Source organism: Molothrus ater, chromosome 13 (genome assembly GCF_012460135.2).
Source record: "Molothrus ater isolate BHLD 08-10-18 breed brown headed cowbird chromosome 13, BPBGC_Mater_1.1, whole genome shotgun sequence".
NCBI lineage: Eukaryota > Metazoa > Chordata > Aves > Passeriformes > Icteridae > Molothrus > Molothrus ater.
Window position 1 is genome coordinate 12639449 of NC_050490.2, and position 282015 is coordinate 12921463.

At 50.1% G+C, this 282015-nt stretch overlaps 7 protein-coding genes, 2 long non-coding RNA genes and 1 other non-coding gene across 19 annotated transcripts; 5 read left to right on the top strand and 5 right to left on the bottom strand.

The window, feature by feature from the left end:
* Window positions 1-21398: 21398 nt before the first annotated feature.
* On the bottom strand, window positions 21399-64882 carry LOC118690923 (uncharacterized). Of its 7 annotated transcripts, XR_008508604.1 has the most exons (7): window positions 64425-64858; window positions 64050-64302; window positions 62777-63239; window positions 56529-56783; window positions 54759-55259; window positions 46798-46867; window positions 21399-22040 (listed from the first exon to the last, which is right to left on the bottom strand). It is a non-coding gene; the product is annotated as an uncharacterized LOC118690923 (long non-coding RNA). The 7 variants fall into 7 exon arrangements; XR_004980915.2 differs by having other exon boundaries at window positions 64050-64851; XR_004980917.2 differs by having other exon boundaries at window positions 62777-62926; window positions 64050-64836.
* Window positions 64883-67259: 2377 nt separating this feature from the next.
* TRNAR-UCG (transfer RNA arginine (anticodon UCG)) lies at window positions 67260-67332 on the bottom strand. The gene has a single exon. It is a non-coding gene; the product is annotated as a tRNA-Arg (tRNA).
* A 96-nt stretch (window positions 67333-67428) lies between these two features.
* Window positions 67429-78622, top strand: POLG (DNA polymerase gamma, catalytic subunit). The gene is made up of 23 exons (XM_036389594.1): window positions 67429-67504; window positions 67975-68590; window positions 68877-69072; window positions 69468-69635; window positions 69877-70023; window positions 70449-70528; window positions 70712-70894; window positions 71010-71176; window positions 71380-71503; window positions 71579-71803; window positions 71935-72055; window positions 72240-72311; window positions 72410-72529; window positions 72710-72870; window positions 72972-73025; window positions 73112-73229; window positions 73984-74119; window positions 74207-74453; window positions 74527-74649; window positions 74943-75114; window positions 75369-75577; window positions 76597-76754; window positions 77832-78622. Exons 2-23 carry the CDS (start codon window positions 68010-68012, stop codon window positions 77891-77893), a joined length of 3624 nt encoding a protein of 1207 aa, XP_036245487.1. The 5' UTR covers window positions 67429-67504; window positions 67975-68009; the 3' UTR covers window positions 77894-78622.
* FANCI (FA complementation group I) lies at window positions 78223-101641 on the bottom strand. Its single transcript, XM_036389592.2, has 37 exons — window positions 101558-101641; window positions 101406-101478; window positions 100722-100852; window positions 100160-100316; window positions 100024-100081; window positions 99552-99593; window positions 99173-99296; window positions 98166-98251; window positions 97857-97989; window positions 97556-97648; window positions 96924-97060; window positions 95955-96135; window positions 95270-95357; window positions 93990-94120; window positions 93261-93331; window positions 92275-92389; window positions 91766-91888; window positions 90609-90677; window positions 89460-89561; window positions 88448-88636; window positions 88232-88353; window positions 87697-87861; window positions 87270-87449; window positions 85835-85998; window positions 85359-85435; window positions 84804-84920; window positions 84052-84103; window positions 83372-83499; window positions 83181-83249; window positions 82968-83055; window positions 82478-82662; window positions 81795-81851; window positions 81652-81711; window positions 80858-80944; window positions 79684-79779; window positions 79042-79167; window positions 78223-78309 (listed from the first exon to the last, which is right to left on the bottom strand). The coding sequence occupies exons 1-37, from the start codon at window positions 101639-101641 to the stop codon at window positions 78244-78246; spliced, it is 4026 nt and encodes a 1341-aa protein (XP_036245485.1). The 3' UTR covers window positions 78223-78243.
* Window positions 101642-104092: 2451 nt separating this feature from the next.
* RLBP1 (retinaldehyde binding protein 1) lies at window positions 104093-110181 on the top strand. The gene is made up of 8 exons (XM_036389728.1): window positions 104093-104258; window positions 105057-105100; window positions 105326-105454; window positions 106094-106295; window positions 107500-107678; window positions 108701-108859; window positions 109479-109589; window positions 109699-110181. The coding sequence occupies exons 2-8, from the start codon at window positions 105089-105091 to the stop codon at window positions 109855-109857; spliced, it is 951 nt and encodes a 316-aa protein (XP_036245621.1). The 5' UTR covers window positions 104093-104258; window positions 105057-105088; the 3' UTR covers window positions 109858-110181.
* Window positions 110182-112112: 1931 nt separating this feature from the next.
* Window positions 112113-148896, bottom strand: ABHD2 (abhydrolase domain containing 2, acylglycerol lipase). The gene is made up of 11 exons (XM_036389445.2): window positions 148817-148896; window positions 139123-139203; window positions 138132-138332; window positions 129839-130014; window positions 128759-128926; window positions 125751-125934; window positions 122161-122253; window positions 120394-120507; window positions 119104-119173; window positions 118313-118397; window positions 112113-117448 (listed from the first exon to the last, which is right to left on the bottom strand). Exons 3-11 carry the CDS (start codon window positions 138323-138325, stop codon window positions 117252-117254), a joined length of 1281 nt encoding a protein of 426 aa, XP_036245338.1. The 5' UTR covers window positions 138326-138332; window positions 139123-139203; window positions 148817-148896; the 3' UTR covers window positions 112113-117251.
* A 13145-nt stretch (window positions 148897-162041) lies between these two features.
* Window positions 162042-173475, top strand: MFGE8 (milk fat globule EGF and factor V/VIII domain containing). Of its 3 annotated transcripts, none has more exons than XM_036389836.2 (10): window positions 162046-162230; window positions 165677-165802; window positions 166009-166134; window positions 166649-166762; window positions 167179-167360; window positions 167768-167923; window positions 168813-168957; window positions 169797-169999; window positions 171277-171432; window positions 172098-173475. In XM_036389836.2, exons 1-10 carry the CDS (start codon window positions 162146-162148, stop codon window positions 172239-172241), a joined length of 1437 nt encoding a protein of 478 aa, XP_036245729.1. In that variant the 5' UTR covers window positions 162046-162145; the 3' UTR covers window positions 172242-173475. The 3 variants fall into 3 exon arrangements, with proteins under 3 accessions (XP_054372250.1, XP_036245729.1, XP_036245730.1); XM_036389837.2 differs by having other exon boundaries at window positions 162049-162230; window positions 169815-169999; XM_054516275.1 differs by lacking the exon at window positions 165677-165802 and having other exon boundaries at window positions 162042-162230.
* Window positions 173476-177194: 3719 nt separating this feature from the next.
* Window positions 177195-181696, top strand: HAPLN3 (hyaluronan and proteoglycan link protein 3). Its single transcript, XM_036389685.1, has 5 exons — window positions 177195-177539; window positions 179053-179199; window positions 179438-179818; window positions 180887-181189; window positions 181337-181696. Exons 2-5 carry the CDS (start codon window positions 179073-179075, stop codon window positions 181615-181617), a joined length of 1092 nt encoding a protein of 363 aa, XP_036245578.1. The 5' UTR covers window positions 177195-177539; window positions 179053-179072; the 3' UTR covers window positions 181618-181696.
* Window positions 181697-182844: 1148 nt separating this feature from the next.
* LOC118690949 (uncharacterized) lies at window positions 182845-185425 on the top strand. Of its 2 annotated transcripts, none has more exons than XR_004980925.2 (2): window positions 182845-183256; window positions 184002-185425. It is a non-coding gene; the product is annotated as an uncharacterized LOC118690949 (long non-coding RNA). The 2 variants fall into 2 exon arrangements; XR_004980924.2 differs by lacking the exon at window positions 182845-183256 and adding an exon at window positions 183265-183918.
* Window positions 185426-197884: 12459 nt separating this feature from the next.
* ACAN (aggrecan) lies at window positions 197885-225002 on the bottom strand. The gene is given in 17 exon segments (XM_036389981.2): window positions 197885-198225; window positions 199649-199831; window positions 200840-200984; window positions 201293-201375; window positions 201704-201862; window positions 211289-214474; window positions 214591-214782; window positions 215772-216065; window positions 216186-216313; window positions 216717-216891; window positions 217400-217939; window positions 220602-220874; window positions 220877-220894; window positions 221898-222025; window positions 222555-222729; window positions 224030-224401; window positions 224933-225002. Coding segments are annotated over 17 exon segments (6207 nt in total). The 3' UTR covers window positions 197885-198139.
* Window positions 225003-282015: the final 57013 nt, after the last annotated feature.

Below are 282015 nucleotides of genomic sequence, written 5' to 3' on the forward strand. Positions count from 1 at the left end.
ATCCCATCCATCCCATCCCATCCCACCCCGCTGTAGGAGTGAGCAGGCTGGATCCCACACCCTGAGTTCCTCTTTCCCTGGCACATTCCAATCCCTTCCCTGGCTCTCCCCCGAGTAGAGGATGTGCCAGGGGGCAGCTCAGACCTGCATCCAGAGCAGCACCCTGAGAGCCCCACTCTGCAGCCACGCAAGGGGAATGGCGCTGCTCACCTAGGGAACGCAGCTGATGAGAGCTAGGCAGGATCAGGCCACGAACCTGAGAATTTTTAGGGTGAAAAGTGTTCTGCAAATGGCAGGCAGTGGGATCCTGCATGCTGCATCCGCCACGGGCGGAGAGAGAAAGAAGATTCTGTTCTTCCCTCGCTAATAAAGTCTGGCTGAAATGACACAGTATAATCAGTGTTTACCTGGGAGTTTACATATGGTTTGTTGTAATTATAGTTTCAATTCCTGCTTTTGCTTTTTTTTTTTATTTTTTTTTTCCTAACATCTATTTTTCAATCAGTAAAAGTAAATACTATTTTCAGCCCAATGTAATTCTTCCACTCCCATGGCCACAAACACAGCGAGGAGAGCGATTCCATTTGCGCGCTGTGCAATTGAGCAGAGAGAGGAGCCCGGCGGCTGCGGAGCATCAGCGGAGCCACCGCCGAGCAGGGACCTGGGGACATGGGGACGAGCCTCCCCTCCCCACCACGAGTCCCCCAGGGCCTCCACCCCACATGGCAGGGCTACCTTTGCTGGTAAAAATCAGCACCAGGCCCAGACGTTGCTTCTCATCACGTCGGCATCGTTAAAACCCCAAAACTGCCTGGTCAGAGGCAGTGGGGAAGGGATAAGAGCCATTAGGTGAAGCATCATTTATTTCAGGGTAGGCAAAGCTTTGTTCCAGCTTGGGGATTGAGTTGGCACTGAAAGCACTGCGATCCCCAAGATTTAATTTCCCCCCCCCCAATTTTTATGTGTGTGATTTATAACAAATCAAGGATGCCGGTGTCAGGTCCCCTTCTTCACCCAACTATTGTCACACACACACACATGCTGATTAAAACCACCCGGCCCCCTCCTTGTCCATCCATCAGCTGCTCTGGGGACAAACTTAGACATCCCACTCCTAGCCCACACCTCCATCCCTGCATGTTCTGACACCCTGCCTTACACCAATATCGGATATTAATTTGGTGTGCACATACCCACCTTTAAATATATATAAATATGCCTATTTATTTATACCATGCACCTAAATCCCTGTAAAAACAATTGGGAGCTTTGTCTCAAGGAGGGATTGGGCATTATTGGGATGCAGAACAAGCACGTTGCCCTAGAGACACACGGAGCGTTCCTGTCTCGGCCACTCCAGTTGAATGTTTGCCGTTTCAGTTTGAACTCGGTGCCAAGGCGGGCAGCTGGGCAATGCTGTCAGGAAGGGACCCTTCTCCTGCCCAGAGGGTCTCAGCCCCTCAAGGGAATGCAGCAGAGACCAGAAGCCTTGCCTGCACCCCATCCTCATCGTCCTCATTTTGGGGTTAAAAAATAGGCGATGAGGATGTGTCTCCCAGAGCTCTGTCTTTGGCCTCTGCTCTCCTACATGCCCTGCTCCCCACCAGGGGAATTACTGCAGTTTTTACCACCTTGAGAAAGGGCTTTTTTCACCCTGGATGCACATATTACCCCCGTGAATATCCCTGGGAGCAAAGGGGAATGTTGCAGAGAGGGTTTTGGGAGGGGGCCCTTGCCCCCAAGGCCCAGCAGGGCAGGCAGGGGCTGGGGCTGATGGGGGCAGAGAACCCCACAGCAGCCAGGGCTCCCTGGACCTTTGGAGTGAGGCTCCACCAAAAAATTCCCGTCCCAAATCATGGGCGGCTGTGCCCAATTTTAATTCAAGAGGTGCTGAGTTTGGGTTTTCCAAAATAGGAGGAAGAAGGGGGGATATTCTCTGGGTCAAGAAAAGCATCCCTCTCCCGCCACTGCCTGACACTGAAAAGAAAATTAAAACCCAAGCAGTTTTTTTAAAAATACAATAAAATAAAATTGTTTTATTTCTCACACAAAAAAAAAAAGCTCTTCTCACCAATCCCAAACATGAATATATTTTCTTAGTATATTTCTTGAAAGTCTACCACAGTCAACCTTTTCCCCCCCAAATTAAGAATGAGCTGGTTTAAACTCTCACCCAAAATATTTATTGCAAGGAACAAAGATATTGGAATCGTCTCCAGTGTTGGATTTCAATTCTTCCTTTCAGGCTTTTATCTTTTCAATCCAAATTTCAGTGACAATAATCCGATTTTGATTGACATTAAAATTATTTATTGTCACATTGTAGCTGTTTAATAAATTGTGCCTGCTTTATTTTTTGGCTTATAAATACTGTATCTTTACTACCTTGGTACTTAATTCAAGGGAAGAAACCACTTCTGAAAGCAGGCAGCAATAGTCTTAGCTCAGGCAAGATATAAAAATGCCTTTTTACACACATGAACCTGAGGAAAGAGCTGATTCCACCTTTTTACTAATTTATATATTTTAAGTCTCTCTGGTTTATACTATTTTACTTTATTTTCCAATGGTAAAATATGCCTCTGCGAGCTACGTGTAAAACGAAGATTATTTTAATCTCCTTTCAGATACAGAATAATTATTTGTCAGGAACATTTAAAAAAACCAGGAAAACAATTCATTACACTTTCATGATCTAGATTTGAGAGATTTTTCACCATTCTGGGAGTGAGTTCATAAAAAAAAAAAGGCAAAAAAAACAAAGCCAGGCGACATCCATTTCAGAGTGCCATTTAAATCTGGGTCGCGTTGCAAATGATTTTCTTTTTTTTTTTTTTTAATTTCCACAAATTACTGAAAGTTAAAAGAACCATCAGCCCATTTTACTATTAAAAAAAAAAAAGAGAGAGAGAGAAAGAGAGAGAGAAAATTAAAAAATAACATGGAAAAATGTATCCCTTGTAGAATAAACCTAAAGTGGCTCCTTTACAGAAATTTTTCCCTGAATGAAAAATTTCAAGCCTGTGTCCCATATTTTTTTTTAGCAGGGGGGTGCTGCCTTTTTGAGCTGGATGCCAGGGGGGTGCCGAGGTGTGCTGGAGGATGCCAGTGCCCCAGGGATGTTCTAGGGACACAGCATCTCATTCTCCTGCCTGCAGCGGGCAGAGAGGCGGTTTGCCCACTGCCTGAACGCCCTGGAAGCCTGTCTGGGGGCAGCCTGCCAGCAGATAAAGGAGCGATCTGAGGGATATGCCAGGGGACAGTGGGTTTGTTCCCCGTGCCTGTGACTCTGAGAGTCAGGGTGGAGGGACCAGGACCCCAGCTGGGCTCGTAGGAGCAAGGGAGAGATGCAGGGCAATGCAGGGAGCAAGGATGCGCTGCAGGGGCTCTCTGGGTCTGTGCATTGGGAAGTGGGGCTCTTCTGTGCCCCACTTCCCAAAGCACAGACCCCGTTCCACCCACCAAAACTATCCCAAAGCCCAAATCTACACCTTAAAATTACACGGGATTGGTTCCATTCCGTTACTGATGCTCCTATTTCAGGGCAGTGTTAGGGTCCTGCGGAGAGACCCCAGGGAGAGGCGAGGCCTTTCCCATAGGGACACGGGGTGGCCTTGGGGACACAGACACTAACCCCGTGCCAGAAGGACAGTGGGGCTGCCCTGGGTCTCCCTGCTGATCTTCTGTGCTGCCTCTCCCAGTGCCAGGCGGCCGCAATGGCTCTGGCAGCCACATTTGTTTACGGGCTGAATGTGTATTAAAATGGTTCATTATTTTCCTGACTGGCAGGTTTCCAGGGTCTGTGCTAGTTAATAATTGCTGCCAATTAAACCTTCGCAAAATATGCATTGCAGGGACGGGGATGGGGGGAAACAACACGCGAGGATTTCTCCCAAGCCCACGGATGGCTCGTGCTGCTGCAGAGGAGCCCCATGGTGGCTTGGGGACGCGGTGTTGTATCGCTGCTCACTGTGGGAACCTTCCAGGGATGGGGCAGCTGAGCCCCCCGAGATGGGGATCCTTGCAGAGCTCTCACTGAAAAGGGATTTGTCTCTTTATGGGGCAAAATTTGCAGCTGGTGGAGGGAACGGTGTTGGATCCACTCCAGTGGCCCCCTCGACCTCGCAGGAACCAGCCTGCCCATCCCAAGCGCTGACCTGCCCACTCACCCTGTGCATGGGTGCTCCCAGGGTGGGCAGCCAGGGCTTGGGACATGGCCCCAACCCCGGGCATCCCGCTGCAGCTTCCAGAAGGTTTCTTTTCAAAGGACAGCTCCCTCTTTTCCTGTCTTTCTACTTGTTCCCTTCCGCTGCTGGAACACCCTCTGTCTCTGCAGGCCAGCAGAGCATTGCCTCTGAATTCCACCCCAATCCCAGCTCCAGGCACAGCCTGGAAATAAAGCTTTCCTCAGGGGTGAAACACAAGCAAACCCCCATGTTCCAAAACCCACCTGGGGCTGGGTCTGCCCAGCTCCTTCCACCTGTGACCTCGAGTGTCTTTTACAAGCCATAAAGATGTGAGCACGTTTCCAGACCACCGATTGAAAAGCAGCCAAAGAACAGGAATAAAGAATCATTATTTAGTGAACGCTCGCCCCACTCTTTGAAGCTGGGAAGCTCGGCAGAAAGGCTGGGTGTTCAGGCAGGCTGTGGCTCTGAGAAGGCTGGGGGGAATGTTTCTCAGATGCTAAAATCGCTCGGAGAGATGCGGGAGCGGGACTGCATTCGTGGGAAGGACGGCTGACGGGGAGCCGCTGCCTTTCAGAAAGGCAAATAATCGCAGCCTAGGTTAGCTCTTCTGTCGAGAGAATAATTGTGCTTCTAAAGGCTCTGATATGATGAGCAGCACTGCTTTGAAATAGAAATAAATACATAAATAAATCAGAGATCTTGGACTGATTAAGGCAATTGCTTCCCTTGCTTTTGCAACCCCTTTGGGTCCTGGTTCCCAGAGCCAATTACATATTTAAAAAGTTTCTCTCTGGAAAAAAAAAAAAAAAAGAGGACTTGCAACTCTAAAATAAAGTTTCTTTGTGGTTGCCTAATGAATAGCAACGGCCAGGACAGTTTACAGTTATTAATTGGTTTTAAATTGCTTCGGCTCTGTCTTGAACCATCTTTTTGAGCTGGCCACAATATATCTGTGCCCTCCTGACTGCCCCACATGGGGTCAGGGCATGCTGGGCACCGCTGGTCTGGGCCCCTTTGTGTGGGTAAGCAGCCAGCTCATCTCCCCGTGGCCTCTCCTCCTCCTCCACCCCATGCTCAGTCCTAAAAACCCCCCCAGGATCTGCTGAGCTCCCACTGCCTCACACAGGGTGAAGCCGATGGGGAGGCAAGCCAGGGAGATGCTGAGGGTGCTCAGCCATTACTTTTCCAAATGAATTCACAATTTCTCCAGCTCTCTGCTGTCTCCTGTGTGACTACGAGGGAGATTTGCTTTGCCACCCACTCCCCATTTTATCCCCCACCTTGGCACACTGCAAACCCCTCCTTGCCACCCAAACCTCAGCTTATTTCTAGGCTCCACATGGCCACGACATGTGGGAGCTCGGCAGCCGGCACGAGCCCAGGGACTGCCTAAGCTTCTCTTGGCACACCACACCTCACACCACCGAGCACCTCCAGGCACCAAGCAGGCAGAGAAAAGGCTCTATTCTTCACCCAAAAAACTCCCAGGGGGGTTAATTCCGCAAACAGCTTCCTTGCCATAAGGATAGGTGAAATAAATCTGTCTCCCAGCCCAGGGAAGTGCAGAAACGTCACCCCTAAAGGGAGGATGGGCTGGAGCCATGGGCCTCCTTGAATGTCTTCTCCCTGTAAACATGCATTATTGATAGCAGAAATTATGCTGGATTGGTTTTGGGATGTAAGGAAACGCTGGAGAATATTGATATTTTCCCGAGTTGCTTCCAAACCTATTCTTGGGCTTGAACGTGTTGCGTGTGTCATCTCCAATGAACGGTTTTGAGCTTTAATTCAAAAAATAGCACGATGTTTATAATACTATATAAGGTTTTCTCCTGGCTGTACGCACGGGATTATATATGTGTCGGTGTGTGGGTGCGGATGTGTGTGCAGGGATGTAATGAGACAAACAACTCAATCTGGAGCCGGTGGGGAGGAGGAGCTGCACACGCAGCCCTGAGCAGTGGCTGGTTCCCTTTGGTACCAACTCGGTTTCTTCCCCAGCAGCCGTCAGAGTTGTCTGAACAAACATGTTATCACCGGGACCGATCCGTAGATAAACAGGCAGCGATGTTGTAGGTGCAGGAATACACCTGGGGGTGCGTGGGGAGGTTTGTTCTCCAGCTGTTGAATGCTGGAGATGGGCTGGTGCATGACAAGATGCCAGACGCTTTTCAGCACATCAAATCCACATCTCAGCACTTTGTAGGGCGTGGAGAGGAAACAGTAATTAAGCGACAGGACTTACACCACTTCCTCGCTGCATCCCTCTCAGCCCTGTGCACGTGTGTGCCGGCGGCCCCGCTATTCCAGGTGCAGCCTCGCCCCTTCTTAAACACGGTTCTGATGGGGATTTTTATAACAGATGAATTATTCCGCAGAAAAAGTGTTTCCCCCGTTCCGGGATTTTCCTGCTAACACCTTATTGGTCATTTCTGTTGTTCCCTGCCCAGCTCTACTGGTTTTATAAAATGCTTTGGAATAATACTGGGAATAGCAGTGTGTGGGAAGGAGAAAGGTTTTTATCTGCATGGGGTCTTCCATCTCCAGCTCTGTTTCTATGGATATCTGAGTGGAGTTTATATTTATCTCTCCCGTTTGAGCCGTGTGTGCAACTTTGGAGGAGAAGGAGGAGGCCAAAAGCAGAACCGCCCTGCTGCTTGCTCTGCTGAACCCTGACTCCTTTTGGTCAGTGGTGAGAGCATCACCCAGGTGGTCAAAATCAGCCAAAATGCCACTATAAGGTGTGGGGAAGCTGCGGAAATACTTAAGCTAGAGCTTAACACAGCAGCAGGCACTGTGTCCAGCAGGGAAGTGGCCCCTCTGCCACCCCCAGACAGCGGTCAGGGATGGCAGGGCAGGAGCATCACTCCTGCTCCCCAGTCGCTCGTCCCCAATCCCTCATGCAGCTGCCCTGTAAATGGCCAAATTTCCTGGGAGCAAGGGATTTTCCATCTGTCACAGTGTCCTTTGCTGTCAGGAGGGAAGTCGGCACAGCCCTGGTGCCGGGGGGAGCGTGCCGGGTGCCGGAGCAGGTAGGAGTGTGAAGGCGAGCACATGACTCGGCCTGGCCCCGGCGCACCAGCTCCCAGAGCATTACCATGATGGCTCCATCATTAATTGATCAATCACTGGATGACAGTTAATTAAGTAGAAAATAAAGCTGCTCTGCCCAGCCTGGCATTAGTAGGCAGCGGCATTAAGATTTCTGGAGTACAAGGGGGAAATTAAAAAACAAAGGCACAGCTGGAGGAATAACCCCATCGCCGGTGGCTGGGGGTGGCAGCCTGGCACGATGTTCCCTGGGTCAGGATATGCAAGCAGCCCCTGCACAGCAGCAATGGCCAGTTCGTGGCTTCTCCCCTTCCCAAGAAACTGGATTTCACCTGCTACCCTCCGGGCATAACCCCCATTATCCATGTGCCCCTTTCTCCACAGCTCTGGTGCTGCTGCCCAGGCACTGGCCACTGGCCACCAGACCCTTGCCAGCATACAGATCTGCAAAGGGGCTTTTCCTCTCAATCCTGTTTTCTCATCTCTCAGTCCTGCCTTGTGAGCTAACCCACAGACAGGGTGGGGAAAGAGAAAGCTAGATAGAAAGCATCCTCCTGCCCCCCGTCTTATGCGCCCGGGATTGTCTTGATATGAAAAATTATGGTTTTTGTTAAAAACTATTACTAATGAGGCGTCTTTCCTGCCCTTAATTGTTGCCAAGGCGATGACCCCAGCCAGCCATCTTTAATTAACTTAGACTAGATCTCCTGAAATGAGTTCCTCGGGTAAATTGCTCACCACAGCTTTCAGGCACGGAGCTGTGTTTGCCAAGGCCACCCGCTCCGGCACGCTGCCACAGCCACCGGCAGAGGTGATGGCACAGCCTGGCGTCCCCACCTCTGCCTCCCCTCGCCACCGTTTGGCAATCCCAAGGCAAAGCAGTAGAAATTCTGAATAATAGGGGGACGAGGATGGAGTGACTGATGCCTGACCACAGGGAATGAGATGAATGTGGGCTTCTCCATAAAATGGGAATTCACCCTGGCTGCTGGCTTCTCCCATCGCAGGGGCTGTGGGACCGGCCGCACGGTGGCTGGCACCTCTCCAAGTGAAAATCACATTTCCTGCCTGACAGATAACGTCGGTCAAGAGAATGCCAAGGACGATTCCTGAAAATGCCATAATTGTTTTAATCTGATGGCGGATAAAAGATAATGATGCTAACAATATTTAAACGTAATTATAGTTTCCTGCGGCTGTTGGGCTCTCTGAATCCTCTCCACTCAAGTGGCTTTGTTTACGAGCGGCTCCAATAAGGCAGGGCCCACTTTCCTCCTCTTCACACCTGCACCTCAATCAAGGCAGAGGGTGGACACATGCCAGGGGGCTGGATCTCCTCAGGGGCCGGCACTGGCCAACCCTGCAACCCCTCTGGGTTCTCCTGTTTTGAGCCCACCGTCATCCATTCTCTATCTCCTGGGATGTGATGCCTGTCTTGGAAAAGGGATTGGGATATTTGAATGGTGGCAACCACCAAAAGAGAGGGATCTGTGTGGGGAGTTTTAGGGACAGGTGGTAGAAGTAAATCCACCCCATCAGGGTGGGGCAGGCATATGGTGGCTTGTTTCTACCAGTCACCTATGTAAGGGCTGTGGCCCCCTATAGCCCCCAGATCCCATCCCAAAATCCTCTCCAAGATGAACTCCCTAGCATCAACATAAAACAACAAAGGGAGACAAAGGGAATTTCTAGGAACGGTTTGCTGATGACAAACAAACAAAAAGCACCAAAGGTGGATGTCTGGGGGCTTGCAATCTGCAGGAGAAGAGAATGGAAGAAGAAGAAAATGGTATGAACCCCTACACTGAAGACCCTCCTGCACTGGATACTCTTACCATCCTCTCACAGAAAATCTCCCAGTCCTATGAGGGCCTGGACGCCCTGGTTGCAAAACAGCTTGATCAAGTGCACAGAAACAGGCAGTGAGAAAAGATGGGATTGAGGGGAGGCTTTTAGAAGAAGTTAAATATGAAATGGCTATTTCAGTAGCTGTAGTTTAGCCTCCTGTGTGAATCGGTCTTTGTAAATAGGAATGGAGGATAGCCAACTTCCCCAAAAGGGCTCTACGGGGGGTCCGGAAAACCACAACGTCCTGAGTTTAATGGGGAAAACAGATAGAAATGGTAACAAAGAATGGGGAGAAACAGCAATAAACCTGATTGTTTGGTAAATAAGGCTGAGCCTGTTGCCGAGAAGGGAAGTTTGAAAAGCAGCTGGGGAATGAATAACCGGTTAAAAGTTAGGAGACAAAGTGGCATAACAAACCCGAGGGGTTCCCAGCTCAGAGCAGTCAGTGCCGGAGCCCCCGCAGCAGACAGGAGTGAGAGCCTTCAGAAGTGCCAGGGAGGAGGGAGGAAGTAGCAACGGGACAATATCCACTGCTGCTCCAACGTAAGACCTGGCACTGTGTAGAGAGCTACGGAAAGGAACTCATCGTGCTAATGAACTTGGCCTTCAAGTGGAGGAGGTTGTTGAGCACAGAGAAAATAAATCCATCACCTACACGGCAAGGAAACAGCCACATCCGTGGAGGAAGAGCACTCCAAGACATGGGTGTTGAAAGGATTAGCCTGGGCACTGGCAAGAGCCATGTCAGGAATGACTCAGGATAGACCAGAGAAGATGGCGGGATAGGTGGGGAACAGGCTCACCTTGTGCCATGTGGGTCACTGCCTCATTGAGGGCATCCTACAGGGGCTGGAGGGGCAGCAGGGCAGGGCGAGGAGGCATCTTGGAGTTGTGCAATATCTGCAGTCTGAGGAGGAATTAAATAGAGTCCAGCCTGCAGAAAGAGGGGGCTTGGATGCTGCGGCTGGATGCCTGGCACAAGAAGCTGGTTTGGCAGCCACTTGGGGTGCTGCAGCCACCAAAAGTTTGGAGGGGTTAGAAAAGTAATTAGGGAGAGCAGAGAGGTGCCTGGCTGCTGGACAGGCAATGAACGAGCTGGGACTGAGGGCTCTGCAGAAAGTAGGGCAAGAGCAGGCAAGAAAGTGTCCCCTCCCTGTCACTGTCCTGTGCCCTGGCCTGGCCTGGGACATCTCTGGGGAGGGAGGCAGTCGTCTCCAGAGCTGACATTGGTTTGGGAGTGGCCCGGGGTCCTGAACTTGTCCCTGCAGCATCTCTACCCTCCAGAGCCAGGCATGAACCTCGGTAGGGAACCTCTTTCCTATTGCACCAGGAAGGATCTCCTCCCTCCCAAAACGCACCTCCAGGTTTCCCAGCGTCTCGCCCCCACCCCGCCGGGACGGATTGTCACCAGTTTCCCCGTTCTCCGTGGAAATCCACTCGAGACACACAGGGACAGCTCTTTACGCCACACACATCACAACGATGAGTGCCCACCCTTTTTGCCTCTGCAAGGACCTAGACGCCGGTGGCGGGGGTGGGTCCCGGGCGAGTCCGGCCCCTGCTCTCTGCCGGTCCCGCAGCCCAGGGCCGCAGCCATGAACCCGTGGCCGTGGCCACGCGTGGCCGGCGCGGCGCGTCTCCACGGGCTCGGCGCAGCCCCGATGGGGCGCGTTGACATCTGTAACCAAACTCCGGCTCCGGCAAAGGCAGGGCTGCCCGGCCAGGCGGAAAATTAACACTGACATTGAGTTTAATTAAACAAAACAACCAGGCTGCGAGCTGGAGCGGGGACGTGGCAGCAGCTGGAGGAGCCGGGCTGGGCGCGGTTCGGGACCCACACCCGCCGCCGCCCCGCCGGGACGAGCCGACATCGGCCTCTCGGAGCCCGGCGTGGCTCGGGAAACCGAAGCTGGATGGGCGGCCCGGCTTCCCCGCCGAGGCTGCCGGCCAGGGCCGGGAAACAGCGTTTTCCTCCCCCGTTTTGCCGTCTCTTTACAAAAAGACGCGCGGGGCGCAGCACGACGGCGGAGGCCCACGCGTGTCCCTGCCCCGGCGGGGAGCAGGACGGGTGCCCGGCGGTCTGAGGTGCGGAGCGGAGGCGAGGGACGCTCCAAGGAGCGGATTTCGTTGAGTGGGATTTGGGGAGATGCTGACCGACTGACAGCCACCCCATCACCGGCTGCGGCCCCGCGCCTGTCCCCGGCCCTAAACACAAACGGTGGGAAACGGTGTGATCCGGACAGGGAGACCCCAGCAGAGCCTTTCCCGGCCAGCTACTCCCCGGCGGGCACCAGCCGCACCAGTATCACCAGTGGCACTGGCGCGAGCCCTGCCTGGGCAGCGGAGCTCCGGGCAGCGCCGGCAGAGGCGAAGCCGTGCCCGGAGGGGCCCTGGTTTTACGCCGCTCGGCTCCGAGATCGGTCGTACGGGGCAGAGCCGTCCTGCCCGTTGCCCTCTGCCCGCTGCCCGCCGCCCACCGCCGCTCGCACCGCAAATTCTGCCGCGGAAGAGCTGAAAATAGCGCGCAGCCCAGCGCAAGGCGAGAATGGGGCGGCCTCCTCCGGCCCCCGACAGCCGCAGCGCTGGTGTCCGGTGTTTGGGGCTGTTTCTGTCTGAACCCCCCCACAGCTCTCTGCCCCACTCCGGGAGTTCCCTCCAGCATCAAACACCTTCGTGTCCTATCAGCCCTCTGCGTTCGGGTCCTGGAAGCTGAGGACTGATCCCTTTGCCGTCGGCCTCCTCCTCCCAGCTCCCATCCCGTAGCTTTGGGGCTTTTAGTCTGGTTATTTTATTTTATTTTATTTTATTTTATTTTATTTTATTTTATTTCACTTTTTTTTTTTCTGGGGGGAGGGAGGGCGTGTGAAATGTCGGCTTTGAAGGATATTTGTAATAACATAACCAGCAAAATGAATGTCATATTTTTGCTCCAATGAATTGGATTTCCTGAAATATTGTCTCCGTAATGATGCCTTTAGGCTCCTCTGGATTAGATAACTCTCCAACCACATCAAGAAGGCTAATTATCCCAAAGCCACTTTCCCGGCGTTTCCACATCTATTTCACACACCTATGTGTATCTATATTCAGGGACACGGTGCTCTCACGGCCCAGCCGGGGCTGCCGCTCCGCAGGGCCGCTCACGGGAGGGGACGGGCCCGCCGCGCCCGCCGCCCGCCGCGTCCCCGCGCCCGCGGGAGCCCCGTCGAGCGAGCAGCCGTGACGACACCAAGCCCGACCGCCCCGCCAGCCAATCCGCGGGCCCCGAGCGCACCCGTCAGCCCGCGCTGACCAATGAGGGGCGAGCGGCGCGCCCCGGCGGGATCCCCTCGACGGCTCGAGGCTCCCGGGGGGCGCTCCGGGACCCCCCGGCCGCGCTGGGGCCGCATTTCCCGGCGCGGGGAGCGGGGACACCGCGGGGCCGTGGGGGCCGGGGCAGCGCCGGGGGCCGGGGCTGTCCCGTGGGGTTGGGTCACGCTGTCACAAGGGCGGCTGTGGGAGGGGGCGAGAGCCTCGCAGAGGGGTGGAGGCGCCAGAAGCAGAGCCCCAAACAAAGGACGGGCGGCTGTCCCGGTCCCAGCGAAACCGCAGCGCTCCGGGGGTGCGGGCGAGGCCACCCCTGCACACTTGCGGGCGGAGCCGAGGCTGCCCACGCGTGGGTGCCCCCGCCGCCTCCCACCGCCCTGCCCCGCCCGGCGCGGCTCTGTGTCCCGGCTCTTTGCTTGGGCCGGGGAGTCTGTACTTCGGGATTATTCAGCTCCTGCAAGTTTTTTGTTAGGCGGCCCTGAAAGGCCTCAAAGGCTGGGAACACCATTCTAATTACGGGGAAGCACAGCTTATTTAGAAGATAAAAAGAGACTTGTAGTCTCATAACAGCTTCTTATATCCGTCAAATAAGGATCTCTAATGACGGGGTGAGAGCCAGTGAATGCCTAAAACAAACTAAAAAAAAGGAGTGAAAATAAAGCAGCCAGGGGCTTAAGATATATTAAATTACCCTGATTAGGAATTTAGGCCGTGGCTCGAGTCTGCTGGAGAGGCTGGCGAGGGGGGGGGACGGAAAGTGCTGCTATTCATTTCTGGGGAGAGGGGTCAGTAGGTCGGAGGAGTTCACAGGGCCTGGCTCTATTCTTATGCTAACAGAGAATACAAGCGCTGGCCTGGAAAATAGAAATGAATTTGCAATAATCCGAGCCCCTCTGTTTGCAAGGCGAGCGGCTCTATAGCTAATTGCAGCCCGGCCTCCCCCGCCTCGCTGCGGACAGTTGTAACGATGCATGGGAGATTAGAGCCCGAGGGGCTTGGGGGGTGGATTTAAGCCGTCTTCCCCCCTCCCTTCCCTCTGCCCGACGGTGAAATATTCCGGGGCAGGCGCTGGTGTTTGGGCTGGCTCTGCTCGGAGGGAGCGGGGCCAGGCAACTTCTTGAACTTCCCCGAAGCCGCGCAGGGGAGCGGCCGACGGGCAGAGCTCTGTGCCGGGGGGTGGGGAGGGGGGGTCGGCTCTGCGCGGCCCCGGGGCCGGCGGGGGCGGGAGAGGGGGAAGGCAGCGTAGGTCCCGGAGACGGGGGGACCCCCATTGAGCTGCCGGTGACAAGCAGTAAATCGGGGAAGAATAGCGCATGGAAACGCGCCGTCGGGGCCGCTGGCCGGCCCTACAGCTGCCGGCCCGTCTCGCCGCCGTGAGAGCCACCGTCTCCTCGGTGGCATTCCCGGCTACTGCCCCATGCACCGACGCCTCCCGCCCCGCACCCGAGGAGTCCCTCCCCGCAACACAGGGGTCCCACCCGCACCCCGCGGGGTTCCGCCGCCCCCCGCCCCGGGCCCGTCCCGTCGGCTGCTGGGCGGACTCGGCGGCCCCGGGCTGTTTCAGGACCCTGGACAGGGGCGGGGCCGCCGTCGGGGCGCGGTGCCGCTGGGTCCCCTCGCATCCTCCGGCCACGTCCCGACGGGCCGAGGGAGGAGTGGTCCTCCCTGGTCCGGCCCGGTCTGGAGCTCTCGCCTCCTTTTCCCCGCGTTACCGGGCTGGGATCACCCGCCGCAGCGGCCGGCAAGCCTCGGGGATGTACCGTGGGGACGGGCCGCGGTTTGGTACCGGTCGAAGCCCACCCCAACACAAACACACCCGCCACTGCGCGGGAATCGTGGGTGGGGGACGCCAGTGCAGCCGAGGGGCTGATTTGATGACTATCGAGCGGCTCGGTCAGCCTCCGCCGCCCTCGTCGGCATGCGGGCTGCTCCCGGGGCTGGGGACGCTGTGGACTCCCCGCCGTTCCCCGACGGTGAAACGGGGTGCCACAGACGCGGGGTCGCCCTGCCCGGTCCTAGCGACAAAGAGCCGGCCCTGCAGCCAGAAATAGAGCCCTCTTTCGTTAACCGCGCTCCCCTCCTCCTCCCCGCCCGTGGCTGCCCCAAAGCCGGAGCCAGAGATGCCCCGGGTGAGGGCTGTGCCTGGGGTGGGCGGCATGAGATGGTGACAGCCCCGCACCGAGACCGGGACCGGCTCCGCAGAGCCGGGCCGGACCCTGAGCCCCACACAGCCCGGGCAGCAATCCTGCCGAGCGCTGCCAACTTTGCCCTGCAGCTCAGGGCTGTCCCTGCCGTCCTGATCCTGGAGGAATCGGGCACAGGGGGATGGAGAGCGGGTTCGGGGGCTGCTGCGGGCCGGGGCCGGGGTTGCCGGGGCCGCCCCAGCGGCCGCAGGTCTCAAGGTCTCCATAAATCACTTTTCCAGACTCTTGGAATTCTCTTACTCGAGTCTGAAATTAAAAGGATGATTTCCGTAAGTGGCACACGCCGGACAGAGTCATCCCCGCTCGGCATTGTCCGTGCTACGGGGCTTCTCCCAGAACCTTCGCCTAACACTTTTGTCGTTTTAAAAGGCAGAAGATCCGAATTTTATCCGGGGTCCTCTTCTGAAAGGCTGCTAAAGCTTAAGAAAATTACATTTCAGGTTTATTTGAAAAAAAAAAACCAAAAACCCAACCCCCAAACTTAAAAAACCCACTACATACAAAACAAACCATATACATAAAAATAATAAAAATAATTATTATAATAAAAATACTAATAATAATACCAAAACATCGGCGTTTCTAATTTCCAATTGTATACTTAGTCGATGAAAAAAGAGTCGGCATTATTTGTAATTATAATCTATTAACCGAGTTTGACAGGAATTTTCAGCAAAAAAAAATTCATTACGGGGCTGCTCTGTGAATTTTCGCTCTCCCGAGGACATACGGGCAAAGGATATACTCGGGGTTTTAAAAATTGTGTTAGAAAACAAATTCACCGGCGCTTTTATCTCCTCTGTGATGGGACACGGAGATGAGCCAGGGCGATTTAATTTCTCAACGCCTGCTGGAGTTGGGGTTCTCCCCTCCCCAAAACACTGCCCGGTCCAGCCCCACGTCCTCTCCCCGCCTTGTCATTCCCGGCCAGAAATAAACCACCGGGGCGGAGAAAAGCTGGCTTATTTGCTAGAATAAAAATCGGGCTTATTTACAAGATTTTTTTTCTTTTTTAATATCGTGTTTATTTGGAGGAATGAAAAGTGTGTTCCTTTGCAAAAATAAAAATCGGGTGTACTTGCGGGACCAAAAAGCCGCTTTCTTTGCAGAGGGAGGAGCCGCTGCTCTGGGAGGTGTGGGACGGGGGGCTGTGCCGTGTCTCGGGGGCACAGAAAAGGGGGTGCCTTCCCTGCCGAGTGGACCCTAAATGGGGCTGGGGTTCATTTCCCAGCGGGTCCCCCCGGGGGCCCGCACCCAGCCCCGCAGCCGCGGCGCCAGGGCATTTCCTCGCTCTCTGCCCGCAGATGCGCGGGGAATTTGAGGGGGAAAGAGTGAGCCACGAAGGTGCCCGGGCAGTGCCCTCCTTTTCCCGCTGAGCTTGAATTGCCACTCGGATGCGTTTTCCTCGCTCCGCGGCCCGTCGCACGCTGCTCGCCTGCCCTCCTCGCAAGGACGGGAGAGCTGTTCCCCCTTCAACGAAAACCCGGAGCGGTGACGGCGGGGCCCTCTGCGGTGCCAGCCTCGCCGCAGGACGGCGGGCACGGAGGGGAAGCGCGGCCGGGGGGGATCCCGCATCTCATCCCTTTCCCCGCACCCCCCTGGCCGTGGGCGCGGTGCTCGCCCGTGGGAGAAAGGCTCCGGAAGGGTGCCCGGGCTGTGTGCGAACACCCTGCGCCGTGGGGCACACACGGGACACGCACATGCACCCCTCGGTGTGACACACCCACCCGAGCGGGGACACGCGTGCGGCGCGGGGATGCCACACGCGTGTGCGGGCACGCACGGGGCGGCACTCGCGGGGGTCGCGGTCACAGCCGTGTCCACAGACGGACGCAGCCCCCAGGTTCGCAGCCGTCGTTCGCAAACGCGCTCCCGCAGGGCGCACCCCGGCCGCTGCCCAGCTCCGGCAGCCGTGGGGATCCCCTGGCCCGGGTACCCATTCCCCTGCACCTTCCCTCCCCAAATCCGTCGGCTTTGTCACTCCCTTTCCCCACTCCACCCAACCCACTCAATTAAGGGCGGTGGCGGGAGCGGGGCTGCAAGAGGCGGCGGCTGAGGGCTCCCCGCCCGCTTCCTTCCCTGCACAAGGTGAAAGAACACGAAAAAAGGTGAAAACACAGAAAGAGCCCCAAAAAGAGCCGCTTCCCGAGGTTTGGCTTTATTTATCCCTGCGTATCCTTGTGTCTTACAGCCCCGGGCAGGCTGGACGAGCCGGGTGCCCGGCGGGACAGCCCCGGTGTTGGCTCGGCGGGCTGGGGGGTGCCAGGGGGTGCTGGGGTCCCAGTGCCCGCGGCGGGGGGCGCGGGGAGCCGCAGGTGCTGCTGGCGGGAGAGACCCGCAATGGCTGTTTGGGTGTTGCATTAAAGCACGCTGCAGTGCGCACACTGCGGCCCCTCCCCCCACAATCTGCCTGTATGCTAATGACATGCAAAGAGACTCATTTGCATGTTTATCTCTGTCAATGGGCAAGCGTGGCGGGCGCGGTAATACGTTTCCCACCGTGGCGTGGAGGCCTCCCCCCCCCCCGCGCCCCTCACCGCCCCGCCGGGCCGGGGAGGGTCGGGCAGGGCTCTGCTCCGGCCCCACCGCCCAGCCCTGGCACCAAGGCAGGTACTGCCACAAAATGGCTGCTGCCGGGGGGGCCTGCAGCCTCCCGAGCACCCACCTCTGCCCCCCAGCAGTCCCCGGCCCCTCCGCGCCCCCACCCCGCAAACCCACCTCCGGATTTTGTGCTTAAGCAGCCAATCGGGGGCGCGGTACCCTTCCCCCCTCCGTCCCTCCTTTCTCCCTTCATCCTTCCTTTCTCCCTCCATCCCTCCTTTTCCATCCTCCATTCCTCCTTCTTCCCCTCCATCCCTCATTTTCCACCCTACATTCCTCCTTTTCCCACTCTATATTCTTCCTTCTCTCGCCTCCATCCATTTCTTTATCCCACCTCTATCCCTCCTTTTACACCCATCATCCCTCCTTTTCTATCCTTCATCCCTCCTTTTTCACCCTCCATTTCTTTTCCACCCTTTATCCCTCCTTCTCCCCCTCCATCCTTCCATCTTTCCTTCTCCCCTTCCTTCCCTCCATCCTCTCCTTCAACTCTCCATTCCTTTTTCACCTCCATCCCTCCTTTCCCCCCAACTTTGCCCCGCTTTCCCCAAACCCAGACCCCAATCTTCACTGTTTCCACGCACGGGGATATTTTTAATTTCCCACCAACCGGGGGAAAATCTTTTCCATCCTTCCAAGGGGTTCCGACTCTCGCCCGGGTGCTGAGCCCCCCGGCAATTTGTGACCTCTGTGGGTCGGCCGGCACCGTGAGAAGTCCGCGGTGGGTGCAGAGCCGCGGGTGGGTGCCCCGAGGGTCTCGCCCCTGGTTCCTCTGCTGAGGGGGGCGAGAGGTGTCCCCAGGCACGGGTGGGGAGAAGCAGCCGTGGATACATTCACGCGTGCGGGCCCACGGAAAGGACGGACACTGGAGGCACTGGTGCGAGTGTGGGTTTTTGAAATAGCCACCAAAAAAAAAAAAAAAAAAAAAAAGGAAAAAAAGCGCGGCCTCTCCCACGGCGCCGGGGTGCGCCCACGCCGCTATTTTCAAAGACGCACGTGAGAGAGAAGGGATGTTTTGCCGAGCGGGGAGCGCTCTGTCCCCGCTCTCCGAGCGAGGATGCAGGCCACCCCAGCGCACCCTCGGCGGGGACGCGGCACAGCGCGACCTTCCCACACCCCGCGGGGCGCTGGGACCGGGGGCGACTCCCGGCTGCACTGCAATACAGCCTTATATGCGCTCCATTCCGTACATAAATAAAGAGCACGTATGTCCTTATGTTCCGCTATCATTTATGGCGCCGTATTATACCACACGGTGCTGCGTGACGCGATGCGACGTGACAGCGCTCGGCCCTGGGCACGGCACGGCCCCGCCGGTGTCCCCGGGCCCGCCCCGAGGCGCCGGGGACGGGCGCTGCGCTGGCCTCGACGACGGCTTTCGGGGGATGCCCTCCTGTCTCCCCCAGCCGTTATCCCTCCTCCTCCCTGTCCCTTCTCAGCCTCTTATCCCCTCCTTTCTTTTCTCGCTCTCCCAAACCTTGCTCACTTCCCCGGTGAAGGTGTGTTCGCTCCTTCCATCCGCTATCTCTATTTTAGCCCCGGGAGGTGGAGGGGCATGTGTGTTTATCCTCCCCTCCTTCACCCGAAATTGTCTTAGAAAAAAATTAAACCAGCCGAAAACCTAAATCTGCCCGAAGCCCCCAGACTCGCCCCGTCCCGACCAATTTATCCCAGCACTACCCAGCCGCAGGTAGAGGAAGGGGTTTGTTTGTGGGCTCAGTCAGCACCTCCCTCGGTCACGCTGTGGCCTCCCCTGCCCCCTATCCTCACACCTGCGCAGAGGGAGGTGTGACCCAGCTGGGATGGTGCCGCTGACCCTCGGCGAGGGCTTTGCCCCGAAGCCCCGTCCCGGAGGGCAGCGGGTCCGGGGGTGTCGGTGCTGGGGAGCCCGGGGGGTGCCGGCCCTCAAAGGCCCCCCAGCCCCGCGTTCCGCTCCCCGGGTGGGTGTTCCCCTCTCGAGGGGGGCGGAGAGAGGCAGGCCGGAGCAGAGGCAGGTTTGGGAAGGCCACCTCCCCTGGCTTTCCGACTGCCCCCGCCAGGCCGTGTCCCCGCCGCACCCCGGCCGGGGGTGGGTCCGCACGCCCGGGGGAGGTCGGCTCGGGGCTCCTCATCAGCGTGCCCCAGGCAGGGCTGGTTTTGCCAGGAGTATGTGGGAACCCTCTACAGAGAGACGCCCTCCCATCACTCCCCGAAACCTGCTGTGTCATCACGCCCCGAAGCAGAGGCAGCCCCCCAAAAGCGAACGGGGGGGGTGTGTTCCCTTACCTGAGCGCTAGCCCGGGGGAGCCACGCGGAGCGGGGGTTCTGTGTTCGGCTCGTGTTCTCCTGCCGTGTCCCGCAGCAGAAACTTCCTCCGGCCGGGGCCGGGGTCGGTGCGGGGGAGCCGGGCTGGGCCGGGGGGACCCCGCGGCCGGGGAGAGCCGCACACCCCGGGCCGTGTTTATATGTAGAAAGAAGGGTAATTTGAGTGCTTATACCAAGAACCGGGGTTGTTAAGTTTGCAGGCAGACAGCTAAACGGTGCCAAGTGCGGGCAGGGAGGGGGGTGCGGGGGGGAGGCTGGGGGTGTGTAAGAAATAAAGAGCAATTGTCAGAAGCGAACAAAAGGCGGAGGATGGAAAGGAGCTGGGAATCCCAGGGCAGAGCCCCTCGGCGTGGACTTGAACTTGGGCTTTGACACCGTCTGCCAGGCGGAGAGCGGCTTCGGGCCGGGCGAGGCGGGCTGCGGGGGGAGTGACAACAGCCCCGGCAACGCAGAGAGGGGGCATTACCCCCTCCAAACACCCACCTTGGACGCGGCGGGGGGGGGCACTCTGCTTCAGAATGCGACTGATCCGGGGAATAACCCAGACGGGCTGAGACCCGACGGGCTCAGCGCACCTCCCGGTGCAGAGCGGGGCGGCGGCGGGGGGACCCCGTCGGGGCTGGCCGGGGCCAGACGGTCGGGGGGGCCGCCCGGTTCTCACAGTCTGCGCCCGAGCCTGGATTCTCTGCACGTCCCGGCCGGTCCCCCCTTTGCTACTATTCAGCACTTAATTGAACATTAATGGCAGCTGGGGATGAGGTCATTGGAGCCGGCTTTTCTCACACATTTTTCATGCAAATCCGCTAAACTCTAAACAAATTTGAATAAAACCCCCTTTGTGCAGGCCCTCCATGGTGTTTTTCCACGGGCCGCTCCGCCTGTCTCCGCACACTTCATCCGGGGAGGGGGGAGCGGCGGGGAGATGAGGGGGTGTGGGGGGGTCTCTGCTCGGGCCTGGAGCTGCAGGCAAACCCAAAGAGGCCGCATCCTCTGCGAGGCTCTCATGCCCAGATCGCCCCCAGGATGCCCACTGCACCAGCAGGGCCCTGCATTGTGCCCATCTCCACTTGCAGCCCCCCTACAGCACCAGCTCCCCCGGTAACATCCATTAGCAACAGCAGTTCCCCCTGAAACACCTCCATAGCACCAGTCTGCCCCCAGTAGCATCAGTTCTCCTCCAACTCACGCTAATCCCCCACAGCAATACCACCCCCCCAAACACCATCAGCCCCCCAGCAACCCAAATTCCTCCCCGTACCACCGGTGTCCCCACCCAGCACCCCTCGCTACACTTGGCAATCATTGCCTCTCTGTAAGGTGGTTTTTGGGTGCTCAGGGCTGCACAGGGTAAGATCCCACAGCCCCCCCCCGGCCCCCCTGCTCCGCAGCCCCCGCGCAGCCCCCATTAGCATCCCCACGCCCGGCCCCCTGCCCAGCCTTGAACTTGGCCATGCCGGGCTGCGCTCCTTCTGCCTGCCTGGGCTCGCACAATGCCGGCCTTGACCCATTGTTTGCTTTTTTCGGATTTCAGCTGGGAAAGCGGCCACCTCGCGCAGCCTGCCCCGAGCACGCCGGGAGCGGGGCACAATGGGGAACCCTGCTCTGCAGGCAGAAGGGCTCCAAATCATTTGAGAGACATATTCATTATATTCTTTCACGGGGGTCTGTTTGCATTGGGTTTAGCGGTTACTTCCCAGACGGGGTTCAGACCAAATAAAGATCATTGAGCGGCGAGGGATTCGCTCGGGCTTTCAGGGAAATGTGCCTGATGCGGGGCACGGCGCAGCCCGGCTGCCTGGCTCTCGGCTGCTCCCCCTTCCCTCTTGATTTGCCTGGATTTATTTTGTGCCCATTGCCTCCTCCGTCTCGAGACTGCACCAAATCACACGCTCGCTTTTGCAAAAGAGAGAGTTTATTTTCAACAGTGCATGGGGTTGGGAGGATTTGAATGGGAGAGAATTACAGGCAGTACATTTCTCTTACAGGAACAGAGAGGGTACAACAGCAGCAGGGCTGCCTGGCCTGGAAAAGCTCATGGTCCTCATGGGCCCAGCACAGTGCCTTTGGGAAGGCTGCACTCCCACAGCTCCAGAGACCCAGGGATCGAGAGCAGCAAGGACCAAGCTCTGCTCCATGAGCAAAGCCAGGGGCTAAAAACTCCCTCCAAACTTCGCACACCTGGTATTTCACCAGGTGAGACAGTGACTGGCTCAGGTCTCTCTGCCTAAGCACTTTGGTCCTGCTCTGGGGTATTGAGGGCACTGAAGACAACGTACAGGAGTGATGTAGGATCATCCCTTGGCTCCCTGTGTTGCCCTGGCTCCCTCCCCATGGCTGCACCGCTGTGTTTCAAAGTGATGCAGAAATCCACTGTGTTCACGAGACAAAGCTGTCTCCTCTCTGGGGCCAATGGAGAAGCAGGTTGGGACTCTCCTGGAGAAACTCAGAGAAGTCAGATGGCAAGTCCAGGCAGGTGGCAGTCAGCTAGAAGAAGGAACTCACAGGCTTCAAAAGTTCCTTGTCCACTCACTGGGATCTAGGAAGGAAAGAAAGAAAATGGAGTGGTTATGATCTCTGTCAGAGAAATGGTCCAGCAGCGCTTGGCTGAGAACAGACCAACTTGTCCCTGGTGGAGCAGAACTCCAATCCTCTTTCCCTCCCCACCACACGTTTCTCATGGCTCTGGACCACCTTACCCTCTTCATTACTGGGAAAACTGTAGTCCCCAAGATGCCAAGTTTCCCCTGCACCCTCCTCAATCCCCTACCTCTGCCTGCCCCGCACACCGCCAGCCAGGGGAGGGCTCACGGCTTGTCCTTCCTCCCTAGGCTTTGGGGCATGGGATTACTCTGCATGTCAGAGCCACTAAAGGCACAGCCCTCTGATGTTTTAATCTTCGTGTTAACTTTCCCTGCCCTCGGCGCCCTTGCCTGACTGGAGAAAGTGATACCAAGCCACTGAGCTGGAGCCGAAGCTGTGACGCTCAGCCCAAGTCGCCTTCTCGGCTTTCTCCACGCCTCCCGTGCTTTGCCCCACACATCTTGCACCTTGCAGCACGTTCTCCTCCCTTTCTCCTGACTTTTTTTCATCTATTTCCTTTACACTTTACCCATTTTGAGTGTGTATTCCCTAGCCCCCAAACCAGTCCCATCCTTTCCCTATCTTCCCTTTGCTTTGCCCACAAACTGTTACATTGGAAGGAGTAAAGACTAATATAACAAATCCTTGAGTACACTTGCAAAAGGAACCATCAGCTGGCTAATTTATTCTTTTTATTGCACCAAATTGTAATTTTATAAAATATTGCAAATTTTATAAAATATTTGCAAGCCCATTTTAAGAGATAAATCTTCTGTGTGGCTCTCTAATGAGCCGCCCTGGGAGTAGCCAGCATGTGATCTGCTGTAGGTCGCACCGCGACGTTCCCAGGCTGTGACTGGATGAACCACCGTAACTCTTTGAACTGTGCAAATACTCTACACTCTGGGGTCCAGGCTGCAATTTTCATGGGTATTTTTTCTCTCTCTTAAAAATAGATCTTCTGTAACCCCTTTATTGCAATATTCATAAAGCACTTGATGGAAATCCAAGGAAAATCCCTTCCCTTCTGCAACTTTGAAGCAAGCCTAAAACTTAAGAGAGGCAGAGGCCAAACCCACCCCATGTGCTTGGGTTTGGTGCTGAGAGGACAGACCCCATGCTGCATGTGTTTAGGGAGACTCAGGCTGCAAAAAGCCAAGGCTCAGCACTTCTTTATCCTATGTGAGATTAGGAGTCATCCCGAATGTTCCTCCAAGCCTGGAAAGGATGTTGAGGTCAGGACAGATGAGATCTGAATGATGGTGGGTGCTTTCTCAAGCCCAGAAGAGGAGGAGGCAGATGAATCCTTATTCTCACCAGGGGAAAGCCTTTACTTGGTAGGTAAAGTCCCCTGCCCAGAGCAGGGACAGTCCTTGCCCTCTGCAGGGACAGGCTGAGCTTGCTTTGGCCTACAGAGAAACTCCTCTGTAGTGTGGATAGAGGGGATGCTCGCTGGTACCAGACATCACCCAGCCTGGAAATCACCCACAGCCTGCCTGGTGGGCTTGAAACTTCTGGCACTGAATAACTGAGGGCAGGAGGGGCTGGACCAACCCAACTGACTCGACATAAGCTTCAGGAAAACTCAAATCTCCTGCATGCACTTTCTCTCTGGGCAAAGTTCAGCCTTGCACTGAGGGTGCCTGCAAAAAAAGGGCTCCACCAGGACTCAGTTCCAGCCTCAACACTGCCTTCCCTCCCCAGTGCCCTGCACAGGGAAAACATCACTCTGTGTGTGGATTTACTGTCTTTCTTTTTTTTTTTTAACTGAATAAACAATTGAAATTATAGCTCAGCCTCTGCCCCAACACTTGCTCCTGTGCCTCCTTGTGCCCTTACAAAGCCAGCACTGAGGTTTATATGCTGATAAACTGCCCTGCCACAGCAATTCTGGGCGGTGGGAAGAGAAAAAAAAACCCCTCAAATAATGGTAAATGGATGCAGAACGCTCTGCCTAATCAGATTCCTGTCCCCTATTGAGGCCAGGAAGGAGGGACCCCACTCCTCCCCTGCCCTCAGCCCAGCCTCCGCTTCACCGGCTCACACGGAGAAACTTTCTGGACAATTTAATCTCGACAGGGTGTTACTTAGAAAAACCTTTTTCACTGTCAATTTTTTTCCCCCCTCCCTTCCACCCCCCCCCCTTTTTTTTTTTCTTCCCTCCCAGCCTTGATTGAATTTTGCAAGCCCCTGATATCTTTCTTTTTTGTAGGGATGCACGCTGCTTATGCAAATACCAGCCTTTCATACCAGCCTCCCTGGCTCAAGCCCTCCAACTTGAATGTGACCAAAAGCTGTGCTCTCCCCTGCTAACTCCTTAGCACAATTACACCTCCATTCTGCTCCAGGGGCCCGGGGAGGGGGAAAAAAAAATCATTTTAAACTAATAACACGTGCTGTTTGCTTTGGATAATTACAAGGGAGCTTCGGCTTCTAAGAGCTATGAAATATTCTGTTCAGTGGGGCGGGAGGGAGGCTCCGTGTTCCGCCTACGCCGCGAGTTTTATCTCCTGACGGAGATGCTCGCGCGGCCTCTCGAGGCTCCCTCCATCTCGTGCTCATCCTCTGCACCTGGGCAAGCATTTACATTTCCTACGGAGCAACTTGGCGCTGCTTTGGGCTACAGGAGAGAGGAGAAGGCGCCTGACATTTTCCTTATCTCAAGTTACAATTTCCTGCAAGCATCAAGATAATAAAACATCGGAGATGGGCAAGATGAGCGAAATGAATGCGGCGGCTGAGGCTCCCGCAGCAGCGCGGGAAGGGCCGGGCAGAAAGGACACCCGGGGGATGCGGCTGCTCCGCTGGCTCTCGTTTGCATCGCGGCCCTGACGTTATTGTCCTCCTGCCTTGTCTGCTGGGGAAGTTTATGTGGAGGGCTTTTGCTGGGGCGAGGAGGAGGAGGGGAGCTTTCCCCAAAAGCACCCAGGAATCTGTCAAAAGAGGGACAGAAAAGAGAAGAAGAAGAAGAAGAAGGGAGACAGAGAGTGGGAACGTCAAGGACCCCTGACTAATGAATAGCAAGTTTGCCCTTGAACCTCCCTGGGCTTTGCCATTCCCAGGCTCCAAACAAGGGCTGATGCATGCTTGGGCCCAGCTGCAGGGGGACCGGGCTATGGTTCATCTCAGACACTTTGACAGCCCGGGCCTTTTCCCCACATAGCTCAGACTCGCCTAACTACTCCCCTGGCAACAGCTCAGTGCAGGAACCTGCGCTGAGGCCCTGCCTGCTGCATACAGAAGTACGAGGAGGAGGAGGGGAGCCGCTGGGAGAAATTAGCTAGAGACCGGCTTAACCCATCAAATGCTGGGCAGGCGTTGCCAGCCCCAGCACCCTTTGCTCAGCCCCAGCACCCTCCAGGCACCCCTGGGTGCTCACTGGCCAGTATCTGCAGTGGAGCTGGAGAGGGGCAGGGGTGGGTTAGATGTGCAGAATCGCCGTGCATCACAAATCCCACGACCTGCTGCTTCACCATGACCCAGTGCCTTGGACCTCGTGAGTGGGAAGGTCCTCATGGTGCCAGGGATGTGGGAGGGAGCCAAAGTAGCCAGCTGGAAAAGGCCACTGGACACTGAGAGGAAAGGGCCTGGCCTCTCCCCAGTGTGGTGGGACAGGGCATCCCTCCCTGCCAGCCAAAATGAGGGCAGGGGCTGAATGAGAGGCACAAACTTGCCCTGGATGCTCTTTCTGCATTGCAGATCAAAGGCTGAGGACGAGCTGGCCTTAGGGGTCTGCACTGAATGGCTGGAGAGAACAGGCACAAACACCCGGCGGCTCTAAAATGCGACCCAGAAACGTTCCCACATCCCAGCCCCATATAAATCAAGGGGGGAAAAAAGGGGGAGCTCCATCCCAGCCTCTGTTTTTACAGAGCATCTTTCATGTGCAGCCCCTGAGAGAGGGCTTTGCCGAGCTTGTTAAGGATGGCTCCTGCGCCAGGCAGAGAGGGGGACGCACCATATGGAGAGGAGAAAAAGAAAAGGGGACACTGAAAATGGAAAATTATGCAAAGCAGGAGGAGAGGCACTGGGGGAAAGGGGGGAGGGAGGCAGCAAGGAGGTGGGGGATGGGGAGACAGGAGGCTGGAAGTGAGCCCTGACTTGGGGAACACCATTAGCTGGCACTGGGGCTGCATAAGGAACAGAAGTTTCCTGTGACCAGGTGCAGGACAGCCCTTTGTACCCTTGGGTGCTGTCACTGGAGGGCATTTCTCCAGCCTGGCCTTCCCTGAGAGGGTCTGGGCTGTGCCAGGGCGAGGCCCAGCTGGACTGTGGTGGGTGCACTCTGTTTCTGGAGCTGTGCTGCACTGGGAGACACAGCAAAATGGGGTTCGTGGTGACCTACTTCAGAGGTGTCCTGAGGACCTCTGTTACTATAGTAATGAGGGTGCAAGCAAACATTATGGCCTTTTGGACAAGACTTTTGCTTGTCATCAATCACAAAAACCAGATTAATGTAAGGAAGTGCCAGGACATTGTAAGAAAAGGCTCTGATCAACAGCAATGATAGCAAGGGCCCAAACTGCCCTTGGGTCTCAGCTGCCTGTGCAGTGAAGGTGGATACTTGGGTGAGGAAGGGAGAATCCAAATTCAGCTGCCAGAGCTCTTCCCTTCCTCTTGGACCCTGCAGAGTCCTGCAGGTGCTGCAGGGTGAGCTGCAGGCCCAGTGCAGCTCAGGGATGCTGGGCAGGCATTCCTGTCCAGGCCTGTGTTACTGCCCAGGCCTGTGTTACTGCTCAAACTCCAGCATTGGCCTAACGTGGTGTTTGGAGAAATGACTCAGCTCTTCCCAACCCAGGTGTAGAGCTCCTTTTCCCTATCCTGGAAACACTGGCTACCTTTGGGGAAACACTCACCTTGTCACTGTGACAGCTTCTTTTTCCCAAAGCTACTCTGTGCTCCAAACTTGTGGCACTCTGCTGGCTCCCTGTCATGGGCCATGACCACCTTGCACATCCTCACTGGGAGCAAGCCCCCTTCTCCAGCCCATCTTCCACCCAGCAAGGAAAGCCACCCACGCTGGTGCTTGGTGCTGGTTGCTCTGTGACTCCTGCTTTGTCCCCTCTGTGCCATTCCCATCTCCCCATTCAGTGGCTTTTGTTCACAGCAGCCAGTGTTTTTCCTTCACTCTCCTCAGCATTGCTCAACATCCAGGAACACAAACTGCTCCTGGCTCCCACCTCTCGTCGCTCTTGGCCCTGTCACAGCCTTTGATCTCACACTCCTATCCACCACACTGCTCCCTTTCCTAGCTCCTTCTGTTTGTTCCATCAGAAAACCTTCCCTTGCTGCATCCCAAATGGATCTCTCCATTAAACCCATCTACTGTGCTTCCCTCCACTTACCACTGGTTAATTTACCATCAGCCCTGTGCTCCTAAACCCTCATATTTCAGGCAGGTGTGGGGAAGATTCCTGTGAGGCTGGTGCAGAGACAGACGTGGGCCTGTGCCTGCAGAGATGGGCACGCTTGCCCTGGCATACACGTGTTCCTGCCTGCACATGCCAACACCTACATGTTCCTGCCCACGTTCCCGCTGCCACATCCAAGGCTCTGGGATTTCAAGGGGAGCTCTTGTTCTCCAATGGGGCACGGGAATTATCTGCACAGCACGGCTGCAGGTGGGGATTTGGGCTGTTTGGTCTTACAGACACTGGACTAAAAAGATGCTGTACCCATTTGGTTTCTTCAAGAACCATGCCCTGGAGTAAGGCTACATGTGTTGGCCAGATCCTCAGTAAAGCCCTGGAATGAGCTGTAGGCACTGAAGAGGATTCATCTAAGCAGTATTCAAAGAAAAATAGCAAAAAATAAAGTTCACGGGGGCACACGAAAAACAGAGCTTCCACCCACAGAGCAGCTGTGTGGGGCTCTGGAGACAGGCAGGCAACGTGGGAGATGTTTCAGAGCTTGCTCTCAAAATGATACATTTGCAACCGCTTCCCTTCTTCAGCCCCTGGAGGTACACTGAGCTACCTGCCCTGCAGAGAGACATTTCAATCTTCAGGCACAGCACTTTGTCCTGGGCTGCTTTAAGGCTGGCTGGCCCTTGCGGCAGCACGATGTAAAAATGAGATGTGCCTTTGTGGGAGAGGAAGAAGAGGGATGTACTCTATCCCCTGGTATTCTGACACAGGCAAGGAACTGCGCCTCCATGAACAAACCCAGGCAGAGGGGTAGTTTGGTGCTCTCACTGCAAATTCCCACCCACTATGGGATGGGTGGTGGTGTGGGGAGAGCAGATGGGATTCAGGGTGTCCTTTGGATCAGGCTGGCCTCAGCTGCTGTGCTGGAAGCTGAAGCGCTTCCAGGGAGGATATGGCAAGAACAGTGAGTCCTGCCCAAGTGACGGTCCAAAGCGCTGGCACTCCGTCCCGATTCAACCTCGCCCCAGATTCCCGCCCTTGGCTCACATCCAGGTTTCTTTCTCCTTGACCCATCTCCATCAAAAGCAGCGCTGTTATGAGGCTCTGCTCTGAGTTTCTAGTCTACAAATAGAAGCAAAGCAGCACCTGCTCCAGAGCTGAACATTTCCACTAAACTCTATTTTGATGCCTGTCCCGGCCAAAGAAATCTTTTGGGACCATGTCACTTGTAGGAGATGTTAAATATTTCAACCTCCAGCAATACGAGACACTGATACAATACTGAACTACACAATTGCTGTATGTCCCTGCACTTCCACCTTGGCTGCAGAGATGCCCCACAAGGACTCATCTCCAGCAAATATTTCTCTGGACAGGGACAGGGAGTTGACTGCCTTGAGTGCTGGGGCCGATGTGTTTATCGGGCAGCAAAGCTGGCCCTGCCATCTCTCCCGGGGAAGCTGTGCCATGGGAGCTGCTAAAACAGCATTTCATTTCCAAACAGGGCCCCAGAGACCTCTTGTGAGAAGGATTCAACAGAGCGAGGCGGGGTAGAGCAGAACAAGGAGACACAACCCCAGGCTAAAAACAAGGCAGACCCCAGGTTTGATGGACCTTATTGCTCTGCACCAGGGCTCAGGCTGGCCTGTCCCCTTGACTCAGTGCCAATCTCTCCTGGGCCACCACTGATGGGGAAACAGCAAATTGGGATTTTTTTTCACCTCCTTCTTCCCCCATTTTCCCTCCCCTAACTCCTTTTCCGCATCATAAGCAAAGTCGTAATAAAGCTCCCATCCCCACTGCCAGCCCTGCACCATGCTCCCAGCAGAAAAGAGATGCAAAGCCACGCTTGGAATCTGATTCCCCGGCTTTAAACGCTGCTCTGCCAGCAAAGTGCGACTTGAAAGCTCCCCTGTCACAGTTACAAAGCTCCGAACAGCCCTTCCTCGGATAATCACGCTTATCTCCAGATTAAGAAAGAGAGACCTGCAGCTGAGGCTGGTCACATGGGCTGGGATGTAGGCAAATCTCTTTTAAACAATCCCCATATAGCTGTGACCTCCACCGCAGCCCAAATACACCGTCCCTCGGTCCCACTCGAAAAGCAGCTCTGGAGACATGACAGAGCATGTGAGAGGAGACGGGGCCGGGGATGGGGGGGCGGAGGGAAACCACGGGGGAGGAGTGAGAAAGCAACGGAGGAGAGGAGGGTGAGAAAGACGGAAGAAGAAATAAGTGAAGGGAGGATGTGGGAGAGGAATAGGATGTGGTGGAGAGGGAGGAAAAGTGCATGAATGAAGGGGGAGGATGATGAAGGACAGGGAGGTCTCTGCTGCTCTTCCTGTTGGGGATTAGTTGTCCCTGCACTGTCCTCAGTTTAACTCTTCCCACTCTGTCCCCGACTGGCAGCCTAGCCTGATTACGTGACTCCAGCTGTGCCAAGCAGCCTTGGCAGGGAGAGCACGTTACCTACTTTGCTGCCACGGATTCATTAAGAGGCTTTGCTTGTGAGGGAATAGTCATCCCAATGGGGAAAGGGAAAAAAACCCTTTCTGCAGATCAACCTGGTGAGGAGCTCTGACAAAGCGCTTTCCACAGCCCTGCCCAGAGTTTGGGAGCAGAATTAAGGAGAGATAGGGATGTGCAAACAGGAGAGGAGGGCACAGGGGTGGCAGGTCAGCTGGAAGGGGTCCTTAGCATGGCCACTCACTGCTCAGAGATGAGGCACCAGACAGGGAGGGAGCTGCAAGCCCTTTGCAGGATGCTGGTGCCTGGTTCTTCTTTGTGATTAAAGGCCACCTTGCATCTGGGTCAGGCATGGATGACACATTCACCCTCTGCGTAAATGAAAGGTCTGAGCAACCGCAGAGAGACTTTTTCCAACAGCAGGTTCCCCTCTTACATCCATGTGGGATTAGCACAATTACTTTGCGATGGAGGAGCCCAAACAGCTCTGAAATGGGCACAGAGTGGTGGGGCTGCACCTCTCTGAGGATGCCCACTTTCTGCTGGCACTGATGGGGGTTTCCAGCCGTGGCCACCGGCTGCAGCCCGCCGGAGGGACGGCAGTGCTGCCTCTCCAGCTGCTCATTATTCACCCTGCGCAATTAGGCACCGCTGATAAGTCACACGAAATTGCCTTTGTTCTCCAACTGGAAGACCTGCATTTCATGGGAATCCCTTTTTTCCTGCACATTACTGATGAGCTGCCCACTGTACCTACTGCTGGAGTGGCAGTGAGGATTTTGGGGCACTCTTTGGGCTGGCCCTCATAGATATCCCGTGCAGGTCGATGGGGAGGTGTAGCCTGGCCCCGCCTGTGTTCCTGGACTTCTCTGAGCACAAAGGAGAGCTGCTCCTCCTGCAGCCCACCAGGGACTTGTCAGCTCTCCTCCAGGCAGGTGGCTTTGTTGCTTCCTGGCTACTCTACCCTCTCTCCATGTCAGTTCCCAGCTTCCCTCCCAGCAGCAGAGGAAAACCCAGTGCAACTACGAAGTCAGTGGGGGAAGAGACGTCAGTCCCACCCAACCCAAACCTTGCTGATGCCAACAGCCACCTTACTTGTTCATGACCTTTCCCTTCCTCCCCAGCCAGCCCATCAGGAGTAAACCCCATGCTCTGCTGCTTGGACCAAGCATCTCTCACCCAGGTTCCCTGCAGGCCAGCCCTGCTCCATTGTGCATCAGCTCCTGCTCTTCATTCTTTCACTGTACCAGAACCCAAGTATGGAAGAGAAGTCAAAGCAAACTGGAGCTAACGTGAAGCTGGTTGCTACCAAGCTTCACAGGAGGTAAGCTGTGCTCCAGTAAACTTCCCAAAATGACCCCTGCTTCAGAGCAGCCTTGTGGCATGTAAATCGCTGCTCTTTCAGCATCTGGCAGCTGCTCAGATGGGACCACAGGGAAAAAAGACATCTTGGCCCATTCAAGAGTTTCTTCCCATTCTTCTCAAGAAATGTATGTGGGCTCTTAAGTCTTGTTGATTTAAGGGAAAGGATGCAAAATTAATTTAGACAGGAAATTAATTAGATGTGAACTGATGTTTACATCCCTACACATACAATGAATTCTTGTGTGAACCTACAGAATGCAGATGGATGGATGGATGAATGATAACAGCAGTCTAGGAATGACATTATGTGCTGGTCCATACGCTGGGGATGTAGAAAGACTTTTCTCTGCATTGCTAATTAATAACTATATCCTGAGCAAATGTTGATAAATCCTTTATAGAGCATGTTATCTCTGTCTCTCCAACTCCTGTTCTGCATTTCTATTTGCCTGTTTCCACTGCTCCACCCCTGGCACCCACACGCTTCACTTCCCTCCCATATTTTGTAACTGGTAGCAGATTTGACTCCCTTTCTGGAGAAAGAGGCGGAGGTTTTGTTACTGGGGCTTTGTGTGAGTGATTGCATGTGTATGTGTGTATACAAAGATGGATACAAATCCATTGGAAATAAACACCTTTTAAGGGACTTGAGAGAAAGACACACAGGGCAAAGGAGAAGAAAGAGCCTACAGACCCTCAGCCAGACAATCAGCCAAGATGAAGAGAAAGACCCAGTGAACCAAAAAAAAGCCTCAGTTCTCTTTTAAACTCCCCATGATTTGCAAGGAAAGCAGCAGATCCCATGGCTGGGAAGCCGAGCTGTGGCGATGTAACCCTCACCCCTTCTCCCAGCCCCGCACAGCTCAATTACCCCAGGCTGCCAGGCTGCTCTGAGCACACCCCCACCACCCCGCATCTCCCCCGCCGCCGAGACAGCTTTCACCAATGGAAGGAGTACAAATATATTCATTGGCACCTTATCAGACATGCATGCAAAACTAATTAACATGGGGAGACATGCAAGCTGCCACCCAGCCACAAATACACACCCACGAGCATGCACACACACACGCACGCATGCACAAGGCAACCCTTGTCTAGGGGGGACATTCAAAAGGCTTTGTCACTAATTTAGGCATCTGTCTCAGTCTGGTCTGGTCCTCCTGGCTAGGCTGGAGTTGTGGTTTTTTTCCCACTCTGTTTGACAATGCTGGGAACATGCCCGGAGACCCCTCATTCAAATCACCCCTTGACAATGGTCTCATTGTGTGAGCATATAGAAAAGGGAAAGGATGGGGGAGAAGATGTGGAAGGGGGGGTAAGGAATTAAAATGTGAACCCAAGGAAGTGTTTACTAACACAAGCCTCGCAGCTGCCCCGTCTCTCCTCCACCCCCTTCTTCCGCCCCCGGCCGTTCCAATGGCCCAGCCTGTCCCCAGTTCGAGGCGGGCAGCAGGATGTCGGGACAGCGGAGTGGCTCCACGGAGGTGCACAGAGAGCAGGCAGAGTGAAGGGATGAAGCCTCAGGGCATTCAAGTCTTTGGCAGCAGGGGGGCAGGTACAGGTTAGAAAAGAGAAGATAGAGCCAGAGATGCCTCGGAGAGGATTAGGGACTTAAAATGTCCTGGGAAGGACATCTTCATGGAGGAGCAAGAGATTTATTGGTATAACCACTTCAAGGCTTTTTCCAGCAGGAACAAAAAGTGCTTAAACCTGGCCTCGTGGATTTAGAGCTAGTGAGCAGCCTTGCTGCACGGTTTGGACTGCTCTCTTTGGTGCTGCAGCCAGACAGACACACTACAGCACGAGAAGAAAGGGGGGAGCAGCAGGGTGTTGGAGCTGGGGGCTCAGAGGATGGACCAGACTCCCTTCAGGACCCCTACTGCTAGTTATTAAATACCAGGAGAAAAAAAAAATAGGGAAAAATGCCCCAATGCCCTGGCCACCCCCAGGCACGCCTGGGGAGGGAAATAGCGAAGGTGCAGATGGGGAATGTTCCCCCAGCCCCACCGCGCTTGGCTGGCCTTGGCAGGCTCCGTTCAGCTGGAAATGCCCAAGAGCCAGCAGAGCAAAGGCAACGGGAGCTGGGGAGGGGGAGAAGACGATGACAACGTTTTCCATATATGCAAATGCATCCATACAAGATACCCAGAGGGAGACAAAACAAAGAGACCTCAAAGAGGCTGGCTCTGAGACCCGCACAAAGCCAGATACCTCCGCACACCTACGGTGTTTGCACGTGAGGACCTGTGCAATGCAAGATGCAGTGTTGCCCAGAGGTTCCCCCCAAATATGAGCAGATATCAGCCTAAAGAAAGCCTGGTGGAGGAGCCCAGTGAAAGCTGCAAAGACAAATGCCACAATCCCACATCCTCCTACACAAACAGGTGCACCTTAGGAGTACAAACTATTCCCGTCCTTTAGCTTAGTCAGAGAAGAGAAAAGCTGTGATGCAAACCCACATGAGCCCTGCCTTGGTGGGCAGAGGTAGCTCAGCTCCCCCAACATTGCTCCCGCAGTCAGATCCACCCCCTAGACCTTTGTGTGATTTCCATAAGAGGAAAGCTAGGAAATTCCTGGACATCACTAAACAAGGCTGGCCAAAATGTCACACAGAAACCCAAGAATGTACACAAGGCAAAACCAAAAGTCACCTGTGCAAACATTTCTGCTTAAAAAAGGGAAAGTACTGCAAGGTAAGCAAATCTGTGCTTTTTATCCAAACAAGTGGTTGTGAGCAGTTTTATTGCCACATTCCTGTGCCCCAATACACAGGGATAAGTACTCGACACACAGTGACACGCAGGGACTCGGGGACAGAGCTGTTGTTTTAATAGGGCAATGAAGACAGCGAATGAAATAAAACCCTACAGAGATTAGCTTGCAGAACTCAAGGCTGAGAAAATCTATTTGATGGTAAAAGGAAACAAGGACACTCATGATTCTGCTCTCATTTCCATGCTGTAAATTTGGGCAGCTTTTACTGAATGCAATTAAACCCTCGCTTAGGATTTCACCTGGCGAAGCTGAGGGCAGACCTTGCTACAAAGACCCACCTCTGAGCTCTTCCCCTCAACTTGTTCTGCAGAGGCCAGCAGGAGCTGTGAGGAAACTGAGTGAAAAAGCAAGGGAATTCATAGATCCCTGCCAGTGTGGCCATTTCAAAGCCCCCTTCAGCTCTGTCTTGGTTGTTCTCTGCTTCCCCAGTGATTTGCTGCTTTGCTCATGGAGCTTTGGCTGCAGGGAGCAGTCAGCACCAGCATGGCAAGCACAGAGACTCAATGGTATTTGGGCATCTCCTTCCCTTCAGTTCCTCTAATGGGAACTGAAAACCTCAGCAAACCTCCAAAACATCCATTCCCTGCCTCTGGTGGCTGATCCTTCCTTTCCAAAACTATTAGGGTTCCAGTGGGCATCCCTTGCAAGAAACACTGAAAGACCCTCTGTTATCAACACCTCTTTGAGTATTCTTTACATTTCCCTTTATTTCAAGACAGGGCATTTCAAAGGCTTTTGCCCAACAGCACAGTTTAACACACTGAATTTCCAAGCAACAAGTAATACAACTCCTCACCTACTTGTACCACACAGGTGAAGTCACCTCAGGGCTGTGATCTTAAAATCCATACATGCTTTTCCCCATGGACGTTGAGAGCTGTAAATCTCAACATTTCATTAAACAGATCACTCAGAACAGATTGCCTCACAACATAACTTCTCGGCTGGCCACTACCCACGAGCAGATGATTTTACATGACATTTATTCATGCAAATTGCCGAGGCTGTAGTCTAGTTACCCAGCAAGAGCATAAAAAATTACAGTTTAGATGCATAAATGCTGGCACCATGAGAGAAGACACGATGAGACTGGAAACACATCCCTGGGTTTCACATACAGTGCAACAAAACTTAGAGAGTCCTCATCAAATGGGGATATATCAGGAATGACCCCCCCAAAATAATCCAGGGGAGGCAGAGAAAGGCATGTGCAAGGCTGCAAGGGCTACAGAGAAATGAACTTCTCCTGCTGCATGTGCAGAAACCTGCCATGGGGAGAGCACACGCAACATTTTACGTCACTCACAAAGCCTACTCTGTCCAATAAAGTGGGGAAGTAAAACAAAGCATGAAATCCAGGCATAAATTAGCATCCCTCTAGCCTAGCTTTATTTGTGCTGCTGCTGCTGTGGATTAGCATCTAGCTGGCTGACAGGCTGATAGGCAGACAGAAACAGGGAGAAATAAAAAAAAAAAAAAAAAAATCAGTGGGTGTCTTTTTTTCTCTATGGTTCCTGGGATGTCTGCCTTCAAAGTGCAGGCAGTGTTCATCCCTTTAGGACCCAAATTTTTCCATCTTCCTGTGAGAGCAGTAGGCTCTGTAGGAAAGCAAATCCCCCTGAGATATTTGTGCCTGCACCCTGTGGAGCCGGCACCCGTCATCCAATGCAAGCCCAGTGCGAACCTGTCACATCCCCAGCCAGCAAATCCCCCCGGCATTCATCCACAGCTCCACTCTGCAGAGCCACAGGAGCAGTGATGGTGTGGGGCTGGGAGACCTTGAGGGTAGCACCTTGCCACGGGCACACACAGGGAGCAGACGCCCCGGGATTAGCTCTGGATCATGTTCACCATCGCTCGGGGCAGCTGCTTCCTTCACCGCTTGCAGCCACGGCTGGGTTTGGTACCTGATCCCAGATGACATGACCGGGATCTCACGCCGGCATCTCCTCTCAGTTTGTGTCAGAAATGTGTCACTGCCTGCTCCTCGGGCAGGAGGACCTGCAGAGAGCTTCCATCGGGCTGACACACAGCCTCCCTCTCCTCAGGGCTGCATGGCAAAATGAGTGGTCGTCACCAGAGACATCCCTCCTCTCAGGGCTTGGTGGCCTCGTGCCCACCCGCCCTTTCCAAGCACAGCCATGGAAACACAGCACTAAAGAGGTGCCAGTCTTGACAGCCACCACTCCAGTCCTTCCCAAACCAGCTCTGGCAAAGGAGCCTTTCTGCCCTAGCAACTTCAGGCAGCAGAGAGGAGCTGGGAAGCTCCTCAGTGTGGCCCTTGTGCACAAACTGGGGGAACTACAGCAGTAAACTTGACTGTGGTAAAAGCAAAGCCCATTTCCACCCTCACTGAGCCATTCAGAGTTTGACTGGGCTCTCAGGTCGCAGGAGATTTCTAGTCCTTGCCTGTCTTTTAAGGAGCCAAACACAGAGCTCAGTTTTTAGGCTATGGAAATCAAATTTTCAGCTGCTTTTCAAAGGTGGCCTAGAAAACACAGACTAATTCTGCACAGCCATAAAGCAAGTCCCTCAGGAGTACAGCATGCAGCTCAAACACCCCCATGTCCCTCTGCCTGCCACCATGACTCCCACTGAGTGGGTCTGATCAGGCGATGGAAGTGTGAAAACTCCCCAAGATGTAGAGAATCCCTCCTTGGCAGAGCCCTTGCAGCTCTCAGCCCCTCAGTCAAGTGCACTGGCCCTGCTGGTCACTGGTGCCACAATCCCAGTAGATTGGCATTGTCTTTGGAGCATGGAACAGGCGAAGCCTTTCTTGCAGCAGGCATCTGTGGCCAGTTCTGCTTGCTCCATGCCCAAATGGATCAACACAGGCAGGTTTTTCCCAAAGGAGGCGGAAGGGCACTCTGCAGAGCTTCGAGACAGCTGCAGCTGGAAATAGCCCAAGCAGAAGCGATGCATCCCTGTCCCTCCAGCCACGCCTTCCCTGGAGTGCTTGATCCAAGTCTGGAATAAAGCACACCATCACCATCCTCGTCCCACTGCACACAGCAAGACAGTCCCCTCCACATCCCTGCAGCCACAGAGGTATCTATGGAAACATCCCATGGCATCAGTAGGGAGGTTTCTTTTAGGGGCTAGGAAGGAAAGGAAGAAGGAAGAGAGTGTAGAAACTGGAGCCTTTGTTTCCCAGCACTCAGCCATGCTGTTAATTAGGTAGCAGAGACCAGCCACTTCCTACCACATCCTCAAGCTCTTGCAGCAATAGCAGGCACTCCTTTAGTCTCTGTCCTTTGGGGATGAGAAGGAGGCAAGGAGGCAGAAGTCAGTCAGAGCCTACAGAAATGCAACAAGCTGCAGGAAGGATCTTTCCTTTGCAAGGGAACAGGAACCTGATGGGCTCCCCAGCCAGCACTTATCTACGTGAGCCATTTGTTTCCTCCCCAAGCTCTCAGCTTGCTCTGACACATCACCCATTCCCCTGATTGCAAGCAAAATGAGTCAGATGGGTCCCAGCCTTGCACCCACTCGGAAGCCCTCTATTTCTACCCTGCTCCTCAGTGCCACGCCATCAGGAAGCTCAGCCTGGGCACCATGCAGGACCACAACTGCCTTAAGAGCTTGGTACAGGTCCAGACTCACACATGCAGTTTGCCCTTCATTCTGGGGAGCTCCAGTACACTTCTGCATGAGCTGCATTAAAAGTCACACTGGCAACAGCACATTCAGACAAACAGCCACTGGGACCAGGGCAATACCTATGAAATGTATCACAAATGGACTCAAGGAGCACATTCCCTTGAGTCACTGGTCCAAGTGGCAGCTTGGGACATATCTGCAGCAGCCTGGGGAGATCCTGCACGGTACCATGAGGACACCACAGAGACAGCATCTCCTCCTCTGACTCTTAAGCAGAGTCTTCCACAGCGCTGCACACAGTACATGACCTCTCAGTTAAAGCAAGGACCAAATAAATTTTAAAAAGCTTTCTTTTTTTTCTGAGTCCTGACAGCATGGAAGTCAAACACTGTTTTTCAAGCTGTTCCCAGAATGAGACTGAGCCACATGTATCCACAGGCACAGCCAATCTGCATCTGTACAGCCTTGTTCCCACCACCTTCATTAGCACATACAGAGATGTACATCCCTCTCTTGTAGAATAGGGTGCCAGGGACCAACATCACCAATTATTACCTTCTGGACCACAGCCCTCTGTGCCCAGGGCCATACAACAGTGGCTGGGACCACTCCTGAGAGTTCTCGGTATGTCTAGGGGCTTAAATGAGACCCAAGCCAGGCTGCTATCCAACCCAGTGTGATCCACGACACTTTGAGTTGTCAGTCTCTCTTTTCCTCTCTGTTCGGGTGTTACGCAGCATCCTGCACTGTCAGCCTCGAGCTTTGAGTCTTGATCCCCAAAATTGCTAAGATTCATTCCAAAAACCAACTAATTGGAGGAGTTTTCTTCAGACTGATAATGCCTAAGCCCTACAAGGTCTTTGACTTGTTTCCAGAGTTTTCCCTGCAATTAAGATGTCCCTAAATACATTTCTTGTTAGCATAATTCTATTAATTTTAAGTGAGAACTGAGACTTTTAAACAGTCCTTGATTACAGTTGCTGGAGGTTTGCAACAGACACCCCAAATCCCAAGGTTTGCTCTAAAACCCTTGTGAATTATTCTAGTCCAGCCTTGCCAGCTGCTCTTCCACCCGAAAGGCACCTTCCCCTGAGAGCAGGATAGTAGAAGAAGGGAAGAAAGCTGGAAAACAGCCATTTCTGGGACTACAAATGAAATCAGGAGGAACAGTCCCAAAAGCCTCTCTTAGCCTTGGCCACCAGCAGCAGCTACTCGTGAAGCTCCCACCAAGTGAGAGCCAAAGGAAGAGACACATTGATCCTGCCTTGCTGGATTTTAAGCCAAGCTTGTCAGCAAGGCACGCTCAGCTTTGGCTGCCCAGAAAATGCAAACCTCTCCTTTGTGTGGCTTTCTGGACACCTCCCGCTGCCCTCCCTAAATCCCAAAACCAGCAGCATCCCTTGCAAGGTGCACACCATGCCAGAGGCAGCAAAGACGTGCTCCTTGCAAGCCTCCTGGCCCCAGGCCTTCTGCCAACACCATCCCAACATGGGGCACGCAGGCAAAAGAGCTGCCAGAGGAATCCACACCGAGCGGCGCTGAGCACGACCTTTCTGCTTTACAATGGTAACCTGAATCCTAAATACTGGATTTCTAGGCACGCATTAAAGCCATGAGACAATGGAGACGGCGAGGCTGGGGCTGGCTGCAAGCCAGCTCCATGCCGGCCCCGCCAGCGCCCGATGTTTCCCATTTCCCTCTTTTTTCACCATGGCAGATAAGCTAAGTCCCCCTAATCCAGGAGGCAGGTGCATGCAGAGCTCACCCCTGACTTGGGGACTGTGTGCGACTCACCCCCCATAGAAGGTGGATGCCCAAGAAGACCCAGAAAGGTGGTTGCTTTCCTCTCTCCCTCTCTCTCTCATCTGAGCATTGCTTCTCCTTTAATTGGTTTCATTCATGGCGGCCCTTTGCTAAATGTAATTATGCCAGGCTCTCTCCATCTGTCTGCGTTCAGGAAGAGACATCGCTCTCACTGTTTTTATCTTCAATCTTTATTTCTGCATTAATCCCCGCTCTGCAGCTCACATGTACAACAATGTCCAGGACCTCCTGAGGACATACAGACACATAATGAAGAGCAGGATTTGTCCCTGGGTCTCTCCTGGCTGGAGGACATTTTTTCACAGGGAAAGCCCCATACCTCAGTCACTCTGTAACATCTACATCTCTCAATGATACCTCCACAAGCCAGACCTTTTGCAGACGCTCAAGAGTTGTCTGTGAGCCCAGGCAAGTGGAGACGGTTTGATTTTGTCTGCATCACAGAGATGTCTCTGCCCTGTCTTCCCAAGCCCGGTACATAAAGGTAGCAAGATGTCTGCTTAGGTTGACATGGACCGCTTTTCACATGGAGACAGCATCCAGTCCCATACTACCACACTCATTTTCCTTTCCAGGAATGCAGACAGGGTGAACACGGCTGAGCACAGGGATTAACAAACCTCAGCTCTGCAAGGGCAGCTCATAGCTGCATAGCTGAGGCTGCAAAGCGCCCAACACACCCAGAAGGGTTTCATCCCTGGGGATTCATTACCCAAGGTCCTTACACCTTCCTCAGCCAGGGTAGGTAGATCTTGGGGGAAAACACAATGCTAAAAGAGCTGTTGGTTTATCGAGAGACCAAACCCAGTGACACAGACCCTGGGCAACCAAGCACCATCTGGTGACCGCCGGCTCCCGACACAATAGCCCACGTTGGCATGTTTATGATAGAGACCAGAGGCGGATTCCCATTATCCCCATCAGATCCTGTGATGTGGTTTCAGGAGAAGGACCATGAGAAGCAGATGGGATGGCAGAAGAGAAAAGAACGCAATGAGACAGACAGACAGGAGAGATTTACATGAAGCTAAAGCGCATACCCATAAACATGGGATAAGTAAATAGCATGTAAGTATGAAATTAAATGCAGGGAATCCATGGCATCCAGTAATCAGTCAAATATCTCCTTCACCTCTTTTTCAGTTTATCATCGGCATTTTAAAATGAGATATTTATGCCAATAAGTAAGCCAGTTGTATATTGTAACCCTGCAAATATTGGCTTGGATCTGAGAGATTCGTCCCGACAGACAATTCATTTTTACAGTTATTTTTGGACTCCCGGCTTTCGTGGAACACCGGCTCTCTGTGTTGGATTTTATGCCCCTGAAATGTATTTACAATGCATGGCATCTGTATTGTGCATTACACACTTAAATCATTGCATTTCATTCATCGCTTGTAAAAAAAAATATTGCAATATCCTGAAGCTCTGAATACTCAAATTCAAAATATAACTGCTGCATTTTCAGAGTAATGCTATAAAATAATGTTGTATTTTTAGATAAAGGAGGGAAAATTGATCATGAGGAACATGGATTCCCAAGATCTGGGAAGAAGGGGAGTTTGGATTTCACACCACGATAAATGGGTAAAAAAAATAAAACTAAAAGCTGAAAAACCCACAAAGGTTTATTTTCTAAACAAGAACATAGAAACATTTTGTCACTTAAACAAAGGGAGGAGGGTGGGGGAGGCTCCGCATCCTTGGCTTGCTCTCTGCAATGGACAAATACTATCAGAAACAAAAAGCATGGCATAGTTAGCAGGAGCTCAGCGCTTTACAATTAATGGTACATATTTAAGTTCCTTTTAGGGGAAACCTTCTGCAATTGGGGGTAAAAAAATTTCATGGTTTTAAAGCCTTCTGTCATTGTTGCCCACAAGCAGAAGAGAAAGGCGCTTTCTTTGTCATCCGGGGGTTTATGGCAACACCTTAATATGTCCTTTTCATAGGTGAAGCAAGGCACACAAAGCAGCCGCGTGCCAATGCGTCCCCCCCGCCACCAGCAAAATAAATAAATGGAGGAACGCGGGGACGGCGGCCGTCGTAATCCCTCGGCAAAGAGGCAGCGAGGATGGTCTGGCGGGGTAAATATCGCACGTCTCCTGCCAAACCCCGCGTGGGCTATTGTCCCGCCACCCCTTTTAGATGTCATTAAGGATTTTTCGCATACAACCAAACGAGCGGAGGGGATGAACGCGCTCGCCTCTTCCCCACCAGTTGGAGAAGCCATGACGAGGCGGCTGGGAGCCGGCGCAGGAAAAACACAGGGCAAATTAGGAAGTATGTTAATTCAGTTAATATCACAGAGGGGCTGGCGGGCGGTGGGGGGGAGGTGTGTGCGCAGATTTTCCGCCCGAGGAAGGAGGTGGCAGAGAAAGAACTGGGGCATGCCAGCTCCCGTTATTGTTCTGCCTTCATCGGTAATTAGCAAGATAAGGAGGGGACGGCGTGAGGGAGGCAGCGTGGCGAGGACAAGGCAGCGCTGCACCCCACCTCATGCCCATGCGGCCATCTTACAGGCGGCGCTCGCCTCCCGCAAAATGGCCGCCGGGGCCCACACTGCCTCAGGCCCGCAGCTGGCCCATCCCAGCGGGCTCCCCTCCGCCAGCCCCGAGGCAGTGGGCACCCAGGAGCAGTGGCAGCCAGTAAAGGGGGCCCCAGGAGAAAAGGAGTTGCCATGGTGGACCAGAGTGCGCTGGCGAGCGGCCATCTTAGCCCGGGCCCTGCTCACGGCGCCAAGGCGCTGGGCGCGCGGCACTCACACAGCTCTCTCCCCAGCCCTCCTGGCTGGAACAATCTTGGTACACTTCTCCTTCACCAGGCAGCACACACTGCTTGGGCCCTGCCTGTGACCACAGAGGCAGCCGTGCCCTTGCCATGGCTTTACCGTTGGACACGAACGGGTGTACCCTACACAGCCTGCCTCACTGTGTCCCAGTGAGTTCTGAAGGATGCCAGGCACTGGACTGGCCCTGGAAGACACAGCCTGGACAGATAGAGCATTCCGAGAGCTACAAGGCAAAATGTCACCTGTCCAGCCATCAGAGAGTGAGTTATAGGCAAATTATGCCTTTCTCCTGTCCAAAACAAAATAAATCCCAAACTAAAACTGCAGCGATATCAGTAAAGAACACATGAGCTTCCTAAACCTTAATTTAACACAAATTTAAAACAAGGTCAGTCATAAAATGCATGGTTACACAGACAACACAGACAAAGCTACAGATACATTTCTCACTCCATGGGAGCTTTACAGTGGGCACATCAGTGCTGCTCAGTTTTCCAAATGAGCAACAACAAACACCAACCAAGGAACCCTCATCTCTGGTCTTGGGCTGCCCTCAGGACAAGACCAGCAATTACTGACACTAAAGCAGAATTTGGGAAGCATTTCATGTGTCTTTAGCTATGATGGGACTACTTCAGACGGTGCAATAGGCACGTTGAAAATTTGGCTTCTGCTCCAGTACTCTGTGGAGAACCAGAGGGTGATTGCAACTGCATGCAGGCAGGGCCATGTTATACATCTCAGCTAGACAGTGAAACATAAGGGATGGCAGGCTAGCTGCTCCGCTCCAGGGTTGTCTACACAGAAAACCACACCATTATAATGACAGCACTATAGGTCAACTGCTGCTGCTCCTCGCCACGCTGGTGCACATCTTCACTCTTAAACTGGCTTTCTCCAGTTTAGCTTAAACTGCTTCCAGCGTGACATCACTGGTATACAGGAGAGTCCTGCCTTCTGCTAAAGTAAATACCCACGGAGGTTGTATGAGTACAGCTCCTTGCTTTAAAATCCGCCCCCCAACCGTACGTCTGTAGCCAGACCTGCCCTTCGGCTAACCTTTCTGTACTCCACACACTCCTGGGCTGTTCACAGTGCCCGTGAAACACTATTACACCCTGCTTCCCTTGGGTGCTAATCCTGCTTGTCAACCCAAAGGCAGAAGCAGACGGTGGCTTGGCATTTTGATTACGTTGTGATCTGTTTGAACCTTCCAGATTCTTTTGATGTCTGTGCAAATTTGAAAGGGGGAGCCTTCATCCCCCACAATGAAACTCTGCTACCGCATGGTGAACCATCTCGGGACTCCTATGTCCATAGCCACTGCTGGATTTGAAGCGGGGAGGGGAGTTGCAGCTCCTCCAGGAAGAGTCTGAATTTCAGACTAACCAGTTCTGGCCCTGAGCAGAGAACACTACAGGGACAGCGTGTTGCTCTTCAAACAAATGCATGCGTAGGGGAGTGTGCGCATGCACAGAGACACCAGATTTATACAAATAGATGCATTCATAGGAAAATGCAAATAGCATCCTCTTCCATCCCAGGCTCCCTTCGAGCTCCTGACATCCCAAGGTTTCAGAGGAGTACAACGGAGCCTCAGATCAAACATTAGCCCTGCGGGGGTTCCCTCAGGGAAGCAGCCATGCACTGGGGTCTTTTCCCCGCTTCCATGTGAGGTTTCCCGACCCGGCCTTCCGTGGGTGCTCAGTTCTGACACGCGTACGACATGCGCGCGCGCATGCAGAGCCTTGCTAAAAGGTGCTCTGGGAATTGAGCTCCACTTCCTCTTTCTCCTGAATCAATTGTCATAAACCAGCTTTTGTTTTATTTTTAACAAAGCGACAGAAATAATCTCCACGCACAGCCCTTGACACTCCCACGGCCCTGTCCTTTAACAGAACAAGTTGTCCAGGGCCCCTGAGGACATGGGCACAGGGACACAGCAGGGTAAGAAAGACAAGGAGAGGCTGCTTTCTATGTGCACGGAAATCCCCTGCTCCTCTCTTGAGCCCATTGCTTGGCAGGCAGAGATGTGGTGGGATGGGAAGGGGACTGGATGGTAGGCAAGGCAACTTCCAACCTCTCCAACCCAATCTCCAACTGTTCCCTCCATCCCCTACCCACTGGAGTACTCACTTTCAACCTGCATTTTACCTTGCACTCTGTTCCTCTTGCTCTTCAGTGCCAGCAAGAGGTGACTCCTGCAGCACCATTGCAGCAATCAATGGGCTGATGTGCAACCTGTGACAGCCTGAGCTCTGCCTGCTTGTGGCAAACCCCTGTCTCCAGCATGGCCAAGGACTCATCTCTCCTCCTCCTCCCATCCCACATACCCAGGTTCAGGACTCAGACACATATGGAGACATTTCTTGATGAAACCTATCAGTGGGTGAGTGGCAGCTGAGCAGGTACTGAGCAAGACGTGGGGCCAGACAGCAGCCAGGGGGGAAGGCAGCGGGTGGAGGGAACGTGCCTCGGGAGGAATACTCACAAAGGGCTGCTTTCATTAATAAAACATTCCCCCCTCGGTTGCCTTTTGATTTGGGTGTAAGAATTAACCCCATCTGCCCAACAGCACGCTACCTACCAAGTCATCTCTGCTGAGGAAGGCTGTCTGACGTGTCTGCTCAATTGCCTGGCTTCCCACTGCCTGCACTCCTTGGCAGCCCAGACCCCTCTAAACAGCTCACCAGCCTCGCTGGGTCTGCCCTATGGAAGAGATCCTCTTCCCACAACATAGATTAGACCCAGTGAAAATAGGCTTAGTGAAAAGACCATTTCACTATTAATGCCACCCCTCCACAACCCCCCCCCCCACAGCTTCACACTCTCTCACAACCAGAAAGATTATAACAAATCCTGGTCACCTTTTGCCCCTGCTAACTACTGCTCCAGTCTTTGCACCGCATGCCTTCTACCAAGAGTAGAGAGCTGGGCACAGGGAGTACTTATATATATACACACACATCTATCTAGTCAGCACTGGAGGTGTTCAGCTGCACAACACACATCTCCCAGCACAGCATCTCGCCTTGTCACAACACCCCAACCCATCCCTCTCTGCTGTAATTGCAGCGCCTGGTCCTTGGGCATCAGCAGAAAGTTGCAGCAAATCCTACGTTGGTTAAAGCACAATCTGTCCATTCAAAATTGGTGGGGGGTTGCTTTTAAATCACTGAGACATTTCTATTCCCTTTCTGTTTAAAGTAAAACCGAGATGCAGAGATGCCTTCGAACCGACAGCCCCTTCATTTTTCCAGAGGTGTGTTTTAATGAGTGACTCGCCTTCCAAAAAGGGGCCGGCAAAGGGGAAGGACGGCAGATTCTCCACACAAATTCAATAGCTGGTAGGTTGCCATGGGCTAAAGCATTTCTTTGCACACATGAAGGGAAGGGACTCCAGAGCACTAAGGGTTTTGCCTCCCATGAGTTATAGCTCTACCCTTCAAGAGCGGAATAAATGCTTTATCCCATTGCAGCCTGTGATGTATTCTACATAGATGGATTGATTTCCCCTATTGTTCTTAATAAATCCTGGCGCATGAAGAAACTCACTGCACAGCCATTTTTCCTGCCTTGTTCTAACTTGCAGGAGTAATAAGGGTCAGATGTGACTGCAGTGGGAAGCAAAGGCCGTACGTGAGGCAGTGCTTTGTGGGATGCAGTGGGTGTGCTTGCAGGGGCTTGGTGGGTGCAGGCAACCAACTCCCTTTTCCCTGTTTATTCCCCCTTTGAGTCGAAGCTGAGGAAAAAGGGAACCATGGCTGGGTACTGCAGCACTGGTGTGGCTCTGACAGGAGCAGCTACTGCCAAGCTGAGCCTGCACAAGCCTCCCAGATCTGCACAGGGAAAGGCAAAGCTCTGGCCCTCTCTGACTTGAGCTCTCAATTGTGAGAGATAAATACATATATTGTATTTTCTGATAAATGCAGGGCTGAGCACTGCACCACTGTAGAGCCTTCCTAAGCACACCCAGCTCTCTGTTTTGCCCTGTCCATCACACCTGTCCCTTCCCATGTCCCAACTGAGAGGAGTCCACACCAGCAACACAGAGGCTCCTCTGGCTTTTTGTTTGTTTGGTTTTTTTTTTAAATCAAAATGCCAAACCAACTCCCTCTCAATGACTCCCAACGGCACAACTCAGAGCCCCAGACTGTCGTTAAAAGGTTCTCTCCCTTCCTACCATCTTTTCTATTCACAAGGTTGACAACCACTCTCTTTTACTGCTGCAGGAGGGTGTTTGCTGGACACAGCTTTGCTGGTGTCCAGCAAGAAGGCACTGCTGGGCTCCAAGAAGCAGGTGGCTCCGCACAATCCTGCCTTGGCCACCTGCCTCCCGCTCCATCCAGGCTCCCTGGATTATCGCTGCTGGTCTTCTCTAGCAGCAGCTAACAACTGGCCCTGTTTCAAAAGCCTGGCCGGAAATTTGGCTGTTGGAGAGAGGCAGGGATCAGGTAAAAGAGCTGGTCTCCCATGCATGAGTTGGACTCAATCCTTCAGCAAGACTTCCAGGGACTCACCTCTCCTTGCTCAGGTGGAGACGTCACAGCCCTTCCCAAGGCATCCCACTCCAGGAACTCTCAGTCACGTCTGATTAAGGAAAAGAGAATTTGTCTCAATTAGAAAGAGGTTCCCATATGCGTGGACGGATGTCAAGTAATTACCGCGTGTCACTCACGTTTGGAAAAGAGACCTTAAATTTGGGGCCGTGCAAACTTGCACACACAATTACAAGTGAGTTACAGACCTTGGCATGCTCCAGAGCATACGTTGTGTGGATGCTTTCAAGCCCATCCCTCGGCTGAAATACACCCAGCCACGTAAAATACAGCCAGACACGACCCCGTTCTCTAATAAGGAAATAAAGCCGAGTGGACCTGCATTGCCAGACCCCAGACAGCAACACTGTCTCTTTAATTTTCTCCCTGGCTATCTCATCCTTTGCACAAACTCTTTCCTCCCCGTGGCTTCTTCCAGCCTGGTGGGCAAAGTGGGAAAACATCATTAGGGAGGAAAAATAATTTAGTTTGTTAATCAGTATCCAGTGGTGGGAAACAAGAAAGACAGAGAGCTGGGCTGGCGGTTAGGGCTTAGGAAGGGCCAGCACAAAGCCCACCATTCATGACATCTGGGGCTGGGATTCTCATTGAATTAAACAGACACAAAGAGCAGAGGCATTTCATGCTCTCTTCACAAGAATTATCATATCTCCCTGGCACTAGGAAACCTTCAGCACGGGAGAGGGGGAGAGAGAGAGAGAGAGGGGAAAGCGGGCAGGCTGGGTAGAAATATGGGGCAGGGTAGAAGAGGCTTTGTTCCAGGGTTGGATTTATGGATGGGATGCGGCGCGTTGCTTTGCAGGGAGAGACAGGGCCCTGGCGCGCTGGGTCTAATAAGAATCAGCAAATGTGAAACAGGGGGCCCCTGTGTACCATGAAGCAGGGAAACCCACGTTTGACAAGCCAACAGAATAACCGCTCGCGTCTCGAGGCTGTGGAAGGATGCTGACGTTCCTACGAGATGTGTCGTCTTGTGTGTGTGTCAGCGAGGAGGGGGAGAAGGGGAGAGGCGAGGAGTATAAACAAGAGACCAGGCAGCATCGTTCAGTCATGAAAATTAATTAGCTGATGTGCAAACCATGGCTGCCTCTTCCTACTGCCCTGCAAGCATTCCCCATAAAGCTATGGTGTGTGCAGAGCCTGTGACTGGGAATGACAGGGGCAGATTAGGCAGCTCCTTGGGACACAAGCCTGGCAGCAAGAAACCCACAGCCCGTGCAGAAAAGGTGAGGAGGGGATGATTAGTGTCCTTGGGGAAGGGGCAGAGCCCAGGGACCAGAAGAAAGAGAAAAGGGAGAGACCGGGCACCAAGCTGAGACCAGGAATCATATTGCTGCAGCAGCATAAATTGGGGTGGATCTCAAAAACCAGCCATTAAAAAACCAGGGGCTGGTGGACAGCAAAACCACTTAGGGTTTAGATCACAAACTCTCTGGGGCAGGACCTGTCATCTCCTGCAGGCTCACACCATGGAGGCCTGTCCTTCTTGGTCTCTGGGCATTACCAGAAGATCTACTTTAAATACTAATTGCTCCATGATCAAGACCTGTGAGCTGCTGGGAGGCTCCCTACAGCATTACCTGTGGGAAGAGGGGATAGATCTCTGACCTCACATCCCCAGGGTAATTTGACCCCGTGCACTAGTGCCACAAGCAAATATTACTACCCAGTGATGAAGATGAGCAATTCCTGACCAACTTCATATATCCCATCCCCAAGCTTTCAGATCCTACTAAAATATCATGTTTATTCTTTGGCTGGAACAACCACAGAAGAATGAGGGTGCCAGGGAAAAGAAAAAAAGGGAATGAAGGGATGCAGAAAGTGATCGGTAGGGAAAAAACAGAGAAGACTCTTTGACATGGAATGTGCACAGTGAACATAACATGCTGGAAACAAAGGGATGCAAGGAGAGAGGAGAGGCTGGGATGGGCATCTCAGCAGACATGTAGGTAAAAGTTGAAAAGGAAGCACTAATTAGCACCCAGACCATCACTTTCCATTAATAGCTTGTCACCGTTTCCTTGATGTTGCTGAGAGCAGGGAAGTTGGTATGTGTGATGCTTACCTGTCTCTATCTCATTAACAGAAGTGAGGGTGAGAACAGATGTTTATTGCCTGCATTCAGATAGACAGGCCCTTTGCTGAACTGAGAGGCAGGAGAGAGGGGGAAAGTTATGAAAGAGATGCTCATGAAACACAAGCCAAACCCAAACAATGGAAACCCAAACGCAGGACACTTGGAAACCTGTGCCGATCCAGAAACGGCCCCAGGCAGGTATCAGGTTCCAGGAATTCTGGAAACACAAAACTGCTCAGTCAAATAATCATAACCCAGGGCAAATACACTGCCAGCTGGGGAAGAGTGCTCTGGTATTGGCACAAGGTATGTGCAAGGGGTTGTGACTGAATTAAACCTGGGAAAGTAAAACAAAGGGCTGCTTACTTTCCAGACTGATTTGCTCAAGGTGTCCACTCCACTCAAAAACAGACAGCCAAGCATCTTACTGAGAGCCAGAATGGAGATGCCCACCAGTAAACAAAGGAAAAAAAGAAAACAAAAAAGTGCTATTTCAGGCAAAGATAAATGTGCTTTGCATATAATCACCTTTGGAGTAATTCTTCCAGCAGCTAAAAAAGAGATTATCCTTCCTATGTAAAACACAAAGGCCTCTCCTTTCCCTCCAACATGTGGAATGGCTCCTGACAGTGACATGGGAAAGAGGGAGTGTGCAAGGCAAGGCAAGGCAAGGCAAGGACGCCAATCAGCAAGTACCTGCGAGCTGGTAGCACACGTCTGCTGGTGCGATGACGGGAGCGTGCGCGTGTGTGCACATTCCTAGGGACACCCCCGCTTCTACCAGCACATAAATTCACCACACAAGCCAAAGGTTGCTCTAGAGCAGGAGCCCAAACCTCCTTAGGAGGGAACGAGGGAAAACCAAAGGCAAAGAAAACATCAAGGCAGGGACTGAAGGAACAAAGGCTTCCCCCCTTTCAGCTTGGAGACATCTTCTTGGTCATTTAGCTCAGATCAAGTGTAGGCTCTGTTGACTCCCCCACCTATTCAAACGAACACTTTCAATAGTCTGATAGGTCTTTTCTGCTCTACAGCTTCTCTACCCCTGTGTTTGACGTCCCCAGCCAATGCAGTTAATGCCACATGCAGAAATACTGCCCTGAAGAGCCCTCGCTTAGATTGCGTGGTCAAGCACTTCAAAGTTAGGAAGTGTCCAATTTATGGCTGTCCACGCAACCTTAATTCCACCTCGCCGTGCAGCCACTCTGGACAGGAAAAGAGGGAGTGAGCTAAAAATAGGCCGTGACCGTGCCGTCAGCCTCATAAGGGCATGGGCAGGGAGAGGCTGAATTAACGTCTCATGGTCAGAATGAAATCAGGTACCCCCCGACTTGCCAGCGCCTGCTTTGGTGCCTTCAACCATGTACATTTTTAATATACAGAAATCACGTGCATTCTAAACATACAGAAAAATGCATTATTTATAGCTAATAAATAATAGATTGTTTATATAAGCAAAAAGAAAAACAATTGTAGGCAAGTGTAACAAATTCCCCTTCCTCCACCCCGCACCCATCCCTGCTTCATCCTGTGCGGGCAGAGAGATTTTCAAGCCCCAAGCCTCGGCCCAGATTTCTGCCACTATGAAATACAGGACTAATGTTATCTGGCAGTGGCAGAAGGCTGCTCTCCTGGGGCCGGCAGAGAAGGGGACTGCTGGGGCTGGCAGTGCCCAGGCCAATGCACCCACATCCCCTTCACTTTTCCCTCCTGGCACCAGAACACGGAGGAGTTTTCTCCCAGGAGAAGGGTCTGTGCTGGAAGGATATGACCTAAAGGTGGAAAGGGGTGATGGAGCTGGCTGTGAACACCCTCCCACCTTCCCTGGCTGGTCCAGAGCTCTGCAATAAAGTGGTGGGAGTCCATGATTTCACCCTGTTCCTAATCTGTTATTATTATTCCAGGGAAACAATAAATTTTAATTTTTTTTCTGCCCCCCCAAGAGGCAAGCGAAGGGAAATTGTGATTCTGAACAATTCATAATTCAGCTAAACCTGAAAGGAATTTAAGGGACAAAGAACAGGCATTTCTCGACTCGAAGAGCTTCCCCCAGACGAATTTCAAGGGCCCACAGCAAACAATGGGAGTGTCAGAGGTTCTCAAAAAGAAAAAAAAGTTCAAGAATCTTTACAATAAAAAGTGTTAGGCAACACAGAGGTCAGAGCCAGCTCCTCCTATAATAAATAGCACGACTACCCTACATTAACTATAGGAGACATTTTAATGCAGTGCCTCAGCTTCGTGCTAATTATACTTTTTCACCATATTTTGAACCTAAGAAAAAATGTCATCAGTTAATTATAACAGATGAGGGAGTGTGAAGACTTCCTCAATAAATAATGCCTTGATATCTCATATCCAACAAGCTGCGTGCTCTGCTCTGAAGGTGCCCAGAAATATGTCCTCTCAGGAAATATATCAAGAACTGATGGTCCCATAAGCTGGCTTTGTTTCCAAGCCTTGATTTTCAGCCCAATAATTAAGTGATTTTTATGGATTGGGGAGAGTAAAGGTCGTGGGACTGCCGGAATGATGCCAGAGAGAGTAAATGTTTAAAAATAAATAAATTCCTAAATCAAAATGAGATACAAGAGACCTCAACAAATTCCCCCCACAGCTGCACAGGTAAGCACACAGACACAATTTGGTTTCTGGACCCATGTCCCATCTTTCCTGCATTCGTGGCATCTCCATGGGAGTCTGGCATGCACTGAAAAAGCCTGGTTTTAATGAAACCAGGCCACTGCTGCCAGCATGCCACCAGGAGCCAGCCACCACTGTCCACCTACCCCGAGGAGGAGGAGGAGGAGGAGGAGGAGGAAGGGCACCGTGCCCCTGCTGCTGTGCCACCCTGGGCACTGCCCCTATTGCACCCAACCCTGCCAAGGCTGCTGGGCATCCAGGGCCTTAGGTTCCTCAACTAAACCATCTTTCTTTCAGCTCCCTTCTCCACCTAGCACCCCTCACTTCCCCCTCTGAAGAGCCGGGATTTGGCGTGGGAAAGATGTCTTTGGGCTTTTCACAAATCCAGTATCCCCTTGAACCAAAACCAATTAGCCTGGCCCAAGGTCCTGCCATTGAAGGACTGTCCCTTCTTTTCAAACCCCCGCGGGCTCAATTGCTCTAAGGAGCCTGGATGTGAATGAGCAAAGCCCGCTTAAAGTGGTACTTAAGGCCAGACCAGGGTGAAGGAAAAGAGAAAGCCTCTATAGGAACAGCAAGCTGAGTTTCCAAGAGACAGCTAACTGCCGGAGATTGTGTTCTTTTGCTCCCCCCATTTTCTTTTTTTTACCCCCACTCCTTAGCTTTCGAGGCAAACGCTCCTAACCAAACCTGAGCCCCTGAATAAATATTAGAAAACACGAAAGCCAGAACCTCGTCCTGACTCTGTGCGGGAGCCCGCCTGTGGGAAGCATGATGGCCCGGCCTCGTATGCCAGCTCTGGTCACAAACATGTGCACTCAGAGGGACAGAGGGATGGTGAGAAGCCCAAGATGATGTTTTTCCAGTTTGGGTGCTGGCAAACATCTTTCCAAGGTGACCAGGCTTGTGGGCACGAAACACCAAAATCCCCGACCTGGACAGGGCAACTCCCTGTACCGTGTGTTGGGGAAGCCAGCATGGGCAGCCTCATGTCCATCTTATGCTGGTGGCCCCTGGTGACACCCAGAGACTCAGGGTGACTGAGGGGCTGCAGTGTGGCAGCAGCAGTGCCAGGGTGACACGCGGTACCCACACCATGAACAGTGTGTGTGCACCACCTCGTGCCAGGCGCCTCAGTGCTGATGCCAAACCAGCACCTTCCCTCCAGCCAGACACACGAGTGTTTCCAGCAGGCAGCTGTGATCCCTCCCTGGCGGACGAGCAGCACCCATCCATGGCCGCAGGTTGGATGGACCCTCCAAGCTCCTCGGCTCTGCCCTTTCTGCGGCGGCACAGACAAAGCCAGGGCAGAGCAGCAGGTAAGGGGAGGCTCTGTCCGTTTGCATCAAGGGTGCAGGGATGGCATGGGAGCCAAGAGAGACAAAAGAAATGGCTGAGCCCAGGCTCAGGAGTGGAACTGGCCATTGCCAGGCAGTTCCACAAAAATGCCCATTGATGGGATTTCATCCATAACCAAGCGTGCGCGCTCACATAGCCTGGCTTCCAAGGGAGCTCCTTCCAACAGCAGGGCCTGAACAGCCCCTTCTCCACCTGACTGCGAGCCTTGGTGAGTTTGGCTTCCCCAGGTATTTGGCATAAAGCCCCTTCATCTCATGCACCAAGCCAAACCCACTGCATGGCGATCAAGTTTTAGGAAAAGGTGGGAGATCCTGAGCTGGAGCACGCGATCTCCCAGAGCATCATTTCCTTGGGGTGAAACCCACAAACTGTATTTTGCATTCATCCCCCAATGGTACATGCTGATTCTTCTGTTCCTGTCTCCCTCTGCCCATCCCCAGCTCTGCCTGAAGAACAAAGACATCACAACCCAGCTCCAGGAACCTCACCCATGTCTGGCCTACGCTGCATCCTATTGCTCACCAGGAGAGTCCCACTGAGAAGAGAAAGAACCAGGAATGCCAGGACATGGACTCTCAGCACGCCCCAAAAAGACACCTTCCCTTCTGGGTTTTGCCTCTACAGGGGCAAAGACCCATCCAAACCAACAGCTACCCAAATGGGGCAAAAAGCAAAGCCACAAAGGGAACTATGTCCAGCCAAAATCCATCCCTGGCCCAAGGACAGACCCTTGGGGACCTCCCTTCCAATATGGCACTTTAAAAAAAAGACAGAAAGCAGAGACCTGTCGGTGGGCTGCCAGGGACTCTCTAGATGCAGCGGGTATGTCACAAGCAGAGATTTGCTGAGGGGCTTCATCCACTGCCTCACCCCCGACCCACACACACATGAGCTGGGGATTCTCATCCTGCTGTCCCCCATCACTCACTGCCACCTCCCTTGTTAATTGAGGGGGTGCTGCCTTCACACCTCCTCGAGGCACCCATAGGTTCATGCCAACAATAGGGGCAAGAATGAAGCATTAAGGCAGCAGAAAAAAATTCAACCTCAATTTCTCTCTCCTGGACATTAAAGGCCAAATCGCTCAGTCCCTGTCTCAGTCCCCTTCAGGGGAACTGCTCTGGGTAAGTGTACCAAGTATATGGCCTGCAAAAATACCTGAAAAATCAGCTCGGGAGAGGTGATTTTCTGGAGAAAAAAAAAAATAGTAAAACTCAAGAGTGGTTTCTGACCAGCTGATTGAATAGCAAGGTGAAAAAGCTTGCATCAATCCTTTGTAAGAGTTCTCATGTAGACACGGATTTCCACACTTCCATTTTATTTCATAAAATTATATATATATATATGTATTTATATATACACACACAAAGACATTTATTATATGTGTGTATATTTTTTTTCCTCAGATCCTCTTTTTATATTTTCACCTTTTGCAATTACAAAGGCCAGGGACAGAAATACCTCCTGGGTTCTGCCAGTGCAGAACACTCCCACCAAACAGATTTTCTCTAACATGCTGGTTGAATGATTCCTCCTGAATTACATTCATTAGGAATTTGAATGTTTCTTTCCTCCATCCCCCATCAAATCATTACTCCGGAATAAATGCATTCATCAACCACCTTGCTCAGTTCCCTCCTGCTTTGTTCAGTCTAGTTTTAAAGCATCTCCACTGAAACCGTTTGCACCTGACTCGATGCTAGCGCACGAAAGGGGGAAAAAAATAAATAGGAGAAGAATTGAGCGCCACTCACAATATTGTGAAAATAATTGGAAAATTATTTCTTAAAAATAGCCAACATAATAAAGGAGGGAAAGGACTACATTCCTTCCTCCCCACCTCCGATCTCTTCCACAATTTCTGGGATTGCATCGAGTATACATATTCCAGATGGGCTGGAGAGAAGGAGGTTGGTTCTTAATGACACGTCTTTCGCTGCCTTTGGAATGAATGATTCATTCGGATCTTGCCGAGACTCGGTGCCACAGTTGAGTTACATTTCTAGAAAATCCGTATCTTTAATTCTGGCGCTGCGTGTGGGACCCAGCAAATCATGGAATTACTGCTGTAACTTCGGATTAGTAACGCTTTCTAAATGATAGTCTAATTCCAGGCCTTCATGCTTTTCAGCGTTCACACTCACACAGCCTTTTCCCTGGGAGGCTTCCTGTGGAATAAGTGCTGGCGTCTTCGTCTTTCTCTGCCCTTTTTAATTTCTCCAATGACTTCTCATTAGAATATATAATAACAGCTCCTCAGAACTTTTCTTTCTCCCGGTATAGCCAAATTCAGGCTGAGATCCTTTTTCCTTACTGTGGTTATGGCGATGCTTTGCTGGCCCTGGAAGGGTGCACAGGCAGATTTAGCTTGGCGGGCCTACGTGCCATCTGACACCATTACCCCGTGCAAGGGAAGGTGGAAAACCTGCCTGCGAGGTGCGGGGGGCTCCCACCTCTGGCCGGGGCTCGGCCCCGCGGTGCTCCCCTCTCCCTCGGCAAGGGATGCCCGCTGCGGAGGATGGGGCAGGGTACCCGCGCTCCGCCTCGCCGAGCAGTGGGAAGGCGGCAGCGCCTTTCCCAGCCCTCCCCATCTCCCGCAGCATCTCCTGGGGGGCAGAGAGCCAGCTAAGAGCCCGCTGCCACAGGAAGGTTTCTCTCTGCAGCCTTCCCGGAGCTGTCACGACCCGTGTGGGTTGGCGGCAGCGCGGGGATGATCCCTGCGGGGTGCGAGCGGCCAGCGCCGGGCGAGGGGCTGCTGGCGATGCTCGCAGCCTGCCCCAGGGTGCCGGGGGGCCCGGGGGACCCCGGTCCCGGCCAGGGGCGCTCGCCCCACGCCAGCTGGGAAAACGTGCCGGGGAGGCTCAGCGGAGAGCACGGTGCTTTGTGTCGCCATGGGAACGGAATGCAGATGTGCCAATTGCTTTTCTTTTCTTTTCTTTCTTTCTTTTTCCTCTTTTTTTTTTTTTTTTTTTTTTTTTATTTGCCAGACATTGTAATACATATTATGTTTCAACTTCTGGGGCTTGCAGCGGAGGTGAGGGAGGCTTTGTGCCTTGCCAAGCGCTCGGCTCCCAAAGAAGCCTCAGGGCCGGGCGGCTGCACGCTGGAGGGGTGCACCCAGCAGCGGGACCCCTTCCCCAGGCATCCCCCCGCAGCTACGAACAAAAGCAACAGCCACCACGCAAGAAAAGTGATCACATTCTCACCAACTTGACCTTCCAAAGGGAGGCCAGGATCAAATCCAAAGCCGAAAAAATAGAGCAGGAGAGAGAGAGGGAGAGAGAGAGAGAGGGAGAGAGAGAGGGAGGGAGAGAAGGAAAGATATCCAAAAGCTGGGGGGTTTCGTGGTCTGACCAGTAGGCTGGGACGGGGGGAAGGTTTATTTGGGGAGGGTGCTCGCTCTCTCCATCCTCCCAGAGCCGCAACACTCCGCAGCCTAGGAGTGAATTTCGACGTGCGTTTAACCGATAATTAAACCCCGGATTTATTTGGCAAAGGAAGAATTGGCGCAGGGCTCGCCTCGCTGTCCCCGTCCCTCCCGCCTGCTGCCGCGGAGCCCCGGGCTGCCCGGAGCGGCCCGACGGGGAGGTCGCGGACCCGCAGCCCTTACCTGGAGCCCCCAGGGCGGCGAGTCGGGCCGTCTCTGCACTGCCGGTCCTGGTGCGGCCGCTTCCCCTGGGCGAGCAGGTCTGGAAGTCATTTCTACTTTCGGTTATCTAGCTTTATGATGGCTCCACAACACTCATACAGCTAGATAACCAAAGACAGAAACATCCCTCCGTCGGGGATGCCGGCCATCCGTCCGTCCGTCCTTCCGTCCGTCCGCTCCAAGGTGCGGGCACGGCCGGGGCAGGGCGGCCAGGAGCTGCCACCGGGAACCACACACACATTAAAAAAAAAAATTAAAAAAAAAAAAAAAGAAAAAAAGAAAAAAAAAGAAAAAAAAAAAAAGAAAAAAAAAAGAAAAGAGAGAGAGAGAAAAAAAGATAAATAGGAAGCAGAGATGAGGAGCCGGGGCAGAGCCACGGACGCACGGCGGGCTGCCGCGGGGGCTCGGAGCCAAACCGCGCCGTACCGAGACAGGTCGGGCTGTGCCGAGCTGAGCCGAGCCGAGCCAGGCCGGGCCGGGCCGGGCAGCGCGGGGCTGGGCCGGGCTGGGCTGGGCTGCGGGGGCCGATGCGAGGCGCTCGGTGCCCAGCCCGCCGGCCCGGCCCGGCGAGCGGCACTCGCGCTCCCGCCCCGCTGCCCAACTTCTACTCCCCTCGCATGGTAATCGCCCCCTTTGGGAAGTGACGTCACGCCGCGCCCAGCCAATCCCCGAGCCCTCATTTAAATCAGCGCCCCCTTTCCCGCGCTTTCCAGCCCGGGATGGGCTGCGCGGCGGGCCGGGATGGGACGGGGCGGGCCGGCACGGCTGGGCTCGGCACCGGGCGGCACCGGGCGGCACCGGCCCCTCCGCCGCTCCTCCCGCCCTGCCCGGCCTGTGCCGGGGCTGCGCCGAGGGTCGCTCGCCTCCCCTACCCCCGCCCCGCTCCCTCCCGCCCCGACGTGCCCCCGCGGCACCGCCGCTGGGCCGGGGGAGAGGCGAGCAGCACCCCTGCACAGCCCTGCACCTGCAACTGACCTCCCTTTCCCGCTCCCCGGCGCTCCCCTCTCTCCTGTTCGCCTCTTTCCCTTTCCCCTCTCTTCCTTTTCCCTCTCCCTATCCCCTCTCCCCTTCACTCTCTCCCTTTCCCTGGCCTTTCCTTTCTCCCCACCTTTTCCCTTTCCAACCATTTTCTTTTCGTATTCCCGACTCCTTCTCCCATTTTTCCCTCTCCTCAGTGTTCCATGCACCCCCCCCCCATGCAGCGTACCTCTCTCACACCTTCTCCTCCCCCAGCAATGCCCTTCCCGTCCGGCCTCCGCACCTGGGGGCAGCCCGAAAGGCAGACCCTTTCTCCGCAGCCAAACGCGGGGCCCCCCGTCCCGAAACGTGCCCCGGGAACGCACCCGCGATCCCCCACAGATTCTCTCTGCTCCCCATTTCCCCGCACTTTTAATTATTTCCCCTCCAGGTTCTGCGATTTCCTGCACAGATGCTTAACGCGATGTGCGTGTAGCGGCGAATCCGGCACATACAAATAATAACAGCAACAATAATCAGACTAAAATGCCAGGAGGTAAATATGATTATCTGGGGTGCTTAACTGACCCACTCCTCGCTAAAAAAAAATTAAAAAATAAAATTCTAAAAATAAAAATTGTAATCCCTCGCCGCTTCTGAACATCGCCTTTCTTTAAATACCAGACGAGGGTAAAATGTGACCTGCTACAAAACGAAGCGATCTCGGCGGGAGCAGCCGCGGCAGAGCGCTGCCTGCCGGTCCCGCCGCCTCCGGCTCCCGGCGAGCTCCGCTCGGATTATTTATTTCTCCCTCTCTTCGCCCTCCCCCTCTCCGCCATCCCCTTAAAAAATTTTTAAAATTAAATAAATAAAATCTACGAGCTCAATCAGGCTAAAAGCTAAAGGACGAGGGCTGCCAGCCCTTTGCGAGCCGGCGCTGCTCCCGGCGCCCAGGCGAGCCCGGCCACCGCTGCTTGGCTCCCGGGAACTGCCCGTTCCCTCCCGCCTCCTGCCTAACGAGAAACGGGCCCGGCTGTGCTCTGGCCGCCCCGACGGGGCTGGGGAAGGTGGGGAGAAATATTTTCTCCGTCCCCAGCCCCTCGGTGCCTTCTCCGCGGCCCGGAGCCGCTCGGGAGGAGACTTGGCCGGCGTTTATTTTAATCTATCCTGGAGACGTGGGGGAAAAATATTGCCATGAATGGGATCTCCTTAATTTTACGGCCTTGGATTTTCTCCTAATTTATCGGTTTCGCTGTTAGGGTGGTCGCTGCTAGAATGCTGGCGGCTGGGGCGGGGGAAGTCGCCCGCCCGCCCGCTGCCTCGGAGGGCAGCCCGGGGCTGCGGGGACGGTGGCACCGAGCGGGCACCAGGGGCTCGCCTGGCCCGGGCACCGGCCTCGCTGCACCCGTTTTAACGGGGGAGGCCCCGTTACTCACCGCGGGGAGAAGCCTGGGGCGCCGCCGACCGCTTTCCCCGCTCCCGGGGCCGTTCCGGCGGCGATGCGGCCCCGCTCCAGCCCCGCTGTCCCTGCGGCAGCGGCGAGGGGGCCCAGCCGGGCAGAGCCAGCCCCGCTAAGGCTCAGCTCTGCCCGGCCGCTGCCGCCGTGCGAGATCTCCCGCCCGCCGTGCCGAGCCCCCGGGCCGCCGTGTCGCTCAGCCGAGGATGCTGCGGGTAAACCACCGCACCCCGCCGGGCTTCTCGGGGCTGGAGACGGTCAAAGGAGGTGATTTTCTTGGCAGAAATATATATGATATTATTTTTCTTCCCTGCTCCTTTTCGGCAGTGTTTTGCTGTGCTCGGAGCTCTCGCCTTGACCCTCTCTCTCCGTGTAGGCAGAGCCCCAGTACGTGCGAGAGAATACCATGCGCTAGGGGTATTTTTGTTTGGTTTTAGGCTTGGGTATTGTGGGATTTTTTTTTAAATTCCGGTTATTTTGGGGAGATTTTTTTTGTGGCGGGTAAGGGTGGTTTGGGCTTTCTTTTTGGCGCAATTTTAGCAGGATGCGTACAAAATGGCTCCTTGGCACAGCGCAAAGCACCATCGAGAAGCCTGGGGACGGATCGGCGGGGCTGCCCCGGCTCCGGAGCTCCGATGGCATCACCCGGAGCCAGCTCGCGTCCTCCTGCCCTGGGCCGCCCCCGGGGGCCGCGGGACTCTGCTCCATCTGCACGAGAGAAAAGCCCCCACGGCGGCGGGCGGCCCGACGGGACGGGGAGGGACGGCGGTGCCGGGGCTCTGGCCATGGTGCTGCACCGGCCCGGCCCTGCGGACCGGCCGCCCCAGGCGCGGGCAGGACGGCCCCGCCGCCCGCTCCCTCCTCGGGTGACCCCGGCGCCAGGCACGGCGGGCGGCCCCGCTGGCCGCACCTCGGAAGAGCCCGGCCGCACCTCGGAAGAGCGCGGTCACCAGGCCGGCCCTGAATTATTTAACGTGATCGCCCAGGAACGAGTCCGCTGCCTTCCCCTCTTCTACGTCCTGCACGTCTGACGTCACTTTTCTTTAATTAGGAGAAGTTATTTTTAGCCAACCTGGAGTAACCCCCCACGCCTCGCAGCCTCGAGCTGCATCTTCTCCTAATTGTTTTTTTGGGTTGGTTTTTCTTTTCTTTTTTTTTTCTTTTTTTTTTTTTTGGGGGGGGGGGGGATTGCTTCTCCCCTCACCATCGGGGCTTGGCAAAGAAGCGGCAGCTCCCGACAGGCGTGAAGGAAACGCGTGGCTTTGTTTAGTAATTAAAAGCCGCCTCTGAGCAAGCCCCGGCGCGGAAAAGGGAAAGCGGCTGCGTCTCACCCCCGGCTCCTCTTTTCTCTCCGGCCGTCGGGGCCGGGACCCAGGTGGGGACCGGCCCGGACCCTCCTCGCTTGGCGGGGCGAGGTGCTCCCCGTCCGGGGCCGGGGGTGGAGGCACGTCGAAGGGATCCGGCCAGGTGCAGACTCTCAGGCCACCTGCACTGCTATGATTCGGGTTTCCTTAAGGCTGAGGCCTAAAATGCGTTTCACTTCCAGGGTGATACAGGGGAAATAAAAAAAAAAACAAAACAAAACAAAACACAAAAGCCAAACAACAATCCCCGAGGAATTAAGCAGTCGCGGGAAGGCAGGGAGCAAAAAGGAAGAATGAATGGGGGGAAAATAGAAAATTTTAAAAATGAGGGTAAAAAACAGAAAGAAAAATAAATTTATAAATTTATAATAAACAAGGATGAAATAAAATAAAAATGCTTTCCCCCCCTTTTCTTCCTTTTTTTTTTTTTTTTTTTTTTTTTTTTAGCAAAGGAAATGCATACAGCAAATGAAAAACGAAAAAAAAATCCACCAGAAGCCGGTGGCAGATCAGGGCACAAGCAGCGGTAGCCTCGTTGCTGCTCCTCAGGGGTAAATCCGAGCAGGGGAGCGGGACGCCCTGATGTCCTCTCCCTCATCCCTAAAATCAGGCCCTGCAGCAGCACCCGCTGCACCGGGAGGATGAACTTCCTCGGGAGCCCGGGATTTCTCCCGCGGCCTAAAGCCTGGGTGTCCCGGGAGGCTCGGCCTCATCCGGGCGTTTTGGCCGGTGCCGCTTCTCCCACCGGCGGGAGCGGAGGTTTGGGGGACACCCGGCATCCCCCGGCAGCGCTCGGCCCCAGCTCCCCGCCGTCCCGTCGGGGCTCAGCCCGCCCCGGGCCCCTCTCCCGAGCTGCAGCGTGCCGGGCATCCAGGGAGAAGCTGCCGGAGCAAACGCGTCCCCGGCAGCAGAAGGCGCCGGGTGTTTCCCACTCGTGCCCCGACAAGGGTGAGCCGGGGCCGGGCAGCGGCGCGGGGCGGTCCCGGTCCCGCGTGGTGCTGGCACCTGCAGGAGCCCAACTTCCCGGCGGGGACCGGCCCAACTTCGTATCCCCCCTTCCTCTCTCCCTGCCTCCCTCCTCCCCCTCCGGCAGCCGGTGCGTCCCCCCCGGAGGACACTGTCCCCCCGCACCCTCCCGCCTCCCGGGGCCGCCCCGCCGAGGCGGCGATGCCCGGCCGCGACACTCACTCTGCTGCCGTGCGGAGGGCAGGACGGTGGTCCCGGGAGAAGCGGGTGGCGGGGCCATTCCCCTCCCCGGGGCGGGCGGAGGGGCGGGCTGGGCTGCCCCCGGCCGAGCGGTGGCTCCCGCAGCCCCCAGCCCCGGGCGCGGGCCGGCGGGGGCGGCGGAGGCGGCTCTGCCCCAGCTCCGTGCGTCTTCCCGGCTGCTGCCGGTGCCGGCTCTGGTCGCTGGCCGGGAGCTGCCGCCGCCGGCAGGCTCTGCCCGCACTGACGTCAGCCCGGCAGCCGCCTATTCACTCCAACCATGGCGGAGAGGAGGAGGAGGAGGGAGAGGGGGAGGGGAGGAGGCGGTGGGAGGGAGGGGGAGAGGAGGAGGACGGGAGGAAGGCGGCGGTGGCGGCGGGGGCTGGTGGCTGGCAGGCTCCGCCGAGCAGAAAGCGCAGCCCCTCCGCCTCACCCCTTAATTACCCCCCGAGGATGGGGCTGCGCGGGGGAGGGGGGCCGCGTACCCCCCTTTCCCCCCGGAGAGCCCCTCTGCCTCCCGCTCCCCCGGGGCCGCCGTCGCTCACCTGGCCGCCCCACCGGGCACCCCACTCTTCCCCCGGCCCCGGGAAGCGCTTCTTCGGGGGGAGAGCGGGGCCAGCTCCCCCCACACCCCGACACCCGAGTCCCCTCTTGGCGGTGCCCCCCATCCCTTGAGGAACGGACCCGGTGACGGCGGACAGCGAAAGGGCTGAGGCCGCCCCTAAACCTCCCCTGGCCCGGGCAGCTCCCACCGGCCCCCGGCCGCCTTCTCGGCCCCGCACCGCTGTCCAAATGCTGAAAGGACCCGAGACTTCCCGGTCCGGCCCGACACGGCTCGGCACGGCCCGGCTCGGCACGGCACGGCGAGGCACGGCAAGGCACGGCAAGGCACGGCCCGCCTGCGGGGCACAGGCTGCTCCCGGGCCGAGTACCTGGCCCTGGAAAAGGGGTCCCTCCTGTAGCCGTGCCGGGCCGGGCCGTGCCTTCCCCGACGGACAGGCCGAGCCCCGAGCCCGGGTCACCCCGACAGCCGCAGCGCGGGGCTCGGTGGCCACAGCGAGCTGGAATGGGGTGCGGGCACCGCGCTCCTCTCCCCTCGGTCTCTACCTTCCCTCTCGTCTTTACAGAATCACACACATTCTGCACCGCCTGCAGCCTCTGCTGCAAGGCTCAAAAAGCCATCCCCAAAAACCCACAACCCCCCCACACCCCAATCCCTCCTGGCACACCTTTACTCCGCTTCCGACCTCTCCTCTTCCTTCCTGCGTTTAACCTGGCTCCTAATTTTTATCTCCGATTCACTCCACCGATGCCCCGGAGCGGCTCTGGGGAGTCTCTCGCCGCCCCGATGAATACACAGGGATCCCCAGACAGGTTTTCTATGTAGGAAAAAATAAACCGATCGAGCCCGAGAGATCTGCAACAGCCGAACACGCCGCCTCGCCTTTACATTCGTGTTTTTAAATTCCCCCGTTATTTTCCTTTTTTGCATCTGCGAGTTGCCACGAAAGGAAATACAACCCCAAATGCCACCGCCAGCAGAAATCGGAGCTCGTTGCCAAATTCCGTAGTATTTTATTTTAAAAGCAATTAACACCATTAAAAAAAAAAAAAAAAAGAAAGAAAGAAAGCGCGTCTTCTCCTCTTCCCGGGGAGTGTAAGAAATCCTTTTGCTCACCCAGAGTCGAAAACCTAATGGCATTGTCGTTAAACACGAAAAGGAGAATATTAAGAAATTGCAACACTCCCTCCCGAGCGCTCCCCCCCTCCCAGTTTATTTGCCCTAATAATTAATTCACAAGAGCTTAACTTCGGTGTAACCCCGGCGGTCTTTTCATTAAAAAATCCCCGCGTTTCCTATTGAATTAGCTCTGCTCCATTGTCGCTGAAATGAAGACGCCAAACCAACTTTTACCCTGAGCATTTTCTCACCAGCCCAAAGAAAAGTCCCTCTCCTTTTTCTTTTCTCTGATTTTTTTCTTTCTTTTTTTTTTCTTTCTTTTTTTTTTTCTTCTTTTTTTTTTTTTTTTTTTTTTTTTTTTTTTTTTTTAATTCAAGCACCCAGGCGATGGACGTGTCCTGCAATTTAACTACTTTCAAATTCTTTGTTCGGGTCCCACCGGGGCTCTATTGTCACCCTATTGAGAGAGCTTATTGCCAAGTCAAGCCTGAGCGAATTGAGACACGCACGGGAGGAGCCCCGGGGGCTGGGAGCGGGATCCGTGGGGCTGCTCGGCCCGGGGGGACCCCGGCCCGGCCCCGAGGGAGCGGGCACGGAGCGGGGTAGGCGCTGCCGGCAGCCCCGGGCCGGGATCACCGGCACCGATTCCACAGGAGCCGCAGCCTCCAAAGCAGCCCCGGCCCCGCAGAGCCCGGTGCTTGTGATGGGGCAGCCCCGGGAAGGGGCTCCCCCCGGGATCGGGCTCCTTTGAACCCTCAAAGCGTCCCCCGCAGCAGCGCCCTGGCTCAGGTACCACCGCTGCGGGCACGAGAGGGACTTACCTCGGGTGCCCGCGGTGCCGCCAGCTTCCCTCCTCCGCTGGTTCTCCCTTAATCCCGAAAAGGAGGGTCCTCCTCTGCTGTCATCCCACCCCCGACCCCTCCAGCTCGGAGCCGGCTCCCGCCTGTCTCCTGTCGCCCTCTTCAGCGCTCACTTTGGGAGCTCCGGGGCTCGCTTCCCGAGCAGGGAAAGAGCGGGATGTTGGGGTGCTTTGCTTTTCTCTTTTCCTTCCCTCTCTCCCGACTCCTCCCCAGCCTGAAAAAGGGGTTGCGAGCTGGAATAGGGGGGTACGAGCTTCACGGAAGGGTTATTTCAGGAGAAAAAGAAGCTGAAAGAGCAGTGCTGGGCACGGATTCCCACGTAAGCCCGTACGTCACCTATAAAAATTGCCCGTTTCTCCCGTTTCTTGGCTCCGGGGGGGCAGCTGAGACATCTCTACCTGTGGAGGGAGGGGGTGAAACACCGTTTAAACCGGCACCCTGTTAAAAACGTCCTGCTCCAGCTGGGAGGGGAAAGCAGAACCGCGGGATGCTGGAAAGCAAGGGCTGCCTCTCTGCATCATCACCCGCTGCCCCGTGGTGATGTTTGGCCTCCCCCTGCTCCCCCAAAACACCCATCTGGAGCCCGTCTCAGCCTCTCGATGCCGGGGAGAGAAGGAGGTTCACGGGATCCCAGGGCGATGGCACGGGAGGGCCGCGGCGGGGACAGGGGTGCACTGCGGCCATCGCTTCCCCTCCTCGCCGCCGTCCTCCTCTTGTGACCAACGGCGTCTCCGCCGTGTCCCGGGGGAAGAGGAAGCCCTTGACCCTTGGCCCCAGGGGCAACGGGGTTAAACAAAGTCCCACCGCCCCATTATCCGACAGACAGCTTTGAGCTCCCGGCGGGGAGCGGGGTCTCCAAGAAGCTGGCGAGAAGTCGCAGCTCCCACCGCCGGTACCGGACCCCGACGGGGCGCACCTGGGATGGGGATGCTTCTCTGCATGACAGACAGACATAAAAACAAAAAACCTAGGGAATGAAAAAAAAAATTAAAAAAAAAAAGACGATACACACCCCATTCCGACTTATGCACTGCAGCCAGCTCTGCTGAAACGGCGGATTTTTGAGGTTATTTCGGGTTGTTCACAGTGGTGGTTTTTTTTTTTTTTTTTTTTTTAGTGGTGCCGTGCCTTGCCGAACCTTCGTGCCCGCACTCAGGTGAGGCACAGGCAGCCCCGGCCCGGTCCTGCCTGCAGACAAGGCAGTGGAGCTCGTTGTCATCAACCCTCCCCAGAGCGCTGCCGCGAGAAACACTTAGAGAATTTATTTTTGCTATTTACGCTTTGGAGAGAGGATAATTTTTTTTTTTTTTGATGGGGAGGGTTTGGAATTTTTAGAATTTAATTTTTTGCGAACACGATGAAAATAAGGAAATAAAAGACGCCAAATAAGAGAAATCGGCGTTAACACAATGCATCGGAGGGGAGAACAAGTGCACCCAGGTCCTTTCCTAGAGCCACCCGGGAGCCGGGGGTCCCTAAACCGTTCTTCCCTTTACTCCAGGGCAGCTCATGGCTCCTCCACCCCGGCCAGAGCACCCGCAGTCTTGGAGCATCTCTCCCCGCCGGCTCCGCACCCCGCGCCCCGCGGAGCTCCCGCAGAAGGAGCCGGGAACCCGGAGTCGCCGGTGTGGAGGTGGCCGAGGACAGGCAGCCCCTGCGGCTCCCGGCAGGCTCAGGCAGAGCGGGTGCCTCCCGCTGCTGGGTGAAACTGGCTGAAGCACAACCGCACATCCAGCCTCAAGCTGGGGGGCGGCAGGGACTTTGCGGGGCACCGAGGGGCTGTGGAACGCGTTCCGAGCCGCAGAGCCCTGCACGGCGCCCTGTGTGCGTGTTCCTCACATCCCGCACCGCTCCACGCTGGCTCTGCCTCCTCGGAGAGCGGAGGGCAGCAGCGGCCCCTCACCTGCATGCCCCCGAGCCCGCACCCCCGTGGGAGGGTGATGAGGAGCTGGAGTGGGTGGTGGGGCGCACCCGGGCCGTGGAGTTCCGCAGGGGCCGGGAGGGCCGAAGGGGAGTCCCGGTGCCCGCTGGCCCTGCCCGGTGCCGCACGGGGAGCGGGGAGCGGGACGGGACCCGAGCGGTGTCCGCGCCCCGACGGCCCCGGGGGGCCCGGCCCGGCCCGGCCCGGCCCGGCCCGCAGCGGCGGGGCCGCAGCGCCACCTGGCGGCTCGGCACGGCCCGGCCCGGCTCGGCTCGGCACGGCACGGCAATGTGAGCGCTCTTTGGGCTGTGCCGAGAGCCCCTGTCCGGTCACAACAGCTCCCGCGGCGTCCACGCAGCCTGCACACACCTGTCCGCACCTTGGACCTCCTGTTTCCCTTCCTTGTGAACCCACATCCCATCCCTTCCATCCCATCCCTGGCACCCTGAATCCCCCGCACCCTGCACCTGTGACCTTTCCCTGCACCCTGCATCCCATTCCTAGCACCCCACATCCACACCTTGCAATTTACTTCCTAGCACCCTAATTCCCAGCACACTGCATCCCCTGCCGTGTGCTCTACATCGCATTCCTGCAGCTGCGGCCTTTCCCCTGCACCCTACATGTCCTTCCCTGCACCCCACATCATATTCTGCACCCCACCGTCCATTCTTCGCACCCTACATTTCGTCCTGCACCGTACATCCCATTCCTTGCACCCTATATGCCCTGCCTATCATCCCTACATCTGTGGCCTTTTCTCTCCCTGCATCTCCTATTCCTTCGACCTAACAACATTCCCAGCACCCTACATCCTACTCCTTGCACCTGTGGCCTTTTCCCTACACTCTACATCCATTCCTTGTACCCCACATCGCATTCCCGTCACCCTACACCCATTCCTTGCACTCCGCATCCTATTCCTTGCACCCTACATCCTCTTCCTGCTCCCTACAGCCCGTTATCTCACACCCTGTGCTCATGTTCGGCTCTCCACCCACTGCTCCATCCCCAACCTATCTGTGGGGTTTGGGGCTTTTAGGGTGACAAGCGCGGTGCGCGCTGGCCCCGCCACTCTGAGCGTCGCGGCCTGCTTGCACTCAGCCGCTTCTCGCGCCCCGCCTCCTTCCCCGCTTAAACTCACGGGCAAAAGGGGCACCGGGAGTGCGGCGAATCCCGTACCGGGACCGCACAGCCCCGGCACGGGCGGGAGGAGCAAAATAATAAGCACTAGTGTAGTGCTATCAGCGCGACCGCGGCAGGACTCGAACCTGCAATCTTCTGATCCGAAGTCAGACGCCTTATCCATTAGGCCACGCGGCCACCTCCACTCCCGCCTCCCCGCGCGCCTTACTCAGGGAATCCCGGCGGGCCGTACCACGCGCGGGCGGGGGGCGGGACGGGACGGGACGTCACGGCGGCCGGAAGCTCCCCCGAGCGTCCCGGTTTGGATCTGCCCGCCGGCCCAGGCCCCGGCGGCGCTTGCGGGAAGCAGGTGGGAACAGGGGGGAATTTGGGGGGAAACAGCTGGATGGGGGGGAGACAGCTGGATGGGGGCACGGCCGTATGGGGGAAAACAGCTATATGGGGGGAAATACCGGTATGAGCGAACATTTGTACGGGGGCACGGCTGGATGGGGAAAAACATCTGTATGGGGAAAACAGCTGTAGGGGGGGCACCGCTGGATGGGGGGAAACACCTGTATAGGGACACAGCTATATGGGGGAAGGCTGTATGGGGGCACAGCTATATGGGGGACATGGCTCTATGTGAACACAGCTAAATGAGAGAAAATGTCTGTATGGGAACACAGCTCTATGGGGGCACAGCTGTATGGGGGAAGTCTGTATGGGGCAGGGCTATATGGGACCACAGCTGTACAGAGGAGTGCATGACTGTACAGGACAGTGTGTGCATGGCAGTGATCAGTGCTGAGCTCACCCTTTGCCTTTCCCCCTGTGCAGCTCCAGCTGCCCGTGCTGGGGCGCACAGGGGGAGGATGAGGCGCGTGTCCTGGATGCGCTCGGTGAGGGGCTGCAGCCCCCAGCCCCGGCGCTGCCCGTCCAGCTCCTCGGCCAGCCGCCCGCTGCCAGAGGAGCCCGGCCAGGAGCCGTCCACGGGCCAGCGGCGCATGAACCCCCTCAACATCCAGATGCTGTCCAGGAGCCTCCACGAGCAGATCTTCCGCGGCGCCCGGGTGCGCTACTCGGCGGAGGAGGTGCAGCGCAGCGTGCAGCACCTGCAGCAGCACGGGCTGTGGGGCAAGGAGACCTCCACGCTGCCCGACGTGGAGCTGCGCCTGCCCCGCATGTACGGCCGCGACATCGACGAGCACTTTCGCCTGCTGGCGCAGAAGCAGAGCCTGCCCTACCTGGAGGCGGCCGAGGAGCTGCTGCGTTGCCAGCTGCCCCCGCTGCCCGAGCGCTGGGCCTGGCGCCTGGGCTGGACCCGCTACGGCCCCCAGGGGCAGGCGGAGCCCGTGGAGTTCCCCGAGGAGCGGGCGCTGGTGCTGGATGTGGAGGTGTGCGTGGCCGAGGGCCACTGCCCCACGCTGGCCGTGGCGGTGTCCCCGCACGCCTGGTGAGATGCGGGGCCAGGAGCGGTGCTGGGGCTACAGCAGGGCTGGGGGGGACGGTGTTGAGGGGATGGGGATGGTCCTGAGCGGAGCCTCTTCCTGCAGTCCATGCTGGCTGGCAGGGAAGGCACAACAAAGCCCCAGTGGCTCTGGGATGTGGGGTGTGTGTCCTGCTTAGCTAGAGCAGCAATCCCTGGGGTTGTCACCTCCCTGGCACAGGTGGGGTCCTGTCAGCCCCCGTGGCACTGTGGCTGCTCTGTGACAGTCACAGGTGCCACCTGTCCCCCGCAGGTACTCGTGGTGCAGCAGGCGGCTCCTGGAGCAGCGTTACTCCTGGTCCAGCCACCTCACCCTGGCTGACCTCATTCCCATGGAGAGCCCAGCAGGTGCCAGCTGTACCAGCAAACAGGACTGGACGGAGAGAGTGGTGGTGGGACACAACGTGGCCTTCGACCGGGCGTTCATCAAGGAGCAGTATCTTATCCAGGTAATCCACCGAGCCTTGGCTTTGTTCTGGCAGCTGCAATTTCTTACCCAGATAATCATTTGCGTTGGCTCTTGAGGGTTATTTTGGCAGATGCTGTTCTGCACAGGTACCCCAGGTTTGTGCTCACTTTGTCCTCCAGAGCAGGTTTGAGGCTGGATCTCTTTAGAGGAAGATATTCTTGCACCCTTTAGGGCTGCTGGAGGCTGCAGGGTGCCAGCTGGGGATGTGGCAGGAGCCTTTGAGCAGCTGACAGCCTGCACTGGGGATGCTTTTGGCTCTCAAAAGGGGAGTGTGGGAGGCAAAGCTTCCCTTAACAAAACCAGCTTGAGCAGAGGACTTGCAGCTCCTCCAGCATATCCCCAGCCCTCTCTTTTCTCCCCCTGTGTTTATCCCAGGGCTCTAAGATGCGCTTCCTGGACACCATGAGCATGCACATGGCCATCTCGGGGCTGACGGGCTTCCAGCGCAGCCTCTGGATGGCTGCCAAGCACGGCAAGAGGAGGGGGCTGCAGCAGGTCAAGGAGCACATGAAGAAAACACGCAGCAAGGCCGAGGGGCCGGTGGTGAGTGAGGGGAGCTGAGCTGCTGGCAGTGCTGTGGGTGGCAGGGGACAGTGGGCTCCTGTGCCAGGGCTGTTTGCTGCTGTTCTGGCAGAGTGGAGCAGCTCCACTGAGTGAAGCTCTCCCAGCGCGTGTCAGATAAGGTGGCCTTGGTTGAAGCTGGAGCAGAGGCATCCTTTCCTCCTCCTGATCTTGGCTGCAGCTGGTTGTCCTCCCACAGTGTGTGACCCCCCTGTTGTCACAGGTCACCTCGTGGGACTGGGTGCACGTGGGCAGCATCAACAACCTGGCGGACGTGCACGCGCTCTACGTCGGGGGGGAGCCCCTGGAGAAGGAGGCACGGGAGCTCTTTGTCAAGGGCACCATGGCTGACATCAGGAGCAACTTCCAGGTGCAGGAGGCCATCCTACTGACAGGCAGCAGGAGCTGGAGAGGGGAGCAGGGTGGTAGTGGCTGCTGACGTAGTTTCCATTTTGCTGGGGTAGTTTCCATTTTGTGGAGTAGTTTCCATTTTGCTGGCATAGTTTTCACGCTGGGATAGTTTCCATGCTGAGGTAGTTTCCATTTTGCTGGGGTAGTTTCCATTTGTGGAGTAGCTTCCATTTTGCTGGGGTAGTTTCCATTTTGTGGGGTAGTTTCCATTTTGTGGGGTAGTTTCCATGCTGGGGTAGTTTCCATTTTGCTGCCCTCGCTTGCAGCACTGGGTGTGCGTGGGGCTGTGACCTGCTCTGTGCTCCTGCAGCCCCAATGCCTTGCCCTGTGCTGGCACAGGGGTGGCTGCTTTGCCTGCTCTCACCTGCTGCTGTCCCTCCCCAGGACCTGGTGTCATACTGTGCCCGTGATGTCCAGGCCACCCATGAGGTGTTTCAAGAGCAGCTGCCACTGTTTATGGAGAGGTGAGAGCTGCCAGGTTCTGGCTGGTGGTGGCCAAGGGGGCTGTGGGCTTGGTGGGCAGTGGGGAGGAGAAGAGCATCGAGGGAAGCTCTAGATGAAAACACATTCATGTCTGTTGTAGCCTGGTGCTTCCAGGGCCTGTCCCCTCTGGCAGATTTCTAATTCCTTGCTGCTTTGGGGTCCAGGTGCCCCCACCCTGTCACGTTTGCAGGGATGCTGGAGATGGGAGTGTCCTACCTGCCAGTCAATGGGAATTGGAACAGGTACCTGGATGATGCTCAGGGTATTTATGAGGAGCTGCAGAAGGAGATGAAGAAGTCCCTGATGAACCTGGCCAATGATGCCTGCCAGCTGCTGCACGAGCACAGGTACCCTGGGCTGGGGCTGCAGGAAGGAGCTCAGGCACCAGCTGGTCCTTGGGGGGCTGTGGGTGGCTGTGAGGGACAGGAGCAAAGCTGTGGTGTGACAATGGTGTGTCATCAGGTACAAGGATGACCCTTGGCTCTGGGATCTCGAGTGGGACACGCAGGAGTTTAAGCAAAAGAAGAATCCAGAGAAGAAGAAGAAGAAGAAGAAAGGTCAGGATGGGAGCAGCCCAGTTTCCCCAGCAGCAATGGAAGCAGAAGAGTCAGCCCAGGAGTGGCAGGAGGGTGAGCACAGGGGATCCCTGGGGATGAGGGATGCTCCAGGGCTGCCTTCCCAGGGGTGGACAAGGTTTGCTGGTGCTGCAGGGTGAATCATTGCTGGCCTATGTCCCATGCTGCTGCATATGGTGGGGGATGGTTTGGTGTCCCTGTCCCCAGAAGGGTGGCACAGAGGGCCCTTTGCAAGCCAGTTCTCCTTGCCCCACCAGACCCTGGTCCCCCCAGTGAGGAAGAGGAGCTGAAGGTCTCTGCGAGCCAGCTCTGTCTGGAGCGCCTGAAGGAGACGGTCACGCTGCAACCCAAGAGACTCCAGCACCTGCCAGGCCACCCGGGGTGAGTTGGGCACCCTGTGTGTCCCCAGGGCTGTCCCTGCACTTTCTGACCCACCCTGCTGCTCCCCATGCCCAGCTGGTACCGCAAGCTGTGCCCACGGCTGGAGGAGGAGGGCTGGGTGCCTGGGCCCAGCCTCATCAGCCTGCAGATGAGGGTGACCCCAAAGCTGATGCGCCTGGCCTGGGATGGATTCCCCCTGCACTACTCAGAGAAGCATGGCTGGGGATACCTGGTGCCAGGACGGCAGGACAATTTGCCAGCTGCCCCTGGAGAGGCTGATGGCCCCTCCTGCCCACACAGGTGAGAGGGATGGGATGGGGTGCTGGGCTGGGAGCTGCCCCAAAGGGGTATTTGGGAGCTCCCTGGCCCTCTGCCCAGGTGCTGCCCCAGAGCCTTTGTGGGTGCATCAGCCCTGCCCTCTCCTCTGCTAGGGTGATTGAGAACCTGTACAGGCAGCACTGCCTGGAGAAGGGCAAGGAGCAGCCCCCGGGGCTGGAGGCAGCTGTGGAGGACGAGCTGCTGGGGATGGACAGCAGCACGATCTGGCAGAAGGTGAAGGAAGGGATGGAGGGTTCCCTGGTGGGAGGGAGGTGTGGGGCTGTGCTTCCTCCTGTGTGCATGCAGTAACCAGCCCTGTGTGCAGCCCCAGGGGCTGCAAGCAAGAAATTCCCTTTAGTAAGGGTTGCTGGAGGATTGGTGTTTGATCTGGCTCCCCCATGGTCCCTCTCTGCTGCAGATGGAGGAGCTGAGCCGGATTGAGGTGGATCCAGAGGAGAAAATGAACAAAGCAGACCAGAGCCTGGTGCTGGTAAGGGGAATTTCCTGTGGAATGGGGTGGTGGATTGGTCTCTCTTTCCTTGATTTCCCCCTCCTGTTCCTGGCATTGCCTCACTTTGCTGGTCTCAGGAGGAGATGGAAGAGCTGAGGTGCACAGAGAGGAAGAGCAAGCCCTCGTTCCACCATGGCAATGGTCCCTACAACGATGTCAACATCCCTGGGTGCTGGTTCTTCAAGCTGCCTCACAAGGCAAGTTGGGGCTCCTGGGGCTCTTCCTATGCCCACAGTGATGCTGGGACCCACATGCTCTCATCCCATGGGATTAGGTGGGGGAAATCCATCTCTGTAGCTGGGACAGGAGGATGCACAGAGCTTTGCTGATGTGGAGTGGAGGCTTGCCGAGCCCTGACACCTCTTTTGCTGCTAAAGGATGGGAATGATAACAACGTGGGAAGCCCTTTTGCCAAGGATTTCCTGCCCCAGATGGAGGACGGCACCCTGCGGGCTGCTGTGGGCCGCACCCACGGGACAAGAGCCCTCGAGATTAACAAAATGATCTCATTTTGGAGGAATGCTCACAAGAGGATCAGGTGAGCAGCTGCTTTCATGGTCACACCTCTGGGGGTAGAGGCAGGGGTGTTTGTGTGGATGCACAGGGGCTCAGCATCTCACCTGCCACGTGTCCCCTCAGTTCCCAGATGGTGGTGTGGCTGAAGAAGGGGGAGCTGCCTCGTGTGGTGACCAGGTACAGTACCCAAATCCAGACTGTTCCCTTTACCCTGCACCAGGAGGGCCCTTGCAGGGTGATGCTCATCCTTGCCTCTGTCCCAGGCATCCTGACTACAACGAGGAGGAGAGTTATGGGGCCATCCTGCCGCAGGTGGTGACTGCAGGCACTGTCACCCGCCGGGCCGTGGAACCCACCTGGCTGACAGCCAGCAACGCCCGGGTATGGCCACGCTTGGATCCTTGCAGGGGTGTTTGGGGGCTCCCTCTGTGTTTTGGACTGATGGCAGGTGCTTGGCTTGGAATAGGGGTTGGATATGGATGCTGGGATTTGGGGTAGCAGGGTCAGAGCTGGGGTCCTCTTGCTGATGTGCTTTCATGTGGGAGAAAGGAAGGAGTCAGCAGGGGCTCTGGAGCTTCAGGATGTGGTGAAAGGGGAAGAAAACACCAGCATATACCAATACCAATTTCTGTCTTTTCTCAAGCTCCCTTTCTTCTCTGCTGGAGCATGGGTGATGTCCACATGAGTTAAACTCAGTTTGACATTGAGAGCAAAACTTAGCGGTGTAGGGGGATAGAATATAAGAAAATAAAGACAGTGTAGAAAGTAATCTTACCCCTAAGGAGCTGCAGCTGGGCCAATTATCAAAGATTAGGAACAGGGCTGACTTTAACAGGCCACAGCTGTAACCAATGAGAAGAAGAGTGCTCTAAAAGAGTGGGTTGGCTGGTTGAGAGGGGAACTGGAGTCAGTTGGCTGCTTTGTGAAGAGAAAGAATCAGTGCTCTGAGGAGCTGCCCACGAGAAACACCAAGAAAGTATGAAACTTTTGTGATAAGGAGACAACAGTATGGAAACCCTGCAATAGGATGACAACACAGGGGCACAGGGAGTGCTGTGCCAGCACGCTGTGGCTGTGGGAAGGCTGCTCCTGTGCCAGGAGAGGGATGTGCTGACCCAGCCATCGTGTCCTGCAGGCCGACAGGGTGGGCAGTGAGCTGAAGGCCATGGTGCAGGTGCCGCCTGGCTACTCGCTGGTGGGAGCAGACGTGGATTCCCAGGAGCTGTGGATCGCGGCGGTGCTGGGCGAGGCGCAGTTCGCTGGCATGCACGGTGAGCCGGGGCTTTGCCGGGCAGGGGGCGATCCCTGATCCTCATCCCGATCCCGCTGGGCATCCAGCCCCTGCTCCCCTCCCGCAGGCTGCACGGCCTTCGGCTGGATGACCCTGCAGGGCAAGAAGAGCAACGGCACGGACCTGCACAGCAAGACGGCCGCCACCGTGGGCATCAGCCGGGAGCACGCCAAGGTCTTCAACTACGGGCGCATCTACGGGGCAGGGCAGCCCTTCGCCGAGCGGCTGCTGATGCAGTTCAACCACCGGCTCACGCCGCAGCAGGCGCGGGACAAGGCCCAGCAGATGTACGCCGTCACCAAGGGCATCCGCAGGTGGGTGCAGCCTGGGCAGGGCTGGGGGCGGTGTTCCAGCCAGAGGAGCTGCGTTACTCGCTCTCCCCTGCAGGTTTCATCTCTCTGAGGAGGGGGAGTGGCTGCTGACGAAGCTGGAGCTGGCTGTGGACAGGGCCGAGGATGGATCGGTGTCGGCCCAGGATGTCCAGCGGCTCCAGAGAGAAGCCATGAAAGGGTGAGATGGTCTGACACTGCACGGCTCTGTGGCTTCGGGATGTGAGGGGGAGAGGGCTCCAGCCTGATAGGCAGAGAGGAGAGATGGGGCTGGATAGTCCTGGTCTGCCCTTCCTGCTCCTCCAGGGCCAAGGAGGTTTGATTTGGGGGCCGTCAGCCTCACCCACTTTCCCAGTGAACGGTTAGCAGGGTCTAGTCCTGCTGCCCCAAACCAGGAGGGAGTGTTTGAGGGTCTCAAATGGGGACCTGCAGCCCGCTCCCGCTCTTCCAGCAAACCTCCCTTCTGCCCCACAGGTCCCGGTGGGAGAAGAAGTGGAATGTGGTGGAGCAAAGAGTGTGGGCTGGAGGCACTGAGTCTGAGATGTTCAACAAGCTGGAAAGCATTGCCTTATCCCCCTCCCCACAGACCCCCGTGCTGGGCTGTCACATCAGCAGGGCCCTGGAGCCTGCCATGGTCAAGGGGGAGGTAAGGATGCAGCTCTGGGATGCTGAGATTTTGGCTTTGCTTATATATTCTGAAATGGGAACCTGATGTTCAGCCCCTCTTAGATTCCTGGAGGCCCACTAGGCTCTTGTGCCATTTGGGAAACCCATTGTGCCTTTATCTCCATGCCACCCAGAAAACCCAACCACCCTGAGTTTAACAGATTTCTCCCATGTACAGGTACCATGCCCTTGACTGCAGTACTCTCTTAGTGTCCATCTCTTTCCTTTCACCAGTTTGTGACCAGCAGGGTGAACTGGGTGGTGCAGAGCTCAGCTGTGGACTACCTGCACCTCATGCTGGTTGCCATGAAGTGGCTGTTTGAGGAGTTTGACATCAACGGGCGCTTCTGCATCAGCATCCACGACGAGGTGCGGTACCTGGTCCAGCACCAGGATCGCTACCGGGCTGCCCTGGCCCTGCAGATCACCAACCTCCTCACAAGGTGAGCTGGGATGGGCCCTGCTGTCTCCTGGGCAGCAGCAGCAGCTGTGACTCCAGAGTCGGACAGGCAAGCCCCAGGGGCTGGGGTTGGCTTTGCCTGCAGCAAGCTGGTGCAGAGCAGTTTTCTTCTGCTCAGGGCAAGTTAGCTGCACTGGAGGCTGCAGTTCCTTCATGCTATAAATGGACCTCAGCTTTGATTTCCAGGGATAATGTGCTGATAAAAGGGTTTTTTTATCATCAGCTTTTGGCCCTGCAGGGATGGGGCCACTCACTGACTCTGCTGGGATGCAAGTGCATCACTTCGTGCTCCCTTTGGGTCTGCAGCTGTTACATGGCAGCAGCCTTTGGGCTTGGTGGAGGAGCTGGGAGCCTGAAACTGTCCTGTCCCTCATCCCCTGCTGCCTTCAGGGGACAGCAAGGGGCATGGCTCATCTCTGCTGTGAGCGCCAGTGCTGTCCCCCCTCCCACAGCATGCGGTGTTCCTGCTGCTTCCCTGCCTCACACAGAGCTAAGCTCAGCCTAGGAAGCTCCTGACCTCCAAGGGCTCCCATTGATCCAGCTCTGTCCCAGCCAGCTTTGCCAAATCCCCCTCCCAGCACCGTGGGGTGTTTGGTTACACAGGAGCTGGCCAAGGTGAGCTGTTTCTCCTGTGTGGAGGCAGGAATGACACAAACAGCCTTTCTGCAGCCACAGCAGGGCAGGCACCCTGACGTTCCTGCCTTTGTGCTGGCTCCTGCGAGCACAGGGCTTCCTGCTGGGAAAATCCTGCATCTGCTCTGCCTGCCAGGGAGGATTAGCCAGCAGTGAGGGGCTAGATTCTTCCCTTTTCTTGAGGAGGCTCCATTTCTTCCAAGGAGGCGCCATTAGTGTTCCTCCCATGCTCACTATAGCAATTCTTGGCCCTCCTGCTGTCCAGGGCTTAGAAAGCACCTTGTCCCCCACCTGCTGAGTGATAATACCCTGGGAGGGGTGGCTGGCCAGTGTTTGGTAAATGTGGCTGATGGCTTTCTTGCTCTCCAGGTGCATGTTTGCCTACAAACTGGGCCTCCAGGACCTGCCACAGTCAGTGGCTTTCTTCAGTGCAGTGGATATTGACCAGTGCTTAAGGAAAGAGGTGACCATGAACTGTGTGACACCATCAAATCCCATGGGGATGGAGAAGTATGGCATCCCTCAAGGTGAGCAGTGTCCCCTGGAATCTCCTCTCCACCTGCAAGCTGCCCCCTGGAATCTCCTCTGCATGAGCCTTCCCAGCTTAAGCAGAGCACTTGGCCTGAGTAGTCATTCCCTGAGGGCTCTGCTCACCTGAGGCACCTCATGAGCCCCTTGGTTCCTGGCACATCCTCTGACCTACAGGGCTGCCCCTTCTTCCTCAGTCCTCAAGTGTTCGTGCTGCTGCTTTCCAAATATTTGTGAGTGATGAGCCAGGCCTGGCTCTGTTCTCCCCCACTTTGTTTGCTTTGTTCCCCTTGGAGGAGCCCTCCTGTGCACTTTTAACACAAACCAAATTTAATTTATTGTTCTCTGAAAGGAAGCACCTCAGCAACCTTGTTTTGTCAATTTTGCCCTGCATACCCAAAATCTTTCATTCCTTTCTCTCCTTCCCTGCTCTCCCTTAGCCAAGCACTGTTCTGGCATTGCTTGGTGCTTCCTCAGCAGTCCCAAGGCCTCAAGTCATCCCTGTCTGCACTCAGTGTAACCCTCCAATTGCTGCAAGCAAACATTTAACTCGTGGCTGGGAAAGCAGCTCCTCCTCACTGTGCAGCAGCTCTTCCCCACATAAGGGAAGAACCTGCCCTCAAATTTGTTATTTCAGTCACTGCACGCATCAGATGCCCTGCCCTTAAATAACCTTTATTAGGACTCTTACAGGCAAAGGGTGCTTTCAGAAACAGGATTTGTGCTCTGTAGGCAAAATGGGCACTTTTCACCAAGAACAAGGCAAATTAAACGAGTGCATCACAATCAGGGTCAGCAAAAACATAACAGCAAAACCAGCCTGGGCAGAGGAAGCTGTGGCCTCTTGCTGCTCAGGAGATGCACACAGCAGCTTCAACTCCAAGGCACAACAGCTCATGTTCCCAGCTCCCTACTGGTGCTGGTTTCTGCATTCTCACCACCCAAAACACAAGCTTGAATAAATTTAGGGCGTTCTGTGCTCGATGCTCTGAACTAAAACAGATCCCAGCCATCACTCTCTTGCATTGCACAGTCTGAGTGTACTGCAGGGAACTGACTGTCCCCTTGTCTTCCAGGGGAAGCACTGGATATATATCAGATAATTGAAATAACCAAAGGTTCGCTGGAGAAGCAGTGACGACACCAGAGGGCCAGGACAATTGTCCAGACTGTGTGCCAAAGCCTCCCTGTCCTTTCAGAAGCAGATCTTTTGGCAGGGACTGACTGATCCCAGCTGCTCCCTTTCCATTTTGCTGTAAGGGATATTCCTGGGGAAGAATCAAATAGCAGAGGCACTTCTGATGGCAGCAGCCAGCTGTGAAACCTGTGACAGGGGCCAGAGTCGCTCCCATGGACACAAAGAAGAAAGCAGAAGTATCTGACAAGAGAAGCAATAAACCATCATCTCCATATCTGCAGCCTCTGAGACCAAGGAGCATCCACCATGGAATGAGCACTGTGAGAGGAGGCAGTGGCAGCAACTCCAGTTTATTTTTTTCTCTGTCTCTTCTTTTTGGGTTCCTGGTTCTCATCTGTCTGCTCCGCTGTGCTGCTCTGGAGAGGGGAGGGAGAGAGCAGCAGTAGAGTGTGATTGTTTTTGTGTGAACAGTCTAAGGAATGGTTACCTAGAGCAAGAAGCTGTGCAGAACAGGATTTAGCTCTTTTTTTCTCACTAACAAAATGACCTGAATATGGGATTCCTGTCAGCCACTGAGACTTTCCCCATGGGTCACCCCCTACCCAGTTCATGCTGGAAGTTAGACCACAGGCTACCAGTGGCACAGGACAGGGATGCTGTCCTGGGTTTTGGCTTGTTAAACACTCAGGAAAATATGGACAGAAGCACCAATAAAAATCTGGACAATCAGCAGAGTAAACTGTTTATTTTAATTAGCCAGCATGTTGCACTGCCTTCACCAGCACTATGTAGGAGAGATGGGTCTGAGGAGAATGATGCCTTGCAGAATTTGCCCTGACAGGTCTTTATCTACAAAAACTTGCATACAAAACCACTTTGCATCGTGCTGCAAAGGTCTGATCCTGGCCAACAGTTTCACTTCCCCAAGACCAGGGAACAGAGCTGGTGCATGAAAATAAAGGCTGCTAGAGGCAGAGGGCTGGGGAGTAGGGGGTGTTCTGAGAGAAGCTGTTCTCTCCTTCCTATCAGCTTAGTATTAAAGTGAGAGCTAACCCAGGAAAGACAAGCTGTTCTGCACAACTCACAAATACAGCTGGCTTCTAAAGAGGAGGAAAGCTATCAGTAAAAGCAGCTAAATGAATGCTGACCTGGTCGTTGTGTGGCTCGTTCTCAGCATCCTCGGAGTTCCGCTCCTGCAGGGCGCTGTCCAGCACGGAGGCGTTGATGCGGAAATCCCGGGAGGTGCTCAGCTTCATGTACTGCATCAGGTTCACCTGCAGCAACCCAGGGGAAGCCAGGCAGGGGAAACATTCAGCCATGAGCCTCTTTAGCTTCTTACCCTGCCTAGTCCTTTGAACAGCACTGGGACAGAGTCCATTGCAGTAATAATGCAGGATTGAAGCACAAAGAGGGTGAAAAAGCACCTGCCCCCATGCAGTCCAGGGGCCCATTTACATTTTCCTAAAAGCCAAGTGATTGCCAGCTACTCTCACTCTCATGTAGGACCTTGTGGTACATTTCATGACACAGACTGGGGGAGAGTGAGGAAAGCTGGCATGAGGTTCTACTCCACCAGGAACCACAGATGTGGACTGATGTTGGCATGGGCTGGTATCAATGTGGCAACAGTTCAGCAGTATTGGGCCAGGAGCAAGGGCAAGGGCTGAAAGATCCCTACAACTTCCTAATCTGAGCATTAATAGAGACTTTAACAACAGCCCTCCACCATGCCATTGATCCCACTGTTCCACTAGGTTCAGCTGACAGAAGATCCCTCTGCTTTACGTTACCTTTGACTTCTTGGAGAGATGGATAAGGAACTTCTCATACTGCTCAATTGCAAAAATCAGGTTTGGGATTGGCTTGGTCTCCCGAAGAACCTTGGCCTGAAATGTGAGAGGAATGAGATGGGTCAGATTTGGAAGGGCACAATGGCACTGTAGTGTGAAATGAAGACCAGAACATTCCCAGTTTAGAAAAGAGTCTTCATTAGCCTTGCTCTGTACCAGTCCTGCCCCACCCAGCAAGCTTTGCCAGCTTTGTCACTAGCTTTAAATTGACTCCCAGGATGGTTCTGCACTGAGGCTCTCCTGTGCATTGTTTTGTGCTCTGCCTGCAGTCCACAGCCCTGACATCCCTGTCAGCAGCTCCTCTGCTCCAGCTTCCTAAGGCACCACAAGCATGAGCCATCCAAGCAAGGAGCACCCTGACGTTTCACCACATTGTTGTCCTGCTTATTCACCAGCACTGGTGTTTGTTCCCCATGGTGACAGCGTGGTGAAGGACATGCAGCATTTCAGCCCATTTCCATACACTCAGGGAAATGCTAGGAAGATCATACTTGTGGCTTTTTTAAACCCTTAACATCACAGGAATGTCTGGGACAGCTGTCGAGACGGAGGAAATGCTGTCTGGGAGCACAAACAAAGGACATCAAGGACCAGGAACCTGCCAGCCTGCTCACTTGCTCCCAAACAAATAATCCAGTCATTTTCAACTGCTTTACTTTAGTGGAATCCATGCCTTCCTTCATCTTTAAATGTGCTGATAAAATTAAGAAACACTTAAAGAGGATGCAACATCGGTTCCAAGAAATTAGTCCATATCTCTAATTTCATAGCTTACCCCATAGCTTACCCCAATTATCTCTAATTTCATAGCTCACCCCCAAATGGTGAAAATACCAGACAAGGCAGACTATCCAGATTGACCTTTCTTTCATGTCCATAGGATTTTAAGCTCCATTTAGTGAAGATGGCTTTTTTTATTGAGGTTTTTGTTTTGGTTGTATTTTGTTTGGTTGTGCTTTTTTAGACTTTTCCCTGAAATTACAGTATAATAAATTTTGTTTTTACTTAAAGCCCAAATGACAAATTGTCTGGTGATCTGTAAGAAGCCACCAGCTACCACAAACCTCGAGGTATATGATCCTGCCTAGGTTCTCATGGAGTGAGTCAGTCTTACCATTACTGTGGAGACTGCAGCAGCTTCATCCTCTTTCTTCTTCTTTTTCTTCTCTTCTACAAAGCTTAAGCTCTCACTGTGGATGTTCTGAAGGAGAATGCCAAAAGATGTGTCATTAGAGGGTAAGCAGGGAAGAAAGGCCAGCCAAGAAAGGCCAGAAGTCCTTGCTCTAGCCAGCTTACAGCATTACCAGCTAGATAACAGAAAGGTAGCAATATAAGGGTAGAATTAGGTATGATCTCAAAAAAAAAAACCCAAAAAAATCAAGAAAGAAACTAATTTTGTAATTTATACAGTCAGATATGCATGCATGAGAATCTCCAGCAGTGATAGCTCTGCACACCATGACACCTTCCCCAGTATGTTGTAAAATTCCTGTGGTCCTCACATAAGTACCCAGGTCCTCTCCAGGCAGATAAATCCCAGCTCAGCACTGCAGTCTTTGGCACCCACATTACTTCACACTGTGATGACTGCAGTGTTGTTGACCTTTATTTGCCATTGTGGTTAACAGCAGTATTAATCTCATCCAAAAAACCCCACATGAACAGAGGGGAAAAAAAAAAACAGCTAAAGCCCAGCTCCTTCCCTGCTCAAGCAGAAATCAGCATGTTCAGTCCCAATGGTGCTGAAATGTCTTATGCTATATTTGACAAAGTAAAGCTTGAACTGTGAGAAACTCAGGTCATGTCAAGAAGATTAATAATCCCCAAGAGTGCCTGTGTACTGAAGCTGATACACCACTCAGCATCAGACAGACTGCCTGTGATTCTGCCAGTTAATTTAGGCCTCACCTGTACGTAAGTAATGAATGAGTAACACTGTGGGGTCAGATGGGAGCCTGAGAGCTTCACCTGCAAAGGAGCAGACAGAGAGGCTGCTGTTACTCCTAACTCAAGGCAATGAGCCATTTCCCCAGAAATTTGCTCACACTCACCAGCTTTTCCAGTCTTCCTGGGATGGTATTGGAGCTGCTGCGGCAAGCCTGGATATACTGCAAGGAAAACAGGAGTTTCTTCTAGGTGTGCTGTGCCCACCCTGTGTCCAGCTGGAGCTCGAAGCAGCTCACACAATGGCACAGTGGGGAGGGCAGGATTTGCACAGATATCCTCCCCAGTGGTTTGTTACACCCCAAATGCCATGTCTGCATTCCAGAGCTGTGAGAGGAGAGCTCTGGGGCAGTCACCACTGGTCTCAAAGGAGCTCCACAGGCCTGTGGAGTTTCATGGCCCAGTTCCCCCAGGTCCTGCTTCAGGGAATGGGAATGACTGGCAAGGGCAGGGCTGGTGAGCACTGTGAGAACACTGTGAGTGCCCTTCATTGTGCACACAGTTGTGCAGAGGAACCCACAGTACACACTGGAAACAGCAACTCCATGCAAAGCCAAATCCAGCTGGAGAGAAGCTTTCCTTTTATCTCCACTGGTACAACTATCACTGCTCATAAAGGGCACGAAATTGAGGGCATGAAAGCCAGCAGAACAAGGGCTCAACTCCTTCAAGAGATCAACAGGCCAGTCCTGAGCATAGCTGCTGCCAGGGGTCACTGTGAGCTTGCTGCAGCAGATGGGGAGAAGGTTTTTAGCTCAGGGGCAGCCCACAGTCAGCAGAGGACACTCACGTGTTTGATGAGGGAGGTGAGAATTGCGTATGTCTTGCTGAGGCTTCGCAGCAGTGTGTCCACACAGCTCCCTGCTGGGAGTGCAGTCTGCACCAGCTCATGATAGACTGTCAGAAGAGTTCCCAGCTGCAGAATTACACCTTTCTCCAGAGCCTGAGTTTGGTTTGATGCCTGAGAGGGGTCTTCTAGAAGAAAGAGATGAATATCTGGTGAATATATATCTAATGAATCCAGTTGTGCAGGTGGGAGGCACAAAAGACCATCTTTGTGTCTGATGCATAAAGCCCCAGTGGGGCAAGGGGGAAATAATCACTGAGAGATTTTATGACAACACCCTTATCTTATTTTGTTCATGTGGAACCAGCTCAAGGGAGAGTTTAACCTGACCTCAGATGATGCTATCTCAAAATCCTCAATTATCTTTTTGCTCTCTGTCTTTACCTGTTTTTTCACAAAGATGTAACAGTAAGAACTGGACCACTTTCATTACCTGATGTGTCTGACCCCAGACTGGTGAGTTTCTTGATAAGCCAATCCACCTCTTCAAGGACCTTGTCCACCTGACCCAGAACCAGCAGCTGAGACAGAAACCAATAACAAAACAGATTTTTGGAGGAGTTTGGCACAACAGGAACCTGCAAGCTGCTCCAAGCACAGTAGCCTTGGACTCTGCAGGTGTCACACACATGCTGTTCTGACTCACACAGACAGTGGGGGCTGCAGTCTTGGCATTCACTACGGCAAAATGGCACCGACCCTCCACTTCTATGTCCTGGGCAGAGGAGAGGAAACAAATTCTGGTTAGACTTTAATTGCTGTCACACAGTTTGCACCAGAGATGCAGTCAATTCTGACAGCACTATGAGGAAGAGCTCAGCTGCTCCTGCATCATACCTGATCTATATCTCCCAGGCAGGCGTGGATGTCTTGTGCAAGCTCCCGCAGGAGACCTACAGGGCTCTTGTAGAGAACGTGGACACTGAAGAGCAGAGACAGCAAACCCTTGCAGCAAGAAATATCCTCTGTGGGGAAGAGAAAGTGACACAGTGCCAGGTGCAGAGCTTGCCTAGCTACTTAGGAACATCAGACATCCAGTGAGGGAAAGTCTCAGATTCAGTATGGATTCAGCAGTAGGTGAAAATCCTATCAAAATACCCCAGCTACAAAAGCGAAGTTTAAAACATCAGGCATCCCTTGTAATAGTGCAAGGGGAGCTATGGCCCATTGGAGCTCTTGGGTCATAGGAAAATGGTGACCAAAAGCACTGAGGAAGTGCAATACAAACCCTGGCAAGAGTACTGTCTTTCCAGAGTATAAATCCCAATTTGGGCCTAAATAACAAGGCAGAAAAGTCAAGTATATGAGTGGCTTCCTTTCCTTCAGAAATACTAATAGTTTTAGAGATGGAGCTCCCTCTGTAAAACTTGTACTTATATCACAATGTTGTGGCAATCTGCCACAGAATGGGACCTGAATGTATCTTGACAAAGAGGTAAAACCAGGACAGACCATGTAAGGGTCTAATGTCAGACCTGACACATCACATCTAAACATGTTCCTCAAAGCTTACTTACCAAGGGCATTTTCTTTGCAAACTTTGACTGTCCAAGTCAGGAACTGAAGGAACTATTTAAGAGGAGAAAAGATACCATGACTTTGAAACAGAATACAAAACTACTACCAGTAATAAAAATCCAAGACAATGAATCATAGCAGAGGAAGATGAGTAGGGAACCCAGCTGTGCTCTGTCAAGTTCCACAAGGGACACTTAGCCTACTAACAAGTCAAAAAGTGAGACCCAGGACAGGGTAATGGCTATACATCCCCTTGGACAGAGTAACAGCTCCATTTAATTTAAGGTAAATGATGACTCCAGACTTCTGGCACAGTTAGTGCAGTTCCTAGCTTGTAAAATTGGGGCACTTTAGAAAATGACTCCTTGCATGGAAGGAACTAGGCACTCAGCCAGTTTGGACTGGACACAAGTCTGCTGGCCTTTTTTGCCTCTACTCCCATGTGGAGGCCACACCACACCTAGGCTATGTTAGGAGTCCCTGCTCAGCCAAACAAATCATTCAGGTGCCCAAAGGCAGGATCAGAATGTGCAGGAATGGGGTGGCAAGACAACTTCCTCTGAAGTGTCCTTGCAGGTGTGTGACAGGAGAGCCCTTCACAGTGTAACAGAACTGTCCCTTTGACCTGGTGTGGTGTCTAGGAGGAGCAGGGCACACATGCCAGAGCCTACAGATGCCAACCCCATCTGATAATCTCCTTCCCACACCCATGGCTATGACACCCAGCCACCATGTGAAGGCTGAGGAGTACCTGCTGTGAGGCTGGGTCCAGCAGTTTGGACAGTGTGGAGAGAACAGTGATGAGTGACTGTGTTTCCTTGGCATTGAAGTCATCTTCAGCACTGCTGAGCTGGTTCACCAGGGACCTCTGGTTAGGGGAAGGAAAACACTCCCTGAGTGTGAATATGTGTTGCATAAGCAAATAACCAGAAGCTGCAAGCAGATAAAGGGATCAGCAGCAAGGAGAATGACAAAGAGTACAAAAACAGGACTCTTCTCAAGAACAAGTGCTGATTTTTGATAGGAGTGCTTACACACAGCCTGCAGATGGTCAGTGTGACTTTTAGAATACTCAGGTAAGTTTATGCTGCACTGAAGAACCTAGAGTTCTGTAAACACACATGCACATCCACCCACCCTAAAGAAGCTTTCCTCAGGGATCAGAAACTTCTCTGAACTGCTAGTGAATCAGTGCCACAGTTGCTATCACATACTCAACCCTGTGGTCAGGCAACAGAGAGCTAGCAGTGTTTCCTGCCAGAATCCCAAATGCTTTGGAACACTTGCAGCACACAGTGGTACTCACCTGAAACTGTCGGATCTGGAAGGCAGCTTTCTCTGTGACATTAATATCCGCTTCTTCTGCGTCACCATCAGTAATATCTGGCAGAGACAGAAAGGTGCAGAAAAAAAGCTAAATGCCAAGAGCAGAATATAGGATTTATTTCCAAAAGTGGGAAAGACTGCTCACAGCTAGAGGAGGAATACAGACTGCAGAACCACGGTGAGCTGAAAAACATGTTAAAGGCAAACTTCAAATAGATGAATGCTGTGTCAGACCCCAGCTATCCTCTGCTGACAGACTGAGAGCTCTATAAAGGCAGGTAAAATATATCTCTAGAACCTGTCTCTGGTGTGAAAACCTATGCTACTAAGCCCATCTTGTTGCTGAGAAACAAGAACCAGACCCATCTCTCCCTAGTTATGGATAAAGGGACCTGCCCACACATGGGCTGGAAGCTGGAGGGTAGAAACCAGAGCAGAATGGTACCATGTGCCTACCCAGGGCCTGCAGGAACTGGGGGATCTTGGCAGAGTACAGCTGCTGCACCGTGTTGAAGATCCGCAGCAAACCTTCCAAGCACAGAAGTGAAATGCTTTTGCCTTTCTTCTTCCCTGATTCCTCAACAACGGTAGGAATTGAAGTGTACCTCCAAAGCAGAACCCTGTGGGATGGGAGATGAGATTAACTCCAGTAAAGCTGGCTGCACAGGGCAAGAACTAGATCTACTCTTAGGATCCCATTTTTAATATAACTAAACTGGAAGGTCTTTTACCTACAGAAAATGGTGGGGAAGAAATCTTTTTTAAGAAGATTTTATTTCAATGTCAGCAAAACAGCTACTGCATTCTTCCAGCAGAGCTAAATAATTTAATTCTTTCCAGGTGCCAAGGGACCTTCCAATCCCATTTCAAGTCCATCTTTTCACACTCATTTCTTCCACCCTGCTTTCCCTTTTTCTCAGACTACCCTGACCACTAGTGTCAAATCCACCAGTGACAAAAAGAGCTTTACTCGTGGCAGTTTGGTTCTGTGAAATGTCAGAATTCATTACAGGGCTCTCTATAAATAAAATCAGAAAGGTAAAGGCAGGCAAAGCAAAGTAAAGACCTGTGAGGAAAGCAAAATTGTTTGGCCCAAAGAAGACTTTTCTATTTGTAGGCAAACATAATTTTCCTGCTTCCCTAACCCCACTTCTTCCCTTTTTTGTTCCCTCTCCTTTCTTCTCATTAGTTCTGTTGCCTGCACAGATGATCTTATTCTGTTTCAATGTCCAATCACGGAAAACATGTAGCTCACATGTAGTCCTAATGACTGCAACAAAAATAGCCTCTATTATTTGGGGTGAGACACAAAACCGGCATTATGCATGGCAGGGGTAATTTGCATTTTGTGCTCTCTGCTGACTGGGCTCTGAAAAGACCCCATGCAGATATGACCTAGATTCCAAAAGACATTTACATGGTTCACATTCTTGGATTTCCAAAGGATTAGATGCATGAATGTCTTCAAGCATCTTGCAGAAGTCCTAAACAAATGATTTCTAAAGCTTGTGTCCCTCACACATCTGTTTTGTTCTGTAGCTTGAAGTGAATTTTAACTTTGCTGCATTCCAGAGGCCTCAAGAATCCAGCCTGTAATCATCTTACCTTCTCTGTGACAAAGAGTGATGAACAAGAAGTCAGAAAGAGGCTGACAATGTTTGATGGCATTTGGTTCTTCCAGGCCAAGTTATTAAAGCTGTATCACTCACTGTGGCACAGAAACTGCAGTGCCTCCACTTGATTTCTCAGAAGCACAGAAAGGCACTGACCCAACCCAGCAACAGCAACAGTATGGAACAGCTATGGACTGCATTCTCCTTTCAAAGAAGAATGAGAATCAAAAATCCCAGAAAACGCATTGCTGATGTCTCCACGTGCCACGCTGACTCACTGCGTGATTTTGCAGAGGTTCTGGAACATCTTCTCTGGATTCTGTCCGTCTGGTCCGTCCGTCTGTCCCGTCTCCTCCAGCTGCTGCACCTTCTGCAGAGCGACGCTGACGGCGTAGCGCAGGAACTCCGTGCTGGAGCGCAGCACAGCCAGGCTCTCCTCGTGGCTCTGGGCATTGTCCCTGCAGGACCAGAACTGTCAGAGAACTGGGGATGCACACAGGAAGCTCAGGAATGGCCTATGAGATCCAAAATTTAATATGCATTTGCAAATAAAAGCTCTGGCTGAACTGAGGGTGGAAAAGACCTGTTGTTTTGGTAGCTTGTAGTGAACATTTAGAGGGTAAGAGCTGCACCAGCCTTTTCAAGCACACTAACACATGGTTTGAATCAATGCTCTGCTCCACAGAGGACTGGACACCTTCTCACCTGAACAGAGCTGTGAGCAGAGTAGATACAAAACTCATGGACAGAAAGCTCCGTGCAGTTTTGTTGCTCAAGGCAGATTTGTTCTTTCCAGCTTTCTCCTTCAGGATTTCAGAGAGTTTGTTGTAACATGTAAACAGGCCTAGGACATCCTCAAACTTGTTCTTACTGCAATAAAATAGTATTGTAGAAAGTATTAATGGAGAAAATGCATTCTTGGATTTTCCCATTTGAAGCTTCAGCTGCCAAATTACACAGTGACACTGCCTAAATGATGAAACCTGTTACATCTCCCTAACAGGGTATACCTCACCCAATCCTCCTCAAGCTGCTCTTCTACAAAATGTCAGATCCCATCTCCCACAACACATGACATTCCATAGGAAAACATTCCCCAAGGCTCTGTGAATGGCTGTGCCACAAGGCACTCATGCTCAGATCACTGATTCTGTGTTGGCACTACCAATGACGCTGTACTCCAAAGAGCTGGGCAAATAATAGCACAGCTAGTGCTAGAGGGTAAGATTTAATGTTTTACCTGAAATTCCCAATGTTGAAATTGTACTCAATCAGAACCTCACAAATTCCCATCACCTGAATGGCATAGATGTTGTTTTTCACACCGACACCAGAAGACAGCGAAAAATCTGCTGATTTATCCTGAGAGGTAAAGGAAACAAGTGAAAAATCTTTTTAAAAACTGACAAGAACTCAGCATCTTCTCCCACTGAGTCAAACTGAAAATCTGATTTACCAGTTCAAAGTCTTCCAACTCGCTCTTGATCATTCGTCGTGTGACAGATTCTAACATCTCTTCAAAGTTTTGCTGAAATCCCACACCCTCCTCCTCCTCCTCCTCCTCGTCATCTTCAGCTCCTTGGCACAGACGCACAGTGCTCTTGTACCAGGCAAGGCAGTGCTGGATGCAGCAGAGCAGGTGGGCCTGGAGGAAGCAGCCACACAGTCACACTCAGCCTCTGAGCTGGAGGTCACTGGCAGCAGTGGACAGGGGCCAGACTGTTCTGGTGGGATGTACAGAGCTGTGGCTGTCTTTGTAACTGCCTTCAGTCTTGAGGATATGCCTGATTCCCAAATTGAGGGGATCAGTAATGTCACACAAAGCTGCTCAGTTCCAGCTTCAGACAGTGCTCTGTGCCTGAGCTTTTCTAGATGGGATGTAAAGACTTAACTCCCACTGCTCCCTCCACCCAGCCACCTGAGGTACTGAAGGAGATGGGAAGGGAATTTCCAAAGGGATTCTCACTCTAGCTGAAGTGTCTGTGCCCTTCCTGGGTGTGCTACTGCACACAAGCTTCCTTAGGGGAAAACAAAATGATTAATTTGAATTTGTTCCTTTGGAAATTCAACAAATCATTGGGGTTTCATCTCCAACAATTTCAAAGGAGCAAAACCAAAGGACAAATTCTTCCCCCTCCTACACACACAGACACACACACACTGCACAACTATTTTATGTGGAATTAAGTTAAAGGAGGGAAAAAACCCCATAGGGTGAACTCAGTGGAGGATAACAGAAGAACACTATTCCTAGAGCATTTTTCACACAGGTCCCCACCACCACTATGCTTGGGGAGCTCAAATAAATAGCCTGAGGCAGGGGTGAGATGCCCAGCTCTGTTGCTATTAAAAGAATTGCTCCAGGCTAGAAGAGGCTGAAGAGGCACAAGGTATTCAGCTCATGTAGGACAACTAAAATGCTAGTAACAGATGAGCTTGCAGCTGTGGCCAAACAATATAGCTCTTACCAGTGGTTCTTGCAGAAAGATTTGATCTCCCTGAGCCATAATACATCCCTCCAGTTTGAGTGGAGGCAGGAGGTCTGGCTGGGGCAGGTAATATTGCTTTATCTGTCACAGAAAACAAGAAATAAAAATAACCAGTTACTTGGTAACTGAGCCTCTTAGGATGTTTGAAAACAGAGCACAATCATCTTTGTACCCCATTCTAGAGAGCAAAACCTGGCACTGTGATAAGGGGACTGTACAAGTACATGAGCCATGTCATCTGCTCTACTGGTGATTAAAATCCCTTCTTGAGTTGCTCCTGTAGCTCAGCCAGGACACATCAGTGCCCTAAAACAAGATTAGCTGACCACTTGCTGTTGTGTTGCCTCAACAAGTGACATCACTTGCACCCCACCTGCAGTGTTACCCCTCCTTTAAACAGTGAGGATCAATAGCTGCTGCTGCCATTGAAAGTTATAGATACATAACGATGCTATAAAATTTTACACCTTTACACCAACTTACTATTAAGTGCCCTCTGTTACCCAAAAGCTGTCTTGGCTCTGTTCATGTTCTTTACCAGACCCTATACAGTCATGGGAAAGCTGGAATTAGTCAGCATGAACTCTTTGGATGATTAAAGGGAAGAAAATTACTTGTCTCAAAGAAAGCACAGCCTGTCCAATGGATTGAGGAAATGTGATTGTCTTGTTGCCATGAGCAACACTGCTGGGGGATGAGTTAATCCTCCCAGATCCTACATGGACTTGGGTATTCTCCCAATGGGAAGACAGCAACAATAATTACTGTGTCAGCACATATCCTTGGGGAACTATGGGAGGGTAACTGCTGTGCACTGCTAAGGAACAGGGAGAGCACAAAGAACTTCTCTGGGCTCACATTTTCCACAGCACCTAAGAACTGAAGGGTTGGAAAGAGCTCCAAGAGATCCTTCCTCTTCCACCCTATGGCAGGAAATGAATTTGTCTCCAGGTGTTGACCCAGTCTGCTCTCACAGTGTAGCAGGGGTTTGAACGCCTCCTTAGGGAAGTGTCACAGCACCCAAACATGCTTCCAGTGTGAGGGAAAACAACTTTCCCAATATTTAATTGTTTGCCATACTGGTGGAAGTGCAGAATTCTGCAGCCCCACCATGGAGCAGGACTTTACCTGGGACAAAAGTGTTTCCATTATAGAGCTGGCCAGCTGGGAGTTCCTGCGAAGGACATCATAAAAACCCTGGAGACAGGAAGGAAGGACAAGTTGGCTGACACAGCAGAGAAAATGAACCACAGGCATAAGAAGTTGGCATCATCAGACTGCAACGACACTCTGGCACCGCAAGGAACCATGAGGAAGTAACAAGGTGCTCAGTGTAAAACTCCATACCTGGCAAAGCAAAGGCACCACAGAAAGAAGGTATGAATCAGAAAAAGTATGAATTTCCTCACAGGGGCCCTCTCACAAGCTGTATCTCCCTAGCAGCGGTGGCATCAAGCCCAGAGTGACTTTCACTGCTATTTAACACAAGCACAAGATCCAACTTCAAACTGTGAAACCCTGCTTCAAAGGCAAAACAAGCCCGTGGGGAAACTGTAGGAGGCAACAGATCCTGCAGACTGAGAAAACTCAGTGGATGGATAAAGCAAGCACAAGTTTTCTAGCAACAGTGACGAATACACCCAGAACTTGCAGCTCATCAAAGGTCAATCCAACCCAAGATAAGAAGGAAACAAAACCTCTCTGAGTGGTACAGGGTTTTTTTCCTCAAGGTGGTATCCCATGGTTATAACACAGCCTAAGATATGCACCCAAAAATGGCCCTTTATAACAGGCCTATCACAACAGACCTAAGGACAGCCAAGTTTTTACAGAAACTTGGAAAGGAAGAGGAGAAAAGACAGATCCCTGATGCAGTCTCTAAGGAAGTTTCTCCATACTCTCCAGACAGGGTTCTTTGGAGCCCATAATTAACTCTCAACAGCTCCACATCTGCCCAGTGCCTGTTATACCACTCCTCCTCACAGGGCATCAAACATCCTTCCCATTCCCTAGGCCCTACCACAGCAAGACAGACTTTGACATATTTTTGCTCTTAAACAATGCATGAGCTGAAGAAGATACATCAACGTGTCTTTGGGTGCATAACGGTCAAAAAAACAGCAACAGAAGGAGTGAAAACATGTTACACATGTCCCATGAAGAACAAAACTGAGCTGAAAGGCTGTTTTTCACAGTAACATGGCTGTTATTTACCTGAGGCTAGAGAAGAATCAGACCACAGAAGAGCTTGTGGCTGTTTAAGAGACAGAAGAAACCATGTTTACCTCATATAACATGAGTCGAACGTCTGCTTGCTGGCTCAAACATCGCCTCAGGCTGCCCAGGATTTCTAGGCAGAAGGCCTCATTAGCTGCAGAATTATAGCAGGCATGAACATCTGCCTGGACCTGAGAAGGAACATTAGTCACGTTATACTGGTTACAATATTGCAACACAGGAGCAAGGTGATAAGGGTCTGGCCGCTGAACAATCACTGAGATAGTCCTTGTGCTGCCAGGCTCCTCATCACTGTCATGGAGCAGTGGGAATGCTCCCCAGAGCACTGGTGCTGTGACAGTGGCTCTGAGAAGCAACATCTCTAGGCCAGCTTCTCTTTGCACATTGCACTTCCTAAAGCTTTCCTTACAGGAAGGAAATCCTTGCTGGATTTCCAGGACTAATCCTTACTAAAGCTGTATTTCCATTCTGGGGGAACACTTCCCTTTTGAGTTGTTTCAAACAGTGGATATTAGACACCAGCCTGTCTCACATGGGACTGCAGAACAGCACTTACCTGAGTGGCACCAATGGCCTGGCTGCACTGGGAAGAGGACAGGCTGCCCAGAACCTTAAAATTTCTTAGCAGGAGCAAAAAGCCAGCAACTGCAGCTTTACGAGCATCGAGCTGCCTGGGAATTGGGACAGGAAAGAGGGTTATGTAAGGAAATGTGGAGGCAAGAAGCTCAGAAGCACATAAAATATCAACTCAGCAATGAAAAAAAGGCCACAAATACAGAGTGACTGGGCCCTGTACAACTATATTTCCCAAAAGGGCAGTACAGTCCCAAACAGTCAAGAGCTGGGCAGTTTGCTGGAAGTCCCCTGCTCTACATTCTCACAATATTCAATCTCCTTTCTGTCTTACAATGCTCACACTCAGGAAAAGCCCAGGCCAAGACCTAAGTATTAAATATCCTTTGAAAGCTGGGAGAGTGTCACAGACCTCAGAGTTGGAAAATTCCTAATAAAAACCTGGTGTTTTGCTTTATTCACAGAAACACCAAGTCTTTCTCAAGACCAAGTCCCTTGCTTTGAAAAATAATCCTAAATTTTGAATTCTATATTCATAACCATGCAGCCACTGGCCCACAAAATCCAGTCTACCACAGCAGGAGGGTTTGCTCCAAGCCTGACCAAGACAACACCTTGTAAGAGATCAGAGGGAACATGGCAGCTCAGCATTTTGATCAGTGGCTCCTTCCAGACCCTCCCTGGATGTATTTAGCTGTGGAATTGGTTTTAATTTTGCCTATGTATTTGGAGTTCCCAACAGCTTTCTGAACTTGCAAATCCCATTCATTCAGATGGGGGCTGGGATTTTTGTTACCATTCAGTGGAGCTGTGACTGTACCACAATTCCAGGCTAAAGGGACAGGAGATGTCACTATCCAGTTATGGGAAGAACACTGAAAGAAGACAGCCCAAAATAAAAAATACTTCTGCTCCAAAACCATAAACGAGTTGTAGAAATTTTTTCAAAGAATCCTCTCCCCAGCTTACCTGGAAAAGATAGCTTTTTGGAGAACAAGTATCAGGGAGTCCCTCACTGACATGCTGACTTTGAGCAGAGGCTGGAAAGGAAAATAACCTTTGGAGAGAAAAGCACTAAGGCATGCCAAGCCCTTGGGGCATATGAGCTCATCTTCCTCAGGCCCATCTGGCCCTGAATTTCCAGTACTGTCATCAGTACAGTAGGAAGACCAAAACATTTTAAAATAGACAAGAAAACCCATAGAGCTGTGGCAGTGAGACACCTTAGCAGGTCAGTGAGGACACAGTGCAAGGGCTTAGGAAAATAACTTAAGAAAATATCCCCAGGTTGGACAAAACAGATGAAAGCTAAAACACCAGGGCAGTATCTCAGCCCAGGCAAAGAGGAACGCTGACATGGAGCTTGGAAGGAGAAAAATCAATGTGACAGCTACAGCTGTTCAGCTAAACACTGTGGACTTAGTTTTCTACAGGGTGCAGCATCTGGGCATCTTCCAGATGAAAGGTCAGCACAGAGCAGTTTTGGTACTGTGCCAGACCACACCATATGCTTTTTGCTAGAGGGCACATGCAAATCCATGCTTGAAGAACAGTTCCATGCTACACCAAACAACCCACAGCAGAGAATGAAGGCTTATTTCATGAGGAGGGTTATCAGATCATGCATGTAATTGTGGCCCAGAGCTGTCACTGGAACTGAAGTAGCAAGGAGACCCATGGAGAAATGCAAAGTTTTACCTGTACTGCCCGGAGAAGCCCTTGCACTGTGTCAATGGGCAAAAAGGACAAATTGTCAAAGGTCTCTGTGACTTTGGAGGATGAAGTCTGAAGCACAAGAGGAGCAGACACAACAATATTGGACAGCAAGTCTGAAAAATAAAAGGACAAAAAGAACAGCTGATGCCAAGGGGCCAGAAAAGCCTCAGCAGAAGATGTCTGTAGAGCTAACAATTACAGACTAATCAAAGACCTTCCATGACACAGAGAGGTCACTGACAAACCGAGTCTGCTGCAGACACCAAGCACTAAAAATGCTCCCAGCCCAGCTGAACAGCCTCACCCCAGCAGAGGGCACTGAGATGCAAGGGAAGAGGCTGCAGCACTGACATCCCAGGAGCCCCAGTGGCTCCCAAGCCCAAGGATGAGGAGAAGGCAAGGCTGGGAACGTGGAACAGGCAACTGACTGATGATTCTGATTTTCTGTGCGTCAGCTGTTCCATGGCAACTGCCTGCAAACATATTTTTCACCTGTGATGAATACAAGGCAATCTGATGCAGCTGATACCTCAGTCAGAGGAAAAGGAACAACTAATTTTCTAGGCTTCAGGTCACTTCAGCAGGTGCTTCAGAAACCAAATCACATCCTGGGCTGCATCAAAAGCAGCTTGGCCAGCAGGCTGAGGGAGGGAATTCTCTCCTTCTACTCCACTTTGGTGAGAGCCCCCTTGGAGTACTGTGTCCAGCTCTGGGGTCCTCAGCACAAGCAGGACAGAGACCTGCTGGAGCAGGTCCAGAGGGGCACAAAAATGTTCAGAGTGCTGAAGCACTTCTGCTGTTGAGATGAGCTGAGAATTGGGGTTGGTCAGTCTGGAGAAGCCAACTTTGGGGAGACCTTGTTGTAGCCTTTTGGTACTCAAATGGGGTTTATAAGATGGGGACAGACTTTTTATCAGTAGCTTTGTGATAAGAATAGGGCTAATAGTTTTAAACTAAAAGAAGGTAGATTCAAAGTGGATATAAACAAGAAATTTTTTACAGTGAAGGTGGTGAAACATTGGCACAGGTTGCCCAGAGAGGTGGTGGATGTCCCATCCCTGGAAACATTCAAGGTTAGGTTGTATGAGGCTCTGAGTAACCGGGTCTAATGGAAGATCTTCATGCTCATTACATGGCAGTGGACTAGATGATCTTCAAAGGTCCCATCCAACCCAAACCCAATTCTGTGATTCTATAATGAGTTTTGAGGAGCTGTGTTGAGACTGTCCACAGAGCAGAGCACATTTCTCTCTTTCTGTTACCTATGAAGTGGCTGACAGGAGATGCTGCTTTTGTGAGGACTCTGTTCAGGACCTGCTCAAGAATATCACTTCTGATGGGCTCATGAACCTGAATGAGGAAGAACAATAAATAAAAATCAAAACCATTAAGATATTCCTGTACTTCACAGTACAGGCATTGTACAGTACAAAGCAAATCCAGATCTGACAGGTAAGTAAGGATGGTCACCAGAAGTCCCCTTTCAGCTAAATCCACACAGATTGATTCAGATTTCATCCCAGGACAATCAGAACCAGCACATCAAGGCACACACAGTACACTCAGAACACAACGGTTCCAATCATCTATGGGATCAAAATTTACCAGTTTGGTGAAGATGAATGGGTTTCAATCCCACCTTGTCAGATTTTATTTGTACCCCTGAATTTCTCTACCATCTCTACCTCTGCAGTTTCTTGGAAACTGTAATACAGTTTATAATACTAGAGATTACACAAATATCATGACAGCTGGAACAGATTAGAATTAGATCTTCATGAGGATGGCTGGAAAGGGTCAAATAGGAGACAAAATCTAGTATTGTTTGCAAAACATTCACAATGGATATAGCAGGCAAGGTTTTGACACCATTTACCAGGATAGAATAAGAACAGAGTTGTTTTCCTCCCACCAAAAAAAAAAAACCTTCTCCAAAACCTACATTACCTTAAACGTTTCCAGCAGGATACTTGCTCCCAGTCTGCAAGCTTGCTGGGCTGGCATTTTTGAAAGGCCATAAGTGTTATCAGCAGCTTTTCCTCCAAAGGGCTTTTTTGGTTCATAGGATTCCATTAGGCTGAAGCCAAGATCCACCAGGCCCTGAGTAACATGGTCCCAACCAAATGCACTGAGGAAAACATGAAATAGATGAGGAAAGAAATTACTTAGTCATAGGAAAGTTTGGATTAGAACTGAGGTAAAATCTTCTGCCGTCATTCCAGGGTCCAAAGCAGCAGTGAGAGACACTTGATGACATCAGGGAAGATGACAGCCCTCACAACCCTGTGAGTGTCCTTAGGCTGAGGGACAGGTGCTCAGCACATCTCTGCTGTCCTGGTTCTCCATCAGAATTCCTTTCCAGCCCAAAGGGTCCCTCACCACTGGGAACGACATGCCCTCAGGTCTGACCTGAACATTACAGCAGGCTACAGTTGGGATGCACAGGTACCCCACTGATGTCAAGATCTTCAAGTTGGAGAAAAAGAGAAGAGGAATGCCTCCCATCAAACTAAAGGACAACTGGTGACAGACCAGAGCTATCCCACAGGATGTTTAAAGGACTAAGTAGTAAACCAGATTAAACAGTGAACCTACTCCTCATCCCTTGATCAGAACACAAACTACAGCCAGCAGCATGACTCACACTGCAGATTAGGCCCTGATCAGTTTAGTCCTTTGTACCACCAGAGCCTGAGATTTGAGGTAGAAGGAGCAGATTTATACCGCCGCATGTTTGTTTGTTTTTTTTTTTTAATTCGCTAATATAAAACTGGGATAAAACCTTTGGATTTTGACACTGATCCCTACCAGCACATGGTCAGAAGTATTTAGCATCCCAGAGTGTTTTAACAAAGCTGAAACTCTCCCCACTTCTAAAGCCCATTGAATGTTCTGCAGCACGTGGCAGCAACTCACCTATTTTTCACCACTTCCAGAATGACAGCAGTTATATCATATTGTTGAGGAAACAAATCCTGCAGAAACTTGGAGGCCTGAAGGAACTGCAGGTCCTTACAGCTTCTTGTGATTGATGTTTTCAAGAAATCAAATATCTGGAACATAAAATCATTACGTGTGAGGAAATGATCTTTGAAATGGGACCTGTATAGTCTTGGGTATGTTCCAGTAAGAGTACCAGCCAAACACAAGTTCCACTAGAGCCTGCCAAAAATCTTAACTCACTTCTTTGTCAGGACAAATACACCAGTCTCATTAAGTGCTTCAAGGAGGGTGACTTGCTGCCAGATGCTCTTCATGTGGCCATCACAGAGCCAAAACATTAGAAAAATAGACTGCTTTTCTTCTCATCCTACAATACCAACCCACAGGAATCACTGCTCTGGAAAATTGTGATATTGCTCTGGGGTCTTTTACAGTGCTCAGTAAAGTACAGCATACCAATGATCTAATTGCCTACCCACGAGCATCCTGAAACCATTTTAAGCCTAATTCTGATGGGACTCTGACCTCACTATGCTTCCTTTCCTTTACAGGGAGTGCAGAGTGCATCCCCATGGAAGCCCTCTGCAAGCTTATCAAGCACATACCTGCTCTTGCAGTCTGTGTTTTACAGCAACTGACAGCAGAAGAGCCACGCTGAAGGGACACAGGGCTCTACCAGGGTCCTTCTGTTGCTCAGTCTAGGAAATAGCAAGGAGCAGTGAGAAAACCTGTTATCTTTACTGAAACACCCTGGAAATTCAGGCAGCCATCAGGCACATGTCTCTTCAAACATATCACAGCACTTGCTAAAGAGAACATGACTGCAATCATAAAAATTAAATCCCTTGTCCAGATAATAAATTAAGTTTTTAAACCAGAACAGTGGCTGCTCCATCTTTGCCATACCTTCAGGTGTCTAATTAGCTCTTCACCCAGGTCCTGGTCCAGGTTGATGACAGAAACAATGTGGAGGATAACGGTGCCTTCCACGTGGCGGAGCTGGTCCAGGGGCATTGTAGCCACCTCAAGGTCCACTGACCTGTAAGTTTTACTAGAAAGTAACAAGCCATCCCAAGCCAGAAATCATTCCTTATGGATGAAGAAGGATGTTCTTGTACAAGGTTTAAGTGTTCAAATTCAAGGAGCCCTGGGCAGGAGCAGTGTGACTACAAATACCCAGGTAGTAAAGAGAGGGGTGACAGAGCAAGAACTTACTCTGGAACCCTCTGTTCTTCCTTCTGTCTCTTATCCAGCTGATTGAAAAAACTGATGATTCCTTCCAAAACAGTCTTCTTACTGCCCTGCAAGGCAGGACATTACATGAAGCCATTGCAGGGCCTGCAGTATCCCAGATAACAATACTCAGTTCCCACACCTGTCACAAATCTCAGGGTAGCCTTCATTTCCCTCCATAAATTGCTAAGGCGGGTGAGCACTCCTCTATGGCTCATTTCCAGATTTCCAGTTTTCATACTTCTTTTGACTGCACTTATTTCTTTTGACTGCATTACAGAATAGCTGGAAGAAACTCAAGCTCTCAGGTATCCTGATTGTCTTTTTTTTTTTTTTTGAAGCTGTTATTAATTAGAAAGGATCCTTTATGTTTTAATCAATTGGGAAGGCTTTCAAATTCCTAACCTTAAATCTAACAATACATTTTGGACCCAAATGACCCTCTATAACACACATATAATTTGTCTTTGGATCATTTTGGCATTAACTTGGTCACAAATGAAGCAAGGAAAAGAGCCAGATCACCCTGTTAAAGGGCAGAGATGTCCCTGGCAGTCTCTGCTCTGGAGAAGAGCACAGTAGATGACACATTCCCAGTACAAGTCAGACTACAACCCAGTAGACAATCATAGTGCATGAGCTTTTATTGTAGCATGCAGATCACAGAGAGTGAGCAAAACCACACTGAAAAAAAACCAACCCTCTCTGCTGTCTGCTAGCTCTATGCTCATCCCTTATTTCCCAAAGGTTTGCTTATGTTCCCACAAGGAAGACCAAGATCCTATCTTTCTCTGAGCAGTCAGCTTCTTCAGTCTAGAGGGAGTTAGAGGAAACAAAACCTACTGATGTTCTGTTGTGTCCCTACACATGGGGACACAACATTTGGGAACAATCAGCATCCCTGCCAAAATCCAGACTACAGATGACTCTGGACATTTTCTTTCTGTTGGACTAAACCTGGGGGAAATCTAGCTCCTCTGAGCTTTTACCTTTGCAGAAAGCAGTAGCAGCTGATAGACCAGAGGGGGAATTTCCTGCAGGTCTAATTTGGAGAACATCCTAAGGACCTTTTCCACCACAAACTGCAGCTCCTCTCCTGATAGTGGAATATCCCTGTTGAATCAAAGATTTTTTTTTTCATACATTTATTTGCCAAGGCTCACTCACACATGGAATAAAAACCACGATGCCATGTCCAGAGGTGTTTTGTATCCAAACGGATCTGGTGTGGATGCTCACTGACCAACCATCCATGGTGCTTTGCCTGGTATGGTCAGACCTCCTATTTGTATTTGCCCCAAACTGTTTATAAAATAGGACACAGACAGAACCATGGCACAAGTTGATGTTGAAGAGAAAAAGAATTACCTGAACATGTTGGCAAGATGTATTACACACCGAGGATCCCACCTAGCAAAACAAAGATATGTTGGAAGATTGAGAGCAAGCTGGATTATTATTTAGCTCTTCCCTCCTACACAATTATTCAATGTCACTATTTCCCTGTTACATTCTGATACTAAAATTAGAAGGCAGATTTCTACCAGAAATCATCAGCAGCAATCCAACCACCCACATCTCCTTAGTTCTGAACTGCCCCTTTAATAACAAATGCCTGAAAAGGAATAAAAACAAGCACTTCCTGAGACCAGTTCATGCAGCAGTCTCACAAGATCTGGGAACAGGCTGTTCCTTTGCTTTCCCAGCTAAAGAAGACACTGTCACAGAGGGCACAGATTCAAGGATGACAGGACACACAGCCCATGGGCATGCCTTTTTCCAAGCACAATGTGAAACACAGTATTTTGCCATGTATCCAAGACCTGCCAGACATACATACTTGCTGGAGCAGAGGGTATTTATCAGCTGTTTCTTAAACTCTTCCCCATTCAGTTCACCTGAAAAAGCAAAAGTCTTAGGAGCTGATTGCAGAGGAAGGGAGGACAAGCTGCAGAGAAGGAGCTGATAGGGGTTACCTTTCCCATAAGCCAGGTTCTCCTTTGAACTGGCCAGTGCTGTGAGAACAGTGGAAAACAGCTCCAAGGATTTCCCATTGGTCAGGCTGCCTCCTTTAATGACATCCACAAACAGGCTGGCAAGCTCTGCTAATGCATGGCCTGGCAGCTGGCGGGCCTGGGAGAGCATACAACAGGAGAGAGCCTGAGGCACTACACAGAATTCCACATACACATCCAAACTGTCACCAAAACCCAGCAGAAGACAGAATTTCTTACAGGGAAATGCTCCCTTTAAGGGAAAATTCAGCCCTGAGATCTCTGTTTTGTACTGTTCTTTACAGAACAGAGCAATAAATCAAGATTATGTGATTATAGGTTTAGAGTTTTGAGCCTAAGATTAAATATCTAAAGATAATCAAGTTCACACACTGAGCCAATTGCAATACAAGCTAATTTAGTCTAGGGAAGATCCATGGAAAGGATACAACTAATTTTCCTCAGTGGCTTAGTGAAGTATCTCAATTTACATATTAAATTATACTCAGCAGAGCCCAGGAAAGCCAGCCCAAAGGAGCTTTACCTCCAGCATCAGCAGTCCTATGATTTCAGACACCTTGCCCAAATGCAGGTCACCTGACTCCACTAGTGGGACGCAGTGCTTGTAAACCTGGAGTCTCCTGAGGACACCACTTCTCTGGGAACAGGGGGAGCCTTACAGCAAGCAAAAGAGGGACAAAAGAGTGGGGAGAAAAGTTATGCAAGTAACACGTTGCTAAACGACAGGAAATCCGCAGGGATAAACTGTCACCTGGCTGCAACTTCCTATTTTACCTATCTGACAAAGTAAAAAAAAAAAAAAAAAAAAAAAAAACCAAAACAAAAACCCCAGAGAACAGGAAACAAGGTGTTGGATAAAATAGTCGGCCACCGTGTTACCACATCCTGTGGTTCACTCAACTTGCACCCGGAGACCAGGAAGTGTCAAAACGTTGAGAAGAACCAGCTGGGCAATTGGCTCTCCCCTGGCCAGCTCAGTGCTCCTGCAAGGGCTCTCAAAAGCAAATTGCACTTACCACGGGCTCCTCACAACTCCAGTACAGTTTGCTATCTCCCCGCATGTATTCTGGATGTCGTGCTTGCTTGTGAGAGCCCTGACCAGCGGGTTTCTTACCAGAAGTGACAATTCCCTGTGCTGCTGAGCACCCACCGGCTCCCACCAGGGCTGGGCCCGCAGCCCCCCGAGCGCAGCGCACACATCACCCACCTTTGAAGATCCCTCTCAGCAGAGCCGCCGTCTCCCTGCCCTTCAGGGCCTGCCTGGTCACCATGTCGCCCAGCTGCAAGACAAGGGGACGCTGTGAGCCCCCACCAGCCCGCGGCGCATCCCCGCTCGGCCCGCGGGCACCGCGCACCCACCTCGCCCTCCGGGAGGCTCTGCAGGGCCTCCTGCAGCCGCTCGGGGCCCTCCTCGGCCGCCAGCGACAGGATGCGCTGCGCCATGGGGCCGGGAAACACCGGGACCGCCGGGCCGCGGCTCCGGGCCCCGAAATTCCCGCCCGGAAGTGCCCGCGCGTCACCCGGGGAACAGCGCCCGCCCCCGGCGCGCTGCCCGCGGGGCCACGGGTTCGAGTACCGCGCGGGGAGTCTCGCAGTGTCACAGCGTGGGTCGGGCTGGGAGGGAGCGCCCTGCGTCACCTGGTCCGGCCTGTCTGCTCAAGCAGGGTCGTCCTGCGTGTGAAAAATGCGTATTTTATGATTATATGATTAGCTTTTCGCAAATATTAAAATGAATATTATATGTGTTGTGTTAGAAAGTGATGCTGTATTAATTCTCTTAAGTAGTGTGTTAAATATAGTTTTAGGATGCTATGTAGGATACTTTTTTTCCTAAAGAATGGACTCGCACTGAGATAGCAGTCACAGGACACCTAAATCTCTCAGAGTAATAGGATTTATTGTTCCATTATCAGCAGAAATGAACTTCCCACCTCGCTCAGGTAGGACAACGCCATTAGGATTAAGAGGAAGAAGCCGATGATGACCAGACAGAATCCTGTGTTTGAATGGAATTTATGCCTTATGTATGAAGTGTATGAATATGCAACAAGCTATTGTTTTTAAGGGTTAATCCTCTGTTAACGAGTGTCCTTTCTCGGGCTTATGCTGGCCAGAAAAAGGTACCCGGACATCCGTAACTCTTTGTCTTTATTGTCTCATATTGTCCTAATTCAAATCGTCCAAATTATTATTACTCTAATTGTATTCCTATTTTTATAACCATTTTATTACTATTAAACTTTTTAAAACTTTAAGAACAAGTGATTGGCGTTTTTCACACACCCACGTGGGGTTTGAGTAAACCCCTTAATTCCGGGGGACATGCGGGGTGGCCTTGAGCGTACCAGGAGGTGTAGCCTGCCTTTAAGCAGCAGGATTTGGCCAAAGGATCCCAAGCCAGCACAGCGTGGGATATTTCACAAGCTCCGTGCTCACGTGGAGCTGGACTTGATGGTGCTGAGGGTCTGACATGGGGCTGTGGGCAGGGGGACAACCAGACCTGGAAGAGAGGTGCACTTAGGGCTCTGTCACACTACATCAGGGTGGGTCCCCCTTGAGACCCCTTCACCCAGGACACTCGCTTCATGATGCCAGGGGTTGTACATGAGTCTGCAAAACCATTTCACCGTGCTGACCGTGCTGGCTGGGATGCCCAGGTGCCCCAGGGATCATAGGTTCTCTCTGGCACCCCAACAGAGCATTATTGGGTCTATTTGGGGAACCCCATGCTGATGATGTACCCCTGTTATGCACTATTTTGCACGGAGCTGCACACAAAGGTCCAACGTGCTGTAGGAGGGAGCTGAGCCTTGCACCAGGGCTATGAGAAGGGGATGGGAGGGTTGGGGGTCTCCTCAGAAGAGCAGAGCACAGTGCCTCAGGCCACAGTGGCATTGCTCAGCCTTTTGGCACAGGTCTGAGTTTTCCCTCAGCAGCACCCCAGCCTTTCATCTGGAGTCTCGTGCCTTCCTCCTCCTCCTCCTCCCTCCCTCACATTGGGGTCTCACCTCCACTTGCAGGACAGCCCTATGTGGAAACCAAATCCGTAAATCCCAGGGGCATTACAAAACATGCCTTGTGTAAGCCCCTTCAGCCCTGCTCTGGTTCTTAGCCCAGCCCTGCCGCCTCCCCAAAATCCCCACCATGGTAAGAGCCTGGCCAAGCTCCTCTCCTGGGCTTGAGCACAGCTCCATCCTCTCCACATCTTCACGCAGCTCCCACAACCCTTGACCCAAAGAATCAAGGCTGCAAGGGCTCTCCTGCCCTGTGTAGCTTCAGCATGCTGGGGCATCCCAGAAAAGCCATTTTGCCATCCTGCTGCACCCACATGTGGACTGAGCTTTGTTTCTCCCACATCCCAGGGCTCCCCTCCCTTATGGGTCTGTGGCATCTCCAGTTCCCAGAGCTCCGAGCAGTCAATCATCACTCGAGGGCATTGTAGAAATTTTGCCGGCGTCTCTTTTTTATAAAAACTGAAAGGGGCCTTGTATGGATGCTGGTTTGGGAGGCCCCATAGGGGAGGAACTGGAGAGCCCCAGGAGCATCCTCTGCCACAGACCCATCCCCGCAGCCAGACCCTGCCCACACAGCCGAATTCACAGCAGGACCTTGCCAGGGTTTTTGGGGCAGGAGCTGGGGAACAGACCTGTCCTGCTCACCCCAGGGAGCAGGCCGGGATGGCAGGCTGCCCACCCCCTGCCTCTGCCCCTGCCCCGTGCTAATGAGCGAGTTACACAACAAGGAGCTTTTATACTTTGTTAATCGGGTCCGGCATCCAGCCCGCCTCCCCACGCACGCTCCCGCTGGCCGTGGAGCCCCAGCTCCCTCCTTCCCTCTCCTCAGCTGCCTTTTGTAATGTTTTAATGGGGTTTCTTTCCTGGGCTGGGCTGACTTAATTGTAAAGCTGCAGTGAGTTGATGCCTTGTGACGGTCTAATCCCAACCCGGTGACTCTACAAAGCTTTCGTCCAGCTCCCTCGCTGCTCCACTCCGGCCTCGCCACCCCTGCTCCCACCTCAGCTCTGTGCACTCACCTGCTCAGGACACTTCAGCTCTTCCTGGTGAGTACCCAGGACATTTTTCAACTGAAAGAACTGCGTTGAAGACCATCAATCTCACTCAACCTGGCACCTCTAGAGCTTGAATTGGTTTTGATGCCTATCCCTTCCCCAGGAGGTGGAGGGAAAGAGGATAGCCCTGGGAAATGGGTGAGCTGGAGCCAAGCATCCCTCACACAGCCAGGGCTTGGGGCTGGTGCTACAGCCAGGCAGGGGTAGGTGCTGGAGGCAGGATGAAGGCAGCCCTTGTCCTCGTGGATGGGAACAAGGTGTTTCACCCAGACTGCATTGGAAAGATGCTGAGAGGTTTATAGTCCAGCCTTGCAGCTGGTGGAGCAGTGAGACTTGAGAGTTTGGGAAATACTTTGGGGATGAGTATTTATTTTGGTAATATTATTTATTTTGGTAGTAGAAATAAAAGGATGAGCTGGCTGCCTGGCCAAAGTTGGATGCTGACCTCTGCCAATGTGAAGGTGGTCTGAGACCACCTGGGTGAGGGTAGGCTGAGATGTCCCCAGCCCAAAGAGGGAAGGCAGACTGAGAAAAACATGTGAAGGTATCAGATGATCAATACACAGATTTTTAAGCTGCTTTTGCAAACATCCCTGGTGTTTCTCCAGGCTGCTCAGCCTCCTTGGGCAGGCAGAGATGCAGGTAGTAGGTGATGGGGCTGAGGAGGATTGGGGGTGTCCTCTGGACACCCACTTCTGCCCCTATTTGTGCAAGATGTCAGGGAATGGGGCATAAGGGAGGCCGTGGACACCATTTGGATCCATGCTGATTCCTCCTTCCCTCTGCCAGTGTCTTGCTGCTGACAGAAGACAGAGGACAACATGTCTGCAGTTGTGAGTACTGTCCCCACACTGCCCCATCCTCTGCGCCCTGACCATGCCCTCCCTGCAGCGCTGGCATGGGGTGCACAGGCTGCACCTCACTCCACAGTCTGTCCCTATTCCACTGCACCCCCTGGGGTGCCCGTGTGGAGCCTCTCCCCTTCCCCAGAGCTCCCAGTTGGGGCAGGGAGCTGAGGGGGCTGTCTGGGGAGCCCCCACAGCCTCTCCTCCCCGCAGACGGGCACGTTCCGGATCGTGTCGGAGGAGGAGCAGGCGCTGCGCTCCAAGCTGGAGCGCCTCACCACCAAGGACCACGGGCCCGTCTTCGGGAGGTGCGAGAAGATCCCCCCACACACCCTGCAGAAGGTGAGGCAGCTGTGGGGAACGGGGGGAAGGTGCAGCTCCTGCTCCTCAGGGGCCAGAGGAGGCTCTCTGCTGTCTCTTGCACTGGGGGGGATGCACTTACCAAAATGTCTCCAGGCTGGGGATTGAGTGACCCTGCCCTCCCTATGCTGGGATGCTGCAAGGAGCTTTACTGTCCTCCCCCAGTTTTTGGGTGCCTCCATGATCCCCCAGTGTTCACAGGGGTCTGAGGATGAGGGAAGAGCTGAGAATGTTGACTCCATGTTTCAGTAGGCTTGATGTATTATTTTATGATATATATTATATTAAAATTATACTAAAAGAATAGAAGAAAGGATTTCATCAGAAGGCTGGCTAAGAATAGAAAAAGAAGGAATTATAACAAAGGCTTGTCTCTTGGACTGAGAGTCTGAGTTAGCTGTGATTAGTTATTAGAAACAACTGCATGAGATTAATTACAGATTTACTTGTTGCATTCTACAGCAGCAGATAATTATTGTTTACATTTTGTTTTTGAGGTTTCTCAGCTTCTCAGGAGGAAAAATTCTAAGGAAAGGACTTTTCATAAAAGATGTCTGTGACACCCCCGGGGTGTTTCAGCATGCGTGCCCATCACTGGGTGTCCTCTCTGCTCCCCCCCAGGCAAAGGACGAGCTGAACGAGACGGAGGAGAAGCGGGAGGTGGCGGTGAAGGCGCTGCGGGAGCTGGTGCAGGAGCGGGCGGGCGGCGAGGACGTTTGCCAGAAGGTGGCCGAGAAGGTGCAGGAGAGGGACGACTCCTTCCTGCTCCGCTTCATCCGCGCTCGCAAGTTCGATGTGCACAGAGCCTATGACCTGCTGAAAGGTGGGGAGGGCACAGAGCCTATGGCCTGCTGAAAGGTGGGGAGGGCACAGAGCCTATGACCTGCTGAAAGGTGGGGAGGGCACAGAGCCTATGGTCTGCTGAAAGGTGGGGAGGCCTCCTGGGCTGTGATGCTGGGTGGGAGTGAGGGTACACATCCCCCAGCAGCTCCCTGTCCTGTGCTGGTGGCTCCTTGCCCAGACTGGGCTGTGCTGGCAGAGCAGGACCCTGACAGGGGAAGGGAATGAAGAGAGGGGGTAAATAGAAAAAGTCAGGGTTTGAAGAGAGGGGATGAATAGAATAATAGGATTGAGGGGCTTGAAAGGAGCTGGGATGAGGAAGGAGATAAATGAGGGTGACACCAGGCATCCTGCAGCACCAGGACAGTCCCATTCCTTGCAAATTTACCCAAACAAAATGGAAAAAAACCTCACATTTGGTGATGCTTTTGTTCGTGCAGCCAACCCAGCTGGCTTGGGCTGCATCCCCTTGAGACCCCCATGCCCTGTACATGCCCTACACTCCCCCCTCTGTACCCCTGTAAGGAGCCAGTTCTGCACCCTCCTGATGCTGCTGTGCATGGTGCCTGGGGGTCTTTTCACCCCTGGGGCATCCCTGGGGACAGGTTGGGGTGCTTGTGGCACCCTCTCCTCACACTGAGAGTGACCCATAGGGATGGAGGGGGAGCAGAAGGGCAGCCCAGAGGGTGGCTGCTGACTGGAACCTGCCTGGCTCCAGCTCTGGTCTTCTTTGTGTCAGCTTGGGGGATAATGAGTTGTAATTATCAGTGCTGGCTCTCAGACGAGCTGTTTTGTTTGCCAGCATTTTCCCAGGATGAAATTCCTTGTTTTGTGCCCGCAGGGTGCCAAGAGAGGGTATATGGGGGGTTTCACCCAAAGAGAGAGGAAGGGGAGAAGGGAAATGAAGGGGGAAATTTCTTTATCTACTTGTTAAGGTGTTGCAGAGAAAGCAGGTGTGGGAAGCTCCTGGCAAGGGGAGGGATTGCACCAAGCATGCTGCGTCTGCTGCTAAGCTTCTCTTTCCCCTTTTGCTGGAGGAGACCTGATCCATGTGGACCACAGGCAGAGCTTTCCACAGCTCTCAGGCTCTGACATCTCACCATCACCAGCCCATCCCGTCTCTGGCAGCTCTCCCAGCCTCCTGAGGCTGGGCAAGCAGCCAGTTTTCCCAATTTTTGCCTCTGCAGGCTACGTGAACTTTCGGCAGCAGTACCCCGAGCTGTTTGACAACCTGAGCCCCGAGGCCGTGCGCAGCACCATCGAGGCCGGCTACCCCGGCATCCTGGCCAGCAGGGACAAGTACGGCCGCGTGGTGATGCTCTTCAACATCGAGAACTGGGACTACGAGGAGATCACCTTCGATGAGGTGAGCCCAGCTCAGAGGCTGCTCACAGCTGCGGTCCTGCTTATGGGCTTGTCCTGCTCGGCACTGTGAGCACAGCATCCTTACACACACACACACTGTGAGCACAGCATCCTTACACACACACACACACACACACACACACACTGTGAGCACAGCATCCTTACACACACACACACACACACACACACACACTGTGAGCACAGCATCCTTACACACACAAACACACACACACACACACACACACACACACACTCTCTCTGAGCACAGCATCCTTACACACACACTGTGAGCACAGCATCCTTACACACACATGTGACTGTGAGCACAGCATCCTTACACACACACACACTGAGCACAGCATCCTTACACACACACACTGAGCACAGCATCCTTACACACACACACTGTGAGCACAGCATCCTTACACACACACACACACACACACACACACACACACACACTCACTGAGCACAGCATCCTTACACACACACACACACACACACGTGCATCTGACCAGCTATACAGGTGGAAGTTAATCTGTTACCCTTTGAATTGATCCTTTGAGGGAGCCTGGGAGAGCATGGTTCACCTCAAAGGATGCAGTGCAAGATGCCAAATTCAGGCTGTGCATCCCCCAGCCCGTGTAACAGGGGTTGAAGAAAGGCAACCACAGCATTAAATCAGGGCCAGAGGAGGAAACTGAGGCATAGGGAATGGGGGGCATGGGAAGGGCTTCTTGACAAAGAGGTTCCAAGCATGAACCTCACAGCTTCTCACAGCTTCCTTTTCTGCTCAGCTCTGAATCTGGTCTCAGTGTATCACTGATCCACATCTGATGCTCATGACTTGAAAAGAATGTGGTCACCCTTTCCTTGCTCTGAAATCTGGGTGCTGGCTGTGACAAGCAGGCTGGAGTCCAACAGACCCTGGATAACACTCCATGGGACTCCTCCTGAGTACCTCCTAGGGTCTGTTGCAGGTGAGACCTCATCCAAGACCCTGCCTTCTCTCCTCCCCATTAGATTCTTCGTGCCTATTGTATTATCTTGGAGAAGCTGCTGGAGAACGAAGAGACCCAGATCAATGGGTTCTGCATCATTGAGAACTTCAAGGGCTTCACCATGCAGCAGGCATCAGGGATCAAACCCTCCGAGCTCAAGAAGATGGTGGACATGCTGCAGGTGAGGTGGCAAAGTCTGCACCCAGCAGTGGCAGAGGGGACCCTGGGGAAGCAGGGAGCTCAGAGGCAGGCCTAGCAGGGTTTGGGATCGCCACCATGCTGGAACAATGAGAAAGCATTGTGGAGAGGCTGTTCCCCGCCACCCTCTCCCTGCCTTGCCAGCTAATTGGCTTAACCCTGCAAAATTTTCCCCACCCCATCTCCCTGCCTTCTCATATGCCTGACCAGAAGCAGTGCTACCACTCCTTGCAGCATCCTAGGGCATGGCCTGGAGGGCTTTCCTCATGAGCCTCTCAGCCCAGCCTGGTCCAGGCTGGATGGAAACACAGGCACTCCAGGATTTCTGCCCTTGGACCAAATGCCAAAGACACTCAGCTCCTCCCAGGGAAGGTCCTTCTCATGGGTGGGAGCAGTGAGCTGTCTGGGAGGTTCTTCAGCTCCCTGGTACTCCTGAGGTGAGGATGGTTGATCCTCTGGGTCAGAAGAGAGAAGGGGACATGGAGCAAGGAGAGCTGTGCCAGTGCTGGTGTATCCATTGCTGCCTGCTCAGATCTGGGTAAGATCTGAGCAAAGGTAAGATCACCATCTGTAACCATCTGTGTCTGGGTTTGGGATGCCAGGACTCCTTCCCAGCGCGGTTCAAGGCCGTCCACTTCATCCACCAGCCTTGGTACTTCACCACCACCTACAACGTGGTCAAACCCTTCCTGAAGAGCAAACTGCTGGAGAGGGTGAGTGTGGGAAAGGGACCTGCAGGCAAAGGCACCTCCTTGGGTGAAACAGAGCAGTTGGGAAGAGCTGTCCTGTTCCTCTGCTGAGGGTCACTCCCATCTCCCCCAGGTCTTTGTGCACGGCGAGGAGCTGGAATCCTTCTACCAGGAGATCGATGCTGACATCTTGCCAGCAGACTTTGGTGGCAACCTGCCCAAGTACGATGGCAAAGCAACTGCAGAGAAGCTCTTTGGGCCTCGCATCGAGTCTGAGGACACAGCTCTCTAAAGCAGGAGCCTGCTGCTCTCCCCTGCACCACAGCACCAGAGGTGGCCCTCTAACCCCACCACCTCCCTCCTGTAATGCTGGTTGAGTGACTGCTCGTGCTGAAGCAGCCTGGGTGTGTTGCTCCATGCCTGTCCCTCCTGTCCCCACTCCAGGCAGAGGGCTGTCCCTCCCTGGCACAGCATCCTTCCCTCTGGAGCTGGTGGAGAAAGGAGGCCACCAGCCCTCTCCCACAGCCTTTCCTGGAGCTGCGAGGGGAGGACAGGAGAGTGTCTGCTCTGGGAAGGGAGGGCTACAGTGAGGGGGAAATAAAGTGTTTAAAGCAGAGCTCTGGTGCCTCATGGTGAGGAACAGGGGCACAGCTTTTTGGGTGCTGGCTGTATCGGTGGTTCTAAGGAGATCAGGAGTGCCAGTGTTTGGCAGGAGACCCCAGTCCCCTCATCACTGACTGCATTTTGGCACCAGGACAAAGGCATTGCCCTTCTCCATCCTCCCTGCATTCCAGATCAAGTCCTTTTCTTGCCTGAGAAAGGGCCCCCAGTTCTTCCTTATCTGCTCTAAGTAGGGAAGAGAAAACAGATGCAAACAAAAATCCAACCAGGGTCCCAGGTGGAACTGTCTCTGCCCAATTCCTGCTTGGGCAGGGAGGAGAACAGAACCTGCAGGAGCCATTGGGACTGGGAGATGGATTTCAATCACAAAACAATTGAAAGACAAGCAGCATGTACCCTCCTAAATTCTTCAAAAGCCTCAGCGCAGTTGTTTCTCCTAGCATTGCACTGTGAAAGGGAGCTCATTCAGGGAAGCCCCACCAAAAGTCACCATGGAGGGCAAAGGATGGTACCTGTGCAGCAAACAAGCTGCACCTGACACTAATTACAGCTTGCTCAGGTGGGGAGGAGGGAGGCATAAGTAGCTGTCCCAGGCTAGAGAGTCTGTTCTGGGTCATGAACCAGGCATCGCCTCCAAAGAGCCAATTGAACATCCATTCCCAGACCATCTCCTCCCTCAGCCAGCAGCAGGGCTCAGAGAGGAACAAGCTCCTGGTCTCTGCCCAGGTTACCTTCTCCCTGAGCCTGGTGCCACAGTGGGTCCTGTCCCCCCTGCCAGCCCCACATGAGTCCTTTTCATCAGCCAGATCAGCCCCCCACCCAGAGCTGGCTGAGGTGGAGGGTGCTGACAAGAGCCACATTCAGCAGGGCACTGGCTTGGGCTCAAACCAAACAGGACAGGGCTGCCTGGGGTTAGATGTTTGCTCCAGCCTCAGCTGCTTGGTGAGTCCATGCATGGACAGTCCCAAAGCCTGAGGCTGTGCAGGAGTCCAGAGACAGAGCAAAAGGCACTTCTCCACCTCCTTTGGCTCCTTTCTGTACCTGGAGCCATCCCAAGGAAACCACGTGTGACAACCCTGCCAGCATCAAGCCAGTGCAAACACAACAGCACAGCTTGCCTGGAAGGCAGAGCAATTGCAGCTTGTGGAAACAGAACAAGGGGAAAAAACTCATCCACAGAGACAAGAGTATCACACTGCTGCCTCTGGGATTTGGACTGGGACAGCCACAGCTCTTGGGAGGTGCCTGTGGCTGCTCATCACTCCTGTGACAAATTGTCAGCCAGGAGCTTGCTGTGATGGGGAGACAGAGAGCAGCACAGCAGAGCTGGCAGCTGAGTGACTGAGCAAGGCAGGAAGGTGTTCTGAAGTGGATCTAACAGCTAATTCAAAATGGCCAATAAATTACAGATGAAGGCCATTGTGTGCCACAGAGCACCCAGTCCAGCTGCCCCAGCAGAGCACCAGTCCCAGTTCCCCTCCACAGCTCCCTCCCTTGTGCTGTAGGTAATAAATCACACAGTGGAGAGGTGTTAGGTCAGGTGAGTAATGCTTTTGTACACCCTAGGCTCACAGATGTCACTGTCCTGGCCAGAGGTGCTGGTTTGTGTTTCTTCTGCCAGCAGCTGAAAGATCAGGCAATGCACTTGCTCTCACATAGGGAAAAGTAGCAGATGTTCTATTCCAGTGGCAAAAAGAACTCTTTTTCTGTAGTTTCATGGCAGATATGTTTTTTTTAAGCTGATGCTGTACCCATTCTCCACCAGAGTGGCATAAAAGACCTCTTCTTGGCCAGAAGACAAAAAGCAACCAGGAAAGGCTTGAGCACCACTTGTATCACCTTCCCCTCAGCCAGCTCCCCAAGCTGGGCCTCAGGGAAGACTGAGAGCCTCTGCCAACATAGGGAACTTCACACACAGGCACTAGCTGTAGCACTGACTTCAATAAGTCCTTTATTTTTAAATAAAGAAACCCCACTGAATCAAAGATAACAAAATTACATTTTGTTTTGCAATGACTTCCATTTTACACCACACAAGAACAAAAATTAAAGAAAAAAATCAAAGACAGTTTTATATATATTTATATATAATTTTAAAGGTAAACATCAGCAGATATAGAAAAATTGCATTGCTAGTTGCAAATCATCTCCCCTGCAGCTCTCAGCTCCAGAGAATCTGACTCAGAACATGGCAGCAGGGAGGGTGTCTCAATATACAGGCTTCTTCAGGGCAGCATTTAGAGATAGTTACAGAATAAAATTTTGCCAAATTGAAAATATTTTCATAGTCAACTGTTCACCAAGACCACTGGAAGTCACTCTGCCCATTCTAACACAGCTGCATGAGAAAAACAAGGGCACAGGGCTCCTCTTACCAAGCTCTTTACACACCTTTTTGGCTAGGAACTTTCAGAGAGAGGTTGTGCTTTCTCAAGAAGAATTGCTAGAGATCTGTCACTGGAAATTACAGTCAAGCTATCATGTAACAATGAGACAATATGCCCCTTAGGAAAGGTGTTGATTTGGGTAAAGCACTAGGAATTGGTTATAACAAATACAAATGGGTTTTATTTGGCTTTTTTTTTTTATTTTAAAGACTTTCCAGTTGGCAGGGACCATGAGATGGGTCAACACCCCAGCAGAACTATAGTGGAGATCCAAGAAGAAAATTGTCTGTCTCCTCTCTGGTCATGCAAGAACTTTGATTACAATGGGAGCTTATCAGTCAGACCAAAGCAAAGGGGCTTTGTGCAGATGTTCAGGATAACTCCAGAAACCTTTCCAGCACAGCATGGAAAGCTGACAACTGCTTTGACTCATTGATGGCACTTGTGCCTAAGCTCCCCTGACAGCTGAGGAAGCCCAGGCCATTGTCACTGCCACTGCCAGTGAGAAGAGGGTACAGGAACAGGGCACCCTCCCTTGGGCTGGTGCTGCTCTGAGGCATTCTAAGCTTGGAGAAAAATCCTAAAGTCCTCACACCAAAAAGGGCTGTTTGCTTTTCACCTAGAAGCCATGGAAAGGACACTGCCTTGAGTCACTGTGGCTCCAGCACCTTCCCAAATGAACCAATCCACAGGAGGGTTACAGACATGGAGTATGACTCAAGGCAGAAACAAGATGTTCTTTACAACAAATGACTTGCACAGGCAGCACAAGGCTCAGGCCTTCTCTGGTCTCACAAAAAAAGATTGAAGAATTTCATTAAGCTCCAGACAAGCATAGCATTTCCAGAAAAACCTGGAAGCAATCCAGGTGACTAAACTGGCAATTAAGTCCTGAAGATGGTACTCTCTGCTCTTTGCTTTGAGATGCAGCCACTTGAGCAATTTACCTCCAGCTTTGCTGCTGAAGTGTTAACAGACAAAAACTTTGGGATTGCAGGATAACAAGTCACACATTAAGCAAAGCAAATCCTGCTTCTATGACTCAATTCCTACTGCTAAAGGAACAGAGAGTTTAAAGTGATCCACTGCTTATATACACTGTTATTTTCAGCCTTGAAACTGACTGTAGCCAGTTGTAGGCTGCCCACAAAGGTCCTTTAAATCAGCACTCAATTGTGCCATGTGCATCACTGGTGTGCCTCAGTGTCTGAAAATTCATTCACCAAAAAGCAAAGCCCCAAAAGCTCTGACAGAGCTGTTACTAAAGTCTCTAGATATGCTGATGTCAGGGGAGGAGGAGGAAAAGGGCAAGGCACCACGTGTCAAAGGGCTGTGGTCTAGGAACTTGAGACAGACCCAGGACAGATGACACACAGGTAGCTTGGCTAAATTCAGTACTGGAGTTAATAGTTCCCAACATTTTTACTTAATGCCCTGGCTTTGTAACCCATACCTTCATAAACAGGAACTGCAGAAAAACACTCAGGAAAAGGATTGCAAGGAAGTTCACTGTTTGCCTTTACAGTGCAACTATAACACTGCCAGACCCACCTGAAAACACCTTGATTTAGAACAATGGGACAATTAAAAATGCTGGCAGAGCTCGTGTAGTGGAAGCTGAAGTTCCTTGTGCTCAGTCAGAGCAAGTCTGAGCTGCTTATTTACCATTTTCAGATATCTCCAGAAAAATGGCAAAGGAGATGGTTGGACCAGCCTAACCATCAAAGAGTAATTGTTCTGCAACTTGCTGTCTGATTGAGAGGGTCCTCAGGGTTGATGTTCAAGTGCTACTTACATTCAGTGATGGGGAAGGTGTGTTTACCATGAAACTACCCATGGAAGAGCTCTCCTAAAGATTTTTCTAATCCCAGTTTGAAACTAAGCAGAGCACATGTCAGATTGACCAAGCTGTAATCTTGAACTGCTCTATCAGACCACACTGCAATGATCTACAAGTGCACACTTCAGCAGCCCCATGTGTTTTGACAAGAGATGAAAGACTTCACCTCTAAGACTGAAAAATTCAGACTGCATTTAAGGCTGGCTTCACTGGGCAAATAAAGACCACCTGCCCACATAACAAGAGTAGTATTGCCTTATTTTGGGAGATAAGAGTATTTCAGATTAGGACTGGACAAAGTCTGACTACAAGTCTTGCTTTGAAAAAAGCATCAAATTTGTTTGAGAACAGGTTTTTTTTTTACACTGCTTCCACCTACAGGCTTAAGCTGAAGCTCAAGCTCCAGAAACCTTGCACAAAAAAGCCACAACAAAAGTTGTCCTTCCCCACATAAGCCAGACTCAGTTAAGTCACAAGTGACTTGAACAGTTTTAGATTCAAGTGCAAAACTAGGGCAAAGGAGCAAGACAGAGACCCACAGAACTTCTGTAGTGGAGAGTTTCAGAAAGTCCACAGCACTGGCCCTTCTGAAGGCTCGGGTTGTGGGGTAGGAAGGAGTACTCCTCAGAAAGGCTCTCCAAGTTTAAAGAAAAATCTCAACTTGATTAGATAAAGCTACTGCTCCTGCTGCTTTGAGAACTGTCCAGTTGCTCACCTCATTTTGGGAGACTTAGACACCTAAATTTATGCTGTAGCTATTTGATGTGTACATGTGTTGTTTACACTCCACTTCTGCTGAAGTGAGGAGATATTTAAGTCATACCCAATGAATATTACATGAACACTACTTAAGTAAAAAAAACCTGAAATGTCTTTCATGACATACTTTAGTGATGCAGTATGAATAAGAACATAACACAGAGACAAGATATCCATCAGCTAAGAATATCCTTGCTAACTGATGCCCTAAAATAGTTCTTAAGGAACAGCCACAAGCACAGCCAAATCTTGCTGTAGCTTTACTTAGTTTCATCTTCTCTTTGAAGAAAAAAAGAAGCCCAGATTTACTGACTAGGAGAATGTGCAGACATCCACAGTTCATCGTGGATCACAGGCCAAGGTGTTTGGCCTAAGGCAAATGAAAGGAATTTCCTGATATGACAATGCATCTTTGCTACAATAGTTAATTATTGCTTTATTAAAATGAAACCCCACCTACTCAACCTACTGAAGTTCAGGGACAGGGCAGTCCAGGAGGCTTGTTCCCCAGGTTTGTTGTTACCAGACTGAAGACTTACAGCTGGTTTCACCCTTAAGCTATAAATTAAAGTGCCTGGAACACAGACCAAGGCTGAAGCAATAAAGTGCTGATGAGGGAAGTTGTGACAGGAAAAGAACTTCACTGGCACTGTGATAAAGAAACCCTATGGATGGATTAATGACTCTACAATATTGAGAGAACAAACAGTAAAGGAAAAAAAAAAAGATTTTTACCACTAGTTTCAGTCTCCAGATTGTCATGGGACAACTTTCCTTTAATAACTATTTTGGCACAGACCATAGCTGCCACTTGAGGGAAAAGCACAGGTGAGTAGCCAGCTTTCCTACAAACAGCTCTCACACTTCACTTTGCACATTAAAACTGGAAGGGGACGTCTGGTTGTGGAAAAAAATTCTAGTGAGAAAGAGCCCAGTGTCTTACTGGAGCCAGTAATCCTACAGATTACACAGATCTGGAAGTAGTCAGCCATGCAAAGATGTCACTTCAGTTGCACAGGGCTGGGGACACCAGTTCCACATCAACTGTAAGGCAAGTCACATGTCTCAAACCCACCTGATGCTCTGAAAGCTAATGGGAGGAATTTTGGTATTATTTACCCTGACATAAGGGGAGTAAATCTAAACAGATACATCCTACCCCCCACCAATTAATCCCTAAGAGAGTACAATAGCTCTCCATTAAATATTCTTTCAAGCAAATTGAGCTCACAGAAAAAATCCTGCAGATTCTTAATCATGGGTTTCCATTTGGAAGCTAGAGCCAGCTTTAAAAAGACCCAGGTCAAACAAAGAATCCAGTACTGAAAAGATAACAGTATTTAAAAAGAGGCAAAGGTGACAAGAAGGTGACTGATCAGGTCCTGAAGTGAGAACATGTTTACATAGAAACATTAACTGGCATTACCAGGCTGCAGCTTTTCTCTACTTGGAGAAGCAGCATAAAGCCACCCCAATCCACTCACAGCTCAAGCATGGAAAAGTTGAATATTTTAAAAGTGATTCACTTGTGCAAGTGCATTCCTAGGTACTAAAAGGTCTCCCTTGAGATGGTGCAAAGCTGACACTACACTTGCAGTCAAGCACCTGTTTTTCCAAGCCACACTGTAGTGCCTTACAGACTGAACCACTCACTGGCTTGTGGCTTGGTACAGGGATTTTCCAGCACCCAGAGAAAAGAGAGCCACAGTTATCCCATCATCTACACCTAAACAAATGCTGCAGATCAAGTTTTTGACCAGCAGGTAAAGAGATTTTGACATGTGAAACTTCTGCTATATTAAAGCAAGCAGTCTTTAGCTCAGTAGCCCTGGAACAAGCTACAGACAGCAACCCAATTCTTCAAGCAGAGCAGTAAATTACAAATCCACATGACTGGATAGCCAAAGAGGCTCTGACCAGATGTTAACCTCTGCTTTAACTCAATTTTGGAAAAAAACACATGGTGATCAAACCCCAGCCATAGGATATCAAAGAGAATGGAAACCTGAAGCAGCAGGTGAGGGAACAAGATGTTCCCAAACAGAGATTTACTCAAGTGATCCAGAGTCTTTGGGTCGATTACTCCTGGCCAGACATAGCCTGCTCAGCATCTGAGCAGTGAGGCTTTGTCTTCTCCCACTGGCAGATGGCATTGGCATACTGCACCACGAGCTTATCCATCCAGGTAAGAGGCTCTGGGAACAGCACAGACCCCTCAAAAAATCCCAGGTGGCCTCCATGAAGGGGCAGCACATGCATGACGTTCTCTTTTTTCTCTGTAAAAGAAAAAAGGCAGAAAGTTCCAGGATAACATCTTCAGGATGACAATGAAAGCATCTTGAGTTGCCAGGACAAAGGCTGCCCAAGAGATGCTGCTGACTGGGCCCTAACAGCAATACCTGTACTGCTGTAGGAATGGTCATTCTTTTACAAATGAACACCTTTAACTCACATTCCCTGGAACTAGGACTGTTTGCATCATGTCAAGCTGCACTAAGCTCTGACAGTGCATCAGCCATCTTGTTGCATGGACAGTGAAAAACTCTCTGTGCTTGCTCCTGTCTGAAAGCAGCTGGGGATAAATTCTCTGCTCACACCCTCTGACCAGGAAAAGGATGAAGCCTGCTTCCCTCCTTGTGTACCCACTCTTTGTGTGATGAAGCAGCAGCAGCTCCCTCTTCTGAGCTTCTAAGGAGAATTTACCTTTTTCCTTGTTTGAAGACAGACAGCTCAACTCCTTTCAAGGGAGATCCCAGTTCAGTGCCAAGTGACAGAGCCATGCATGCACTGTCCCCATTTCATCAGCAAAGGAGGAGTTTATCTGTGCTTCATCCAGACTGTCACAACCACCATCCTCCTACTAAATCCCAGTGAGCAATGGAGATGTGAGGAAATCTTTTTTAATCCAAGAATGGAACCTGCTGCTATCAACAGGTGCCTGAAAGGACTGAAGTTCCTCCTGCTCAGGATTAGCCTTGTTAGTTCTACCAATTGGTGACTTAAAAAGGCTTAGCACCCCTCCCACAGCATTACAGATGTAAGGAGGTAAGTCAAGCTGCTTTGAAATCAGGAATTGTGATGTGGTAAGCAAGCTGTAGGTACACAAATATGCCCAGCTGGAGGCGGCTGTTTCAGCATACCTGAAAGAGCTCTTGGAATTGAAAGAAGACTCTCATGAACAAGAGGGTCATCAGCAGCATTAACCAACAGAAGAGGAACATGGATCTGCATCAGGAAACATGACATGAAATGAAAAAACCAAACCAAAAAGGGGTTAGTATTTGAATGTCAATCTACCAACTGTAAAAGTATCTTAGCATAATTCAATTAAGATCTTATTTCAGAGTTAATTTTTTCCTCTAAGAGGCAGAGAGCAAACAGACTGAGTCCCCATTCTCAGAATTGAAAGAACTACACCCATTTTTCATTCTGCATTGCATTGCACATCAGGCAGCTATTGCCAGCTCTGTTATGGACACCTTAGTTAAAGTCCAGGAAAACTCCCTTGGAACATCTCCATTCTCTGGCTCAGTAGAAAAAGGAGGAACTTATCTCAGTTACACTTTGGCAAAACTTTGCTCAAGCATCTGCCTGTCAGTATCCTGAGTCTCTTCCATAGAATCCAGTAAGCCTTTCTTCCTTGAAGGTGCAGGCTCCCATTTCCCACTTTATCCTCATACACTCAGAGCAGGTCAGCTGAATGTGTGGCTTTGTCTCCATCTCATGGGTGCTATCACCTGCCAGAGTTATTTGCACTTAAGAGCCCAGAGAATTTAGCCCCAGTGTTAGAGGTAGCAAGATCTGAAATCCCACTCCAATATACTGCCTGATTATTTCTGAAAATCTCAGCTAAGGCATCTGCAGGTATCAACAAAAAAACCCACAGAGTATTTTCCCTCAAGTGTAAGAGCAGCCTGCTGCAAGAGCTTACCCTGTGCAAGTAATGCAGGCAACTTTCCTCTTCATAGTACTCCTTCAGTGAGCTGTAGCCATGGAATTTCCTGAAATGGACAGATTGTCATTTAATGTCACCTCTTTCAGTCACTATTACTGTCACTATTACTTTTAAGTGAGGACACATGCAGAAACAGAAATAATGGCTCAATTTCCATAGACAATTTTTTAATACCCAGTCTCTTTGCAAAACCCTTTGGCAGCACATGCCTTGATGGTTTCTGTGCCTTCTCAAACATTCTGAGAGCATGGGCAAGTCAAACACGCAAACTGAGGACCAGCAGCCCTCAGGGTGTTTCTTTTAAAACACCCCACTTCACTTAATTGTACATGTGAATGAAAGAAAGTTAGGATCTTGTTCATCTTTCCCTAAAAGTCTTTTCAAATACAAACCCAGCACAGCCTATAAACCTCAGATTTACTGAACAAGTTCCCTAGAATTCACTGTGGTTCTACTTTGCCAAATCCTTTCACACCATCCCAAACCAAGAGTTCAGTAAGCCTATATTCAAGTGCCTTTTTTTTTTTTTTTTTTTAATATAAGGGGCAACATAGCTGTTGGTCCAAACTAAAAGGTCTCAGTGGTGGGGGACAAGCAGGGAGATTTCCCAAGGAATGTTTTTTTTATAAGCAGCCAACCATTCTCCTGGTTTGCCAAAAGTGTCATAGCTTTTTAGCTAACACCTTGCAGCTTTATTTTGGAAAGGGGTCAATGCCTGATACAGAACATGCCATGGTATGAACACTGCCACCTAAAGTGCTATGTTATTGTCAAGGGCACAGGCAGTAACAGGCTACTGCTTATTAAAGCAGAGCACTTAATTAGGTGTTAGTATGACAAATAAGAAAGGTTGCATTATCTCAGCCAGCCCTATTGTGTATTGAGAAAGCAGAAGGGTTTTATGGGGAGAAGACTTTTCAAACAGAGTTAAGGAAATCCATGAACAGTTCTGAGCTTCTTTCCACATTGCCCTTTTTTGTTGCTAGAGCTTGGCCTCTTCCTACCTTAGTGAAGGCTGCAGGTTCAGGTGTCACTAATAAATAAATGCCTCCTGGATGATTTTAAAGAAGCTGTGACTGTAAACAGTAAATTTGTCTTCTTCCTCTCTTCTAAGTTTTCTTTAATGTGGAGGCAAGTAAGAATTTGAAGTTGTGTTCACTGTACTTCAGCAGAGTCCCACAGGCACAACAAGGGGCATGCAAGAGCAACACTGGGAAGAGAAGATACCTGGAGTTCTATAGGGGAGCAGAGAATTGCCCTTCATACCTCATAACATTATCATCAATCTGCATGAGTGATGTTGCTGTATAGAGCTTGCCCAGATCAGCTTCTGACAGGCTATGTGGCTTCTTCATGTTGTTATCTCCAAAAAGAACTTGCCTAGAAGAGTGACATCAAGAATTACATCCAAATAACACAAGGGCAGCAAAACCATGACCTGTTCAAGGACAACTGAGTTTACCAAATCTGACAAGATAAGATTAGAAGTGGGTTACATAAACATGAGGCTTCCTTGGGAGCAAGAACAGCTTGTTTGTCCACTTACCTCAGCAGCAAGACATAACAAACCCCAGCAGCCTCCTTGTGGGAAAAATGTTTTCCTTATCTACTGAAAAACTGCATGAGGGGGCCCTCTTAAAAGAAACTTCCCACAACAGAGGGCACTAAGGGCATTTGGACTTGAGGCTACATGTTAGAGGGAGGGCTTTTTGGCTTCAGACCAAACCTGGGCGTGGTTTGGGTGAGAGCACCAGCAATGCTGGGCACAGCATCTCCTGCATCATCTGGTTCTAAAGCCCCCAGCACAGACTTCAGGCTACCACACACAGAAATTACTCAGGCTATTCCCTTAGCAGAAAGCTTTTACTATGGACACTTGTCATAGCCGGTTACTGCCCTCAGGGGAGGATGTGTTTCTTTACCAGAACAAACTTCTTCCCTAACTAACAGAACAAAAGCCACAAGTTGGAAAGAGATTTTTATTCCCTTTGAGAGGCAGCTGCAGGGCAGGCTAGGTTTGATTTGGGCAAGGTAGAGCACAAGTGATTATGGAAAAAGTTTGCTCAACACACTTCCTTTCAAATCAGCACCAGCTTTTCCTGGGTTAAGAATTTAAGTACCTTTTAATGGGAGCTTACCTAACTTCACTCCTCAAATTTGTTCAAGTCATCTAAATATTTGTAAACCTGGAATGAATTACGTGGATCATCCTACACTGGCCACCCTCCTTCTACAAGTGTTTCATACTGCACAGAGTGTAAACAACAAACCAGAAGTCTCAAGTGATACATCCTCCTTCAGTGAAATAGGTCTTAAGATATTCCCCTCCTTTCCCCTCAGTCAGGCAACTTCCAATACACACACGAGGTACTTTCTTGTCTACAAAGTACCACCCAGAGAACCTTTGATGGGGAAAACACCAACAAGAGCATGTCACCTGTTTAGCACACAAATTTCTTTTGTTATGCAAGAGCCACGGATCAGCGAGAGCAGCACAAGGATCCTACAGCACTCCAGGAACAGCAATGTTAAAGTGTTTTGCTGGCTACATGCTCTTTCTAGAGGAACAGCTAGAAGCCAGAGCTACAGGTTTGACTATTTGCTTATTTGATATGCAGCAACTCCATACAGCAGATCTGGAAGATTAGTCCTACCTCAGGTAGGTGGCAGAACAAGAGGCTCCTTCAATAGGGAATTCTTTGGCTAGAAGTAAAACAGATGCAGAATACTCCACTTTGAAGTCTAATTGCAATGTTCTCCTGTGCATGTCTTGTTTATTCATTAAGCAAGTTTCCACAGAATACAAAAAGACAACAATGTCTTTCTTCTAACAAAATGGCCAAAGCTTGTTTGTCTATTTTACAGTATAATGAGATTGACAGGGGCTCACCTTCTCTGTTGGTTCATCAAAAGATCTACCAAGGAACTTGTGCTAAACCTGTCAGGAGTCCTATTTTAAAGGACCAGGCAGACAAATCCAATATAGCAATTGACCCAATCAATACTGTCAGTGTGAGTGATGCACTGCAGTACCTGTGAGAAAGGATGATCTTCTTCATGTTATCTGCCATGAGGAAGTTATAAAATCTTCTGCAATGATCCCACTGCATGAAGGTTTCCTGTGCCCTAGAAAAAAACACAGCAGAACAAACCAAGCTGTTAATGGAGCCCTTGAAAGATCAGATTAATACACTGTTAACATCTTATGGCAGCCTGGGGGCTGTGTAAACAAACCTCCAGGCCTTCTCTGCCACAGCTTAACCTTTTCCAGGAAATGACTTCCACTTTGATGAAGTTTGTTAGTATCAGAAAACAGATCTGCAGTCTCATCTTGCACAATACAATTAGCAGTTTTGATCAGAGCATTTAAGAGCCATCAATCAAGATCCATAACACTGACAAGAGGATTTTAGTATCCCTTTGCAGAAGTTGAATGTAATTTACATAATGGGACTTTCAAGGAAAGGGCTAAAACCTGTTGCTCAACAGTGTTGTCTATTGTGTAATACAGCTCTGCAGAGGAAATAATTTGTGCAGATGTTTCCAATAAGTACAGATACTATTATTGTTTCAGTTCATTGGCAGGAACTGTAGGAATAAATACTAGTTGCAGCTGCAAGTGGCATCTGAGTTGAAGTCTTTACCCATTCTCAGAGCAAAAGAGCACTTCACAGCTTATCTGTTGTTAAAACAGAATTTAAGCCATCCAGAGTTGTGTGAGCTCTGCCAGATCCCAGCACTCCTTTGCTATGCAGGGTCATGGGCAGGTTAGAGCTTTACTCCTAGCAGGGTTTGCTGTTGCTGAGGGAACACACTATCATTTACTGAGAGACTGAAGAATGCTGGGAGCAGCTTCAGCTACTGAAGCTCTCCTACCACTTAAACATTAACATACCATGAGAACTACTGTAGATTTAGCATGACCTTCCATGCTACAGCTTGCAAGTCCCCTACCAGGCAGGAACAAACTGTTTTCTTGTAATTAGCCATGCTGAAGAGTATGGATTAAAAAAAAAAAGAAAAATCCATTATCTTTTTGTCTAGCCAGGCTATACCTACCACATTTATGCCAGGGCAGGGGAATGAAAGAAGATAGAAAAATGCACATTTCTTTCTTCACAAAAGGTTTTCCAAGCAAACCTATTAAGTTATCACAAGATATTTGAAGTTAAAACTACTACATTTCCCTGCAGTTCCTGTGGTGTACAGCAGTACTCCTAATATATGAAGAGCTGCAAGCATTAAAATAACCACCACAGACAGCTTCCAGTGTTTTGAGGACTGCCCAGGTTTCAGAGCTGAGGTCTCTCCCCACAGCCTGGAGCTATGATGAAGATGCATTCCACAAGATCAAGAAGCAGAATCAAGCTTATGCAGGCAGAGATTAAGGAATAAGGAGACCTGTCCCTGTTTAGCCTCAGGGAACACATTCCCTAGACTGTGTTAATTCATTAAAGATCTCATTGTTCTGGCAGATCCTAGTATTACTGCTGCTCTGGAAAGGCTTTCCTATTTGAGATCCTTGGTTCACCTTGCTCACTAAAATTTTTTCCTTTGCTTATGAAAGTTATTTGGGGAATAAATGTTGGACAAGCCAATTAAAAAAAAAAAAATGGAACTGTAAACTAACTGGTTGTGTTACCAGGGTAATCCACTTCCATGTAGCCCTGAAGGCTGAAGCCAGCTATTTTCATGTACCAGACCAAGCCCAGGAAAGCAGTGGCTTCACCATTCTACCTGGAGGTGCTTTATACCTCCTCCCTCCCATTTCTATAACCAGGGCACAAGGCCCTCCCGCCTCCTGCCTTTTGCTCAGTAGATGTTGCTTCCCTGTGGTACTTCAGCTAATTAGCAGGTAGAGCAGATGTGAGTATTAGGAAGGGAGACACAAGAGCTGAAATCCTTCCTGCTGGCTGTCCAGTAATACAGAGCAGATGTTTTGTGGCAGGAGCTTTGCTAGGAGATGTTTACCCAGCAGGTGGAGGCAAGAGCTCAATAATCCACACAGCCCACACCATGGGGTACATTAAACTCAGGGAAAAAAAAAAACCCAGTGAGTTGTTTTTCCACAGAAATATCCAAGTGGAGAATTGTTAATCAGGTTGTCCTTGCCATGCAAGCATAACAGCATTACTCACAACAGCATTTTGGAGATCAGGAATACAATATTGCATAATTGTAGAAGATGAACCAAGTGGACCTCAGCCAGATATTATCCCTGCAAACCTTCTCTGATGGTTGCAATTAAGGAGAGCTGGCTTCAAAAGGATGCTCTGTGCTCTATGCCAGAATCCCAGGACAGCTAAGAACATTTTACTTGAAACAAAACAGAACAGCTGTTCCTCTAGCATCTGTTCAGATTTTAAGGGTGTGAACTAGCAGCAGATTATACACTTTTTTAGCAGTAGTCACATCTGACCTCAAAAGGGATTAGATAGCAAGAATATTACAAGCATATCAAGCTTTTACTCACATCTTAGTGCTTCCAGAAAAGCTTTTTGCTTTTTCCCGTAAGAGCCTGATTCATAAAAGGTGTCTTCAGACAGCTGAATAACAAACTGGTCCCTACACAGGCAGGGCATCATCAGCATCAAGAGTTCCAGGCTGTGAGGCTGAATTCCATAGCAAGCCCCTCACAGACCTGCCACAGTTTCATCATTCATATCAGCCCAAAGGATCTTGACTCAAATACCTGAGTTCTAACAGTCCCTTTTGGCTTGGAAGTAGTCCCATAGCTCAAAACTGCAGGTAAATTACTGCAGAGTCAACTGCACTTTAGTAATTGTCCATATGTACAGACAGTAAAAACTGAAAACAGCAGCTTAGCCAGTTACAGTGTTTTAATCTCCATGACCTGTGCACACATGGAAAGGTTAAAGTGCATTAGTTGAGTCCAGTTTTCAAGTTGTGCCTGGTCCCTCCACCAGGACATGCAAGTGAAACCATCACAGCTCCTCAAGTGCCACAACCTTGCCTTCCAGGTGGGGAAACATCAATATTTTCAGGCTTAAGGGCTGTAATACTTTTCCACCCCATCTTCCCCCCTCCTATAAGACAGCTGTGAGCACCTCTCCATCCCTTGATCACCCAGCACTGTTTCAGTGACACTAAGAGGGGAGCACAGACTGACAGAGACTGTGCTGTGCCCTTCCAGTCTCCCTGGCTAAGAGCTGCCAGATGAAACTGCACACTGAGGCCAAACAAGCTATTACAAACCATGGGATATTTCTCAGAGTGATGAGACAGTGTAAACTATTGCTTGCAGACCTGGCATCAGCTCAGCAGCTGGTCAGGCTGCCCAGCCTGCCTGGTTAATTACAGCAGGACTGCACAGGGAATGCCTCCTCTTCACTCTAGCCATGAGACAGCATCTCATGCACAGTGCAGAAGCTGCCAGCATGTACCTGGCCAGGTACACAAAACCTGTTTGCACTGCTGACAAAGTTTACTTGTGCTTGCAAATCAACAGAGCTTCAGGTGCTCCTTCAGGAGGGTGCCATCCTACACAGTCTGTCAGACCAGTTCAGTGCAAGAGAAACAACCATCTTCACCTTGCCCTTCCAGAGATCTGCTCCCTCCTGCAGTCCCAGAAGAGAGCAGCACAGAGAAAGCTCCAGACCCACCTGAGTGCACTGTACCCCTGGCACAAGCTGACACAGCACAGCACTCGCTCCTGGTTGGCCTGGCTCTCTCCCAGGTATTTGCACACTATGTTTCCACCCAGGCTGAAGCCCACAACAATCAGCTGGGTCTGAGGGTAGGTCTTCTTGATGTAATTCACCATGGCACCAAATTCCCAGGTGCATCCTAAAAAGAAGAACAAAGTTAAAAAATATCTTCTAATATATTTAAATTCTCATTTGAAGCTTCAGTTGTGTGCTTTGAATTCGGCTTCTTACCCTTTCTGACTTTTCAATAGCCTTAAGGTTCTAACAGCTCTGATTCACATGTGTTCATACATCTGTGAGTCCTGTGGAGCTTAGCTCACGCTTAGTTCTGACAGAGTGCCAAAGCAAAATGAAATTTAGTTGCTTAAAAGTCATGGCGACAGTTAACGTGAAAATCAAAACGCTTTGTTTCTAAAACAGCTTTAAAAAGCAGAGTCCAGCAACTCTGGGCTTGACATTACCATGCAAGAGCAGCACACATCATTACTTTCCTGAGGCAGTTTGCCACTTCTAAAGTGAAGTGAGGTTTTTGGAATGCAGCTTGCTCCTTTGTTTTTAAGCAAGATGATAGGGATCCCTAAATCCATGCTGCTGTGGGGAGGGGAAAGGAGTGGATTGTCAGGAAGAGCTCCCAGGAGACTGCTGCAGAGCCTGACTAAGCAGGTGATCTCTGGAATCAGGGAGAAGGGTTGAAGCAGAGACATTCAACCCTTTGTAGCCAGGGAAAAGGTAAAGATACTGCAGCTCCCTGAAAGACACATGGGTATCCCCACACCAAGAGAATAGTTAAGTGTCTCTACAGAGATCTGTTCCACTGTCAGCAAACACCCACTTGCATCTCACAGGCTGCAGGCACTGAGGGATCCAGTTTCTGGCAGTGCTGACATCCTCCAACTGTTTGACAGACTTGAAGGCCTCCACACACACAACAATCTGAGTACCTACAGCTATTTCTCCTGCCTGTGAATATGGGAAAAGGAGATATGGAGCAGCAGCTGCAATAGTGATGGCATTACTACACTGGTTTCAAGTGTTTATGCAGCTTGTTAACCTTCCCTTTGGATTTAAGGCTGCAAACCACAGGAGGCATTACATGAACAACAGAAATAGAACTCCAGATGTTTCTTCTTGTCTAGAGTCAGAAACTCAGCTCTATTCTGTGGAACTCATCCAGAGAGATAAATCCTAGGATTCCAGCATTCCACCCTGTACTAACGTGACACTGCTCCACTCTATCCCCACCCCAGCTGGAGCATCCTCAGCAGACATCAGACTCCAGCTTTACCTAGTTCTGGAGTAAACCCTGAGCACCAGAGCTTGTTTGCTTCAGTGGAACAGCAAGTTCCTGTCTGAGTGTTTCAGCAGGGTTTGGGCACTTCCTTTGAACATTCTTAATGAACAATCTTCAAGACAACAAATTCTGCACTGCTCCGGTTTCCTCTGGAAGAAGCCAGTGGTCAAAATACTTTAGTGTTTGACCTTCATGATTTCAGGGCAGCTCAGAAATCCAAAATTAGAAAAGCAACAGGTCAGGCTTGATATAGAGGCTGGGATTCAGTGAATCCCAAATTTAGGCTACTTGCTCCTCAGCAAGTATGCCTGGAACACAGCAAAGCTGAAAGGGCACTGAGTTATTTGGGTAGGAGGTAAAGTCTACTGGATTTGCTGGCACTTTACTTAAGAAGCAGCTCTGCCAAGTGATTTACTGTCTTACTCAAAGGAAGTGCTAGGCATTCTTTGCCCTTTCCAAGGCTATAAAGACTCAGAAAGGTATGTCTCAAGAGATGCACTACAGAATAACACCCTAAGGCCTAAAGCAAAGCTTCATGAAAGCAAACTCTTAACTTCTATCAAAACAGCAATTGCTTTAACATTAGAATTTAGTTTTCAAGACATGGTAGTCTTGCAGCCATAACAGCCCAGGGCCTCACTACAAATGAGGGTATTTGGTATTCCTGAAACGTTTCCCAAAGAGGAGTATATTTAATAATTCTAAAACAAGCAACAAAGCATTATTATTTGCCTGCCAGACCTTGGCATCTCAAAGCACAGTATTTCTGTTTTGACAGTTTAACTGTTCAAGATAACTATTCTGTTAATCCAAAATCTAAGCAGTAGCTCAGCTAACTTTAAAAAATAAAGCCTAACACTAAAAAATAAAGCCTAAAGTCTGCTAAACACAGAATTGACAGGATACCTATAGATACTTACAGTAAAGAGGGAGATGAGGGCTCAAGAGAGCTCAGGAACAAGCAGATTAGGTCACAGCAAAGAGGCCCCATTTTACAAGGATCACATTACTCACCAAAAGGGCAATTAAGGCTGGAGTCACCCTTCACACAGTTTCAGATCATTTATTCCTTTTAATTTCTAGGTTAAGAAAGACTTCCTTATACTCAAGGTGAGAGCCATAATCATGGCAGTTAAGCACTACCCACTTCTGTAGTTTTACTGTCACATCCTGAACTTTTGCTGTTGTTGACTTGTGTTACATCCAAGAGCAAATCCTCACATGAACCCTCTAAGATATAAATGTACTTTCTGGATAGTCTGGTACAAGCTCCTCTCAGGCTGTATTTTACAAAGCCTGAGAAGTGGCATTTATCCTTCAGAGACATGTTTGTTTCACATTCCATCAAACTGGCAAATTCAGTATTGCTAAAATCATTTGAACAGGCTCTGGGTAGGCACAAAAGGGCTTTTTTCCCCAAAAGATTTCTTAGAAAAAACTGCCTCCTTGATGAGAATACATGTATAAGAGCTGGCAGAAGAGACAAAAGTGAATTTAGTATTAGCCTCCTCTCTTCCTACCATCTAAGTTCAGTTTAGTTCTTAAGAAACAGTACAAAACTGTTTTATCCCCACTGGGATACAGCAGTTCTGTTATTCTGGAGGAGGCTGATCAATCCCTAGAAGTTCCATGAGCCTGAAAATAAATTCCCCAGGTGCCATGAAGTACCTACCATAGGTGAACATCCGTGGTGAAGTGAGCTCAATGTTTGGCAGGGCTCCCAGGTGATTGAGCACAGCACATCTGTACCCATTTTTCTGGGCATAGTCAACAAAGGTGCGGATGTACTGCTTCTCACTGTGGTTAGCAATCCCCGGGCAGATCACCATCGTGACATCCTCTGTGCTCAGAGAGAGAGGGAAGTTAAGCAAATGTCACTTCATGCAAATTAAGAGAGTCAGAAGGTTTCCATTTCAGCTCCGTGGGAAACCACCCACCACAAGCAAGCTAGAATTCCTACTAGTCTGCCAAAAATCCCGGATGGGACAGGAGACCAGCAGCCCTAGTGCTTCAGATGTGAAAAAGTAATTCATGCTATGGGAGATGAACAGGTTTTAACTTCAGGGAAAGCTGTGCAAACAGTTCTCCAGGCACTGCCTAGAAACCTAGAGTACATTCTTCTGTCTGAAGGACATTTTTGATGTTACACATGTTCTGCCTTCTGACAGCCTGTTGTGACTGCAATGTGTGTGGAAGCTGTGGAGCCCAGCACTCCAAGGAGACTGATTATGTTATTTCCCCCTCATTTCCCCTCTAGAGCTGGGTGTAATGCAGATCTTCCAAATGCAGCTCTGCTAAGCACAGACATTCTGATCAGCTGACATTAACCATCATCTACTTTGTGGCTAATCTAATGATATTTGATCTGCTGACACCGTTCACTAGTTTAACAAGATATCATTTCATCAACCAAGAAAGTAATTGCTGTAATTCAAGTAAGCACAGTAAATTACATTCAGGATTATCATATGCACTTCAAATTAACTGTAACTCTCTTGTGCAAAGCTCCAACATTACCAGCTCTACTACTGAATTTTTATCTCATTAGAAAAGCACTGCTCACAGCAATAAAGATAACAGTAACTGTCCTAATGCTGCAGCATTGTACCATGAAGATCTCAACACCGACAGTTTTAAAAAAGAAATCTGCTTTTTCTGAGGGCCAAATGGGAGCCATAGGCATCTGTAGATGAGGGACAGAGCACAGAATCAAGGTTAGCAGCTAGATGCAGGCAGCAGCTGTTGGACTGACCTCCAGTGCAGTGCTCAGAGCGTGGCTCAAAGAGATCAAAGGTGGCTGTTGCTCCATCTGGCATGGTCAGGTACTTGCGATGTCCATTTGGATGTGGTGATCTCACTCTCCCCATTTTTCCATAAAGAGCTGTCTGGATATGTCCACTCTTTCCCCAGATGAGGGGTGGAATGTACCTGAAAGGCAGTAATTTAATTGCTTAGCCCTGCTGTGTTAACAAGCCCTTGAGAACATATCAGCACTCCCATAACAAATCTCACCAGCTCCCAAATAGAGCAACAAATATGGAATTGTTTCTGCTCTGACTCAGCTGGCAGCAGTGATCTTTGCAGCCTTACACAAGAGGAGAGACTGTGCTGAAAAATCAGCACTTATAGGAGCAGCAGGAGCCAAACCCCAGACATTCCCTATATTGAGATGTTAGAGGAATAAATGCTTCTCACTAAATACACAGAAGCCTTGTGCGTTGATGAGATTGAGAGTGCATGTTGCCAACCAACCAAAGTGACCTCCAGAAGTGTGCAGTGCTGTAAATCTGTTTTAATTGAAACACTGAAGCCTCCTGGGTTGAGCCACATGAACTTGTGTAAGCACTTGACTGTACAAGCCAGTGGCAGAAACAACAGGATTCACACCAAGTTCCAGAAAATGGAAAGCCCCAAGACTTGATAGCTGGGACCATTTTACACAGAACTGTTTTACTAAGTTAAGTAAAGAGCACAGTACAGGTTGATTTTGCCTTTCAGAATTAGGTAAAAGTTGGGACAGCGTTAAGAGAATCGGTCAGAACTGACCAAACTCCACTGAGTAACAAATCCCTTTCAGTAAGAGGGGTGAGTCTACCAATTACTTATGCTTATCAAGGGTATATTTAAAGCTATGTGACAAAGCAGATTGTCTCTCTTTTCCTGGCTTACAGGGCCTCAAAAAAGATATGTGAGAATCACAGCTATGAGCTGGAAAGCATTAAAGGCTTAGTTATCAGATTTTTTTAGCACAAGCAGAACTGCAAGTGGTTTAACAGGAAACATACTGTGCCCTAGCACCACCACCATGTGGGCAAGTCACCTGGTCACTCAGCAAAGGAGACTGAGCCAATGCCTTGAAAAAGAGAGTTACATCAGCTCTGAACAGGAAAGGATGAATGATTTACTGTTGAGGAGAACAGCAGTCCCAAGGGACACACTTCCAATCAAAGCACTGTGCACAGACCAGGGTATCCAGAAGAAGCTTGAGAGCTTCTGACTTCACCTTGGATCCTGAGGGATTAGCAACACCCTCCCTGTTGTGTTTAGGGCTTCCTGCAATTATTCCTTTTGACTTTGAAAGAGCTTATGAAGCAGAGATCGTGTTCTTCCCTGTTCACAAAAAACCTAGGCAGCTCAGCACACAAATTTACTACTTAAGCCCATAATCCACTAGAATGTGACAGAAACCCTACCTCTGTGCTCTGACACTCCCTCTTCATACAGCTGGACCTTTCCCCATGCCAGCTCTTATGTGTCATATCTGCAACTCTCTCCTCCCCAACACTCCTTAAAAATGCTTCCTATCAAATAAAGACTACTTAGAGTTGTTTAGCAAGACAAAAGCAGCAGTATGCCCTCTTTCTCCCCATTCTTTTCCCTCATCTATGAGGGGGACTTCTTACAGTCAAAGCAACATTCAAGGGCCAAGCTTCAGCATGAGTAATGTGCATGGCACTCTGATGAAGAGATTTGTAACTGCTACTGAGGCATTAGGTATATTTCTAGTTTGCACTAGAAATAAGTTTTAGAGCAGCTGAAGCTCTGAAATACATGCAAGTGTTCAGGCAGAGCTTTTTATCTCACCAGTCTTTTTGTTTAGGCCTATCAGCCTTTAAGGAACAGACTTGTGAGGCAAAATACATCCCTAAAGTACCCAGGCTCAGGAGACTGAACACCACAACACTTTAACAAGGAAAGGGAAGAAAGCTGCCCAGATAGTACAGATCTTGTATTATCAGTGGGAAAACTAAGACAGATTTGAATTTACCTTACCAGATTGATGCAAAGCCAAGCAGCTAGTAAAAACATTACTTCTGTTTACCAAGACAAGTTGCCAATCTAACCTACTACAAAACCCTGTGAAGCCTTTACAGTAAGAGTGATTCCTCTCTTTTACTGAATTCAGGTAAAATCTGTCCTCAGCTGAGGAGAAGGTATCCTTATAATCTATAGCAGAATCAGACATATGATCTGCCTGGCACACTATTTCTGTTGACCCTCTGTTTTGCCAATGGGCAAATCTATTTTTGAAATCTTCATGTGACTTTTAAGTCTTTTGTTGAGACAAAGTCTACAAGTACTGAGCCTAATGGTGCAAGACTGCACGAGGCTGAAGGATGGGTGATCTTTTCACACAGGGTTTGTGTGGACTCTCAGCTTGCTTTAACCTACTCAAAGAAGAGAGCATGGAAAGAACTCCACAGTCCTGAAAGTGCAGGAGTCCTCACACTGGTGAGGGAGAAAACTTGCCAGGAATTGTGCAAAAGCCTTTACCCTCTGAAAGGACAGATCAGATAGATTTTATTTAAGCCTATTATGTGAAAAGCAGTTCCAGAGACATTCCTATCCTCAACCCAGCTGAAAAAACCTAACCACCCAGTGCTGATAGCAAGAGCTAGAACAGATTGTTTTGTAGTGAAGTCAACATTCCTCCTGGCAAACAGCTGAAAAAAGATGCTTCTCCAAAACAACCATCCTGCAGGCAGAAGAGCATGTACTCAGGGCATTGTTCCTGTGGTTTACCTAAAGAAAACAAGCTCAGCAGGATGCAACACAGGGAAACACAACCATGCAAACTGAGCAACTAAGTAGTAGTCAGTCTAAGGGGCATTTGAGTACTGCCCTTCACATTTTATGCTAAAACTATAATTACTGCTAAATTTAAGCATGTCCTCCAAACAAGGGCCCTTCACTCAAAAGCAGGTAGCTTTCCTCCAGCATTGATAACAAGTAGAAATGAGGGAAGCATTCAAGGACACAGCAGATTTTCAACTCCTTCCTCTCTGTCTGCTATAAACTGAAATGGTTCTGAAAAGCAGTGTACTGCAGAGATTACTCCAGCACAGCACAGAGATGGTTCAGCACATATTCCTCAGTGTCCTGTTCCAGAGAAGCTGCTCCCAGATGTACAAAAACCCAGGAACAAACACCATGTCCATAAGCAGCATTTCCACTGTTATGCAATAGTGGCTTATGGTGACAGGAGCTGAGCAGTGAACACCAGCCAGGACCTCTTGCCAAGGCCTCCACAGGAGGACAAGGACAGCATAACACAACAACCCAGACAAGCACGTGCTGATAAAAAAATTCCAAGGGAAAAGTTGCGTTGTACCAAAAATGGAGATTTTTATGTCTGTGAACCAAAAATGGCTTCTGAGCTTTCTCCAAACACAAAAGCCTTTAACTGATTCATTTCCCTGTTTTGGTCAGTTGCAATAGATAGCAGGCACTCTGAATAAAGGCAAATATTTGAAGCAGTTATGTCTTCCAGTAACCAGCCCTGTAGCTTCCAGTAACAGGACTCTGCAACAGAAGGCAGAGAGAACAGGCCTGGGGATGGCATTTACTCATTATGGAAGGTCACTTACATGGCCCAACAAGTAGAGTTCACTACTCTAAGTGGCTAAGTGAATTCACAGGCAGTTACATAAATCTGCTCACCAATGCTAGTGCTTGAGCTCCAAACCTGCATTCCAGCTGTGCAGCACAGCCTCACATCTTGATAGGTGGCTGCCCACAGTGTTCAAGAGCAAGACAACTCCTAGGTTTTCCCAAAAAAATTTCTCCCGGCACTTTAATATTTAAAACAATTCCAGCATGTGATTGTAGATTAAGTTTAGTGGCTCTCAGGCAGTAGATTATAATTTTAAAGCACATACATAATCCAGTATGCAGGAATTTAGGAAAGCAGCAGCTGTATAAGCAGCTCACACAAAGCACATAAAAACTGTGCTATTTTTATTAGCAGGCATCAGCATTCAGGTCCTCAAAGATGTGAAGTGGAAGTTCAGCAACAGGCTTATTTCTGGTGCATTGCTTCATTTCATCTGAGGAGATTAACACTTTAAACATTAACTCTTACATGGCCTTTACGTGCACACTGGATACTGATGGTGAGAAAACAGTCTACAAATTGTCAATGTCAGGATATTTGAAGAACTTTTGCCTGCATTACAACAGGTAAGATTATTTTCCCCTTTACAGAGCAGTTTGGGGGTATTTAAAAATGCTTTACAAAATCAAACTTTGAGCCTTGTCCTTTATTTGATGCTAGGGAATGCAAATTAAATTCCAATCAAGGAAACTCATATAAAAGTCTACAGGGTTCAGCCCTCGACCCCAAATATGTAGAAAGCAGCTTTTTCTGCATCAGGTCAACTAGACTGCTCAACGTGATGAGGACGCAGCAAAAAAATTGCAACAAAAAATTTAAGCAAGTTATGGAGCTTCTACATTCCCTGAGTCTCAAAAAAGAAGCAAATGGAGTAGAAGTGTTTGTCTGCTGCCCACAGCACCTGTGTGAAGTCAGAACTATTTAAAAGTACTGACTGGCCCCTTGGCTAAACCACCTCCTTCACCATTTAAGAAGCTTTTATTTAGCAAAGTGCCCATCACACCCCTCCTCCCCCACTAAAATACAAGAAGTATTTTAGTCAAAACAAGGCATGAGGATTTACAGCACTTAGAATCTCCCTTGCTGATAAGAGCTGGAGAACACAAGGCTGCTGCCAATGCCACAGCACCCAGCAAAAACTCAGACCCCCGAGGCTGCTTCCTCTGCAAGGTCAAAGCTTCAACTTACCAACAGGGAGCTGCCATTCTCCTCTACCTCTCAGCATGTTCACTTGCCAAAGCTTCAGGGGTAACACTGTTCTTCTAGTTTATTATTCTCCTGGAAGTGTTCCTCCCAGAGTAAAACACCTAGGAGTTGACAGGGATCAAACAAACACTGCTTGCTATTAGGGGGAAGAAAAGAGCACTGAAAAGCTTGAAGACAGCTTTTCTGACTACTCATCTCCTTGCATCTAAGAGAAAAGCAGTGACAGTGTAAAAGAGTCTTCTGGTACCAGGCAGCCTGCTCACCCAGCATAGGTTGGTGTGCAAACAAAGGATAAGAAGGATGTAGACTGGATCTTTGACAGTGTTTACTAACAGGTTTGACAGTCATTTGCCTCAATCTTTGAGGAGCTTGCCTTTATTGATGATAAAAAGTGTGCAGACAGCAAGGATAATTATTTTGGATACGGATGGCACGTGCCACATCTCTACAGAAATAAAGATACCCACACTTTGTTAGAATAAACTGTAAACAGCCAAAAATGTCTAGCCTAGTACAGCAAGCACTGGCCAAATTTACCCTCATGAATCAAAGAGCCAGCACTGCATTTCTACAGGAATAAGAGCAGATGAAGGACTTTCTGTACCCTTTTGAAAGACAGGAAAAGGACACAGCTGCCACCAGCAGTTGGGCCCAAGTGCTCAAGGGCACCAATAGCTGTGCTGAATTGCAAGAGCTTCCTTATAAGAAGCAGCAATTTGAATGGAAGAGGGTCTGATTATGCTACTCTCCACTTGGTAAGCCACAGTACAGAGCTGGACAGGGTCAGAGCAATGGAAAAAGGGGTAAGAGGACATGAGCTCTAAGAAGACACATTCTCTTGCATCCCAGTGTTTGGCAGATATGTAGAAAGTTTCTGGCAGTTTACAGAACTGTAAAAAACAGTACTAACATCCACAAGTACAAGGTACCTGGCACACAGCCATCTCAGGCAGTTTTACAATTCAAAGTTCTTAAATTATTCATCCACCACCACTTGGCTTACTGAATGACACCACGGTTACAATGCACTGAATTAGACCAGAGGTGAGGATTGTGCCATAAAGGGAAATAAAGTCCAAAAGTGTTTACTCCAAGAATTTTTAAACACCTGCATAGATAGCAGAAATAAAGTTATTCTTTCTCCCTGCCAGCCTGTTTTTCATAGCAGTGCCCTCACTCCTTCCTCCCTTAGGCAGGAACTGAACAAACCAGGTCTGAAAGTCAGCTCACAGCTATGAACATTCCTCTGCACAGAAGAATTGGTCTTAAAACAGATTTGACAACAAACCCAGTACTAATATAACAGAAGGGATTGCTGGGCTACTTATTTTGCTTTCATGGTAGAATCTGAAAAGAGCTGCTTAATCAGCTTTCCTAACACTCTGAATAATTAGCAAGTAATCAAAGCCTTGCAAGATTTTTTGGTGGAGTACTGCACAAGCTGTTTTCACATAGCTTTTTCCTAATTATCCTACAAACAGTTTCATGCATAATTGCAGGAATTTAAATACATTTGTTCCCCTGTAGTCTCCAGGTGACTTTTATGCCTAAAGACAGGATTTCTTTGATTTTTTAAAAATTTCTATATTGGAAAAAAAGTTTGTGATAACATCACTGGAATAGTAAAAATAAATAATCACATATACATCTTAGAGCTGTCTTTGCTGTAAACCCTTTCAATACCCAACAGCAATTATATTCCCAACAGTCCTGTCTTCCTTATCCAACAGAGATATAGAGGTAAGAGGACTGAACAGCTACCTAATGACACATTTTGTTCTGGTTTGTTTCAGCTGAGTTTGCTTCCTTTTGTCATGGTTGTCTTTCAGACAATATTTTGCCCAAGAACCAGGTATTGGAGATGACTGCTACAGTTTTCGGAGAAGCTGGCAAGCCTGAGCTCAGCTGATCCAGAGAAAGCAAACAAATCATACCTGCACACGACCAACAAAACACCAGGGTCCTGCAAGCAGCTCATCACTCTTGCAATTAATGCACAACAGATGCCTAAATACTGCTGGACATGTTTTGCATTTTCACTCTTTTGGGAGTGCTTTGTTCTCCAACTGAAAGTCAATAATACAGCAGTGCTAGGAGCCTGTGCTGTGAGAACAGAGCTGAAATAGCAGGGAAATGGACTCTAAATTAGCTTACAATCCATTTCCAAAGACTAGCATGATACTAATACGCCTTCAAGGCTGGTAATCAGCTTCATGCTTGCTCCTTCAGTGACTAGGGACATGTCACACTGGAATGCAACACTGGGATGGCAACTACCTGAAGTACCAAGTTACTCAAACCTCCTCAAGGTATTTTTTAGGAAAGAAATTGCTTTGCAGTTAAAGCAGTACACACAATCAAGAATCCAAACACATTTATGTTATCACTAACCTGGAGTACATCACAGAAACCTCTCTGGGTTCCAATTTCAACAGATAATGCTTTGTTTCCTCTAAAAGTTTACAGAGCCCATGGCCTAACATCTTAAACCTTATGTAATCAAGGCACTGAACACAGCACTGCTAAAAGCCTCTCATCTCCCCTAAAATGACTATCCTTAAGTCAGCTTGACTTTTGAGATCCAAAAGGAAAGTTCATGCAGCTGCACTCAGCACTTACTATATAATTGATGTACTTAGAGCTTCTAAATAGGACTTGCAAGTTTTCAAAGTGATTGCAGAAGAGAAATACTGTAATCAAAGTCCTTGTCCCTCCAAAGCCTCATGAAATTGTACTAAATGCTTGCTATTATTGGAGAATGTTCTTGGTGAAGCTAAGGGCAGCTGCACTGATTCTGGAGGTCTTGGAATGGAAGATCAGGGATCAGCCTGCTCAAATACACAGCTGACACAAGGTCAATTTGAAAGTGCATTCAACAGGCTTAGAGCTGGCCTTTGTGTCATTACTTTATTAAACTAGTTAGGGTGTGCTCTACCAGTAATAAATTTCATTAGTTTTCAATCAACTTGAAGTACTTCTGATAAGAGCAGGCACTTTAAAACTAATAGCCAACCCTGTATTCATTATAAGGGCACTGACACACCATGAAAATGTTTCCTCCTGTGAGCCCCAACAGACTCCTTCCCTAATAAAAAGCAGTACAAGATCATGAACAAGTGCTAAGTGCATCCATCCCTCCCCCATTTGCACAGTGAGCTGTTGGTGCTGCTATAGTACAACATCAGCATACAGATGACATTCTGTATCTTCTTCTATAAAGATGGACAGTGATGACTTTTTCTATGCATCTGTTGAAGATTTCACACAACAAGGCTTGGTCAAATTCAGGTACCTGAGACAAAGAAATGCTAAAAAGATTTATTTTAGTAAGAGTATACCCTGACATTCATTTGAACCCAAGTCCATGAAACACATGAGGAGGAATGGATAAGTGCAGGTCTTCTTCCTATAATACAGGTCAGCATGGAAAAAATATACCACTTACTCTTTGGTCAGAAGTGGGCAGGATTTGAGTAGAAAGCGAGCCAAAGCAGAGTCCTGGTAAATGAGTTCAGGAGGGGCAGTGGGGCTTTTTAAATTCAAGCAGCGAACAATAACATACAGAACAGCAGCAACTGCAGCTAGCTTCACCCCATCAAACACTGCTGGCAGCTCAGAGGTTTCCAATATTGTACTCATTTTCAGCCTGCAGATAAAAAACAACATTAAAGCTTCTAGAAATACAGTGATGGATATGAATATCAACTGTCATGTTAAATATACAAGTAAATTTGTCAGTCAACACTGCCAGGAAATCCTACCATACCAACTTTTAAGTTGGAAGAAAATTTAGGTAGTATTGTTCTAAACACCCAGACCAACAGAAGAAAAACTGGATGATCAGCTGTGAAGGAGATTTATTCCTAATCAGTGCTGCCCTAGAACTGCACCAGTGTCTCAGGTGTCAGCAGCCAGTCAACACCTGCAGGATCTTGGCCAAGACTACCCAGGTCAAACAGAAGCTGGGTGAAAAGACAGGCTATAAAGGCACCTTGGCAGCTTTGGACAAGTGTTCCTTCACGGGTGTCCAAGCCAGACTTGAAAAGGAGCACCTGAAAGAACTACTGTGTCAGCTCCTCAGCCTGAGTCTTGCAGTTCCATGAGAACACTGGTACTAAATCCTGCCTGCACTTAAGATGGCCACTTTATGTACTGGCATTATCAGCATTTCTTTTTATTCACTGCAGTTCTGCAGCTGAAGGACTAGATGAATATCTAGTCTTTCAAGGGCTTCTGAGTAAAGGAACAGAAGCAAAGAAGTATAAAAAAATATATCCTTCCAGCTTGAAATCAAATTCTCAAAGTGATCCAGCTTATTTTGAACATACAGTTTAAACAGCTGGCTGCATTTACTGTTGAAAGGACAGGTTTTTCCCTGGGTCTTTCCTAAGTAACATGGGTAACCCAGGTAAGATAAGTGACAAGCCAAGTCTTACCAATTTCAATTTTCTTCAAGCTAGAAAAAATTGCCAGTCCTCAGCAGACTTGTCACCAATCCACGTGCTGCCTGAGCTACCCTGTGGGGGGAAAGCAAATTGATTATTACTCATCAAGCTGCATTTCTCAGCTGGAAAGCAATGAACACAAATTTATACAAAGGTCCCATCACAGACATGGCAAGCTATTTGTGTAGTCAGTCATAACCAACTCTGATCCATCTGCACCTGAAATCCATTGCCAGTGGACAGATTCCAGACTAGATCACTTGCCTACAGTGTATTAACTCATCTGCAATGTGCAAATGCAACTTCATGAGCAGAGAGACTCCATCTCTGCAAGACAGTGAGACATTGTACTCACAAAACCTACCAAATCTCTTCCTATTTAAAGCACTAGGATTAACAGGATACTCTTCTCAACTTTGCAATATCTACAATGTTACTGAAGTGTGAAGCCAGTCTGAAAGAAGTTTCTGCTACTTTTATTCAGGCTTAGCAAGGCAGCTCACTCCTACAGATGGAACCTTGTAAACAGTCTCCGCTTGTTCCCACACTTGCTTTTTGAGATGTTACAATATATCACACTTCAACGCAGAGGGAGCCACAGGAGGCTCAGACACAGCCACCTAATTAACACCAGTGCACATGCAAGAAGGCTTGTTACAAGAATTTGATGATGCCAATAAAAGAGAAAGCTTTCAGCCTGTGCCCATACAAGTGTAAGCAATACTTGCCATTAGAACTGCCTTCCCACAGGCACAACAAATCGATGGGGACTCGGGGCTTCCAGGAAAAGCTCCAGAACTGTCTGCTCTCTACCACAGCTGCTGCTTCCAAATGGAAAAACACTACCAGGACAGACCATACCAAAGCCTAACTCTCCTTTATAGCAGGAGTAAAGAGCCTCAGAAGTACTTTCTGTACTCAGTGTAGCTACATCAAAACCCCTTGGAAGAAAACACGTGTGACATCAGCTATTGACTAACAGCATGCTGGAAAGCTTCAAGTTTCTGCCACCACAACCATCTGCACAGCAAAACAGAATGAGGGAAGCAGAGACATTTAATCTTGGACAACTCTTCAGCTTTTCCAGGTCTGAGCAGCACAGTAGAAGTGAGAAGATGGGCCACAAAAAGCCTTCTATTCTTCTGCTCAGAAGATTGCACGGGCATCATGAGAGGAGTTCCAGCACGATGTTATCTCGTATCTCTGCTTGGTAAGATTTCACCAACACTACCATCAGTTCTGTAGGAGACAGCAGGCAAACTACAGCAATGGCTTCACCAGGGAAGGTACAACTGGCTGAAGAGCAGACCAGGTTCCTGAACTCAAGGACAATCATGTGCCCAAGCAAATGTCTCTCATACCAAACTCCCAGAAGTTCTGTTGACATCTTCCTATCATTGTTTTATTCAGAAAATTAAGAGGCACTAATGTCTGAGACCATCCTGACACCTGGATTTTAAGCGAGCTTGCTGTTTACAACTTTCACCTTAGTGAATTTTTAAAAATAAAACTGAGCACAATTAGTCATTAGGATTTTGTACTAGTGATTCAGTCTAATTAACCCAACTAAACCATATCTTCCTGAGAATGTTCTCTCCCATATAATCTCCAGAAGACAAACACACCACATCTTTTCTGATACCTTTATATCTCATGTTAGCCTGTCACTCCCTTAAAACAGCATACAAGCTTGCCATTATGCTTTCAGAAAAATCAGCTGTTGGTAGGCAGGATTATGTTTGACACTTATGAACTAGTATTTTCCATTTTAGACAGTCTAAAACACACATTCACAGAACTTGCGCCACAAACATGTGCTAGGGGTTTATGTATTTGTCAAAATCTTTACCCAAAAGCTCAGATCAGCCTGTAGATGTAACACAAAGCTGGCACTGCTTCAATTGCACAGCTTTCTGCAGTGATTATTTAAGCAGTGGATGCAGTCCATGAAGACTCCATGCTCTGTGGATTCAGCTGTGTCACTTGAGGCACTTGCTCTAAAGCCTGGTATTTCTGAAGACCTAAACACACCTGTCTCAGCCAGGGCAGAGTCAAACTCTAAAATTTTAAGGGTTTAGCTTACTAAAATGGATTTGAGCTTTGCCTCTAATCACCTAGGACAAACATCTCCCTCTTTAACCAGCTGGGATGAGGTCACCTTGCTTCTGTTTTGTTAAACCCTTTTTGCAATGACCCAATAAATTTGTCTCTTTAAACAAAAAAGATAGATAACCACAGGGTTGAGCCAGACAAATGTTAATCTAGAATCTCCTCTAACTAGGTCAGCATTAATCTAAATGGACAGACATTTGGCTTTTTCCATATACAAAACATTGGATTCACTGCTGGCAGGCTAGGCAAAATTACCAAAAAGCACACCACTGGAAGCAATCTAGCCTGTCCATCCATCAAAGCATTTGAAATTAAGGAACCCAAGGAAGTTGAAGCTCTTGGCCCCAAGCATGTTATTGCAGAATTCTTTTTTTCTTTCTTTTTTAATCACTTACAGGCATGACAGCCCCAAAGACCTGCAGGCCTCTCAAGCAATGTTGTTAAATCCCAATTTTAACTGAGGGATAACTTTAAAATCAATCACTGGACAGCAAGTGCTGGATTTGTGGTCTTTTCATTTGCCCTTTCATCACAAGAAGCTGAAAATCATGTTACAGGAAACATTTCAGCATTACTGTTAGCAGAGTGCACTTCATCTGTCTAAGTATAATGAGAAAAAAAATCCCAAGTCTCACCCTTTCCAGACAGAAACAGACACAAGTACAACAAAAGCCAGCAGAGCTACAGCAAATTCTTTATGTGGCCTTTCAAAAACACCGGGTTTTTGGGAAATCCATCATCAAAATATTTACTTGTTCAGTAAGTGAATTCATAACTATCAACAAATCCAAAACCCGTACACATTTCAGTTTCTGGTTTCCTGTGGAGAGGAAACTTCCAGAGACAGAAGTCACTGTGACTCAACAGGGCACGCACAGGATTTGGTAGCTACCAAGCTTTACAGCTCCTCCACCCACGAAAGCAGAGTCTGACTCTTCATACTGGAAAGGCAACACTAAAAAAGCAAAGATATTAAAGGGAGCCATTCCCACAGGATCCTCCCTCCTTTTAACAAGCCATTGAAAGCCTGGCAGACTCATTTATTTCACTGAGGCATTAGAAATGCTTGGGGCTAATGCAAGGATGCAGTTTTATGGAACACAAAGAGCAAAGGGGCTGCACTAACGAGATATGCTATTCTCCATTACATGGCCTGAAGAATCTTGAAGGAATGCCATTTCCAGGAAGGGCAGCTTGGTACAAAAGCCTCATGGATGCCTCCCCACCCCTCAGCATTCTGGCTGACTGATGCTCTCAGAGCTCAGCTGGACACCACAACACTGCAAACATGCCTGGCCAGCAGTGAGTCTTTAACAATTCCCTTTCCTATTCAGTTACAGCTTACCAAGCAGAGCAATACTCTTACCCACCAGGACTCAGAAGAGCCAGATAGGCCATTTCTGACAGTTTTAAGCAGGCAGACTTTGTTAACTAACATATCAGATGTTTCCCGGACTGGTTTCATATATTTTAGCATCTGTTTGGGAATAAAACTTTGAAAACAAGTATATCAGACAAGAGGAAAGCAAACCCACCCTACTTTAAAGAGTTGTGCCTAGGCAGACTGGGATCAGAAATAAGGTGGGGTTTTTTCCCACCTTTTTAAGGAGGAAGGATGAAGTTAGTTCTTTATGGAATGTTTCCAGGAAATTAACATCTTTAACATCAGCCAAAGCTAATGACTTTTCTGAAAGATACACTGCAAAACCAGAAGGTACAGGCTTGTCACTACCAGGTAGGATATTGAGATCCTCATTATGGGCAAAGGAACTTCATTAAGTAAAGGGTAAAACGTAGAGCCCTGCATAGTTTTTAAAACAAAGACAAATTTCATGCCAGCATATTACTCAAATGTCACTCCAGGAAGTGCACAGAAGTGTCACACTGCTGAGCTTTCAGCAGTTTAAATGCAGAGGATGATGTTTAGAGACCATCCAGATGAAGATGAAAACACTCGAGGAAGGCTCTGAAGCATGTGTCCTGATGGGAAAGGCTGCCAGACTAAGCACTGGAGGACAAGCTACACAAGTACAGAATCTGTGTAAGAGGACTCATGAGGAAAGGCTCAAGCTTTATTGCACAGTTCCATATCCTTTTACCCAGCAGCTCTATAAAAAGTGCCTTTGTTTTCATGGCAAAATGTTAAGTCTAAACTGCTTTGTTCCCTGAAAATTACACAGGCACAAGTATTTTAGGGCCACACCAATACTATGCCTCATCAGCTTATGCACAAAAACCAAGTCATAACACCACTTATCTAGATCTTGGCATCTATCCAGCCCAAGCTCACCCAGTGCAGAACCTCCCATTACCTTCAGTGTGGCTCAGAGAACACGTCAGAAGCAAATGCTGAGATCTTGATGCATCACTCAGTACTTCTGGCCATTTAAAAGAGCCAGCTAAGTCTCAGAGCACAGAGGGTATGATTAAGAATTAGCTGAGCACTTAAGTGCCTTAAGTTTAGGGTTAGATGTGGCCATGAGAGGTAAAGTGCAGTCCCCAGGAGTTTGGCAAAGCCCACCACAGGTTTGTTGTCCAACATGTGACAGATTTTTTTCTCCAAAATAAAGAGGGCACACTGACATGCCCCATCATAAGGATGTTTAAAGAACACTATCTGGACAGCCTTTTGAAGTCCTCAGTGCAAATCCCTCCCTGGGCCAGGGCCATACCCAGGTCAGGATTTGGCTGGTTGGCAAATACAGAAACCAACAAGTATTGTTTACACCCTGCTCTGAAAAAAATTCTTGGCTGGTGCCTTCATTGGAACTTGACCTTTTCATCAGTTACAAACTTGGCTCACACTAAATTCAGAGGTACTGTGAGGTTACAGGGATAAAGTTCATAGCACAAGGAACCATCAGCACAGTCAGAAAGACAGGTGCCTTGAACTAGAGCTTTTTACCTGGCCCTTGAGGAGTTCTACACCTTCAGAGCAAAAATCAAGCATCTCAGAGGGCTGGGTGTACAGCCCAAGGCAGGTTGCTAAAAAAACGCACCCAAGAATAAATCTACTGCCAAGAGGGCCAAAGGCTCTTTAGCACTCTCACTTCTCCAAGAATGTTAATTTGCAGTCAAATGAGCCTTGATATTCACTTCCTCCTAACTACAGGAACTGCCTTTGTTTCCCCACAATATCATCTTAACTAATCAGAAATAGTTCTATTTCAGGACAGGCAGCTTTTATACATTAGCTAAGGTTGCTATGTAGAGTCCTTGTTACATCACCTTATCCTGGTTCCTGTTTGTGTCAAATGGATTGAAAACCTCTGCATTAGCTTTTATTGCACACACCTCATGAACATGATTAAACCAAGACAGGAGCAGACACTGACTTCACAGAAATCAATTAATTGCAGTAGTCAAATAATTACATTTGCTCAAATAACATGAACCTTTCCTTTAAGATAAGGTGCAGAGACTTGGGACTGTCTCTCCAACCACTACCTTATGTAACTACAGGTCCTTGAAGAGGTCAAGATAACTTCTAGGTACAGAGAGAAATGTTGGTAAACACCTTTGCAGAGTTTACAGCATTAGCAGGTGTCCCTTGCCTACCACATAACTATGCCAGGGAGCAGCATTAAGCTCCAGGGAAGAAATGGAGTAAACAGACTGTAGAGAACCCAACAAACCATGCTCAGTAGCTGAGGGAATGCTGCTGGAATCAAGCCACAGAGAGCTAAGTGAGCTAATAAAAACTGCATTATAGACCAACTCCTCTCAAGGAAGTCTGCTCTATTCCTTCATTATATTTTGAAGCATCACATTGTTAAAGCCTCATTTATCCTCTGACTGCAACCCCTCCATTCCCACACTGCCACAGGGCTCAGATGAATATACTGGAGGAACAGCTCAAAATCCAAACACATCACAGCTGTTTGCTCAGCTAGAGGGCTGAGTAAGTGGGGAACATGCTCCACACACAGCAGGGAGAGCCCACCTATAACAAATCACAACACAGGTAAGAGAACTTTACTTGAGAACAGTCCAGTTCAAGCAACCTGAAAACAAAAAATTGAACAGGATGAAAAGCTGAGGTGCTGTTTCACTGAGGTCTTTAAACAGCTTGCTTACTTTGTTCCCCTGAAGAGGAGCTCCTCTCCACAGGGGAGCAGAAGATTTGCAGAGTCATTCTCTCACAGCCTGCCCATGACAGATAGAAGGCTTGCACTAGAGGAGTAACGTAATTCACACAAGAAACATTGAAATTGAAGCAAAAACGTTTCAGGACAGAAGAACTATACATAAAGAGACAGGGGCTGACCAACACACAGCTACCACCACTGCTGAATACTCAGGTTCTCCCAGACTGCAACTAAAATAGAGGTTTTAGAGCAAACAGCAGTCACCAGCAATTCAACGTGCAAAGAGCTACATGGCCCTCTCTCCTGCTGAACCAGAGTGACAGGCTAGGGGTATTACAGGCTCATGTTTTAGGACATTTTGTCCTTACCTCTTACAAGGAGGTTCACTGTAAATGACTGTGCATGTGCTTATTTCACTTAGTACAACCCTTCATATTCACATATGCTCAACCAACACTTCACAGAACTAGGTGTTCCAGATAAGAGAGCCAGGCTTGAATCCCCTCTGCACAAGCTTTTTGGAACCTGCAGCTCTATACAAAAGCATCTTTGAGGATGCTTTGAGGTAAGTTTAGAAGCAGGACAAGCTACTCTCAGCAGCAGTCAGGCTCTTCCTATGAGGAGTCTGTACTATACTTTTTGAGTACTTGATGCCCTGAATAGGGCTGTAGCTCAGTTACCTGCAAATAAGACATGAGACATTTCAGAAAAGTTTGGTGTTTCCAGGAGCTCAACCCATATGAGCAGAGGAAGTTGTCAATGTAATTTGTTTTAGTCAGACTGAACCCATGATAAGAAGAAATGAAAACATTACTCAGCTGCAGACAGAGTAATAGGCAACTGTACTGGTTGGTCAGTCTAGAGATACAGATAAAAATCTGTTCTCTGCCAAGCCTGGCACTGCCTTCCACTGCCATTACCTCTAAGAACTCAATGACGTTTCAAGCACCTGGTTTGTACTGAACTGCTGTGCAAAGCATTTTCAATTACTGCTGCCTGATACTGGCAGAGTAAGGCTGGCAGTCAGAGACAATCTTTATTATTAAGTCAGCTGAGGGAGCTGGAGGAAAGAGAAGCCCTTGGATGTAGAAGCCTTGCTAGAGCCAGAAAAGGCCAAGACAGCTGCCCCACAGGACACCATCAGTGCCACCCCTGTATGCTGGGCAAGGGGGACTTTGCTTCTCCACAAGAAGGGCAGTGTGCCCTTGCACACTGAAATTAAATCAACTGAAATTCAATCAATCAGCTGAGTTTGATCAGATGTTTAACTGCGTGTGAGCTTAAACTTTGCAAGATATATAGGCAGAAGAAGGGTAAATACTTGCACAGAAGATCAATTAATCTACAGCACATTAAGAACAGCAATTCAGAGCTGTAACACATCATGAAACACTCTTCCAGAGAAATTCAGAACTGCAGATGAAGACTCCAAAGTACTAACAAACCACGATTGCTTAGGCTTTTGCTGAAAAGTCCAAGTGACCAGTTTTAGGCTGGTCTTTGCACCTTTCAGTAGGAACTACAAGCAGCCAAGAACCCAGCACTTGCACTCCTACCAGAAAAATCCTGTTCTTGGTTAGCTTAATCCAAGTTCTGGTACTGCCAGAGCTGGCAGTGTGAAAGTCTGGATGAAGAGGCAAGGGATATGGAAGAAGAAAGGTAACAAGACACTGTAAATCCAGTAGCACCCAGGCATTTCACTGCTCTAAAGCAACCATTTCCTATCCTACACCAAATCCCTTCTGGAATATAGCTGGAACTTAGAAAACATTTTCATGTGCCTGTGTCAAGGTCAAACAGTGTTATTTTGCCATCTTTCCTTCCCAATACTATTCTTTCAATGTGTTAATCTCTGAGTTTTCACATGGCAGGTTTAATAAAGCAGCTTTATGAAACACTATGAGCTTAAGCTGCTATTCACTCTCTGAATAGAGAAATACATCTTTTAAAGGAAGAGAAGAACAAGTCAATTTTTAAGTTTCTTTAGAAACAATTCTGCAAGATAGAAGGTTTTATCCACAACCTCCACATCTCTTCCACACCTAAAAAAAATTGTCTGGCACAATCTTAGGTCAGCCTCATCTTTTGTGCAGCTAATTCACTCAGTAACACAGAGGACCTCCCATGCAAAAGCACTATTTTTAAGACTAAGACAGGAGAGTGGAAGAACTCAAGCATTAGCTTTTATTTCTTATTTCATATCCTTCTTGACTTTGAGACCAAAATAAGCAATGTCTGGAATAAGAAGAATGGCTGGATGTCCTCTGATCTAAGAAGAGGCAAGAGAAGCTATTGAAACTTCTCTTGTGATATGAGAACTAAGCAAGCACCTTAGAGAGACGGTGACTCATGAAAGATAAGAGAGCAACCCAAGACAAAACTCCCTGCACAGGAAATACACATTATCAAAGAAAGCCTAAAAGCAAGATATCACAAATACAAACAACCGAATGCTCTATGGATACCACATCAGCAGGGACTAGAACATGTCATCCTAAGCAATATCACGAACATGGCTGAGCATGATAATAATTGATAAATGAGGCATGGAAGATGAACGCACTGTACCAGTTAGCTGACTAACAAGCCAGGAACATTTGTTACAGAAAGACACACCAGTGCTGTGAAAGCCAAAAAGCAATCTAAGAGGCTGACAGGAACCTTTATACTTGCCAGACCAGTGACAATTGTTCATCAACAATAAGAGGAAGCTGCTAGGAATTCTCTGAGGGAACCTACATGAGACTGAAAGTACAGAATGCAATCCCTCCAGCCACAACTGCGTTATAAAGCTGCTCCTGACATAACTCTGCAATCAAGTTAGCATCAGGTGAGACACCTCAGCAGCTGTAACTCATCAATTGTGATAGACACATCGACACTTCCTGTGCTGCAGGAGATGCACAAGTTATACCTGAATGTGAGGGATAGGGCAGAGTCCCATCATACAGAGTAACAAACAGCAGGCAACAAAACGAATTCTGAAGCTGATGCAAGATGCTGGTAGCAGGGTCAGGACCTTGGAGCGGGAGCCCCAGGGAAGAGCATTGTTTATCGGGAGCAGAATGGCCAGACAGGGGCACAATCCCCAGGCTCTCATTCACGCAGGACCATTCTCCGCTCCGCGCCCAGCTCCGATCGCATCCCTCCCCTCCCTACGAGCCCCGGGATGCGCTGCTCCCAGCGCAGCCCCTGCCCCGCACAGCCCCGCACCCCAGGCAGCCACGGAGAAAGCTGTCACCGCACCGCCACCCCCAGAGCTCCCAGCGTCGGGGAGAACCGCGAGGGGCCCGGGCCCTGACCGCCACTGAGGAGCATCCCCATCGCCCCCCGGGCAACAAACACACGAGGCCAGGCGTGCACACAGTGGGCAGGGACCGACCCGGCCGCGGGGCAGCCCCCTAGGCGTGCCAAGAGGAACGGAAAGGAGGTTCACCCGTTCCCAGGACCCTGCGGGAAGGCGCTGCCGGGCGCCCCCTCCTCACCTGCAGCCCCGGCCGGGCACGAGGGCCCCGCGCGCTCCTGCCACCGCTCCCGCCCGTCTGCCCCGGGCCCGCCGCCCGCTGCCCTTTACCGGCCGCCCTCGCCCTCCCATTGGCCACCGCCGCGCCGCTTCCGCCTAGGCCCTCGCGTGGATTAGTCAGAATGCGAGCTGGGGGCGGGCGCTCCATCACTGACGCGCGGGTACCATTGGCTGGAGGAGAGCGGGGGGCGGGACACTGTGGGCCCAATGGCTCGGGCATCTGTCAGTCAGGCGGAGGACGGTGATTGGCGGCGTCGGCAGCCTGGGGGCGGGTTTATGGGCAGCGGAGGTGCCAGAGGTGCCGCGGCCATGACAGAGCGGGGCCTGAGGGCACAGGGGATTGTGAGGGGTGGGGCAGCCTCAGCCTTCTCTTCAGCTATATTTTCAGTATACTGCTGCTTCCTGCTGCCACAGTTACCGCCCGTGGTGTGGGGGACGCGGCCTGGGGAGCGGCTCTAGCTGCAGGACACGGTTGCTCCTCAGTGCCATGGAGCTCAGTGGCCGTGAGGACCAAAGATCCCTCCAGGCTGCCGATAAGCTGTGTGGTGTACCCGGCGCTGGTTTACATAATACTGCGCCTTTTACAAACAGTACCTTTAGCCTTAGGAATGGTGGCTGGGCCCTCAGCACGCTGGGTTTGTTTATCGTGGGCCCAGCTCTGGGTGGCGAGCGCTGGGAGCAGCCTTGGGCTGTGCTGGCAATGGTGAAGGGTCCCTCAGAGCAGCCTTGGGCTGTGCTGGCAATGGTGAAGGGTCCCTCAGAGCAGCCTTGGGCTGTGCTGGCAATGGTGAAGGCTCTGCCCTGGCCCCTCAGAGTGCTCAGCACTGTCCCACCAAGTGGGGTGTGTGACTGGGACAGCAAAATCCACTCTGAGGCAGATGGACCCTGCCCCATCTGAAAGGCACTGCGAGGAAAATAAATTATAAGATAAAAAACTGTCCCTGATGTGATGTTTATAAACCTGCTTTTTTTTGTATTCTTCCAAAAGAGCCCTGCGTTACGTTGTTGGTAACATCAACTGTTCTGAGCTGTGTTAATGGTTGCTTTATATAACTGGATGGAAAAATCCTTCCTCTCATTTCAGATATTTTAAATGTTTCCTCTGTTTACTGGGTGTTGGAGCTTCCTACATGGAGAAAGCTCTCAAGGAGCAAGTCACATTTTCCAGGGCGCTGTGTACGTGGAGGGATGAGTAACTGCTGTAGCCTGAGTCACAGGGAAGGAGGGAACTCTGGGTAAGGGCAGGGAGGGAAATTCTGGAATGAAGGTGGCAGAACAAACAGTATCCTCCTCTCTCAGCACTTGCTACAGGTGTGATCCCACACCACTCAGTCAAACAGAGTTGTATTCCTTATCTTTTAATTAACCTTGTGAAAATACCCAGGGTTTATGGTTGCTAAATTTGTCAGTGGCTCAGCTGGGCTGAGGTTTGGTGTGTCTCAAGGCAGCTATGCTTGTGATCAAGTTAACAGATAGGCTCAGCAGATAAACATCCGGTATCAGACTCAACTTTAGGTATTTGAGGAATGTGTTTGAGTTTGATTGCAGAAAATTGCAGTCCAATTGATTCCAGGTGTATCTTAGCTCTTTCACCTGATCCAGGCAGGAAAAAACAGATCCGGGCAGGAAAATAAGCCTCAAACCCGAGCTGAACCTTGCCTCCAGGCAAGGCTTTTATTTTAAGTCCTTGAGACTGTTGGAGTGAGAGAAGCTCAGCTGTTAAGAAGAGAGCACTGCCAGAAAACAAAGCAAACCAAACTTGCTTCTCACTTCTTGCTGAGGAGAGGTGAACACTGAAGGGGTGGCAGCATAAATTCACAGGTGGCTGTGGCAGTGGGAGCCAGAATCCTGAGCTGTGTTCCCAAGGAGGGAAATAATGGAAAAGGTGCTGTGTCTGCAGAAAGGGAGGGAAGAACCAGTGCAGGTCGTTGGTGTTTTACTCTGGGCAGTGTTGAGGGGTTCCAGCTGCACCTAGTAGTGTGGGAGCAGGGATGTCTGGGAGGAAGCAAGCACATTTTGGGAATTCAAATTTGACTTTGGGCAGTTAACACAGCTGGTGAGCTGTGGCTTGTGAAGGAGGCTGCTGTCCCTCTGGGTGTGTGGGGAGTTGCTGTGGCCAGTGTGCTGGTGGGCTCTGCAGGGTTGGTGCTGCAGCAGCCCTGGGTGCCTGTGCTGTGGGTGAAGCTCTCTGGCTCAGAGCCAGGGGCAAGGCTGTGCCACTCACAGTGAACAGGTCATACCCAGAAAATGCCATCTGAGCCTGAGCCATCCCCAAAGGAACAGTGCTGGGAAGAGCTGAGCTTCATTTCCAGCCTTCTAGGGAGGGATTTAGCTGCCGCAGCCCAGCAGATATTTCTGCCTGCTGGTATTGCTGAGAGGTGGGGTGGGAGTGTCTGGGAACACCCTAATGCTTTGGAGACTGGAGGATCCCTCTCTGAGCTATGTGGACAACTGTACATGCTGGGAACTGCAAGCACAGGAAGAATGCAGCTTTGCCTTGTGCTTTGAGCAGGCAATTACCTCTGTTCAGAGAGGCCAAAAAAAGACTAATGAAAATCCCACCTTTTTAAATGCAGCAATTGGAAAGGTACCAGGCGCAGAGAACTCCACGTGCTGCTGAACCAGCCCGAGACACCCCCGTGCAACACCGTGGTGACAATTACCTTTTGTTCTTCACATCCCTCTCTCTTTTGGCTGTTGCTGCCACAACTCTGAACTGTTTTTCTGCTTCATTTCCCCATGCCCAGCTTTTCTCCTGCTCAGCAAACGGCTGTGCACTGAAGGACTCCTGTGGACTTTGCCTGAGGAAACCTTTTTGCCAGAGGAAACATCAGGGTGTTCATCTATGGCAGTGCGTAGCAGGAGCAAAAAGGAAAACACCTCTTAGGCAGGGTTTGATTGCCAGCTGAAAATAAGCAAAGTGCCTGTCAGTGACATGTGAGCACAAAAAAAGCTTTGCAGATGGAAATAAAGGCAATGCTTTTCCCTCTTCTCCTGCCCTGCCTTCCCTGCAGTGACAGTGAGGCTTTGGCTTCTGGGCTGCAGAGCCATGCTGTTCTGAGCCTGTTGGATCTGGAGGCACAGTGCTCTTTGGACTCTTACATATTTTCTGAAAATGGTGTCTAAAAGAGTAGTGGGCACTTTGCAGAGCTCTAAATAGACCAGCCTCTGTCCTGAGGAGCTGGCAATGTACAGAGGCAAGTGCCAGGGATGGGAGAGCGGCTGCATCATATAAACCAGCTGGGGAGGTGGCACGTGGCCCACCTGATCTGTATTTTTCCATCACATTCTCATTCAGCTGCTCCTTGCCAACTTCCAGCTCTGTCACACTCCTCAAAAGCTTCTACTCTGGGTTTATTTAGCATGCTATTTATTTCCTAATTATAGAACTGAAGTGACTGACCTCAGCCCTTCTGGGTACTGCTGTCCACCTTTTTGTCCCCTCTAGACCATAGACTCTGGTCTCCTCTAATGGCTGAAAGCCATTGCTAGAGACTTTATGACTCATTTTTTTTGTTTTTCTCCCAAACCCCAGAGGGCTCAGACTGCTTGTACAGAGAGCATCACTGATCATTTCAGAGCAGATGGGCGATTGCATTCCCAAATTCTTTAGGCCAAAAGAGAAATGCCACTGAGCTGAGCACTTTACCATGCTGTGTTCTGCTGCTTCTGTCCACAATTTCCCAGCAGCCAGCTCACTGCTTTTATCCCACATCCAGCCACAGCTGCTGCCCAGAGGAAGAGGTTTTGAAAATCACTCCCTGGCATCAGCAGTGCTGCTGGTCCTGCTTTTGGTTGCTCCATGGCACTTGAACCCTGCCTGGCTCCACAAACAAACTCAGTGGTCTGGGAGAAGGATCCATCTTGTATCTCCCTGAAAGGAACCTGTACCACAACACTACTGAATTTTCCAGGGAGTCTGGTTAGGTGAAATTCCTACCTTCAGGATACCTTCTGCACCAAAAGCTGCCAGGCTGAGCAGACCTGTTCTCTGCAGCCACCTCTAATGTCACCTCTAGTTCAGTTAGAGCTGTTTCTGCCCATTTCACATATTTTGAACTTAAGATACAGCTGCAGGAACCAGGCTTTGGTGTGGCACCTGTCCCTAAAGCCACCTGCAGAAACAGGGGGGTTTTGTGCAGGGAAGGTGGCACCAGAGCAGCAGGTGTTTAGCAGGCAGTGAGAGCAGGGGGAGGAGGCATCTCTGAGGGAAAGCAGGGTGGATTCAGATAAATGGATGTACTAGAGCCAGAAGGATGTATGAGCTTCTCCTGGCGAGTTTCCAAGATGTCTTGCTGAATAAAGGAAACCACTGGTCTTCTGTTTAATCCCAAGTGGTCTGTCTGACATTTGCCACTATTGCCTCAGTGTGTTGCTGAGGTTGGAGTCTGGAAAGGCTGTGATTGTCCCACCTCAGAAAGCTGGCAAAGGAGTCTGCTAAGGCCACAGTCTTATGGTTTTTTGGTTTGGTTTTTTTTTTTTTTTGGTTTTTTTTCAGTGGCCGCTTGCAAAATGCTTTCTGTGGGAAAGTTTCCATAGAAGTAGTGGTGCCTGAGGACAATGCAGGGTTGCAATCCTGCAAACTGAAATGCTCAGTGAACTGAACAATGGGATTAGCAGCCCCTTGTAAAAATCCAAATTTTAGTATTGCCTGAGGAATGAGGAAGGGCCATTTCCTAGAGAGCAATATTCATGGGAATAAATTGAGTGGAGGTGGAAGATTGATTTTGTGCCAAAATAGAGGGAATTGGGTTAGATCTGGGAGGGAGGGAGAACACAACAGTGTTTGGATGATGGTGAGTACAAAAGAAATGGTTTCAGTTGTGATTTGGGAGAAGAAGTGATGGTGTTTGGGAGCAGAGAGGCAGAGCTCTGTTTCCTGGAGGTGTAGAAGGAAAGCAGGGGTGAGAGGAAACAGGCTTGATGCTGGTGCAGGGAGGAGGGTTGTGGGTGAGGCTGTTGGGGTCCATGGGAGCCATGGTTTGGTGAGGTGGGTAGGTGAGCAGGAAGCTGCAAAGAGCAGTGGGATGGCTGGGATGAAAGGCTAATCCATCTGCCTGATGGCTTCCTGGAGATGCACTGGCAGTCACAGCCAAGCACTGAAGGTCTGCCACCATGGCCAGGGGTGAGCTGGGGCTGACCACCCTTTTCCATGCACCTGGAAAGCTGCAGATCAGTGTCCCAAGGAAACAAAGCAACTGCAGAGCTACTGCACTCTATTCCTCTGGCTGACCTTACTTGGCTTTGCAGGAGCAGCACTTCCCTTTGTACCATCTCTGAGTTAATGCATTGCATGGGCTGGAGGAAATAAACAGTGCTGCTGATGGTTTGTAATGACCCCATCTCCAGGCTGACTCCACCTTGGCTCATTGCGGGCTCCACCTTGCAAAACTGATGTCTCAACTTTTGGGAAATGACGTCTGATTTGCCACACGTCTCCTCAGAGCAGACCAGCTTTAACATCCTGACCTCCAGAGTTCCCATGAAATCCATCCTGGGATTTGGCAGTAATGCTGCAGGAGGATTTTGTCAGAGTTATGCGGGGAGCAGGGCTGGATGTGTGGGGCTTGTGGCAGGATGGGAGGATGCGTGGCTGAGTGATGATGGTGAAGGTCGTTCTTTCCTTCCAGCTCAGGAAAGAGCTACCGCCCCGGCGGAGGCTAGAGGGTGCTGTGCTGCAGGGAATGGGTGTCCTCCTCCTTCCCTGCTCAGCATCCCTTCAGAGCCAGGTAGAAATTTGCAGGAAATGCTGCCTCTGAGCTGGGATGAAGACTAAGGTGCTGGCTGGAGTTAGGAACAACCTCCAGGGCTTTTTTTCAGACCAGAATAGTTCATTATTTAGCACCCAGAGGTGACATACAGAAAGGAAGGGTGGCTTTTCTCAGATGGGTATAAAAACAAAAAGTGGGTAAAAGGAGTGAGAAAATGAAGAACGGCTTGGAAGATAAGGAGGCTGAGTGGAATAAAAGCAGAGAATAGAAGGATGAAGAAAGAAAATAAAAGGATAAAGAAAGAAAATAGAAGATGGATGCAGAGGATCACATCCACTGCTGTGTCTAATTAAGGGCTTCAGAACTGCTGAATGATGAAAGGGAGATTTACTTGGGAGAAAAATAAAGGAGCACTTTTTGCTTGCGGCAGCTGAGGCTGCAAAGCCCCTGGCCGATGGGGCAGGATCAGCTCCTGTTTACCCAGCTGAGGTGTGGCTAATCCTGAGCACCGCAAAGAGCAGGGCTGAGGAGGGAGAAGAGGCCAGGGGGGAGATGGGAGACAGGGCTGTGTTTGTACAGCAGCTGACAGGCAGCTGCAAGCCCAGGCAAAAACACAACATGCTCCTGAACAAGCAGCTCTGTGAGCCGAGGGCTGCTCCCTGGAAAGCCTGCCAGGAACCACAGGCAGCAGGAGCAAACGTGCCTCCTGTGTGGGGCTGCACGTGCTCTGCAAAACACAGCCCTGCTGCTGGCCTGCGGCTCGGGTCACTGTCCTCACAGCTGGCAGGGCTGCTCTCCTCTCCCTGCCTGCAGCAGGCAGGGCAGATGTGCAGGTGTAGCTGGAGAAGGAGGAAGCACAGGTAGATATGTTCTCAGGTCTTGCAGAAAACAACCTGCCTAAAGGGAGAAGATGCAGGCAGACAACAGAGGAGGGAGACTGCAAATAAGCACCGTTCACAACTAAAGGGACTGCACCTCCCTCTGGGCCGTGGGGAGGTTCTGGGGTTCTTTCAGGTGAGTGGTGTGTGCAGCACAGTGTCAAGAAGCCAGCCCTGCTCACAGAAATGAGCCACATCAGATCTTGAGGTGACCTCCATTCTGTTTTCCACCTCAGTCCTGAGGTGGGTTAGCAAGGAATGGAAGAGAGCTTCCTAAACTGGACACAGATTACCACACAAGCCCCTAATAACTACTCTGGTGCTAAAGGAGGTGCTGGGCCTGCATCTGTAGGTCCTTGAGGGACGTCTTAAAGGAGGTACAAACAAACCTGGCCCAGAGTATGGACCAAAGGGAATGCTGTGGTAAGCTGCAAAGCCCTGTCAGGAGCTGAGGGGCTGTTGAACCCGCATGTTTTAACTCTGTGTCTATTCTGGATGTCTGCAGCGAGAGTCACTGGTTTTACTGCTGGGGCTCTCAGCGCAGCAGCCATTGCCAGCTGGGGACATGTAGAGGGACTCAGCACTGGAGCTGCAGCTGCTTAACTCTCCAAGAACACTGGATGAATGCAGAATAGGTGGGATCTATTATTATTAACTGATCTGTGGGGCAGAACAAGGAGGTGAGAGGGAACAGTGAAATGTGAAAATGCCTGGAGGAGGAGTTGATGGCAGAAGGCAAATGGGCTCACGCTCTAATAAAGGCTCTGTTGGAGGCTGGACAAAGTAGTTGGTGTGATGGGAGATCCCACTGAGAAGGAGGGGTGATTGCAGAGGACATATGGAGTATGACTAACAATGCCTGTTGTAAAAACATGTTGGTATAAACCTGCTGGCAGGGAGGGAGAAACACTTGGGAGTCTTACAACAGTCACACAACTAAGTGCTAGGAAAGATCCCTTGGAGGAAATCGTGAAGCAGGTAGGGGAGATGAATGGATACCCCTGCCCATCAGCCCACTCTTGTTTCTTCTAGGGAGCTCTTCACCACTCCAAACAGTGTGTATGGGAACTCTATGGAGACATCTGTGCATGTGAAGAGCTATCAGCTGGCTCCTTGCCTGGAAGTTGTTGTCGCTGCTGAGAGAGGAGGTAGCACAGCCCCAGGCAGAGTGCTCAGAGAGGACACAGCTGCCTGGCCATCCCATGGCATCCCCTGCTCCAGCCTCGTGTCCCCTTGGGTGCGTGCTGCCCCTGGGACTGGCTACGTGCGCTTCTCCATGGCGGGGCCGGACACCCTGACCAGAGCCCAGTGGGACCGTGGCGATGGCTCTGACAGATGGCTTTCATTGAGGACACATGGCTGCCTTGGAGTTGTTTTTATTTCCTTTTGAGGGAAGGAGGAGCCATGGGAGAGGAATAACTGAGTGGCTGAGCCGGCTGTCCTGGACGCAGAGCGCGGTGCCAAACGAGCTCTTGCTGCGGTTTCCGCTGCGGCTCTGGAGGCTGCAGCCCAAGGGGCAGGAAGTGGTTGAGAAGGAGCTTCAACTGGTGTGCCAGCAGTGCAGGATCAATCCCGGATGGGAGAGAGACAGAATCATGAAGGGAAGGCTCTGATGGGTCACGGGATGAGTGGGATGTTTGGCTCTTTGCCAGCACAGGAGCTCCTGCAGCAGCTCCAGCGAAAGGCACCGGTCACCAGGAACTTCCTTCCAGAGCAGAGGTCCTACAGGAGCCAACATCCTGCATCAGTGGTCACCAACCTCTCCACCTAGGGGCACAAGTGGCTTCAGGTGGCCTCCAAGAGCTGCTTTGGCCTGGGGGAACCAAGGGAATAAGGAGCTGCTTTTGAGATGTGGTCACCCTGGATTCCCTCACAGGGTCAGGTGTGTGTGTGTGAGAGAGGAAGGTGTGCAGGGACTGATGATTTCCTGCTACATCAGCCATGGTTGTGGTTACTGAAGTGTGTTTTAGAAGGCCACAAATATGCTTCTCTCCAGGAAGAAGAGAATCCTAGAGCTGTGGCAGTTCTCCCCTTGCCTGCCAGGTTCTGGGGGATCAGAGCAAGTGGGAGGTATGGAGAGGGTGGGACGGGCAGAGTTCAAACCTTCTCATTATGCTTCGAGATACAGAGATCAAAAGACAACTTTACAAATTAATAAGGCCTCCACCTGAGCAGAGCCTCTCTGGGCATGGATGGGCGGGAGGGGAGCGTGCAGTAATGAGCAAACAGCCTCTTCTCCACCAGCCGGTAGGACAGGTTCTGGGCTCCTGCAAACAAACCCTGTGGTCTAGCTCGTTAGAGTTCATTAGTGTTGTTCCATATTCATACAGCATTAGCACCATCAGGCCCGTGTTTAATCAGACTGTGAGCTTGCCTTAAGCCCTGCAGGCGTTGGAGGACCTTCCATCGAGCATGTGCCAGAAGCACATGCACCAAATTGATGGCTTGAGTAAGGAAGGGTCTTGTGAGCGTGGTATCAGGGGGAGGATCAGAAAACTGCCACAGAAACCCGGGTTATCAGAGGGACCTGGATAATGAAGCTATCAAGTACACAATTTAGTGCTTTGTGTCAAGGCAGGAGCTTGCAAAGAGCTTCCTGAAAAAGAACAAAGGAGCCATGGCTTATCTTCCTGTGGTATCTGCTCAGTGCTCAGGCTGCTTGAAGCTTCTAATCCATCAGGAATTAAGCACCCTGGTGTACCACGGAGTGTGGGCTCCTGTTACAGGTTGGTGCTCCCAAGCAACAGGCTACAGAGGGATGTGGACTGTGCCCTGTCTGTCCTGGGCAGTGCTCTGAAATGAGCACCACAGGGAGCCACTGCCACAAAGGGCTTTAATCCTGGCCTGAGGTCGATGCTAATCCATCATCAGTGAGGAGACAGGTATTTCCCAGGGTAATTCCTGCTGCAGCATTTACAAATGACCTTAGGAAGTGGTGCTGTTACCACTGGCTGATGAGGCCATGTGTTAAGAGACCAAGCCTGCATGTCTAGCTTTTGGATGGACAAAATAAAGGGAGATACGTCCCTCCCTTGGGCCCTTCTAGCCCTTGGTTTCCAATCTGCCAGATGAAGATGAAGGCAACACCTTTTCTGCTGGAGATAAGCATGGATAAATCCTTAAAGACTGCAAAGGATTCAGAGAGGGGGGTTATATAAAGGTGCTTATATTAAGTACCTTACACAGACACACCAGCTCTAAGCTGGCTATAATCTTGTTTATTTAGGTTAGAGCAAAGGACTTGAAGTTAAACTGGCTGGAATCTCATCTGAGCTCTGACAAGATCAGCAGCGGGCAGCAGAGTGAAACCAGGGGATGGTGCTGCCCTTTGCCTTCTTCCTTTCAAATCAGAAAGTTTTAGATGTCCTGAAGGGCTCTCAGTAGCCTTATGGAGCTTTCCATGCCCCAAGGACATTCAGTATCTAGGTTTGTGATTGGTCCTGAAGATTCCTAAACAGTAGCATCCCTAAGTGTACAGCCTGTGTTTAAAGAAGCTATTACCTTTTTGGTGGAAAGGGCAGAGAGTGTGGAAGCCTTTTGTTCCTCAAGAAACTAAACAGAGGAGTCTGGCTATATGCAAGGGTTGTCCCAGCCCGTGGATGTCTTGGGCAGCTGTTGGAAACCTCGTGCTGGTAAGCCAGCAGCAGGCAGTGACGCTGCCTGGGCTGCAGGAGGTTAGAGATGCTGGCACAAGCCCTTGGTTATCCTGTTAGAGGGATTAAGAGCAGACTGGGGCTTAATCCACAGCTGTGGTGCCACAGATCATTTCTCCTTCCCACTCAGAGTGGCTAGCACGTGTGGCAGGATGGGAGGCGTGGTCCCATGCAGCAGGAAGCTTTCCCAGGACCTGTGTTGTGGCCTGAACCACAACTTTGAACTCTTAAAGAGTGGTGCCTATGAAGGATGAGGGCTACCTCTGTCAGGGGTTTTTTTGGGGCTCTCAAAACTGGGGTGGGAGAGGAAAACCATGTTGCAAGGAGTGTTGTGGGAGCGTTTTGGGTGGGGAATCCCTCTGGGGTGTAACAGCTGACTTTTGAGATAGACCTAAGCCAGTGAACTCCTTTCCAGAACAGATAGTTGAAACAATTGGAGCTGCTATCCAAAACAAGATCCATTCAAGGGCTGAGTGGGGGGTGGAGGGGCATCTTTGCTACTTGATTGTGGTGGGGAGAGGTCCTATGAGTTTCTGAGAGGGAGTGGAGGGAAGGAACATGAAACTGCTGATATCAAAGCTGTCACTGCACATTCATCAGCCATGAGACGTGCCCTGGTCAGTTTTATGGCAGATGGGGCCTTTATGCTTGGCAAAGGGATCACCTGTGCATTGTTCACCTCTCTTGTTCACAGGAAAACACCTTTGTATAAGCTGGAAAATAAATAAGATTGCATCAGAGAAATGCATGGCCCCCATCTTCACCTATTTTCCTCTTTATCACCCCAGCTACGGGAAGCAGGCTATCTGCTATCAGCACAGCTTGGAAAGGGTTACGCACAGCAGAATCTGGCAGATCTCTCTGCAGAAGAAACCAAACCCAGTGGTAAATACTGCAATAGCAAGGCCTAAGTAGTCCCTGCAGAAGGGAGTGAAATTATGCCTGACCTTCGACCTACCCATCTCTTTTAAGTGGAGCCATCCCTTGCAAAAACTTGGCGGCCGTAGGAGCCCGGGCGTGGTGTTTGCCTGTGGGAGCTGTCTCTGCTCCTCCTTTGTTCCCTGTTCTTGACAGGTTGTTCCTCTCTCTTCTCTGCTGCCCATGTCCAGAGCTTCCCTCTGCCCCCTGGGACAGCAGAGACACTTCCCAAGTGTGGTTTCTTGTGGGATACCCCTCTCCATCACATCATTCAAAGAGCCACTGGAACTTGCAAGCAGCACTGTCCCTGTGGAGAGCATTGCTCCATCTGGCCTCCACAACTCGCTTCTTAATATCCTTTCCCATGCACGCTCCTAGGACATTGGCATTCATGCCTCTGGGGACAGAAAGAAAACATTTTGCTTTCTGTTTTTAGAGAGGCTGATGCTTTTTCTGCAGCTCCCTCTGGGTCTTGCATTCTCTCTGAGACTAAGCCAGGCAGTAGCCCCTCAAAAGGCCGAACAAACACCCTTGTCCTAGTTGCTTGTGCACAGCCCTGGGAACCTTGCCCTGAGCTCTCCTCCTCCTGACCTTGTTTTCCTCGGAACACCACAGCAGTAATTACCCTGAGGTTGAAGGGTTATTCGAAAGCAAGTCCTGTGTCTTGTGTGCTCCCTCCTTTCCAGCTGTTGTTTCTCCCTACACTGGAGTTAAACTCTACCTGGAGTTTTCTTTGTGTTGTTACTAATTTAGGGAAACACCAGCAGCGAGGGTGGTGGGTGTGGGTGGGAATACGTGTCCAGTTCCATGTGTTTCTCATTCTCTGGTGCCCTGAGAAGTCACCAGCACAGTGGGGCAGCTGGATCTGCCACTGGATCTCTCCCTTAGGGTGCTGCTTGTGCTCTGTGTGCTCTCATGGGCACTGCATCTGACAAAAGCATTAGCTGGGCACTGGAGTGGAGGTGGGAAGACTGGTCAAAGTGCATGGCATGCAGCTGGACTGCCCAGCTCACGGGTGGCTGCGTGGCTGCATTGCCAAAGGCAGGAATGTAGCAACACTCTGCCAGAGTCAACACATAAATATGAGCAGCCCAAGTGTCTGAGGTGGGTTAGTTAATGCTGAAATGGAGGGTTTTGCAAGAAGAGATAAAATCAGCTTCACCTTTAGGAGGAGGAGGGTTTGGAGTGGATTTCCATGACAGGGTCAAATGATCCAGCATTCCTGTGCTGTGCAGTGCTCTTTTCCAAAGAATTTGCTGCTGAATATGGATTTAGCCTGAATATGCTTTAGTCTTCCAGGGCTAAATCTGTTTTTGCCTTCCAGGCCAGAGCTCTGCACAGGGCACCAGCTCCTCTCAAGAGTGTGGCTGGGCTTTTCCAGCTCTTGGTGGCCAGGCACAGCTCAAAAAGGAGCTAGTTTGTGGCCAAACCAGTGGAGCTGTGGCGCAGTGCTTTGGGCAGAAAGCTGTTATGTCACTCCCAATCCTTTTCACAAATTTGCTGGACCTGGCTGCAAGCTGATTTCCTTGATGCTAGTTAGGAGGAACTTGGGAAAACCCCATGCCACTGGCATGCTGGATGACACAGGGCACTTGTGTTCACTGTCCGTCGGAGGGGAAGCCCTCTCCAGCTTTCATCCCACCCAGGGAAAGAAAGTGGGGTTTGTGCTGCAAATCAGCTCTCCCTTTGCCAAGTGCTGGCAGCCCCCAGTACATTCCGGTCCAGCTCTGCACCCTGTGCCTGCCAGCCAGGGCCAGGAGCCATGGGCACTGCCAGGCTCGGCGAGTCCCTACCGGCCACCCGAGGGACACGGGGTGAGCCAGCGGTCCCCCTCACTGAGCATCATCAGCATGGCCGTGCTGGCTCTCGCTTGCAGAGACACCTTGGCTGCTTTATTGCTGTACCTCCCGTGCTGCTGCAGCCCGGGGGCGCGGACCCTCGGCCGTTCCGTTCCGTCGGGCCGGTCCCGCCCCGGGGGCGGGCGGCGGAGCACGTGGGGCCGCGCCGGGCCGGGCTGAGTCACTGCCCGCCCCGAGCCCCGCGGCGGAGCCGAGCCGAGCCGAGCCGAGCCGAGCGGAGCCCAGCGCAGCGCAGCGGAGCGGCTCGCGGGGAGCGCACGGCACAGCTCGGGATGAGCCGCAACATGAGCGCGGCGAGCTTGTTTCGGGTGCTGCTCGCCGTGGCGGTGGCGTTCCCGCTGCTGCTGGTCGTGTCCGGTGAGTGCCCGGCGGGACGGAGTGCCGGGGAAGCGGGGATCAGGAGTGCCGGGATCCCGGCGATCAGCGGTGCCGGGGAACCGGGCTCAGGGGATGCGGGGTGCAGGGAAACTTGGGTGCCAGGCAGGCTGGAATGGTGTGGATTCGGAGAGGTGGGGATTTGGAGTGCAGGGTTGTCCGGTGTGCAGGGATTCCGGGGCGCGGGGCAGGCAGAGTGCAGAGAATCTGGAGTGCAGGGTTGCCTGGTGTGCAGGGGATCCGCGGGGCGGGAGAGGGTGAGTTTCAGGGGATCCAGAATACAGGGGAGCCCGGAATGCTGGGGGTGTGGAGTGCGAGGGATCCGGGGCGCAGGGGTTGTCCGGTGTGTAGGGGGTGTGTGCGGGGAAACCCGAGATGCCAGAGATCCACGGGGCCGGGGATCCTGGGGGTGCAGGGTGAGTGGGTCCAGGCTGCGGTGCGGGTTGCAGGGCACGCAGTGCGAGTGGGACAGCGTGCAGCCCCAGGGCTGCTGCTGCTGCCGGAGCGGGAATCTCGGGTCCACGGCCCCGTCCCTTCTCCCGAGGCTGGAGTCTCTCAGCCGGGCTGTCCTGTGCTTTCAGGCTCAGATAACCGTGCTCGCAATGTAAACAGCGTCCCTGGGACCGCCTGGTACGCGCCCAGCTGGCCTGGCCAGGGCAACCCCGGGGAGTAGCAGCTTCATCATAACCCCGTGGGTCATGCCTGGGGCGCTTGGCTCTGAAAGGGATGGACGAGACCAGGGAAAAGGGGAGCAAAGCTTAAGTAGAGCCTCCAGGTCAGGGACAAAGGGCAGCAGGAGGGGGTGAGAAAGGCCTTGTTTATGTTTGCTCTCCCTGAATGGCTGAGGTGCCCTTTTTGCCCTCCCGAGACCTGAATTCCCCCAGCCCCGCTGGGATGAGCTGTCCCAGTATTTGGAGGATGTTATTTTTGCCTCCCAGCCAGCCTGTGGGTTCATATAAGCAAACATTTCCAAAAGCGGTGGTTGATCTTTGTTGCCTTGGTTCCTGAGTGTTCAGCCTGTGACAGCTCTGTCCTTGACTGGAGAAAAATGTGTGTGTGGAGGATGGAGATGCTGAACAGCTCTGAAACCAGGCCTGAAACAGCCCAGAAACAGGAGCATCCAAAACTGCTTGCTACAGTGGAAAAAGTGACCTGCGTGCCTCACTGCTAGGCAGGGGGCTGGCTACCAACACCCACTATGTAAGGGAGGGGATTATTCCTGGGAGGGGATAAAAGGGAGTCCAGTTACTTGCAAATAACTGAAGCATAAAATTTGGACCCTTCCTGTCCCAACCCTGGGAGGAGACCTTGCTGCCATGTCATACCCCAGACACTCCTGTGCTGGAGGCAGCACTGGTGCTGGGGAGCATCAGCGTGCCTGGGGAAGCAGCCGTGTCTCCCACTGTTAAACAAAAGTAGCTCAGTCTGTGTGGCCTTGACTGGCTGCTGGGAGAGATCTGTGGGATGGGGTGGGTGGATGTGCCCAAGACCTGCAGAGGGGTGGAGGGGTGTGGAGCAAAGGCATCCCCACTATCAGCAGGAGCCCTCTCCTCCCATGCTATAGCTTGTGGCAGCGCATTGATGGAGCATGAGGTCATGCAGAACAGGCTGGGCAGCACAGGCAGTGATTTGAACTGGTGCCCAAGTTTTTCTGCCTCCTGAGGCTGGGCTAAGGGAGCTGCAGCATCCTTATGGAAACCTCCACCTGATGCTGGCCTGCCTGCCACCAGTGTGTACCCTACACATGTGGAGTGTCAGGAAGAGTAGGATTAACTGGAAGGAGTCCTGCTATTAAAGGACTAATGAGTAGGAGCTCACTGAGTAGTAGCTTACGCAAATGAGAACTGCGTTGTTTGGTGTTCGTCTGGGCAGTGAGCCCACAGCTCATCAACTTCCACCTTCTCCAGGTCATGCAGGCAGTGAAGGGTTATTCCTAGGTCTCCACCTGGGTTCAGCCCTTGTTCTGATTTCTGCAGCGTAGCAGAGAAATGCCTGGCATCAAGGGATGTGCTGTCCTGTTTGACAAGGAGTTACTGAGGCTTTCAACCAGTCCTGTGGAAATCTGTTCTAGGTTTATGGAATGTTGCTGCCTTGCAGCTTTTAGGCAGAATAAATTGAGGGTGGGAAGAATTTCAGCCCAGCTTTTGCAATCTGATTCAGCCCAGCAATGGAGCGTAGAAGGTTGGAGGGTGCAGTGGGTTGACATCATTCACTTCCCTCCTCAACAGGACAGGGTGGGGAAAAAAAAGGAAAAGATCCAGAGTGGGTCCTTCCCATGGGCTGCAGTTATTCATTAACTGCTCTGGTGTGGGTCCTTTCCATTAGATACAGTCCATGAGGAAGAGACTGCTCCAGCCTGGAGATGTCTGTGGGCTGCAGTGTGGATATCTGCTCCCCATGTCCTCCACAGGCTTCAGGGAGACAGGTCTTCTCCATGGGCTGCAGTAGAATCCCTGCTCCTGGATCACTTCCTTTCCCTCCTTATTCTCTGCCAGGGGTGTTTGCAGGGCTGTTTCTCTCACATTTTTCTCACTCCTCTCCTACAGCTGCTGCACAGTGTTTTTTACTTTATCTTGGATACATTATCACAGAAGCTGTGCTGGTGATGGGCACCAGCTTTGAGCAGCAGAGGGTCTGTTTTGGCATTGTCTGGGACTGGCTGTCTCCAGCATGGGAGCAGCTCCTGTTGTCTTCTTGCTGAGCCACCTTTGCAGTGCCCTGCCACCACCACCTTGCCACAAAAACCCTACACTGTGGCAGATGCTGGAGATGGATGAACAGGCAGGGAAGATGGTGCAGCCCCACCAGCTCCCTGGGGGAACCTGCCTGTGAGCCAGGGCTGCCTCGTGGGAGCTGCTTGGAGAATGATGGAGGTCTGGCAGGCGTCCTGCAGAGATGGACCTTGTGCTTCCTCCCTGCCTGACTCCAGCATGTGGGAACTGAGGAATGTGAGCTCCCCCTACAATGATTTTTCTTTTTGGTGTTCTTACAAGTACAAACTTACATTAGCAAACCCCAGCAACAGCACCAGCCCCATTCCCTTGAATCATTCTGTCCTTCTCATGCCTGAGCGAGCCCCAGCCTGGCAACTCACATTTTCCAGCCAAGTGTCAAAAACATTTAATGCACCAAAACCTGGGTTTCCCCTGTTTTCACTTTGTCATATAGTGTCTGTTCAACCTCTTTTTTAATGTGCCAGCACAAGGCAGGTCCTTGCTGCTGATTATGCTCCCAGTCTCAACCATTGCATTTGAATGCCAGCAGCCTTGTGCAAGGTCCAGCAGCCTGTCCCTGCTAGGTGCTCCCTTCCCTGTGGGGTTTGCAGCAGACCAGTTCCTTTGTTGGGCTGGGATGCCTTTGTGTGCATGGGGCTCTGGTGGATGGCTGCCTTAGGGATGGCTTGCAGTGACACCTGGCTTTACTTCCAGGTGACTTCTGTGATGTGAACCACTGTCAGAATGGGGGCACCTGCCTGACTGGGATTAATGAGGCCCCCTTCTTCTGCATCTGCCCTGAGGGCTATGTTGGGATTGACTGCAATGAGACAGAGAAAGGTGAGGAGCTGACCCTTTCCCAGATGCTCCCCTTGTCCTGGCCCTGCACCACTGGGGTTCAGCCCTTCTGATGGCTGATGGCCACATAGAGCACAGATCTGAGTAGGGATATGGTGATGGGATGAACTTGGGGGGAATGCAATGTCTATGGATGCTCTTAATTTTCCACCTGTGCCTATATTACAGTTGTTTTTCCCCTTCCCCAGGGCCCTGCCACCCCAATCCTTGCCACAACAATGGTGAGTGCCAGCTGGTCCCAAACCGGGGCGACGTCTTCACTGACTACATCTGCAAGTGCCCTGCGGGGTATGATGGGTTGCACTGCCAGAACAGTGAGTACAGCGGGGGACAGGCAGGGGAAGCTTGTCCACTGACAGCTTGGGGACCCCTGGGGTAACAACTAGGGGCTGTGAGCAGCTGTGACTGCGTGGGGCACCAGGCTTACAGGGATCATGGGCTGTTTTGGAGCTTGCAGGGTGGAGGGAAGGACCATGGTGTGGGCACTGGTTGTGTCTGAACCTTGCTCTGCATCTCTGGAGGGACTTGGTGTCTCAAGTAATAACACAAGGGGTGCCTCAAGGCTCAGCCTGCTCCATGCAGGCTCCCAGCCTTGATGTGACTGTGTGTCCTGGTGCACCTGCATAGCTGCACTCCGTGGGGACACAGCATAGACAGATCCTTGGGTTAGAGCTTCAACCTGTGCCACCCTCTCTTCAGGGACACTGCCATAGCCCTTGTTCAGGGGATGCCTCCTCCTGTTCTTGTTGCACTGAATGAGGGGGGTCTTCTCTCTGGGACTGGTTTTGGGATTGCCTTCTGAGCTCCTCCTCTCTCTCTCTCTCCCAGACAAGAACGAGTGCTCCTCCCAGCCTTGCAAAAATGGAGGCACCTGCCTGGACCTAGATGGTGACTACACCTGCAAGTGTCCTTCTCCATTCCTGGGGAAGACCTGCCACAGCCGTGAGTCTTTGGCACCAACTGTACTGAATTCCCTTTCCCTCCTGTTCCCTACTGTCTGTCCCTCATTGCCAGGGGGAATCTCACCAGCTGGTTTATGGGATCTGGAGGGCAGCTGTGGCTATCCTTGGTGCCAGCAGGCCTGGTCTCAATGGAGGAAACATCCTCAGGAAGGTGTTTTCTCCTCTCTGGAGTGCTCCAGGAAGGTCCTTTCTCCTCCAGACTTCTGTGCTGTGAGGGGGACTGATGGATGGTATAGTTTTGGCTGAGGGATGAGGAGAAGAGGACACCTTGGGGACAGCCAGACACTAGGGCTGGCCTCCTTCTCCTGTTCTGCCTCCAAACAAGAAACAAATGACCCCTAGTTCTTCTCCCTGGTTACTGTCTCTCTTTGATCCTGATCTCCCCTCTGCCTCCAGGCTGTGCTGTTCTCCTGGGCATGGAAGGAGGAGCCATCTCTGATGCCCAGCTCTCAGCATCCTCTGTCTATTACGGCTTCCTTGGCCTCCAGCGCTGGGGGCCAGAGCTCGCCCGCCTCAACAACCACGGCATTGTCAATGCCTGGACCTCCAGCAACTACGACAAGAGCCCCTGGATCCAGGTACCTGGGGCAGGACTGGATTGCCAGCACAGAGAGCAGCCCAGCAGCCATGGCTGGTCTTGCAGTGCTGCTGTTACGTGATTTCACTGCTCCTGGTGGCAAGTGTGGAGCTAAATTGCTGCATCAAGCTGCCACCCAGGGGTATCTTGGGATGTGCCTGGAGGAGGCAAGTCCATTGGAGGAAGGTGGGACATGGCTTGATCATCCCCCTTGCTCTGCCCACCTTGGGATGCAAGGCTGGAGGGATGGAGGGCTTCCTCCCTAAAGGAGTTCCAGCACCCTGGGCAGCCCCTTTTCCTTGTCCCAGTGCCCACCCTCCCACTCAGACTTGGTGATCCTGGTGGGTGCAAGAGCTGTGTGCAGGCCATCCTCACTGCACCCCACTCATCCTCTTCTCCCCCCCGCAGGCCAACCTGCTGCGGAAGATGCGGCTGAGCGGGATCATCACACAGGGCGCGCGCCGCGTGGGGCAGCAGGAGTTTGTCCGCGCCTACAGAGTCGCCTACAGCCTCGATGGGAAGGAGTTCATCTTCTTCAAGGATGAGAAAAAGGATGTAGACAAGGTGGGCTGCGATGCTCTGTGCAGGGGATGTCCCAGCTCCCCCCATCCAGCAGTGCTGTGGGTGCTGGAGTGGCTGTGAGCTGCATCCCTGTGTGTGGGAAAGTGCTTCTGACCTGGGGCAAAGCTGTGCTGGGAACCAATGGGAACTCTGCTAGCAGGGAGATGGCACAGGCTGTTCCAGTGCCAAGCAATACTCCCTGCCTCTGTGTAATTGACCATAATAAGCATAACCAAAGAAGCAGCCCTGCCTGATTTAGGTCATTCAGATAGTATCTTTATCACTGACATCCTGTGGGAACTGGGCTTGGTCTGGGAGTGCTACTGAGCAGCTTGGATAGCTTGCTGATGTATCTGCAGCAAGCACCAGCTGACAGAGTCTCTCAAAGTGGGAATACTTGTAGATTGCCTACACTCTACTTGCAGTTCTTTATGGCAAGTGTCTCCTGCTGGTTTTCTGAGCATCCAGGGAATGGTTGGGAGTTTCTGCTTTGCTTTAAAAAAAAAAATAGAAAAATTCCTCTTGTTTCTGCAGCAGTGGAAAAAGTGCATGAAAGGCAATTTGATTCTATTTATTGTGTTAAAAAGGAAGAAGTGAACCACCTCTCTGCTTGTCATGATTTGAGGAGCATTGTGGTGGCGGGAGTGGGTGTTGCTGCATGTGTGGCTCTGTGGGGGTGAGGATGAAGCAGGGAATGTTGCAAAGCTCTGTTGGGAGTGTTGGAGCTCCTCCAAGGTCCTGCACTGATCCAGGGCACAAAAACAGAGCCCAGCTTCCCCCTCTGTGCTCTTTTGCCATTGGCAGTGCCGAGATCTCTCTGTCTGCTGTGCAAGGGATTTGCTGCAGGAGACTGTGGGAGAGCTGGGGCACTGAGCCCTGGTCACTGTTGCAGGTTTTTGAGGGGAACGTGGACTATGGCACCATGAGGACCAACATGTTCAACCCTCCCATCACGGCCCAGTTCATCCGCATCTACCCCGTGACGTGCCGCCGTGCCTGCACGCTGCGCTTCGAGCTCATCGGCTGCGAGATGAACGGTAAATGCCAGTGCTGTCCCCTCAAGGGGCTGCAGGGCAGGGGGTGACACAGGGCAGGGCATCACCCCTTGGCCTGCTTCTGATCCCTCAGGACAGGGGATTTGTCAGTGCTTGCTTTTCCTCATGTTGGTGCCTGGGAATACTCAGGGGTGCGTTTGGGGAGCACAAGCTGTTAATCCCATCAGCTCAGCCCGCTCGAGCTGCATTCTCACCCTGCTAACACCTTCCCAAGGCAGGAGTTCTACTGTGCCCCCTCCCTGTCTGAGCTGTGAACCCGCTGCTTTTCCTGCTTGAAAAGAGAGAGCTTGAAAAGCAGCAGAGGATCAAAGTCCTCTGGGAAATGGGAGGGATCATCAGCCTGAGCCCTTTCCCTGTGCCTCCTGCATTCCTGCCCTGCAGCACATCCCTGGGAACTGAGTGGGACTCGTGTGTTGGTGTGGGAGTGGGATCTTGTGGGGGCTTGGGTCCTGTCCTGCTGCTGTGTGGGTGTGGTGCCATCCGTGCTTTTGGCTGGGGATATCTTTGCGTTTCTATTTCCACATCCTTCTCTGCTTCCTGCCAAAGCTTTCTGTATTCCAGGGCTGGGCTGGGCTGGTCTGGGCTATGGGGACATCTACTCATCCCTGCAGCAGGAGGCACTGTGAGCCAGGGAATAGCTGGGAGCTAAAAATCCCGGGAAAAGACCGCCCTGCTCATCTGCTGAGCATTTCCCTGCCTGGCTCTGGTGCCGCTCTGGGCAGTGGAATGAGAATGTGGGGATGGCTTCTGACAGGTCTGCGGGGTTGTGCTTGCAGTTGTCTCTTTCCTTTTCACTGCCCGTGTAAACTGTTGTGTTACAGTGTATTTCAACACGGCAGGTTGCTCGGAGCCTCTGGGCATGAAATCCCGCCTCATCTCCGACCAGCAGATCACAGCCTCCAGTGTCTTCAAGACCTGGGGCATCGATGCCTTTACCTGGCACCCTCATTACGCTCGCCTGGACATGACAGGCAAGACCAACGCCTGGACAGCCCTGAACAACGACCCGTCTGAGTGGCTGCAGGTGGGTCTCTGGTCTCTGTAACCTGATATCTCCTCACCAGCTCCTCAGCTGTGCCTAGGGCCACCTCCTGTTTCAGGGTAGCTGGAACAGCTGGGTTGGTGTGACCAGAGCCTTGTTGTGGGTCACAAAGTCCAGCAATGCTCTCCCTGAGTGGAGATCACAGGGGCAGGTCAGGATGGGACCACAGCCACAGGTTTTAACAGCAGTCCTGGAGCTCTGGGTCAGAATCAGCCCATAGGAGCAAGGTGGTACCATATCTGCACCTTCTTGTGGGGTGCCTCAAGCCTGCAGCACCGCAGTTCTGTCTCAACCCCTGAGGAAATGCCATCCCAGCCTGGAGTGACCATCCCAACACACTGGCTGCCCAGAACACCATGTTTCTGTTTTGCAGGAAAAAAAAATCAGGCTTGCTTTTCTCTTTTCAGTCTGGAATAGAAACAAATGGTTTTGAAATTTCCTTCTCAGTTTCCCTTGCTCCCCTGTTTTTGTACTTTTCACATGATTCCATGACATAATAGGACAAAGCAGTTTAGATATTTGTCCCACTTTTTATTTGGGAAATGATTAAAAGCAGCTGTCTCTCAACTCTAAATAAACCAGCTTGTTGAGCCATTGGCTGATGACGGGGTCAGGATGACACGCTGAGCTGGGCTATTGCACCACAGGCTGCCTGTTTGTATATATGTGTATAGATTTACATGTGCACTCCGGATTTATGTGTATTGTATCACTGGAATTGCCCTCCATGAGCATGAAAACAGAGCTAAATTAATGAGGCTTTCAGCTCCTTTGGTGGTTTACCCTGTAACGTGCCAGCAGCAGTAAACACAGTGTGGCAGAGTAAAGAGAATAGAAACCGTCACGCTTAGAACCCAAATGTCACATTCTGTTAACTGCATATTTTCTCAGCCAGAATTACTTTCCAGTGGAAATGCATTTCTTCTGTGAATCCTGTATTTTTTTTGAGTTGAAATTTTTTGCTGTCCTTCCCACACTGGTGTTTCCAGCAAAAAATGTGGAGGTGGCAGGGATGGGCAAGGGAGCTGAGATGGGTTTGCGCCCACTTTTGGTTGCTTTGAGTGATGCTGTGAGTGTTGAAGGATCAAATATTTCACAGTCATGTTTTATGATTTGTCTGGCATGGGGGTCAAGTGGTGTTTTCTCCATTCTTGACCCCCAGGGGCCAGCTTTTCCTGGCTGCCTCTGGAGCATGAAGGGCGCTGTAGGGTGGGAGCACTGCTCCTGCAAGGAGCTCTGACAAGCCTTGTCTCTGCCAGATTGACCTTCGGGACCAGAAGAAGGTGACAGGCATCATCACACAAGGAGCCCGTGACTTTGGGCACATCCAGTATGTGGCAGCTTACAAGGTGGCCTACAGTGACAATGGCACGTCCTGGACCCTGTACCGGGATGCCCAGACAAACAGCACCAAGGTGGGTGTGAGGAGGGCAAAGTGATTTCCCAGGGCTCAGGCATGCCATGGTGGTGGTGTTCACAGGGGTCTTAGGATGAGGGAAGAGATGAGGATCTGACTCTGTGTTTCAGAAGGCTTGATTTATTATTTATTATATATATTATATTAAAACTATACTAAAAAAAAGAGAAATATTTCATCAGAAAGCTAGCTAAGAATAAAAAAAAAAAGAAAAAAATAACAAAAGCTTGTATCTTGGACAAAGAGTCCAAACTAGCTGATTGTGATTGGCTATTAATTAAAAACAACTACATAAGACTAATCACAGATGCACCTGTTGCATTCCACAGCAGCAAATAATTATTGTTTACATTTTGTTCCTGAGGCTTCTCAGATTCTCAGGAGAAAAAATCCTAAAAAAAGGATTTTTCATAAAATGTGTCTGTGACATGCCATGGCAGGGAGGGATGAAGGGTGGGGCTCAGGTCACAGAATCACAAAAATATGCTGAGTTGGAAGGTACCCACAAGGATCATTGAGTCCAACTCCTGGCCCTGCACAGGGCACCCCAAGAGTCACACCATGTGAGAGTGTTGTCCAAAGCCTTCTTGAACTCTGTCAATCGGTGCTGTCACCGCTGCCCTGGGGTCCTGGCAGCCCTGATAACCCACCTTTCTCCTCTAGATCTTCCATGGCAACAGTGACAACTACTCACACAAGAAGAACGTGTTCGACGTGCCCTTCTACGCCCGCTATGTGCGCATCCTGCCCGTGGCCTGGCACAACCGCATCACCCTGCGCATGGAGCTGCTGGGCTGCGATGAGTAGGCACGGGGAGCGAGGACGGGGCTGCTCTTCCCCGCTGCCCAGCCTGCACCCTGCCTACCCCTGCCCACTCCTGCTCTGCCCTCACACCCCCCTCTCCATGTCCCCACACTCAGGAGGCGGCCAAGAGGGCTCCCCTGCCCCGCGGTGGTGCTGGGGCTGCAGCACTGCACTTTACGGGGCCCTTGCAGGTGGGACGTGGGGATGGCTCCTGTCCTCTTGCTGCTCCAGCCAGGGCTCAGACCCCCTCCTGCAACTGGGGCTTTCTTGGGGACACCATCCTGCAAATGAGGCCTTGCTGGGGGACCCTGTCCTGCAACCAGGGCTTGGCTTTATCTTCTCAGCTAAGCCTGGGGACAAATTTTCTCCTTCTCGCTTCTGCTTCCAGCAGAGAGGCTACAGCCAGTGGCAGTCTCTTGCCTGAGCTGTGTCTTGGGGCTCAGCAGTTTTCAGGGTCTTAGGGCAGGCTCCCCTGGCTTGCAGCCTCCAATTTCCCTCCTGCTCCCTGCTTGTCTGCAAGCAGGGGCTGTAAAAATCCTCTGAAAAATCTCAGCTGTTGTCCCCTGCCCATTTTGCCAGGCTCTGAGTCTCCTTGTCTGCGATGTCAGCACCACATAGTGCAAGTGGAGTGATGAGACACTCCTGTCAGGAGGCACCAGATCCCCACTGATGGTGGCTCTACCTGCTGGGCACTCTGGCAGGCATTGCCCATTCCCCTTCCTGGGATGCCAGCTCCAGCAGCCTCCCAGTCTCAGCATTGCCATCATCCCCAGCTTACTGCAGTTTGGCATGCCTGGCCATCCCTTGTCCTCAGAGCCCAGTGGTGACCAGGGGGACTGTGATCTGGTAGTGGGGAGAGTTGGTTTGTAACCAGAAGGATGCAAAGAAAAGATGGGAAAGATGGTAATTAAACCACCAAATGCAGTGGGCAGAGGGCCGTGCCATGACCCTTTTTGTAACCTGATTTTTTTCCCTTTACATGGGGTGGAGGGGAGCTTCTTGCAATGCTCGAGCCCTCGGGATCAGCAGTAGGAGATGAGTGAGTCCCAGGTGGGAGCATGGGCAGGCTGTCCTGGGCTGGCAGCGATGCTTCCCCTGCCTGCTGGGATGTGAAGCACCCGTGGGGCTGGGCTGGCAATGGGTTTGCTTTGGCAAGGGCTGAAGGAGCCCGAGTGGGATGGCAGCGATGGCCCCACTCTGGGGTGTCTCTGACAGTATTAAAACCAGCTGAAACTTTTGGGGGTGTTGGCTTGTCTGACCTGTGCCTCCCCAAAGTCCATCTCCCAAAGCCCACCTGGGCTGGTGATCCTCCAGGATTCCCTCTGAGCCCCTTGACTCCTCCACCCTGGGGGGTGCCAGCTGCTGTGCTGGCCCTGCACCTCTCCTGCCTTCACAGATCCTCCAAGCTCCCTTCCCTGCCTGAAAAACAGGGTATCTCAGGGCTTTGTGTGCATCTTTCCCACCGTCTCCACCCTGTCACAGCTGCTGGAGACTGCTCACAGCTGTCCAGGCGTGGCGGGATGGGACTTGGGGAGGGGAAGCCTCTATCAGCACCCACACCCTGTGTCTCCTCCTTTGGCTTTGATCCTGGAGTAAATCCCCCAGCTTGGAGCTAGATCGGCTCTTACACTCAAGCATGCCTCCAGGGCTGGAGGGAGCTGTGAATTTTGCAAGAGCTGCCTGTGGGGATGTTCCAAACAGAGCCTTCTTGGGAAGGGCTGGGACATGGATGCTGCTGGAGCAGGATCTGCCTGCACTGAGGGTGTGATCCCATGTAGGGAACATTGTGGTGAACAGGACAGAGGAGCTTTGCTCATGTCCAGAATCTGCCACACTGGGAGGGGACCCCTGAAATTGGCATGAATAGCCAAGTGTCATCCATGTCTTACCACAGCTCTCTGTCCCTGCAGCTCTGGACAATCTTCCTGCACCTTCCTGTGGCCACAAGTGCCTTGCTCAGCCAGGCATCTCCGCCTTGGCCTTGCCTATGGGAGGTGGGCTCTTGCCTTGTCCTGGGAGTGCCAGCCGTGGGCATCAGAGGAGCTGGGGATCTGCTTGTGAAGACTGGGCTGAATTCATTGTGGCTGTGGCTGCAGCTGCTTGGTGACAAATAGCAGCCACAGATAGAGACAGGGACAGGGGGGACAGTCTGCCCAGTTCACCTCCAGACATGCCACCCTTATCATCGGGAAGCTGAGGCAGAGATAAGAGCAGTTCGCTTTGAGTCCAGCCGAGACAGCTGTGAGCCAGGGATATGGCAGGGGCTCCACGAGGAGGGTGACAGGAGCAGATGCTGCACACCAGAGTGGGGGATGCATCCTCAGCCCCCCACTGCTGCTCCCCCTGCCTATTGCTACCCCCCAAGCAAGCCCCTCTGATGGATTCTGAGCTGCTTCCCAGCCTCGTGGCATTTCCTTCATCCCCTGGAGTTGCAGGATGGGGGGATTGGGAGAGCCAGAGTGCCCTCCCTGCCATGCACAGCCCCTCAGGGCTTGTCCCGGTGCCTTGGATGCTCTTCCCGGACGTGGCTGGGTTGCTGGGACAGCAGGAAGGCCGGGATGGCCAGCAGGCTGTGGCACCCTGCTGACTGCTGCCAGCTGCTGGCAGCTGGTTCCTCAGGAAGCAGCCGTCGGGGAGAGCATCCTCTCACCACCACCCGGAAAGCCCAGCACAGATCACAAATCCTCCTCCTTCCCACCAGGAATGTGAGTGTTCCTGCTGGAATCATCCTGTGCAAGCAGCATTTCATGGACAAATCTCTGCTGAGGCCACAGCAGAGCTGTCAGGTGTTGGCTTTGAGGTGGGGAAGATGGGGATGACACTTTTATGGCTCCCATTCAGCCAAATGCTCAGCCAGCCCTAGACACGTGCCCCAAACATGTGCTCCCAGGTCAGAGCTTCCCTGACCCTGTACGGCTTTGCTCAACCTGAAACCTGTGGTCACACCCAGGTACATTTCTGGGAATAGAAAACAAAAAGACAGTGAGAAGTGAGAAGGAATGAAGGAGATCCCTTCTTCTTCAGGGTCTGCTGGTGGCCAGATCCTTCCTCATGCCTCTGCTCCCTAGAAGGAGATGGAGAAATCACTGCCCACGTCCAGAAAAGAGTGGCCCAAGGTGAGGCAGGAGCTGGTGCTGGGAAGAGGTGCCAGAAAGCATCCCTGTCCCCTTCTCTGCTGCTGCTCCCCTGCTCAGGCTGCTGGCAGGTGCTGTGGTGCAGGCAGTGCAGGACACTGTGGGGCTTGTTCCTCGGTTCTGGAACAATGGGACAGCCATGCCAGGGAGCAGCGTGCCCCAACAGGGCTGTCTGTTTCCTGCACAGCCCGAGGGTGGAGGGAACCATCCCAACTGCTGGATCACTAGAACAACTTGGGCAAGCAGCTACAGCGGGGCACTGACAGCCAGGATGCAGCTGGGACACCATCCCACCACCTCCTCCGGCCAAGCGGCAGGTCTGGGGGTTAGCAGCGACCCTCGGCCAGGATGCAGGCAGTGCAGTGGCCCCATGCCGGAAGGTGTAATTGTGCCTGCATTGCGGGCTGCGGGTCAGGCTGCTCCGGGCAGGTGAGCAGGCGGCGCGCCCGGCCGTCACACTCCCGCGGCCGGGGCAGCCCGGCTCCGCCGCGTCCCGCCTCGGCCAGGGCTGCCAGGGCCAGGGGTGTGCAGGGAAAAAGGAGAACAAGGAAGAGCAGTGCCTCCAGACCCCGGGAAAAAGAGAACAAGGAAAAGCAGTGCCTCCAGACCCTGGATCCCGCAGCCATCCCTGGTCAGGGAGCGCTGGCAGGGCTGGGGGTGTGCAGGCACAAAGAAAACAAGGAAGAACCCCCAGACCCTGGGTCCCGCAGCCATCCCTGGTCGGGCAGGGCTGGCAGGGCTAGGGGTGTGCAGGGAAAAAGGAGAACAAGGAAGAGCAGTGCCTGCAGACCCCGGGAAAAAGAGAACAAGGAAAAGCAGTGCCTGCAGACTCTGGGTCCCGCAGCCATCCCTGGTCAGGGAGCGCTGGCAGGGCTGGGGGTGTGCAGGGAAAAAGGAGAACAAGGAAGAGCAGTGCCTGCAGACCCCGGGAAAAAGAGAACAAGGAAAAGCAGTGCCTGCAGACTCTGGGTCCCGCAGCCACCTCTGGTGGGGGCTTCCCACGGGGCAGCTGTGGTGCCGGCGCTGGCGGCAGATAACGCCGTTTCCTTGCTGGCTGCTCGCTATCAGCGTGGCGGCGGCGGGCAGGCAGCATCGCTCCCCGAGCGCTCCGGGCTGGGCTCCCGGCCCCCTTCGCCCCGCAGCCAGCCTCGGGCCGTTTGTTTTTACACGGGTTGTTTTCTTTCCGGCTTGAAGCCATCCTGCACGGCGGCAAGAGCTGGACCGGGGGCCCCGCGCCTCATTTCCTCGCCGTAAAACAACAAAGTGGGGGGTGAAGCGGCTCGCTGGACTGGGACAGCGGGTCGATGGGTCAGGGCACACGCTGCATCGTGGTTCCTCTGTTTGTCCCTTCTGTCTATCCCCTGACCGGCATCCCCTGGCGGTGCGGCCGCCGTGCTGCCCTTCCTGAGGACTCCATCCTCCTATCTGCCTGCCTGCCTGTGTGCCAGTGGGAGCTGGCATGGAGGGCATCGCCCAAGTTTAGGGATGATACCCCCACAGATGGGCGCTACTGGGCACCCCAGAGTTTTTGCCCTGGTTTCTGTACCTCTGCTTTGTCCCCACAGCATCAAGCAGACCCTGAAGAGGCTGAACCCCGCAGCTCAGCTGTCTCTCCTGAATTCCAGAGCAGGCAGGCACTGAGCACAGATCACTCCGTGCCACAGCCCACCTGTCCTGAGCTGCTTGTGCCTGCTCCTGCCACATGTGTGTGGGACACCTCCTTTGTCTGGAGACTGTGGTCAGTCCCCTCCAGTGGGATGTGGGACAAGGGATGTCTCTTCTTCCCTGGCACTGTGGCTTCACCGGGGCTTTGCTTGGGACACCACAGGATCCCACTAGCCCCAACAGAGAACATTTGTCCCCATTGCTGCCCCTTCCACGTCGGGGGTAGTGCAGGCAGCTGGCACACCACAGAGAAGGTGTGTGGGCACCATGTGGGCAGTGTGAGGACGCACGGTGAGGCCATCACCCAGGCATGGTGGGCAGGCGGGGGCCGGGGGCACCCACCCCAGCTCCGGGCTGCGAGCAGGGGGTTGGGAAAGGCGTGTGTTTCCCTTTAAGAGGCAGGCCCTGGAGCTGCTTCCTCTCAGCCTTGCAAGAGCCCTAAACACAGTGCATCAGCCTGCAGCCTGCCTGCACGCCTGCCCGCAGCCTGCCCGCAACCAGCGTGAGTAGGGCTTGGCCCCAGTGCCGGGACTGGGGAGGGCTGGCACCGCGGGGCGATGGGCACCCTGCTTGCCGCGAAGGGCAGGGGGGGCTGGCATTGCCATGGAGGGAGCCGGGCATCACTGCTGTGGGTGCCAGGCATCGCCGTGCTGGGTGCTGCAGCACGATGCTCACAGCTGGGAACGTGGGGCGCGCTGCACATCACTGCAGCGCTGGGTTCCGGGGGGGTCACCCGGCACTGGGGTGCAGGGGGAGCGGGGCTGGTGCCCTGCACAGCGAGGCGTGAAGCTGCCGAGCCTCGAGCCCACCGTGTGTCGCGTGGGCAGCACGTGTCCCCGCGGTGTCCCCAGGCTCCGGGGCCAGCAGCGCCGCCGCTGCCGCGCCAGCTCCCGGGGCTGCGCCGGCACCCTGCGCCCCCGGGCACCGGCGCTGCCGGCCACAGTGCGTGGTGGCAAAGTGCGGCTGCACCCCACGGTGAGCAGAGGCACCGGCTGCAGGGGAGAGCCTGGGATTGAGCAAGCTGCGGTGGGAGCAGCTGGTTTCACGCTCGGAGCCTGCAGAGCACCACTGTACCCGGTATTGGACCCTTCCGGCTTGAGCATCTGCTCTCCCACGGCCCCCTGGCCCGGGGTATGTTTGCAGGCACTCGTGAGCCTTGTCTAAGGGCACGGATGTCAGACCCCACCCTGGTCTGGGAAGGGGTCTGCCGGAGGCTTGCCGGGTGCCGGGCCCCCTCTGCCGGCTCCGGGAATGCTCACAAGTAGCCAATTCTGCTGGTAGCACCTCGGGTGAGCCCCGGGCAGGGCACTCTTGAGTGTCCTGGCGCCCAGAGCTCGGGACAGTGCACATTTCTGGTGTCGTGGTGTAGCCAGGCTGCCCCCCACCCATGGGACGTGCTTTGGCAGCCAAATGTGTCGCATGGGTCGGTGCCAGGCATGTCTATGATGCAGAGGGGCAGCCCTGGGTTGGAACAGGGGGTCCTTGGCCAGGACAGTGAGTCCTGCTGGGCTTTGTCCTGAGCTGGGGCAGTGGAGGCAGCCCGAGCTCTCTCCCCCACTCCTTGGTCGGGCTGCACGCTCGGCTGCCTCTGTAAACCGAGCTGGCTGCTTTACAGTGGGGCTCAGCCACTTCTCTCCCCCTGCACCCCTACGTGACCTTTTCCCAGTGCTCCCTGTCCAAAGGACACCCTGGGATCCCATTCCTCCAGCTGCCCCATCCCCGACTTGTTCTGGGGCCAGGTGCTCCCCTCAATGGGCACCCCCACAATGGGCAGGGAATGTGGAGGTGTGCAGTGTGGGCCAGGTGGGAGGATGAGGATGGAAGGGACTGGGAGGAAGGCGGGTCTGGGGGCACGGCTCAGGTTGCCTGCACTCTCCCCTGCGGGCAGGCAAGCTGCTCTGCTGGCTCTTGCCACCCTCTCCTTGCACCCCTGGTATGGTTAGCATCACTGCCAGGCAGTGCTGCCTTTCTCCTGTTTATTTGGGGGTGTCACAGCAGTCCTTTCCCCTCTGCAGCCCGGGTTTGCTTCCCAGCCATGCTGCTGCTCCCACTGCTCCTGAAGGCCACCCTGCTGCACCTGGCCAGTGGCTCCTACCACCCCTTCCACAACGGCTTCTACTACAACCACATCATGAATGACAATAGCGACGAGCAGGACAAAGGTATATGGGGGACAATGGGGGCTGGCAGGTTGTCACAGGAGGCTGAAGTGCCCCCTGCCCCTGGGTGGGGTGGAAACCCATCACTTGGTGGGATGTGGGGCCCAGAGGAGCAGGTGGGAATGCTTCAGGGATACTTGGGGGATGCTCATGGTAGAAGAGGTGGTGGCTGGAGGGAAGATTTGGGGATGCCCAGCCCTGGATCCTGGCATGCATATCACACCTTCCTTCTTCCCCCCAGTGGATTATTTTAGTGGATCCAGGCTAGTGGTGGAAGCCTCCAGAGACCCTGTCTACAGTTACAATGGTGCCAACGTCACCCTGCCCTGCCGCTACCGCTACGAGCCTGACCTGGGACCTAAGCGCAAAATCCGCATCAAGTGGTCCAAGCTGCGGGACGACTACACCAAAGAGCAGGATGTGATGGTGGCCATTGGCAAGACCTACGTGGCCTTTGGGGACTTCAAGGGCCGTGCCCACATGCGCCAGGCCGGTGAGGCCAGCTGGCACGAGGCCTCGCTGGTCATCAGTGACGTGCGCTTGAAGGACGATGGCAAATTCCGCTGCGAGGTCATCGATGGGCTGGAGGATGAGAGCGATGTTGTGGACCTCCGGCTGCAAGGTGGGGGCATGCTGGGGATCACACCACCCTCTGTGCCAAGCCAGTCAGCCTGGCCTTCCTGTGGTACCTTCTCCTTTGGGGATGCAGCAAGGCAGGGGGCTGGGGAGCTTGATCATGGCAGAAAAGGGCTGGGATGCTTTTGGCTTGGGGCTGTGTGGCTCTGGCTTCAGGAGTGAGTGAGCCCAGAGCTGTCTGCTCAGCTGGGACACCAAGGGTGCTGTTGGAGTCAGAGTTGGGAGTGACCCCACGGCTGCAGCAGTTCCTGCCTTTTCCCACCCATTTTCCCACTGTGCTGCATTACATGGAGCTGTCCCCTCCCCTCCCAGCTCTGGATATCCCAATGCATCTTGTACTGATCCTTGGTGACTGCTCCAGCCTCTCTTGCTCATTTGTCATGAGGGACCTGACTCAGCCCTGACATTGCTTTGGAGCTCAGAGCTGTGGAAATGTCCCCTTTCTTGTCCCTGCCCCACCCCCTTGGTCCCTGGCCCTGCGTCCCACAGTGACTCGTCCCTACCAGTCCTTGTGACTGTGTCCAAAGTGGTGATGCCCCTGGTTCTGTTGTCCATCCATCCCCACGGCATCCCCGTGCTGGTGGTCCATGTGCCCCCTGGGATCATGGGGATGCTCCCCCTTGTATGCCTGTTCCTGAAGCCTGTGCATCTCCATGACAATGATCTCTCCATCCCCACAGGGGTGGTCCATGCCTCCCTGGGACCACTGTCTGTGCGTTCCCAGGACCGTGGTGGTGGTCCCTGCATCCCCATTATAGTCTGTGCATCCCTGTATATGCAGGTGCTGTCCCCGTGAGGGGGTCCTTGTGTCCCCAGGACCGAGCCCGTGTGTCCCTGTGCCACCAGATGTCGCTGGCAACTCGCTGCTGGCGCCTGCATGTCCAGAGCGGTCCCATCCCTGCATGCCTGAGCCTTGTCTCCGCCACACGGAGGTGGTCCCTGTCCCAGAGCCTGAATTTGACGTGTCTCGGGGACCCCTGTGGCTCCTGCTGGGGCTGGGCTCGGGTTGGGTGGGCTGCCCGCGGAGCCAGCTGAGTGTCCCATCTGCCTCCAGGCATCGTGTTCCCCTACCAGCCTCCCCGTGGGCAGTACAGGCTCAATTTCCACGAAGCCGAGCAAGCGTGCCAGGACCAAGGTGCCATCCTTGCCAACTTTAACCAGCTCTTCCAGGCGTGGAGCGAGGGGCTGGACTGGTGCAACGCGGGCTGGCTGGCCGATGGCACGGTGCAGTACCCCATCCGCCTGCCCCGCAAGCCCTGCGGGGGCGTGCACCTCGCCCCGGGCATCCGCAGCTACGGCCCGCGGCACCGCCACCTGCACCGCTTCGATGCCTTCTGCTTCTCCTCCGCCCTCAAAGGTGCGTTCTGGGCCAGGGGTGGGGCTGGGATGCTCGGAAGGTGCTGTGTGTCCCTCCCTGTTAGGGCCTGGGTGGGGTTGTTGCAGGCATTCCAGATGGGGATGCTCGGGATGATGCTCCCCTCTCACGCTCCGCTCTCCCTCCTAGGAGAGGTTTTCTACCTGGACCGCCCGGCTGGGATGACGCTGGAGGAGGCCAAGCAGAGCTGCCAGGATGCAGGGGCCGAGATCGCCCGGGTGGGGCAGCTCTACTCCGCCTGGAAGTTGGCGGGGCTGGACCGCTGCAATGCCGGCTGGCTGGCAGATGGCAGTGTCCGCTACCCCATTGTCACACCCCGGGCCAACTGCGGCCCTGCGGAGCCTGGTGTGCGCAGCTTCGGCTTCCCCAGAAAGGGCAGGTTTGGAGTCTTCTGCTACAGAGAGAGATAAGGAGCCGGGAGGGATCCTTCTTGGATGAAGGACGTTTCCATCCTGCCAGCGCCCAGTGTTGGGCATTTCCAAGGGCTGTTCTGGGGGTGACTGGGGGGAGGTGGGGTGGGGGGAGGTTTCTTTTTATTTTGTTTTGTTTTGTTTTCTTTATATTTTCCACATCTTGCTCAGCAGCTGGCACTTGCAGCTGCTTGGGGTGGCTGCCAGCTGGGCAGCGTGGGACAGTCCCTGTCGTGGGATGTGTGCAAGGATGATCCCCATGGGCCACTGCTGCCACCCCACTTGGCTGTGCCACCCCATGGGTGGTGGCCCCTTCCTGCAGTGCCAGGTTGTCACTGACACCCACCTGCCCTTCCAGGCTGGTCCTGCCTCCCAGTTCATGAGTCAAGGCCATGAGGGAGAGAGGCAAGGCTGGATTTGACCAGGGCAAAGAGCAGGTATCTCCATTGCATCCTGGCCCCTCTTCCAGCCCCATCCATGTCCTGCTGAAGGATGCCGTTGTGCCTGTCCCTGCTGGAGCACAAGTGCCTTATCTCTATGTGCCCCTTGCCTGAACTCCATTTGAAGTCTGGTGCCTTCTTCTCTGAGCATTGGCTATGAAAAGATGTGTTTTTCTGGACATCTTCTAATAAAATGGTGGAGAAAGCCCTGGAGTGACATGGCTGTGTCCCCATCTCTGTCCCAACACAAGAGAAAGGTTTACTGTGGAGGGACTAAAAGCTGCCAGAAAATTCACACGGAGGGGTAGGTGTAGAACACCAAAACCTGTCAAGTTTTTCGTTTTTATAGGTATTGGCAAAGAATTGGAATTTATCTCTAAAACCATCTGGAAAGAACGATTTGGAAAGAATCTATCCATTCTATTGTATACAGGAATGTTGGAAACTCTGACTAGAGATGCGTAGTCATTTTGAAACCAGTGTTATAACGTTTTTACCTAGGAATGAACCAATCAAGTGCCCTTAAGCCGTAGGAACAGCTGCTGGGGCCGAAGGGAATAAATACAAACGGCTCTCCTGCAGCTTCGGCCTCCGTTCCCTGCCTGCCCCGTAGCGCGTCCGGCCCGGGCCGGGCAGGGGGGCGGTGCTGCCACCTTGTGTGCACAGAGCGGCGCTGTGCACAGAGGGGAGCGGTGAAGCGCAGTGGGGACGGCAAAGGGGCGCGGCCGGGCTTGAGGGGCCGCCGTGCGGGGCGGTGCCTGGGAAGAACGACAGCGGCGGGGCCGCTTTGGGCGGGCGGCGGAGGCGCGGGGGGGACGGAGCTCCCGTTTCAAGATGGCGAAGCGCCCGCGTACCGGGAGCCTGCGTGAGCCGGGTCGGGCTCCGGCCGCACTCTGCAGGACTCCAGCAGAGGCGTCGCCGCCGCTCCCTGCCGCGGTTCCCCGGGCTCCGGTGCCGCTGACCCCGCCAACCGTTTTCTGCCGCCGGGAAAAGCAGCAGAAAATGGCGCTGAGAGCGCGGGATCGGCGTCGGGACCGGGTAGAGGCAGCCGGCAAGAGAAATGCCTGTGTGAGGAGCGGGGGGTGCTTAAGGGTACCGCAACAAAGAAGGCGGCTCGGCCGGGAGTGGCGTCTGCTAGTACCAAAGATTGCGCAGAGGAAATCCAGGAGAAATGGCTGCTGGCATCCTGGGCTTGCCAGGTAGGTTTTGTACTTGATTGCAAGGCAGTTTTCCTGTCTCTGCACGGGGTGGCACCTGCATCCCACTGGAAAGGGGAGAGAAATAATTCCCCTTCTTCCCTGGCCCAGCCCTGGAGTGGGAGCAGCTTGCCCTTATGCTGGAGTTCTCCTGCTCCTGCCCAGCATCCCTCTGGTACCCTCATGTGCTTCCCAAGCTCCCAGCACTGATGGATCTAAACAAGGAGAACAATCCCTGTTCCTTCTCTTCTCCATCCTTGATGTTCCTGGGCCCTGCATCTCCCTGGCTATTCCCTGTCTGACTCCTCATCTCCATCCCACTTTCTCCTGGTCACATCTGAGCCTGAGATGTGTTTAGCAGCAAATCCATTCCTTTAAAGGAAGCCCAGTGCAAAGAGCATCCAGCTCCAGGTAAGTCTTCCTGCATTTCATTTTTCTCTGTCCAGTTTTGGAGGGTTTCTCTCTGTGCTTTCCTGTGACCCAGATGTGTCCCTTCCTTTGTCCAGATCCAGTGCCAAAGGATTGAACAACTGATGAGTGGGGTCTGGGATGAGAATGGTTCTGCTAAAATTAGGGAAAGAATGCTAGAAGAAAAATGAGCTTTCTTGGAATGTCTGGAATAAAAGCACTGGGAAAGAGCACTTTTTTATGGCTAAAACTCCATGGTGAGCAATCCAAGCCAAAAGATTAAACGCAGGAGTCTTTGATTCTGCAGTGAGCTTAACTTCCCTTTTCTCCTCTCTTTCAGCACAGGGAGAACCACTGAACTCGTCCTGGCCTTGCCAAGAGCTTTGGTGTTTGAGCTGCCAAACCCAAACTGGTCCTGATGATGGAGGACTTAAGAAATTACTCAATCCAACTAAATGCTTTAAAAAGGGAGGTGGTTTGGTTATAAAAATATTTCTGCCTGAGACTGGGAAGAGTTAAACCCCCCAATTCTGCACAACAGCACAAGGATTTTTTAATTCTTTGTCTTTTTTTCCCTTCCTTTGAATAGGTTTGTTTGTTTCCCCTTGGAGACTACACACACAATAGGCAGATTTTTCAATTAAGCCATTTTCCCCCACTTTTAGTCTTCAATGGAGCCCAGGTGCCAATTGTTTGCTGCTTGGTTTCTGCCTTCCCTTCCCTGCCTACAGCTTAACCCCTTTCTCTCCTTCCTGCTTTTTGGCCATCACTGGTCATGCAGATGATGCTGATGCAGATGGCTGATGAATAATTATGAAACAGCTTGGGAATGGTCTGTGTCAGGTATCAGTAACATTAAAAAATGCAGTATATGGACCATCAACCAATGAATTAAGCAACAGGTGGATAGTAACCATCTTTCCTTTGAAGCCCTCTTCATAGCATATTTACTTATAAAGGGAAAGCATTTGGTTTTTATTTTAAAAAATACTACAAATCACCAACAGCCAGCTTAAGTGAGCATGGAATACTGACAAAGACATTGTAATGTTTTTTCTTTTAAATCCCTCACAACCCCATCACGTATTGGGGAGGCAGCTCAGCAAGTTTCAGCCCACAGCTGCCATCCTGTGCTCATGCAGAGCAACCTCTCCAGCTGTCCCAGCCTCAGGAAAGCACAGAAGAGGGCTTTACACAGATCAGGGATTAAGCTAGACCCAGGTTGGGCTCAGCTCAGTCACCGTGGCACTGTTAGAAGCCTTAAACCCTTTTTCTGTCAGATTGATTGTGGTTGCGGTGCAGCCACTGTGTTGCTGTCAATGTGCTCCCCTGCAGCCTAGCCTGACATGGTGAGCAGGGGCTTGGGGTTCTTCTGCCTCATGTGTTAAACATCAAACCAGAAGATAAAACAACAGCTAAAACCCCTGCCCTGCCATGTGCCTCACTCTGCACCACTGCTATGAGAGGAGGGTGAAAGACCCAGTCAGTTTTAGCTCTGTAAAGCAGCTACAGAGCAGTGATGAGTGCCTGAATCACATCTCCTGCAGCCATCAGGGGAGTGAGGGCAGGGAAAAGGGCAGAGAAAGGGAAATAAAAAAATAACAGAGCCACCAAGACTGGAGGATGCGAGGATGAATCCAAAACTATGCTCTCCAAGAGCTGAAAGAACACATTTCTTTAAACAAGACATCCAAACTGGAATGAGGGACTTGCACTCTTTCCAGATCTTCCCAGCAACATAACCCATTAAAAAAAAAAAAGTCATCTGTGGAAATGGGATGCTCCTTTAAGCCTTGCAGAGACTTTCTCCAGCACCACAAACCACCCTTCCTGTTGCTCTTCCTTCACCACTCAGGGCTGGGCCATGGAGACCTGCTTCTTGTGTGTGTGTGTATGTATTTCAGGTTTTTTTTTAAACCAAGAAAAAAAATCAATATAATATTTTAAAAAGAACCCCCAGAGCTTTGGGGAAAGTGGGCATAAATGTCAAACAAAACACAAAGAAAGACTGAGCTACTAAGGAATCAGAGCAGCAGTGGTGGGGTGGGAGGGAAGAAATATAGCAGAGAAATTTAACACCATTTAGGAGGTTTTATACACAATGTTTTCATTGCAAGCAGCATTTAGAAGTGACAATTCAGTGATTTATCATACCCCAGCACACTCCTTCCCTGTCAAAGTGATAGGCAGAACCAGCAGAGCAGCTCTGAACACACTGTTCACTACAAGGCACCACCAACAAACCCAGAACAGCTCCACTCTTGGCCAACCCTGTCCCCTTGGGCCTTCTGAGAAGCTGGCATTTAGCAGAAGGCCTTGCAGGGCAACAGTGTTTCAAATGTCAAAGGATTTAAAAATATACAAGGCTATGAAAGCTGATGGGACCTGAAAGAATTGAAGGAGAAGGTGTCTGAGCAGAGAATCTTTGGCCAGTGCAGCCAGATAACCCTCAGCTACCATTACTGGAGGATGTGGGAGTGAAGCCCAGCAGGAGATGCTGCAACATGAACTCCTGCCCCACACGAGAGGTTCCCAGGGACCAAAAACTCCGTGCAGAGCAGACAGGATCTGACCCCAACACCTGCCTTGGGCCACGCCCGCTCTTATATTTTCAGGAGCCACACAGAAATGTGGTGTATTTATGATCACTTCTCTCACCAGACCTGGTTGCAATCAGCACTGGATCCCAAAACTGAAGGAGAAAATAGAAAAATTAAAAATAAAAATTAAATAAAAAATAAAATTAAAAAAATAGAATAAAAAGTTTTAAAAATAAAAAATTAAAAATAAAAATTAAATAAAAAACAAAACTAAAAAAAAAAAAAAGTTTTAAAAATAGAGATTAAAAATAAAAATTAAATAAAAAATAAAATTAAAAAAATAGAATAAAAAGCCTTAAAAATAGAAAAATTAAAAATAAAAATAAAATAAAAAATAAAAATAAAAAATAGAATAAAAAGCTTTAAAAATAAAAAAAATAAAAATAAAAATTAAATAAAAAATAAAATTAAAAAACATAAAGTAAAAAGCTTTTAAAATTAAAAATAACAATTAAATTAAAAAAATAAAAAGCTTTAAAAATAGAAAAATTAAAAATAAAAATTAAATAAAAAACAAAACTAAAAAAAAAATAAAAAGTTTTAAAAATAGAGATTAAAAATAAAAATTAAATAAAAAATAAAATTAAAATAATAGAACAAAAAGCCTTAAAAATAGAAAAATTAAAAATAAAAATAAAATAAAAAATAAAAATAAAAAATAGAATAAAAAGCTTTAAAAATAAAAAAAAAAATTAAATAAAAAATAAAATTAAAAAACATAAAGTAAAAAGCTTTTAAAATTAAAAATAACAATTAAATTAAAAAAATAAAAAGCTTTAAAAATAGAAAAATTAAAAATAAAAATTAAATAATAAATAAAATGAAAAAATAAGATAAGATTTAAAATAAGAAAGATTAAAAAAAAATTAAAAAAATAAAAAGCTTTAAAAATAGAAAAATTAAAAATAAAAATTAAATAATAAAATGAAAAAATAAGATAAGATTTAAAATAAGAAAGATTAAAAAAATAAATAAAATTAAAAAAATAAAAAGCTTTAAAAATAGAAAATAGAAAAATAAAAATTAAATGAAAAATAAAATTAAGAAAAAAAGTAAATAGCGTTAAAAATAGAAAGTAGAAAAATGAAAATTAAACAAAAAAATTAAAAAATACAATAAAAAGCTTCAAAAATAGAAAAATTAAAAATAAAAATTAAATAAAAAATAAAACTAAAAAATAAAAAAAAAAGCTTTAAAAATAGAAAAATAAAAAATAAAAATTAAATAATAAATAAAATGAAAAAATAAGATAAGATTTAAAATAAGAAAGATTAAAAAAAAATTAAAAAAATAAAAAGCTTTAAAAATAGAAAATAGAAAAATAAAAATTAAATGAAAAATAAAATTAAAAAATAAATAGCGTTAAAAATAGAAAAATTAAAAATGAAAATTAAACAAAAAAATTAAAAAATACAATAAAAAGCTTCAAAAATAGAAAAATTAAAAATAAAAATTAAATAAAAAATAAAACTAAAAAATAAAATAAAAAGCTTTAAAAATAGAAAAATTAAAAAAAATTAAAAAGTAAAATAAAAAGCCTTAAAAATAGAAAAATTAAAAATAAAAATTAAAAAAAAGCTTTAAAAATAGAAAATAGAAAAATAAAATATTAATTAAAAATAAAATTAAAAAAATAAAATAAAATGCTTTAAAAATAGAGAAAGTAAAAAAAATTAAATGAAAAATAAAATTAAATAAGTTTTAAAATAAAAAAAATTAAAAATAAAAAATAAATAAAAAATAAAATTAAAAAAATAAAATAAAAAGCTTGAAAAATTAAAAAATTAAAAATAAAATTAAATAAAAAAAGATTTAAAAATAGAAAAATTAAAAATAAAAATTAAATAAAAAATGAAATTGAAAACATAAAATAAAATGCTTTAAAAATAGAAAAATTAGAAATGAAAATTAAATAATAAGTAAAAAAAAGCTTTAAAAATAGAGAAATTAAAAATAAAAAATAAATAAAATAAAATTAAAAAAATAAGAAGTTTTAAAAGTAGAAAATAAAAAAATTAAATAATAAAAAAATTAAAAAAATAACAAGCTTTAAAAATAGAAAAATTAAAAATAAAAATTTAATAAAAAATAAAATTAAAAAAATAGAATAAAAAGCTTTAAAAAAGAAAAATTAAAAATAAAAATTAAATAAAAAACAAAACTAAAAAAAATAAAATAAAAAGCTTTAAAAATAGAAAAATTATTAATAAAAATGAAATAAAAAGTAAAATTAAAAAATAAAATAAAAATTAAATAAAAAATAAAATTAAAAAAATAAAACGCTTTAAAAATGGAAAATAGAAAAAAAATTAAATAAAATTAAAAACATAAAATAAAAAGCTTTAAAAATAGAAAATAGAAAAATGGAAATAAAATAACAAATAAAAATTAAATATAAATTAAAATTAAAAAAATAAAATGCTTTAAAAAAAGAAAAATTAAAAATAAAAATTAATGAATAAAATTAAAAAATAAAATAAAAAGCTTTAAAAATAGAAAAATTAAAAATAAAAAAATTAAAAAAAAATTAAAAAACTTTAAAAATAGAAAAACTAAAAAAATTTAAATAAAAAATAAAATTTAAAAAATAAACTAAAAAGAATTAATAAAAGAAAAATTAAAAATGAAAATTAAAAAATATTTAAAAAAATAAATAAAAAGCTTTAAAAATAGAAAAATTAAAAATAAAAAAAATTAAAAAATAAAATAAAAAACTTTAGAAATAGAAAAAGTAAAAATAAAAATTAAAAAAAAAAAAAACCAAACCTTTGAAAATAGAAAAAATAAAAAAAATTAAATAAAAAATAAAATTAAAAAAAAACCTAAAAACTTTAAAAAAAGAAAAATTAAAAATAAAAATTAATAAAAAAAATTAAATAAAATAAAAAGCTTTAAAAATAGAAAAATTAAAAAAAAAATTAAAAAATTAAATAACAATTAAAAAAAATTAAAAAATATAAAGCTCTAAAAATAGAAAATAGAAAAAAATAAAAAAAATTAAATAAAAAATAAAATAAAAAAAAACCTAAAAAACTTTAAAAAAAGAAAAATTAAAAATAAAAATTAATAAAAAAAATTAAATAAAATAAAAAGCTTTAAAAAGAGAAAAATTAAAAAAAAATTATTAAAAAATTAAATAAAAATTAAAAAAATTAAAAAATATAAAAAATTAAAAAATATAAGCTCTAAAAATAGAAAATAGAAAAAAATAAAAATGAAATGAAAAAAAATTTAAAAAAAAGCTATAAAAAAAGAAAAATTAAAAAAAATTATTAATAAATGAAAAAATAAAAACCGTAAAGTGCTGCAAAGTACTGTAAAAGGACCGTAAAAGGTCGTGCCGTAAAGCGCGGCTGTCGTAAAAGGTGCCGTAAAGCGCGACTGTCGTAAAAGGTGCCGTAAAGCGCGACTGTCGTAAAAGCGGCCGTAAAGCGCGACTGTCGTAAAAGGTGCCGTAAAACGCGACTGTCGTAAAAGGTGCCGTAAAGCAAAACTGTCGTAAAAGCGGCCGTAAAGCGCGACTGTCGTAAAAGCGGCCGTAAAGCGCGACTGTCGTAAAAGGTGCCGTAAAACGCGACTGTCGTAAAAGGTGCCGTAAAACGCGATTGTCGTAAAAGCGGCCGTAAAGCGCGACTGTCGTAAAAGCGGCCGTAAAGCGCGACTGTCGTAAAAGCGGCCGTAAAGCAAAACTGTCGTAAAAGGTGCCGTAAAGCGCGACTGTCGTAAAAGCGGCCGTAAAGCGCGACTGTCGTAAAAGCGGCCGTAAAGCGCGACTGTCGTAAAAGCGGCCGTAAAGCGCGACTGTCGTAAAAGCGGCCGTAAAGCGCGACTGTCGTAAAAGGTGCCGTAAAGCGCGACTGTCGTAAAAGGTGCCGTAAAGCAAAACTGTCGTAAAAGGTGCCGTAAAGCGCGACTGTCGTAAAAGGTGCCGTAAAGCGCGACTGTCGTAAAAGCGGCCGTAAAGCGCGACTGTCGTAAAAGGTGCCGTAAAGCGCGACTGTCGTAAAAGCGGCCGTAAAGCGCGACTGTCGTAAAAGCGGCCGTAAAGCGCGACTGTCGTAAAAGGTGCCGTAAAGCGCGACTGTCGTAAAAGGTGCCGTAAAGCGCGACTGTCGTAAAAGGTGCCGTAAAGCGCGACTGTCGTAAAAGCGGCCGTAAAGCGCGACTGTCGTAAAAGGTGCCGTAAAGCAAAACTGTCGTAAAAGCGGCCGTAAAGCGCGACTGTCGTAAAAGGTGCCGTAAAGCGCGACTGTCGTAAAAGCGGCCGTAAAGCGCGACTGTCGTAAAAGGTGCCGTAAAACGCGACTGTCGTAAAAGGTGCCGTAAAGCGCGACTGTCGTAAAAGCGGCCGTAAAGCGCGACTGTCGTAAAAGGTGCCGTAAAGCGCGACTGTCGTAAAAGGTGCCGTAAAGCGCGACTGTCGTAAAAGCGGCCGTAAAGCGCGACTGTCGCAAAACTGCCGTAAAGCGCGACTGTCGTAAAAGCGGCCGTAAAGCGCGACTGTCGTAAAAGGTGCCGTAAAGCGCGACTGTCGTAAAAGGTGCCGTAAAGCAAAACTGTCGTAAAAGGTGCCGTAAAGCGCGACTGTCGTAAAAGCGGCCGTAAAGCGCGACTGTCGTAAAAGGTGCCGTAAAGCAAAACTGTCGTAAAAGGTGCCGTAAAGCGCGACTGTCGTAAAAGGTGCCGTAAAGCGCGACTGTCGTAAAAGCGGCCGTAAAGCGCGACTGTCGTAAAAGGTGCCGTAAAGCGCGACTGTCGTAAAAGCGGCCGTAAAGCGCGACTGTCGTAAAAGGTGCCGTAAAGCGCGACTGTCGTAAAAGCGGCCGTAAAGCGCGACTGTCGTAAAAGCGGCCGTAAAGCGCGACTGTCGTAAAAGGTGCCGTAAAGCGCGACTGTCGTAAAAGCGGCCGTAAAGCGCGACTGTCGTAAAAGCGGCCGTAAAGCGCGACTGTCGTAAAAGGTGCCGTAAAGCGCGACTGTCGTAAAAGGTGCCGTAAAGCGCGACTGTCGTAAAAGCGGCCGTAAAGCGCGACTGTCGTAAAAGGTGCCGTAAAGCGCGACTGTCGTAAAAGGTGCCGTAAAGCGCGACTGTCGTAAAAGGTGCCGTAAAGCGCGACTGTCGTAAAAGGTGCCGTAAAGCGCGACTGTCGTAAAAGGTGCCGTAAAGCGCGACTGTCGTAAAAGGTGCCGTAAAGCGCGACTGTCGTAAAAGCGGCCGTAAAGCGCGACTGTCGTAAAAGGTGCCGTAAAGCGCGACTGTCGTAAAAGCGGCCGTAAAGCGCGACTGTCGTAAAAGGTGCCGTAAAACGCGACTGTCGTAAAAGCGGCCGTAAAGCGCGACTGTCGTAAAAGCGGCCGTAAAGCGCGACTGTCGTAAAAGGTGCCGTAAAGCGCGACTGTCGTAAAAGCGGCCGTAAAGCGCGACTGTCGTAAAAGGTGCCGTAAAGCGCGACTGTCGTAAAAGCGGCCGTAAAGCGCGACTGTCGTAAAAGGTGCCGTAAAGCGCGACTGTCGTAAAAGGTGCCGTAAAGCAAAACTGTCGTAAAAGCGGCCGTAAAGCGCGACTGTCGTAAAAGGTGCCGTAAAGCGCGACTGTCGTAAAAGCGGCCGTAAAGCGCGACTGTCGTAAAAGGTGCCGTAAAGCGCGACTGTCGTAAAAGCGGCCGTAAAGCAAAACTGTCGTAAAAGGTGCCGTAAAGCGCGACTGTCGTAAAAGGTGCCATAAAGCGCGACTGTCGTAAAGTTAAAGTACCACAACAGGAGTCAAAAAACCCTTATAAAATGGACTTTAATGAATTTCCCAAATGCTGACCGTTCAGCTGTGTTTACCAGAGACTTTCGGGGCACAGGTTTTTAAAGCGCTTTAATAGCATCTCCTGCTGGGCCATGGCTGCTGCGGAGCTGGTCCCAGCTTGCAGGGTGCTGCTTGAGCTGTTTGTTGCAAGGGGGATGCCGGCAGCAGCCGCCCCGCCGACCCCCGCTCCTCCCGCGAGTCCGCCCCTTGCCGCCGCGAGTCTCCAACGGGACACGCCCCCCACCTCCCCGTCGGACCGTACAGCTCCGTTAACAGCAGTCCTCCTCCCCCTGCCGCCCCGCCCGCCGCCCTCGCGGTCCCGCCACCCATCCCCAGCCACTCCCACCATCCCCGCCTTTGCCATGCCGTCGGTCCCTGCCGTCCCGGCTACGGCGGGCCCCGCCCCTCAGTTCCGCCTCTACGGGCCCGCCCATCAGCGTCACCGTGGCCCCAGCCCCCCAGTCCGCCGCTTCCCCGCCGCTGCCAGCGCGGCCGCTCCTGCCGCCCCCCACGTCCCCCTCGCCCCCTTTGCCGATACAGCGGGGCCGGCGGCGGCTCAAGTCCCGTCGCTGCTGCGTCTTTGCAGTTCCCTGCGGCTCCCGGATCTGCAGTGCCGAGCACGCCTGGCGCGGCCGCGCTGCGTCCCCAGCGCCACCTGTGCGCGTTGCCGCGGGAGCCCGCCCTCCCCCCGCCCTGGCGTTCCAAGCGCACGCCGCACACCCCGAGCTGCCCACGGGCCCCGCCGCGGGACAAACCCCCACGGCTACCCCTGTCCCTGCCGGCGTTTCAGCGCAATCCCCCGGTCCCGGCACAGCCCCGCTTGCGCTGGGACCGGGGCGCCCCACCCCGCCCAGCCCGCCCGTGCCGGCGCCGCGGCGCCTACACCGGTGTCTGCAGCCTCTGCCGTGCCTGCTGCCGCTCCAGCCCAGCTCCGGTCAGCGCCGCCCCTGCCCGCCGGGCCGGCAGCCGCCCCAGCCCCCAGCGGCTGCACGCCGCGGTCGAGCCGCCGACCAGCCCCCCGCCCGCCATGCCGTCCCCCCCCGCAGCAGCCTCCCGCCGCCTCCACGCCGCTCCTCCCGCCTCCCGCGATCATCTCCCGTTGACGAGGGGCCGCTCCGCCGCCGCCCGTGGGGCGGAGCCGCGCCTTCTCCCCCGCAGCCCCCCCCCCCCCGCTTCAGAGCTGCTGGATGGCGCCGCTCCGCCGCTGCCCGTGGGGCGGAGCCGCGCCTTCTCCCCCGCGGCCCCCCCCGCTTCAGAGCTGCGCGATGGCGCGGCTCCGCCGCTGCCCGTGGGGCGGAGCCGCGCCTTCTCCCCCGCGGCCCCCCCCGCTTCAGAGCTGCTGGATGGCGTCGCTCCGCCGCTGCCCGTGGGGCGGAGCCGCGCCTTCTCCCCCGCAGCCCCCCCCCCCGCTTCAGAGCTGCTGGATGGCGCCGCTCCGCCGCTGCCCGTGGGGCGGAGCCGCGCCTTCTCCCCCGCGGCCCCCCCCGCTTCAGAGCTGCTGGATGGCGCGGCTCCGCCGCATCCTGCAAGCACGGGCGTCCCGGCGATCCCTTCCATGACCGCAGCCGCGGCTCCGTTCCCGTTTCCGCAGCCGACTCATCCAACCCCAGCGCCGCTTCCGGGATCAGCCGCACGCATGCGCAGTTCTATCCCCACGGCCCCGCCGCCACCCCCCCACTGCTTCGGCCGCAGCTTTGGTGCAGCCCGGTCCCGGTTCCGAGCCGCTGCCTGCCGCTGTCCGGCCGCAGCCGGCATCCCTGTGCCCTGGCACGCCGCTTCCGCCGCCACCGTGTCTGTGCACGGCACCACAGCAAGCGAAAACTGCAGAGCCTCGCATGTATCCTTCCCTCTGCCGGGCACCGAGAGATCCAGCGCCGGCACAAGGAAGAAATATAAAAAGAGTTGTAACGTATAAAATGAAAGATCTTAATTTCTTCTAATACATTACCCTACCAGCTAGGGTTTAACATTGTTTTCTAATTTTTGGACCGGTATCTGGGTTATTATATGCATATATATTTTTTTCTTCTTTGATTTCTTTTGCTTTTTCTAGAATGACTTTTCTGTGGTCATGAATTTTCAACAATCTGATATATTAAACGTTCCATAAACACCCCCTTCGTTGGCCAATAAATAGTCTAAAGCCAACCTATTCTGATACACTACAGGTTTTGTTTGGCTTAGCTGACTTGATATTAACTCTAATGCTGGGCAGTTCCATTTGCTATCATTTCTATAGCTGCTTGGGGACTTGTAATACAACTCAATAGATAATTTGGGGTCAATACAGAGTTAAATTGCTGTGCTGGTTTTACCTTTTCGTTTATTATTTGTTTTTTACCAAATCTTGAACCGAATCTTCAAATCCATCTCTTTCCTTTTGGACATTCAATTCCAAATCTATTACCACTTTTTCCTAAGTTTCTTGTAATCCAATAATTTACTCTGTTTTGCCTACAGGTTCTTAATTTGGATGGATTATAACAGTGGCCGTTGACATAGGTAAGTGTAATAAAAGAGGAACTTTGGTTTCTTTCCATGTGATGCTTTCTGTAGCATTTGTGACACGATCTTGTTGGTATCCCGAAAGGGAAAAGACAACAAATGAGTGCCAGAAGCAGGAATAACAGAGGTCCAGTATGGTTTATACTCCCTCCTCCCATGCCTGTGAGGTTGCAACCCACAGCAGGTGTATTTGATCTTCTTCGTGGCAAAATACAGAGGCCAATCTGGTCTTGCCCTCTATTTCCTTGTCACTTTCTCTTAACTAATTTCCAGGCAAATTGCTTTGGACACCCTTTAACTGTGGTCTCTTAACATTCTTCAGGTACCTCTCATTCAACAGGCACTAATAATTCCCATCCACAAAGCTAAGTTATTACTTTAACACTTTTTGCAATAAGAGCATAAATGTTATGAACTACAATACTAATTATTCTCACAATTCAAGCATTTACTTATAACCCAGCTAGCATGTCCAGTATTGGAATGAATCAAATAAAGTTTACTGATGGAAATGGTAATTCCCCTTCTCCCCTGTACAATTCTCAGGCTAAGGTCAGAACACAAAAACAGTCTTGATCCTTCTATCTGGAGTATTCTTCCCCTAAGGAGATGTTTTATTCAGGCAGTGCTTGAAACCAGTGGTATAAGCATTGTCTTACCTCTATGTGGCTTCACCAGGGCTTTGCTTGGGACACCACAGGATCCCACTAGGCCCAACAGAGAACATTTGTCCCCACTGCTGCCCCTTCCACGTCGGGGGTAGTGCAGGCAGCTGGCACACCACAGAGAAGGTGTGTGGGCACCATGTGGGCAGTGTGAGGACGCACGGTGAGGCCATCACCCAGGCATGGTGGGCAGGCGGGGGCCGGGGGCACCCACCCCAGCTCCGGGCTGCGAGCAGGGGGTTGGGAAAGGCGTGTTTTTCCCTTTAAGAGGCAGGCCCTGGAGCTGCTTCCTCTCAGCCTTGCAAGAGCCCTAAACACAGTGCATCAGCCTGCAGCCTGCCCGCAACCAGCGTGAGTAGGGCTTGGCCCCAGTGCCGGGACTGGGGAGGGCTGGCACCGCGGGGCGATGGGCACCCTGCTTGCCGCGAAGGGCAGGGGGGGCTGGCATTGCCATGGAGGGAGCCGGGCATCACTGCTGTGGGTGCCAGGCATCGCCGTGCTGGGTGCTGCAGCACGATGCTCACAGCTGGGAACGTGGGGCGCGCAGCACATCACTGCAGCGCTGGGTTCCGGGGGGGTCACCCGGCACTGGGGTGCAGGGGGAGCGGGGCTGGTGCCCTGCACAGCGAGGCGTGAAGCTGCCGAGCCTCGAGCCCACCGTGTGTCGCGTGGGCAGCACGTGTCCCCGCGGTGTCCCCAGGCTCCGGGGCCAGCAGCGCCGCCGCTGCCGCGCCAGCTCCCGGGGCTGCGCCGGCACCCTGCGCCCCCGGGCACCGGCGCTGCCGGCCACAGTGCGTGGTGGCAAAGTGCGGCTGCACCCCACGGTGAGCAGAGGCACCGGCTGCAGGGGAGAGCCTGGGATTGAGCAAGCTGCGGTGGGAGCAGCTGGTTTCACGCTCGGAGCCTGCAGAGCACCACTGTACCCGCTATTGGACCCTTCCGGCTTGAGCATCTGCTCTCCCACAGCCCCCTGGCCCGGGGTATGTTTGCAGGCACTCGTGAGCCTTGTCTAAGGGCACGGATGTCAGACCCCACCCTGGTCTGGGAAGGGGTCTGCCGGAGGCTTGCCGGGTGCCGGGCCCCCTCTGCCGGCTCCGGGAATGCTCACAAGTAGCCAATTCTGCTGGGGGGAGGTGGGGTGTGGGGAGGTTTCATTTTGTTTTGTTTTGTTTTGTTTCCTTTATATTTTCCACATCTTGCTCAACAGCTGGCACTTGCAGCTGCTTGGGGTGGCTGCCAGCTGGGCAGCGTGGGACAGTCCCTGTCGTGGGATGTGTGCAAGGATGATCCCCATGGGCCACTGCTGCCACCCCACTTGGCCGTGCCACCCCATGGGTGGTGGCCCCTTCCTGCAGTGCCAGGTTGTCACTGACACCCACCTGCCCTTCCAGGCTGGTCCTGCCTCCCAGTTCATGAGTCAAGGCCATGAGGGAGAGAGGCAAGGCTGGATTTGACCAGGGCAAAGAGCAGGTATCTCCATTGCATCCTGGCCCCTCTTCCAGCCCCATCCATGTCCTGCTGAAGGATGCCATTGTGCCTGTCCCTGCTGGAGCACAAGTGCCTTATCTCTATGTGCCCCTTGCCTGAACTCCATTTGAAGTCTGGTGCCTTCTTCTCTGAGCATTGGCTATGAAAAGATGTGTTTTTCTGGACATCTTCTAATAAAATGGTGGAGAAAGCCCTGGAGTGACATGGTTGTGTCCCCATCTCTGTCCCAACACAAGAGAAAGGTTTGCTGTGGAGAAAGTATTTGGGGGTCCCTGGCTGTCTCATCCTTGGCTGAGCATTGTCTCATTAGTGCTGGCTCAGCTCAGCTCCTGCAAGTGCCTCGTGTTCCCTCATTAGTGAGTGTTAATTAACCCCCTGGGTGTCAGGACTGAAAGCTGCAAGGTGAAGCAGTTCCTACTGGTCATGGGTTTTAGATGGGTTTTAGGCATGTGAGTTAACCCCCTCCCAAACTGAGAGCTGAGCAGGGAGGGCAGTATCCTACTCCAGGGTCCTTCTTCAGGGAGGGCTTGGGACACCCTTCCCACCTCCATGGTCCCTTAGGTGCTGCCTGGGGCTGAGCCATTCCTGTGTAGCTTGGAGCACCCTCTTTGGGTTCTCCTTCCTTCCTTCTTTGCCTTGCCATGGGAGACCCCTCTCTTCCCAGCCCACCAGACATCCCTCTTCCTTATAAAAAAAAAACCAACACTGACCAAGTGCCCGTTCCGATTTCGCTTTCTTTATTATTTACCATTCTTTCAAAATAGGATATGTTCAAAAATATAAATAGGTGCAGGGAACGCTGGTGCCCCGCACGGTCCCCTGGAAAGAGCACGTTGTGCCAGGACGAGTGCTGTGCTGCAGAGGGGGCAGTGGGGAAGCAGAGAGGGGCCACAGCCCCCAGCACCTGGGTCTCAGCATCCCCCTGCCTCCCTCCTCCCACAGCTCCTTCCACCACAGCCCCCCGGCCCTCCCCACCCGTCCTGACGTGCTGCAGCAGTAAAAGGATTCTGGAAAAAAAAATAAAATAAAATAAAACCCCAAAAGGTGCTGTTCACCCTGGAGATTAAATAACAGAAATAATTACATTGTTCGTGGATAAAATCAGGAAAAAATAATCATCTTTATTATTTAACTTAACCCCCTGCCCTTTGCAAACCCACCCCCCTCCCTGTCCCCAAAGGCACGAAGATAATTGGAACCGGACGGTTAGTAAAAATGCTGAGATCTAATTCGTTTTGCTTTGGTGCTTGGAAAAACAATTTTTTTTTTATATGTATACACAAAGGTGGGTTTGTCTTTAATATAATTTTTTTTTCCTTATATGACAAAAAAAGCAACAAGAAGAAGAAGAAATCGACTCTGTTAATATAACTGTTCCGTTAAAAATCTCTCTTTCTCCCTTTCCCCCTCGGTCTCTCGCCCCGCTCTAATGGGTGCTGTGCACGGCGCTGCCGCTGGGTTTCGACCGGCTCCTGGGGCTCCTCTTGTATAGCCTGCGCTGGTAGCTGGAGGCTGTGGAGGAGAAGAAAAGGCACCTTGTTGGCAGGAGCCGGGACAGAGGAGCTGCTTGTCCCACGCTGGCCGCCCCGGCCCCTGGCTGCCTGGAAAAACACGGGCAGCCGCAGGCAGCGCTGCCCGGGGGCGCCAGCCCGCCCGCACACGCACAATCGGCCCTTCTCTCGCCCTGCCCCGGCTCTGCTTCACCCAGGGGACAGGGTGCCTGTGGCTCAGAGAGAGCCTGGGCAGGAGCATCATCTCCACGGCTGCTTGTCCCATCCCTTCCCTGTGCCCAGCCAGGAGGGCAGCTCGTCCCCATCTCACACACTGCCCTATCAATCCCGAAATCCCCAACCCCAATATTCATTAGTAGTGGGATGTGCTCAGGGCACAGGAGGGGAAACAGCCTGGCCTGGCTGGCAGGGACAAGGTTTCTGCCTGATCTTTGCTGCCAGTCTCCCTGGAAGCTGGCGTGCTCTTGTGTGATAATTGCAGGAGGGTTTTGGTGGAAGCAGCAAAAGCTGGTTGGGAGCAGACCAGGTCTCTTGATCTCTGGCAGTCCATGTTGGGAACAGCCTGCAGCTCTCCAGACCCACAGCAGAGCCAAAGGAATCAGCATCTTGGTCTGCACCAGGCAGCCGCCCTTGGACACCTCCTCCATCCCTCCTTTCATCTACTCCCTGGGCGGAGGTTTTTTTCTTAAGCTCGTATCAGTTTTCCCTGGCTGTGGGACCATTGCTTAATCTGCCTTATCTGGAATTACCCAGCAGGACCTGGCAAGGAGGCCACTGGACAGATGTGATTTGTCTGAGGCCAACAAAATTCTTGGGAAGCTGCAGGCAATCAGGGATGGGACAAGGGTGTAGGCAGGCCTGGGAGTGGGCTGGGACACCAGTGGAAGAAGGCTGACTGCCATCAGCTGGAGGCCTGACAGAAGGAGAGTCAGGAACCCAGCCCTGTGCCTTGGCTTGTATCAGCTGCAGGACTCCTGTCTGCTCCCAGGGCAGGGGGACACCAGGGAAGGGCTTGGGGGTCCCATAGCTCTCCATCCTCTTCTCTCTGTTGATGCAGGTTGTGCCAAAACCTTTCAGAAGGTTTTGGCACAACCTGCATCACCCTTTCAGAAGCCATTTCTTTTTCCTTCTCTGAGTAGCCTGAGCCATTGCTAAGCTCCTTGTTGCCCTTTCCTGACTCTGGAGCTGCCCCTACTCTGCCTTGGTGGGTCTCCAGGGCAGTCCTGCAAGCCAAGCTCCGTGGTCCCCACCTACCCCAGAAGATGTCACCTCCCATGTCCCCATCCCAGGGGAAACTCCCAAGAAGTCAAGAGAACCGCAGTGTCCCCTTCTGCCTGGCTCAGAGCTATCCTGCCCCGCGATGACGCCCCGCATTCCCAGCTCCTTCCAGCTGCAGGGAGGCACCAGCCCCAGCCCAGACGTACGGTTTAGGCAGGATATCCGTGGCTGCTCCCAGTGCCCGTCGGGCTGGCAGCGGATGGTGGGCATGTGCCTCTGGATGAAGCCTGGCTCGCACTGGTACCGCACCATGGCGTTGATCTCGTAGCGCTCCTTCTTCCTGCCGAAGGTCCTGGCGTTCTCCACGGCAGGGGGGTCCCCGCAGGCCACTGTGGGAGGTGGGAGATGTTGCATTGCACTAAATAGTTTATTTTAGTTGTTGTTTTGCACTGGGTTATTAGAGATTTGTGCTGAGTAGTCTTTATATTGCACTGAATAGTTTATGTTATATCACATGGTTTGTTCTTCCATCTCTCCTATCATGTGGCTTCTCCCTCACCCACCCCTGTCCCCAATACTCCCTGGTGATCTATTCCCTGGTCACTCCCTGCCCTTGCCCTTCCTTACTGCTATCCCATTAGTCCCCCATTCCCCTGGGATAAAATTCTCCAGCCATGAGCCATGAGGTCTCTTCCCAGGTGGGTTTTTCCATCTCAATAAACAGAGGACATTCATCCCCACATGGAGAAAACCGCTTCTGGTCTTTTGCTTTTGTCTGTGTAAGATCGTAGGGGCTGGAGTCCATAGCTAGCTGGATTGGACCCAAACAGCCCATCCAGACATGGTTCTTACAGGCAGAGACTGGAGAGTGAGGGAGAGAGCACCAGCCTGGCTGAGCAGGGAGCTCACACCCGGGGCAGGCTGGGTGGGCAAAGCCTCATCGCTCTTCCACAAATAAAACCTTAACTCCCTTTGAGATTGCCTCTGTCCACAAGGCTTAGGGGCAGGGGGATATGGAAATTCTGTGATTTGAAAGTAAGCAGGGGTCTGCCTCAGTGCTTCACTCCTGCCTCCTGGAGGGACTGTGAGAGCTGAGCATCACAACAGCTGCCTGTGTCTGTGGGAGGGCACAGAGCTGGTGTGTGGGAGTGATGCTGCAGCCAGGGTATGACTCTGCCTGGGGATGTTGAATCTTAATGGCTTGTCCTATTTAGTTTCAAGTCCTTGAGAAACTTTCTCCTGGACCCTTGGCCAACTCCTGTTTCTAATTCCTTCTATCTCTTTGCTCACCCTTTGCAGTAACAAAACCCACATTCCTGGGCACTGGGCACTCTGCTCCCGACCCACAGCCTCCTACTGAGTCCCCCATCCTTGCCAGTATGGCACAGGGTGCTGACCTGTTCCTTTCTTGCAGGTGAAAGGGAGGTGATAGTTGCAGGGAACGTCGTTCCATTCGCCTTTCTCGTGCCAGATCATCACAACGCAGTCCTCGCCCGCCGAAAAGAAGTTATCGGGTTGGTTGGGCCGCCAGTTCTCGTATTGCTGCCAAGAGAGGACAGTCCTTCAGCTAAGGTTGGGCCCTGGCCTCTCCTGCTCCCTCCCTCATGCTCACCCCACCTCTCCCACACCTCTCCAGCAGATCCATGGGTTGCCAGCACTGCCCCTGCACCAGTTATTTCTGTTGTGGTGCTGCCCGGGATCCAACCAGCTTTTCTAGAGGCTTGGAAAAACCATGAGCCCTTCTAAGATTAGGGTTGCCTCCACTCAATGCCCAACCCATGTAAGCCATGGGACCCTTCCCACCACCCCGAAAAGCTGGTGCCTGCTCGTGCTGTGGGCTCCAGGCTCACCAGGGAGTGCCCGTCGGACCAGCGGAAGTCGTTCTCCACAGCTCTGTCACTGAGCCCGATCCACTGGTAGTCCTGTGCATGACCTGGAAGAGCAGGAGGGGGAGAAAAGAGTCGTGGTTGTCCTACACATTGCTGGAAGCATTTCTTTGTCATCTCACCTGTCCCTGGCCCTGGAGCCTCTGGGTCATTCAGCTGCCTCCCAGTCAATATTCCCTGATGCCCTTTTTCCTCACATCATGTTTGTCCAGCTCCCTCCCCACTCAACTGCCATGAGCATGGGTGCACCCATACAGGGATGAGGCTTTGTCAGGACTCATGGTGATTTTTACACCACTTTGGATAATTCTGCATGTAGAGTCAGAGTCCAGTGGTTGGACCCATGCCCAGTCTTAGGCTGCCCTCAGCACTCACTGTTCACAAATTCTTGCTCCTCTGGGGTGATGATACTGCTCAGGTGGGCTTGATGTTGTCGGCATCTGTTCTCTGCATCCATCCAAGTCTCCCTCTCTTCAAAGTGCCTGTAGCAGTGGCCCTGGAACTTGGTCCAGCCTTCCTCACAGTTTTCCAAGTCTGGAACACACAGAGGAGGGATGAAAAGGAGTTGGTGCATGTGTCTGAAAGCTTTCAACTCACCTCTTAGCAGCTCATGCTCCCATGGCACATGACAACACATGGTCACTTTCACTAAAAAACACACCCTGACACCTTTGCCTGTAGGAATTCCCTGGGAAAGTTGTCAGAAGGCATGCAAGACACACAGAGAGGGCAGCCTCTGTGGAAGGCCCTGTGTCTGCAGTGACACAACCAGTGCTACTGGAAAGCTTGAATGATACAGACTTATTCCTGAGAAATTAAATCCCTGTGTGATGTTCCTGAAGTCTGCTTTTGAGGAACTGACCAAGCAAGAACACCTCTCTTCCCACTTGTGCTGGCCTGCAGAGTTTTCTTGCTTTGGGAAAACACCCTCCAAACCCCATTTCCAGATGTTCAGAATCAATGCATATGTCATGAAAATGAAAGAGGGGACCACCAGAGGTGGTTCCATCATTTGGTGTGATTCTGGAGCTCTGGAGGAGAAACAAATGGACCAAGATGGGTGAAAAGAAATGGGGACAGAAATTTACCACAATGGAGATTATCATTACTCATGGCAAGGTGAAGAAGATACTGCAACCTTATTTCTTTTTTGTTTGAGCAAGGCAGGAGAGCTTCCCCTCAGCTAAGCTGGTAAAAGTTTGGGCTTTCATCAGCTTTAAGGAAAAAACTCTTTTTCTTTCCTTGTAGAAACAAAAAGAAGTATTAGTGCACTAATTTTGATGGAAATATAGGTTGCTTCCCGTTTTCTCAAAGATACATTCCCTGCTGATTTTGCCACAGGAAGCCACGTTGTGGAGATGACAAAAATGTCATGCTCTGTCAAATCAGTGGAGATTCCTGGAGTGAATGATGCTTCTCTCAGCTGCATCTTCCCTGAGAGAAACACAATCATTTTTCATGGCTCAGTTGAAACATCCTTCCACGAAGTTCCAGTCTAGCAGAGAAAGTTTGCCTGGGGTGAAGATGTATTCAAAAAGTTCCCTACTGTTACAGAAGAACAGAATCATCCTTGACCCAAAGAGAGAGCAACTTCCATGATCAACATTGTTATGATCTGTGTGGAGCTTCACCAGAGACATTTGAAAAAGAGAAAGCTGAAGAAGATACCCAAAGCTCCTGCTTATGAATCTTAGAGAACATGGTGCTGTGAGGAACAAACTTACCAAATTAGATTCTCAAAAGCCTCAAAGCTTTTCCCTGGTGTGTTTAAAGCTGCTGTTAGAGGTTAGCTCACTGAGATGAGGGCAGAGCTGACGGGAGCACTGGGGATCAGCTGTTTTTGGGGGGGCAGAGTGGGAACAAGGAGGTGCAGCAGTTAGTGGGATTAGCTGAAGCCAGGGAGGCCGTACCGATCTCACACAGGTCCCCTCCGTAGCTGGGAAGGCAAAAGCATTTGTAAGAGTCGATGGCATCGACGCAGGTGGCTCCATTCACACAGGGGCTTGGGTGGCACACATCAGTGTCTGCAAGAAATCAAGGGCTTCCATTAGGGCTCTGGGAGGCAACTCCACCAACAGGAGGACTTGTTTCCTTGCTTGTGTAAGAGGGAATATCTGTTGTTTTGGGGGGATTTGGGAGGGTTGTGTTTCATAACAAAACTGCTGCTGCTGCTGCTGGAAGAACGAAGGCAAGAGACCCAACCCACCCTGCAAGGAGGACATTGGCTTTCTGATGGTTGGACACCACTGTGAAGATATCAGAGCAAAGCTCAGCAGAATGCTTCCAACACACAGCACTGGCTGTGGCAATTCTTCCTTGTCTGCTGCCTCTGTCTGATGCAGCAAACATGTAAACTTGTGTCTGTGTCTCCACCAGCTAAAGGTCTATGAGGAGGAATGTGGAATTCTTCCATAAGTCAGAAACATCCTCAAATAGGTCTCTATGTCCTAAGCAGTGTTCCTGGGTCCGTCCTCACTAATAGTTTCTTCCTAACCATAATTTAGATGAAGTTCTGCATCAAGAAATCTCTTCTCAGTGAAGATGAAGAAAGTGCAGAGAAGGAAGAAAGTGGGTTCAAAGGTCGTTCAGAGCCCCTCAGCTTTTTCTCTCTGAGGATCTCAGACCTGGTTATGGGCACTTATTCCTTAGTGAGGGATACTGGAGCGGAGTGACATTTTCCCCAGACCTGTCCCCACTATGTGCTCTTCTGGTTGTAATGAAGATGGAAGAAGCTGGTACATCTTTTCCAGCTGTGGACTCCATCTTGGTGGAGAGAGCTTTGGAATCAGAAGAAGGGTCATTCAGAATGGAAAGATTTCAGATACATTCAACTGAGAAACAAGGAGGAAGACTGAGGAAGGAAATGGGAACACATCCACGCAGGCTGGATTAAATGATGGCTGGTCAGATCCTCATGTGAGACAGCATTTCTTTCACACTCAGGAGAAATGTAAGGCTTTAAAAGTGATGACTCCATGCTCTTCTTGTGGATTACAGGGTTAGCCAGGAAAGATTCAAAGATGACAAACATGCTGGCTGTGGAAACGGCAGAGCAGAGACTCCCCAAGATCTGTGTTCATCTTCTGACTGGGGTGTATTTGGTTGGGTATTGTTTTCTTGGAGCTGAGGCCCAGCTGCTCAGTGTCCCCAGGCACAGGAGAACAGATGGGCGTTATACTCCCTGTGGCTGTCTAGTGACTCAGTGGCCAAGGTCTCGTACGTCATCTAAAAGCTGACATGTTCTGCAATGTGCCTAAGTGATGGAAAAAATCCTTTCTGACCTTGGATGGTAAATCTGTGTGTGCTTTGGAGCAAGGAGATTGTCATCTTTACTCTAGGCTGTATCACTGTGAGCAGGGAAATCATTCCTCGGATGGCTGATGAGCCTCTTACTCCAGTTTTGCTGTTCTTCTTTGAGAGAACAAATTTTTCACTCTGGATTGCCCTTCTAAATGTCACAGATGCTTTTTGGATTTCTTTGTTCACTGCAAAATGAAGATAATCCCTTTTTCCATGATACTAGCAAAAACTTTGAGACTTTCCAGAACAAAATGGGAGTCACAAGCCTAGAGGAAGAATAGAGGAGCTGAACTTGGCTGAGTATTGCTTATTAGTCACACTTGAGTTCCTAGAAGAAAGAGAGCATGGAGAAAAATGAGGTATCCTGAGTGATTGCAACTCAAGAGGCCCTTTGGGCTGCTTCAACAGCAGTGGCAGCAGAAGTTCACGTTGATTCCAGTGGGCTCCAGCTGAACACGTAAGGAAAGGCTTTTCCTTCATTCGGCAGGCTCCATGAAGTGGAAAGAACACTGCAGAGGAGGGGGGGAAGCACTCACAAGAGCTAAAGCTGAATGTTTAGCAGTGGATAATGAGCCTTCAGCTGTCTTCAGCCATGTGGAATAAAACTTGGCATGTCCAGGATCTCTCCCGAGATGCAGGAGACCTGCTGTGTGCTGCCTTCCCTGGTCTTGGAGGAGGGGGGAGCAGGCACACATGTGCAAAGTCATTGCCACAAATTTCCAGCTGGGAAATAAGTCTGGAACAGAGTTTCCTTTTACAGATACTGCATATAATATGGTTGCACATATTATATATGCTGTAAAAACAAATCTCTGATTATAATATATATGTTACATATCTCTCCATACATATACATATATATTTTTGTATGTAACACATAGAGAAAGGGTGTGTACTTGTCGGTAATGTTGGAGAAACAAACATCAAATACAAGTGAGACATAGACAGGTTTTTTCCCCCCAAAATTGTGTTTCAAATGGCTGGAAGAATGTTTTAAACACATGATGATCATAAAGAACCAAACTCCCCTTCAACCTGTTGGGCTGCTGAGGCAGTGACCCTCACTCCATCTAGATGCAGAATCCCCTCACCAAGCTGATATTGAAAAACTCAAATATATCTGTCAGGTTAGAGAAAGTGTTGCTGATTCTGATCCTCCCAGAAAATCTGGATCTCAGAGGTACTCAAGAAAGGTCTAAATGGTAAATTTGGCAGTGACATTGCCTCTGGAAATACTGGCAAATTGGTTTGTGGGTTTTTCTAAGATAAGGCATGTAAGCCACAAACACGATTTACAGGAGGTGAGAACTCCATTAAAAAAAAAATCCATCTATCACAACAACACTTAGTGTTTGTTTTTTGTTTTTTTTTTTTTTTTTTTTTTTTTTCCCCATAGCTTTTTATATGCTATAAATGTGCCTAATTCCACATTGTTCGGAGCTCGATGAGGTTAGCAAATCACTGCACACCTCTTCAGGCAGCTGCAGAGCCTGCAGCACGCTAGGACAGCACGGAGCCCCCACCTCCGCAGCGCCGGCTGCCAGGTACCCTGACACTCAAGGGCTTAGACAACACCAGCTATTTATTATTTGCTTGGCTGAGCAGTTATCCAAAAAGTCAGCTCTGCTTTGCGATGCAGCCCAAGTGCTTATCAGCTGACAGGGAGACGAGACCACTGCTATTATTACCCGAGCTAACAAAGGACAGCGATAGTCGATAGTCGAGGAATGCAGAGGGGAGGCAGCTCTCGCTTTCAAGAGCTGCAGCTGTAAAACAAAGACGGGGAGAAAATGCCTCGCGGTGCCAAGAATAGGAAACCCAGTTAGAACGTGTTATTAACTCACTTCTTGAGGATAATGCAGAATTAGCAATTCTTCTAAAGAGGATTCATACTGCACTTAATATTGCCCAGAAGCTGCAAAAATTCCCCCACTTTACTGTTACAACAGTTTCTATTTTTTGCTACTAACAGGACCCAAGGTCTAACTTTTAGATGGCTTTTCTTTTGTAATAAACCAATTACAACAAAATGGACTATGTAAACCAGGTCTTGCATCTGGAAGATGTAAACTGTTGGCTGGAGAAAGCAAGAGGAGTCACACAGCTGCAATACAAAGTTTGAGTTTGTTCCACCATTTTCTTCCTAAGACTTTTTCTCCATTGCCAGATATACACTATATTTAGTCAGAATAATTTTCTTTTTGTGCAACTAAAAGCAAGAGAAGTATTCTTGTCATTGCTGCCCATGATAGGGGGAGGTTTGAGCTAGATCATCTTTAAGGTCCTTTCCTATCCTGATCATTTTATGATTCTATGATTCTCCTAATGCCTTTGAAAAAATTTTTTGTACTAGATCATGGAAATTGGAAAGAGAAACCTGGAAGAAATTAAAGAAAAATAGTTTGGCCCTGGTTTTGCTCAGAAGGCAATGTAAAAGTGAACATGCAGTGTCAGTGGTGAGAAGGAAATGCTTTTGAAATTCTTCATCTCAAGCTGAGACAACAACACCAGAAACAATGCTACCATTTCCTAAACCAGTGCAGTCTGTGCATTTCTCTCCATGGCTACCTATATGGAAGATGAGCAAGAATATCTACTAAACGAGGTCATCTTTGTGCTTAAAACATCCACCAAGGAGAAGCAGCTGGTGAACAGAGAGGATGCTGTCACGCAAACCCTGAACAAACTGTAGTTTCCCTGAAGCTGTGAGTAACAGGTTTAGTAATATATTCTATGATGTTTCTACATCCTCCTATTTTTGTTCTACAAAGCAGAAAAGGTCAGAGAGAAGGGCAAGGCATTTTCAGGATGCCAAACAGTGCCTGTTGTGCCCCTCACCTTTCTTTATAGGCCTTCTTGTATGTGCAATTATCCAAAGAGGGAATCAGAGACCAACTAGATAATTATTTCGTAGAGACTGGGTGAAAAAAAATTCAGGTACAAATTAAATTTGCTTTTCAGAGTCTGCTGGGAAGTTTGAACTACTGATCTGATAGCTCAAACATCAAAGAAAAACATTGGAGCAATTGTAGGGTGAGTCCTAGAAGAAAAGAATAGGATGAGTTGGGGAAACCAGTTCTCTCACATTTTAAGTTAAATGCTAGTATTGAACATCACGTAGCCAGCCACTGACTTACAATGAGCAATTAAGTAATTAAAATAATTAACTACAATAATTGAATGAAAGCCTCCCTGCAGCAGAAGGGCCAGGCATTGCTGTAGCCTTAAAAAAAAATTTTTACTAGAGACCAGGAGTTTCCAGGAGGACTTGTTGATCTGGAACCTTCAATTTGTCCAACACTCTCATGGAAGAAGAGCTCAGGAAATTTGGATATCTCTGTCTCCAAAATATTAGGTATAAAAGTAAATGGATGTGGAAATAACACTAGTCCAAGACTGTAGGCTAGGTTTTGTTTAAACAAATTAACTTCTGATGCAAAGCAGACAGTGTGTCCAGGAGACATCAAATCACCTGCTCAGCCACAAAGGGTCTGTGCCTCTCAGCCAGGACTGGCACCTCCATCTCCTTCTTGAGAGCACCATTTGCACTCCACATTGGGTGGAACATTCTGAATCAGGGGAATATTTTCTTGATTCTTTTTCTGGATTATTTTCTCTGGACCAACAAGACTCAATCCCTTGGACTTCCAGGTTGTGAAGAATGAGGAAAGCCCATTAAGACCCTTCCTCATTTGTATTCTAACCTTCTGCTGTCTGGGGCCATAGGCAACAGACTTCATGGACTTGTTTCACCAGAGACAAGCAAAACTTCGCATAAAAAGATGCCATTTCAGCACATTTCTCTTTCCCCCCACAACTGGAGTGAAGTTTTTAAGTCACTGACTGGTCTGAGAGCTCCAAACCGCAGCCTTTCACTGAAGTGCCAGCATGTTTTTCAGCTAATAATTATTTGTCTTCAAATGCTACCAGAAGCAAAAAGACCCGCTGAGTTGGCAAAACCCTGGGTGAGGAAGCCAAGCCTATGGACAATTCTTTCAGCTTGTGGGGTTCCTGTCCTCATGGAGGAATCAAATGCTGACTAAAGACATCTACATGCACAGCCTTCAATTTGGTTAAACACTAAAACATACTGGTGCTCCAAGTGTTAATCTTTGGTCTTCTGGCTCTGGCTTTTAGGGATACTTTTAGGCTCCAACAGAGCAGAATAATACCATTCTTCTTAAATCATCCCACTAAACAGACTGCTGGATCTAACTGGAACCCTCCAACAACAGGGCCAGAGGGCAAAATCCACATTTCTTCTTGTTCCTCAGCTCCTGGAAAGCTGAACCAGCTTCACCTGTGCTTTAATGTCAGTGAAAATCCCTGCTCTGCATGGGCACCCATTGCACCCTACAAACCCTGAGCACAGCACAAAGCACACACGTGGCAGCTGATAGTTTTTGCAAGAGCTAAATTTCAAAACTGGGAAGTTTCAAGTGAAAAGGCAGCCACAACATGGGAAACAGCATTTTAGGATCCAGCCTATGGTTCTTCCATGTAGACTTCCCATGTTCATAATCCCCAGAGCTCTGTGAAAAGTAACAACCCAAAAAAGGAAACCCAGGAATCCTTTTCTTTCTTTTTTTTGGGTACTTTTTTTTCTTTTGTCATCTCTTTGCTGTAATTCTCTAGAAGAGGTTTGCCTTGTTTTAGGGGAGTTCTGAGTTCATGGTCAACAAACTTTTTTTGCCACCTGGATGAGTTTCCTTCATACCCTGACCAGGACTGCACTTAACTGTAGGGACATTGTAGTAAAGTTTACCAATAAAAAGAGAAGTTTTACCCTAGAATATCTTCCCTGGTGGGAGTACCAGCCATACACATGTGTTCAAGCCCATTTCTAATTTATAAAGTGTACAATTAAACTTCATGCAGTGGTTGCTTACCTCTTGCTGTCTCCTGCTAAGAAACCCCAGCTGCTACATTGTCCTCTCTGTGACTTGCAAATACACATATTCCTATTTCAGAACATTTTTCAAGATTCTTCACACATGAGTTGCTGAACACATGGTTTTCTTTCAAAATACTTCACAAAAATGTTGGCTAACAAATGATCTGAGGAATCTGGCAATCGCCTTGTGGTTAATTTTTAAAAAGAAAAAGCGGTGGAATAAAATCCGTATTTTGGGGCCAATAATTTTTTTTTTAAATTTTATTTTATTTTTACTAAGCCTCACTGTCTTCCTTCCTTCCCCTCAACACTGCCTTTGCTGGCTTATTTTTGTCTCTGGGTTTGGACGTGGCAGTGGGCATGGCCCAAAAGCAGAGCCTGCTTTTGCAAGAAGGGTTTTTAGGGGTCCATAACTCCTGTACCACCCTGTGCTGTGCCTGGCTGGTGCAGTGCTGTGGGAATGACCCTGTTGTTATTCTGCCCTCGCCCACTCCTGCAGCATGGCCAGGGCAGCTCCTCAGCACAGGCAGAGGGCACTGCAGGCATGCTGTGAGCAGGGCTGAACAAAGGTTTGTGATTACCTGTGCTCACAGAGGGAAATGCAATGACTCATTGGGAACACTTAGGGGATGGAAATGACGTTAGAAACCAGGCTGAGCTTCACAAAGCCCTGCACTTACAGACCCTTTCTGAGTCCAGAGCTAGCTCCACTGAACGCTGTAAATTGACCCAAAAGAAGCAGTTTAGGAGGTAACATGGGAAGGGGTAGAATTGATGACACTTTTGCCAGAAGGAAGTGAAGAAATCTTTTTGCACATCCACTTTGTAACATACTTGAGCAATGTGTGGCCCTACAAGAACATGTGTCCCTTTGAGAACTGAGGACATGCAGGACATTCATACAGCAGCACAAGCACTGATGGCTTTGCAATGAGGCTTGTCCCCAGGTGCCAGCTCCTGATGGCAGCAAAGGGAAACCAAGCTGAGTCCAGGGATGCTGGAGGACATCCTGTGTTACCAGGACCGAGCATCTCCCTTGGCCAAGAGGCACAATGTTTTCTGTTTTGGTTTTTTTTTTTTTTTTTTCTGCAAACTCTTCTCAGGAAATGCTCATCAGAATGCCAAGAGAGTGTTGTCACCACAAATGGTTAATCAGGCTTAAATATTCTGTCTGTTTGTACTTGGCAACAAGGGGGCCCAACCAAAGACAGAGCACTAAAACACTAAAAAGGCAGGGTGGAGAGAAGGGCATTTATCACCAGAGCTGACAAAACCTAGTGGTGCTTTGAGCATTATCTCACACCTTTATCCTGTTGTAGCTGCAGAGAGCAGCATAAGACACAGACCAGAGGGAGGCCACATGCTGAGCAGTACCTGGGGCTAGGCAGCAAGTCAGCTCACCATGGAAAGAGAAACAGAACAGGACTGAGACTACCAGCCCATCTTCTCCAACTTCTCAGCTGCATGCAGGCTGGAAAACTCTGGACGTGTAGAAGTGGCACTGAGGGACATGGGATAGTGGTGCAGTGCTGGGTTAATGGCTGGATTCTATGATCATAAATGTCTTTTTCAACTTAAACAATTCTATGATTCTATGATCATGACCTGTGGAAACCCCCATGTTTATGGCTTTCCATCAGAACAATGTTCTGCTCAAGTCTACTTCCGTGTTAATGTTCTCTGCTGTATAAAAACAAAAAAAAAGTGACAGCTATGCCCCCTCCTTCCCATCCACAAAGCTTTCCCTTCCATATGAGACACATTACCTTCTGTAGTGGGTCCTAATGCGTCAATTGCTTCTTGTGAGACTTGGGGCAGGGCAGCAGTGGTGGTGGCCAGCAGATGGGGATTGTCTGGAGCAACAGCTGTCTCTGTCTCTTGTTCTGACACCACAGGAGGGGAAGGCTCCATTTCAAGCTGAGCCTCTTCAGGGTTCCTGAGTCCCTGTGTTGGTTCAACATCTGGAGTCCTGGTACTAATTACAGTGTCTGGGACAGAGGTTTCCCCCGAAATGCCTGCGATAGAGTGTGTCACAGCTCCAGATGTTGTGTCAGGAATCTCCCTCTCCTCAGGAGTACCAAAGGGCTCCCTGCTGGCCAAAGATGTGGCAGCTGTTTTGATGTTAGCAGCAGGCAATGCAGATGCTTCCCCACTGGTTTCATGGGCTGTGGATGTTTCTATGCTGATCTCAGGAAATGTCTCTCCACGGGCTTCTTGACTTGTGGGTGTTCCTATTCTAATTTCAGGAAATGCAGAAGTTTCCCCACTGACTTCTTGAACTGTGGATGTTTCTATGAAAATTTCAGGATGGGCAGGTGTTTCACTCCTGGCTTCTTGACTTGTTGGTGTTTCTATGCTGAACTCAGGGAATGCAGATGTCTCCCCACTGATATCATGGACTGTAGAGGTTTCTATGCTAATCTCAGGAAATGTAGATGTTTCACCTCGGGCTTCTTCACCTGTGGATGTTTCTATTCTAATCTCAGGAAATGCAGGTATTTCACCACTGGTTTCATGGATTGTTGAAGTTTCTATGCTAATTTCAGGAAAGGAGGACATATCCCCACTGATTTCATGGACTGTAGAAGTTTCTATGCTGATTTCAGGAAATGCAGAACTTTCCCCACTGGTTTCATGGACCGTTGAAGTTTCTATGCTAATTTCTGGGTAGGCAGATGTTTCACCCCTGGCTTCTTGATTTGTGTATGTTTCTATTCTAATTTCAGGAAATGCAGAACTTTCTCCACTAATTTCATGCACTGTTGAAGTTTCTATGCTGATTTCAGGAAAGGCAGACGTTTCTCCACTGGTTTCGTGGACCGTCGAAGTTTCTATGCTGATTTCAGGATAGCCAGATATTTCACCCCTGGCCTCTTGGCTTGTGAATGTTTCTATTCTAATTTCAGGAAACGCAGATGTTTCCCCACTGATGTCTTGACTGGTGGATGTTTCTATTCTAATTTCAGGAAATGCAGATGTTTCCCCACTGATTTCTGGTATTGTGGACGTTTCTGTGCCACTTCCAGGAAACGCAGAGGTTTCCCCACTTGCTTCTTGACCAGTGGATGCTTCTATGATAATTTCAGAATACCCAGATGTTTCACCCCTGGCTTCCTGACTTGTGGATGTTTCTGTGAAAATTTCAGGAAATGCAGAGGTTTCCCCACTGATTTCTTGAATTGTTGATGTTTCTGTGTTAAATTCGGGAAATGCAGATGCCTCCCCACTGATTTCATGAATCGTGGATGTTTCTGTACCAGTTTCAGGAAATGCAGATGTTTCACCACTGCTTTCATAAGCTGTTGATGTTTCTAGAGCACTTTCTGGCAGTGCAGATGTTTCCCCACTTAGTTCACCAGATCCAGAGCCCTCACCACTTGTCCCCAAACTGTACGGAAATGTGACAGTTTCCCCACCCAATTCCTGGGATATCGTTGGTCTTGTCACCACTTCTACTAAATCAGAAGTGACTAAAGTGATTCCTGGAAGCCCTGAGGCCTCCCCACTGATATCAGCCACGGTTGAAGACTGTCCACTTAGATCTGTGGCTCCAGAAAAGTCTCCGCTGATGTATGGGATTCCAGATGGCTCTCCACTCAAGTCACCTGAGGGAAAACCACTGGTCTCCACGGCTCCAGAGCCTTCTCCAGATAGTCCTCTGTCTCCAGAAGTAAATCCACTGATTTCTATCATCCCAGATGGTCCTTCTCCCACTTCTTGTGCCACTGATGTCTGTGTTACAACTTCCACCAAAGTGGTATCCACAAGAGACACTGTGGGAAAGCCAGAGGTGAGTCCACTTTCCTCTCCAGACAGCAGACCACTGATGACATCAGCTCCAGAGATGTCTCCACTGCTGTCCGTCACTCCACTCGGGTATCCACTCATCTCCAGCCCTCCAAAAACACTCCCACCAAAGTCTACATGCCCAGATGGCTCACCACTGATGTCTAAACTCCCAGATACCATGCCTGATCCATCTTCATCACCTGAAGGCAATCCACTGGTTTCCAAAATCTCTTTTGCTTCTGCTCCTGTAGCTGGTGAGGTTGTTGTCACTTCCTCCAAAGTGGCATCTACGAAGGTAACGCCAGAGGCCTCGCTGCTTCCCTCACTACCAGAGGTAAGGCCACTTAGGTCCACCAGGCCACTGGTCTCATGTGTTCCAGATGTTTCTCCACTACCATCCAGTCCTGAGGGAAAGCCACTAAGCCCAGACCCTCCTGAGGACAGCCCGCTGAGCTCGGGTACCCCAGAGGGCACCCCGCTGGGCTCAGCTCCTGAGGGCAAGCAGTGGATTCCACCACTGCTGTCCCACTCAGAGGATGGGAACCCTGACAGATCTCCTTCACCGCTGACTCCAATGGAGCCTTTTCCCTCCTCTTGCCGTTCTGTAGCTGCTGTTACAACTTCCACTAATGTGGTATCCACGAGAGACACTGTGGGAAAACCAGAGGCGACTCCACTTTCCTCTCCGGATGACACGCCGCTGACGAGCTCAGTGCCAGAGATTTCTCTGCTTGCTCCAAAGGGCAGCCCACTGCTTTCCACTTCAGGTGGCATCCCACTGATTTCTGGTATCCTTGAAACAGACACCGATGTCTCCCCCTCTGCAGAAGGCAGGCCACTGATACCAACAATGCCAGAGGACACACCACTCAGGTCTCCTGAGGGCAGCCCACTTTCTCCAGGTGGGAAGCCACTGGCATGCAGGTCTACTGATGGTAATCCGCTCTCCCCAATGCCCGAGTGGTCTCCACTAAGTCCAAAACCTCCAGAAGTTGGTTCTCCGCTTGTATCTGGAACTCCAGGAACCCACCCAGATGCTGAAGATTCTCCACTGACTTGGTGCTCTCCAGATTCAGTCAGCTCCCCCGACACTTCACTGAGGGAAGCATTGGTACTGGTTTCCTCTGGTACTATGGTAGCTGGAGGAAAAGCAGATGGACTCACTGGAAAAAAAGGAACAAAGAGAAGGAGTTGGGAAAATTATTCATACTTTGTGAGGGTCCCAACCCTCCACCACCAGCCCAGCACGACACAGGCTACAAGGAAGCTCTGAACGCACCTGAGAGCAGTGACACATCTGTTGGAAAGACCTCTGTGCCCCAGGCTGTCTGATTCTCAGGCTGAGTGGCAGCCTCTGTCTCCATGGTCACCTCCTCCCCTGAGGGCACCCCCTCCACTCCAGGGATCACTTGTGTTGCCAGCACATCTTCAAAGAACGGGGTGACCCCCTCCTCCTCCACAGGAGGCAGAGCTGGAACAAGAGGACATTGAAAGGAGTTTCCAAAAATTCACAATCCAAGATGCTGGTGATGTGCCTCGCTCAAACCGGCACTCCAACATTCCCAGCCTCCCTTTTGAAATCCCTTTCCCTGAGGAGAGAGGTTTCTGTGCCCTGCAGGGGCGGGAGGGTATTGGAATTATTAGCAATATAAGTGGATGGGACGTGCCTGAGCTTGTCTGGCCCTTAATGCTTGACCAAGGGCAGCAAATGTGGTTTCATCTCAGAGACACCTTTGGCTAGCTGGATGCTGCAGCTGGGCACTTGGGACAAGTCCAGACATGCAGGAGCTCAGGTTTACCTCTGGTGGAGAAGCTTTAAGGTGAGGTGAATGAAAAGGAGTCGGGTTCTGCTGGAGGGTTTCAATCCACAGCTTTATTCCTGGCCCACAGGCCTCTGAATGCCATAACAGCCCTAACAGAACTCTCTGAACCACATACTTGTTGTTCCTTCTTACCCCAGGGAGAGGGAGAGGGAAGGGGCAGGGATCCCACCAACCAGGTAAGGGGGGGAAGTCTCAGGGGACACTGAAGATGTCAAGATGGCTGCCACACACACCCAAGGACAAAAGACTTAGTCCTAACCTTACTGTTAGTTTTTGCTGGGTATATACATGCAAGTATCTGTGCTCCAGTGTAGATGCCCTGGACACCCTAATTAGGTAGATAGGAGTGGGTATCAGGCTCACCATGACTGTAGCCCGAAACACCTTGCAATTGCCACACCCCCACGGGTACTCAGCAGTAGTTAATATTAAGCAATGAGACTTAAATTTGACACCTGGATGGCCCAATGTCCCCCAGGGCTGAAAGGCATCTTCTGAACTCTGCCAATCACTGACAGACAGCACTCATCAGGGGCAAGGGAGGGAGAGGGAGAGGTGGCTGGCAGACCTGGGGAAAGACTGGGATAAACTGAGGCAAGCAAGCTCTGGCATCACACAGCAGCAGGAGGGTGGGTACCTCTGAAGCAGAAGGCGTGGTGCCGGGACAGCGGGTCGGGGAAGCCTGTCTGGTTGTGGTGCTGGTACACGGTCCTGATGCCCGGGGCGTCGCCGCCGCAGGCGGGCCGGGGGCTCACGATGGGGTAGCGCAGGCTGCCGTCGGCCAGCCAGCCCGCGTAGCACCGGTCCAGGCCCTGCTTCCAGGCGGCGTGCAGCTGGCCAACAGAGGCCAGAGTGGCGTTCTGGCTCTCGCAGAACCGCTGGGCTTCGGGGAAGGTGAACTGCTCGGGCTGGGTTGCGAAGAACACATCGCCTGAGGGGTGGGAGGGAAAACACAGGTGAGTCCCTGCATCCCGGCAATCTACAGACAGAGGTGAAGGTGTGGGGCAGAGTTTTGCTCCACAGCAGTGCCCAGGGGCAGGGGAGGATGTACCCTTGAGCCTGTCGATGTAGCAGTACACATCGTAGGTCTCCGAGGCTGGGCGCATGCCGTATGACCGCACGCCTGGAGTGTTCTCTTTGTCTCCTATGCAGTTATTTCGGGGATTCACAATGGGATACCTACCAAAAAAAGGAAAAGAAGAGGTAATCCAAGGTCAACCTTATGTAGCCAGGACTGAAGAACCTCAGTGCGCTTGGGAGTGGGACATGAACTCTTCACTGTTTGAGGTGCTCAGATCCCACAGTGTGACTTGGAGGCCACTTACAGCTCGAGGCAATAAATACAAATTTCCTGCTACTCTTCCTCCACACCAGGAGGGCTTACTGGTGCAAGATGTATACACAGGTTAGGAAATGAGGAAAAGAAGTGGTCAAAAACACGTCTATTGGCCACTGAATGTCACAGCCTGGAGAAAGTTTTGGGTCAGCAAAGCTTTTGATGTTGATGAGGAGAGCAGCAGGACAAACCAGAGTAAAGCCTCAGTGGCTGACTGGCCATTTTGAAGGGTCAGTGTAACTTTACCTGACTGTCTGGTCCCGCAGCCAGCCAGCATCACACTGGTCGAAGCCAGCCTCGTAGGCAGCCTGGAGCTGCTGGGGGGTGGCGATCACAGCGCTGTTCTCCAGACAGGCCTTCTGGGCTTGCACAAAGGAGAAGGCGTATCTGCTGGTGGCTGCACGGTAGTGAAACACCACGCCTGCAGGAAGAGAAGCTGTGGTGAGACAGCGAGTACAGGACTCCTCTGCGCTGAGATGCGTGACCAGAAATGGTCTTCCAAAAACCAGTGCAAGGACCAGGTCCTCTCAAACCCCTTTTGATGGAAATGCCTCAGTCATGGAGCCCTGCTGCCATTGAGGATGATGTTCTGGGGATCTCTTTAGTTCTCCTCTAAGGTCTTCAGGTCTTCTTGCCTTGACTTTCCCCTTCCCAGGAGACAGGGGGATATGGGAGAGCAGAGTATGACCACTGCAGCCCAAGCATCACCCAGCTGAGCCCTGGTCAGCACAGGTAGGGTGGCCCACAGCCTTCTCCTCTCCCCTCCTGCCCCACTGTGATGGAGGCTCTCAGCCTGACCCCTAACAGGCCTGTGCACCTCCAGGGACCTGGATGCCCTCTGAGATGGCAGAAACTCAGGCTTTTTTCAGCTGAATGGTTGCCTCTAGAATGAACTGGCCTTCAGACTTCTCTCAGTCCTGGTGCCTTACCTGTGGGGGAGATGGGCTGCTCGGGAAGGTGGCCGGCACCAGGGGCAGCTGTCACTTGCACAAGCTGATCCTCCGCTGTGAACGCCGAGGCAGCCTCCAGTCCTGGGGTGGCAGTCACCCCCATGACCTCTTCCACCGAGCTCACCTCTGCTGTTTCGGTGGTGCTAGCAGTACCAAAGGCTAAGGTGGTGACGGCAGTGCCTAAATCTATGGTGGTGGCCTCTTCAGGTACAGTCCACACCGCTGTCACATCCTCCCTGGTCACGTTTTCCTCCTCTGTGGCAGCTGTCTCTGCTGTGAGAGCGGTGGTGAAGAGATCAGGCAGGGCAGTGAAGCTCTCATCCAGCCTGGTGGCCGTGGGGGTGATCTCAATGGGCTCCAGGGTGGCGATGCTGCCTCGGGCCTCCTCCTCCGTGGCATTGCGTGACAGGGGCAACTCCACCTCGGTCTGGGTGACAGTCTGCACAGTGAAGGCGCTGCCCAGCTCGCTCCCGAGCTCGTCGATGAACTGCCCCGGGACCAGGCTCTCAATGTCATCCCCTGCATCAGGACACAAAGCAGAAATCAGAGAGGATAATGTCTGTGACAGTGTTCACAGGGGTCCGAGGATGAGGGAAGAGACAAGGATCTAACTCCATGTTTGAGAAGGTTTGATTTATTGTTTTATGATATATATTATATTAAAACTATACTAAAAGAATAAAAGAAAGGATTTCATCAGAAGGCTAGCTAAGAATAGAAAAAGAAAGAATGATGACAAAGGCTTGTGTCTCAGACAGAGTCCGAGCCAGCTGTCTGTGATTGGCCATTAATTAGAAACAACTACATGAGCCCAATCACAGATCCACCTTTTGCATTCTACAGCAGCAGATAACCATTGTTTACATTTTGTTCCTGAGGCCTCTCAGCTTCTCAGGAGGAAAACTCCTAAGGAAAGGATTTTTCATAAAAGATGTCTGTGACAAATGTCAGCCTGATGAGGTGAGCTGTGCTGGTGCTGCCTCCAAGCAGCAGCTGGGTATCACTGGTATGAGAGGATTAGGGAAATCGTGACAGTTTGATAAAAGAAATGGTTTTCCTTCCTCCACTGTGGCTCTGTGCAACGCCTCAGCACGGAGGGCATGTGAGGAGGCACTGAGCCACCTCATGCTCCAAATCTGGTCAATCAGCAGGGACATTGCCCGCGCTCCTGCCAGGTCCCCTTCCCGGGAACACCTTGCCCATATCCAAGTCTGCACTGACCCCTAGTGCCTGCCGCAAGGAAATTAAGGTGGGCGGAGGGAGTCGGGGAGCTTGGATAACCTCCACGGCAGATCTGTCTGAGCCGTAGGAGAAAGACAACTGAGTCCTCACGCTTGGTGCATGAAACCTCAGCAGGATCACGATCTCCTTCTGCTCTGCCCAGGCGGTGACTTGAGTGCTCATCCCGTATGAGCATACCCACTGCCAGGACAGCCAAAGCCACTTGCTGTACCAAATATGCTGAAACAGCTCCCACTTTTCACCTTCCAAATCCATTTCCTGCTCAAGTCACATCCCTTGGGTCTAGGACAACGTGCTTAACATGGCTCTGAGCAGCTCAGCTGACAAGGACACTGCTTGGTAGAGCAGCATGAAACAGAGCTGTGAGGGCACCTAAGGGAGGGGTGGATCACATCTTGGATGTGCAGCAAGGCAGGGGAGGGAAAAAGGATGAGACAACGCCTGGGTTTTTCTCTAATAATGCTTTCCCTGCTCTATTTCCCAATCCATTCTACTGTTGGTTCATTTTAGGCAGTACCTTTCAGATCTCAAGGGATTCAGAGATTTCTATAAAGATCAGAAAAGGACTCAGAAAAGGACTGATCATATGCAGCAGTTTCATAGGCAAACCCTGAGATAACCAGAAGGCTGTGGCTTGGTGGACCAGTCTTTAGCTCGTCCACATAACTGGTTACCTCCACGGGTCTGGAGATGTGTCTGGGCACAACAGATCTGATCATAAGTGTTTCAACAAATATTTTAAACTATTGTTATTTTTTTAACTGTGGCAATCCTACTTGAATGTTAGCCTCTGGCTGCCCTGAATAGACAAAATATCACTGTTTCCCCTCTTCTTGCTGCAGGGAGAAGTGTGAAGTTAGGAGAAAGGGGGAGCAGCTGGGATACAATTTTAATCCACAGTTCCCAGAGACTGCATCAGTCTCAGATTTATCCCAGCATGGAAACTCAGTCACGCATCTGTTCCACACCACATCTCATCACTACACACATCTCCAGGGTCACACCTGTTCTATTTCTCCTTCACTTCCTTCTCCAGCATTCAAAGTTTTCTATGTGAAGCACCTGAGCTCTGCTTCACGTCTCCAGGAGAGCTTTAAAAGCAGGAGGATGTGGGAGGACTGGAGAGACGTGAACTGTGCTCCCCCACCTCCACAGAGCCCCCCCATGTGCAGGTCAAGCAGCCTTTCTAGATCTGCTTTCTACCTCAACATGAGCAGAGGACTTAGTCCTTTGCCAAACCTGCTTTCTCCCCTCTCTTTTTTAAAAAAAAAAAACTCAACATCAAAGAAGCGAGAGGTTGTCTCTGGCCAGGGAGCTCCTCTGTATTGTAAAAGCAGGGTGCCCCTGACAAAGCAGGGAGAATGACTGCATCTGACTCCATTGATATCAGAAGGCTAATTAATTACTTTATTATACTATATTATTCTATACTATATTACACTATATTACATTACATCTAAACTGAATCTTCACAAGCACCCAACTCAACTCAACTGCCTGGAATCTGGTGGCTGTCTCCTGACCCACAGGAGACAAGTAGAAAAAAGGTCTCAGAATTTTCCACTGCAAGAAAACTGAATAGCAACTTCTAGCTTAAACTGTAATGCACTAACTTTTAGTGATTGGAGAACAGTAACATGAATATGGTAATTATAGTAACTATGATAGCCTATAGATAATAGTTAAGGTATAGATTGGTTCTATTGTATTAGGATGCTCAGCAAAGAAAAGTATATAATGTAACCAAAACCAAAGGGTCTCCAGGCCTGCCTGCAGCTGGAGCTGACAGCTGTGGGCACAGCTTTGTCACCCATGACCCTGGACTGCTGTAACCTCTTGGATGGAATAAACTGCATTTTGGAGAGCCCCTGGAGTCCCGTATCCCTCATTTCGGCTCTTACGCAGGGTCACTGTGAGCAGCAGGGATTCTGAGACTCACCGCTGTAGCAGATGGCGTCGTAGCGCGAGTCGGGGTGCGGGTATCCCGTCTGGTTGGCGTGCAGGTACACCGTCCTCACGCCCACCAGGTTGCCCCCGCAGTTGGGGCGTGCCCGGGAGATGGGGTAGCGCACGCTGCGGTCGGCCAGCCAGCCCGCGCTGCACACGTCCATGCCGTCCTTCCAGGCCAGGTACAGCTCCCCCGTGGTGGCCAGCCGCGCTCCCAGACCCCGGCATTTCTCAAAAGCTTCTTGGAAGGTGAACTTCTCTGGGCGGTGGCGTAGAAGACTTTGCCTGTAATCACATCATCCATTAGCACAGGAATTACTGTAAATCAAAGGCGACTCAGACAAAAGGGAGAGGGAATGATGCATCTGACTCCATCACCAGAAGGCTAAAGAATTACTTTATTATACTACACTATGTACATTGCATCTAGAAGGCTAAAGAATTACTTTATTATACTACACTATGTACATTGCATCTAAACTGAATCTGCCATGCACTCACTCTTGCTCACAACTGCTCACACTGCACTCATCTCTGATTCTCTTGTAACTGCCACACACACACACTTCTTGGCCCTGATGGGCCAAGGGAACAAAACATCCTCACTTTGGGTAAACAATCTCCATATTCCATTCTACTTTAGCACAATACAGGCGCAGCAACCAAGATAAGAATTGTGTTTTCCTTCTCTGCTTGTCTCACAGCTTCTCTCTGTTCAGAGGGCATGTGAATGCCACAAGGAATTACCTGTTAGATTCTAATCACAATTCCCTTTCTGTCTCCCTCCCACTCATAAGAGTTTGGATAAGATGAGGAGTCCTGTGTATTAGAGCTGAAATGCAAGCCCATGTGGGTGACTTTGTAAAGACCGGAAGAAAGTGAGTCTTACAGACCAAATGCAGAGTTGAGCAAAACACACCACGCCAGCTGGAGCCACAGGGCAAGGGGGAGATAAAGGACAATTGCAGTTCTGTTGTGCTGAATATTTCAATGTCATAAGAAAGAATGATTGATGCATCTGAATGTCACACACTCAAATGGCTGACCAGGCAGGATGGCGTGGACTCTGGTGGAGGTTAGATGGACTCCACCCTCTGCACTGCATTAGTCATTTGACATTAAAATTGTCCAAGGTCTAATAAAAAGACTGTAGAGAACATCTGGGCTGGCCAGGGAATATGCTTTTCCAGCTTTAACCTGTCTTTTCTCTATTTACTGTTGTCCAGTCTAGGCATGAGCAGGGCTTTGGCTGCTTCTGCATCTAGTAACAATAAAAGCTGCAAATCACCTTGCATTTGCTCTGCATAGCAGTAAACATCGTAAGTTTCATCTGGCTCACGGACACCGTAGGTCCTCACTCCTGGAAATTCATCCTTGTCGCCATAGCAGCGCTCCCGGGGCCAGTGGATGGGGTACCTGAGGGAGAGATTGTGGATAAGGAGGGGAGGCAGGACCCTGGCAGCCACTGAAGGCTGGGAGGGAGCTGCAGAGCGCTGCCCAGTGTGGTGGTTTATGGCTTTTCCCAGGTTATGGGAAAGGGAAAGGATGATCTGCTGTCCTGCCCTCACTCTGATGGTCCTTGGAACCCTAACCAAAGACATCAGGACAAGGTGCCTCCCCAGCGAGGGATGCACAGCTCAGTCTGGTTGAGCCAAATTTGTACATCTTGGCACAGCACTGCTTTTGTTCAGGGAAGATGGAGGATCAGGATGAAGCCATTGTCCACTCACTTGTCACCACCAGCCCAGGAGGACAGTGGTCACTCTGCTTTCCTACTAGAGATTCACCTCTACCAGAGAATGACTTGCAAACCACCACCCCCCTCTGCGCACCAGCAGTTACAACAGCTGAGATTTAGCAGCCATTTTCAGTTGGTGGCTTCATTACAAGAGTCCTTCCCGAACAATGCTGCTGTGGCTCTCTCTTCCCCTGCGTGGCTTCTCACCTGACAGTCTGATCAGCCAGCCAGCCAGCATCACACTGCTCGTACCCATCCTCGTAGGCAGCCTGCAGCTGCTCGGGGGTAGCAATGACAGCACTGTTCTGGATACAGGCCTGCTTTGCCTTCTCAAAGTTCAGGGTGTACCTTGTGGAGATCGCTCTGTAGTGGAATACGATACCTGGAAAAGACAATGGACATCACTCACGATCAACAGCCCCTTGCCTTCCAGAGAAGGAACAAGAAAAAGGCAAAATTAAACCTCATCCTGTAGAGTCCTGAAGTGGAAGCTGTCTCTCTGTCTTATAAAGAAAGCAAAAAGCACAAAAAAGAGAAGGATTGTACAAAACTTTCATTATTTTATCCACCTATAACTAGGACAGGCTTTACAAATATGGCAATGGAAGTTTTTCCAGAACAGCCCAATTCTCCAGATGAGGGCATCCCATCTCCTAAAATGTTTGGAAAAAATTAAAGGTCTGATAAGTGCCCTGTTCCAGCTTTACCCACTTGAGTAATAGCCCAGTGTATCCAGTACCACCTCCTGCCAAGGATGTCGTCTTGCTGCCTCTGTAATTCACCTTCTGCCAAAAGAGACATTTTCTTGCCATATTCTGCCATGAGTCATTTTACTGGTTTGTTTAGTCTGGTTCTAGCCTGCTAAAATAAATGCTTGGCCTGTGGCTCCTCCACTCATCACCTTATCTGTGATCTGAGAGAAACGGCTTATTCCTACAAGGAAAACACTTCATTCTCTGCCTGTGTGCCTGTCCTGGGTTGACTATATGATACTTTTATCCCCAATCATCTTGTTCTGTTTATGCTGAATAATAAGTTTTGCACCTTTAAGAGTTGTTCCAGAGAGTGAAGGGGGGAGAGAAGAAGAGTGTAGTTTGTTCTCAGACAATGCACTCACTCCTCCACATTCCTGCTCCTGGACCGTGCTGTCTGTGGATGGACAGACAGCAGGACAGAGCTCTCCTTTGCTTTTAGTTAGTTTAGCTAGCTGAGGCACAGAAGTTCCCTGGACTGTGGTTTTTTTCCTTTTCTTTGGCCCTGTTTAAACCTGCTCTGGACTGAACACCAGAAGACCACCCACAGCTCCCACCTGTGGCCCACCGGGCCAGGCCTGGGCTGTGGCATTTCCAGCACTGGAGGGATGGATAAGAGACTGAGTGAGCTGAGCTACAGCCCGCCAAGGGGACTTTCTGAGTTTGTCATCTCTTTTGGAGTAGCAAGGGGTTTTATTGTTTAATATTGTTTCGGTTTTATTGTTTAATAAACAGCTTTTTTCCCCTTTTCTTCAAGGAGGTATTTTCTCCCAGACCGGTGGGGGAGAGGAGCAAAATGAATCTGCTTTCCTATAAATGCCCCTTTTGGGCATTCTCTCCCAAATTTGCCCTGAACCAGGAGAGTGCCTCTTCCTCCCTTCAGGCCAAGCAGCAAGACACAGAGAGAAAAGAGCAAGGTCAGCATCCCACCTTTCACCAGGACCTCTATTGTGTCTTGTCTGTCCTCAATGCCGTACATCACTTCGCAGCGGTAGATCCCGGTGTGGTTCGACCTCAGCGCCTTGATCTCCAGCGTGGCATCCGTGGGGATGGCGGGGTAGTTGGGCAAGGAGATCACCTCCCTGTACTCACTGTTGAGCCGGATCTTGCCACCCGTGGCCACCAGCAAGACCACCTCAGTGCCATTGGACAGCTTGCTCCACTTGATGCGTGGGGTCAGCATGACACTGGTGTCCTGCTCCTCCGGGATGTTGAAGTAACAGGGGATGTTCAGGGAGCTTCCCAGGATAACACGCAGGGGAGACTGCTCAGGTATCTTGACTTCCAGGCCATCACTACTGTCTGCCAGTTCCCAAACAGAGCAATGGTTACATCAATGACACATGTCATACAAAATGTCCCATGTTTCCATATGATCCAGTGCCTAAATCTGCCGTGCAAACCTTTACCCACATATTCAGACATGATATTTTCGTCTAGTCTAGAAAGGGAAGTTGTGGCAATGACCACTGCACCATGGCTGCTTTTGAGATTTGGACCAGTGCTGGATTTGGGAATGAAGGGAACAAAGGGCTCTGCTGCAGCCTAGCTGCTGCCCACACTATGAGTTCACATCTGGTAATATTTTAAAAAGGGAAATGCTGAAATTCTCTTCATTTCCCCACAAATCTTCAGCTATCTCCCTGGCTTCCCAAGCACAGAGCAGTGAGAGGCTGTGGCACAGCAGCCATCTGAACAGAGGAGCCTTGTGTGTGCACAGCACAAATCTTGGGCACATTTATTCATTTATTTCTGGGGGCTGCCAGTCCTTGGGGATGGGACCAGAGTGCAACACATAGCTCAGTCCTGCTTTGCCATGCTCTGGACACGTACCTGAGAGCTCCACAGAGTCGGCTGCGGTGATGACTTGCAAACACACAAACACTAATAGCAAAGTGGTCATAATTTACCTGCAAGAAACAACACAGGGAGAAAGGATTTGTGTATGTTCACAGGAGCTGAGTGCCGTGGATGCTGCTGCAAGGCAGTGCAATGTTTTCAGCTGCCCCTAAAGCCTCCTACACTCCTCACACCAGCAGGGAAAGCCTGTCCTTGGGGAAGGATTCTGCCACAAAGTGCTGCTTGCTTTGGGACATCAGTCCATGGGACAAATAAATAAGATGCTCTGCTATGTACAACAATCTGAAGTGTTATACACCACTTAATATACTGCTTTCCTACTCCCTCTCTTGTGATTCAGTCTTACCTATGGAGCAGAAAGACAATTTTACAACAGGTCTTCACACACCTGTTATATATTTACTTATGAGGGACCATCACATCCACTAAGCTTTTGTCTCAGAACAGGAGCTTTTCCTCACTGGGCATCCCAAATCAAGCCAGCACTGGCTTTCAGGCCAGATGGTTGGAAGAATTTTCTATTCCTTAAAACGCTCTGAAGGGAAAATTGCCCTCTGCATGGGGGAAAAGTGAAATGTTACAACTCTTTTTGCACAGAGAGCCAGCATATCCTCAAGTGCAAATTGATCCAGAGCTAATACAAGAAATCCACAGGATACAGTTCTGGGCATCTTAAATCTGCCCTAAAAATATCTTCTTGGGATCCCTCAATTAGTCAGAGCAACCTGCTTCTTCTGAGGGCTTCAGGAAAAGAAAGGATCATCCTGCTGACATTGAGTGACAGAAGCAATATAGGGAGACCAGCTAATTTAATCCTAACTGGATTACCATGCACTATAATATCATGCTGTGTTAAATCACCACAAAGACTCAAGCTGGTTTCAATATTTCAAATAAAAAACAGGTCCTCTGGCAACCCAGCACAGTTTGGCATCACTTTTCAGGCCTGACTCAGAAGGAAGGACCACACCTACTGAATCACTGGTGTTTCCTTTGAGGTCTGGATATTGGCTGTTTCACTCTGTGATCTAGAAAGATTCCTGATGACTTCAGCTGACAGGTAACATTCTAGGTATATGCCTATTGGACTTGTAGAAAACTCCATTACATGTCCTCACTGGCACAAGAAAAGGTCAGAAGTAAACCCCATCCTGTACAGTTCAGCGTTAACCTTTCGCCCATGAAAAAGCTGACCTCCCTGCACTCATTCATTTCAATCTGACACACCACAAACCCTTATCTTTAGTGAACAGAGACAGCTCTGCTGGCAGAAAATAGGAGAGACAAGGATGGAACACACTGGCAGAGGAGTGTGGGGACATCAGTTTGCAGGTGTAGGGCTGGACAAGATCAAATGGAGATGTTTTCTGCTGTGCATGGGAATAAAATTCCAGGTAAGAGCTAACCTCAGGGAGAACTCTGGGAGCTGTCTATGTGTTTGGGTGTCTCTCTGGTGAGGGCTGATATCTGCACAAACAATGTATTACAAGCCTCTTCTGCAGATGACAGCTGACTTCACCATTTCCCTGCAGGGATGGGCAGTGCAGAGCCACTGCCCCGTGCAGAGGAGGTCAGAGAGTCTGGCAGCCAGCCCTGGGGCAGTGGGCTGTGCCCACAGGGTGGGCTCTGGGGGCAATGAAGGGCCTGCTGCTCCTCAGCAAAGCAAGGGCAATTGGAAACACCATCTGCTACTGACAAACAGCCTGGAATCAGCTTGGCCAAGCAGCACCCAGGAGTCCTTAAAGAGCTGGCTGAGTGAGCTGCTGGCCCACTGATGCTCGTTCATAATCTCTGCTGGGGCAGGCCCCAAGCACTGGAGCTCTGAGTCCACAGCCAGCCAAGATACACAATGATGAGCCTCACAAATACATGCTAGTTTGATTGACATAAATTCCAGGCAAAATAATGGAAAATCTGATACAGAGTTCAGTTCATTAAGCACTGAAGAATAGATGTAATAGTAATCTTAGTTAAGGCACTTGTGTATAAAACAGGTGCTTCCAGCCTTTTATTATTTGGCATGATTCTAAGCTTGTTTGATAAAGCTGCCTGCATGGCTGCAACACAATGTAATTAGATTTTGATAAGGTTTGAATTTTTCAGAGTTCTATGGTATGAAGATGTGCAATGCCAGTAGTACATCCATTAAAATGGCTTAGCAGAAGCCAGGCTGGTGGGTCCCTAATGGGATCCATCTGAGGGGCCTTGAGAGAAATATTTCTAATGGGCATCTACAGGGGTTGGTATTAGAGCCAATGGGTTTCCACATAGACTGTATTTTAATAGAATCAAATATAAAATTGTGCAAGAAATGCATTCCTGACAATGGGATATTGAGTACTAGAAAGAAGTCACTCAGGAGAGCTACTGCTATTATCCAACAGTAAACCAATCAGAAGTTCCTCTCTGTGCATTAGAGGTGAACAATGGGAATGCTTTGCACATCCCTGGGCTGTCATGAAGATATCAGGAAAAAGTGGTGAAAAAATATCCACTAGCAAGGATCTGAGGGCAGGAGACAGTGCTATATGGGAGAAGACTAGAAAATAGGAAGTTTGAATCTAATTATTGTAACAAATAAAAAAAGAAAAACTGAGAAGTTGACAACTGTGCACAAGTAGTTTCAAGCAGAGACTGCTGGTGCTAAAAGGCTCTTTAATCTAGCAGAAATTCATGACCAGAACTAATAGCTTGTAGACATATGTTGAGTAAAATCAAATGGGAAACAAAGCCCACATTCTGCACAGTGGCTGATGGATCACTGAAACTGGTACCAAAGGAAGTGATGGAGTTTCTGTCAGGGTGCATCCTGCAGGGCAGAAGGGATTTGGGTAGAGGACACCCTCCTAATCACTAGTAAAATACCGTTTGAGCATTAAATAAAAGCTCTTACTGCTCCAGACTGCCTAGATGAGGCACCTTTCACTGACTTTCATTTTGCCAGAATCAAAGCAAGCTGACTAGCTCTGAGTGCCACGAGATAAACTCAGCCAAGAGAGGGAGGCAGCTTTAGGCCTGGGTTGCCTACTAAAGAATAGAAATATCCTAAAGCGAGGAGTCAGAGATGTTTAAATATAGCAGGAGTTGCCTGCTGAAAAGACTGATAGGGTCTGTGGCTACAGGAAACAGGTATTGTTCTGAGTTGATATTTCTGTGTACACTGGCAGTGGATAGGAGGAGGGCAGGTTCATCTGCCCATCAGGTAGGCATCACACAACAGAATGCCCTAACCAGAAGAAATTTCCTTTGTCCCAAAAGCTAAGACAAGCTCACGTACTCTTAGTCTTATTCAAGCTTTATGCTGATCTTCCACAAGGGAAAACAGCCCCATATGACAACAGCTGGGACCAGTGGTATCTTTCCAGTTTGGTTTAGCTATGGAGGAAAAATCCCAACCTCCTCCTATCCTACAGAAGCCCAGAGGAAATGGATTTTCCTTGTGAGCAGTGGTTAACAAATCAGAATAACAATGTTTTGGGTGTATTCTGCGAAAGTGTTGAGTCCCTGCCAGCAAGAAACCCAGCCTACTCCTCAGGGTGCTGTTTGCAATGTTGATCTTCATTTTTCACTCCCCTGCAGCAGGCCAAGGAGATCCAGCCCTGAGTCTGCAGGCAGCTCTGGTTGGGGTTCAGGCTCCTGGGAATGCCTTTGATCACTGTCCTCTTGTTACAGCAGTGGTTCCATGCTGCAATGCCTCTGCTCCCTGGGGTCTCCAGGGGGATGTCCAGGCACAGGCTAATGGGTAAACAGCTTCTTGAAGAAGCAGCTCTGGAAGCAAGTGAGTGAAGAGGGAGGTCTGTGTGAGCAGATGTGGATAGCATGGGTGGTGGAGACCTGCTCTGCCTTGACAAGGGAACTGGGGAGGTTGTTCCTGTCATTCTAAAACAACATCTGAACAGACTGACTGTTGGGGCAGAGCAGGGTGAGCAGCTCACGTGTGGATGCTGTCTCTTACTGAGGTGTCGGTTCAGGCTGAGTGGGCTGTGCCCAGGGCACAGGAAAGTGCAGTTCAACGTGTGGGAGTCTCAGTGTGTGCTCACTCAGATGGGACCTGGCACAGAGGAACAGTGCTCAAGGTTAAGTAAAGGCTCGGTGTCACTGTCATATCTTCTGAAAAAAACCCTTGCCAGGATTTCTTCTCCTGGGAAGATGAGAAGCCTCAGAGAAAAAACAATATTATCTCATTTCCTTCTCCCTGTTTTGCTGCTTTGGAATGTGGCTGGAGATTGTTTACCAACAGGTGCATGTTTGATTGGTTTCAAGTGAATTGTTTTTACTTAATGACCAATCACCATCAGCTGTGTTGGGCTCTGAGGAGTCAGTCACAGGTTTTTCATTATCATTCTTGTTAGGCCTTCTGATGTATCCTTTCTCTATTCTTTAGTATAGTTTTAGTGTGGCACTCTTTATTATCATATAAATACATAAAAGAATAAATTAGCCTTCTAAGAACATGGAGTCAGATTCACTCATCTCTCACCTTGTCCTGGGGACCCCTGCAAATGCCACAGCTCGGTACAGTCTGGAGCAGGCTCAGCAGTGGCAGGAACATCCCCTACTTAGGACCTTGCTGGTTGGCCCCAGCTGCAGCTGAATGGCTAAGGAGAAAAGCCTTGGAAACATGCTGGGAATACAGCCAATGCCCCTGCCATGTGTGTCATAAATAACACAGGCCTCTGGACATGTCCACCTTTGATTATTTCTTTGAAAATCATTGAGGTATTCTGGCTACTAGAATAAGGTGAGCTCCTACACCCACAGGAACTGCCAGGTCACTGCTGGCAAACTCCAATTCAGTGGTGGGGTCCTTCTCTCCTGGCAGAGGTCACCCTGAAGAGAAGCTGTTCTGCACACACTTTGGTGGAGCTGAAAAGAGAAGTTTGTCCAGGCTCTAGTGGGGAGCCCTGTGAGGGGTAATTCCTGCAGCACAGAGCCTTCCAGACAGGCAGCAACGATCACACCATGCTTCCTGCCAGGTCCATGCCACAAAAACACCTCCCATCCCTGCGGACTGCTCTCCTGCAAAACTCCATTTGCACTTTCTGAGGGAGCAGCTGGAGCAGGCAGGTTTGTGTGAGAAGAGAGGAGGAGGCAGGAGGAGTTACACAAGGTCAGGGCTGTGCCTCTGTCCCTGTGTGGGGTACGGAGCAGTCTGGAGCAACAAGAATCCAACCAAGCTGCCACAAAAATTCCAGCCAACCTACCATCTCCAACCAGTGCCCAAGACAGAAACAAAGCCCTCTCCAATGTATCCTGGGCCTGGAGGGATTCAGAAAAAACTCTTGCCTTTCTGAGAAGGACAAGGTTGGGAATTGCTGCTCTGCTGAGGATCTCCCCATCCCAGAGTACAACTGCCCCTTTCACTGAAGTTTATTGCCACTCTATTTTAGTCCTAAGACTGTGCTCCTGTGTCAGGTTGTGTGCAGTGTCCTAAATTGGCTGCATGTAAATATGTTTATTTGAGAATCCAAGTGTGTGTGGAGGGAAGTGTGTGCCTGTGTGCAGACAGGTTTAATCCCTCGCTCTTCCAACCACATCCCCACCTTTCCAAAGGCCTGAAGAATGTAGAGGGAGCAAGAAAAGGAAAAGTCTTCTACTATAGTGGAAGTTCAACAAAGTACCTACACAGTCAGTACACAGTCAGACTGTACAGTGGAAAATAGCCAGATGGCCCATTCGCAGCACAGTCAAAGATGTTTGCTTGCTGGAAAGCATTTTCTGTTCTAGTCTATTTTAATTGAGTCCCATCTGCAGTTTTTCCTGTGGCCTTTGCTTGCTCCAGACCATGTTAATCACCCTTGTTGCAATTGTTTTCCTTTTTTTTTTTTTTTTTTTGGGCAGAGGTGTCATTTTAAGCTTCCTCCTTTCTCAGTTTTGGAAAGCCTTTAGTACACTTCCATTTTGCTTCTGGCAGCTGACAAAATGTCACTCATTACCTAGAAGATATGCCTGGACATAAAGGCAGGTCCAAAGACAATATTTCCTCTAAAATTATGGATATAAAGAGGCTCCTGAGCAAGAATTAAGTTCAGCTCTGTTTATTTAGCCTTGGTTTCTCTCTCTTCAACTGGTTTTCCATCCCCTGTTTATTCCCCATCAGGGATGGACCTTAGTTTCTCTAGGACATGTGGTCACCTCCATCCAGCTTTATCTCAACATTATTATTTTCAGGCATCAGCACTTAAGACCAGGGGTTTGATGAGGTCTGAGGAGACCCCATCACCCAGCAGGGGCATCAGGAGAGCACACCCTACGCCCTTGCAGGTTTTGGAATCAAACAGTGGTTTCTCCTCTCCTCTGTGAGCCTACAGACTGTGATCTCTACAAGCAAACACTTTATTGTTCCTCTGTGTGTCCTCAGCCTCTGTGCTGGAATCAGGGTTTTTCAGTTAAGAACCTCAGCCAGGTCCAGGAAATGGGAGGGAAGGAAGGGGAGGTGGGTGAAGTGAGTGAGGTGGGCAAAATCAGTCTTATTTCTTCTTCTCCTTCTTTTCTTTTTAAATAAGGCAAAATTTTGGAACAGAAATATGGCAACAAACGCACTCCTGCGATTTTTCATGTTTTTTCAGCTGTAAAGAAAATAAGAGAAATATTCCATTCTGTCTGGCTTCCTAGCCATTCTGCAAGGTCTTTATGTGCAGAGCAGCTTGGATGCTGCTCCTGCCTGCTCAGTTTCTGAAACTATCCCTGCAACAAAAAAGTAATTTTTTTCCCCAATCAAAAAGACACATGGCAGCAACTGCTCAGACATTTTGTCATGGAGGCATGTGGTCCTGACAGCCCTGCAGCATTGGCTGCCTGGAGTGCACCAGGGGATGGCAAACTGGTGGCACTGAGGCACTTTAGGTGCACCAAACAGAGAACATTTATTGAAGATGAGGAATAATGTGAGGTTTCACCTCAAGCCTCAGCTGGCTCCTGTCCTCAAGCACCTCTTGCCACTGCAGGTATGGACATGGTCAGACACAGCCCTGTTGATGGTACCAGGGTGCCTTTAGCCATGACATGAGCTCCAGAGCTCCTCTCTGTCCTCCCACGCAGACAAAGCTGGTGCTTGCTCTGCCCTTTCCAGTGTCTTTATGACTTCTCTTCCAATAAAACAGTTGCAGTCTGTTATAATTTATCTGATTATACTGCTCACACACTACAGGAAAATCCAAAATGTTCAGGGTTGTAGGTTCATGCTTTGAATGAGCAAGGTGCCAGAGGAAATCTTGACAAAACCTAAAGAGTCCCACACTAGGTTCAGTCATTGATCCAAGCTCAGACAGATGGGCTGGAACAAAACTCCTACAAAACACAAAACGTTTCCCAAGCATTTATCTGATATCTGCCACAGAACATCTCCCATCTTCCCCTGATGTTCATTGGTTTTATATTACATCTCCACTGATTTCACAACAAGTTAAACACACAGGCTCCAGGACAGCAGGAGCCCACACCACCAGTCATTCCAAAACCATCCTAGCAATGCCCACCATGGTAATTTTTCTATCCTTCAAGGACAGGGAAGTTGTAAAACACCCACTATGGCAAGCAGATGAAAGCTGGAGCCTTTCAGGCAAGGTGTGGGATCAGCACCAAGCCCTGGGCTGCCATGGCTCCAAGAGTCTGCTTGATATGGAAAGCCAGAGCTACACTCACACAGGCACTGGAGCCTCTGAATTCAAGGGAACAATGAGCCTTTGAGACTGGCTGAAGCTCACACTCAAAATCCTCTCTAGTCCAAGAGGAGGAACTGAAAGTTCTTAAAGAGCAGTTAATCTCCTTATAAAATAGGTGTCTGAGCTGAGAAACTTTAAAGAGGAGTTCGGCCTTTTCTGTCAGCTAGCAAGGGAGACTGGAGCACTGTTAGACATCTAATTTTTAGAAATTGGTGGGTGATTATGCACTCCATAAGTCTCCTTATATCCTGTACACTTTTTCTGGAGCTGCTGTCAGCCTTAAGTGAAACGCCCTCAGACATGGGAAGCAAAACCAGCAGAACACAAAAGAAGACAAACCAGATTCTCCCCAGATGTGAGGTGTGAAGATGGCAGCTTGGGCCATGAGCCAAGGAAGTCAATAAGGGACCTTCCACTGACAACTTTTTCCACTCAAATGCACTGGCTCACTATAACTCCCATGAAAACCACAGAAGCTGTTGTTTCTGCGAACCCAGGATCTGAGCTGCCAAAGCCCAGTATGGAGAAGGAGGAGGGAAAGATTGAGGGGCCTGGAAAATCCTCTGAGGGAGCTTGTGTAGGATGGATAAAGCTCACCTGAGTGGCAGCATCCACTTGTCCCCACCACAGGGTGTCCTATTGCTCTGCTGGAGTGTGTGGATGATGCACGGACTGCAATGGAGATTTTCCCTAGTGCCCAATTTGACTTCTCACTTGTTTCAGGAGAAGGCTGAAACCTAATTTGTACAAAGATGTGGCCTTAAAAATGAGAAATCATCCCTCACTGGCTGCAGAACAAGATGTGAATGTGGCTACAGAACAGCAAATCTCTGCAGTGCTTCTGTGCTGGCAGAAGATTCCAAAGAGCCATGGAATGGTTTGGGTTGGAACAGAACCTTAAAGGGTTCATGGACAGCCCTTCTGCCCTGACCCAACTCAGCCCTTCAGAAGGATGGCTTTCCAGAAAGTAATAAAGTGTTTGAAACCATGTTTTATTAGAGAATCTGTAGGCATAGAGACCTAAATCTTCACAGGCTCTGCTTGTTACTGCCCAGATCTGGTATCTGTTAATGCTCTGCTACCCAAAATCACCTTGGATGCTCCTGAGAAATACCATGTGGAAGTTCACCTAACATGGCACTGGGAGACACTGCAAAGCTGGTTCCTGCTTGATTTTTCCAGGTGGACAGAAAACATCAAGCTAGCTTGGACTAACAACAACCTCAGGAGGCTCAAGGTGAGAGCCACAGGACCCTGTGTGTGCCTGTAGGGTCTCTATACACACTGTGTCACACTGATGACATATTGTGACCCCATGGCCCCATTGCATTAATGTTATTAATTAATTAATGGGAATGGACACCTATAACAAGACACAAAACTGCAGTAACCTCTGGCTAAGGACAATTTCTATGGTGCTACACATATCAGAATCAACCATGGTCTTGGGTGAGGCTGTCCATGCTGGGAATACACACAGCTGGTGATATTAAACCTCCTCATGGTGTCACAAAAAACCAAAAAAAGATAGGGGAGCAATCATATCCTATCTGGGCCTTGATTTAGAAAGTACAGCATGCTGCTGGTGCTTAGCAGCAATAAAAGCAACCTTTCATCCAGCTTGGAGGAAGAGCTTCCAGCTTCATCACGGCCTCACTATCTGCCTCTTTTTGCTCCCCATTTTCTCTTTCCAAAGTTGGCACCTGAAAGTTTTCTCTGCATTAATTCCAGACATTGTGTAAACACTGTGCTTAGATTTACTTAAATGAGGCTGTTTCAGCCCCAGTTTTCCTCCCAAGTGGATTTCCTGTCTCATAAATTCAAGACATGAACAGTTTAGTTTTGCTAGGAAGGTGGAATCTCAAACTGATCCTCCCTTTGGGATGACCTGGAAGACAAAAGGGCAAATGGCACGGGAGAGGGCCTGGGGTTTTCTGGTTACTAGCTGAAAGAGGGGAGCCATCCTGCCATGTGCTGTTCAGGATGCAGTGCCAGTGCTCCAGGAGCCTGTTACTATTTGCCACAAATAATCTGCAACTTTTGAAATCTACCAATTTCTTGGCACTTTTTTTTTTTTCCGTTCATAACTCCAGAAGATGGAGAACAATCTTTTCTTACTGAGCAATCACTGGCATTTTCATTGGAAAAGTATTTTCTCCTGCATCCAGATCCTCAAAGTATTTGTGACTCCTTAGAAAGGCACATGCATATCAATGTTCCCACACACTCTTTGTGCAAGGCAAGCAAAGGAAGTCCTTGGAGTAAAAGAGCTTTTCCTCTCAGCCTCTACTCACTGGGACTTCAGGTAAATTCTCTGGCAGCAATTGTGAACCCCCAAGCACAATGAAACTGTGAGTTTTGCTACTGCTGCTGAAGGATCTCACACACTCTGGTGTCAAAAGAGGAGTCTTTGCCAGAGCATTGGGGTGGGTTTTCACCAAAGTGGTCTGTTGTCTGGGAATTATATGATCACTGTCAGTTCTGAAGGTACTGGGCTCACTCTGTCTTCCAGCTTATGGACAGGGCACACAGCACAAAGAGACCACAAGCTCCACATTCAGACTATAAATGAGGGTTTTGCTGCCTTGGCTGTGTTGAACAAGACTCTCCTACTTCTCCATTTCCTCTGCCAGCAAACCTCTGACAACTAAATTGAGCACAAAACATCCATGCCAGCTTGTATTTCTCCAGGAGGTTGAATGGTACAGGAAGGATTAAGGAAGAGAAGCAGCTTTTCACTCCCATCTCTGGTTCTAGGAAAACTTAATCAATGGCTGGGCATTGCACCCCCTGAAACTGCCGCATGCATGACAGCAGGAGAATGGTTTGCTGTCTCCTCTCATTTCCTCCTCAAGCAGCTCTCCCAGACCACTTTGTCCCCCTCTTGACAGCTTCAGCAGTGGTGACAGGTTTTGTGGGCCATGGACAAAGCTCTGCCTCTTGGTCCCGTCCAGGGATGGAGCCAAGGGCCAGCGGGTCCTGGTTTGCCCTGGCTCTGCAAACCAGGGGCTTTCCTGGAAGTGCGTGGATGGCTTAAGGCCCTGCTGAAATCTTACCAGATAATCTCTTCTTTCATGTTCTTCCTTTATATTCATCCCCAGTCACTCTCCCAGCCATTACCATTTCATGGCACCTGATAGTCACAGAATGATAGAATGGTTTGGGTTTGATGGGATGCTAAAGATCATCCAGTGCCAACCCCTCTGCTGTGGACAGGGACACCTTTCACTAGAGCACTTTGCTCAAGGCCCTGTCCAACGTGGCCTTGAACACTTCCAGCCATGGGGCATCCACAGCTTCTCTGGGCAACCTGTACTGGTGTCTCACCACCCTCACAGGAAAGGATTTCTTCTTAATATCTAATCTAAACTCCCCTCTCAGTTTGAGTCCATTCCCTCTTGTCCTGTCACTACATGTTGCTGTCCCAAGTCCCTCTCCAGCTCTCCTGGAGCCCCTTTAGGCACTGGAAGGTGTTCTAAGGTCTCCCTGGAGCCTTCCCTCTCCAGTCTGACCACTCCCAGCTCTCCCAGCCAGTCTCTAAAGAAGAAGTGCTCCAGACCTCTGAGCGTCTTCATAGCATTGCATGCCTGCACTGTTCCTTCCTTTTTTTGTGTGCTCAAACTGTTCCTGTACCAGGAGACCATTCTGGTGTGCAGTTTCACTCTGAGCTAAGACACACAGTGTGGGTTTAACTTAATTTAACTGTCTCAGTCAATAAGTTCTCTGTTTAATTTAGTGCTGCTCTGTTCCTTTTGGGGAACAGAGTGCAGTCAACTGTCCTGTCCTGCACCAGCCATTCCAAGGGGATTTCACAGTGCAGGGAACACCAACGGATGCTCAGCTCTCCATGCTAGGGACACTTCCATTGGGCACGGACACTCATCCACTGCTCCTATTCACTTGTCAGGTCACTTTGTCCAAACAGTAATTCCTGCCTTTGGTTCAGACTGTCCTTTTCTTCTTGGGAAGAAACCAACAGGGACTCCAGGCAGAAAATAAATCTCTCCCTTGTGTTTTTCTACTATGGTGATGCTTTAGAGAGGAGCCAAATTGTACAGCGGAGAAGAAACCACGACAAGAAAGAAGATAAGGACAAGATGGTTCACAGCCAAACTAGCTTGTTTTGGGGCTGCCACAGAGAGGGACCATCCATCAGAGACCTCAAAAGCTTTAAGTCCTATTTTATGAGACTGGCAAGGGAGCTGGAAAGAAAGGAGTGATGTGATGGAAAAGATGCCTAGGAAATTGTCCTCACTGCAGTGGATGTTGTTCTCTGGGTGATGTATTCACCCACCCAGGAGGAAAGGTAATGGGACTCTGCATCATAAGAGAGAGAATAAGGGGCAGAAGAGTTTCAGTTCCTTGCCTTGAGATTCTCATCTTGGATCAGGCCAAAACTTCACCAAGAAAACCCTTCAAACAAACACTTCCTGAAAAAAGCAACAAAAATAATAATATGGGACCCATTGCTCAGTCCAAAACTCAATCACAGCTTTTTCCTTTTTTTTCCAAATGAGGTCGTAGTATCTTCTTGAAACTCTTCCCACACTGAAAGGTCTGCTCCCCTCAAACATATGGTGAAACTACACTAAAGAACAGAGACACGCCACTGGAAATACAGCCAAATTCTTTTACCTGAATGTACATTTTGTATATAGAGATCCTTAAATCCTATAAATCTTATGAATGGGTTTAGGTATGGTATAACTTAGGAGAAAACTGTGTGGATGTGACATTGAAAGAGAGAGCACGAGGAAGACAATTACCCTCTCCAAAATGGGTTTCAGTCTAGGGTCAGTGAATGAATATCAATAATCTTTTCATTCCAGCCCACATCTCTGGGCTCCCCTGAATAACCCCAGCACAGGCAGATGACAGTCTCTGCTTGAGAGATCTTGGAACCTAGAAAGGTGCTGCTGGCCAAGCTTAGACAGCCCAAATGTGAATTTGGGGAGACCACGGGAATCCTGAATAAAAGCAAGGCTCTAACATGAAATATAAAATTATTCTGTAAGGTGTAGACTGTGAAGGGAAAGAAATGTAACCTTAACACAAGCCACAGACATTTGGAGAGCTGCAGCTGCTAAGCCCAAATTTGCAGTTTGCTAAGCAAAGTCTGTATGCCATACCTTCAAAAAGAGAAAGTGAGGTATGGAGAAAACCCAAACAGCAATTAGATGGAAAAAACAAGTTTTCTGAGAGGTAAATAAATAAATTCCTATGTATGAGATGTGGCTGAGGAAGAGCTCCAAAATGTTGTCCAGTGTTTGCTGAAGTGTTCTGTCAAGGCAACAGAAAATGTTTTTCCAGAGATATGTGGAACACCTTAAAACCAACAGTGCCCACATTTTGAGGCACAGAAAGGCACCAACACAGATCCCCTTGTAGGCAGAATAACTGCCTAGCAAAGTGTTTAAAATATGCACATATGGTCCAGTGTTGATGGAGGAGATGTGGGCCTTTAAATGGACCCTGGAGCACATTATGCTGGTATTTAAACTCAAATATGCAACAATACTAAGGGAAACTGTATAAAAGTAAATTTGTTTTTTACTATTGGCATAAAAGACCAATTCAAAGGCAAGTAATAATTATGATTTATTTTAACCTGTCTTGTCATTCTTCCAATAAGACAGGCAGGTAAATTTTTTTGTGGCTATATCCAGTTACCACTGGAATCAGTAGTAAAGATGCCATTTACCTCTCAGGCTGGGAACATTAATCCCAAATTCTTCTATTAAAACCTAGTCTAGACAGGTAACTGCTTGCAAGTCCTGAAAAGACAGCAGGGAGAGCCCTCAAAAGGATGTCTAAATCGCCACAAGTTGGCACAGAGAACACTGCTTTCAGACAGAAGAAGAATTGATTCCTTAAGACAATATAGCAAGGGAAATGCACTATGGCTTTTACACACAGTGTGAGAATTGGATGAAATCATATGTAACATTTGGGCACTGTCACACAGCAGCCTGCAGGGCATGGAAATTCCACTGCTGCAACTGAAGAGCCATCACAGCATTGGTGGGCATTGATGCACCACTGGAATAAACCAGACAACAGGAGAGATGTTCAGGAAAACAGCTGACAGCTAAATGTTCAAACCAAAAATATTCTCTCTAACATTTAGGATGAGCATTCCTGCAAACATGGTTGAATGAGTCATGCTCTCAGTTAATGGTTTTTAATGAAAGCATAATGGAAAGGTGAGGGCCTACAGTGAGATTCATTTTAGCCCCTCAAGTTTGGTCCATGCAGAGTCCAGCCTTGTCCAGCCAACATCTGGAGTCCCTTGAACCTCCTGTGGGCACTGGTAATGTTCAAAATCCATCCAAAATGTGCAGAGAGACATCCTCTCCCCTCAGGCTGTGAGCTCTGTGCTTGCTGTCTGCGCAAGTCAGTGAATCTCGTTCCCACCATAAGGAGGTTGCAAAAGGGAATGAAAACTAAAAAACCCAAAAAACTAAAAGCAAGTATTTTGGAAAGCAAGAGACACCAGACCCACTGGCCATCAACAAATTTAACAGATTGCTTCTATATGGTGCTTTCGAGGATCTTGAGTACAAGTTTTGACACTTTAGCAAAGGGTATAGTGCTTTCTCATGAGATGCTGTGAGATTTCTGGGGATGTCAAAACTGTGTAGTAAAACTCTGATGGTCTTCCCAATTGTGCATGGTATTTCAGAATTTAGAGATGCAAATGGATGAGCAAGGCACATAATGGAATTTGCAGAATTGCTTCTCTCTGTCTTTGGGTACTCTGCTGTAAAACTGGCATTGAATCCCTAAAGCAACTTCTGGGAAAGGACTGATTTTATAAGGGAGATAAATCCAATCAGCTACCAGGGCATCTAATGGCCCTCGTACCCAACCAGTTTAGTAGTATCATTGTTTAATTATACCCAACAGCACAGAAGAGAGTCACATCTCTGATGGGTGAGGTACTGCATGCAGATTTACAGAAAACCAGTCAGCTACACTTGGTGTTAGAGAACAGAAAGCAATCCAGTTGGAGAATAGAAGAAACTGGAAATGAACTGTGCCAGGGTTGAAGAGAAGGTGCCAGCCAATGTATTTATCTTCACTTTTGCCAATACACACAATGGAGAAATGAGGAAAGCTTGAGTGTTAAACTGAGACTGCAGTGTGAGAAAGTTTCCATTCCAAGCATAAAAACCCCCAACCTTCTTGTCTTTTCTGCTAGACTGTGATTCTGAAGTTGCTAGAACACCCTTTCTCCATCAATACCTGAACAGATGAGGTGCCATTGAATATGCAGGAGGAGTGGAGAACCTAGCATCTAGGAAAGAATGAGCATAACATTTACAAAGTACATGTGTTTATGTCAGTGCAATGTGCTTATCCAAGTAGGAGGCCAATGGCAATTGTAGGCAAATAACCAAAACAAGAGCAGAAGTGAGGTGTCCTGTGTAGATTTAAAAGCTGAAAATGGACAGTGTGATATTCATCAGAGGCCAGCTCACTTGAGAACTTATTTCTCAGGAAGGCTTCACAGACCACACTGAACTTGAAGCCATATTTCCCAGAGGGGTGATGGTGCCTGGGTGAGATAATTCAGGTATGTTTTATGTGCCAGTGAGAGCTGGAAGCACAGCATTGAAGGTGAGCTGAAATGGAGACCTTGGTTGTCTCTGAGTTCTGCATGTCTGTAATCCACATTCCTACCTGGATATGGCAAAAGAATGGCCAAAATTGTCCAAAACACACTCATCTTCTGATGGGTACATGGAAGGTGCATGTGCCTATCTCTGTGCTGATATGGGAATGATTTTGCAGATGAAATGAGTGCAGCACTGCAGAGGGGATCAAGGGCATGCTGGAGCATTTCAAAATGCTGGACAGATTCAGAGCTGAGCCATGAAGACCCTTCTGTCCTCTGCTAAACACATCTGAACATTATTGGTGGAGCAGAATCCTTTCATGTGTCCTGTGACGGGCAGGAGCCACACAACAGGAACAGCAGGTGACCTCTGCTGTAAGCAGCACCAAGGGGTTTTTCCAGGAGACAAACTGCATGGAATCTGGGAATTATGAAGGCACAAAGGTTTTTCCCTGACTCTGGAAAAGTGGCTCCTGGTCATGAAGGACACGAGGAAGGGTTACAATCCCACGGGCTGGCTGGCTAAGCAAAGGGGTGATCCCTTTTCCTGCTGGCACACAGGGATGGCTGCAGGGTAGCCTTAGCTCTGTGGCCACTGACCACCCTGTTTCTTGAGAGAAGGCCCAAGTATCAGTGGTGAAGGCCTCAGCTGGCAGCCCAACGTCCCTCTCTGCACAGAGCTGGTGTAATAGGCAATATTAGCAGAGTAAGAGCCCTGCAGCCTGATGGGATCACTTACATATCAATTGCTAGGAGGCAGCAGGGTATTATTTATACAATAAGTGCTATACAAAACAGCAGAGCAATATTTAGAGGGCAAACACTATGGACAGGAAAGCTACAATTTGCTCTGCACCAGCAGGATGTTCTGTGCACTCCAAAGTGCCAGGCAGGATGAGGGTGATGCTTACATGCCAACTACTGTATGAGGACAGGTTATTATTTAAACCCCAGATACAATGGTAGGGAAAGAGTATTATTTACTAACCAGACCAAATGCAATAGCAGCAGTGGCAGTAACTGCATGGTATAATTTACAACAGAGGAAAAGACATAATTTGCAGACCAGTTATTACAGATTGGGAGGGTGTTTGTTGTGGTAGAGCACTGAAATATTGCTTTGAAGCTGAGCACTACAGAGGTACAGGGTATTATTTATACACCAAACTCCAGAGAAACTATTTTTTTGGGGTAAGTAACAGTGACAGTTAATCATTTATATGAAAGCCATTCTGTAATTTCCAATATGTAACCTACATGACTATTTCAACCTTGAAACTGTGGTACAGATGATGTAATGTTAATTATACTGAGATCTACAGCTGCTCTACCACAGGACTGCTAAGCTGGAATAATCTTCTGTAGTCAGTAAATTTAGGCCAGCAAAACTACTGAATCTGCCCTGCCCTGTGCAAAGCCTGTGGTGCCTGGGGATTTCCAGGGGTGTTTATCCCTGACCCTGTGCAGGGTCCCAGCAGGAGCTGCTGGTTTTGCTGTGGATTACAGGTTATTCAATCACCAGCACAGCGACTGCTCTCTCAGCAGAGGTGCAAATGATGGATGGGAGCTCCAGCTGGAAGGGATCAGCCACATTTTCATATCTGTTTATCAGCTGCTGGCCTTTGCATTTTTTTTCCACACACCTTGCTCATCCAATCTGTGATCTAACCTCAGGCAGGAGATGTTCCTTGGTTATTTCCTTTTAGTTTCCCCAACAGATTTTTGTGTCCTGTCAAATTATTCCTATTAAGTCAAATCTCTATGTCCTACAGTCATGACAAATAATTCCTTTTGTCTTTCAGTGGTTGTCTACACGACTAAATATACAAATAATAGAGTGCCCAAGTCTTCTGCCCACTGCTAACCAGGGGCACTGGAGAATCCAAAGGCACATGGAAATGCCAGACTAGATGAAACCAATGGTGTGTGCTCAGACCAGCATCCTGTCTCAGACAAGACCTATATTACCAGCTTCAGAGCAAAGTTCTCATCATCAAAAAATAGGGAGTAAATTGCTGAGGAGGAAGTTTCCTTTAACACGAGGCATTTAGTGGTTCCCTTCTGCCTTGAAGCACGAGTATTTACATTCCATATTCTCCCACTAATGTACACTAGGTTTATTTGGCATGGCTTAATAGACAATTTTACTCCTCTCGGGCCTAACCCATGAGCACTACCCTGCCAGAAGAGATTTCCTGTCCTGATCACTTCATCCCCATGACGTGAGGTGGCTGCTCTTGCAGATGCCCTTTTGTCACTGCTGGGGGCTCTGTTGGAGTCCCTTTCCTCCAGGACCTGCCCTGCCCAGTGCTGGGCACGAGGCAGGGCTGGGTTCATCTCCCCACACCAAGGTGTCTCAGGAGATCCCTGGCTCCCTGGTGGCTCCCTGATAACCTGGTGGCAACCAGGACCATCCAAGTGTTCAAGGGTCGTGTGGTGCCTCACTAATATCAGAGCAAGCACCAGGGTTAAGCTGTCCAGACCTGCCTCTCATGGGACATCCCCTAACCCAAGTTCTTCACAGCAATCGCTGCTCCTTTCCATCATAAGCCCCCATGCAATCAGGACACAGGAACTGAGCAGTGAGGTAGGGCTATTCATTCACCTGAGTTAATTTTGGGTCTTGTCCGAAATTTTCTCTACTTCAACTGCCCCAGCTATCCCCTTGCTTGATCTATAAAGTGTATTCTAAGGGAAAGCCATTAGTTGCACAAAGCCTTGGTTAACATAAAGAGCCACTACAAAGGTGAAAACCCAGAGGATTGTGCTTGTCAGAGGTCTTTAATTACCCTACTTTAATCTCTTGCTCCCTTCTCTCAGCAGAACTCTTTCTGTGGCTCTCCTCCTGCCCAGCTCCCTAGCACAGCAAGTTTTCCCCTCAGCCAGCCTCAGGAACTGCCAGACCTATGGAAACCCACAGGCAAAGCCAGCTCCCAGGCCACTTCCATGCAGCATGTACAGCAGGAATGGGGTCCTGGTGGCTTCTGGACGTCACTGTGTGACCAACATGCTCCAGTCACAGCATCTCCCTTATGCTTGGTCACAGCAGCAACGACACGGCTCCAGCTGCCTCCATCCATGTGCTGGAGCCTTTGGGAGCATTGGATCACTACAGCTGATGGTCCTGGTGGCTTCTGGACATCACTGTGTGACCAACATGCTCCATCTCCCTTATCCTTGCTTGGTCACAGCAGCAATGACACGGCTCCAGCTGCCTCCATCCATGTGCTGGAGCCTTTGGGAGCATTGGATCACTGCAGCTGATGGCACAGCAGTTGGGCTTGTAAAGCAGGGGAAGGAAGTGGGAGCAGGGCCCTCCATGGGGCTGCTACTTAACACCTCAGGGCATTTCAACAGCTAAAGCACATGGAGGGGCTTGGGGTGCCCAAGCAGAATGGTTCTGGTGTTTCTCATCCTTCCCCCACCCCTCTGCTCTCTGCTCTGTACAGATCAATCATCGGCGAGGGGGGATGTTAGGCAAGGGAGACGTGGAAATTTTTCTTAAAAAAGGAAAGTCCAGTGAAAAGCACATGGAGGGGGAAAAAAAAAAAATCTCGGTGTGAAGCGTCTCAAAAAAGACTGCGACAAAACCCCCTGCCTATTCATCAGGCCAACAAAAAGCTTCTTTAGATTTATACTGTGAGCCCATTGAGAGGGAGGGGAGGGAGGCAGCTCACACACCGCCCTTGTGCACACAGCAGAGCCCGCAGAGCTGCCCCGCACACACAGGCCGGGCTGTTCTGCCCGCTCACAAGGAAGCTCTGAGTTCTTAAAAGTAAACTGTAAGGTTTCCGTTGTTGCACTGGGCTCAAGTAATTTTTTTTTTTTTTTAATATATATAACAGCTCTCTCTCTTTGCCTGTCCCTCTCTCTCCTCCACTCTTTAAACAGCCCCGGCTGCTCTGGGCTGCTCGGCAGCCGTCGTGCGCTGGCTCTCTATGTGGTCCAGAGCCGCTATGAACACGGCTTTTGTTAGTGATGCTGGGAAGCTGCCTGAGAGCGGCACACACAGCCCGGCTTGTTCCACACGTGGAGCCTGCAGAGGGCTCGGGAAGGGGGGGGAAGGAGGAGGAGGAGGAGGAGAGCAGCTTGGGTTAGGATGTCTTGTGGTAGAGCGGCCGTGCCACTGCTGGCAAGGGAAAGGGAGAAGCAAGGGGATGGAGGAGGGTGGTGGTGGAAAAGATGCCTCAGGCAGCTAAGAAAGGTCCCGTTGATTTTTCAAATGGGACCAGCTGGCCCTCCACCAGCCCACGTTGCCGCCGGGTGCCAGTCAGCATGGGAAGGCAGTGAAGTCACTGGGTCCGTGCAACTTGCTGGGGATCTGCCCCCGAGAGGGAAGAGGAAAGTAAAGATGGAATGGATTTTGGAGTTCTGCAGCCCCTAATCATTATGTGCATTCCTGCACTTAACAACGATCTAACCTTTCTTTCCACGTACATTCATTTATTTGGGTCTTTAAAGTGATACCATCCATTCTCTTTTCCTTTAAACCCCTTAATGTTCCTCACTTATTGGGAGTGTTTTACAGTGATGAGCTGCAGTTTGCTCTGATGGAATCTAAGTCTGCCGAATTTTGTTTAGTGTCCTCTTTTCCTTGGTAAGTTTTCCCCTCCACCTCTTTCACACCCTCAATTTCCTATCCTGTCTGCTCTCCTTGCCCATCCATCCTCCAGGCCTCGTGCTGCTGTCAAACCTGGCTACTGTACAGGGAGGTGATTATATGAAACATTAGGCAGCAGCTCAAGTGGGACAGATGGAGCGCCCCTCCAAAGGCTGCCCAGGCTGCAGAAAGAGCTCAGCCTCTGTCCCAGCCAGTGATGGTGGGAGGTGATGCCTCCCCTTCTCCACTCTGACAACAACTTGAAACATCTCAGAAAGGGGCAATGTCCCCTTTGACCTGTCAGGGTAGCTACAGTCTCTTCAAGCCAGCAGGAAAATATAACATCAAACAACCAAAGCAAAGAAAGGAATAGTTCAGCTTCCAATAGTGCCTTTGCAGGATTTGAAATCCCACAAATTTCTGCCCCAAACCACTGGCCCCTCTGCCCAGCCAACATCCTTTGCTGGGAGCTTATAGATGGAAACCAAAGTCATGAGGAATGCTAAGAAATTCCTCTCTCCCAGCTATTTCATTGTGGGATGTTTCCCCCTTTCCACATCTGGCAAAGCTATTTTAGAAACCAAGGAAAGCTTAACAAACTGACGTCTTTTTAGCTAAACAACTCAAAAGGGAAAGGTTAAAATGCACTCTTTATTCTGTGTGCAGAGTTCTACTGAGCACAAGATGTAAATGAGAAGTCCTAAAGAGCAGCAAATGAATGGAAAGAAGTAATTTCTGATCGAGATTCTGACAAATAAAACCTTTTTTTTTGCTCTCTCTACTTCTGGAGAAGAGCTCAGTTCCCTGAAAACTATCGCTAAAAATATACTTCATGTGTGAATGGCTTTGGAAAACGGGCAGGTACTGAGGAACACCCGGAGCAGCTCACTGGAACCAGCCCAGGGGGCTCTGCCAGCCGCCAGCCCTGACATCCTCACGTAAGGGGAGAGCTGTCAAACCCTCAGGCACCCTGGCTCTTTTCATTCTCTTTCTGAATTTTTCAGCCCATCCAGAGCTCAGCCCCTTTCAGCCCCCTGAATTTTTCAGCCCTTTCCAGCTCAGGGCTCACCCTTTGCCTGCCCTGTGGCAGAGCAATGACACTGAGCACAACCATGACCACAGGAAACCCCAGCGCTGGTTGGGACACTCTCCACAAATCAGCAGGACAGCAGCCTCTGTGCCCAGAGCTCAGGGACAGGAGCAGACACATCACCTGAGCTCCAGCAGCAGCTGCAATCTACCACAAACACACACCGATGGCTCGGAGGCAGAATGGGGATAACCCTGTCTCTGCTCTCCCACCTCATGGTTCTGACTGAGGCATCTCTGAACCCATCCTTGCTTCCCCTCCCTTCCCCGAGCCAACCAACACATTTGGCACACAGCTGTTGCCCCTGGCTGGGGGTCTGGTCCCCATAAGGTCTGGGGTGAAGCCCAGGCAGCACAGGCTCCCCTTCACAGCTTGCAGCAGGGAGAAGCTCCAGCTCAATCAATTTTACAACTTATCTCACATTTCTCTGCTGGTTGCTCAGCAGGGAAACAGCCAATCCACTGAGAGCCTGCTTCTGTGGAGCACTTAGGAAAGTTAAGGAAAAGACACCAAGGAGAGAGAAGGGAGGAAAGTGCGATACATTACCTTTAACAGTTCAGTGCAGTGCTTCCAGAATCTAAGTCCCATACACCTGGCAGAGAAATGAGGTCTTTTTTGGTGTTCAAGAAGTAAAGAGCTTGCCACTTCTTGCTGTTACTGTACGTCTTCTTCACAATCTCCAGATGAGTTTTCCTGCGTTTTTGGTCGTTTTTTTTTTTTTCCTTCCCCGGCTCCCCAGAAGAAATCAAAATTCCCTATGTGGTATTTCAGGTCCTTTCAGGCAGTGGCAGCAGCAGCAAGCTTGAAGAGTAAGTACTGTGTGTGAATGGCAAAAAAGAGAGAGAGGGTTTCAGACCACATTAGCTGCCACTGGCTGCAAAAGAGACCATCAAACTCCTGTCAGCCTCCTTAGATACCTCTTGAAGAGCTGGCACTCTAAGTGTATTGGATCCTCCTCTGGATTTTAGAGTAAAGGTAGGCAGGCATCCAGGGGGCAGGGGGAAATAGGAGGGCTTATGGACCAAAAAGGAAGCCCAGCCTCTTGGAAAGAAGGAGGGAAAAAAAAAAAAACAACAAAACCCAAACCAAACACCCAACCCAGAAAAGAAAAGAAAGGGGGAAAAAAGCATTACTGAAAAAAATACTGCAAATGGAGAAAGCCAAATGGGGAGTGGGGGATTAAATTTAGCCCTCTGGTTTGGAAGTAAACTGGCTGGGGCACCACAAGTGGTTGAGAGAGAAGAAATAGTTTGTGTAATAAAAAGAGAACGTGGTTTATGCAAACTAAAATAAGATGAAGCTAATTAAGGAACCTGAGCAAAGTATGTGTGTCTGCAGTGCAGTCAATATCACTGCAGTGTGAGCAGAAAGGAGCTGATTTGGGGATAGCCCAAAACCAGCAGCAAACAGGACAGTTCAGGGAACTTCTGCATGGCCCCAGTGGCTGCTGAGGTAGGGAGGCAGGTGATGGAGGGAAGGAAGGGATGATCCTGGAAAAGAGAAGCACCTGGAGCATCAGTAACTGATAAGTGATATAAAGGCAGAGAAAGGAGGTGTTTGGGAATAAGTTTGCTTAAAGGTTATTTGGGGTGAACTGGGGAGAAATGGAGAGCCTGTACCCACACCTGGTAATGGTGGAGCCTGAAGAGACTACCCCAAAACTGAGAAGGATTCCATAACTGAATCCTTGGCAGGAGTGAAGTTGGGAGAAAGTGCTGAGAGAACTGTAATGTGTTTTATTTTTCTTTTTGTTTTTCCTTTTTTTATTCTGTGGGGCTGCTGGTACCTTTGACATGGATAAAAAGCTGTGACTGGGGAGGAGGAAATGGGTCTGCAGACCTACACCTTGGCTTGTGCAGGGGCCAGATGACAGCAGGTGAGAAACTGCTGAGGTGTTCACAGCTGAGAAAAGCACTTTTGTTTGAAAAATCTGTTGTTTCTAACATGGAAGAGAGCACCACCAGCCTAAAGTAAAGGTAAACTCTGAAACTGAGCACAGGCACGTCCCCCTGTGCACCAAAACCACATGGCTGCCCTCAGTATCTCTCCTTCCATTTCTCTTATTATGACCTTTAATATCTGCACTTCCTGCTCTTTTCCCAAGATCCTGCTTTTCTGTCTGATTTGTGATATAATAGTTTCTCCTCTCTCCATAAATTATTTTGGTCCCATGCCTCACTTCAAAACTTGCTTCTTTGACTGCCTCACTTTTTAACCTGAGGCTCATAACCACCAGCCCTGCATCCATCATCCTTACAGGTAATGCTCCCAGACCACAGAGCATGGAGCCTCACTTCTTCCTGCAAGTATCTTGCTCCATCTCAGAGATTCAATACCAAATTTTGGTTGTGAATTTCCCTTTGGATCATCCCCCCCACACCTTTTTTTTCCCCCAGTAGTGCAGCACTAGATACCAATTTCAGAACTTTCCAGGTGCCCATCTGTTAAAAGTGCAAAGGGCAGTGAGGGAAAACTTTGGAAAGGACATTGGAAAGGACAGTGTCTTTGCCACCTGAAACACTGCTTTTGGTGCAGCCCAGGACATGTTTGGCTCTCTGGGCTGCAAGTGCACATTGTTGGGTCATTCTAAGCTTGTTATCCGCCAACACCAAGTCCTGCTCCTCAGTAAGAGTAAAATCTGAATCTGTTCTCTGCCCAGCCTGTATTTGTGCTAGCTTCCCCCACCTCACAAACCTGTCAGTCTATACAAGTGCTGTCCGCTCATATCAAACTCAATTCTTCATCTGCTGAGATAAACCAGGGCCCTACTCAAAGGGCACTGGATCCATCCAAAGGCTGCCACCACCTGCAGGTGCTGGGTGGGCTGGGACAGCCAGGGCTGTGCTGGATCATCACCTGCCTCCCCCTAGCACTAGCTGGGGTGTTTCCTCATGGACAGCACGGTGTAGCCATGGCAATGAAGGGAGACAGGCAAAACACACTGCAGATGGCCATGACAGCTCATGCTCCAGGCAGGACTCGGGATTTCCAGCTGGGTACAAAAGACACATTGACAGAATCTATAAAATGTGACCTGGCTGATTTTGCTCAGACTCACGTACGTGAGACACTCCGAAACAGCTCATGCCTGACCACAGCCCTTTCTCCCTGTAACATAAAGATCTTTTGGGAAATGTACATGTTTAGTTGTTTTGCTGTGGAATAACTGAGCCCTCTGTACCCTCTGCTGCTGCCGTGGTTTGGCAAAGAAAACCTCATTTGAACCTTTGGTGAGCTTAAGCCAGGGAACAGAGAAAATTCCACTTCGGAGCTGACCAGTTAGGAAAATGTGATGCTCCACACATAGTGGTTTCTTAGCAGCTTCAGGAAAGGGATAGAAACTGCTCAGTACCTGCTGGCTGTCCCAGTTTTTTGTCTGCATCAGGAAGGATTGGAAAAACAGCTAAATATGTTCAGAGAAATTGTGATTCATAAACTGCCCTTGTGTTTGTTTGTTCTTTAAGCTGAGGAGCAGCCAGGTCAAAAAAAAGTCACATAGATGACTTTTGTTTTTTGTTTAAAGAAGGAAAGCAACAGTTCATGGCTTTTTGAAATACAGGTAACACATTGCAAAAGTGCTTGCACTTAGGTAAGATTTTTACATGTCATTATAAAGTTAAAAGGAGGCTTATGTCTATTCCCAGTCAAGTTTAGCCTTCAGGGAGCATGAATATTTGAACAGAGAACAAACCCTGTGGCCAAGTAAAAGTAGATAATAGCTTTTCTGTGAAAACTATTGAATATCCAGAATTTATATAGTGGAAGCAGTCACTGAATGAAAATGGCCAGAAAAAGGAAAAACACCAGACAGAAGAAGGTTGTGTCAATTAAGGTGATACTTGCAGTTTTTCAAAAACAATCAAAAGTGGGCTAGGGTGGGTTTTCAGCCAAGAGAGAGAGGGAAAGAAAAAAATAAATAGAAAAATACTGGAATAAAGAATAAACCTTTCAATTTGCTTTTAAAAATTGTGCTCATCAAACCACTCATGGCTGTGAAGTGCTGCTCCTTTCCTACAACTACCAGAGCAGTCATCTCACAGCTCTCATCTTGTCTTACTCTCAGAATGAAAAGGAGGGTATTGTGTCCCTAAAACACTAATCACTTTTGGAATTATTGTGTTCTATTAAACGATAATTTGGCATTTTTCGAAAACCACTGGGGACATGAGAAGGGGCTGTGGGATCCCAGCTGCTCTGTGCACAGGTAGAGTGGGTTGCACAATTTCAGTCTGTGCATGATTTCAGTCTATGAACACTTTTCAGGTTCTGAAGATTTATATTGGACTCATGTCCAAAAAGTATTGTTCATGCTTTTACAGTCAGTTATCTGACATTGCAACAGATACTTCTTGATCAGCTGCCATAATTTCCTTCAGCGATCGGTATTTGAGCTGTCCCTGCCCCGCGGTGCTGCTGAAGCTCTGACACCACACTGAAGGCACACAGAACCCAAGTGCCTTGCTCAAGGCTATGGGTGAAGGCAGAATTATAGCCAGAACATCTCCATTCCCAGCCCTCTTCCCTCTTTCAAAGCCAGCAAAGCCCTTAAGTGCTGCAGCAGCTCAGGACTGTGCTTGCTGCTCTGCTACGCTGTTTTTTGTGGGCAGTGATGCTCTGTAGAGCTGAAGCTGCCACCTCAAATTTGGGTTCTGCATTTCTGCAAGCCAAAATCCCATGATGGGGAAAGCATGGTGCAATATAGAAATGTCCAGGTCATTGCTTAGTCACAATGATGGGGGTCATTGTATAGCTTAACTTCGGAGTGCCACTGGAGGGATGAAAAGGGACAGTGCTGACACACCTCTAGCTAAAAATTAAGAGGGGCCTAAAACCTCCCAGGAGAGGCTTTGTCTACTTAAATTTTATCCTGAAAGCATGGAAATGGACTGAAAAGAAATGAGTCAACATCTGGGGGTAAAAAGGACACAGAGGAACCTCCCCACCAAACACAGCACCTGTGCCCCTTTATTCCAGCGTGAATATCAGCCTTGTGGGTACAGGTGGAAAACTCACCCCATATTTAAAAAGCCAACCCCATACACACACACACATCTTCTCTCAGGCCTGTTTGCATCCCAGATTGGAAGCGGTGCCCTTCCTGAACCTCCTGTGCTGGACAAAGCACCTATTGAAGCTGCAGTGGCCAGGAGCTCTGCTGAATGAGCTGCCTTCTGCTCCCAGCCCGTGCCAGTGCGGGCAGACGTAAACAGCGGGGCTCGCCCCCACCCCAACATTGTGGCTTCTTCATCCCCTGACTGAAATAGAATCCTGGGCTGGAGGGTGGGATGGTGAACACAGACCCAGGTTTGTTTGGTGGTGAATTTTTTAAAAAATGTTTTCTTCTTTTTTGCTTCTCTTGTCCCCTTGGTGTCTTTCCGATTGCGCAACGGGGCTCTATGAAGGGAGTGGGGATGGACACGTTTGGTTAAAGATTTGGACAACACTGGATTGTAGCTATAATATTTTCTGAAAAATCTTTTCTTTAGGATTTTTCCTCTTGAGAATCTGAGAAGACTCAAGAACAAAATGTAAAAAATGATTATCTGCTGCTGTGGAATGCAACAGGTGGATCTGTGATTGGTGTCATGTGGTTGTTTCTAATTAATGGCCACTCACAGTCAGCTGGCTCAGACTCTCTGTCCGAGCCACAAGCCTTTGTTATTTATTCTTTCTTTTTCTATTCTTAGCTAGCCTTCTAATGAAATCCTTTCTTCTATTCTTTTAGTATAGTTTTAATATAATATATATCATAAAATAATAAATCAAGCCTTCTGAAACATGGAGTCAGGTCTTCCTCTCTTCCCTCATCCTCGGACTCCTGTGAACACTGTCACACTGGATGACCAAGATGAGGCCTCTTATGCTTATCCTGGCTGCCCAGCATCTCATCTTCATCCTTGAATGGCCAGAGGGAAGGTCTGGAGGTGATGGGCACCACCAGATTAAAATATGTGGTGTCAGGGTTCACACCAGCATTTGGGCTGGGGCTTGGCACACAGGGGGGGTGGCTGGTGTCCTGGGGCTGCTCATCCCTCTGCTCTTCTGGAGGGCTCCTCAGGGATACTTCCTCTTGTGTTCTGAGGTGCAGGGAAGGGCTGACATCTCCTAGGTGAGGGGAGAGTGCAGTGATGAGGTGTCAGCCTGGGATGGCACAGGGCTTCACAGTCCATGGTGCACGAGGGACTTGCTGTCTCTCCCACTGCCCAGCTCCATGCTCACAGTGTGTGACACATGTCCAGCCTCCCTGGCCATCCCTGGGTGACAGTGAAACAGCTTTTGTACAGGAGGCACAGTGTGGATTGCTCCCTTGGCCAGGGAGAGGCTGTGCACAGCTCCCTGCCCTCACACACAACTCACGGCTGTCCCTTTCTCCTTTTTTCCCCACTTGCCACATTCATGCCCTCACCTCACCTTGTTCATCAGCTGCTTGGACTGAGCCTAACTTCGCCCCCTCCCAGCCTCCCTGATGGAGACTTGCAGGCTCAGCAAGGAAACGTGGGGGTGGGCACGACGCGGAATGTTTGTACAATGAATAAATGAAAACAGTGCTAATTTTATGTTCCTCCCGACTTGGGACGGAGCAACACGGGAATACAGCCCCTTTTGTATGGGCATGGGACATCTCCTCTGTTTGCCTTTCTCCCAGAATGCCTCTCCTCACCCTGCAAAGTACAAACAGGGCGCTGTTGACCTTGGAAGCCTGGCAGGGGTTACGTCAAGCCCGGCAGGTTTGCTGGCCTGGGTATTTACAGCCTTGCACCCCTTGCTCTGGCAGGGCTGACGTACACTGAGCACTCCCAGCTCCCAAGGGGGGCTGCCCACCTCTGCCCGTGGCAGCAGGGAAGCCTGGAGGTCTCCCTGACCCCCCAGTGAAATTTGCTGTTCAGGGGAAGTTCTTCAGAGAGTTTCTCCTGTAGCTTTTGTTTGCTCTTTTTGTGGAACAAGGTTTTTTTATGGCATTTGTGTTGTTCCAGTGGAAAGTGTTTGCTTGTCTGAGGTCAGCGAGGAAGAGGCAGGGAGTGGATGTGGGAGAGCAAAGAGCAGGAAGCAAATAGGCTCTGGTAGCAGGTGTAGCTCCATCTGCCTCCTTCAAAAAGCTTCTCTGGGCTTGGTGGGATGTCCCAGGTGCTTTGGAGGTGGGAGAGGTCACTGGCACACCTGAGCACACCAATGCCCCTTCACAAGGAAATGTTGAGCTGATTGATGGTGGAAAGAAAGCTCAACACAAACACCAGCAGCAACCTGGCCCATGGGAAGGGCTGCTCCAAGCTCTGGGTATGGCTTGTGCTCTGGACAGGCTTTGCTGAAAAACAGGAGGGATGAACCTGTGCCTCTCAGTGCTGAGGGGTGGCTGAGGTGCTCCCCACCCAGAGTCACTTATTTCTGGAGGGGTAAAGGCTTTCTCCTGAAAGCTGGAAGAAACACCTTCTGTATTTCCCATCCTGAAGGTCATTGCCACTGTGCTGCTAATTTAAAGCCTCTGCAGAGGACCAGGCCAAGGCACTTGGTGGCAAAGAGCTTTCCAGGAATCCTCCAGGCTGAGCAGCTTCAGCTGAGGAATAAAGGGATTGCAGGCAGACTTGGCTCTGCTGGCATGCAACAGCCCAGAGGTCATTTTTTAAGCAGACTGTCCAAGAACATTCACAGCAGGCAGTGGGCTTTTCTTACAAACTGGTTTTCAGCCCTCAGCAAGAAGTGTATACTCATCTCTTGGCCTCTTCTGTCATCTCATTAACACAAGAATCCCCTTGAGCCTCTTAACCCTCTCAGTCCTGCCCAGAATATTCATTTTCCCTTTCCCATTTATATCTCACTTCTTAATTTGCAAGTGAAAGAGGTTTCATTCTGGTAAACAAGAAAATGTTGTAAAAAAGTCAATCTCAAACCCAAAACCCCAGTAAAAGCTTCACTCAGCTGGGCAGTAATTGCACAGACCCACATATAACAGATGTGGATCTAAGATCAGTGCTGGATGTTGCTATCTGCAGCTGCTGGAGCTGCCAGAACTCAGCTGCCGACCTGTACAAATGGAAAAGAGTGTAGGGGGCTTCTGGAGGCATGACACATGGAAACCTCGATAAATTATCCAACCTCAGGGCTGGCACTGAGTAGGGAGTTTGTTCCTTCAATTTCTCTTGCATTTATTATTAGTTTTTCTCTTTCTTTTTCAGTTTAACTATGAAATCTCATCCTCTGGTTCCATCTTTTCACCCTTTGTTTTCCAGTCTTCAGCAAATGTGTCTTTTTGTTTGCTGCAGAAGAGAGGACATTTCTCTTTTTGGATTGTAGGTTGGCTAGGTGGAGCTGGAGTTTTAGGTCAAAAGGCCCAGAAATATCCTCAGGGTTACTCCTAATAGCACAACCTCTACTTTTTCTGCCAGTGGAATACATAACCTGCCTCACCTTTTAGCTCTGAGTACGCAGCGGGGCAGATAAACCTTCCATTAACAAGACCATGGTTAGAGAGGAGGTTGTGACCCCCCTCATCCTTTCCCCAGCACTGGACTGGGGTTCTCAGGGAGGCATCCAGAGTCAGGGAGATGCTCATATGGGTCTCCATTATTAAACACACCTCAAGCCAGCCTCCTCCTTTTCCTTAGCTCCGTGCTGCTGGGCCCTTCCCTCAGGCTGATGTCCCTTTCTGCCCTCTGCTGAGCTTCTGGGTGGAAGAGATGAACAACAGAGGTTTGAGCCTGGGCTGAGGCACATGTGGTAAGAAAAGCCTGCCTTGGCTTGTGCTGGTTTTGGGAGAGAACACTGTGAACTGCCCCAGGCTTTTGCGCCCGTGCTGGGATCAGACCTGCATTCCCTGCCAGTGCTGGGCCCAGCACGGGGAGAAGTCCTCAGAACACCTTCCCAGCAATCTGTACACCTCTGCTTCACTGCTGCTGCTGCTTTCTTAAAAACCCAGCTGGGACCGTGCTTGGAGCTCTAAACAGGTCCCCCTTTGACAACTGCTGCCTCCTGGCATCTGTACATTTTTGGGAAACATCCCCTGCAGCTCCAAGGAGGCATTTCTGTGCCTCTCTCCAGAGGTTCCTGGGGCCTCAGTCTGGGTCAGGGTTGGACAGGTCCACCTGAGGAGTTGCTACAGTGGAGAGGAAAGCAAAGGACTTTTGGAAAAATCCAAATTCCCCCATCTTTATCAGAGCAGCTCTGCAGATCAAGGGCTCTCTGGAAATGTTATTCCTCAGCTGGATGTTGAGATCCCAGTGTCAATATTTGTGAAGTGGGAAGGGCCCTGCCAGATGCAGCATTCCCAGAAACAAGGCTCTGTGCACAGGGCTGGGGCTCAGCCTGGGACACCCCACACTGCTGCAGAAGGCCCTGGCCATTCCTTGAGGGCTGGGGGAGGTGGAGGGGTGGCTCTACTCACAGCCCTTATCTGCCCCTTTGAGGTTGGGGTGAGATTTATCTCTGTTTTTCAGAGAAGCAGGCAGCAAGCATCGCCCTGATGCTGTAGAGTTTCAGCAAAATGCATAAATGAGTTGATTTTGATGCTGCCTGCATCAAAATCAGATGCTGTAGGGGGGCCTGGGAGCAAGAGCCTTGAGACCTGCTCAGCAATGATGCTGCTCCAGTACATGAAAACTGTGCCAAAACTGCTCCCTCTGAGGGTCAAGTTAATGGTGATTGACTCTCACAGCCCTGGGACAGCTGGGGGTGGGCAAGAAGGTGAGACTTGATGTAATGACGCTGATGTCAGGCTGCAAGGGTAATGTCCCTGTCCCCAGGAGGGGACCTGCCACCTCAGAGAGGAGGGGCTGGGGGCCCAAACATGATGGAATGCCATGATGACTGTCCAGGTGAGCCTGCAGACCTGGGGCAGTCACAGCACCAGGACCAGCTGCTCCCAGAGCACTGCACTCCTTCCTTCCTTCCTTCCTTCCTTCCTTCCTTCCTTCCTTCCTTCCTTCCTTCCTTCCTTCCTTCCTTCCTTCCTTCCTTCCTTCCTTCCTTCCTTCCTTCCTTCCTTCCTTCCTTCCTTCCTTCCTTCCTTCCTTCCTTCCTTCCTTCCTTCCTTCCTTCCTTCCTTCCTTCCTTCCTTCCTTCCTTCCTTCCTTCCTTCCTTCCTTCCTTCCTTCCTTCCTTCCTTCCTTCCTTCCTTCCTTCCTTCCTTCCTTCCTTCCTTCCTTCCTTCCTTCCTTCCTTCCTTCCTTCCTTCCTTCCTTCCTTCCTTCCTTCCTTCCTTCCTTCCTTCCTTCCTTCCTTCCTTCCTTCCTTCCTTCCTTCCTCCCTCCCTCCCTCCCTCCCTCCCTCCCTCCCTCCCTCCCTCCCTCCCTCCATATGAGGATAGTGTTCCCTTAAGTGGTAAGTGCTTGATATTGGTGTTGGAAAAAAAAAAAAAAGAATATTTTCTTGCATGGAAGGAGTGGCATCCAGGCTTTATCTTGTGCATCACCCTCTGTCCCCTCTTTTCCCAAGCACTGTTAGAAAAGGATACATGTATATATGTCTTGGGTGGCAAGGAAAAGCCAGATCCATCGCTTGGGAAAGTGGAACTGAGCAGCAGCTGAGGCTGCAAAGGTGGAAGCAGAGTTAGGCCAAGGAAATCCCCACACCAGGGAGTGAGGGCTGTGGGGATGTGCTACCCTGCCCCTTTCCTCTGCTCTCTTCAGCCCCCACACGTAGCACAAACATTCAGCAGACAGCCAGTCCTTTGGCTTGGGACTACTCAGGTGGGAAACAGTATTTCAGGGCTTTTGATTTGTTTTACCCTTTCCTTTGTTGGGTCCTTTTACAGGAACCCAAAAGTAGCTGTTTTGAGAAGACAGCAGAGACTGTGTGGACCTTTGGTAACTTTTTTGACGACTGTGAGACCTGCCAAACAGCCTGAGAGAAAGGATCTTACTGTGTTGATTTGTTTTCTTTGGTTTATGGGGGAAAAAAAATATTTCACACATAATTAGCACAGCCACAGAGAGATTGTATTAAGGGCGCTTTACTGGAAATTTCAAGGGACAGAACAAGGGAAAGCTGTGTTAACACCAGCAGCCAGGAGAAGGACCCTGCCTGCAAAACCGAGGGGAAGGACAATGTGGAGTGTTCAAGCTGCAAGAAAGAAACTGTTCAGGAGGGCAGCATGTGCACCAGGGGCTGGGATTAAACTGAGCTGCTGCAGGCCAGGATGCTCCTGCTGCCCTCCCCCAGCCCCACCAGGGCTGCAGGCTGGGTGGTCAGCTCTGGGGGAGACTCCACTGCCATGGATGGAGGAGAGCAAGGGCCAAGATACTGCTCAGTAGCAAAATCCTTGGTTTCTCCCTCAGATAAAGCCACCCAATTTCAGTTTTACCCCCGTGCCAGTATGAAAAAACAAACCAGTCCTTCTATCTTGAAGACCTCTTCAACATAAGAGCTCTCACCTGCTTCATCCATCTGCTGAGCCCACTCCAAAGAGAACAGGAGTTCTTCCAATGCAAAAACTTCCAAGACAAACCCAAGTTGCTCAGGCTTGCCCATACTCTGGTGAAAAGCCCACCACAAGCCTCTCTCTCCCTGGGTGTTTCCATGAAACCAGTCACTGGGGGCTCTGCATTCCCTGGAGTTCTGAGTTTCCTGGTGGACCTTGCTTATGTTCAAAAAGAGAGTTATGTGAGTGAGGTATGACCTTATTCAGGTGGCATTTTTTGATCTCTGGAGCTCAGTGAAATGCCTGAAAATGAAAAACCTAATTTTCTGTTTTACTCTAGTTTGAGGGGCACTGATACAGGAGCGGAGGACTGATGTGTCCATGAGACCCACACTGGTACCTTATTGCTCAGCACCTTCTGTTGAACTATCTGAGCTCTCCACCCACACTGAGGTGTCACTTTAACTTCAGACACACAGAAGTACCATTATTTAAGAGCAGAGATGTGAATTGCACAGCCCTGCCCAAGGCCATGTTAAAAATCTCTGCTTCACACTTATTTATCTGCCCACAAATCAACGTACAGTGCCCTGGTACAATTGTTCCCAGGCAGGGGAAGAAGCATTTAGACTCTCCTGCTCACAAATCCTGCTGTTTCCTATGAAAATAATGTGCTTGCTGCTGGCTGGTTTGTCTTCCTTATTGTTTCTGCTTGTTTGGTTTTTAAAGCTTACATCACTCTGTGGCCAGCAATGTCTTGGGTGTCATACAAGAGCCACTCTTTCCCAGGTTACCTGAGGGCAATGCCAGGGCAGAACAGCAGCTCTACAGAAGGCAGGAATATACTGTGGCCATTTATTTCCTGCTGTGCTGTGCAGAGGAGTGAGGCATATTTGTGGTGGTTGCTGTTGGACATCAGGGAGGAGCAATGCCACTGACTTTGAGGGGCAAAATGACATGACCTAGGCTCCTCATCCTCATCAGTATATTTAACTGTTCCACAAGTGAGCTGGCAGCACCTGGATCATTCAGTAATTCAACAGCAGCTCAGTTGTCTGTGTGTCACCTCAGCTGCCACCGGGTGTTCTCTGGCTGTATGATGGTGCTTGGCACAGCACACACACTGAGGGGTGCTGAGCAGGGAGGGCTGTGGAAGTAAAGCAGTGCAAAAAGCTACATTCACTACATTCAAGTTCTGCCTATCCATTTTTCTTGGGAGATCATCTGTCCTCTTCTCCTTTTGGACTTTAGACCTTCCCCTGTACAATATTCCCTACTGGAATATCTCTTAGGCTCTCCTGAAGCTTCTGACCTCTCTCCAGTCTGAAAGGTCATTTTTTTTGTGCACATCCCTGACTCCCAGCTCATGTTCCTCTGCTTTTCCATGAGCCAGCTTTACAGCAGAAGGCAAAAATACACTGAGGCTGTTTATTTCCTGCTCTGCTTAGGAGAGGAGGGAAGCCTGTTTGTGGTGGCTGCTATTTGCCATTGGGGGGGAGCAGTGCCTGGTGGTTGGTGCAGGGACTGGAAAGGTACCCAAAAGGGCTTAGGCAGGAGGATCTGCCCAGGGAACCCTCCTGTCACACCTGAAGGTGCTGTACTGGTGCTGCTGGGGCTGAGAATGGACCTGAGGAGCATGGCATGCATCAAACCCCTGCAGGCCAAGGAGAGCTGGGCACTGGGAAAATGATTAAGCAAATGAGTGTTTATTCCCATTACTAAGCTGTTGCCTGTAACTCGGGTTGCTGATTAATTGGGAAGCAGTACCAGGAGGCAGGGCAGGGCCTGGGACAGTGTTTACAGCTCCTCCTTGGCACAGGGTGAAGGTGGCCAGGAATAACCCTCTGCTAGCCACCAGCAAGGTGTGCTGGTTGGATTTTTCCATTTGCCCTGTGTGTGGCTCTCATCTTTGTCCCTGACTCTGGAAAAGCCCCAGCTCCAGCTGTCCCCAAAGAGGTTTCTCTATTTAACACTGTTAGGGTGTGGGGAGGTGGCTAGGGTGGGAGGAAGGACAGCACCCACCTCTGGGACCCTGGAGACACTCAGGCTCCATCTGTCTCTTCACTGCCACTCTTCTCTCATTTAAAGCCATGCTGTTTACACCCAGTCTGAAGGGCTGGCTCATGGGGGCCTTGGGGCAGGAGACAAGAGATGGAGGAGGGAAGCAGGGCTGATGGAGGAGGGAAGCAGGGCTGATGGCAGAGGCAGCCAGGTTGGCAGGGATTTTCCTTTGATGTGTGTCTGGCAGCACTGTTCCACGCTGCTGCAGCCTCTGCAATTATGGGCCTCTCTTCCTTGCCAATTTTCCGTGTCCGTTAGTGCTGAGGTTGGGTTATGACATTAATTCTTGCTCTGCTGACGTGGGCAAATAAGCTACTGGTGTGTCTCTGATTCAGGAAAGCCAGTGGTCCTGCACTCCTGCCACAGCCATGCAGAGTGTGGCACACCACAGGCTGAAGAGAGCAAAACAGGGCAGCAGGAGTGGTGGGAAAGGGGGAGCTGGAAAACGAGTGCCCCAAGGCACCATCCCTTCCCACTGCCTGGGAGCTGCTGCTCCACAGACCAGGGGTCCTTCCCACAGAGCAGAGTGCTGCTCTCAGGAATCCCCTGCCTCCAGGAATACCTGGGCCAGGTGCATGATCCCTGCCCCAGCTCAAGGCTGGTAGTCCCTAACCACCTAACCAGAGTAAGAGTCCAGCACACTCCCTGCCATTTATTCAAGTGGATGCTGAGAGCATCCCCTCCCTGCTGCTGGCCCTGCCAAACTCTCTCACTTTTGTCCTCTCTGACAGTCTCATAACAAAGACACCTTGATTTTATCTTGCCTACATCACTTTAACCTTAAAGGCAGCTTGAGCATGGGAGGAAAACTGCCTCCTTTCTATGCGACAAGGAGAGACTCAAGGACCCCTTCTGAAACCCAACTTTGAGCAGGAATCTCATTTGAAAAACACCTGGCAAATGAATACAAGCATATAGTATGAAACAACAGTTCAATTATTTGAAGGTCCCTCAAAGCAGCAAGCCTGGAGAGAGTTTGGGAAACTTCTACCTCAAGATCAAAATCAGAGATCCAGGATCAGAATACAGATTGGGATATAAATGGTCACTTTTCAGCACAGCAAAAGAAATAACATGAGATTTATGAGGATGGAGGAAGAAGAGATTGGTCTGGTAGAACAGCTTCTGGCTTTCTGGACAGCAGTGTATTTGCCTCCCCACCCTGGGTCCAACCTCTCCATGGGGCCTTTCTGCACTGCAGGGAGCTCCTGCTCAGGGAATTCAGGGTGTAAAGATGAAGAAAGAGGTTTCCTTTCTAGGCATGAGCTGCAGGGGACTGAAGGAACTGGTTAATAAGAGCTGAAGCCTCCTGGAGAGGCTTGACAGAGCTCAGAACAGGCTGACCTCAAACACACTCAGAATCTTCTGTCCTGGCGTGATTGCTAGCCTGTCTTCTGAGAACAGCCAACCTGCTGCTGTTGGAGACTCACAGATTCTGACTGCAGGGCCTGTGGCTGCCTTCATATTTCACTTCACACATCAGATACCTCTGCACAAGCTCCAGCACCCAGCGGGACCAGAAAATACCAGCAGAGAGAAAGCAAGAGCAAGAGCAAAAGAGATTTTAAGTTTTGATCAGAGAAGCATTTCCCCTGGCTGGAGAAGCACCTGCCTGGCCAGGTGTATGTCTGGGATGAAGGGCTGGAGGTGCAGCAGGCAGCAGAGTTTGGGCAGGTCTGCATTCCCGGACTCACACATTAAATTAAGGTGGCCCTGCCTTAATTGAGGTGGCCCTGACTGTCAAAGCCCCAGACTGCAGTGATGGAGCTGTGGGCTCAGTGGTGTGCTGGGGTGTCTCTCCTGGTGACACTGGGAGCCTCCCAGCTCCCTGGGGTGAGTCTAAATCCTGCTCCTTACTGGGGGACAGGGCTGGGTCCACAGCACTGAAAACTTGGACACCTGGGGCTGAGCTCCTTCAGTGGTAACTCACTTAAAGCTACCTGGATAACTGTGCCCACATGGCCTGAGAGCAGCCTCTTCACTGGAGCTCATGAAAAACTGACTCCATGGCTTTAAAGGATGGGACCAAAGCTGCAGATAGCCCTGGGGCTGAAAAGAAGGAGTCTTGTTCCCAGTCCAGTACTTAGTTCACTAAACAATCCACTTCAGACTATTGAAAAGTCCCTCACTGAGACCAAGGATAGCATCAGTGCATCAGCAGAAAAGCCTGCTGAGCTCTAATCAGCTGCAGAGAAGGATTTTATGGAGGATGTCTTTTCTCCAGGCCCTGCTCCAGCTGCTGGGCATTTGTTCCAGCAACTCACCAGTGAATCTTCCTAAGAACATCACTGAGTCTGTTACAATAGGTATCATGAGGTGTCCTGGCTGGAGTGGAGGTAAACTCCCCAACTTCAGAAAAGTCAGGAGCAGAACTTAAAGCAGGAGGGTGCTCTGGTGTGAAAATGGCCAAAGTTTCTGAAGCTCTTAACCAGAAATCTACAGAGGTTTTAGGGCAATTCCTGTGTGGGGAAAGCAGCAGAAATATGATGGAAATACAAGAAGTGGCCCTAACACAGCACTCAGGGTTTGAAGGTACCAATGAGGACATATACCCAGTAATGGCAGGATGAAGTCCTTTGGGAGAAGGATAAGATTCATCAGAAAAACAGCATGAAAGTGCATGGAGATGGGTTTCTGGGTGATAAAACAAAAACACTGAGGACTGTGTAGGCTCAAAGTACAAACTGGATTAGCTCTGCCTGTTGGCCACTGGATTAGTCCTTTCAGGCCCTGGGCAAGAATTTAACATACCCTCTGGCTCTTAGTGGTAGCACAGATAGCACTGCAACCTTCAGGAAAAAAAAAAATCTATGTTTAATTTAAAGAAATATGTTAAGCCAATAAGCAACTTGCATAACTGTGATTTGAGGAGAGAAGAGGCAACTCTGGTCATCTTGTCCTGGCTGCCAGTGCCCTGGAGCTGGTGACCACAGGCATCTGGCAGGGAACAGAGACTGAAGACCTGGACTTGTGGAAGAACTGGAAGTCCTGCAGCACTCTGTGCACAGAGCACTCTTGTCTAGCAGGGCTCAGAGTGGGCCCTGCACTTTGCTGCATGCTCCTCAGCTTAGTTGGACAGCTGTTTTCTACCTGTCACCCTTCCTAAATCAACAGGCTCCTTTCCTTGCTGCTTTTGTATTTTTCCCCGTAGAACTCAACAGACACATGCTGTTCAATCCTTTAATGGAATTCAGTGGGAGTATAACTGTTATCTGGGGTTAAATGGCTATTTGTGAAGTCTGAGAGCAGCTTTGAGCTTGGGCAGTGCAGAAGTCAGGCTACAGCCACCCATGGCATCTAATGGAGACACCACTACTCCTCCTGCTTTAGCAAATCTGAAAGCTTGGTGAGGTGGCTGGAGGTCTGAGGAGTGCTGAAAGCTTGGTGAGGTGGCTGGAGGTGTGAGGAGTGCTGCTCTCCAGTTACCACACCAGGATCTTCAGAGCAGAGTCATGATGGCATTGGGAGATCATAGAATCACAGAGTCACTGAGGCTGGAAAGACCTCTAGGATGATCAAATCCAGCCATTAACCCAGCCATGCCAAGTCCACCACTAAGCCATGTCCCTTAGTGCCCCATCTACACAGCTTTTAGATAGCCCCAGGGATGGAGACGTAACCACTTCCCTGGGCAGCCTGTTCCAACACTTAAAAGTCCTTTTGGTGAAGAAATTTTTCCTGCTATCCAACACTGGGAACCTGACTGACAGCAAATCACTGTAAATAAATGACATCATTCAGCAATAAATGACTCCAAGTCAGGCATGAGTCAGATTGCAAGTTGCATTAAGTGCTTTGTACTTAGGGGCAGTTATAAATTGCAGTGCTGCTCCCTCCATGGGTTCCCTCCACCCTGGTGGGAGGAAGGATGTCTGTGTCATGCAGTGTTGACCTGTTCAGTTCCCTGCATTACCTCTGAGAGCACATTGTGTCCTTTGTCCTCTCAGGAATGGGATTTCCTGTTACAGAACAGGAGTGGCAGCACTGCCCTAGCACAGGTGTGTGATGGTAATGCCTTTGAAGAGCAGAGCCACAGGAGTAATGAAAACTGAGGAATGAATTCAGAACTGACTACTGTAAGAGCAGAAATGAGGGATGTGGGACTCCAGGGGCTCTCCAAAATGCAGTTTATTCCATCCAATACATTACAGCAGTCCAGGGTTGTGGGTGACAGAGCTGTGCCCACAGCTGTCAGCTCCAGCTGCAGGCAGGCCTGGAGACCCTTTGGTTTTGGTTACAGTGCATTATAGACTTTTCTTTGCTGAGCATCTTAATACAGTAGAACCAATCTATACCTTAACTTTTACCTATTGACTATCATAACTACCATCATTACCACATTCATGTTACCATTCTCCAATCACTCAAAGTCAGTACATTACTGTTTAAGCTAGAAGTTGTTATTCAGTTTTCTTGCAGTGGAAAATTCTGAGACCTTTTTTCTACTTGCAACTTTGCTGACTTGTTTGCCTGTGCTATCTTTCTGCTTGATAAAAACATCTTGTTTGAGGTGGGTTTATCCTTTGCTCTAAGCCATAAAAACCCCTTCTAAAGAACACACCCTTTGCCTCCTTGGTTAGCCAGCGAGACTGGCTCAGCAATTCTTTTCTTCTATATCAAAACTTGCTTCCATCTCTATTCCTCCATCAGACTCTACATTCAAAAATCTTTCTGCCAAGCACACAAATCTGTGAGAGACTTTCTTGTCAAACTTTCATCCTTCCCAACAGACTACCTACTGCCCAGTGAGGCTGGAGAGGGAACCAGGTCAATGATTTATCACCTGTGCAGCAATGCAGCACATCACCTTTCCCCTTGCCCAGACAGAAGGGACATGCTTTGCCCACTGTGTTTCTCTGACAGAGGAGGGTGACTTGCACAGGCCCCTGGACTCCCTGATAGCTGCTGAGGCATGGAAAGGGTAGTTGTGACATTAAATGACAGGAAAACCATGAAGCTAAATGTTCTTGATGATGCTGTTTTGAGTAGAGGGCATTGACACTTCCAGAAACCCCCTCGGAGTGAGATGATCTCTCATCCAGCTTACCAGAGAGTTTGTGGGACCCATTTCAGGCTGGGAGAAAGGGCCATAAATAATGAGCTGAAAGAGCTAATTCAGATCCAAAGCATTAAAACTTCAAAGACCACCTCTAACGATGCTAAAAAGCAAGGAACTAGTGTGGCTGCATTCACTAGTGTGATTACCTGCAAATGAAGGCAGCAGCTCTGACTCATGTGCTTATGGAGAAGAATTATAAAGAGATCTGTATTCCCAATTATTCCCCAGGCTGGAGGACAGGAGCTGGGAGATAATGGGCAAATCAGATTCAGAGGTAGAAAAAAGCTGTTTCTCTTTCTCTGCATGGCTGCATGAAGCCCACAAACATGAGATTTGAATTTTCTTATCTCCTACACAGCATCAGCTTAAGAAAATATGGGCATGACTCCACTGCCAATATTCAAACACAGGAGCTGTCTTGGCAAGCTTTTGCAGTATCACACCACAAACAGGGCTGAAGGCACTTGCTGCTGGTGGATATGGGGACACCCTGAACCTGAGCTCTGATCCCCAAACCGATTCTGAGGCTGCTCAGCTGCTGAGCTGGGGAATAATTTCATAAATAAAGACAAATGAAATTTTGTTTCACACAATTCCCTCCAGTTTCTCTCCTGCTTACTGACAGAGAGGAAATGCTTTTCAGATGCCAGCTGGTGACACTGCTTCATTATAAATTGCTCATGTCCCGTTTTTAAATAGTGACTGCAAAATATTCATCCAGCTCTCAAATCAGACTGTCTGTCCTCTCTGGGGCATCTACTGCTTCTTGAGCTTGGAGTTTGGTAAGAGCTGTCTAAAGATTTAACACCTTTGCCAGCAGACAGGCTTGGAAATCCTGAGGCTGTCCAAGTGACCCCTCCATTGTCCTTGTAATGCACTGGATCAGCTGTGGGAATAGGGCCAGCTGGAGACCTTTTCCCAATGCAGCTCTGCAAGGACCTGGTCATGTATTCCCTGTGCTCTCCCTGCTCCCACTGCAGGGGTCAGTGACCCCTCGAGGCCCTGTGAGAGCACCACAGCCCCGTGTTAAATACCACAGCAGGGCTGTGAGTGTGTGCAGGGTGTCTGCAGGGCCCCCACAGGAGGAGGAGGAGGAGGAGGAGGAGGAGGAAGGCTGGGAGTGAGCACTCCCTGGTACTTTTCCATCCTCCTCCTCACAGCCTGCTGGCTGCCTCGGTGGGAGCTGCTTGTAGGGCTGAAGCCAAGAAGTGCCCGTGACGTGGCAAACCCTCCTGTGCCAGAAACCACCTTTTGGGAGCCTTTTCTCCCTCATAGTCATCTGTGTTTTCATTTCTCTCTCCCAGCTCTGCAGGGAAGGGAAGGCAGCCAGTGAGCTGGTGGGGATGGAGATGTCAACTGCATGGGGAGAGGCAGGAATTTAGCAGTCCCTGGGCAAACTCAGCACTTCTGACAGGCTGGCTGCCATTTGCACACCTTTGTGGATTCCAACCCCTCAGAGGTGCTGCTGGTTTAACTCCTCCAGTGCCAGGCTACCACAGCCACAGGGGTGACTATGGTCTTTTTCCTCTCAAAAGGCATCTCCTTTCATCTGCTTGTGACACAAGGTTTAGAAAGATGGTGATAAAGTAGGAGGTTGGGAAGTTCCCCAGGGGCAGGGACAAGCTCTGTGGCTCATTTCTGAGCCTTTCTGAGTGGCTGAGGCAGTTTTTGGCCTCTGTTTGGGCAGCATTTCAGACGCAATATGTATTTTTGGTCAGAGGTGTTTTATTTCATAGTGCGACCCTTCCATGCTGTAAAATCAATAGAAGTAAAAAGTCACCTGTCAAAGCAAAATTGAAAAGAGGTCTTCAGAAACCATGTTAGCCTTAAGACCTGGAGACTTTTAACCGAGTCCTGAGGACATTGGTGACGTTATAGATGGGAGCACTGATGTTGGTGAAGACCCTTACAGAACCCTGCTTGACCAAGCTGGCAGTGTCCCAGTGTAGACATTTCACAAGCAATAAGCACTTGAAGGATCTAATTCTTCAGCCAACTTCAGTGCACCTGTTAATTGCCACAGGGTGATGAGGTTTGTCCCAGTGCAGGTGCAGAGTGTGGTGTATGGATGGCCACCACTTCAGGGCTTTACCCCTTCAAAGTCCCTCAGTGCTTGCATGGCAGAGTTTCTTGTCCCTGTGTGAGGGCAAAGGCTGTGCTTGAGGCACAGAGCTGCATCCTGTGCCCACCTCCACCACAGTCCTCTGTAAGATCTTGTGTCCATCCCTTCCATGCACTCTGTGATAGTTTTTAGCACAGACACCATCACAACCTCTGCATTTACATGGTGAGGCAGAAGAGAGTGACAGAACCAGGCTGCCACAAGGGAGCCACATTTCCTGGAGAAGAACAAGCAAACCAAACCACCAGTGTCTCATTTCACCAGAGCACGCTGACACCAGCTTACACACACACCACAAGTGACAATAAACAACAGGAAAAACACAGTCAAAACCAGTCCTGGATGAAAAACCCAACTATGAACAACACTGTGTTTTGTATTCCAGCTGGCACTTGTGATTTGCTGGGGTTTTTAAAAAACATGATGTTCCTTTGGGTGGACAACAGAAAGCTGTTTGAGGAAAGTGGAGCTCACCCAGCTCCACAAACCCCTTGGGCCAGCATCTCCATGACCCAGTCCCCTCCACCTGCCTTGTCCTTTATCCACCTGGGTCTGTCACTTCTGCTCTGTCACCATTTTCCTCCTCTTCACAACTCAGAGCACTCCATGGTCTATGGCTCTGGATGGAACAAGTGAGGACCTGTGTCTGCTCCAACTGGAGCCAACTGCTGTGTGTGAAGGGATTGAATACAAAAATTAGAAATGAAAAGGAGATTGGGGCGAGGTGGCCAAAGAAAACACACATGGCAAGCGCATGGGGAGAAGCAAAGCTTGTAAGATCCCTGGAACTGGGCAGCACTTGGAGTGCTCTGGTAGATGCCAGGGAGACACTGTGGCCTGGTTTTGCTCTTGGGGGCTGTTCTGCCAAGCTCACAGGACAAGGTTTGGTCACATCAGGGCAGGTGGCAGCACTCTTTGCTCCAGGGGTGTTTTGGAAAGCAAAGATGAGCGAAGATTTATGAGCAGTCCTCAGGGGATGGTGCAGCTCTGGGTGTTGCTGTGGGAGCAAAGAGCATTGTGTCTTTCCCACAGTTTGGTTTGTTGCAGAGCTTTTCCCCCAGCTTGCCATTACTCCCTGTTCCCTGTGCAAAATCTCGCACAAGCCCAGCCTCTCTTTCTGTCTCAGTTCACCTGGAGAGGAGATGCAGCTTGGGATTGAATTGATGCGAATGGCTGCTCAGCATCCTGGCATCCCCACCACAAACCCTGGCATGGTACCAGGCCCTCAGCTTGTTCTCCTTCGTGTTTTTAAGGAGTTATTGGATCACCCCAGCCAGCCCATGGGCAATGTGTGTGATGCATTCTTCACTCACTTGGCATCCACATTTGGCAATTGGCCACCAGAATCCAGCACCCTGGATGGATAAAGCATATTTTCAAAACCAGGACAATAATGATGTGCTTCTCCATAAACATCCCCTTCACAGGTAGATCTTTGAGATGCTGTGTGCACTGCACTCACAAATATTTTTGCAGGTTCCCAAAGGCTGGAGGGGTGTTTGTGTACAACAAACATGACCCTGAATCACAGCAAATGGACCCTGGTGCCTTTGGGGGGGAAGAGTTCCTGCACAGCCAGCAGAAGTACTGGGAGAGGAACACAGCTTTTCTCTGGAGCAGCATCCTCTGTTTTGACACTGGTTGTGTCCAAAAGCCATTACAATTTAGTAGTATTTTTGGTTGCAGGAATTGGGAAATCCCAGTTTTGATCCCAGTGACAACATGCTTAAAACCAGCAGCTGTGGAGTTTGGTGTTGCCTGGCTTGGTGATTTGGCAAAAGGATCAAGGTCACTCTGTGTGCTCCAGAGTTCTCCATGTGCTTCTCCCACCAGGTTCAGCTCATCTTTGACCAATACTGACTACTTTGACCTTACTGACCAATGAAAATCTTCTGTCTCAGTTCTGCCCAGACTACCTGCACTGATAACTAGAGGTATCAATCCAAGAGTCTAAGAATGTCTTCAGAGAGTTGACATACAGTGAAGAGATTTCAAATTTCCCCTGAAAATCAGCTTCATAGCAATTATGGGGACATTGGAAGTGTGTTCATGCAAGCCTGTAGGGCACTGGAATTGAGAGGTGAATTGGCTGTGAAATGCACATCAGTCATGCTCCAGTGAGCAAGTGGAGCCACTCTGTTTTGTCCTGGCTGAAGATCTGATCACTAGGACACAGCTAATATACTGTAGAGAGAAAGAAATTCAGTTTCCAACAAGGAAAAAAAAAACCCACAATGGAATCATATCCTCAAATCCACATCAGGGAAATGCATATTCATGTTTATTTTCCATTTTGCACTTATTGGTAGGGAACCAGCTACAAATATGTTTCAGGAGCAGAAACCAAGAGCCACCTACATCAGTTTAGTGTAATCTCAGAAGAGGGGTCGTGGGAAGAAGGTGCTGCTTCCTCAGGCTTATGTGGACATACAGAATTCAGCCGAGTTTACATGGGCTGCAGCTCTGCTGCTATGGCCTCTATTACAATGGTCAGTATCAAAAGAGGAAAGGAGAGGAAAAAAAAAGCCCAAGGGATCATAGTCTGAGTGTGAGAAGTGAAAATGTTAACACAGGCCAAGAAAGCTTTTTCTCCTGCTGAAAATGCGTTGTGCTCACTCTGGAGCAGGGAGCTGGCAGAGGGGCTGGAGCTGTGTTCGTGTTGCTGAGCCTCCCTGAATGGCCCTTTTCAGCCTTTTCTGAAGAAAAGGGAGAAGGAGCCAAAACCAGGGTGGAGGAACATATAAATACTATGTGTAAGCAGTGATATTTTTTATTTGGAAGCAGAGCAATATAGTTGAGACTCACCTTGGATAACTTGCGGTGGGGGTTGGAGAACTCCTCCCACCTCCACCCACTACCAAAAAAAAAAAAAAAAAAAATTGGTTTTAGGAGGCTTTTGGGAACTGCCTGTGCAGTGCAGAAGTGCTTCCAGCAGCTCCTTTTGCTCCCAGACACTGAGGTGGGTTTTGCCACCTCTAGAGGTGAGGAACACACTCCCAAATTCCCATGGGTGAGGCTTGCAGGGAATATTAATGAAATATGTGAGGTGGGACTCACGTACAGCACAGCAAGAACATCCAGCCAGAAATACTGTCCTGCTGAATGTGGATGCAAGTCCCTGCTGGGGACCTGCTCTAGTCTGGCAAGGGACACCTTAATCTGATGTTGCACACAAAGAATATGACTTGGGTAAATAGAAAGAAAAAAAGAATCAACCTTCAAACCTCTCCACTCCCAGCTGTTCTTGAGCCATTTCTTCCTAGAAAAATTATGAGCAGGGTGCTTTGTTATGAAATAGCCAATTTATGTATTTATGCAGGATTTACATGCTTAAGCTCCACAGAAAGTCTCAGGGAATTGTGTAGGAACAAAGAAAACACCATGAGTGTCATGTTATGAGTCCATAAGAGTGGTGTTGTGTGCTGGAGGAGCTGTGCAAGGGAGTTATGATGTTTCCCACTGCATCCCAGACCCAAAATCCCACAGAGCTTTGCAGTGTCCAGCGTGAGGCTGTCCAGCTCAGTAGAGAGTGATATTAGTATTAGGGTTTTAAAAAATCTTCCTCATGTTGAAAGGTCCATTCTTAATTCATTTAGGTGACAGGTATAACTTTAAAAAAAAACCCTTGGAAGGTTAATAATAGAAGAGATATTTTTCATGTCGTGTCAGTATTTTGGGTCTATGCTCCTGTGACAGATACCTGAAAGTGCTGAAGCCAAATGGAAGATTTTGTTTGCTTTTAAATCTTTGTCTTTGGACCAAGGACAATCTGTGTCTCAGAGTGGGCATGGGCAGGGGAGCAGTGCAGGTGGCTGTCCCTGGAAGAAGCATTGCTGGGTCCTCTTGAAGCCCAGAACAACTTGAGTTATTGCCTTACACCCTGGTCCAAACTCTGACCTCAGCTACCCCATGAAAGAAATCCCTCCCTCCAAAAGAACCATGTAGTTTTATGGAGATGTGCTCATGAGTCTTCCAGAAGAAGCCTTGCTGTGGCCCATTTCTTTGAGAAGATCCTTGCTCTTCACCAGTTGTCAGTCCCCCCTCTCACTGCCCCAGCATATCCAGGAGGGATCTGCTGGAAGGGACCATCCTGTAAAGTTGTAAAGGAGATGGTGGGTTTGGATCTCCCTGCTGTGAACACCTGTGGGAAAAGCATTCGTGTACCACAGAGGGAAATACCTGTGAGGTCAGTGGATGGAGTGAGGATAAAAGCTATAGAAACATCTCTACTGGCATGGAGCCTCACCAGTGAAAACACTTCAATCCAGCAGTATCCACAATTCCTTCAGACCTTCCAGAAGGACAGGGACCATTGCACACTGGATCTGTAGTTCCTTTAAGCTGCAAATGTCCAGTCTTCAGGGAGAGGAACCTGTGAACTGTCACCTGAAAGGATGGCCCCCAAGATAGGATCACATTTAATTCACCACATCTGAATGGTTGCATCATTTTCTTTCCTTGAAAACAGAAAGAAAATCCTGGTTTTTCCTTGCTGCCTCCTTTCCCCTTGATTTGCCTCACCTTAGGACGATGCTTTGCTACGAATCTCGCAGTGCAGGAGCATCCCTGGTTCAGGTTCATTCCCTGTATCCCATGTTCTGGGGAGCACTGCAGTGCAGCAGTCATCCTGACAGTGACATGGTAAATCCCAGAGCTGGATGCAAATGGAAGCAGCCCAGAGACAGCAGGAGAGAGGTGTAATTTCTCTGTCTCACCCCCAGGCATGGCTGGAGCAGCACCAGGAGCACAGAGCATCGTGCCCAGATGGGTGATGCAGGCAGGCCTGGGGCTGTTACTCACTTAAGAATTCCATGTCAGGCTGGTCAGATCACCTCAGTGTAAAAATTATTCAGGGGCTTTTATAGCATTTTTCAAATAAACATGCAGTGCAGACTATTTTCATTACTTTCCAGCCTCCTGTAAAATTTGTCAACAGAGTGCTTGAGGAAGAAATTAACTGTATGTGTCTGGGGTGGAGAGCTCAGCAACGAGAAGGTCTTCTGCCCGTCAATGCTGCTGTACAGAGTCCCCATGCCCCTTTCTCAATGCAGGAGCCAAGAAAATGCTCTAGATCAGGCATTAACAGCCCCCTGAGCCCAGGGCTGTCCAAGTATGTTAAAATATACCAATACCAGTGAGGCTAAGAGGGATAGATTTTTCCCTCTTAGCATCACTGGTATTGGTATATTTTAACATATAGCTGGTAGGAACGAAACAATGCTTCCCATGGGCACCTCCCTGGGGATGGAGATTAAACTCTCCGAGGAAGAAACTTCAGTCCTGTCCTGGTGGGCTTCACAGGGAGCATTTCATCTCGGTGTGTGTCCACGGAGCGCGGCTGAGTGGCCGGGTTTACGGAGGGCGAAATCATTAACACTCCATCAGCATGAATGAATGCCCCACTTCTGCAGGGCTGAGCGAGCCAGCTGAGACCTGAAAAGGCTCAAACATCCCCCAGCACATCGAGGCAGCTCGTGCTCAAAGGAGACTTTATAGAATATTTTACACAATGTTGAAAACCGCCCATTAATTAGCAACGCCTATTTCTCTTTGTCCCTTAGGTGACAGAGATGCAGTCTCAGGATCTTCCTTTTAATTTCTCCCCATTTCCTTTTCCAAGAACCCTTTTTCTTTCATGTGTTTTCATTGTTGCCAAAAACACCAACAGTGCTTCTCTAAATGTGGGAACAAAAGCTTGTGCTGTGGTTGCCATTCCTGGCGTGTTGGGAGATGCTCCAGAAGCCTCCCTGGTGAGCTGGGACCTGCACTGATCTCCTGCAGCCAGCCAAAAGGACTGTCCAAGGCAGTGATGGCAACACAGAAACGTGCAGTCCCACAGCCATCCATGGCTGGGATCAGACCCTGCTGCATCCTTTCCCACACCAGCCAGCAGAACCACCCCTGAGACATTGACTCTCAGGCTTTCCTTTAGCTGGAAAGCTTCATTTTTATTTTCATCAAACCAAACCTCATTTCTAAAACTGTGAGTCCTCAACAAGAGCCTCAGAAGAACTCTAGCAGGAACAAAGCAGACTGCATGGAGAATGGCTCTTGAAAGCCCTTCTGTCACATACATGCTTTACTTTGCCACTCTGAGTCAGCATTTGGCCTTACACCTCTGCTTTTCCCAGCCCAACCAAGAGTGGAAGAAATGGAGTTCCTGAGGATTTAGTAACTAATGTGACTAAGGAATAAAAACAGTGATTCATGTATTTATTTCTGAGCTTGAGGTCTCTGTTTGAATTGCTGCTATTTACAGGTGGTGGAACGTTGTTTCTGGGTGAAAATATTTGCAAACCCCTGTATTCATTAAGCATTGCCCGTCCTCTGATCACATGTCCTCACCATAGAGGTGCTATTTTTTCCTGTTGCTCTTTTAAACTGATTTCCTGTTCTTAATTCAGAAAGGGGAAAAAAACCAAAGTCAACACACCCTCAAGAACAAAACCAAACCCAAACCAAAATCAAAACTTGGTGCTATTCAGCTCTTGAGTGGCACAGCATAAGGAGCAAACAGGAAGGAGCCATTGAATACTTCTTAACCCAAAATCACTGAAGAGACGTTCTTTTATAGGTGATTTGGAGTGGCAAGTGTTCTTAAAGAAGTTGGGGTCACTTCACTAGCAAATAGATAAAAATGCCAGGCTCTGGCAAATGCTGACATAAAGAGGAGATTGTTGCTGCTGTGGGAATTCCCAGCAAATCAGACTCCAAACTTTTCCAGTAGTGAGATATTCAAATAACCAAATCTAGCTTTCCCTTTGTGACTGATATATCATCTTTTTCCATGAGCACCTGATGTGGTGGTAATCCCTACCTCTGATGTAACCCAGTCATTGCCCTTTTCGGGCTACCAAGGTTTAAAAAAACAAAAAAAAGAAAGAAACCTCTGAACTGTGGCAACTCCAAATGTTTTTTTCCATTAAAGCTGCTTGGCACAGTGATTTCCCTTCTGTCTCACCCTTTGGACAGCTGCCTCGCACTTTATCCACATTTAGGTTCGGGACGTCAAGATGTCTGAGCCCAAGTGGTTTGGGAGTAAACAGGGCTAATGGAAATACCTCTGGACAAAGCCTCTATATTTAAAAGGTAACTATATATATTGTGTGTACTGACTATTAATGGGGCTTTTGGCCACACAAATGAATTCAGTCCCCGGGCTTGAGAGCACATTTCGTTATTAGTCATCTCCCTGACATCTCTAAGATGAATCCCGCTAGGAAGGGGCAGGATGGGAGCTACAGCTTGTGTCCAAGAGGGCAGAGACCTTAGCCAGATTAACCACAAACCCACTGGGATGAGTGATTTAGATACAAGGCTGTTAAGGAAGAACAGATTTGTTCCAGCTCCTTCCAATGTCACCAAATAATTCTTGTCATTAGTTGACATGGATGCTACAGTCTGTGTGGGAAAAAAAAAATCAGATTTATTGAATCCTTTTGTCTCCTCTGATTTTACAGTTGTGCTTTTGTTCCTGTCGCTCTCATTGGTATTTCCTTGGCAGCTCATGAGGGATTTCTTTTTTTGAATGATTGAGCTCATTTTGAGCCAAAAGAGAAAGGAGAGACAACCATTCTCCAAAGCTCAGGAAATGTGACATCACCCAAAATGCAGACCCAGCCTTTTGGCGGCCAGGTGGTAAAATGAAATATTCTCAGCCATCTCAGCATCTCCACTGCAAGGAAATTAGAAACAGAAACTTGGGATGACAGCCCTTGGCAGCTCTATTCAGCTCTGGTTTGGGACGCTGAAGGAGCCAGCTCGGTAAGGCTGCTAGAGAGAATAATAAAAGGGCCTAAATTTTGCCAGAATTGTGGATTTCTGCCCTGCCACTGAGCAGAAGCTGATTGGTGACTCACACGTCGCTTGACAGAGCCTGGCACTGCTGGTCCCTCGTGGGCCTGGGGAATTGTGGAGCTGCTGCTCTCCCAGCCAAGCCCACCGCCTCATCCTGGCAGCTCTGGCACGGCGACGACAGCGCTCGCACACTAGGGGCACGGGAAGCTGGCAGGAAAATGGGCATTTCACTCTGCATCCAGACAGGCTGCAGAGCATGGGAGAGAACACACATCCAACAGCAAGAGCCACAGGCCAGCTAATTTTGGGAAGAGCGTGTTTCCGTTTCAGCCATGGGCATCAGCAATGGTTCTCAACAGGGCTTAACACTCCGGGAAACCAAAATGTGGCCAGAAGCCTTGCAGTGGGCTAACAGGCTGCTAGGGTTGTGGGAAGCAGGGATTTGTCTCCCAGAGGTATGTCTCTGCTCATTGATAGAAAGAACAATTTCTGCCCTTGTCACTTGACATTTTATGGGCTTGGTCTATTCAGGGAGGTCTGGTGGGGAAACCACCAGTTCTGGTCATAAAACCTTTGCCTCTTTGCTGTTTAATGTCTTTATGCTTCGATTAGTTTGACACAAGCTCTTTATGTCGGGGTGGATTTGGCAGTTTTATGCTGCTGTGTGGTACCTGCCATGAGCAGAACAGGCAGGAAGCTTCCTGAGTTGATGTGTGAGAGCAGAGTCCTGCAGGCTGAAATTTGTTCCGGATAGGTGCCAAAGGCTGCTCCAGTAACCCGACCCACCTGGTCCTCCACACCAGGGACAGCGCAGATGGCCACTGAAGGCAGTCACGTGTCCATATATGTGGTATAATTCTGTTGCAACCTCTGGCTATTACAAGCCCATCTCCTCAGAGAGGTTTCAGCTGTGGTGTTTCAAAGAGCTTTCATGAGCTTGTAGCAGAGATATTAATATATCCTCTCCCAGCACAACAAAGGTCAGCTTTGGGAACCCAAACTGGGAACCCAAACCAGCACAGAAATAAGAAATTAAACACATATACCTTAAGTGTGCTGGAGTCACCCAGCCTCTTCTCAAGGCTGAGTACCACCTGGAGAAGAAAAGTCTTAGAAGAGAAGGATGTACCCAAGCATCACTGATGGCAGCGCCATGCACAACCCCATGAGCACAGCAAGGGTGCCACAGATCCCCTGTGGCACAGTATCACTTTTATAAAGTGGAATAAATGCTCTTTGCTGCAGCAGCATCACACAATAAAGAGCTAGAATATCAAAAGCCAAGCGTGTGGCAGAGTAGGACAGCTGGGCTGGCCACCAGTCTAAGACTTCTCTCCACCCATGGCTGGATGCAAGTGCAGAAAGTCTCAAAGCCATTTGGGGCTTGCTGGGTACCAGACTCTGCTGAGCAGCAGCAGCCTGCAGTCCTGCAGGCCAGGGTACATGCTGAAGGACTGAGCCATGGTGCAAAGGATTCATCTCCAGCTCCCCAGCTGCTTTTGAAATAACCTGGCTCTGGTATCTCTACACTGGGCCCTGTTGGACTGTTTGGCTGAATCCCTGCATGAGGGATTGATGGGACAGTGGAAGGAACAGGTCCTTGACAATGAGCTTCACTCCATAGTTAACCTGTAGTCACAACTGCATCCTGCTGGTGCTGTGATGGCTGTTTGTTAGGGATGGCAAAGATGGTAGACATGGGGAGCAAACACCTTCTTTGTACTCCCTTCAGCTCCTTTCTTTTTTGCTTATTTTCACTTGATCTGCAGAGTAATTTTTTTTCTCAGTGGTATCTGTGATTGCTTTATTTTGAATTAACCTGGGGGTGACTGCTTCTGTTTGTTTTTAGAGGACAGACTATATGGAAATGTTCTTTTCCTCCTCCACCCCAGGGCCAGGTTCAGTGGCAGGGGAAAATGTTGAGAAAGGCAAAGAGAGGGAGAAAATAAAAAGCCTGGCTCTTAGCTCCCACACATGCGAGGAGACCTGAGAGCCAGGTAGAGCCTTCCTGTGCTGAGTCCTTAAAAGCTTCATTGTGATGCCTTTGCAAGAACATATTTATTTTGTTTCCTGAGCCGTATGAGCAGGGCATTGTATCTGCTGCATTAAGGCAGCTCTGTGCTGCTCGGAGAACTATGAAATCCCTTCTCTGTCAGGCTGATGTGAAAGGATCCCATTCATCTGGGCACTCCCGCCCGGTGGGGTCTGCTTGGCATTCATCCCCGAGTGCGGCACAGCTCCCGCTGCTGTCTCTGCTCTCGGGTGTGCCTGGGTGTGCAAGAGTGTGCCTGGGTGTGTCTGAGTGTGCCTGAGTGTGTCTGGTGTGCCTGGTGTGCCTGAGTGAGCCTGGGTGTGTCTGAGTGTGTGTGAGCGTGCCTGAGTGTGCCCGGGTGTGCCTGCATGTGTCCAGGTGTGCCCAGGTGTGTCTGGGTGAGCCCGGGTGTGCCCAGGTGTGCCTGGGTGTGCCTGAGTGTGCCTGGGCGTGCCAGGATGTGCATGAGTGTGTCTGAGTGTGCCTGAGTGTGCCTGGGTGTGCCCAGGTGTGCCTGTGCTTGCCCTGAGCTCAGCCTGCGCTGCTCTGCAGAGTGAATTGTTTTTCTCAGTGGTCTCTGTGGTCGCTTTCTCTTGCATTACCCTGGGGCTGCGGTGCCTGGAGCCGGCAGGGCCGGCAGGGGATGTGACTCAGGGCCACAGGCTGGTGCTGCACAGATGTGCAAGAGATCAAGGCCTTGGTCAGTTTCTGCTTTCTTCTCCTATGGTTGCTGGAATGGCAACCGGACGTTGAGTTTTGTTCATAGTTTGGATTCCTGATATGGAGCCAGGTACCATTTATTTCCTCTAACTTTTCTAACATCTGACTTTTTTTTTTAATTTTGGCAACTATTGGCCAGACAGTGTTGGGGGAAAATTGTGAAGAATTACACATTGTCCAAGACAGACACGAAACAATGTTTCCTTCTTGCTTACACCTTATTCAGATGAAATTGGACCTTGGCCTGAACATCTGGACCTAAAAAAGCTCCCAAAACACTTGTACCTGAGAGATAAGGATGACTCTAAGCCAGCCCAGCCCATGCAGTCTGTGACTCTGAAAGAGCAGCTGATGCTCACAGCTGTTTCTCCACATGATGGTCACTTCTGTGTATGCATGAATTTTCAGCCTTGTGCACTAAAATTTAACATTTGAGAAATGGGTTGGGCAGCTTGGACTGGACCTTTACACACCAGACAGGCTCTGCTTTTGCAGATCAGCTGTGGCAGATGGAGTTGGAGGCACAAATTCCACTCAGGAGCTGGTGTCTCATCCTCTGCCCAGGTCCTGGATGGGATGGGGTACAGAGCATCCTCCAGGAGATTGTTCCATCTCTATGTGTGGCCCTTGCAGCAGAAGAAAGTATCTAAAGTCTCCTTGGGAAACAAAGAGCCTACCGACAGCACAGGGAGCCTGCCAAGCCTCACAGTGTGTGGCCACATTGGACCTCAGCTTTGCCCATCTATAACACCATTTATTGTTTTTAGAGGGAAAAATACATGTTTGTGAGCACAAGATTTCCCAAGTTGACTGCTTCTTTGGAGAGGGGGAGAAAAGGGTCTCTGGTGTGGCTGGAAGGCACCACTTTGCTGCCTTCTGGGCCCCTCCAGAGGCATCACATTTCACTCAGGTTGTCATTTCTGGTTACACCTCCCGCCCGTTCTATTAACGGCAGGCAAGAAACAAGCGCCCCATTCTTCCCACCACAGGACTCACATGGGAGTGCAGGGGGAAGCCAGCCCCTGAAGAAAGGACTACTGAGGAGAGACAATCCCATTGCACCCTCCTGGTGATGGCTTGGCTACATCCTGCTGGGGGAGAGCGCTCCTGTGAGCCAGCAGTGGCAGAAACTCGGTGTGATACCTGAGCGCTGACCTCACTGGAGACATGACGCAATCACCGAGCCCCAGAGAGAAAGCCCTGGGGACTGGCAGCTTGAACACTGCTGCCTTGTGCCTGGAACAACACTTCCAGTCTTCCAGCCTTAAGAAGCTCCAGTCTGTTGGCAGGATGCTGCTCAGGGCTGGCCGGAGGCCGTGGGACTCGGGGAGGCTGAGCGCTGGCTCCAGTGGGAGCCCCAGACTCCACTGATGCCTCTGGAGACCCCTCCCGGTTGTCTCTCTGGAGCAGCGAGCAGGGATTTTTGGTGTCCAGATATTTGGTGCTTGCAGTGGTGTGTTTTGCAGGATCAGCTGTTGAATGCAGCAGAAGCAGTGTCTGCCACTTCACTCGGTGTTGTGTCCCTCATCCATTGACAATCAGTGGAGTCACATCTAAGGAGCCAACCCACCTGTGGGTGTTTGAACACATTCTTTACACACTGGCTGACATGTGACTTCAGGATGTCACTTCTGCCTGTCACTGTATCACCTGGGGCCAGCACATAACCTCTGTGCCACCAGCTCCCTTGAACTCTAATCACATTTTTTTGGTGACACTCCCTAGGTTCATACAAGCAGGTTCACAGGCAGGCTTGTCCAGCTCCCTGGGAAGGAGAATATAGCCTCAGATACAAAGATGGTGGATTTCTTTTTTTCTCAGGAGATAAAATCTGTATATACAAGATGTCTCCTTCAAGAAAAAAAGAAGTCAAGAAATAAAGGGCTTCATCATACTGTAAAAGACAGCAGTCTCATGACAGCTTGTTTCATGTGGCATTTGCTAAATAGAAGCCAGCTCTCTCTAAGAATGGATTTTCCTGAGAAATTCCTACACTAATGTATGCAATCTGCCTGTGGAAGGGGTGTTGTGCATCCTCTTGGGGCCTCATCCAGCATGGGTGTAAATCTGCCACAGTTCCCTGGGGCTCATCAGCTCCAGAAGGAAAAGTTCAGGCTCCTGCATGCTCTGTGCATCAGCTGGGCTGTGCTGGCCAAGCTTCATACACGTATGGTGGGGAGCTAAGCATGCAAACCACACCAGATATGTTTCCTGAGTGTAATTAGTGCCTAAAAAGTCAGCAGCCTTGCTTCTCAGCATTGCCAGACTCCTGTTCCTCCAGCCACACATATGTGATCCAGCTAAGGAAGAGGTTTTAATGGTGCTGAGAGCAGAAGCTGTGATCCATCCAGCAGGACCAGCTCAGAGATGAAGGCCCTGATGTGGCCCTAGTTCTAGTTTAGATCTTTGGGCTGCAGGCAGGGAGGATCAAAGAGTTTCAAGGCTTCTGGCCGTGTTAGTCAGCTCCAAGTCTAGTGAGTGATCCATCCACTGCTTTGGCTGGCAGGCGTGAGCCCCAGCAGGGAGCACCGTGCCTGGGACTGACCACCCAGCCAGGATCAGGTGCCATGCAAATGCTGACTGGCATTCAGAGGAGCAGGAATCTCCAGCAGAGATTCTTTAGTCATTGTATGATTCACACATTGGCAGCTGTGAATCCGTCCTGCCTTGTGTGATCTGAGGCAGTCTGCTGTCCCTTGTCATCACAGGAAAGATGGGCTGGGAGACAGACCAGCTCAGAAGGGGACTTAGAGACGGAAAGCCTTTGATGAGAGAAAAGAAGCATCCAAATGACACTTTTCTCAGTAATTTTTGCTAATTATAAAGCCATTGACTGCTATTCCCAAAGCCGCCCTGCGTGAAGGAGCTTAATCACTGATGACAATTTTTTGGCATTTTTCAGACTTGTCACTGACAAGAACACACACCAGACACTCCACCCAATGGCAACATCTGCCTTGACAAAATGAAGTCTCCACATTACTCTCAGCTCCACCATTCACTCTGTCAAATTCTCTGTTTGCCCCACTAGTCACACCAGAGTGTTACCTTGGGGTAGCTTCAGGTCTCAGTTGTTTACAGAGCATCCTTCTCACAAACAATACAAACATCTTCTCCTTCCAAAAGTCTCTTTGTGGCCTGCAGTGTCCAGGAGAGGAACAGGCAGGAGCACATTTGTGGGCTGTGCTATGCTGATTGGAGATTTGGATTTCTAAACTCCTCAGTTTTGTTCATGGAACCTCCTGACCCCTTTTGACACTGCTGGTATGGATCTGGAGACTCTGCAGACAACTTTAATCCCCAAGGCAAAACCAGCAAAGAAACAGTGAACAGGGAAAAGAAGGAACTGCTTGCCCAGGAACTGGCCTGTAGGAACCTGGGGCAAGCTGTGCCCTACCTTGCCAGACCTAGCCCCAGTTTAAAGCTTCACCTAAGTGTCACAGCCAGCCAGCCCTTTCAGCCAGATGTGGGAGCAGTCTCAGCTGTGAGCCAAGTCTCCTGTGCTGAACATCCAAAGGTGCTGGCTAAGCCCCTTCCCTCTGCAGACATAATCCTAATTGCCAACGCTTGGCAGCCACTCCGTCATGAGCAATAAGGGAAATTCATATTTTGTGTTTTAAATGTGTTTATTAGCCAAGAAGTTATCACCTGAAAGTGGACGCTAGGGCATGTCCAGAAACCTCTTTCCCTAAGGTTCCCCCCAACAATGTAGGCACTGTAAGGCCTCATGGCAGCTTGGTACCAGCTCCATGGCTGCTAGAGCTGTGCAGCAGCCCAGAGAAATCCAAGGGTCTTTTTTTAATGTCACAGAGCAACTTTTTTAATGGCTAGCTCAGAAGGAAAGTTTTTTGAAAAGCTTTATGGTCACTGGAGGAAATTTGTGAGTTGCAGTGTGTGGCTGTTTGATGATGGAGAGCACGTAAAATGTCCTCTTGGGACGAGGCTGGCACGCTGGCTCTTTCTGCCTGTGACCTGGTGCACATTCAAGCTCTGGTCTCAGAGTGTGAATATCCCACTCATCTGACTTCTCCACACCCCCAGCTAATTACAACTCTGCATTTCCTTAAAGAACCCCAGGTGCAAACATACAGATTAGAGGTGGTTACAGGAATAGGTTGGTTGGCTTGCAGAGCTAAAAGGTTATTGTTGTTTCCACAGGGGTTTCACACAGTGTGCATGTGTCCGTCCATATATATATATATATTTATATTTCAATTATATTTATGTTATTATTTCAATTAGAACCATCCATCTCTTCATAATGCCTGATTTCATTCTGCACCAGATTAAGCCCTGGTTGAATGCCAGCTCTGAAATGGCATGAATGAGTCCTCACAGCATGGGGAAACTTTCATCATGAAAGTCTTGAAATAAATGTCACCACCACTCTCATCTCTTTCTCTGAAGCACTCTTTTGCCCCATCCCTCCTTCCTGCTCACTGAGGACACTATGGCTGTGTATTGACTTGTGAATAGAGACTCTTCTTTAGGTCCCATACGTGCCCTTCAGCAGGAGGGAGGTGGGGAGCCATGGACAGTTTGTATTCATCTGCCCCTTGGGATGCTGTGACAAGGCTCTTGTCTTCCCATACCAAATAAAAATAACTGAAAGCCATTATGCTCTTCAGCTCAGATTCAGGAGTGAAGAGGAGGCATTATGTGTTTTTTGCAGTTAACCTGAGCCAACCCTTGGCACTATTAACATGTCCCTTCCCTGAGATAAACACATGCTTTTAGGTAGAAAAGGTGAGATCAGTGACTGTCAGGATCATACCCGACCCATCACTGTACAACCAGAGTGAAACCTCAACAAAATACCTATTTAATTTAAAAACAAAATCAGGCATCCATTTAGCCAACTGCAAACTGTTGAGTTGTCTTAAAGACTACACATCAGATCAGATCACTTTTGTCATCCAGCATAAGGATTTGGAAGGAAATAT

Bases quoted from the DNA above. Each gene is read 5' to 3' on its own strand.
- HAPLN3 (XM_036389685.1), top strand. From the start codon at position 179,073: ATGCTGCTGCTCCCACTGCTCCTGAAGGCCACCCTGCTGCACCTGGCC. The intron at 179,819-180,886 runs GTGGGGGCATGC...ATCTGCCTCCAG, and splicing joins TGTGGACCTCCGGCTGCAAG to GCATCGTGTTCCCCTACCAG. The intron at 181,190-181,336 runs GTGCGTTCTGGG...TCTCCCTCCTAG, and splicing joins CTTCTCCTCCGCCCTCAAAG to GAGAGGTTTTCTACCTGGAC.
- MFGE8 (XM_036389836.2), top strand. From the start codon at position 162,146: ATGAGCCGCAACATGAGCGCGGCGAGCTTGTTTCGGGTGCTGCTCGCC. The intron at 167,361-167,767 runs GTACCTGGGGCA...TCCCCCCCGCAG, and splicing joins ACAAGAGCCCCTGGATCCAG to GCCAACCTGCTGCGGAAGAT. The intron at 170,000-171,276 runs GTGGGTCTCTGG...TGTCTCTGCCAG, and splicing joins ACCCGTCTGAGTGGCTGCAG to ATTGACCTTCGGGACCAGAA.
- FANCI (XM_036389592.2), bottom strand. From the start codon at position 101,641: ATGGCGCAGCGCATCCTGTCGCTGGCGGCCGAGGAGGGCCCCGAGCGG. The intron at 97,990-98,165 runs GTAAGTTCTTGC...TAAAACTTACAG, and splicing joins GAAGAACAGAGGGTTCCAGA to GTCAGTGGACCTTGAGGTGG. The intron at 92,390-93,260 runs GTAAGCTGGGGA...CCCAATTCCCAG, and splicing joins CAAAAAGCTATCTTTTCCAG to GCAGCTCGATGCTCGTAAAG.
- ABHD2 (XM_036389445.2), bottom strand. From the start codon at position 138,325: ATGAGTACAATATTGGAAACCTCTGAGCTGCCAGCAGTGTTTGATGGG. The intron at 130,015-138,131 runs GTAAGTGGTATA...ACTGCCTTTCAG, and splicing joins TGCCCACTTCTGACCAAAGA to GTACATTCCACCCCTCATCT. The intron at 120,508-122,160 runs GTACTGCAGTGC...TCACTCTTCTAG, and splicing joins AAGATCATCCTTTCTCACAG to GCAAGTTCTTTTTGGAGATA.
- POLG (XM_036389594.1), top strand. From the start codon at position 68,010: ATGAGGCGCGTGTCCTGGATGCGCTCGGTGAGGGGCTGCAGCCCCCAG. The intron at 70,529-70,711 runs GTGAGAGCTGCC...TTTGGGGTCCAG, and splicing joins CTGCCACTGTTTATGGAGAG to GTGCCCCCACCCTGTCACGT. The intron at 74,650-74,942 runs GTGAGATGGTCT...TCTGCCCCACAG, and splicing joins CAGAGAGAAGCCATGAAAGG to GTCCCGGTGGGAGAAGAAGT.
- RLBP1 (XM_036389728.1), top strand. The intron at 105,455-106,093 runs GTGAGGCAGCTG...GCTCCCCCCCAG, and splicing joins CCCCACACACCCTGCAGAAG to GCAAAGGACGAGCTGAACGA. The intron at 108,860-109,478 runs GTGAGGTGGCAA...TTGGGATGCCAG, and splicing joins AGATGGTGGACATGCTGCAG to GACTCCTTCCCAGCGCGGTT.